General features: G+C 35.4%; 1 protein-coding gene and 1 long non-coding RNA gene across 3 annotated transcripts; one reads left to right on the top strand and one right to left on the bottom strand.

Moving 5' to 3' along the window:
- The first annotated feature begins 79,372 nt into the window (after positions 1-79,372).
- Positions 79,373-151,673, top strand: LOC134853055 (uncharacterized). Of its 2 annotated transcripts, XM_063868984.1 has the most exons (16): positions 79,373-79,983; positions 90,043-90,236; positions 91,121-91,424; positions 91,610-91,822; positions 92,332-92,488; positions 96,578-96,699; positions 97,994-98,011; positions 109,043-109,181; positions 115,045-115,270; positions 115,460-115,694; positions 116,056-116,195; positions 134,557-134,777; positions 142,243-142,414; positions 144,935-145,056; positions 145,377-145,587; positions 151,237-151,673. In XM_063868984.1, the coding sequence occupies exons 1-16, from the start codon at positions 79,667-79,669 to the stop codon at positions 151,596-151,598; spliced, it is 3,153 nt and encodes a 1,050-aa protein (XP_063725054.1). In that variant the 5' UTR covers positions 79,373-79,666; the 3' UTR covers positions 151,599-151,673. The 2 variants fall into 2 exon arrangements, with proteins under 2 accessions (XP_063725054.1, XP_063725055.1); XM_063868985.1 differs by lacking the exon at positions 97,994-98,011.
- Positions 151,674-153,265: 1,592 nt separating this feature from the next.
- Positions 153,266-242,278, bottom strand: LOC134853343 (uncharacterized). The gene is made up of 3 exons (XR_010164349.1): positions 242,102-242,278; positions 199,239-199,322; positions 153,266-153,592 (listed from the first exon to the last, which is right to left on the bottom strand). It is a non-coding gene; the product is annotated as an uncharacterized LOC134853343 (long non-coding RNA).
- Positions 242,279-262,387: the final 20,109 nt, after the last annotated feature.

A 262,387-nucleotide genomic window follows, 5' to 3' on the forward strand; every position in this document is an offset into this window, starting at 1 on the left:
GTCAGCAATTCCAATTAATCTTTTTGGAGATTCCAATTTCAGGATTATGTTTTTGGTGATTTTAGGGAACAACATTTCTTCTGGCAAATTTTGTCCCGACTGTTACCCTCTTTTTCTAAAGACACCGCATTTCGATAGTTTCATTATCAATTTTTCCTTATTCAAATTCTCCATCATTTTTGAAAACCAATTTCTCATCCTCTGCTTTATTGGCTTTTGAAACTATACGATTTTCTTTAAGAAAACAAAATGAGTTTTTCTTTCTTTTGATTATTTTATTCATGGCAATTTGAAATTTTTCTACCAGATCTGTCAGCCCGTAGAATCCCGTGAGAAACCTACTTTTTTTTCAATTGTGACCCTCATATTTTTGATAATACTAACTAACTCACCTCATTCAACAATTCATCTTCATTTGGGCTGCCGATTTTCAACTTTCAACAGCTGTCTATTTGTCGATTCTGTATCCGAGGCCTTGATTGAGGCTTTTTTCCCCTGTAGATACAATGAAACAAAAAAGCAATCACTTGTGCTTTTGTCTATTTGGAAAATTTGTTTTTTGGTCAATCTTTTTTTTTCACTTTATCTTGCACGTGAGTCGGTATTCTTCTCCTCATTCTTGAATTAGGTGCAAAGAGTGCTTGATATGTGAGCTAACAACAACTTTTATATGAAAATTTGTTTAAAAAAAGTTTATGTAAAACTTTTCATTGCCAGCCTTCAGACTGCTTCCATAAAAGAACGTCAAGTCTTAGCTTCTCTCTTGAGCCCTCTGCTGTTTTTGTTGTTAATCGCACTTTTTTGGTTTAGTCTCAGATTTTACCTTTTCCCCGTTTTCTAATCAACAGTGCTGCTCTCTGCACTTCTCAGTTTGCAGATCTGATGTCATTATTAGAAAAGGTTGCTTACTATAGCCTCAAATTGGACTGTCTGTTTCAATTTTTCCTCTTGGAGAATTTTTCTCCAAAGTATCATTGAATTGCTTCACCGGTGCCTAACTCAGAAAAGATAATGAACTAGATGATTCCATGGTCTTATCTGGTATAATCTGATTTTCAATTTCACGCACGCTGTAAACGATTTCATTATTTCCCTTTCTGAACTCTTGCGTTTCAGTTTTCCTCATTATCAATTTCTCTGTTAACTGATTTTGCATTTTTTCCAGGTATTGAGTCTAGTTTCAATTTACTGCTATATCATATTGATTACTTTGTCAAAATTACAACAGTCGAAATCTTCTTTTAGGTTACATTCGTCCTCCGAATCATCCGAAATATCTTATCATTCGATAATTTGCTATGGCATTGAGTCTAAATAAAAAGGTTGTCATAGCCTTTTGATTGTTTTGTCATAATTTACTTTCTTCCTCCGACTCCTCCGAGTTCACTCATTTTTCGATAAACTGTAAGCATTGACAAAACAGCTAGGTTTGTTTCAGTTTTCGCTCGTTTCCCCCATTGATCGACAATATGTGGGATGTCTTTCTTGCACGGTTTTTGGCTGTTTGTTGTGTTTGTGGTTCCTTTGCCCCGAAGATGGGTTTGTCTGTTCTTCTCGTTATCTAATCGCTCTTTTCATGTTCTGATTTTGAACTCGGGTTATGTGTTCATGTTCTATTTTCACTGTAAAACTCCTTGCCGAAGTACCTGCTGTGACTTACCTCGGGTCTGATCTTTGAAAGCCGATAATTGTTTGCTTGCCATGTTTGAACTTTATAGCATTCTTAAGTACTTCTTGTGGACGAAGAATTTGGATTGTGCGTGAGTCTTGTAACGTTATGTTTTTCATTAGGTATTTTAGAAAAAAGTATCATACTATTTCATCCTCGAATGAACCCAGCTCTGACCTAATTGTCTGGGCCGTTACTGCGGCATGATATGCTTTCATGATTCGTTGTTCTCCTGACTGTGAGTGTTATTATCTCTCACAAGTTATTATCTCTCATTTTCTCGAAAGCTTATTTTGCTTTTTTATTTTTTCCTTACAACTGAGTGTTGATTTTTTTTTGTGAATTTATTTTTGCGTGAGCTTTTTTCGTTCTTTTCAGTGTCTAGTAAGAGGAACAGTCGAGGGAAAAAAGTTTTTGCTTCCAAGATGTAAGCATCATGTCCGATCTTTGGTCCTCTTCCTTTTTTCTTCATTCTCCATTATCAGCCGTTAATTTTTCTAGGTCCAACCGATCTTTGAGTTCTCTTGCTGCCAAAGAAACGGGAGTTTCCCCAGTTTTCAGACGACTCTGGACGTGAAGGTTGTTTTTTATGGACTTAGGATCTCTAAATAGGAACTCTGGGTTCTCATTTTCTTTGACAGTTATCGCTATTAGAAAACATTCCAGCTAAAAATTAAACTAGCACGTCAGACCAGGATGTGCCGCTGGTCGTCCAAAATAACGGGATGCCCATGTCGGTACGATTATTTTGTGACAACGATCTAAGCCATGCTGGTTTTTGAACAAACGCTTTTTTGTCGCTCTAGCGAGTTTAACCAAGTTGCTGGGTTCCGCAGTTGAGCGGCGTAAGCTTATTCAAGTTCAACAACAAATCTCCAAACTTAGAGTCAAACTACAGAATCCGGAGCAAAATATTGAAGCCCAGACAAAAAATCCCGATTCCTGAGTCAAGGAATAGGGATTTTTTGTGGGTTTTTTCTCTTTCGCAAATGATGTGGTGTTAACAGTTTGTGTGCAGCTGTCACAGAAATCACAAGTTTTTCATTTGCTTATTTTGAAATCAAAAAGCTCAAAATCTTGAGGTTTGCGATTCAATGGTCAAACTCATGGAAGCGGAGAGACGAAAAACTCTCTGAACTTTTTCTCAGATTTCATCAACGAAACTTCTATATCAATCAAATAAACCAAAAATGGAAATCACAGTGTTTTCATAACCGATCTTGGCGTAGGAGTTTCTCGCATCCAAGTTTAGGCGTAAGTAATCGATTATAACGGATTATTATGATAATTTTTTGACCATTATAATCGATTATCATTACCAAAATTAGGTCTTTAAGTCATTTATAATTGATTATAATCGTGATATTTTCCAAGAGATTATAATCTCTTATAATCGATTATAATTGATTATAGTTCTTAGTAAAACCCTTAAAATCAATTATAACCGATTAAAATCGATTATAATCTCTTATTTCGCCAAAGTTTTGACAAGTCAAAAAAATCGAATTTTATCTTATGGGTTATTATTTTTGTGTCAAAAGGAAAATTTCTAAAAGAGAGATCTCTTGAACACTTTGGTTCATCTGAACACAAAGTTTTACAATGAAAGAAAAGTTTCATAGAGATCCCTTCATATGAGTGGATAGGTTCCTGCGGTAGATGAAAAAAATTCTGAATCAATTAAGAAACTACATCAATTTGCTGATGTTTTGGTGCTTAGAAAAGCTTAAAATAAGCATTACAAAACAACTCTAGCGGGGAAGAACTGAAAAAAACTTATAAAATTGAATTAATTGGAAAACTTTAAGAATATTTTTCTCACTTTTCATAGGAACCAACTTCTACAAAAAACGTTAAATATAAACAATTTAAATGCAAGTTCGAAGACAAAACGGACAAACAAAAGGTATTATAATCAATTATAATCGATTATATTGAATTTTTGTGCAAAACTAATAAACTAGAACTTTGAATAAAAGTAATGGATTATAATTGTATCAAAAAGTAGACGAATAAATAATCGAATATATTAGATTATAATGGATTAGAACCATTTATAATTTGATTTTAAAAAGAGATTATAATCGATTTTTATTTAATTAAAATTTATTGTTTTTCAATTTTAGTAAGACTGGTTCTCGCTTATTAACGCTTGAAACTGGATGCAGGTACTTAAGTCGCCAAAAATTAGGTCTTTAAGTCATTTATAATTGATTATAATCGTGATATTTTCCAAGAGATTATAATCTCTTATAATCGATTATAATTGATTATAGTTCTTAGTAAAACCCTTAAAATCAATTATTATCGATTATAATTGATTATAATCTCTTATTTTGCCGAAATTTTCCTGTAATCGAATTATATCTTATGTGTTATTATTTTTGTGTCAATAAGAAAATCTCTAAAAGAGAGATCTCTTGAACACTTTGGTTTATCTGAACACAAAGTTTTACCACGAAACAAAAGTTTCATAGAAACCCTTTCATTGAGTGAAAAGGTTCTCGCGGTAGATGAAAAATAAATTTTCCGAATCAATCATGAAAATAAATCAATTTGCTGATGTTTTGGTGTTTAAAAAGCTTGAAATATGCATCACAAAACAGCTCTAATGGGGAAGAATTGAAGAAAAAATAAACTTATAAAATTGAATTAATTGGAAAACTTTTCAAATAGTTTTCTCGTTTTTCATAGGAACCAACGTCCACAAAAAGCATAAAAAATAAGCAAATTAGATGCAACTTCGAAGACAAAAATGGACAAACAAAATGGATTATAATCAATTATAATCGACTATAATGTATTTTTGTGCAAAAATAACGAAATTCAAATTTGATTAAAAATAGTAAATTATAATCAATAATAATCGATTATAATGGTATCGAAAAATCGACGAATAGAAAACGGATTATAATCGATTATAATGGATTATGACGGATTATAATTAATTATAATTTGATTTTAAAAGGAGAGATTATAATCGATTATTAATTGATTAAAATCGATTGTTTCTCAGTTTTAGTGAGACTGGTACTAAAATCTTAATATAATCGATCATTAACGCTTGAAACTGGATGCAGTTTGTTTTGTTTTACAGAGTTTAAAAGCAAGTTTTTTTAGTCATATGAAAACAGCAACTTTAGTTAACAACGAGCCATTGTTTAATGCATTAAAGTTTACAAAGTTCTTACATTTGAAAAACTTCGAAACAAAAAACTTCGAAACCATGTCTATGGTTGTCTATGAACTTATATTTGCTTGGCTTATAGTTTCTAACTTTTGCAACGTTTGTTTCAATTCTACAATTTTATTTCTAAAATTTACATGAAAAAGTTTTATTTCAACCATTTCCAGACATTTGCTTGATTTTGAAAGAAAACCTTTTTTAGGGACAAGTTGTTGGAATAAGTTGGCCAGTGAATTAGATGTATAAGAGTCATAGCGAAAAACCAAGTAATTTCCTGCGATACATTTTTTTTTATTTCAAAACGCCATACCCATTCTACATTGTTAGCCGAGATTTACTTCAAAATCTCGTTCAAAATGACGGATCTTTCAACGTCTTGCATTGCTACCACCATTCATTTTTGTGAATTTCAGTAATTTTTAGTGGCTTTACTCTGTTTCGCAAGTGATCGCGGTGTTAATTCATGTTTTAATTGAAAAGAAAATTGTTTTTTCAGCTCAGTTGTCAAATATTGTAAGTTGATCGAAAAAATATGCAAGATAATATAATTATTAAAAATAAACATTTAAACATTATTTGATTCATATTCTCTAATAAAATATTTCATAAATAAAAAATATATAAAAATAGCACAAGTTTTAGATTTATGCCGGCCTCTAGTTCGTCATCTAAGCTTTGCTGAGTTATGTCTTGATGTTATCTTCTGTATGCCGGCCTTCCAAACTTGTCGTATAGATTTTTGTTCACATGCTTCAGATGAGCTAAAAACTCACTTTTGTTACTGAAAAGAGGTTCGATTTCAATGTGGGAAAGATAGTCTGTTTTCTGTTGTTCTTTTCCATCATAGATTTCCTGCTCATTTTCAGCTATGAACATGCAGAGGGTCATGATTTCTTGGTGTTTTAGTTCGAGAAGACGCCATGTTTCCTTTTCCCGTTTTTCCAAAATCTAAACAGCATAGCTCTACATCCATAGCTAAAAACCTTTCGACACATCACTAATACCATAAAAACTGAAAAATCTTTCAATTCTGTGCAGCGTAGCTAAGTTTTTTTTTGAAAAAATGAACTAGAAATTTGAGTTAAATGTGAGGTTTCTTGAACAATTCTTTTTTCTCATTAAAAAATTCTAAGTTTTTGCTTTTTTGTACATTGCCGCCAACTTTTCTTTTAGTCTTCTCAATTCTAGTGGACAGATTTTTGTTCAAAAAATAACCTTTTGGCAATATTTCAAATATCTGGCAGATCAACCACGAAACGTTCCAGAGAGGTCTTTGGCGCAAATTTGATCTTCATAAACGGAAGCCATATATTGTTGGGGAAAAGCGCGCCAACGAAAAATTAAAAGCATTTTTTTGATCGAAGCCTTCGTTCCAAAAAATTCAAAAAGACAGAAACTTTTTCATGGTGTTTGCTGCTTAGATATTATTAGATAGATTTATCCAATAAACTTTTTGGTCATATGTTTATCATCAAACGAGCAATTCCGTTTTTGATAGCTGTAGACTTGTTGCACAGGATAGTTTTCATAACTTATACATTGTTTGGTAGTTTTTTGATGTTTTCTTTTTCTCAAACTTTTTAGAGAAGACAAGCTTTCACTTTTCTCGATTTCAGTTTCAGTTAGCAGTGTTTCTGTGACTTCAGTGTGCACTGCTTGTTTTTTGGCTTTGGTTAAAAAAGGACTTAGCTATTACAATAACCTGTCACTAATAACTTGTAACAGAAAAACGAGACGAGTAGGAATTGGTTTTTACATTAAATCAGGGTTCAATTATGGAACCTTTAATAGAAGCCCGAAAATCATAATGAAATTTTAGGCATAATAATTAGTTTTACATCCCTAGTCAAAACTCTATGCTGTGAAGCAACAAATTATCCAATTGATAACATTATTGAATCTTCTTTTTGAATCACACAAGCTCATTCAGCTTCAAATCCGATGATTTATATCCGGTCTGCTGGTTTATCAAAAAAGGTGCGATCAAATCTCTTAGCAACTTCGTTAAAAAAATTGCATAATGAGCATGCACTGGTTAGAGTTAAGGGCCTTAATGACCCGAGAAACAAAACATCGATTGGTTTATTCTGGGCAATTTTTGAAAAGATTAACTGCAAAATTTGCAGAGAATAAAATATTTTTTAAATAGTTCATTCTGTGCCATAGAAGCTATTCATTAAAAAGCTTTTTTTTTGGTGAAGCATATATCAGTCCTCATCCTTCAGTTTGGTTAAAACCTAAACTTGAGTAACTGAATTGACTCAAATCTGTAAGATTATGGTGGAGCAACTAACACAAGTTACGATATCCGGAACTTCAATTGGATATGAATTTCATGTTTTACAAAAACTGTGTCTCTTAAGAAATTATTTTCAAATGCGAATCTCGGCGATGTTGAAAACATATAAACCAAAAATTTATATTGGTCACGGAAGAAAGCCAGAGCGAAACAAGAAAGAAATGAATCTTTTGATAAACAATCCAGTAAAAAAAATTCACTGAAAACACGCCAATGGAGAAATTTTGTTTCTCAGAACTAAAAATAACTGCTGCCGAAAAATCAGATCAAATTTTATCTCAAAAACTTCATTTTTTGTGCAAATTTTAAAATCTGTTTATACGAAAAACGAAATTGAATGGAAAACAGACACTAACAGTTATTCATGAAAGTGAAAATATTCAATTTGGGAAAGAAACTGTGTTTTTTTCTAAACATTGCGAGGCCAAACTGTGAACTGGATAGGCGAACAATTTCATGTCCATATGCTCCTGGATTCCAGAGACAAATCTTTAAAAATGTTCCAAAAAGTAAGTGGATTCCTGGATTCCGCTTACAACATTTCAGTGGATTCCGCGTACAAAAATCTCTAACGTAAATTTTGTTGGCACATTGATTTTGTTGGGGATTCCGCAACGAGCGTAAACAGATAGTTGTTTCGGATTCCGCAAATGTACGCAGACTCCGCAAATGTAAGTGGATTCCGCAAATTTATGCGGATTCTAATTACAAGTTCCGGATTCCACATACAGTTGCGGTTTCCGCGACAGCTTAAGTTTACTAAGCACATATAATATTATTTGCTCATGGATTCCAAAAACTGGTTCTGGATTCCACACGTTTTGTGGCGGATTCCGCAAAATTGCCTGTTTTAGGATTGATTTTGAGCAATACAGAGTTTTTTGCTATTTGACCGTGGAATCCAAAACAGCAGAGAAGAGTAGCAAGGTTGCGGATTCCGCGACAAATCAATGTTTTGCCTGTTGCGGAATCCACTTACAATTCACAAAATGCACAGTTTGGCCTCCTAATGAATTTTGGAGACAAATTGGATCGTGAGCCAAAACAAACAGTTGAAGGCTTAATTCGTAACTCACCGTAACAAGCAAATCATCCAAAAAAATGAAGTGATATGATAAAAAAAAGTCTTAAGCAAACTGCATTTTGTCTGAAAAACAGTTTGAATTTAAGGACAATACTAAGACTGCCGAAGCTATTGTTCCAAACTCTGAACAAACTCTTTCATAAGGCACTTGATAGAAAAAATACATCATACTTTTCATTTATGGATCCGTGAAAGCGATAGAGTTGATAAAGAAATGTATCCCAACAATTGTTATCGGTATGGTTTGCGAGGACCTACAATTGTTTTATTGAAAGTTTTTTAACGAACAGAATATGTTATGTTACTTTTAACAAGAAGGTTTCGGCAATCAAGAAAATTAATGGGGGAGTGCCACCAGGGCTTATTTTTAAGACCACTTTAGTTTTTTATTTGTTTAATGGGACTACTGAAGTAATAATTATTTGAACAGGATACGGATATCTATTGCAGTGATGATTTTACTAATTTCTGTTGTGATTTGGAGTAAAAATTTGATCGTTTCACCTAAAATAAACGGAATTCAAAAGACAATTACACAAACTGCATAAATTTTGCAGCCAAAAAGGGCTGGGTTTCAATAACTCAAAGTCCATTTATCTAAACCGTTTAAGTACTTGGGCTTTCTTTCATTAATTAAATTTTTAAAATAATCTGTAAACGTTAAAACTCGATATATAATCATTTCCTTTGATCACTTGTTAAAGATCATTTCGTTAAATGTTTATAATAAATTGTTATTTTTTCTAATCGTGTCGGCTATGTACATTTCTCTCATCAAGTTTTTCCTAAACCAAACACAATTTAAGATTTTTTTTTCAAATAACCATTAAGTTTTTTATGGAATTTAAATTAAGATCAAATTAAGAGACAGGACTGTTATAATCATTAATTGTCAGTGCAGACGTCACTCAACAGGCCACAAGCTCTCCTAATGACCTCCCAAGTTGGTGCTTCCTTAAATTATACAAAAATCGATACTTGATTTCAACATACCGAATTCAAAGTAAATTACCATGGTTTTTAATCCACCCTATGAAGAATATATTCAGGTGTTAAAGATCAAGGTATTTTGCATTTTGTAACGAACTCTCCTTTTGCAAAGGGGATGATCGGATTTACCAAGGTTTGAAAAGCAATTGTTGATACATGTATCATTGGTTTTCTCTTTTCATAATTTCGTCTAAACTCAATGCACAAAAAGTATGAATTAGTTCCACAACATAGGAAGCGAAAATTCGTTAGAAGCTTGAATCACACAAAAAAGATTTATTGTTGAAAAGTTCAAATCGGTTTTAAACTTTACTGTTGAGGAAGAGTTACTGAACCAATTGTGACAAGTGTTCTTACCACTCTTATGAATGCATGCTTATGATTAATCAAAGTGCATAATCTGATACCGACAAAAACAATTGTTCTCTCGCGTCACCTGAAAACCGACCGTTGTTCTAACGTTGATTACATAAAGCGGTGCCATAATAGTGACAAACCCAATTAATTGAACACATGTTTTTGCTCCTCCTCGTAAACAAAAGACTTTTTTTTACAATTTGTCAAAAATATCTCAGGGTCTATTTAACAATCTACCCCCTTTGGTATCTACTATAGAATCTCCAAATTAATACTAGAGCGCTTACTCTTTGAAAAGTCTAACTTTGCTGCATTCTGATTGGTCGACAATTCGACTAAGTTAACAACCCCTCCCTTTTTGTCTTACCCCCCTGATGTACAGATCAGTGGTCTTCTCTATCTGTTCACACACATCCTGATGAAGCAGTTCCAGTCTGATCTTCTGTCTCTCCAACACTAGTAGTATCTCCATGGGACTGGGTCTGTGTGCCTTCTCGCCCACCAACTGTCTCAGTGCATTCTTCATGTTCAGTTTCTCGAGACTCGTCTCCGCATTGTGGCCCTTGTAGACATTTTCAAACTTTCAGTTTCTGAGTTTTGTGAAAAATTGGCAATAAAATAAAAAATTCTCAAATTCAATTGCGAAAAAAATCACGAAGTTAGAGAACACTAGAATTTCGAGGGTTACAAAATGCTAGAGATTTTTGCAAGGCTCTCTGGAATTTTTTGCGGAGAAAAATCACAGTAATGATTTAAAGCAGCCGACGAGTGTTTTCTGTTAAAAACCTGGATAAAAATCGAATGCTTACAAGTTTTTCCAAAATAGCTTCAAAAGTATATGATTTTCAAAAAACGTTTATTTCAAAATGTTATCTTAACCAACAAACACTGGAATGTTGCCAATGATCTAAAGAAAACCGAAAAAAAATTAAATTTTATGGCAAAAATTATGTTGAAGCAATCTTCAAACAACATGAATTTTGTATGATTGGTAGTTTTTTAAGCTAACCCAATGAGAAAAAATTGGGTCAATTGGGGATTTTTTTTTTCGGCCTGGCATTCTGAAAAATTGAAATCCAATTTCGAGACAACGTAATTCGCGTTGTTTGTGCCCGTCGCACGTTCGTTTTTGAAGATGAAAACTTGCCTTATTTCAAGCAAGTTAAATTCAATTGCACTTAAAAAAATCAATTATAAGGCCACGAAAACATTAGGTTTGAGCGTTAACAACTCTATGTTTTTTGATTAATCAAAAATAGCCAAATAATTAATCATTGTGGGCGTTAACTTTAACATGACCCTCATTTTCAGAGCTTTTGCTTTTCAATAGTTTCTTAAAATATGCATGTGACTTTTTGTAACGTAGTCACCATGTTAACGCGAAAGAAAAACAAATGAACTTTGTCGACATAAAAAACATCTCATATAAAAATAATATCGAATTTTGAAGTACTTTTTCAATTGATGCACGCTCTATCTTCTTCCGAGAGTAGTCAGTTTTACATGATGATGTAATTATCTTCAAAATTTTCCACGAAAAAAGTAATTCGCTAAGCAATCATAGAAAAGTGTAATAATTTTCATAGAAAGATGCAATAAAATACCCCAAATGGATCTAGAGACATAACAAATTGAAGCCCTTCTTGTTTCGAACCACAATGTTAAAAAAATTTCTAAATATTGAGAAAAATTGGTTTGAAAATCTTATTTTACTTTTTGCTCGATTTTATTTTCGAGCGAAAACAGAGAACGAACGAGCATGCTTACAACCGCTGAGTATGCTTAATTCAAGCACTGAAAACTAAGTGTTTTTGGTGTCGTTTAACACCATTTTGCGAACCAAAAATTTCTTTAAAAATCAATAATTTTTGTGCATACAAATTTTGAAAAAAAATTTTTTGAAATTTTTAAATTTTTTTTTGATTTTTCATGTTTTTCTTGTCCTTTTTTATCAAATTTTGTTATCTGGATTGCCTGCATTACTGTGACTGTCGAATATATCTAATTTATAGTTTTGCTTCAAATCTGTTTGTCACATCACGCAGAAAAAACACTAAGTTGGAAAGAACTTTTTGATTTTATTGTTTTAAAGACAATAGTCGGAAAAGCCTAAGGTACTTTATTGCCCATGACCAGCTATCCTTGATATTTTTTTGTTCTTTTCAAAACAAAATTTTAGCCAACATATAAGGCGAAAAATGTCAATGAACCAAAGGCGACCACATTTTGATTTTTTTAGAGAAAAAGCTTTTATCTGTTAATACCAAATGAAAAAGCACCCTGTCGGCTCTTTGAATTTCCAAAAAAATTTCATTTAAAAAACACTTTCAAAAAATACTACAGAAAAGATTCAATGTATACTTTTTTCTATCTAGGTCGAACATGAAAATAAAAATATAGTTGTGAAAAAAATGTCAGGCAAGTTTTAACTTCTGGTTTTAGAAAGTCTAGTTTTAGGCGTTAAAAATAATTCCTGTGCTTCAAGAAATTTTTTGATAAACCAAGCTATAACTTTCAAAAACTTTGAGAAACTCGAACATATTGAAACACACATATTTTAGCATCTGATTGTGAAGACACATAATCAATGACTTGGATCCGTGGCTGAGATTATGTCGCATTCGAATGTAAATAAGCTCCGCAAATTTGTTTTATTTTGTTGAATAATGAAATAATAGAAAATTGCAGAGCGCACCTATAATTACTATTTTCTGCCAAAAACAATCTGAAAATAGTGTTTTTTTGTAGACAATCAAGTAAATGTAGTTTAAATCAATTACAGTCCCTTAATAATTTTGAAAAATCAGTCTAACAGGGTTTCAAAAGTGATCTCGGCAGAGCGCACTCATAATTATGATTTTAAGGCAAAGCACATTCATAAAAAATTTTACAATGTTGTTATAAAAGCAACAAAATGTACTTTGATGAAGTAAAAATGAAATAAACGGCAACAATTTAACGATTATAGTTGTAAGATGCGCAAATTTTGATAATTGACAGAAAAGTGAGACATGTAATTTTTCTTGACAGGGCGACGTAATATTTTATTATTTAACAAATTTGTTGTTCTTTTTCATTACATATACGTGCATACCTGTTGTCCGAGTACAGCAAGTGCACTTTGAAGATTGGCAACTAGGGAAAAGCTCTCCTTGCTCGAAACTCCCGAGTAAAAAGGCAGTTTAGTGTTCCTTTTCTCAGCCGCATAACAAGACAAGTCCTTCTTCGGGGTCTGTGGGATAATTCTGGAAACGGAAATCAGATTTTGAGCAGAAAAATTATACTCTAGTTTGAGAACAAACTTTTTTGCTGAAGTAAAAAATGTTTCTTCTTTGTTTTCAGAAGCTTCGAACAATTGAGAAAATCAAAGTTTTCTATTTTTGTTCTTACAAAACGAGACAAAAAAAATACTTTGGACAACAGGGAGTTTAGTTTGTTTGGGGAAGAGATCTTGCCAAACATCCGTGTTATGGAAGCATTTTTGCTGGTTTGCAATACCCGGATATACGGAAGCAAGAGAAAAGCAAAAGTTTTCAAATTTACTTGGTTCATAGCGTAAAATGTTTGGTGGCTTTCGTCATTTCCTATGATTGAAAATGCGACATTTCCTAATTACTTAACGATCAAGGTTTATTGTACGCGAGCTCTTGAACAACATTTTTTGATAACGCCAAAAAAAAAGCAAAATCTCAGGCAACCAATTATCCTGTGATTCAAAATCAATTAGGGTGTTAATTGTTGTCCATACTAACTTTCCCTCGTAGACGTATCTGTAGAGACTCTTCTCCTGTTTCATCCACAAGTGGGCGAATCTGTCAGTAGCACCTACTGCCCGCAACATCTTCCCAGTATTCGCAAAGTACTGGTCACGGTACTGCAAACAAACTGATAATGGCCAATCGAAAAATGGAACATCGCTTTTTGATAACAAAATCTGATTCGCAAAGCTCTTATTATGGGTGCATTTTTTTGAAGAGATTTTCACAATTAGTTTGCTCAGATTACATGATAAAGTACAGGCAAAAGTGACACCATTCCAAATTTGGCAAAATAACAATGTCGTTTTCAAAGGAATAATGAGATATATTCTACAAATACACAGATAACCTTGAAAGTGTTTCTTCGGAATGGACCCTCGGTGTGTGTGACTAGTTTGTTGATGAGATCTCTGTCGTTGTAGAAATGCTCCTCCATCCTGTTGTATCTCCCTATCCGCATAGCCTCCGCTGGAGTGGGCATCTCCTGTGCCGCCAAATCCCTGCATAGAAAGTTCAATTGTTTTTGAAAATTAAACTTTTTCGACACTATATTTGAAAATTTTTTGTACTAAATTTACGCTCAAAATAAATTTTCTTTGTTCAGTAGTATCTTTTCCGACTTGACTTCAGTTCTCACATAAAAAATATTTTTGAATGTTTTCCAAATCAAAATTTATTCACTCCGAAATTTTCGTCGACCCATAATTATTCATCAAAAAGCGTTGGTGATGGGTTCAATGACTAAATCTGAACTTTTTTACCATCCTCTTGTCAATTAAACATTTTCTAACCATTGTTATGTTTCTTTTAGTCGTACATGTAATTGAAAAATCGTACCACATGGCCTGCGTGAGATCCCTGCATGTGCTTTCGTCGCCCCCTGACGGATCTTCTGGGGGTTCATCCACCTGTTCCACACTGATTGGAGTAGATCTGGTCTTACTCTTGGAAGAACTCTTGGTTGGCTGAGAGGGCACTGAAGGCTCTGCTGGTTGAGACGCAGGCTGGTTGATACCCACGTTGATTGCCTACGGTGTGAATAACCCAATTCAGGAATTAAGATTTTACCGGTTATTACCTGTACGGGAGTTTAACTTTAGATTTATTACCCAGACGTAATTGCTCTCTTATCAATCAGACAAGAAATCTGGCAGCATTACTTAATGATTCGAATTTTTTTATAATTGTTATTAAGAATCCACGGTCTACGTTATTGTTATTTGATAGATAAAAGGGTTGTTTTCTCTTATACGGCCCAAACTTATATTTACAATGGTTATACTTTTGTTTGTTATAATCATCGGTTATGAATAATTTTACAGATTTTTGCGAGAATTGGATCTATTTTTCAAATTACCCAAAGTGTCAAATTCAGGCCGTACAACAAAAAAGAACCGATCAAAGCCCTATTGTTGTTCAAAAAAATTCTCCTCAGCTTCGAGGTAGTATTTGACAAATTATTTGTAAAACATGATCTTTTTTTTCTCAAAACTTTACCTGGCTAAGTTGTGTTCCATCTGTGTTGGATCCAAAGTCCAACTTGAGGTCCAACTGAATCTCAGCTGTAAATGATCCCCCAGGACTCTATCGTCCGGCATTTTTTAGTTTATGATTCGTTTTATCCAAACAATGAATGCTGTCTTGCTGTGGAAATAATTATACTTTTTCAATTTTTCAATTTTCATTTTTCGATTGATTACTTTCAAATATTAGATTCCTAATTCCAAAAATTAAAATTATGCGTCATCAATGTAAATAATGACGTATTTACAACAAGTTAATTTGAAAACAATTTTCTATCAGCTTTCAATTTTTAAAATACTCTATAAAAAAGTCTAAACGTTAAGAGAATAGTTAATAATTGAACGAAAAATGAGGAAAATATTCTTCGGGAGTTGTCAAGGATCGAGTTAATTTTTTTTCTAAATTGTTGATTAAAATGAAGAAAAAAATGCCTGTGATCTCTGCGACAGTGCTTGCGACACCTGAGATTGCAAATCATCCCCCCTAACTGTGGCTGTTTTGGCCACACTCAGTGGGGGGATATCTGTCAACTTGTTGTTGTTGTTGTTGTTACTACTCCCTGTCTGACTTCCTCTGGTCGAAGTTGATGGTTTGTTGATTTTCGTACTCGTCGCTACAGTCGTGGTTTTGCCTTGATTTTTAAATTATAATTAAGAGATTTCATTATATAGTTGTTTAGCTTGAGCACTTTTTTGGCCGTGGACAAGATTGAAAGCAATAAATTCAGTATGATGTACAAGTGTGGGCCATGTACCTTAATCGATAGTTAACACAAAACAGGTCTAACTAAAAATGGATACTAAAATTGAAGGCAAATAAGGATCAAATCACTAGAAAAAAAAACACTTCATCCCGAGTTCTTGTCTTATTTGTTGTTTCTTGGACAAAGACTTCATCCGTCATTTTCTGAATTAAATAGATCAGGGGCGGATTTAGGGGGGGGGGCGGGGGGGCGGACGCCCCCCCCCCCTCAGGGATTCGACCCCCTGCCAACCCAAAGGGTCCCCCCTTTGATACTTTTTCAGAAATCCGTTTCTGGCCAACCGACCCTTAAATTTTTCTAAAGGCGCCTTCGGCGCCAATATATACTAGCTTGTAGGGGAGCGCGCGCCAAAAAAAACGCGATTTTTTTGTCAAAATTTTTTCAAAAAGTGCCCAAAAACGGCTTTTTTGACTATTTTTTTTTTAATTTGCCTGCGGCGCAGAAAATTTGGCCAAAATAGGGGCAAAACAGTGCTTTGGGAGAGCTCGAAAAATCAATTTGGTCGACCTAAAAAAATAAAAAAAAAAAAAAGGTCGTCAAAATTTTGGAAAATTTTTTGAAAATCCGCCCCCCCCCCTCGAGAAAATCCTAGATCCGCCCCTGAAATAGATTACATACTTTGGTTGCGATAAAATACTTATAAAAAAGTATTTTATCGCAAAAAAAAATATTATTATCTAACTACATAAAAAAACTATTATGTATAACTACATAAAAAATTATTATGAATAACTACATTAAAAAAATTATTATTTATCACTACAAAAAAAATTATTATCTATAACTACCTGTACTTTTGACAGCTTTTAATCCTCGCCTGGATCCCGAACTCTGACTGGCCTTCGACTTCGTTCGACCAGCTTGACTCGCCGTCATTCTGTTTTTACTGGCTTGAGTTTGCTCTAAGAAACCTTGCGAGCGATTATCCATCGACACTTTGAAAATATCACAATCAGTTTAAAGTTAGTTTTCCTTGAATAAAAAACTTTACTTCTGGTTTTCTGAACCAGTTTTTTTTTCAAAAAAAATGATCGGAGCAAAATCATTTTGACAATCATTTTGTTTTTCTATATCCCCAGTGCAAGTCCCTTGAGAAAGTAACAATGTCGCCCTCGCCCAAAATATTCGCAGCGTTTTTCTTACTTCTTGGTTTTACAGAAAAAAAAACTTCCCTGAAGTTTATTTGTTCCTAATCTGAACTGATTCGATCCCGCCTTTTCTGGAATTCTTCGTCGATTTTGATGCTCGGCTTTTCGCTTCGGCAGCCGAGGCCACCACCCGACTTGCTCTCGGGATAGCGCCCTCTGTGAACGAAGTGGCTGCTCCGTGACAGTCGAAAGTAGCTCCGAGTGCCAATCCGGAACCAGAACTGCATTTGCATTGCAAATCTGCTCGCAGAAAACTTTCCAATTTTCAAATACCGTAAGCAGCTTTTGTACAAATTTTGAAAGGATTTGCTCCATTTAAATGGGTTATCGTGTTCTTCAAAATCTTGAACGCACTTCGGCAACTATGCTAAATTCATTGTTTTTTTGGTAGTTTTTGGTTTCAAATCAAAATCTTTGTTTTTAAAATTAGTTTAAATAGATTTCAAGCAAAACAGATGCATTGAAAAGTTTCATGAAAAAGAATAATTTTTAGTTTGAAACTGGAAATTATGCCTGAATTAGAGTAAGATGCACTCTTTGTATCTCCTGCTTGTAGGCTGTCTGACTCCGCTGGTTGGTTGTAGAAATCGAAGGACCGCTTGGAGTAGGAAGAAACTTGAGAGGAGCGGGAACCGAACTGGTCTCTTGAAGCCTGAAAATAATTTCGATTATTGGCTTAAAAAAACTGAAAAAATACCGATGAAAAAGCCAAGTAGCTATTCAACTGCGAGGAGAATATAGCTTAACCCTGAAATAAAATGAGCCTTGAGTTCTTTAAATACTATTCTGTTTGTGCAAACAAAGCAAAAGAATTTAAATCAAGAAACTTTTTACATTATCATACTCTGTTATAACGTGGTTGAACTGTAGTGCCGCCAACAGCACCGTGCTGCTCCAAATCCTCAACATCAATCTCACAACTACACTCGTCACACACCTTGGAAACATTAAAACAAAATGGAATTTAATATATGTAATTAAATTTTAAGATACCTGATTTTTAAACTAATAACAGCTCTTGCTTTCAAAAAATTCAATAACTTGGAATAAGACAAAATTTTTCCAAAAAAAAAATCCAAATTTTTTAACAAATTAATGAAAAAGATTGTCTCGAAAATGTCGAGAACGACAACGGCTCTTCATTGGAAACAAAATACCAAAATTCAACTCTACTGCGTTGAAAGTAAATTATTTATGACCACTGACATCGATCGGTAAAAAATTTCTTGAAAATTGTTTCTGAACCTGTTGCGACTCGAACATGGTGGTCGTCCCGCCTCCTCCAGGTACAATTGTGTTGTCGAAGCTGTTCTCCCCTTCGGAACAGTTGCACTCGGCGCCCTCATCCTCGCCACAGTCGTACTCGACGTCGTCGTAGTCGTAAAAGTGGGCCGAAGACATAGTTCGGGGCTAAACAAAATTGTGCAAGTATAATCTTGAAAACTAGTGCAAATAAAATTCATTCGAGTAGTTTCGAGAGACAAAAATTTTTCAAGAAAGTGTCGTTTTTTTCTGCGTGGTGTGATAAAAGGATCTTAACGAAAAGTTGGAATTCAAGAAAATTCAACTCTCGAAAAATAATATGCAAATTGGGCTACAGTTGTAGAAAAATAATAAAAAAACATAAAAAGTGTTTTGACCTTTTGAAACTTTTAGTTTCCAAATGGCGCTAAAAAACTCGAAAAACATTTTTACTCGTGTGAAATTAAGCTTTAACACCCTACAATGAGCTTAATTAAGCTATTGTAAGCATATTTTTTAGACTAAAACGTTCGAATATGAACTTACAATGTAACAAGACAGCTCGTATCAGGGCGAAGCCCTGAATGTTCCGACTGCCTTTTAAGTTTTATGGAGCAGTAATAACATTTAAAAAATAAATGAAAAAAAATGAAATTTTTTTTTCTAAAATTTGAATTTTTTTTTAATGAAAACCATCCCCCCAAGCCATATAAAGAACCAAAGAATAGATTTCGCTCCTTGTAACAAATCAATTATGGCAAATAGGCTTCTTTCAACTAATTTGGAACGATTTCAAAGACGGATTAATTCTCCGCTTACGCGTTATAGTGCGAAATATATCGCGCGTTAATTGTCCCAAATTGGCCGAAATGGCAATTTTTAGACCCCCGTAACTTAAGGAAAAATTATTACAGGTAAAATATCTTTTCAAATTTGAGCTCAGATCCCCGTAACTTAACGAAAAATTATTACAGGTGAAATATCTTTTCAAATTTGAGCTCAAATATAAAAAAAATCCGCCAAAAATGGCTAGTTGAAAAGTCGAAATTTGTCTGCAGAAAAAAAACCCACCCGAGCACAAATATTCCGTTACTTTCGTATCGAAAGTCGGAACAAAAATTTAAACCTGTTTTTCTCGATACTGAGACATTTTTTTAGAGATCTAAAAAAGTCGTTCAAATCACGACTGAAATGGCTTCAATATGATATATCACTCGACCCAATCCGATTATTACTTTTGATAAATGATTCTTGTGTAGAAAACAAAAAAATAAAATAAATTAAACAACCGAATACACAATTACTCCGCGTTTTTAACGTGAACAGAGCAACAAGTCAGGTTTTTGCAACCGTTTACAGTGCTGATTTGAACTAACCGGACAAATTTATAAACCTTGCAATTTTCTGGAATATGTTGACTTTGATGAATACCAAACTGCTTAAATTTTAAAACAAAATTAATATGATGCAATCTCTTTTGCAGTATTCAGGCCCAAAATTTTACAGCAAAATTAGATCATTCTTAGCTTTTTAGTCAAATAAAAATTACAATAAAACAACTGAATCAATTTCGAACAAAACTATAGCAAAGTCAGCATCTCATGTAGCCCAGAAGTTATCAAGATACAATACACTATTTAAAAAGCTTTTAAACAAATTAAGTTTGTTTATAGTCGAAAATTGCCTTTTTTTACCAAATTAAACACAGTTTTTTTTTTATTTAAATACAGTTTGCAAATATTGTTCTTAATGTTTTGGAGATTGAACTCTTCTCAAACTTTGTTGACCTATATAAGATTCTCACTTTGACATAGTTTTTATGAGTAATTGACCAAGCAGTTTTAGCATTATTTTTGGTTGACTAAAAAAGATTAAAAAGAGATCGGTTTTGGAGTAAAATTTTGGACCCGAATTACGCATAACAGTTTGCTTCGTATTAATTTTGCTTAATTTTCAGCAAGTTTGGTCTACTTCGTTTTTTACCTAAAGTCAACACAATTTTAAAAAAGATCTTAAATTTCAATTTTTCAGGGTTTTCGTTCGGATAAGATAAATCAACTCTGTATTTAGCTTAGACTAAATTTGTTTGATGCTTTGCCTAAAATAAGTGATTTTGATTGGCGAGAATGTTAAATTGGTACATAAATTGTGTCATTTTTAAGCTGGTTATAAGTTTCTTCAAATCAAGAACAATCACGAGCTTAGTTTTCCATCTAAGAACAGAAAATGTTACATACTGGTTGATATTGGTTCATGTTCTGCATGGATAGAGGCCTTCTAGAAGATTCCACAGACGACCTTGACCCAGCTCGAGACAAATTTTGGTTCCGAAAATTCTGCAAGTCGGGTACACTTCGGCTATTCCGACGATCGACCGTGAACCGATGCGACGAATTTTGTCGTGAATTTGGATCGTACTGTGCTGTTGCGACTTGTGCGCTGTTCGTTCGGCTCACGAAGTTGAAATCCATCGGGTTTGTTGCCGGGGCTTCGTCTCGACGATCAGCGCTCGGAATATTTTCAAGGCTTCGCTGATATGTTCGTGAAACTCCGTTTGACTCCCGTTGCTGTTCGGAGTTTCGTTCAGTAGCCGATGACCGACGAAGCGGCGTTGTCGGTGGTCGGCTTTGTGAGTTTCCTCTGCGAGAGGGTCCAATATTTGAAAAAGCTTTTGTTGAGTAACTTTCGCTCTAAACAATTGTTATCTAAACACTTGACACTCGACATTAAAATTTAGATCTCCAACTAGGTTCAAAACTGTTATGCCAAGGGTGAACAAGGCGATGTTCATGGGGAACGATGAATTTTCAAAAAAGTATATTTAAATAAAAATGCCTTTTTTTTACTGCCATAGATATCACAAAACAGAATAAAGACCTTATGGTTTTACTAATTTCCTGCTCCATCAAAAAGACTTCGCCATTTTGAGCTTTTTGGAATGTTTTGTTCAAAATATTACTATTATGGCGCTCTTCAGCCCTCAAAGGTAGTATCGATTGGTTCACATGGGCTGGCGGTTCAAAAATGAATGTAGTAAAAAAGTCTCGAGGTAGAGGGGCACATACATTAAAGCACCTTAATGCAATTTATATCCTAGCTAATTTTTCTCAAAGACGTGACAAGTTAATCACAATTAATATTGCGTCAATTGAATTGGATGTAAGCATAGTTTTTTTTCTAGAATGATGATAGAAGAAGAAAACCAAAAAATGTTTGGGTTTGGGAAAGTTTGTTTTCAAAAAGCGTAGTTAAGTTTCTTACACTGTGCATGAGAACAGGTACCATGTCGTTGGCTCCAAATGTCGAGTCGTAGTAATAAAGATCAGTCTCATAACTAAAAAAAAACAGCTAGCGTTAATCAAAATGATTCTGATGTAGAGACTTTGTGAGCAAAAGTTCTATAGTTTAAAACGCGATGAAAGTTTTTACAAAAAGAAGTCTCTATGGAACTTTTTGGGAGTTACGCTTACTTTTTCTTTCGAATAATTTATAATGCGACTTGAAGTTTTGATTCTTTTTCCTTTCTCTTTCGTATTAAGGGAAACCCAAAAAATTCCGACTGCCCTTCAAAATCTGAATTCAAAATCTGAAATTGGCTTACCGCCGATATAACTCAAAAAATTTATATGATTGATTTGCAAATTGTCGTCACTTTTCAAATTCAAAACCAAATTCATACATTTCTCTTCTAGGATTGCGTGTTATGGACGAAATATTTGGCCTCAAATTAATATTATTCTCCTGAATTAATTTGCTTGCCACTTTAAGTTTTTTGTATTACCGGATCCCATCGGAGGCTCAGCCAATTCACAGATGAAAAACAAAATATTAGACTTTTTGGCAATTTGCAAGCTCTATGGCAAAAAATTTGCGACAAGATTGTGTTGGGGGGCTTGGTAAATAGCCCATCTACTGTGTGATAGCAGATTTCAATTTTTTGTCGTGCCGAACTTGAAAAAGGTGATGAACATGGTATGTTTTAGTTTTTTCTTTTTTCTTTTATTTTTGTTTTTTATGCAAAATCAAGTACCACCAACAAGCTTGGGAAAGTGGCGCGCGAGTGATATATCAGTGTCGAGAAAAATTGGTTTGAAAATTTTTGATTTTTGATCTAATTTCGAGCAATTAAGATGAGCGAGCAGGCCCAAAATAGCTAATGTATGCCTAATTCAAGCCGTGAAAAGTTTTTTTAAATAAATTGATTGCTGAAGTTTGTTTGCGCCATTTTTGGAATAAAAATTTTCAAATTTTTTTCTTTGAAAATGCCCGCACTCAATAAAAAGAAAAAATAGTAGATAATAATAAATTTTTATGGTCAGTCTCCTTAAAGTTTAAAAAGAGTTGATTATAAAAGACTAAAATGGATTATAAACCTATTATTTTTCAAAACAAAAAGAATCATTATAATCGAATATAATCAATAATCGACCATTTTTTTGATTTTTTTTCTCAAAATTTATTGAATTCTACCCTATTATGAGGACTAGAATCCATTATTATTCAACTAACGTCATCGCTTCTTTTCGTTTTATTTTTTGTTTTGTTTTGGGTGATTTTCAGCTGGTTATTCAACAAACTTCATCGCTTCCTTTCGTTTTATTTTTGTTTTTTTTTGTGTGTGTGTGCTTTTCAGTTGGTTACCGAACTAAACGAAACTGTAACTTTGTACTTTAAGCTTAAACTCAAATTAAAAATGATTTTTCATGCAGAATAGCTAAACTATAATCCATTATAATTCATTTTTTTGTGATATAATGTTTTGGACGAAAAAGGACTATAACCTATTTTTATAGATTATTAGAGATCATAAAAGATTTTGGAAAAATTATAATCACTCATAGTTGATTACAACTTTTTAAAGGTCAATTTTTTTTCCACGATTTTTTTAATTTTTTGTTCAACGATTTTCTTTGTTTGTCTAATCCTTGTTCTTCAAAAAATATGTTATCCAAATTGTTTTTTTTATTGTCGAATTTGGTTGAGTTCTAGAAAAAAAAAACTTTTTTGTGCTTCTCAATACCATAGACGGAACGTTTTTTACTACTTGCACAGTAACCAGTTATCCTTGTTTGTTTTTTCCTTTGTGGATTACTCAGTTTTAGCAAAAAACTGACAAGTTTCGTATGGTGATAATGATCAGGTTATGCATCAAAATGGAAGATCTCTGTAATTATCCACGTTTGGCGCCTGTTAACAATTTGCTATTCCCATAATGAACTAAAGTAACATATAAGCATAACACAAAACGATGGGATATTTAAAGAAATTCAAATTGGATTATTGAAAACATTTGAAAGCAATGGAATTATGAATCACAGCATACATGGTGCAAATTACAGTTTACATGGGATCATTTTAATTTATCATGGAAAAAAATCAAATCGGAATAATTAGTTTCTTCTTAATTTTTAGTCCAAAAAATTAGTTGACAGTAATGTTGCAAATAAATATCAGGTCCATAGATATCTCGCTACGTGAAAAATTTTCAAATTGTTCCGAACGTTTTCGTAGCTTTAAGAAAAATTAATTGAAGCAAAAACTGTCATGTTATGCTGATAATAATATATGAATATGAATGATTGGAGATAACTTTTTGCTGTGTTGTTTACTGCCACCTGTTTTTATATTACAAAGGTAAATTACATTCAATTATAATCAAAAAGACTTATTATTTAAGCGTCCTCGCATCTGAGAAAAACGAAAAAAGAATTCATTATATTGGATTTTTGTGGTCTAAAGTTTTATCAAAATCATTGATTTCCATGTTTCCCCTAGGCAAAAAAATGGAATAACACATCGATTAAGTTGGATGTATTTTTTATCAAACCTAATATAAATTATATTCTTTTCAAAATCAATTAAAATAAAATGGAATTTTCTTCCACTAGTTTTTTGTTGCGCGTCAAGCAAAATTTTGCAAAAAGTATTGCATTGAGGGCCGGACTTAGGGGGGGGGGGGGGGGGAGGGGGCCTCCTTTGAACTATTTTGAGATATCCAATTTTGGCTGACTGACCCTAAAATGTTTCTAAATGTGCCTTCGGCGCCAATATATATTATTTTTAAGGTGGTAGCGCGCGCCGAAAAAACGCAAGTTTTTGAACAAAAATCTTCCAAAAAGTTCCTAAAAACGCCTTTTTGGCCTGTTTTTTTAAATTTTGCCAGAAATTTTAGCCAAAACGGTCTTTTTAGTGCTTTGGAAGAGCTCGGAAAACCTATTTAAACGACCTAAAAAAAGTTCAACAAAATTTAATTTTTTTTTTGAAAATCAGCCCTCATCCCTCGAGAAAATCCTAGATCCGCCTCTGATTGCATTTATCCCTTTGCCCTTTGCCTCTTACCCCCTCCTCCACCACAACCATATCTCTTCCCCCTCCTCCCGGTTGTTTTTCTTGACTCGTCCCTCTCCCCCCAAACGAGAGCTGTAGTGGATTATGTTTAATTTACAAACGTTTTAAGCTTGCGTTTTGTTCCTCTCATCGAATCACGTACAAAAAATAATACTACTTGAGAAAAAAAAAACTTTCTTTTTTTCTAAGTGTTTTGTACTGTGTTCGGAACTTTCTGTGCTACTTTCAAAGCAACGAGCTTTTCTTTTTTAGTTAAGAATTTTTAAGCTGCAAGGAGTAAGTGTTTCACCCAATTAAAAGTATGAAGTGATTCGCTGTGAAGCAACATCACCTGGACTCAAGTGGGGGGAGTCCCCTGTTGTCGCGACTGTTGAGACTCCTCGTCTGAGACAGAGTAGTCGCCGCTCTTTTATCTGTCAAGTCGTCCTTGTCGCCAGAACGACTGCTGGAAAATACACAGAAAAAAAAACTAAGTCATAAGTTATGAGATAGAAATTTAAATAATTTAAAAACTTCAGTATTATAGTCTGATTTCAAATAGTTCCAGGGAACCATATCATTGTTAATTTTTCGGTTCTCCAAAAAACGCCGAAAATTAGAAGAAAAACAATTGAAGACGTTTTAACTTTTTAAAAAATTGGGTTTTCAGCAAAGTTCAAACCACAAATTTTCTTCAACAAAAATAAGTCAATCGGCATTGGTTTAAGATTTAAAGCATTTTCGTCAGTAAATAGGTTCGGTTAATTTTGAATGAGAAGCTTCCATCAAACTGTTGAAAACATCCTTTTCAATAAAAGAATCCGAGCTTATCAACTTGCTTCTTATTTCAGAAAGCAATTTTCTACTAATTTAATAAAAATAAATACCGTGTAAAAAAACCTATTTTTATATTGAAAAAAAAATCATAAAATACCAGTTAAATTGTTCAAGTTTGTGAATAACAACTTGAACATCAGCCTACCTGTACATGTTCTGTTGTGAAAATGAAGGACTGTTTCCAGAATAGCTTGAGGATGCATCCTCTGTGGTGGTCAGATTGGTCCGAGTGGTCGGAAGGGAAGGCCCAGAGGGCATGGTCTTACCCCAGTCACTGGGGTGCACAGTCCTAAATAAGCAATAATTAACAAAGTTTAAAATTTATTTAATGAATTTCCTTCTGACAATTTAATATGTTTTCTGGAAGATCACAAAATGGTTTCTACTTATTGACTCAGTGAGTTCTAAAGTTTAATATGAGTTCAACGGAACGAACAAAGTACAAACATAAAAACGTTGTTTTTTTCCAATAATTGCTCAACACAACTATTGTTTTTATTTTCGTTAATGTTTTCATAACATGATTGCAAAATTAGAAGTTTTTCATTAGCGAAATAAGTTTTTTTCGAGCTCAAAACCAAAACAAAAGAAAAACAACGAATGTGACTCGTTTCTCCCGGATGTAATTGTTTTCAAGTCTTTTTACCACAATTGGGTTGCAAATTGTACCACAAAACATAAGCACCGACAAAAGATAAGCACCCCCCCGCCCACTGCAACTCACTTCATCTCCTCCTCCTTGCCCCTCTTGTCCAACTGCGTGACATGTATCTTGATCACACTTCCCAGCCCCATCCCTTCCTCTTCCTCCTCCTCATTCTCATCCAGCCTGCCTCCCCCCTCCCTCTCCTGCTGGTTGTTCTTTCCCCCCTCGGCTGCTTCCTCCTTGGGGTTCAGTTGCATTTTGCTGTTCATGGACACTAGGGTTGACTGAATTTCACGACCAGCACCTGCACACCGCAAAAAATGGATAAATTCGTCATCGAGGTTTAAATAAAAAACATTACTTCTCTTTATGCATTAATACGTATTCACACGAGAGAACATTAAATGACAATGCTGCCTCCCGGGTCGAGGTACTCGACTTATGCTTCGACTTTGACAGTCGAGCAGGTGCAGTTTTGCGACTGAAACTCCCCGGTCGAGAAGCAATTTAAAGTCGAGCACGAAGTCCAAACTTACCCAATTTTGGCCGAGAAAGTCGAAACATATCTATGCGGGGTCGAACTTATAAAATTTTCAAAAATGTAGACCGAGACAGTCGAGAAAGTCAAAACATATCAAATTTTGGTCGCGAAAGTCGAAACATATCTAAACTGATTCAAACAAAGTCGGAAACTTTTTTTCGTTGGGTCGAGAAAGTTGAAACATAAACCGAGCACCTCAACCCGGGCTCTCAAGTGATGTCTCTGAAATAAATCTTCACGTCTAGTCTAAGAAGATGATGTTTCTATGATATAGAGTACAACAGTATTTTTGCTTTGACTTTTTCTATTACTATTGATTATAATGAAGTTAGTTATACTGCTAGAAAAAACAGGCTGCATTTCATCATTACACTTTTTTGCATCAAAATGCGTTGGTTTTTTGGTGAATTCGCTCATGCGCTCAATGTCAACCAAAAAGAATTCAGGATTTTTCGAGCCCCTGCCATCGAAGGTAGTTGTGAGGACGAGGTCTTACGTGACCCCTAGCATCAGGTCTACCGCAGCCTCGCCATTTTCGGCTGCAAATTGGCACGACGTGAAAGTTCTATGCGCAAAAAAATGGCGCAAAAAAGAGCACTACTCAACAAAACTCTGAAACGTTTGGAACGGATCCGCTTAAACATTCTGAAGAGCTTTTCCAATTCCTCTTTAAATCGCAAAAACTACAATTAAAAAGTCAGAAGTCAAATAGGGGAACAAAATAACCTGGAAAATAATTCAGTTTTGTACTGTTTAAAGAGTAATGTTTGGCTGAAAATTTTTGAGCATTCAATTTAAAAAGCCACTGGTTTTCAAAAACCTTTTTTCAGGCCAATTTCTCTTTAAGTTGTGTCCATATAGTTTTTGAGAACAATCCATCCACTGGAGTTAGTAAATGATAGGGAAAATCTAAGCATGATTTCTTGGCCGATTTTGAATGCCAGAAATAGATGATTTTCAGATTATTTTCACCGGATTAGCTGTTTTGCTTCAACTTTTGAAGAAACAAAGACTAGTTTATCCTTCTAACATGTTCCGACTTTTTATTTACTACCATGTATTGATGTATTTCTTCTATTCAATCTGAAAGATGTCGAGCCACTAAAAACTGAAAAAAAATTAATTGTTTCATTTTGTTATAAGTTATTCGAAAAAAAAACGCTTCGGGCATATTTGGATAATTAACGTCTGATAAAATTGCTAACTTGTTTGCAGCGAACTAGCAAAAAATTCTTTAAACATTAGTTGACGTAGCCAATTTAGTCTAATTAGAACCGTTTGAAATGCCAATCCAATAATACCATATTGAATATTAAATAGCGTGTTGAGAGAAAGTGTCCTAAAAATCTGCAAAAAATTTTCTATTTCTAGAAAAATTTGCAAACATAAACTGGTACATAAAAGACTACACAAACCTAATTGACGTGAGCAATTCAGTTTAATCAGAATCTTACTAAATGTCAATTATATCAAGTTGAACTTAGCAGCTAGAACTTAGAACTAAGTAGCGTGTTCAGTGTTCGGGAAATTACCAAACATTGGCCAAATTGTTAATCTTTCCACCTCCATATTTCTTTTTCGTATCTGAAGAAAAAACACCCGAGCACAAATTTTCCGTCACTTTCTTTGAAAGGTGGAACAAAAACTCCTGGTTTGTCTTAAAAAACGTGTTTTGAGTACAGAAATTGCTTTAAAAGAGACAAAAGTGTTTTAGGGAGTTCTGAAATCTTAATTCACATAATATGTTTAGTTCTCATACAGTAGTTCCCATAGCAGCCTAGCAAAATACAAAATAAGCCTCTAGCAAAAAAAAAAGAAAAAAGACAATGTGTGGGAAACAACAGTACTTGGTTACTGTATTGGAAAAAAACAGTGGAAATACACTAGATCTTTCCAACTATTGTTGTGGAGTGAAGTTTTCTGTCGCCTTTTTTTCTGGTAGGACAAAAAACTCGTTGGGGTCAATAAAAATATGGTTTTCAATTTTCATCAGTCTGAGCCAAAGTTGCAAGAAGCTGCCTCAATGTCGAGAAGTCAGGTCTGAAGAAGCTGCTTCAGTGTCGAGAAGTCCGGTCTGAAATTTGCTGTGTATTAAAAAGCAGGACTGAGCACAGAGGCTGAACATAGGTAGAGTATAAAAAACTAGTACTGAAGCAGGTTGAGATAATAGAAGAACAAGACTGATCGTACATCAGGGCAACGCCCCGAATGTTACGACTGTCCCTTAATCTATATCAAATACATTTTTGGGAACGAAAGACTAAAAAACTATAAATTTTGGACAATATCAAAGATCAAGTGTGAAAGTTGGAGTCTTACGAAATTAATACGATCGATTAGCTTGTCTCAATTGAATTTGGAACGATTTTGTTGCGAGGGTTAGTTCGCCACGCATAATTAATAACAAGACTGCTCGTATCAGGGCAAAGTCGTAAATGATCCGACTACCTTTTAAAGTCAATAGAGCAGTATTAACATGAAAAAAAAAAATGTCATAAAAATAAATTGAATTTTTTAAATTTGATTTTGTGAAAATCATCCCCCACACGCCATATAAAGTAAAAAGTGATAAATTTTGCTCCTATTAACAATTCTGATAATAAACTTCTTCCAACCAATTTGAAACGATTTCTAAGACGGATTAAATCTCCGTTTACGCGTTATTAGCGCGAAATATATCACGCGTTAATTTTCCCAAATTGGCAAAAATGGCAATCTTTAAACCCTTTAACTTACAAAAAATGATCACAGGCGAAATTTTTTTTCAAACCTCATGCTCAGACAACAATACTTTTCGATTGATAATTTAAAACTCCGTCAAAAATAGCTAGTTGAAAAGTTGAAATTTGTCGGAAGAAAAAAAAACCCATCCGAGCACAAACATTCCGCTACTTTTGTTTCGAAAGTCGGAACAAAAACAAGCATATGTTTTTACAAGCATATGGTCTTTTTTCAGGCATCTGTGTAGGTCAGATTAAACTATAATTTGAAATAGCAACGAAGCCAAAAAAACTGCTAAAAAGTTGATGTTACATATTTTATCCTCATTTTTGCTCTCTTACTGAATCGTTAAAAATTCCAGCATTTCAGACTTACAAACAAAAGTGGGTGGCTCTGCAAGTGACGTATTTTGCTACATAGTTATAAAAAAACTAAAAAAAGTCTATTTTATGTTTTTTTCTTCAAGTTTCTCGCAAGCTTCGACTTAAATTTGACTATAAAAAATCTTAAAAAATCTGAACTTCTCACCTGTTGATCCTGCACTCTGTCTCCTTGGAGATGAACCTAGAGTGCTCAGATCGAGAAGAAGAGATTCCTCCAGCTGATTCTGCTCCTCATTCGCAACTATAGTCACCATAAACACTCTTTTTCTTCTTTCTTAACTTGATAGTTATTTAAAGAAGATCAAAAATGTCTTGGTAAAAAAAATGAATTTTTTCAAAAATTTCACAATCTATCCCAAAAAGCTGTCATATTTCAGCTGAGATGTTCTTGCAGTTTTGCTTATTTACTCATCTTCAATAAACGAATTAATTTGTAATTTAAAAACAGTTTACCTTTAAGTTTTTATTCATTCAATAAATGCAAAAAATGGGCCTAACTACCATTTCTATTGTTTCTTCAAACAAAACACTCATTTCATATTCTTAAAAGTGAACAAGAAAGGAAAAAAGAAGTGATCGTTCCTGTTGACATCCTGGTTGTGCCCTGTCTGTAGCCTGCGACCAGTGGTGATCGCAGAGACTCCAGAGAGGAGTGGGATCCAGCTGTATGAGGCGCAGGGGGAGTTATGGTCACTCCCATGGTCGAGTTCTGAACAGACCATAAAAGATTTATTTTGCAGGGGGTCATCATCTCTGGAATCAGGAAAATACATTCGGCTATTAAAGATTATTTTTTACATGAACAGGTAACAAAATTTGCAAAGAATTGATTTCTAAAACTGTTTTGTAACTATGACAGGTAGGAAAGTTTGATTTTAAAGGCAGTTTTTTATAAAAAAAAATTTCAGAGGGGTAGTTTGATTAATTTTTTTCCTAACACTGACTTTCATGTTTTATCTATAGTAGAACATAGGATCTTTCTCATTAGGCTCTCTTTGCCATAAGCAACTTATAGAACCCAAAGAATTTAAAAAAAAACGGCTTGGGGGTCGCATTGTTTTTGGGAGGGGGGGGGGGGGAGAGAAGATTGCTGAATAGAGATTGCTAGAGCAGGAAAAAATTTAATTTATCTGTCGAAGAATAAAAAATAAAATTTTGAAATTTTAAACTTGCAATTTTACAAGAGACTAATTTTTAAAAAACATCACAGATATCAGTCGAAACATGGAATGTCTTTTCATCAGAACACATTTATTCCAATTTCAAACCCTGAGAGGAACTTTTTGTAACCAGCAATTTTTTGGTACTAATTGTCGCGTTACTGTGGAGTGTTAAACTTTTATAATGGTCGCCTGTAATGGTAAGCATTCGGGTTGACCAAAAATGCTGTTGTCGTTCAATTTTCATAATAGAAAAAGGCTTATCATACATTTCGTACAATTCCATACCTACAGAAAGTTGTAAGAAAACTCTACGATACACTTTTTCGATGATTCATTTGATGTCTGGAATTGCGTGAAAAGCCTTTTCGATTCATGGAGGACAACCCGGGTACCCCAAACTAACGTAGTTGAGTGGTCTCTGTCGTCTCTCGGTGGTTCCCTGTTCGCTGGCACTCGTGAACACGAAGTCGTCCGAGTCCTCCTGCATGGCATCTGCATTCGCCACCAGATCCCTAACCTCCACTTTGCCCGCATCTTCGGGAGGTGTCACGTCCTTGCCTATGTCGAAAACAAACAGATCCTATTATTGTCTCTCCCCCCCCCCCCCGCCTCACATAAGCATCAATTTTATGGTACAACGAGTGATTTTTCAGGAATAACTATGAGAAGACCAAATATGTTTGTCATGGCCTAAGCAGTTCGCATGTCTATATTGATTAATGTCGGGCTAAGGATATAGTTTACTGACTTGTCTAAACAAATCTAAAACAAAACAAGACTACTCGTATCAGGGCGAAGCCCTGAATGTTCCGACTGCATTTTAAGGTTTTATGGAGCAGTAATAACCTTAAAAAATTAAATGTAAGAAAAAATAAATGAAATTTTTTTTTCTAAAACTTGAATTTTTTTTGGAAAATCATCCCCCCACACGCCATACAAATTATAAAAGGATAGGTTTCGCTCCTTGTAACAAATCAATTATGGCAAATAAGCTTCTTTCAACCAATTTGGAACGATTTTAAGACGGATTAACTCTCCGCTCACGCGTTAATAGCGCGAAATATATCGCGCGTTAATTGTCCCAAATTGGCCAAAATGGCAATCTTTAAACCTGTCATCACAAAAAGTGATGACAGGTGAACTATCTTTTCACATTTGAGCTCAAGACAACAATACTTTTCGAATGATATTAAAAAATTCCGTCAAAAATGGGTAGTTAAAAAGTCGAAATTTGTCTGAAGAAAAAAACCCACCCCGAGCACAAATATTCCGTTACTTTCGTATCGAAAGTCGGAACAAAAAGCCGAACAGCAGGATTGAATTAAAATCGTATGATACTTCTATCCAACGAAAAACATTGAGCTCGCTATCTCCGGTGGAGTTAGCTTACACAACGTGAAGGTCACTCATGACTAAATACTGTAAATAACTTAAGATTAGTAATTGACAGTCACAACATTTACTCTGATAGGAAAAGTTTAAACATTACAGTGGTTCCACTACCATTTGTTATTATGATCACAATAGTGTAGCTTCAAGTTAAAAAAAATTGATCTTTTAAAAATTGAAAAATTCCATCAAATCCGACAGATAACTGTTGAACTAATAGAATAGTTCATACCAAAACTTACCGCTTAATTGTTCCGACTTTCGATACGAAAGTAACGGAATATTTGTGCACGGGGTGGGTTTTTTTTTCTTCTGACAAAATTCGACTTTTTAACTAGCCATTTTTGACGGAATTTTTTTGAATCATTCGAAAGGTATTGTTGTCCTGAGCTCAAATTTGAAAAGATATTTTACCTGTGATCATTTTTCGTAAAGTTACGGGGGTTTAAAGATTGCCATTTTGGCCAATTTAAGACAATTAACGCGCGATATATTTCGCGCTAATAACGCGTAAGCGGGGAGTTAATCCGTCTTAGAAATCGTTCCAAATAGGTTAAAAGAAGCTTATTTGCCATAAATGGTGTGTTACAAGGAGCAAAATTTATCCTTTTGTACTTTATATGGCGTGTGGGGGGATGATTTTCATAAAAAATTTCAAATTTTCGCAGAAAAAAAATTTTCATTTTGTTTCATTTCATTGAACTTTTTAATGTTATTACTGCTCCATAAACCTTAAAAGGCAGTCGGAACATTCAGGGCTTCGCCCTGATACGAGCAGTCTTGTTAAGTTTTCAAAACAAATTGGAAGCACGATATTAATAATCATTGAGTCAAAATTGAATGCAGGTTTATCTTGTTTTTTCATCAAGTCCGACGGATGACTTTCCCACTGATGAAGCGACTGATAGCATTAAATTGGATTCTAATTGAAATTACCAACAAATTGAGAGCATAATTAGAAAATCTAAGGTGAAGTTAGAGTCAGGTAAATTCAGTTTTTGATCAAAAACAACACTTCAGTTGATATATCACTCCTGAGTTTTTAAAGAATTTTCTTTGTAAATTTTCTTTGCAGCAATTCGTTCTCAATTTGACGGTGTCGATCATTGTCTAAGTTGGAGTAAACATCGCACTCGTCAATCTCGTCCACTTCAGAAGGTGGTAAAAATGCGTATACAAAAGATGGGAAATATACTTTTAGCTTTCTGTCTGTCCACTTTGTTAGACGGCTGCGATTAGTCTTTTTACTGTGATTGCAGGAAAGCGTGGAGAGTAAAGTTGTATGGTCAGTGACTAACTCAAATTCTAAGCCCTATAAATGATTTTTATATTTTTCGATTGCACAATCAACGACGAAAAAATCTAACTGTTTGTTGAAAAATTAGCTTGCAAAAATCTACTTGCAAATGTACCGTTTTTCCAGTCAATCCCATGGAGTTGCTTAAAAGTTACGCCTAACCCCTTGCTCAGGCATCAATTTTTTACTCTTGTTTTTTATTTTCATTCAGATTTACAGTTTCAGATTTTAGCATTTTAAAGGCAGAGTTGTATGTTTGTTTGAACCAATTTTACTTCCTAACGATGCTAAATTTGATACAATTTTTGTGTATTGTTTTTTTAACCCTAGAAATAGCGAAGGAACTTGAAAGTTTTTGATTGCGGCTTTTTAAAAAGAGTTATTCCGGTTTCTGAGATTTTAAGTCACATTCATTCAGTTTTTTTTTTGAAATTGTCTTTGTTCTATGTCAACAAATTTTTTATGATTTTTATAGAGCTTGAAATATAGTCTAATTAAGTATTGGTAAAAAATGGCCGATATTTTTATCCAACACATTTTTCAAAATTGCTAGGCATATCTACTATCTTGTCTACATTGTTTGAAATTTGGTAAGTGCCTGTTTTTTTTTCCACCAACAAGGATTTAAAAAAACTGCACGTATCTTTGTCAGTTTACTTTATGCTTTTTTGTGTCTCAATTTTGTGAATTAGATTTCTGCTTTGGACATTTTTGACATTTTTGATGCGACAATATGCAGCAATTCGTTTATGTTTGGCATCTGCTAATTGTTCGAGAAATATTGTTCATCTATAGATTTTGACTTTAACGCCAGCTTAATTGTCTTGTGTTTCTTACAGTTAAGGACGATTGGACTTATGAGGAATTTTGGAAAATTTAAAATGACTTTCGGGTATTGACTTCTCGAGCTTTTGATTCACCAATGATGAAAGAATAAATTGCACGTCTCCTTAATCGAAAAATTTAAAACCAAGTAGTCGTCAGTCACGCTTTAGCCAGCCTCCGATCATGCTTTATTTAGATCTCAGCCTTTCTTATGCACCTAAAATTGGACAGCAGGCAGCTCCGACGTAATATATACAACTGTATTTTAAAAATCTGCGAACATTTTTTTTCTGCATTAAAACTTGTTAAAAAAATTTAATTAACAAACATTTTTGGACAGCTAACGTCTTCGCTGGACAAACAAAGAAAGATTTCGAAAATTTTCCCGCAATTTTCACACCAATTTTTTCTGTTACAGCTACGGTACGTTCTCCGTTTACAAAGTGTCTATGGGTTGTTACAGAAATAATGAACGCATAATGAGCGTTTTTAATGAGCATAGTGAAGTTTTAAATTGATTGTCAATGGAAAATTGCTTGCTATCCATTTCTCATCGTTTATCGCCAGATATAGGGCTTCGTTTGGGGCACAATTAAAACTTATTTTTTCTGGAAATCGAAGTTTTTCATTTTGTTTTTGAAGATATACCGGATATATTCCTCTTCTCCGCTGGAGACATCACACTGGGGATAGGCCATTTCCACTAAAGCGGTCAAAAATTACTCCTGTCTTTTCCTCTGTCTTTGGAGTCTTTTTAGGAGCTTAGGGCTTTCGAAGGTAACATTTTGGTTTCTTTATGATTTCTTGATTCAATTAGTCCAAATTTCCGCAAAATAAATGTAAAGAATTTTTATCTCGCTGAATTTTTTGGTGAAAGCTCGTTTTTCTTGTTCTTTATTGCCGAGTAGAGCATTGAACGGCGATTTTGTCGGCTTCCTCTATAAGCCATCAAAAAAAATTTTTTCAGTTTTTTTTCATCAGATTCAGCTTGGTTCTTTCGTTTTCTCTATTGCCAATTTTTCTCCTTGCTTCTAAATATCTTCTTAACGCCAGCTTAATTGTCTTGTGTTTCTTACAGTTAAGGACGATTGGACTTATGAGGAATTTTGGAAAATTTAAAATGACTTTCGGGTATTGACTTCTCGAGCTTTTGATTCACCAATGATGAAAGAATAAATTGCACGTCTCCTTAATCGAAAAATTTAAAACCAAGTAGTCGTCAGTCACGCTTTAGCCAGCCTCCGATCATGCTTTATTTAGATCTCAGCCTTTCTTATGCACCTAAAATTGGACAGCAGGCAGCTCCGACGTAATATATACAACTGTATTTTAAAAATCTGCGAACATTTTTTTTCTGCATTAAAACTTGTTAAAAAAATTTAATTAACAAACATTTTTGGACAGCTAACGTCTTCGCTGGACAAACAAAGAAAGATTTCGAAAATTTTCCCGCAATTTTCACACCAATTTTTTCTTGTTACAGCTACGGTACGTTCTCCGTTTACAAAGTGTCTATGGGTTGTTACAGAAATAATGAACGCATAATGAGCGTTTTTAATGAGCATAGTGAAGTTTTAAATTGATTGTCAATGGAAAATTGCTTGCTATCCATTTCTCATCGTTTATCGCCAGATATAGGGCTTCGTTTGGGGCACAATTAAAACTTATTTTTTCTGGAAATCGAAGTTTTTCTTTTTGTTTTTGAAGATATACCGGATATATTCCTCTTCTCCGCTGGAGACATCACACTGGGGATAGGCCATTTCCACTAAAGCGGTCAAAAATTACTCCTGTCTTTTCCTCTGTCTTTGGAGTCTTTTTAGGAGCTTAGGGCTTTCGAAGGTAACGTTTTGGTTTCTTTATGATTTCTTGATTCAATTAGTCCAAATTTCCGCAAAATAAATGTAAAGAATTTTTATCTCGCTGAATTTTTTGGTGAAAGCTCGTTTTTCTTGTTCTTTATTGCCGAGTAGAGCATTGAACGGCGATTTTGTCGGCTTCCTCTATAAGCCATCAAAAAAAAATTTTTCAGTTTTTTTTCATCAGATTCAGCTTGGTTCTTTCGTTTTCTCTATTGCCAATTTTTCTCCTTGCTTCTAAATATCTTCTTAATCCTTCTGGATTCGCATTCAAAGCTTCGTCTTCTCATTCCTCCGCTACTTTTGGATTATAAACTCTCATTCCTCTTCGAATGCTTTCCAATGCTAATTGAAGCATATCCCTTCAATTTTCCCATTAAATTGAAGGGCCAATCGTAATTTTTTGTCAGAATAATGGAATCCCCTCATACCAAACTGATTAATAGATAACTGCGCCATAAAAAATAGTCTATTGATTCATCTAATTTTGACTGAAAATTACAAAAAAAAATTTAAAAAAAGAATTGAGGTGAAACCGTATTTCCAACTAAACGAACAGTATTGAGCTTGCTCACTCAGGCGGAACTCGCTTACAACGAGTAAATGTCAGACATAATCTAATACTGTAATTAAATTAGGTTTAATAATGACAATCACAGTACGAAAATTTGAACAAATGAATTTTCTGAATTTTTATGCAGGTGGGTGAAAATGAAAAAATTCAAGTTTCTGTTTCATTTTTTGTACGTTTTTTGATAAAAAATAGGCAATTATGCAATATAAATATATAAAAAACAAATCAGGGTTTTTTTCTGTTTCACCGACTTGAGTTTTTTATGGTCAATGTTTCTCTCCACATTGTTCGAAAAGATTTTATCAAAGAGGCACGCGGTCTTAAGTAGCTATGCCAATCATAAATGAATTGATTTCTTCCACCAACTCACATGAGCAACGTTTTAAGGTGTAAAGAGTGGTTTTACAAAGATACTCATAACACAAATATGTTTGTCAAAGACTAAAATGACCGCATGTCAAAGTTCATGGCAATTAGACTATCTGAGAGAAAATTTGATTATAAAATGTTGGTGGTGGAAACTTAAAATTCGAAAATTGAAATTTCATTACATGATGTCAATGTTAAAAGAACTTTTAAATCAGATATTGGGACGAGAAGACGAAAAGTGTCCGTTTCCTTCCAACTACAACAACGCGGATATCACAGAAATGTTTTTCTCCAGTTTGAATTGTTTAGACTAGCATGTTTTAGTACAAATTGTAAACGTGTGAATCATAAAGTTTGTCCGATAAAAAGAGCAGTCAAATTTCAGAAGGGTTAACCTCGATATGCATTGAAAGTTTTCTATTGGACGAAAAGATTTTTGATTGTTTTAACAAAGCTTTTTTTCGAAGTCTTTAGGTGAGCGAAACAGATTAAAGAAAAACTAACCTACTGAAATTTTCTCTTTCCTAAGTATTTTTAATTTCAAATACAAAAACGGAGTGAAATATGTTCATCAATAAGCTAGAAAAATATCAAATCCGACGCAAACATTTTGAAAAAAAGAAAAGATTACAAAAAAAGTCAGTTTTTGTTGTTTTTTGCAAATGTTTTTTACCTCAATCATTTATTAAGAAGGAAAACGTGTAAGTTTGATAGATTAAGAGCTGTCCATGAGTACTAGTATTAGGGAAACTTTCGAGGTGAGCAATTTACAAAAGCAACTCCTGGAACTACGGGCTCAGAATTGAGAATTGAGCTTATAAGTTCAATAAATGGAAGAAAAAATTTCAAATTTTTTTGATTGGGTGATCTGACTTTCGCGGTGAGTCTCAATATCTCTATCTGTCTAACTTCCTCCAGCATTTGCGTTTTCTATGTTTTTTCTATAAATTTTTAAATTTTTTTATTTTTATTGATTTATTTAATAGCGATGAATTAGCAAAAGAGATGATAAAAAGCCGCATAGCTATGAAGCGGCGACAAAATTTACAAATCAATTTTTTAAGACCGGTTGAAATGGCTGAAGTTAATGAGAATTTACAAAACTCAAAATCAAATATAGTACAGATTGTTTCAATTTGAATGATCTTTTCTTGAAATTGATAGTAAACAAAATTCCACCAGTGCTGAAAGAATTACTCAAAAAGTGTTTTAAAAAGGGCGATTTCCCAGTATGATTAAAACTGCATAATGAAGTGTGCATAAGAATCTGTAAAAGGACAGATCCTAACAGAAACCCCGAAAACTACAGACCAATTTCCTTACTTATCACATTGGGTAAAAATTTTGACAAAACTAATTCACAAGAGAATAAACGGCTTTTACCAGAATCAAAAAATTACACAATTGGCTTCCAAATATTTTCGACACAGTTGATCATATCCAACGTCTAGAAAAATGTTACTGTTTTCGATTCCGTGGTCCCATTTTCGACTTTTTGGCATCTTACATTGACACGGTTTACATATCTTGATGAACGTAAATCATCACTGAACAAAGTTTCTTTGAAATGCTGCAGGGCTCAGTCTTAGGTCCACTTTTTCATTATCTTCATAATTGATTTATCATTAAAAAAACGCATTTTCATCTTTATGCTGACTATACTGCAGTTTTAAATTGAGCAATAAACGATTCATTAAGCTAAAGAGCAGGAAATAACACTAACTGAACTAGCGTTGGTTGAAAAAAAAAACACTCTCACCCTCAATACCGATAAAACCCAAACAATGAAATTCAAAAAATCAAAACAGACAGTTTTTATCGATGCGCGAATGAAAATTATAATAATATTGAAAACAGAAAACTTTTTGAGTGCTTTGGTATAACAAAAGACAATAATTTAAATTTTGTTAATCAAATTTCTATTTTCAGGAAAAAATTAAAATCATTTTGCAGTTTTTTATATCGAGTAAAGTTTTAAAATTTTGTATATAAAGCGCATCTGCTACCTATCATTTGATATGGAGTTCTAAGTTGTGGTACTTCTCTAAAAGAGTAATGGAACAATTAGATATTGACCTCTAAAGACTTTGCAGATTGATTCTCTTTAAGCGTTGATTGGACACAAAAAATATTATATTAGCGCAGGAAACACACAAAATGTACATACTACTGAATTTCACATTCATGGAATTGATGGAGACCTAACTAAAATACATATACAAAGAAGAAACTCGAAAAATTTAAGGACTGGTGCAAATTTTCAGCCAAAAATTCATTGCTTTTAAAAGTAATGCTCAGTTGTATCTTTAACTACGGAATAATATGTGGTGAGTTTATCCAGAAGATGTCCAAAACAGCCACATTTCTTAATAACTTCATTTTGAACAATGAAAGTATACTGATAAAAAATTACAGCTACAAAATTTAAAAAACAACTCAACAGGTTTCTTCTTTTAGTGTTTCTTCTTCTTTTTTTCTTTTTTTTTGTAGGAAGCTCGTAGCTATTTCATTTTTTGCGTTCTTGTCGATAATGGTGGAAATCGGAGTTAGGTTACTAAGAAAATTTTTTTAATTTTTCCGCTCAGAGATTTCTAAAGAGAAGGTCTCATGACAATCTCTCAGGGCTCTTTTCCAGTCCATTCCTTTTTTTTTCTGATATTCAATTAAAAAAAGTCTATTTAGAATTAAGTTTTTATGCCGAAAACTGCATTAAAACTTTTCAGCGTGAACAAATTTTCTCAACAATTATATTATGCAAAATGTCGTGTGAACATCGTTCAAATTCTTCGTAAAATATCAAGACAAAGCTGTTCAAAAATTCATCACACGGCATTTTGCATGTTTTAATTTATGTGAAAACTTGCTCACCTGTTCACGTTTCAATGCAGTTTTTAACAGGAAAACTAATTTTAAATAAATTTTCCTTGAATGAATTTCAGAAAAAAATCAAATGGAGGAAACTGGAAAAAAGCCCATTTTTTGAACAGCTTTATTTTGCTATTTTACGAGGGGTCGGTAAACTGGAAAAGAGCATCTCTCAGGCTAATGTTTATTGGTTGTTAATTTCATTTTTTGCGTTCTAGTCGATACCGGTGAAAATCGTGGTTAGGTTACTAAGAAAACTTTTTTAGTTTTTCCGCTCAGAGATTTCTAAAAAGAAGGTCTCATGGCAATCTCTCAGGGCTCTTTTCCAGTCCCTTTCCTTAATTTTTTCTGATATTCAATGAGTGAAAGTCTGTTTAAAATTGGTTTTTATGTCGAAAACTGCATTAAAACGTTTCAGCGTAAACAAATTTTCTCAACATTTTTAAAATGCAAAATGTGGTGTGAACATCGTTAAAATCCTTCGTAAAATATCGAGACAAAGCTGTTCAAAAATTGATCTTACGGCATTTTGCATGTTGTTATTTATGTGAAAACTTTCTCACCTTTTCGCGTTTCAATGCAGTTTTTAACATGAAAACTAACTTTCAATAGTTTTTCCTTGAATGATTTCAGAAAAAAAAAACGAAGGGGGGAAACTGGAAAAGAGCCCAATTTTTCAACAGCTTTATTTTGCTATTTTGCTAGGGGGTTTTGAACTGGAAAAGAGCCTCTCTCAGGCTAATGTTTAATGGTTGTAATTGCGGTTTTATAACAAGCACAACTGGTATACTAGCCTGAAAACATTTCATTACTATGATTTTTGGCTCTTTTCCAGTCCCCCCTTTCAAAATACCCAGTTTTATGTTTGTTTTACGTGTTATTACGGCTAATTGCGTGATGTTACGCTGTAAAGTATGAAGAAAAAATCTGTTCAGAATTGTCGATTTGTTCACCACGCCAAATTTCATTGAATTATGACAACGTTAAATGACTTTTCAGTATTGAATTTGAAAGATGGGGAACTGGAAAAGAGCCTGATTTTTTTAGGCGCATTTTGTAATTCAGCAAACAAAAGAGTGAGCTGGAAAAGAGCCCATAAAGTTTATTTTTGTGAAGAGGACTTTGCCAGCCATGTCATTGAGTGAGAAAAAGGAAATATTAAAAAAAAGTAAAACGCCAAAATCGTTCTTGCACGTTAAGGCTCTTTCCTCGCTTTTTTACTCCCCCACATTTGAATTTCAGTTTTTTAAAACTAAATTGACGTTGTCACTATGTAAAGAAATTTTGCATGGTGAATAAAATAACTATTGTGAACAAATTTGTTCATCATAACTTTTTTGTAACATCACGCGTTCAGCCATAATAACAGGTCAGACAATAAAAAATTTGAAAATTTGAAATTTGAATGAAAAGTGGAAAAGAGCTTAGGTTGATTTTGCTGCGAACTTACCTGAGCCCTGCAACGTTTCACAGAACACCTTCGGCAGTGCCTGATAGCTATTACTCAAGCTAGCAGGCCGATCAATAGAAGTACCACTGGCTCGGCCTGTCATCTGAATTAACGTCTCATTCTGCAAAGTAGCCATTGGAACTGCTGGACTTGCGGGTGTCAAGTCGGACTTCTGGGTGCTTGTCTGATACCCTGACTCTTGGGATCCTGACGTCCTTGAAGGGGTTCGAACAAAAGATTTCGAGGACATTTTTTGAGGAGTTTGAGTCCTCGAGGCTTCTCTGGAATTTTGATTTCTGGATGGACCTCGAGATCCAAGATTCCTGAAGGAAATTCCTTTCGAATCTTGGCCTTTTGATAATCCCCGTGATTCAGTTTCAGGTTCCTTGACTCTTGAGCTGATTTCTTTTCGAAGTTCTCGTTTCCACGGAGGTCCAGAAGTTGAACTTGACGTTCCGGTTCCCGTTACATATGTATCCGAAGTTCCACTTGTTTCGGCTGTTCTGAACGTGTCGCAATTTCGATTTGTGACGACTTCCAATTCATATTCTGAGTTCGGATTTTCTCCTCGATTTTCGGAACCGCTGGAGTCCTCCGGATCTCCCAAAATTTCTTCGTCATTTAGTGAGGGGGAGCCTGGAACTGGAGGCAAGTTTTTTCTGTTTGGAATAAATCTGTGTTTTGGTCCCATAGTGACAATTTATAGCTGACAAATACGAGATTATGTTCAAAATTGATTGGAGCAAAATAAAATTAAACAAAAAATTACAAAGCAGAAATTCAGAATTCTGAAGCAATGACCCACGCCTTCAAACCATAGCTTCTCAATTCTGCAGTTTTTAAACAATTTTGTTTAAGTCGCCACTGAACACAAAAAACAAAGTAATCAAATTAATAATCAATTGTTCCTAATTCATAAAAAGATAAACTAAGATAGTCATAATTAAAATGCGTAAAAGCGTTACCCAATCAATCAGTATGAAAACAAAAAATGAACACGTGCGTTTGTTAAAAACTCTTGATATTAATCCTATTTATCATTCGGCTAATTGAAGGTATCTTGGCTCCTAACAACCCCACCTCCTCCCCCACCACCACCACCTCACACGGGCATCAAATTTATGGTCTTACGAGTGGTTTTACAAGGTTGATTATGAAGACCAAAAATGTTTGCGATGGCCTAATTAGTCTGCATGTCAATTTTCATGACAATCGGACTATGTGAACGAAAATTTTAATTGTAAAACTTTGCAGGTGGAGGAAGAGGAAGAAGAGCCGGTATCTTAAGCCTTCGCTTTTTTCATTATACTACATTCGATTTTGAGTTTCTCGAGTGCATAAATTAGTTAATTTTATCCATAATTGGGTCTGAAACATGACCTGTCAAAGAACTGGTTACCCCATAAACTACATGCTTGATATGGCTCTTGCCTCTTTTCCACTCCCCTCCCTCTCATTCGATTTTCAGTGTCAAACAACTAATTTCAAATTGCCATAAGTAAAATGATTACAATGAAATTTTGCATGGCGAACAGATTGACTCTTGTGAACAACACGTTTGTTCTTCATACCTTACATCTTCAAATAAAGCATTCAGTCCATAATATCACTCAAAATAACTGAAAAGAAGAAAAAGTTGAAGTATCGGAGGGGGGAGGAGTTGGATAAAGATCTTCAACGAAGAAACGGGTCTTATGCGCTAAACGGCCCAAAATCATCATTTGTACATCTCTTGAACTGAAATCTTTGTGGTTGAATTTGATTGATTAATTAGTTCCAATCAAGTTCCATCGACATTTTCTGCCATTTCAAATGAAATAATTCTGCCGTTTCAAGCAGATAAAATTATTAGCCGAATTATTAAATAGATTCTTTTTGTCGAGCCATTTTATTAAGTTTTCCTTGTCTGGGCAAGGAACTCAAAATTAATGTGATTATTTTACAAAGTTCCATCTTTTCGGAAATTTCGGCTAAAATTTTTATCTGCTGGAAAGTTTGATCGGAATGCCTGACCGTCTACTTAAATTTGATTGGCTAAAATTACCCAATCAAATTTGATTGCATAATTTCCAGCTTACGATTTAACAAATTTGATTTTGGGCCGTTTAGTGCATAAGACCCGAAGAAACTCCTCTGACGTCTAAATTGTTTTTGTTTTGGTATTTTTTTCTAATTAGCTTGAACTGATCTTTGTCGTCGCTTAATTGTAATAGATATCCCGGGGTAACTACTTGTTAGGCTGAACAGCCTGTTCTAGCTACCCTGATGCAGTGAATGATTTGCATATTGTACTTTCTTCACTGTTTCGAATAAACGTTTTAATTTTGCATGAAATTGTCGTTTTGTTCATTATTCCGACCGAGATTTTTTTTCCATTTCCCCCACCATTCGAATTTTCATGTTTCAATTTTTACGTGATTTTTTAGCTAAACGCGTGATACTACAATGAAAGGTTTGAAAAACAAATTTGCTCACAATCGTTAGTTTGGAAAAGAGCCTAACTGCATTACAAGAGCGTTAAAAAGTATCTTTTGATAAATGATATTGGAAGGGGGGTGAAAAAGAGTCGCGTGGAACTATGGCAAAAAGTTTGTTTCTTTTTTTTCCTCTTCTGACTACCTCAAAGAAGTTAGAGGGTCAAATGTGGCATTAATTTAAAGCACGCTCAGCCGGGAATCTGATTCCAAAACAACTTACAAATTTTGTTTAATTGTTTCTAATTTTTATGCTTATTTCGAAAACTTTGATTAAAGGCTGGCCTCCTTATGACTTTTTTCTTCCAAATTAAACATATCTTACCCCTTTTTTATTTCAAATCATTTGTTAAGATTATGTCTGTTTTTGGTCTTTTTTTTCAACAATCAGTATTTGGATCAATTTATCCTGCATGCACAGCAGACAGCTATTTTAGCTGTTCCAACGGTTGAAGAAAGTGACGAAATAATGGTGCTAGGGATTGGGTTGTTTAGCGATATATTTCGTGCTGTTAACGCGTAAGCAGCGATTAAATCCAACTCAGAAACCTTTCCGAAACAACTTCAGGCATCGTATTTGGTCTGTTTTTTTTTGTTTTATACTTAACAAAACGCTTTATAAAATTTTTTCCGAAAAAAAACAATTTTCAAAAATTTTTAGGTTTTTGAAAAGTCATTACTTTTTCTGATGCATTATCTACCCCCCATTCACCTGAAAAAGCAGTCGCAACATTCATGGTGTCGCCGTGATACGAGTAGTCTAGATGATACTTGAAATTCATTTAACGCTTACCTAAAACTATAGTTCTTGTATTGTCAAGTAGGGGAATGTGTAGCGAAACAAAAATTAAGGTTTCAATTTATAAATTTCTTAGTTTCAATTTTAGCTAATGATTATGTCTGCGTTGGTTAGTCTCAAACTTGAATTGTTGTTTGTTGTTCATAGTGTTATATATCACAGTCGCGGAAAGTCCTAAAATCCTTTTTTTTTGTAGTGGAAACTTGCTTGTTTTGGGTCGTGATGGTCGCAACATTCCAATTTTGATTCGGAACAGTCGCAACATACCTTTTTTGGGTCCGCAAAGCCGCGATATGTGTTTTGTCGCGGATTTTTTTCGGCAGCACAAAATCGCAGCAAACTTATTTGAGTCGCAATGGCCGTAATATACTTATTTTGTCTCGCAATGGTCACACTATGCCCATTATTTCTTCACAGTGACGGTAATTTAATTACCAATTTCTGCCCAAGTAGGACCAAACAACCACAAAATACAAATGATTTTTGGAAGTTTTTTTTGCTTAAATAGCCTTTGCTTAGCTTATTTATCTAATTCAAGACGCGTCACAAATTTTTACAGTTACTTTTCAACAATTTTATAGGCAAATTAAATTAGCTGTTGAGCTGAATAACATTTTTCCAGTTTTTTTGATAATAAAAAAATCTTCAGGTTCAAGATCGTAATTTTTTCTTTAAAAAAATTCAAAACAACCCAAAAAATCGATTTAACATCGCTGAATAGTCGCTGATTCATAAATTCAAACACAGTAAAAATTCTACTCTTCATCGCTGGATCAACGTGGAATCAATTCTAACTCAGCTGTATTATTGCTAAATCATTGCTGAGTCAGCGTTAAAAATAATTTTACGTTTTTTTAATCTGTATCTTCGATGAGTCAGCAATAATACCTTTAGTGAAAAAAATAGGAAAGCCAAAAACAGATGACTAGCATTCATGAACAAATATTTGAATCCCTGTGAAATATGAAGATTGATATCAAACTATTTTGGCTAAAAACGCAAGATAGAGCAGGTGTCTGTCTCAGATTTGTTCACCTAATTTGTGCAATCAAACTGTTTCATTTCTCTGAGACTGTATTGAGTAGAATTTGCTATTTCTGTATTGGGTTTTGTAAAAAAAAACTAATAAACAAAAGGATTTTGTTGACTCTGAGTTTCGGTCTCAATTTGCTGTCAATTAACTTATAAGAATTTGAACTGATAATTGGATAAAAAACTTCAAAGTTTTTGAACTTACAATTTGTTTTTTTTTGTGTGTGTGTGAATTTTGTTGAGAACTAAAGAACTGGTATGTATTTCAGTTGACACTGAGCTTTGTTTTGAAGCTCGAAAAAAATAAAAACTACCTCTTCTTCTAAACACGGAAAGTTTTTGAGGTTTTTCATTTAAAAAAATGGCAAGGAATAGGCATTTTTCAACTCAATTTTTTGGTTTCTAGGTATTAAATTATGTAGAGTACTCATACATGTGTTTAGAAAATAATCAATATACCTTCAAAATCTGACACCAAACACTTAAACAATTTTCCGGTTTTTTTTAAAAAGAAACTTTCCTTCAGGTTCAAGATTGCACTTTTTCCTGAAAAAAACACTCAAAGTATCGACGCCATTCGTAACCCAAAAGATCAATTCAACGTCGCTAAATCATAGCTGATTCAGCACTGCTATTAAGTTTACTTTTCTCCACTGGATCATTGTTGAATGCTGATTCAGCGCTAATGTAAATTATAGGTATCTTTCTTCTATATCGTTGGTGAGTCAGGTATAATATATCGCAATAAAGTTTTTCTTCAAAGTAGCAATGAATCAGCAATGAGAGTTGATGTACGTTCACTCCGGGAGTAATACAAGACGTTTCAAACGATCAGAGGGTCGATGGTCTCAGTGCCTACAGACAAAAAAGTAGGTTCCTCCCATCAGATAAATTGGTGGCTTAATAAATAGCAAAAGCGGTTCATCAATGGCAGCAAAAAAGGGGACTTTTAAAAGGTAGAGCAAACTTAGTGGAAAAAAGGGGAGCCATAAACAATCATCTAGTGGTCATAAATGTATATCGTAGACACCTGCGAAATATGAAGGTTGATACCGCTCTTTTTGCAAAAAACGAAAGATAGAGCAGATGTCTAACTCAGATTTATTCGCTTAATATGGGCACTCAAACTGCTTCATTTGTCGTAGCATTATGCGGAGTTGCGATTTTTGATTTGTATATAGCAAAATTTTGTAAATAAAATGAGTTTCTTGACTTTGAGTTTTGCTCTTTTTTGCTGTGTTTAGCAACTATCACTCATAAGAATTTGTAACAGGTCAGTTGTTAAATGACTCCAAAATAAATTTAATTGTACATTTCTTATGTTTTATGTTGAGGAAAAAAAAAACAAATGGCATGCATTTCAGTTCGGCCACTAAAGTCTATTTTATATTCCAAAGCAAGCTAAAGATCATCTCTTCTAAAATAAAAGAAATTTTTGAGGTTTTCCGTCAAAAAAATTATGCTTTTTTAAACTCAATTTTTTGAACTCTACAAAAATATTTGCTTAGATTACTCAAACATGTGGCTAAGAAAACGATCCAATTACGTTCTAAAGCTGACATAAAAAAAAATAAGTTTAACTTTGTGCCAACGTAAAACAAGATGGCTCACGCACTAAGTAAAATGAGTTGATAATCAACTTTGCAACTTTTGTGGTCTGGCTCCATGAAATTTAAAATTGATTAGTTTAGTCGAAAAATGAATTAAATTTTGCTGTTTTTTAGGTAAGTAAATCAATTTTTAATCAATTATAATGAAATAATCGTGATCCAAGCCATTTTTTCTACAATCAGTTTTTTCAATTTTTTTTTGAAATAAAATAGTTAATTTTTCAATTTTCATCACTTTTTTATCTTTTTTTCATTTAGGTTGCTTGTAATTTAGGTATTTCAGAAATTTAGTTTCATTGATACAAATATTCTGTTTATTGATACAAAATATTTGAAACCATTTGAAATATGAAAAAAATGAAAATTAAAAAAATAGTTTTGTTCATCTTTTATCCATTAAATTGTGGTCATGATGCAATTTGTTCTGTTTTTTTTTAATATTCTTTTCAACTTATTGTTTTATATTGATGATTTGTGTGGCTTAGTTACTTTGACTTATCGCGGGTGCCTTCCAACTAATATGAAGAGATCGTTATGAAACTATTGTTTCGTGGTAAAATTATGACGTCAGATCAACCAAAATATGACAAGGCATCTCACGTTGAGACATAATCAGCTACACTATAATCAACTATATACCATTTATGTCTGTTTTGATAACATACTGGCAAATTATCCTATTCTAATCGATTTTAAGATATTTTTAATCGATAGAAAAAATTACAATACATTTCAATTTCTTGAGAAAATTTAATATTATGTATTATAAATTGTTTAAACATCATTTTTTGGTTTGCTTAGTTAAATATTTAATAAAAGTACAATTAGAATTGAATTTAAATCGGTTGTTTTCTCTTATTAAGTGGGGGCTACAAGTAAACAAAAAAGGTCTGAAACAATTTTTTAGTCGGGAAAACAGTAGTGGATTATGGTAATGAGGGGAAGTGGTGAACAGGACGTCTCTCCCTCAAAAAATCAAACCCCTCATCAGCCAAAGTCACCCTTCTACGACATTCATTTTCTACAATCAGTCCTAAAAAAATTAATTTGAAGTCGACGACACGCAGGAAGGAAAAAGTCAACTTTTTGGCCCAAACTTTTGAACAATAGCCGCCATTACGAGGCCAAACTGTGAATTTTGTGAATTTTGTGCAGTTTGGCATCGTAATGGCCCAAAAACGGCATTTTAAGGACTGTTTACGAAAAAAAAACACTTTTTAAAAAACCTAGCGAAACTAAATCATGGCTAGAAAAGAAGGACCTTTTGAGTTAGGACCGAGGTGTATAACTCATAGAGTAATTTCGGATAGGGTACACCGTCTGCTCGTCACGCTATCTTATTTTCGGCCGGATAGATTCGTGCAACTTCTTAGTCTAATACCAATCCTAATCTTACTCTTATACTATCTAGTCTCAGGTTGTTTAACTAGTCTCTGCTAGGCTCAATAGATCTAGGGTATACTGGTTTATTGCGGTTGCTGAAGTCTTCTTGGAGAGTCAACTAATTTCTAAGTTAAATTCAAATCTCTCTGGTGCTGAAATTACAAGTAATTTCAGCACTTACAAATAAGTGGATTGTTAGTTAGATGGATCATGATTGGTTAATATTAAATACTTTACATTGGTAAAATATCTAATTTATCCAATCATAAAATGTAGTTTAGATCAGGTTCCACCCATCCGGGTTTTACAGAGTTTTTTAGAATAGTCTTTCTGTAATTCAAAGGATGGATGATGGACGTTGGTGTTTGGCGAACATCATATTTCTTCTGGGTTCTCTTGTTAGAGAAGTTCCAGGTTCGATCGTTGTGTCATCTCATGACAACGACTGGGTTTTCGCAACAAACTCAAATCTGATTTCAGAATGGTTGGCTATGTCAGGTTTTTCTGTTTCATTGATGAGAACTTCTTTGTGTTTTGATCTTGTCTGGGAATGGCGTGGAGATTGTGCGTGGAGGGGATGCCTGGTTACTCGGATCTGTACGTATACTTGAACATCGAGGTGGTCATTGGTCTAGTTCAATGAAGTCCTTTTCTGCGAAGTCAAGTCGTACTCTAAATCCTTTGAGTTGTGATTGTGGGCGGCATATTGATTGTGGTTGGCCATTCTTTTTCGAGTGTAGTGGGGTCGTTTTGTCTTTGGATGTTCGTCCTTGGTGTTGTATTCTGATCTATGTATTGCATAATGTAATTTACATTTTATAAAACTTTTATTAGTTTAATATTTTTTAATTATGATTTTAGTTAGTTGTTTCCACAAAAGCTTTTTGTTTTAGTTCAGTTATTTTGAAGAGTTACTCACCCTTGAGTAGCTCTTATTAAAAATAGGAGTGTGGTCACAAAGCGTGGATGTAGCACGGTGGGTTAGGCCGGCTATAGAGCATGCTCAGGACGTCCTTCCTGGTGGGTTAGGCCAGGAGTGGGAGTATGATTGCATGCGGTTTTTGTGAGAGGTCCTGTTATGTGACAACGTTTTATGTTGGGTTTGTTGTGGTTTTTCTTATGTTTTGTTGGTTGTGTCCTTTTTTCAAAAATCAAATTGTTTGTGGTATGGGTTTGTCTTTCGACTTTTTTGTGTTTTATTATTTCTTTCTTAGACTTTATAATAGTCTTCAAAAGAATAAATTATCCAGTTTTAAACTGGGTTAATCCGGTTTGGGTACCGTTGGTTTCCTTTTCTTAGTCATGCTGTTATTCTATGGTTTGTGGTGTTTAGTAAGCTGCGTTGGTTAGTGTTGTTTAGTGTATAATTCCTTTCCAACCGGGTTAAAGGAAAGCTTGAAACGTGTTATCTTGTGTTAGAGTTGTTGAGTGTGAAAGCTTGAAACTGAAAATCATTATTTTAAACAATTCTTCGTGGGCGAGCTGTGCGAGTGTGGATAGAATTTCTGTGCGAATGAATGGAAATATCAAAAGGTTAGTACTGCATTTTTGTTTTATCAATTTACTACACAGAATTTTTAATTTTACTGCTATTTATTGGGAAAGATTAAGTTACAAATTTTCATCATAATTAGATTTACTGCTTGTGGGGGAAAAATTTATAAATTAAATTACTGCATTGGTATTATATTTATTTAATTGTTGGTGCAAAAATTTAATAGAGTTTTAAACAGTGTTTGAAGAAGTTTGCTATTTTTTATTTTTCTTTTGTGAATCTTTCAGATGATCGTTGGATGAAGGCTAAAATTTTAAAGAAGACATGAATAAAGAATGGTTAGTTTCTAATTTTAATAACTAGTTAATAATATGTTTAGTTCATACTTACCTGTTAGTCGTCGGGGAAGAAACCGTGGGGGAAGATGTCGTGGATGAGATCTGAAGTTGTTAGTAATTTAGCTAAGATGCGGATGATATTTTTAGTTTGAAGCAGTGGCCAAAGCAATTGAAGTGCTTTAATGGTGGTTAGTTCTTCAGTGCCAACTGCAAACTCGTAAGGTGTGTTTTGGATTAGATTATATAATTTGTGATTGAATTTAGTGTTGTGGATGAATTCTAAAATGGGGATTTCTATAGGTTGTACAAATTCGTGTGGGATAAGGAAGGGTCGGGATTCTTCGGCGTTGAGTGTCTTGGTGATGGGGCAGGAGATATACATTTGGGTTATGGGATCATAATTTCGAAGAATACCATGAAGGTTAGTATCTTTAATGCAATATGTGAAGTTAAGAAAGAATGGTGATGTGTATTTGGAATTGATGAATTGAAAACGATGGTGTGGTTGTCTGGAGGGAGTGTGTAGGTCAAAGTGATTTTGGATGAAACGATAATATGTATATGTGTGTGTTTGTTTAGTGCGCAACATAATATCGTGTGAGCAGTGCAAATCTCTTTCATGTGGTGCAAGGAAATGAAAGGTTAGTGAAAATATTTGGAAGCGTTCTTTAAAACTTTCGTAGGCTTGTGTGTCTGTTAGTGCTTCTGAAATAATGTGGTCAAACTTGCGATCGAAGATATTTAGTGTAAATACATATGGTGTTTTAATGAAAAATTTCTCGGTGATTTGTGGGTTAGCGAAGCGATCGTCGTCTAAAAATTGATCTTGGTTAGCTCTGATGATGTTATGATCGTAATATTCTAGTGTATATTCATTAGCTCGGGGTGCAGTGTGTGTTTTTAGTGATTTTTTATATCCAATGTAAGTAAATTGTCTAGGTGTTAGTGGTGTAGTGAGTCGATATAGCATGTCCTTATTTCGTTCTATATCGATGTGAGTGTTAGATAAAGGTAAGCAAAGGGGATTAGTAAAATGATAATATGAGGTCCAAGAAAGAGTAGGCATTAAAACGTATTCGTCTACAAAGCTGCGTGTTTCGTTAGTGTCGTGAGGGGTGTTTAAGGTGTATTGTGGAAATGAGGGTAAGGTGATAGCTAAAAATTCTTTTGTGTTAGTGTGTTTTGGATGATTTATATATTCACGGGCTGTTCCTGGTTTTGCTGGGAAAGGATGGTTGGGGAATTTTCTTTTAAAAGTGCGGTAAGCTCTATTAGTGCTGAGTGAAGATTCAGCAGATGTGGATGATGGTGCTAGTGATTCGGTATAAATTGAAGAGGGTGTAGGGGTAGGAGGGTTGGATGAATCTATTGTCGATGAAATTTGGTTTATGGTGGAGGTGTCAAGGTGGTAGGGTTGTTGTTGTAATGTAATAAAACTATCTAGTTCTGGGGAGATTTGGGGGGTATCTGGAGAATTGGATGATCGGTCTGAATGATATGAAGAATAAGTTGGAGTGACTTGGGAAGCATAAGAGGGTGTAGAATTGGTGGGGACAGGGTTATTTGGTGTCATTGGTTGAAAAGGGGGTTGGGAAAAAATTGAGGGGTTGGTGGGAAAATTATTGGATGGAGATGGTTCAGAGTCGGCAAAATCATCGGGGGTTTCAACATTCGGGTTATTGAGTTGTGATGTGGAGTATAAAACTGAGATGTGTGAATTAGTATCGGAATTCATGCCTGATGTTACATTACTGGTTGGGAAATCGGGTGGTGGGAAAGCAAAAAGTGGTATTATTGTAATTGGAGTAGTGAGGTTGGTTGGGTGGGAATTTGAACGGTGTAGGGATCCAAGTTGTCGGCTCATCGTGGGCTAAAAAAAATTATTATTTTGAGACTGAAAGGCGGTGGTATGGGGTTGTTCTATAATTTGTTCATAAGTATTTTCATCTTGTGAGTGGCGTGTCATTATATGTTGGATGGGACTTTGTGATATGGTTGGTCTAAAATTTGGGTTATGTGTTATTGCTAAGTTTCGAAAATTACGTGGGACTAGGGATAATGGATGGTTATGTGGTAGGGGTGGTAACTGTGGTGCTGTTGGCGTTGTGTCTACATTGTTATGTTCTTCGTCGTATGTGTTCTGTCTTGTTTCTATTTTTGTGTTGTATTCTTTTATTTGTGCATCTAAAAGAATTTTGTTTATTGATGTAGAAAAAATTCCAAAAAAATCCTGCAAATAGTATGCGTGCTACACTTGCTTGTCTATTGACTTGTGTGTATATTGCACATGTGTTATAGATTCCTTTTAAGAGTGAAAAAAGAAATCCAATAAAGTTAAACATTGCGTATAAAATAGTCAGTTTTTCTAAGATGTAGTAGGGCCATCCTAGAAAATCAAGAATTTCATTCTTGAGTGTAACAAAGCTAAAAATATTGATGGGTGATATATCTTGGGGACGGTATTTTTCACCGTTTAGATATATATAATCTTTAATGTCTTTAAAATATCCGCTATAGTCTTGCGTATAGATGTCTGCAAATCCTGCGGTTTCGGCAAGTTTGCGTAAGTTTTGGTCAATTGATTGTCTTTGTATTGTGTCCATTTGTGTTAATAATTCTTGGAATTGTTGTGTTCTAATGTGATGATGAATATCTGATTTTGAGTATATTCCTATTGATTGTAAGTCTATATTTGGGTTTCGAGCGATAGCGCGAATGCTTTCTGGTGAAAATTTTTTGAGTGATTGCATTAATGTGGGATATGGGGTGAGAAGGTAATATTTATCTTTATCAGGGTTTAGTTGTACTACATTGTGGCTATTTTCTGATCCACATGGGACTGCCGTATCCCAGAAATAGGTTCTTCCTGAAAGTGTGTCAACGAAATGTACTTTATTCTTATAAAAGATAGGGATTCTTTTATAGCAACGTTTGTCTTCAAAAACGTATAGTGGTGATACTTTTTTGGTACAAGTATAAAACCATAAAATGTTTCCTTCATAGTCTAAAAAATTTGATCTATTTCCTGATAGTAAATATCCTGCGTAGGGTATTTTTAATACTGCTAGTGCAAGTGATTGTAATATTTGTGTTCTTTCTAATTCGCATAGTTGGTGTAGTGTTTCTAATTCAGAGAGTGACATTTCTTGAAAAATTCGGCTAATCGTGTAGTCTAGTTTCATATCTAAGTGAATATCATAGTGGATATTACCGAAATATGTACTATTCATTAGTGATAGTTCTTGTAAACGTGTGCTTTGGTCGTCTTGGGGCTTTAAATGTCCACCAGGTTGACCTGTATTTTTTTGAAAATGAACTGGTATGTATGATGTTCCTTCATTTGGAGGATGACTTGTGGCGTATGGGTCGACTTTTATTTTTCCAGTGGTCATGTCGAATCCTTTTTCGTATTCAACTAATATTTCGGAGTATTGTGTTTTGTAAAGTGGGTTTTTATATTTACATGCAAGTTCTGTTTCCTGATATAATTGAAAACGTGTTAATTTATTTTCTATATTATGAATGTTTCTAAAATTAGAACTTATTTTTCGTAATGGATTTACTTGTTCATATGGTATTGATTGTATAAAATATTTTTCGTGAAATTTTATCATACGAGCGTGTATTTTTGCTACTTGAAATGTTGTACATGTGTCTTCGGGGAACCAAACAATTGTTGCTTGTGTTCGTGTTGTAGGGTCGCAATAACCTTGGTCGTTTTTACAAGGTAATCTGATTCCTTGATAGATCATTGTGTTGTCTGATAAATCTCGTGTGAGTTGTATTTTTTCGAGTTGTATTTTCCAATCGAAAAACATTATTTCTTGGTATCCTTTATTTTTTGTGTCTGCTTTGCAGTTTGATGGGTCATTTATACCAATGTGTGGTATCCAGTGTTTATCGTGTATACCATAAGTTAATCGTCCGTGTGCGCCGTTATATGGGTACTTTTCATCTAATTTTATATGTCCTTGATATCTTTCAAGTTCTGCTTGATGTACAGAATCTGAAAAAACTTGGAAATATACTAACTTTCTATCTGTGTTTTTATTTTTTGTGATGTTTAGTCGGAGTAACTAGTTTTTACAATCTTCGGGATTGAGATGTAAAAGTCGTTCTATATTACTCTGGTTGAATGATTCATGGTCAAGTCGGTTTTTATTTCCGTTTGAGACTTGTGAACAGTGTACTTTCTTTTCAGAAAATGTTGCTGTGAATTTATATCCTATAACTGTTGTTGCTCGGGCTTTTGAGTAAAGTGTTGCGATTACATTTGTAGTTTCTATGGCTTGGAGTTCTGTTTCGCATTGTGATACTTGATTTATTGCATACTTGTGTAGTGTTTTTTGTTCGTTTTCTTCACAATCGTAATGTGTTACTAATAAATCTTGTGGTCCTGTGCGGGGGGAAGGGTTTATGTTTTGATTTGAGGTTATTAGAAAAAGGAGTTGGAGAAAAATTAAAATTTTTAGAATATACATGTGTATGACAATCCTGAGTATGGGTTATAAAATGTGATGTAACCAATTGTCTTTTTGGTATATCTGTCGTATTTGTATATTACTTCAGTTGTTATAAATGGTGGTGGTAGGGATTGAGCTGTTATATTTGGTGGACTTAATGGATAGGGATGTTGAGTAATGTTGTTTAATTTAACCGTGATTTCAAATTTTAATTGTAGATTATTCTGTTGGAGTATTTGGATGTTATGAGCACGAATGTCTTCGTGAATGTCTTGTCTATATTGTAGTCTATTAAGTGCCCAGTTGTGAAGGCGATTACTTTCTAGATGTTGTCCAAATAATGGTGGAGGTGCTGTAAATGTATTCCAATCTAGTCTTAAAGGAATATTTGTTGATGATTGTTCTCGATATCGAGCGTCGAGGTTATTTGGGAAATTTAAGTTAAAAGGTGGTGGTGAAATCTGGCTTATTGATGGTGTTGATGGTAGTGATAATGTTTCTGGTAGTGATGAGGATGTTGTTGTATCCGTAGAAATATCTATTGGATCATTTACTAAATTTAGTTTACCTTGTGTGAATGAATGTGTTGTCCAATATGGTAGTCGTGATGCTTGGTTTGGGGGGTTAAAAGGATTTTCACGTATTTGTTCAGATGTTGGTGTTGAACCTAAGTAATCCGATGGTAGGCTTGAGGTGCTACGTTGTGAAAGAAGCGTAGGGGTTTCTGGTAATATACCAATGGGGTTTTCTGGAGTGTTTTGTGATGGGGATTGAGGTATATCAAAATGAACTCGGGGAGTTTGAAAATTTCTGTTTCGTCGAGGATGTATAAATTGTCTATTTATTTCGACTGTATTTTGGTTTTGACTAGGATTTCTTATTCTACTTAAAATCTTGTGGTAGTGTTGGGTATAAGTTATATGTTGGTTCGCTTAGAGGTGCTTGTCGTTGAACTGGTTCTAGTGGTTCTGATAAGCGAGCGTGTCGTTCTTCAAAGGTATATGGGTTATCTTGAAAAGAAATTCGTGTAGATGTTTGGGGGTTTTGGGTAGTTGAAAGTGGTGTCGGGTTTTCTTGGGTTGATGTCGGTGAAGACTGACTATGTGATTGTTGGGTAGCAATTTTTGATAGCTTTTTTGGTCTATTCTTTTAGTGAAAAAATTTATGTTTATTATAGTATTCTTCTAAAAAAAGAATTAGAAGGATTGTTGCTAGGGCAAATGTGAGGATTGCTTTCTTTATACATTTGCATATGGTCAAAAAGAGGGATGATAAAAATGTTATGAAAATTACAAATAGTAGAAAAATATCAGTTCTACTGAAAATAGTTCGTATCATTTAGACAAGTTGTATGAATCGTACCTGTGGATATAATCAAGGGTTTTTGAAAATGGAGAAATAGTTCGAATATAGTGTAGAAAATTAAAAAAATATTACAAAAAATGATTAAAATTATTAGAAAAGATTCAAGGATATCAAAAAGAAATATTATGAAAGTTTCAAGTATCGTAAAAAATTGTTTGAGGTTTGTGATAATTTTAGTGACTGTTTGATAGAAGAGCATTTAAGAAATGACTTCTTGATCGAATTTTTTTTGTTGTTTGGGGCAATTTTCAAGTGTGGTCGGATTATTTATTGGTTTTTTGACAAGTGGGTTGAGTTTTGTGAAAAATTGTTGGGGGCAATTTTTATGGTGATCGGGAGGTCTTCTTTGTATTTATTTTCATTTGTCAAATGATCTGGGGTATTTTTGAGATTTTTATACTTTAGGCTAATTAAAATTGTCGTTCTTTTTCTTTAGGCTAATTTAACATATTTGTTTGGGGGATATTTGAGGTCTGAGTTGGGGAAATATTGTTGATCTTTGGTTTATTAGATAAGGGAGGGTTATGATATTATGGTGATATTTATTTTAGTTGTCAAGTTGGAGTGGTTTGCTTATTTTTGACCTGGAGGTCGTAAAGTTATAGTTATAGATATGCCTGGAGTTTAATATCGTTCGTCTAGTTGGTTTGTGTTAGAGTTAGAGAAGGTGACGGATTGGATGAATCCTATTGGCTAATTATGAACTAGAATCGCTGCGTGTTTGTCAGCATGTTATTTTGAAAAATGAAAATTCAAAATGTTTCAAAGGTCTAAGATTGTAAAATACAAAATTAAAGTTGTTTTTGAAATTCGACTTTCTTTAATATTTTAGATTGTGGGATGAATAATTTATAATTTTTACGTGGTTGGTTTCTAAGTCGTGAAGACTCTCTATGTTCTGATTTGTCAATTTGTTCTTGGGGTATTATTTGTTCTGTCATTTTTCTATTTTTTTTTCTTTTTGAGATGTATTTTGATCTAGATTTTTTGTATTGTTTTTTGTGGTGGTTGATTTTGTTATTTGGTTTTTGAGGTGAAAATCTTTTTGTTCCTTTGTTGTATTTTCCGTATGTGGGTCATTTTGAATAACTTGTAAACCTGTAAAAGAATATAATTGAGTTAGTTCGCGGAGTGCGTGTTCTTTTGGATAATAAGGTAATAGGTTATTTCGGTGTTGAACGATTTCTTTTTTGTCTGAGTCGGTGATTTTATATGTGACATCAGTGGGTTTTGCAATTATTTGGTATGGTCCTTTACGAAGGGGTTGTAATTTTTTTGAAATTCCTTTTTGAGTATTAAAATTGGGTATTAAAACAAATGTTCCAATTTTTAAATCGGAGGCTGGTGTAAAGCGTGAATTTATTTGTTCATTAATGTTTTGCCTTTGTAACAACTTTTTTGTTACTTTTTGGTAAATTTCATTGTGTTTTTTATCTCTGTTTAAAATCCATTCGGTGTGTGTACCGGAGGCTAATTTATGAATTTGTGGGTGATGAAAATGATCTTCATCGTGTGTATGTAAAGGTAGGTTATAACAGATTGAGTCTTTATTTGGTTGACAATAACCTTTTGCGTTTTTATGAGAGTTTGCTGTAAACATTATTGGTTTGCGTGGCTTTTGGTTAAAAACCATTTCATATGGTGCCATTCCTAGAGTTGTCGTGACTTGTGAATTATATGCTAAGGGAAATAATTTTACATCTGCTGACCATTCGGTGTATCTTGTATCATTTCCATTGATGATACATCTGAGATATTCTTGTAATGAACGGTTCATACCTTCGACTAAGCCGTTTGTCCAAGGTGCGTGAGATATACGGGGTTTGTGTTTGATGTTATATAGATGACATAGTGTGATGATTTCATTATTTATGAATTCTGTACCGTTGTCTGTAACTAAAATTTCTGGTAGTCCGAATTTGGCTATCCAGTGTTCATAGAGTGTTGTGTAAGCGTAATAAGCGTTACAATGTGGTACTGGGTTAAGTGCTACATAATGTGTAAACGCGTCAACAATTACCATAATGTAGGAGTTTCCTTCGGATGAGGGTGAAATTGGTCCTTTTGTATCAAAGGAGATACGGTGGTTAAAGTACAAACTTTGTCCTTTAAAGTCTTGTTTTTGTGCTATTTGTTTTTGATTTGGATAAGGTTTATTTAGTTGACATACTATACAGTCATTGCATAGTACTTTTATCCAAATTGGTGCATTTGGGAAATAAAAGTTTTGTATAAAATTTGAATATGTTTTCTCTGATCCAGAGTGTCCTTTAATATTTTGTGTATGTGAAATATTAAAAGCTATGAGAATCATACTTAGAGGGAGACAGGGAACTGTAGAATCATTTAATTTGTATTCTAGAAGGTCTGTGTTTTCGTTAATTGTTGTACTATTGAATTTTCGAAAATATCGGAGGAGTGTTTTATTTCCTAAAATAGTTGTATCTGCCTTGACGGGTTTAGTTTTATATTTGTGCCATGATTTTAGTTGTCGAATTACCGGGTCAAGTTTCTGATATTGTTTCAGTGTTGAAATTGTAATTGTTTCTGTTGGGGGGAGAAATATGTTTTCAATTTCTAATTTAGATAAGGGTATTGTATCAAGTGGGTCATGGAGATCAAAAACTTGATTTATTGTGTATTTTGAATCGATTGTTTGTGGTCCTGATAAATTTATTTTATCAGTTAGGTTTTCTTTTTCAATTAGTGGAAAAAGGTCTTTTTTATGCGAGTGTTGTTTTACTCTTTTTTGTTGGGTGTTATTTTTTTATCCATTGTGAATATGGGATTGGTTTAAAAGTTGATGTTCCAAGTAGGTCAACTTCATAGTGATTATTTTGACAATCTAAATAAAGTGGGAAGTGTTGTAGATTGTTTATCTGTGATTGTTCAACGTCAGTTTTTACTGCATATTTGCATTCTAGTCGGGGTGATGTTTCGTTTTTTGCAAGGTAGAATTTTATGTTTTTGGGAATTTCAACTGTGGTTTTACGTGTAAGTAATTCAGGTGGCGTATTTCGACTTAAGGTGTCTGGTAATGCAAGTTTTTTTCCTGCGGTCCAAACTATATGTAAGTTTGGGAATTTCATTAAAATTAGTTGAAATCTATAAACTCGGTGGTTTGGATTAGACTTTTGTGTAAAAAGAAAGATGATTGGTTTATGGTCTGTGAATAGAACTGTGGGATGTTTTGATCCAAGTATCAGAAATTCATATTCTGTTAGTGTATATATTATGGCTGTACATTCTCTCATTAGAGTTGAGAGTCGTAGCTCTGCTTGAGTGAATAATCGAGAATTTGCTGATATGAGGTTCATTTTATTTGTACCATTATGTGATTGTAATAATGCTGCGCCGATGCCAAAGTTCGAAGCATCGCACATTGCATAAAATGGTTGATTTGAATCTGGAATTGTGTTTGAAATTTGTTCAGTTAGAAGTTTTTTAATTTCTTCAAAACGTGCTTGATGTTCTGTGTTCCATTCAAAATTACTTTGTTGTCTAAGTATATTATAAAATGGTCTTAGGTATAATTGCATTTTATAGACATATTTACTTAAAAAATTCAACATTCCAAGGAATTCTTGGATTTTCTTTTTGTTTGTTGGTGGTTGGAGTTTTTGAATAGCATCAATGCGTGATTTTAATGGGGTGATTGTTTTTCTTTCTATATTATGTCCTAAGAATTTTACTCTTGTCAAAAAGAAGTGTGATTTATCGGGGGCGGCCTTCAGATTTTCGTTCTGAAGTATTTGGTGATATTGTTCTAAAACATTGAACATTTCTTCTTTAGTCTGTGATTGCATAAAAACATCGTCTAAATAGGTGATTGCGTTTTTCTTGAGTATTAGTGGTCGAAAAATTTTGCTCATAAAAGCTGAAAATGCTGCTGGTCCTATGGATATTCCATAGAATAAGCGGTTGAATTCATACTGTTGGTTTCCAATAACAAATTGTGTTAAACGTCGCGATTGTTCATCTAATGGCATTTGATTGTATGCACTATTCATATCTGCGGTTGTAAAGTATTTTCCGTTTATTTTTGTTAAAATAACTTGTATTGGTTCAATAGGCCAATTACACTTTGATTCATCTATGAGTGAGTTGAGGTATCTAGCGTCGAGAATGATTTTAAATGATTCTCCTTTGGCTAGAATGATAACAGGGTTGATAAATGTGTTACCTTTTGGTTGTTCTTCTTTATTTACTGGTGAGATTATATTGTATTGTTCTAAAATATCAAGTAATCTGTTCACTTTATCGTGTAAATGAATTGGTACTTTACTTGCTCTTTGTTTTTTGAAAACTGCGTCTGGTTTTAATGGGAGATGTAGTGATGAGCTGATTTTGCCAACATCAAATTTGGATGTTGCATAGACTGATGAATATTTAATTAGCTGTTTGGCTAATTTTTCAAATTCGTCTTGTGTTATTTGTGAATGTTGGAAATTGAACATTGTTAAAAATTTCTGTTGATTCTCTGTGTAGTTATTTATGTTGAATGTCGGTTTGAAATATGGGGTTTTTGTGAAATAATCCGTATTTCTTTTTTCGTTACTTATTATATTATTTATGGATAATTCTTCATTAAGAATTGTGGATTGACAAATATCTAATAATTGGAGTATATTATTTACGCGATATGCTATTTCGTATATTGGTGATATTGTAGCGTTGGTTTCGCAATAGCCTAAAAGTCCTAAAGGTAATGTTACTTGATAGGGTGTATTGTTGTATACATGTAGAGAAATAATATCTGAATTCGAGTTTTTCAAATATTTTATGGATGAGATTGTGATTTTGAAAAACTTATGGATAGGTTTGAATTCAAAGTCTGACATATAGAGGTGTTGTTTGTTTTGTTTTTTATCATATTGGTGAACTTGTTTTATTGAAAAATTATATATGTTTCCTGATAGTGGTTTCAGGTGTTTTCTTTGTTGGTTATATATTGGATAAAATTTTGAAAAGAATGGTGGTTGATTGTTTAATCTTTGAAAAAATGTTAGGGATGTGTCTTTTGATTTTGTGCATTTATCTTTGATTAGTATTTTACTGTTTAATATGTTGATTGTTGGTATATATTTAGAGATAAATGGTATTCCAATGATATTGTGTTTAATATCAGTGATATGGAATATTTGTTTAAATGGTTTAGTTAAAATTTTATTTTGCTCCATTGTTCTTGTGGGGAGAAGAAATAATTGAATTTTTCCATAGTTTACTAATGTTGATCCTTGTGCTGTTGCTAGTTTACTGGAGGTTTCAAGAGGTGTTAGCTTTGGGTGTAAGGTTTTTATTTCATTCCATGTGGGAATGTTTATTATATTTGATTCTGCTCCTGAATCAATAAAAAAATCAATTTCAAGATCTGGTGGTTGAAATTCTTTGCTTCTTGGACTTTCTAAAAGAAATGGTATTGTCCAAATTTTTTCTTTGGGTTGTTCTTTTTGTATGTTTTGATAGATGTGATTTGTATTTAAGCATTTTGTCTTGTCATTCTCATTGGGTTGATTTGTAGTGTTAATTTCATTAGTTTTTTGCGTCGTCGGTGTGGAATGGATGGGTTCAATGTAATAATTGTGAAGGAGTTCTGATTGATTTTCATATATGTGTGATGAAAATGGTTGTTCATATATAATAGGTTCATAGTCATTTTCGACTGCTATCATATTGATGGAGATAGTGTTTTCTGTTTCACTTTCTGAGTCTGATGATTCACAGTTTATTTGATTGAGTTGTAACATATCATTTACTGTGCCGTCAATACCTGGAGGGTCTGATGTTGTTTCTGGATTTGATTGTACTTGATTTATATTCCTTTGGTGTTTAGGTGTACTACTTCTATGGCGACTATTAGAATTATTATAATGGTTATTATTCCTGTGTGGTGATTGGGAATAATTTCTATAACGATTATTATAACTTGAATGTCAATTTTGTGAATTATTTCGTGATCTGTTTTGGTAATTATTGTTTGGTCTGTTATAGTTCGATCTATTATATGAGTTATTCCTTGATCAATTATTCGGGTAATTCTGGTTTCGGTTGTTTGAATAACTTCTATTCCGATTATTGGAGTAGTTTCTATTCCTATTGTATGATGAATTTCGTGATTGATTGTTTGGATAGTAATTATTCCTTGATTGGGAATTAGATCTAGAAATTGTAGTGATTTTGTGATGAATTTTGTGTATTTCTTCGTTCTGGTGATCTTCCTCTATAACTTGAGTTATATGGTGATTGATTTCTTGTATAATTTGTATTGTTCGGGAGTGGTTTTCCTGAACTGTTGTTGCTGTACACAGTTTTGTTCGGTAGATTTTGATCTTTTTTCATGTATTGATAGAATGATTTATTTGGTTCTTTATATTTTTGAGGTTTATTTTGATTGTCTTGCTGTTTTTGTCTACATTCAGAAATACTATGTCCGTATCGTCGGCAATAATTACACCATTTTTTGAAAGATGGTTTGCCTTTAAAGTTTGGGTGTTTTTCGTAAATATTGAGTATTTCAGTGATTTTTTCAACGAGGTCTGTATCTGATTCCTGTATGATGTTGATACTTGTGGTATTTGTTTCGATTCGGTTAACATATTGTAATTTCAGATTTTCTGTTTCTTCGAGTTTCATTGTGATTTCTGCTTGTTCTAGTTTGTCTCCTAGTTTTCGAAAATCTAAATCGGGTTCTCGAATTGAAGAAGGATGGGATGCTCTCTTTTTTATTGCTATTTTTCTTAATTGCGGTGTTAAGGTCATCATTAAGATTTCTGTCATCTTTGTGTTTTTATAGTCGTGTGTATTTAATGAATATGCTTTTCGAACTAGTGTTTCGATACGTACTGCTAATTGCTTGATGGTTTCATTTGGTAATCTGCGAATTTCATTACATAAAACTCTTTGTTGTTGTTTGTTTCTTTCGGAGTCAAACATTTTTGAAAATTCTTGTGTAAACCTTTTCCAATTTGATTTTATTTCTATAGGCAATACTGAAAACCATTTTTGGGCTGCGCCGTCTAAAGTTGTTTGTATCAACGCTGTGCGTCGATGTATCCAGTTTTGATGTAGTGGCGTATTAATTGGTTCAGGTCCTATATTTAAAATCAAATTTGCTGTTACCGCATTTAAATAGTCTTCTACAGAATATTCAGGGTCTGTTCCGGTGAATACCATTAAAGGTTTATTTGATGTTATTGATGATCCACCCATAAGGTATGGATTCATTGTCATTTGTAATGATTCTGCTGCATTTGGTATTTGAGAAAAATTTGAAAGTTGATTTCTTGTTATTTCGTGTTGTTGAAGATAATATGGGAGTGGTATTTCATTTTGCATTTGTGTTGGTTGATACCAGTGTGTGATCATTGGGTTTTGTTGCTGAATTGGTTGAAAATATTGTGTATTAATTGAGTTTTGTTGTTGAATTGGTTGTTGATTTTGTGTATCTATCGGTTGTGGAGAAAAAATTCTATGATTTGTATGTGGTTTCTGTACTCCTTGTCCACGATATTCTTGATTATATGGTGCAAATATATCTGGTTGTAAAACATCATCATCTGAGGATAAGTAATCCATTTGATAAGATGTTTGTTTTTTATTTTTATTTTGTTGGAAAAATGGATAGTTTTCACTACGATCCTGTGAAGGATGTAAATTTGTTTGAAAGTTTACTGAATTAGTTTGTGCCATTGGGTTATCCCAGTTTCGAGATCTTGTATAATTACTAAAATTTTTTCGTGGGGGATAATTTGTTTTTGATGGATGTGTGTAATTATAATTATGGTCTGTAAAATTGTTTCTAGTGAACGTTTTGCGTGTTTTTGGCGGTATTGTCATGGGTCTGTATGTTTGGTAATCCATGTGTGAATATTTTGGGGCAACCGAAGGTTTAACGGTTGATTGTAAGGTTACTTGTGTTTGTGAAGGGTTTGTATTTCTTGGTTTTGTTAAATTTGGACGTATTGGTGAAATACTTTGTTGTGTAGTTGTTGTGTGTACGATTTCTTCATTTATGAAATGTGATGGTGTCTGGATATCTTGTTGAGTGAGATTTCTAGTTCCATTGAGGTTTTCATTGTGTATGACTGTGGAGTTTAAACTATTATTTTGCATATCAGGTAAAAATGTATTATAGTTTAATGGTGTTGCATCAATGGTTAATGGTATTACTCTTACATAATCTCTTACATAAGATATTGTACTTATTGCTTGACTTGAGATTGATTGTGGGAAGTTTATGAATGCGGGATGAGACCATTCGGGGTCCCAAACATAGTCTGATTGTTCTGTGATGGCTGTATCATCGTTTGAGTTTTGGGGTCTAAAATTTTTTCTTGCTTGTGAAATTAAATCAATATTATGTGTGAAATAATCTATTATGAACCATGCCAAAATTTTTTGTAAGTCGTGTTTTGTATGTGGTGAAACTTCATCTTTCGTGAAATTTTCTTTAATTATATTTAGAAAACTAGAGAGTAGTGTGATTTCATGTCGTACTCTTATATGTTTAGATGTTTCTGTCGGTGAGACATTTGGTATCTGGATTTCGTTTTCTAATATCGAGATATAACTATATATTATCGCAAAAACTTCATTGGTGAATATGGAGTTTGCTCTTTGTGAGTTATGATATTGTATGCTTTTTATATATTCTGAGAATACTTTTGAGAATTCTAAATCAAGGTCGTCTATTTGAATTACATATTTGCTGTGATTCTGGTTTGGTGAGTTGAATTCTATGGAGTAGATTCCGTATTGTTGTGTTAAGTTACATATATCTTTCAAATAGTGATCGATAATTTGTCTTTTGATTTTTACATCTGGGAACTCTGTTTTACATGGACTGATTCCGGGTTCAAACAAATTTAAGAGTAAATTTTTGCAAAATATATGCTGTCCTCTATCAGTGGTTGCATCTACGATAAAGGGGAAGATATCATCATCATCTGGACTTTCTTCACCTGGGGTGTGTGTTGAGCTCATTTTTTGGTTTGATGACTGTTAATATGTAATTATCAATGTGTCTAATTGGTTGGTTCCAATTGTATAAATGTACCGGTTTGTGTTTATATTGCTTTTTTATTCTTCTTTTTCCTCTTTTTGATGAATTTGAGGTTGTTTCTGAGTCGGAAAAATATAATTGATCGTGAATGGGGCAATTTTTATCTATAGATTCCTTTAATTTATAAAGTTCGTCTAAACTGCTGGTTTCTGATTCTGAAAATGCGTTGCGGTTTTTGGAAAATCTTTTTCGTGTAATTTGTCTTTGTTTGGTTATTATTTTTCTTTTTAGTGTTTGTCGTTTTGTTCTGATATATCCAACTGTTTGTGTGTGTGGTGTGATTACAAGATCGTATTTTTTGTTATCTATTTCACAATTGTGTAAAACGATTGTTTGTTTATTTCCTAGTTTTTTAAATGACATAAGGTTTAGGATGACGGATGCAAAAGGTTGTTAAATGATTTCTATTACTTAGACTGTTAGTCCTTACGGTTTTTTGGTTAGCCTAACCTGGGTCTATTTGTTCAGGGTTGGGGAGAAAAGTATATCGATTCCGAAGATTGATTTTATACTTTCTCGTGGCTAGTATAAGCTAAGGTGTTAACTTACTTAATCTTACTTAAGGGTAGTGATTGTGTTCAAGGGTTGGAGAATAGTAAATCGATCCACAAGGTTCAGGTATAATTAGAACGCGAGTAGTTCGTTAGATACTATTTTAAAACTTACTAAGTCTAAGATGTATCCTGGGTCTGGTAAGAGGGGGGATCAAGTGAAGGATGAATAACCGAAGTTCTTCACTGTTTATCCTAATTTGAATGATTAGTTTGTTTAAAAATTTCTATTAGTCCTGGGTTTTTAGAAAGGGTTGGATAGTGAATCGACGTTTGAGGTCGTTAGACACTAGTTAAGTGGGTGGGGGAGAACAAAGTTGTTCTTTTTGATCCAAGGATAGGCCTTGATGATCAAGTTTTAAATTTAATTAAGTAGGAAATGATTTAAGATCCAAGGATAAGCCTTGATGATCTGATTTTAAAATTAAGTGAATTTAAGTTTTAATAATGATTTAAATTTGTGTAGAGAAAAGATTTAGTGTTTTTATGATATTAGTGAGCTTATGAATGCTGTTATGTTTAGGTGATGAAGCTGGAACAACAGGATGATTTATAATTACTAACCATTTATTGTCATGCTACTAATTTTTATTTTGATTTTGCAATAAATATTTTTCAAACATGTTTTGTATATTACTGCAGAATTTTAGGAAAACGATCTGAGATCTCCTTATCAATCGTTATTGTATATTAATAATTTGGTTTAGCGCCTGAAATGATTTTGAAGATTGACTTCAAGATTTTATGTTTGCAAATGAAAATCTAAATTCATTGCTAGTAGTATTCTAAATACAAAAGTTTGTGTTGGCTTTTGCCGAACTATCATATAACTATATGGTAAGTTTCTACTTTGTCGTATGTCGTCTCTGGTTCGAGGTCTTCTTGCAATTCCGGGTAGTTCTGTTATCGTTCGGAATATTGGCTCTGATCTATTGAGTCGTAGAGACATTTCGATTAAATTATTGTCGTATAACATTTTGTAAATGTTTTGTCTAAATTCTAATCTATTATTGGTTAATTCTAAGCTATTAAGGTCTTGTTCGAGACTTATGTTCGCAACAGATGAGTTAGGACCGAGGTGTATAACTCATAGAGTAATTTCGGATAGGGTACACCGTCTGCTCGTCACGCTATCTTATTTTCGGCCGGATAGATTCGTGCAACTTCTTAGTCTAATACCAATCCTAATCTTACTCTTACACTATCTAGTCTCAGGTTGTTTAACTAGTCTCTGCTAGGCTCAATAGATCTAGGGTATACTGGTTTATTGCGGTTGCTGAAGTCTTCTTGGAGAGTCAACTAATTTCTAAGTTAAATTCAAATCTCTCTGGTGCTGAAATTACAAGTAATTTCAGCACTTACAAATAAGTGGATTGTTAGTTAGATGGATCATGATTGGTTAATATTAATTACTTTACATTGGTAAAATATCTAATTTATCCAATCATAAAATGTAGTTTAGATCAGGTTCCACTTTTTGTTCGAATTATATCCAGCAGAAAGAGACAATGTTTTGAAGAGACAACTGTGAAGATGATAAATGGGCGAAATTAAAACATAAATTATAGCAGGGCGCATCCAGCCGGGAAAAGAAATTGATATGATTGGATGTTTCCAATTGAGCTGACTGCCCAGTAGAACAATAACAGGTTGTCCAGCTAAAGAGATGAAGCAGTTACATTTGTTAATTTCAGTCAATTTCCTTAGCGGACTGGATTCGTCCTGTTTAATTGATTCTTTCTGACGGATTCTCGCATTTCAAAGAAAAATTCTGCATCTAAAGTCTGCATTTTAAATCTACAAAAAATATAAATTCTCAAAAGTTTAATCAAAATCGAATAAATTCAGCATTTAACATCTACAAAAAATATATATTCTCAAAAGTTTAATCAAAATCGAAGTATACCCCCACATTGAATTTTTTGTAAATTAGTTGATAACTTTTTGGTACTTATATCAATTCGTTTATTACAAATACTCACTAAAATCAAACTACTTGTTAAAAATGCCAAGACCAGGCCGCGATTCATACGGTGAAGCTAAACCCCCATTTTCATATATAGCCCTAACAGCAATGGCAATTCAACACTCGCCCGCCAAAATGCTCCCACTGAGCGAAATTTACAAATTCATCACTGATCATTTTCCCTTTTACCGCAAAAATACCCAAAAATGGCAAAACTCACTACGTCATAATTTATCTTTTAACGACTGCTTCATTAAAATTTCACGTCCGAACGATCGACCGGGAAAAGGTTGTCTATGGTCGCTTCATCCAAGATGTGCAAACATGTTTGAAAATGGATCGCTATTGAGGCGAAGAAAACGTTTCAAGCAGGTGGAAGGCGGTGCGAATCTGGCAGAGGACGGAATTTCGTCTGTCAAGAGGAAGGCGTTCACAGGTGCAAGAAAAGGTGTCCCACGAGCTTTGACTTTTTCGATCGAAAATATTATTGGCAGTGATGAACAAAACAGCAATGAAAATCAATTCAGGCTCGAAATGGCGTTTCCGACGGAAACTTCTTACTGCTTTCCCGATTATGTAACAAACAATAACTGGAAACTTCCAACATTTGAGGCAGAAATGAAAAACGGTTGTGTTAAAACTTCTTCATCATGTTTTCTGCAGAACTCTTTTCAGTTCTATCCGACAATTTGGAATCCTCATCTTGAAGAAAATGATTTTCGTCCAATTATGGAAAAAACTATCCAAAACTGATGTTCTTGCGATGTGCAACTCATAAATTCATTGTGAATACATAAATAATAATTTTAAAAATATTTTCAGCTAACGAAAATTTAATTTAAACTTAGTAGAAGAAATTTTTTTCTAGATTTCAACCGATACGCGTTCAGAGAAAATATATATTAAAGATTGCGTTTGATTCATGGAAATCACTGACGAGCAAAAAATGACAAAATGAAACGCCCATATTTTAACCACAACTATTAGAATATACTCTGATTGATATTTCTTAGTCCTTAAACGCCGAAGAAAATAGAAGACGCCCGCCTGTTAAGATTTTACTCAGGATAAATTAGAATAGAAAGTAAATAAACAAACTTTGATAAAGTTCGATTAAAGTTCTGTTTTCTTTTCACCGCTTTCTGTAACTAATAATTCCAGAAAGCGAGCTTCTAACACTTTTTCTAAATTCAGAAACGTTCTGCAGAATTTGTTGGTACCCTTAACAAAGCCATGTCAATCGGGATTCGAATTATCCGGTCTGACAGCGGAGAATTGGTTAGTCGTCCAAAATTTAGACGCGGATCTCCACCAAGAAATAGTTTTTTCGCAGACACCCACATCAGTTTGTTAGGAATTAGGACCGATGTCTAATAGTTTTTCAGAAAATCGTTTATAGGGGTTTCAATTGACTCAAAAAAAGTCATCATATAACTAAGTCGAGGATAACAGGCTCATGAAAGGTTCCGACCTAAATGAAGAAGAATTTCAAAATCAAGGAAATATTTTAAAACTCGGAAAATGCGTCTTAATTGTTTGTTGGATTTTCCTATTTTTTCTTGCAAAAAATACTAAAAAAGGTGAACACTTGCACAAATTGCTTATCAAAATTTGACGTAGCAATGAAACCCTTAAAAAATAACTTGAGGGTTTGACCTTTATTTTGTCTAATTTCGTATTTAATGTGGTATGAAAAAGAAAAAAAAATTAAGATCAGTTTTTTTGACACTGAGACAACTTTTTCGATTTTTTCTACTTCTTTAACCCCTTACCGGCTTTCCTTGGAGTAGTCAAATTTGGCAGGAAAAACCTCATAAAATTATCATTCTTTTTAATTCCTTGAAAGTTGTCGCATTCAATAATTACACTGTTTTCTCTCTCTTGGAAAACTAATTCTACTGAAAAGGCAAACATAACCGGCACAAATTATCACCCATTCTTTTCTATTTGTTTTACTCTGGATTGCATTGTAACTAAATGCAATATAAGAACAAGGATAGACGGTTTCTGTCCAAGTAGCACATGGTTCCGACCATAGTTTTTGGAAACAGTTACAGTAATTTGAAAGAATGTAAATTATAATTTTTTATTCCTGCAAATAAGTTTAGTTTCGCTGATAAAAAAGTGGCGTGATAAAATATCAGAAAGAAACAAAAGTTTTAAAAAACTGTCAGGCATAACTAAATAGGCCAAGCAGAAAACTTTTTTTTGTTAAAAATAGCTAGAAAAACAAAAAGTCGTAAAAAACCATTTTGAAAACTTTCAAGTTTTTTTTACTATTTTTTATAGAAGTTTTTTGATTTTTTGAAGTTTTTGATTACCAAAATGGCGGAAAAAAATTTCCGAAAATTAACTTTGTTCCAATAAAACTAAGTTTTCACGGCTTAATTGTAAGCCTGTATGATCAATTTGTTAGCTCGAAATTAGACCAAAAATCTAAAATTCCAAACCGGCTTTTCTAAATTCTGAGAAATTGTGTTACAAGAATTTCAATGTCATTCGAATCACGACTGAAAGGGCTTCAATGTGATATATCACTTGACCCAATTCAATGTCTGTCTGTGCTATCCAATTTTGCGTGGAAAACAAAAATGTCAAAAACTAAATTACCCCCGAATACAAAGTTCTTCCACATTTTTCAATATTGAAAAGATTGCACTTTTTCCTGAAAAAAAAACTCAAAGTATCGACGCCATTCGTAACCCAAAAGATCAATTCAACGTCGCTAAATCATAGCTGATTCAGCACTGCTATTAAGTTTACTTTTCTCCACTGGATCATTGTTGAATGCTGATTCAGCGCTAATGTAAATTATAGGTATCTTTCTTCTATATCGTTGGTGAGTCAGGTATAATATATCGCAATAAAGTTTTTCTTCAAAGTAGCAATGAATCAGCAATGAGAGTTGATGTACGTTCACTCCGGGAGTAATACAAGACGTTTCAAACGATCAGAGGGTCGATGGTCTCAGTGCCTACAGACAAAAAAGTAGGTTCCTCCCATCAGATAAATTGGTGGCTTAATAAATAGCAAAAGCGGTTCATCAATGGCAGCAAAAAAGGGGACTTTTAAAAGGTAGAGCAAACTTAGTGGAAAAAAGGGGAGCCATAAACAATCATCTAGTGGTCATAAATGTATATCTTGGACACCTGCGAAATATGAAGGTTGATACCGCTCTTTTTGCAAAAAACGAAAGATAGAGCAGATGTCTAACTCAGATTTATTCGCTTAATATGGGCACTCAAACTGCTTCATTTGTCGTAGCATTAAGCGGAGTTGCGATTTATGATTTGTATATAGCAAAATTTTGTAAATAAAATGAGTTTCTTGACTTTGAGTTTTGCTCTTTTTTGCTGTGTTTAGCAACTATCACTCATAAGAATTTGTAACAGGGCAGTTGTTAAATGACTCCAAAATAAATTTAATTGTACATTTCTTATGTTTTATGTTGAGGAAAAAAAACAAATGGCCACTAAAGTCTATTTTATATTCCAAAGCAAGCTAAAGATCATCTCTTCTAAAATAAAAGAAATTTTTGAGGTTTTCCGTCAAAAAAATTATGCTTTTTTAAACTCAATTTTTTGAACTCTACAAAAATATTTGCTTAGATTACTCAAACATGTGGCTAAGAAAACGATCCAATTACGTTCAAAAGCTGACATAAAAAAAAACAAATAAGTTTCACTTTGTGCCAACGTAAAACAAGATGGCTCACGCACTAAGTAAAATGAGTTGATAATCAACTTTGCAACTTTTGTGGTCTGGCTCCATGAAATTTAAAATTGATTAGTTTAGTCGAAAAATGAATTAAATTTTGCTGTTTTTTAGGTAAGTAAATCAATTTTTAATCAATTATAATGAAATAATCGTGATCCAAGCCATTTTTTCTTCAATCAGTTTTTTCAATTTTTTTTTTGAAATAAAATAGTTAATTTTTCAATTTTCATCACTTTTTTATCTTTTTTTCATTTAGGTTGCTTGTAATTTAGGTATTTCAGAAATTTAGTTTCATTGATACAAATATTCTGTTTATTGATACAAAATATTTGAAACCATTTGAAATATGAAAAAAATGAAAATAAAAATTGTTTTGTTCATCTTTTATCCATTAAATTGTGGTCATGATGCAATTTGTTCTGTTTTTTTTAATATTCTTTTCAACTTATTGTTTTATATTGATGATTTGTGTGGCTTAGTTACTTTGACTTATCGCGGGTGCCTTCCAACTAATATGAAGAGATCGTTATGAAACTATTGTTTCGTGGTAAAATTATGACGTCAGATCAACCAAAATATGACAAGGCATCTCACGTTGAGACATAATCAGCTACACTATAATCAACTATATACCATTTATGTCTGTTTTGATAACATATTGGCAAAATATCCTATTCTAATCGATTTTAAGATATTTTGAACAAAAATTATAATCGATAGAAAAAATTACAATACATTTCAATTTCTTGAGAAAAATTAATATTATGTATTATAAATTGTTTAAACATCATTTTTTGGTTTGCTTAGTTAAATATTTAATAAAAGTACAATTAGAATTGAATTTAAATCGATTGTTTTCTCTTATTAAGTGGGGGCTACAAGTAAAAAAAAAGGTCTGAAACAATTTCTTAGTCGGGAAAACAGTAGTGGATTGAGGGAATGAAGGGAAGTGAGAAGGACGTCTCTCCCTCAAGAGATCGAACCCCTCATCAGCCAAAGTCACCTTTTTACGACATTTATTTTCTACACTCAGTCCTAAAAAATTAATTTGAAGTTGACGACACGCAGGAAGGAAAAAGTCAACTTTTTGGTCCAAACTTTTTAACAAGAGCCGCCATTTTGTGAATTTTGTGAATTTTGTGCAGTTTGGCATAGTAATGGCGCTAAAACGGCATTTTAAGGAGTTTTTCTGAAAAAAAACACCTTTTCAAAAACCCAGCGAAACTAAATCATGGCTAGAAAAGAAGGACATTTTGGTTCAAAGTATATCCAGCAGAAAGAGTCAATGTTTTAAAGAGACAACTGTGAAGATGATAAATGGGCGAAATTAAAACATGAATTATAGCAGGGCGCATCCAGCCGGGAAAAGAAATTGATATGATTGGATGTTTCCAATTGAGCTGACTGCCCAGTAGAACAATAACAGGTTGTCCAGCTAAAGAGATGAAGCAGTTACATTTGTTAATTTCAGTCAATTTCATCAGCGGACTGGATTCGTCCTGTTTAATTGATTCTTTCTGACGGATTCTCGCATTTCAAAGAAAAATTCTGCATCTAAAGTCTGCATTTTAAATCTACAAAAAATATAAATTCTCAAAAATTTAATCAAAATCGAATAAATTCAGCATTTAACATCTACAAAAAATATATATTCTCAAAAGTTTAATCAAAATCGAAGTATACCCCCACATTGAATATTTTGTAAATGATTTGATAACTTTTTGGTACTTATATCAATTCGTTTATTACAAACACTCACTAAAATCAAACTACTTAAAAATGCCAAGACCAGGTCGAGATTCATACGGTGAAGCTAAACCCCCATTTTCATATATAGCCCTAACAGCAATGGCAATTCAACACTCGCCCGCCAAAATGCTCCCACTGAGCGAAATTTACAAATTCATTACTGACCATTTTCCCTTTTACCGCAAAAATACCCAAAAATGGCAAAACTCACTACGTCATAATTTATCTTTTAACGACTGCTTCATTAAAATTTCACGTCCGAACGATCGACCGGGAAAAGGTTGCCTATGGTCGCTTCATCCAAGATGTGCAAACATGTTTGAAAATGGATCGCTATTGAGGCGAAGAAAACGTTTCAAACAGGTGGAAGGCGGTGCGAATCTGGCAGAGGACGGAATTTCGTCTGTCAAGAGGAAGGCGTTCACAGGTGCAAGAAAAGGTGTCCCACGAGCTTTGACTTTTTCGATCGAAAACATTATTGGCAGTGATGAACAAAACAGCAATGAAAATCAATTCAGGCTCGAAATGGCGTTTCCGACGGAAACTTCTTACTGCTTTCCCGATTATGTAACAAACAATAACTGGAAACTTCCAACATTTGAGGCGGAAATGAAAAAAGGTTGTGTTAAAACTTCTTCGTCATGTTTTCTGCAGAACTCTTTTCAGTTCTATCCGACAATTTGGAATCCTCATCTTGAAGAAAATGGTTTTCGTCCAATTATAGAAAAAACTATCCAAAACTGATGTCCTTGCGATGTGCAACTCATAAACTCATTGTGAATACATAAATAAGAATTTAAAAGTTATTTTCAGCTAAGAAATTGTAATTTAAACTTAGTTAGAAGAATTTTTTATTTCTAGATTTCAACCGATATGCGTTCTGAGAAAATATAGAAAAGATTGTGTTTGATTCATGGAAATCACTGACGAGCAAAAAAATACAAAATGAAACGCCCATACTTTAACCAAAACTATAAGAATATACTCTGATTGATATTTATTAGTCCTTTAGCGCCCGCCTGTTAAAATTTTACTCACGATAAATTATTATAGACTATTAATAAACAAATTTTGATAAAGTTCTCTTAAAGTTCTGTTTTCTTTTCACCGCTTTCTGTAACTAATAATTCCAGAAAGCGAACTTCTAACGCAATTTTTTAAATTCCGAAACGATCTGCAGAATTGTTTTGGTACCCTTAACAAAGCCATGTCAGTCGAGATTCGAATTATCCGGTCTGACAGCAGAGAATTGGTTAGTCGTCCAAATTTTTCACGCGGATTTCAACCAAGAAATAGTTTTTTGTTTGGAATACACCCACATCAGTTTGTTTGGAATTGAGGCCGTTTTCTAATAATAATAATCACTTTTCAGAAAATCGTCTATAGGGGTTTCAATTGACTAAAAAAAGTCATCATATAACTAAATCGAGGATAACATGCTCAAGAAAAGTTCCGACCTATTGAAGAAAAAATTCAAAGCCACGGAAGATATTTTAAAATTCGGAAAATGCGTTCCAATTGTTTGTTGGAATTTCCTATTTTTTTCTTGCAAAAAAAATATTAAAAAAGGTGAACACTTGCATAAGTTGCTTAACAAATTTTGACGTAGCAATGAAACTCTTAAAAAATAACTTGAGGGTTCGGCCTTTATTTTGTCTAATTTTGTATTTAATGTGGTATGAAAAAGAAAAAAAATTAATATCAGTTTTTTTGACACTGAGACAACTTTTTCGATTTTTTCTACTTCTTTAACCCCTTACCGGCTTTCCATCTAGTAGTTTAATTTGGCAGCAAAAAATCTCATAAAATTATTATTATTCTTAATTCCTTGAAAGTAGTCGCATTCAATAATTACTCTGTTTTCTCTCTCTTGGAAAACTAATTCTACTGAAAAGGCAAACATAACCTGCACAAATGATCACCCATTCTTTTCTATTTGTTTTACTCTGGATTGCATTGTAACTAAAAGCAATATAAGAACAAGGATAGACGGTTTCTGTGCAAGTAGCACAGTGTTTCCGACCATAGTTTTTGGAAACAGTTACAGTAATTTGAAAGAATATATATTATAATTTTTTATTCCTGCAAATAAGTACAGTTTTTGCTGATAAAAAAGTGGCGTGATAAAATATCAAAAAAACAAAAATTTAAAAATACTGACAGTCATAATTAAATGGGCCAAGCAGAAAACTTTGTTTGTTAAAAATGGCAAAAAACCAAAAAAAAATCGTAAAAAACCATTTTGAAAACTTTCAAGTTTTTTTTACTATTTTTTATAGAAGTTTTTTTTGATTTTTGAAGTTGTTTATTAGCAAAATGGCCAAAAATTTTTCCGGAAACTAATTTTGTTCCACTAAAACTAAGCTTTCATGGCTTATTTGTAAGACTGTACGCTCAATTTGTTAGCTCGAAATTAGACCAAAAATCTAAAATTCCAAACCGGCTTTTCTAGATACTGAGAAATTGTTTTACAAAATTTTCAATATCATTCGAATCACGACTGAAAGGGCTTCAATGTGATATATTACTTGAACCAATTCGATGTCTGTTTGTGCTATCCAATTTTTCGTGGAAAACAAAAATGTCAAAAGCTAAATTATTCCCGAATACAAAGTTCTTTTCAAATGGTCGGAACAAGATTTGGGGTTGCTGAGCAAGTAGGAAAAAAACAACTCGACCATATTGATTTAAAAACATAATTCAATGCTTTTTTTCTCTAAAACCAAACAAAATTCAATTCTGATCATCTAGTCGAATATAGGCTCAAATCTCGAAATTTCTCAGATCCGTTTTTCCACCAGAGAAAAATTTTGTGATTTTTTGATATAAAAACCCGAATATTGGCTGAATGGCCTACCAGCTATTTTTAATTAGCAAACAACGATAATCCTGGGCCAGAGTTGTTTTCTAAATTTCGAGTTGGTGGGAGATTTAGCTAGTTACTGCTCAAGTGCCACGAAAAACTCTGTTATAAGATGAACTTAATGAAAATCAATGAAATTTTTTTTATAAAAAAACTCAACCGTCACCCGTTTTTCTCAGCTTGGAATAATTTTATTTTATTATATATTATTTTTTCAAGCTTGTGTATTCTGATAGTGAAATGTAGAGGTCTTTAAGGTTGTATCCAGTTTCACAAAGGTTGTTCAAAACAAATTAAATAGCTTGCCGCGAAAATATCTCACTTCAAAAATTTTCAAAATTCATTTTTTATTCTTCCAAAATTTTAGAGATTTCTTTGTCATTTTTTGATAAAAGAGATTACAATTGTTTTAGTAAAAACAGCGGACTTTTACGTCGCAACTGTTTTGCGATTTTTTCAGAAGTTTAAAGTTTTCTTTGTTCCAACTCCATGATAATTTGCAAATCGAGCAAATTTTTTCAAAATCAAAAAACCAAAATTTTAGAGAATTTTTGTAGGCCGGGATAATTTAATTTCTGGGCGCTCCCTAACTCTAATAAAAAATCATATTTTAAAAATTTTCTGCGCGCTAAGCAAACTTTTGTTACATCAGTTCAAAAAAGCTGTTTTTAGTCAGCTAATATTTTTCATCATATCAGTGAAGAGAGGCGGGCAGTGTTTAGTCAACTCTAGACTTTTGGATGACAATAAATTCTACTTTGTCCAGGGTCGGCTCAAACATTTTCTCGAGGAGCGAGTTTTCAAAAATAAATCGTTATTTTTGTCCACTGTTTCTTAGGTAATCCCAAAAGATTTTTTGAGTTTTCCTGAGCAATATAAATTTTAGTAAAACTTAGTGCGCCGCTTCTTGGACACCATTTTTGCTTTTTGGACACTTTTTTGAAAATCGACGTTGAAAAAATCGTATTTTTTGGCGCACTTCCCCTCAAAATTTGTATCTAATTGCACTAAAGGCGTCTCTAGAAGTTATTTATAATTAATTATTTATAATGTGTTAGTTGACTGAAAATGGATGTCAAGAAAAAAAAACTGAGCTGAGGTCAGGGGCGGATCTAGGATTTTTTCGAGGGGGGGGGGGGCGGATTTTCTAAAAATTTTCGAAAATTTTGTCGACCTTTTTTTTAGGTTGAGCGAAGTGATTTCCGAGCTCTCCCAAAGCACTTAAAAAACCCTGTTTTGGTAAAATTGTCTGCGCCACAGGCAAAATTTTAAAAAAAAACAGGACAAAAAGGGCGTTTTTAGGCACTTTTTGGAAAGTTTTGACCAAAAAAATCGCGTTTTTTTGGCGCTAAAATAGAAAAATTTTAGGGTCCGTCATCAAATATGGATATCTCAAAATAGTACAAAGGTTGACCCTTTGGGTCGGCAAGGGGTAGAATTGTTATTTGTGTAGAAAAGCTAGCCAGGGTATCTATTAAACTTTAGCTGTTAATGTTTTAAAAATACTTATTAAGTGTCAGAACTCTCGATAATTACCCAGAATCGATCGAATCCTTGTTTTTTCCCGCAATTTTCTGTTTCTTTTTTCTACTTTCGTTTATTTATTTAATACGAAGCTCTTTTAACAACATGTATTTCATATGAAACTATTTCTTTTGATGAAAAGAAATTCAAGTATTTGACCCCTTTTTTCCTAAATAAATTTCACTTGACCTAATGTTGTCTTTTGTACTTTTTCGCCTATCATAAAACCCTTTTCATCTTGTTTACTACATATTCCTTCAAAGTCAAAGTCTTTAACAGTTAACCCAAAAATTCAGCCTCGGGCTGATTATTGACTTTTCAAGGGGGTATTTAACGGTTAGTGTTAGCATTAGGGGTGAGGGGGATTTTTACACCTCGAATGTTGTAACTGACAGGTTGATTTAATCCCCCCAAATGCATGTAGCTCATTAAAATTCGGGCGCTAAAAGGGGCGAAAAGCTGGCTTAATCGTTAGAAACAATATTGATTTAGAGTTAAAGCATAAAATCAACTGAAATCTCTAAAGTCTTCACACTTTTTTTCTTTTTTCAGCGCCGCGGAGAATATTTTCAATTAATATTGTGAAACTCAATACTTATAACCAACGGCCAAGATTAGGCACCCTTATATTTGTTCGGCGGGCGAAAATCGGACCTAATCCCCCCTTTTCAATTGACACCTATCCTTTCTTCTGTTGGATTTGGGGGAGGTATTACAGTACAACAAATAAAAATTTATTGTCTTTTTACGCTGAAATGTAGAACAGTAACAAAAGAGAAACGAATTTATCGGACTGAAATTGTCACTTCAATATACACTTGAAATGGAAATTCATCGAAAAAGTCATAGAATTTAATTGACAACTGGATAATTGAATAACTAATAGTTGAAAGATTTATTGATTCGGCAATCAAATTAAAAAAATATATTGCTGAAAGCTACGAAAAATGAAGGTTTTTGTTAATTGAGCTCTCAAGTATCACAACTATCTGAAAAAGTTATTTGCTACAATTTTTTAAATTGTAGTTGTATAGCTTTTCTTAAAATGTAAAAAGATGTATAATAATACATGGTCTACTGAATGATGGCCCATTCAAAAAAACATCAAATCTTATTTCAAATCTTTCCTCGCCGCCATAAAGCAAAATACTAGAAGCTTTTATTTTCAATTTTGGCTGCCAATTGTGGTTACTTTTGATACTGTTTTACTATGGCTGAGTATTTGAAATGGCTGAGCCAAATAATATTCGAAAATTCACCCTTTTCTGTTAAATCTGTGCAGGGGCGGATCTAGGATTTTCTCGAGGAGGGGGGATTTTCTAAACTTTTTGGAAAATTTTGTCGACCTTTTCTAAAGTCGACCAAAATGATTTTCCGAGCTCTGCTAAATCTTTATAAAAACCCGGTTTTGACTAAAATTCCTGAAATCCCTTAAAAAACAGGTTGAAAATTTACTGTGATAAGCATCCCGCTCTTAAAAGGAAAACACTTGAGAGGGAACACAATTAACAAGCCACGTTTGAAAACGCTGTGAAAAAAACCAAAGCTTGTCGTCGGAACATTTTCTTTTATTCCAGGTTGCCGAAATCTGGGATCTTATTCTGGATTTAATCAATAAATCATTACTTAGTTTCAGGTGTGCACGTGAACAATTTTGCATTTAGCAGTGGCCAAAACGATTAAGCTTAAAATACATGTGGTCAAAATGGTATAAAATGTGCACCATACAATCTCTGCATTTAAAATTCAACTTTGTTTACTTTTTAGTCTGCTTTAGAATTGCTTAAATACGTTATGATTTTTACTCAGTTTGATACAATAGCCATCCCATGAAAGCGTCATAACTTAGTTTAAAACCTACTTTGAACAAAAAATTATGTAGAAACGAAAATGCACTTGAAGATGGCTTGATCTAAATGTCATCAAAAATATTTCATTAAATCTGAAACCGAAGCTTTAATTATATTTGCCTCAATCGTGCCTTTGTATTTTTTTGAAGTTAGTCAAAAATGACAACGACTTTTATCACTGCAAACTCGAATACCTTGTTGGCTTCTGAAACCGCAAAATCAAGTCGAAAGGTTAACATAGCCGACCGACCAGATGACGACAACGACGAATCACGACCTCAGACTCGGTTCAAAACTCCCGGAATCCCCTATGACCAATGGGACGATTGCTGCTTACGGCAATTATTCGACCCTGCTTATATTGACCATCTACCTGTTAAAGAGCAATTGAAGTACTATAAGCATCGGAACATGGCGAAATCGAAGTTGTACAATATGGCTAGAAGGGTATGGGGCGATCGACACTTGGGTCCAAGGTCAGTTTTTGATTATATGCAGTGAATTGAACTTGAATAAATTCTCAATCATCAAGAAAAGAAGTTCATTGCTATGTACATAACTCAGAAGATTCTGACCAAATCCACCATTGAAAAAAAAAACCTTGTTTTTTTTTAGCTAAATGTGTTGAGCCTTTTTCTGCATTTTTTTTTTAAATGCGAGTGAAGAGTGGCTTGTGTAAGGCTGTTTTTTGATTCACACACGAAAAGAAAAACGATCAAAAGTTAACCTTCGTGGGAAAAATAGGAGCCGGTACAGGAAAATGTCCAGAAATGTTTTCTAAATTTTAATCAATTCGAAAAAAGCTTCAAAACTATTTTTTCGGGTTCAAAAAAAAATAACCGCCGGACGCAAATCGACAACAATTTTGTCACCGCAACAGCTCTTAATACTGAATTAGGGAACCCAATTACGCTTCAGCGATTAGATTGCGATGTATTTTAATCATTGCAATTATATAAGCTACATTTTTGTCTTAGGTGAATTTTAGGACCAAAAAAATTATCAATGTTTAAATACACGCTTTCAGTAACTTCAGTAAGGAAACCGCAGACCTTCAATTTTAGCTGAAACCAGTTTTTCAAGCTAACAAAACTTGCGAAAGTTGCATTGGAATGTAGTACTAAACAATCAATGATTCTCATATGTCTTATTATCTAAAGTTTTCCGCTGTTCTTTTCTCTGATCATGACTAACATGACAATAGCACAGAGTCTTGGTTGTTTTCTATTTAAGACTGAAAGCGGGTATATCTTAATGTGTCTACGTTTACTTGTCAAAAAGTCAATTATCACAACATCCAATTTTTTTTTACGCATGAGCGCGCAATGCCACCAAAACTCCTATAAGTTTCAACAACCTTACCCATGGACCACATGCTTCGTGGAGTAAATTGTTCGAGGATCATTACAAGTTCAATTTTTTTTTCAGGGTTTCCTCTCTTTGGTTCCTTTTGTTTTGTTTGATTAAGGTCGGAGCATAATCTTTCAGAAGTCATACAATCACATACAATCAGTTTTTGGAGTTGTTTATCAATAACTACAAGTTTTAACATTGATTCAATCTAAAACAGAAAAATTTTTAAGAATGAGCCTCCAAAAGGTAAACTTTCGCATAAAAAAGATATCAATGTTTCAATGCAGGCTTTCAGTAACATCACTGAGGAAACCGCAGGTTTCCCGTAATAATTTAAACCAGTAATTTGAAGCTATTAAGAAAAGATAAAATTGCATTGGATTGTATTACTAATCAATCAATGATTCTCAACTTGTCCCATTTTCTTAAGTTTTTTGCGGATTCTCAGATCGTGACTAACATGAAACTAGCTCAATAGATTCGTTGGTTTCTATTTAGGACTGAAAGCACGTATTTCTTAAGTTGTCTTCCAAAAGTAAACTATTACATCAATTCAAATGGTGGGCCTTGTAAATGTTTCTAAAGCTGTTTTGATTACGCATGAGCGCGCAATGCCATCAGGACCCCTAAACTTTTCAACAACCTTACCCAGGGGCCATATGCCTCGTTGAGTAAAGTCTTCGAGGATCCAAACGAGTTGATTTTTTTTGAATGGTTTGCTCTCTTTGGTTCCGATTGTTATATTTGATTAAAGTTGGAGCGTATTTTTTCAGAAGTCACTCCAGAGACTGTCTAGTCGATCCGTGGTTGGTTTTCAGGATTGGTTGCTGAATTTCTTTGTATTTGTTTGGTTGTAGATTGAAGCTGCGGGAGTGTAAATGAATGCTTTCCCAAATTGTAATGGGTGAGGTATAAGTGGTAATGTGTCATTAACGTCGCAACTTACATGGGTCAGTGCACTTCAGTTGATATGGCTTTGCATTCTACTACTGTACTTGAAAACAGATCCCTAGACAGTCTAACTGGTGTTAATTTCCTTAAATAGACTCGTTTGATGATCAAAACGAGACATTCCCACACCCCATCGATATGAGGAGCAGATAGTGGATTAAGACGCCAGTCAATTGACCTCTGTTGAAGCTTGGTAGCTATTTTGACTTTGTTGATATTTAAGGGTATTTTGCTTACATGCGGCGACAAAATTTGTTGCGTTACTCGAAAGAATTATTTGAGGAGAACCATGTCGAGCCATTAATCTACGAATTGCTATCAAAGTAATTCTAGTTGTCATTTTGTCAGTATTTACCTTGTCGTTGCACGCATTGTTAGAAAAGTAGTTTTTGTCTGTGGTATCTTTTTCATCAGGTAGAATGGACCGCTGTAGTCCAGCCCAAAGTTCTGGAATGGATATGGAAAATGTTCCGAAACGTCGTAGCTCTCTACTGGTAGATCAGCCGTAAACCTTTCCCTACAAAGTGGCGGCACAAGAAGCAGTGGTGGTGAATTAGTCTCAAGGCGTTTCTGAGACCGAAAGTTAAGAAGTTTTGTTACGAACTGCTCCTTTTTATGATGTGTATTTTCGATCATAAGTTGAGTCGAAGTTTTCTTTGGGTTTTAGAAACTGACAGATTTTTGGTTAATTCTGATCGCACAGTACATTTTTTGCTTTTCAGGAGTGTTGACTCATGCATTTACCGTCGTAATATCCCTCCATAAATGAATGGCGTTGAATTTTAATCGAGTTTCTTTGGTTGTAAACTTGCAGACATGCACCAAATACAGCAGCTTGCAATTCGAGCTTAGGTATGCTTTCTTGGCTAAGTGGTGTAATCTTGGTTCTTCCAATTATAAATGAGGCCATTATTTGGGCTTGATTCAAAATTCCGATGTATATGCAATGAAAACACGTAGTTTTATATTGCTGTGTCTGCCGATTTGGCCTATCAACCTTGATATTTTTTCAGTTTTACTTTATCCACATTGTCGGCTCCACTTTTCAAAAATCGGGATGTATTCTCGAGGATTGTCTTGATCCCAACTTATACCAAGCCACCAAAGCTTTTGAAGCAGTATTTCAAGAGTTATGACAAATGGTGCTACCAATCCCAGTTGATCAAAAACTCTGGTCACAGTAGACAGAAGTTTACGTTGGGATGTTTCTTCAGCAGTTAAATTGTTTTTCAGTTCTGGCTGAATGATGAGTCTGTCATTCATTGTATCCCACTTTGCTCCCAAAACCCGATGATTTGTACTCCCAATTTCATTTTTGGGTTCTTTGAGGAAAACAAGAATGTCTGTAGTACTCGATTTAAACTTGGTTCAATTGAATCCTTCTTTATGAGGAGCCAACTTCAAGGCTTTAGTTGATTGCTGAGCTTCCAGTAGATTGTCATTGGAATGAACGGAGTCATCCAGGTACAAGCTGATATGAATAGTGCTGTAAGTTGGGTTCTGTTTGTAAAATCCGATGGCTGTTAGATTTAGTGAAAAGATGGTTATTGAGGGCGATCAATTAGCTCCGAAGATTAGAAGCGTATGCTGATTGATCGAACTCTTTTATGCCCATATGCATAAACATGCCTGCTATTTCACCAGAAACTGCTATTGATTTCAATCTAAACTTCATTCGCAAGCCAAACATGTTGTTCAGTAGATATGGTCCCGTCTCTAAACAGGAACTAGGAGAAATGTTTTTGATTTTCGATGCAGCTTTTGTTACACGTCGAGTTTTACCAGATTTCTTGGGGTTTATAACTGGATGGTGCGGTGGATACCATATTCGTAATAGTGGCAGATGTAGGAAAGTTACGGGTATCACGATGTAAAATTGAGTTACTTATTTCAAAATCAGTTGATAATGGTTTGTCGTAGAGTAGCATTGTGAGTTTGTCCTTTTGTAGTCATCGTTGCAGAGATTTAGGTTGTGCTTTAGCAACAACGTAGTTTTTTGGCATCGTTAGTTTGTTCCTGCAAAGCAAGTTGCTTCGGTAGAGAGTTCCGTCATATTGAATCCTTTGTTTCATAAACTCTAATTGCTAAGTATGTTTGCTTGAAATAGATCCTTTAGTTACGTCAGAAGTTGTGCCAGATTCTTCTACATTCCAAAATGAGGTAAGACATCTAAGTTCTTGCAAGCCCTAGAGTTGATGTTAGGACAATCCGTGAGATACTTAACTGTAGCCTAGTCCATCTCATTAGGTACGCAGTACTCGTCCTTACTGAACAAGCCTGCTGGAGGCGATCTAGCCTGCGATCTAACCGGGTAAGGAAACTCGAGTTCAGATGGGATATGTAGTTGTTTAGATCAAAATTATGCGCCAGCTCACGTAGAAAAGCAGCAAATCTGCGATTTTTTGAGGTTCAATAACATGCAGTCGGGCAACGTTTTCCAGCTCCCTAGCAAAAGCTGCAACAACAATTTTACGGTTGTCACATCTGCCAACTAATTCGTCCTTTGCTTGAGTACACTGCGAAGATTTGGTACCGTAGCTCTCCACAATATTACTGTAATTTTTTCTGAAGCAAGGTTTCTTTTGTTTTCACTGCCATTTACAAATAAAACAGACAACGATATCAAAAACTTCCAAATTGCCATTTCAAAAAACATGTAAGTTTTCGTCTGTTTCATTCGTCTGAAAAAAATTGGTTTTGATCGATTTGCTCATTTTGAACTTATTAAAAATAGCAGAAAAAATTGCTTGCTGGTGGATAAGTTTAGCTTTCATTATGAAAGTACTGTGATTTCGAATGTGAAATTATCAACAACTATGAAATCTAAATTAGAAAAAGTACAAGGAAACAATTTCATTCATTAAAACGTTAGTGCTTTTGTGAAAAAACGCAGTAATGTTTTTTTTCTTCGAAAAAAATTTTTTCCAAGTTTTTCCTAGCGGCTACAAAATTAGTCAGGCAACCATTACGAGGCCAAACTGTGCACTGGATAGGCGCAAAATTTTTTGTCTGTACGTTCTTGGATTCCATAGACAAAACTTTAAACATGTTCCAAATTGTAAATGGATTCCACTTACAAAACTTCTGTGGATTCCGCGTACATATACCTGAAATGAAAATTTGTCGGCACATTTGTTGTGCCGCGGATTCTGCAACAAGCGAAAATCGCTAGTTGTTCTGTATTCAGCAACTGTGAGTGGATTATGTAGCGGAAAATGTAAGTGGAATGCGCAAGTGTAAGTTGAATTCACAAAATTTTTAAGTGGAATCCGCAAATGTCAGCGGATTCCGCAAACTGTAAGTGGATTCAGAATTTTGCCTATTACTGAACTTGCATATAAACAATTGAAAGCTAGAGCTGGATCGAATAAATTCAATATTTGTAGTCATTGGGTTGAAATTGTATGAAAACACAGCACACAGCATATCGCCAATTTAGGCCAGTATTTGGGATTACGTCAGTCCCAAATACTGATTTTGGAAGCTTAACGCCGAATAAAAACTAAAAATTTGTAGTCCATGGGTTGAGAGTGCTTGGAAACACAACGCACAGTATTTGGGATTGCATCAGTATTTGGGATCGAATTTCAGATCGAATTAGGTTAGTATTTGGGATCGGTAGGTCAGTATTTGGAATCGAAGTTGAGATTGAAGTTGACAGGATTTGAGATCGAAGTTGAGTTGACAGGAAGTGAGACCAAATTTTTCAACTGTGAGTTGATCAATGTAGTAATTGAGATTGATTTTTTCTGTTGATCAGTAATTAAAAGATATAATTTTAAATGCTATACTACACATGTACATGTATGTAAACGGAAACCGCAAACAAAATGCGGATTCAACTTTCAATTTGCGGATTCCACTTACACGTTGCGGATTCTGCTTACAGTTGCGGAATCCGCAACAGCTCAATTTAACTATACAAATGTCTTCTTATTTGCTTGTGGATTCCACAAACTGTTCTGGATTCCGCATGTACAGCGTATTAGGTATTTGTTTGTGGAATCCAAAACAGCGAAGAAAATCAAAGAAAAGCAACAAAGTTGCGGATCCCGCGACAAATCTGATTTTGACCTGTTGCGGAATCCGCTTACAATGGACTAAATGCTAAGTTTGGCCTCGTATTGCCTTTTGTGTTTTACCATAGAAGGTCCCCCTTTGGTACTTCTTAGGAAATCCATTTTTGGTCAACCGACCCTAAAAATTTCTAAAGGCGCCTTTGGCGCCATTATATACTAACTTTGAGGGGAGCGCGCGCCAAAAAAAAGCAATTTTAGTGTCATAATTTTCCAAAAAGTGCACAAAACGGCTTTTTCGACCTGTTTTTTCAAAAATTTGCCTGCGGCTCACAAATTTGGGCCAGAACAGCGTCTCTTTACTCTGGTATAGGAGAGCTGGGGAAATCAATTTGCTCGACCTAAAAAAAGGTCGTCAAAAAGTTTTTGAAAATCCGCCCCCACCCCTCGAGAAAATCTTAGATCCGCCCCTGAGTAAACAGCAGCGCTATTAAATAAAAATCAACTTCCAAACACATGCAGAACTTTTCAAGAACAAACCATCAGCAGCTTGTTTTTCGTTTTTCCAGGTACGAAGTTTTAAGGCATCAAATTCTGATTCAATGGAATAGTTGTCAACTCATCAATTTTTAATTTATCAAACGCGGTTTTAAGCCGAGACAACAAACACGCACAAAAAAAGCGAAGTAATTAAGATTTTAATGAAAACACAAGCTATTTCATAAAATAGCAAAATTTCAAACACCAGTATTCAAAGCACGCCTCGAAAAAGAAATTAAAAATTTATAATTACCATTAAGGCAACACCGCTTCCTTCTAATTTCGGATAAAAAGCTAGCAAGAGAGTTAGAATTTTAAATAGTTTTCTTTCCTCGTTCACAAATTTATTCAAAAGGCGCAACGCTTTTTTTCACAATTTTTGGTCTTGCAAATTGTTTTCTTGAGAAATCACCAAAAGTTTTGCACAACGCATGAAAAAAACATTGTTTTTTTTTGCTCTCGTCTTCTTAATTGTGAGAAGAAACTGAACATGTTTTAGGCGTTGAAAAAAGCAGAAGCCGATTTGGTAGCTTTGTTACTAATCTGACAGGTTATCTGTACCAATTAGGCTTCTAATGAACGTCGCCAAAAGAAAACGGTCGACTCCTTTAAAAAATCAAAATATGAAGCTGAAACTATTGATAAATTACTTGGAGTAATGAAAAACATCTCCAATTATCGAATCACTTAATCATTACTAACTTATAATTAGGTAATTACGCAACCCATAATAACAGGCTGACTTTTAGATTGACACAAATGTTAGGCCTAAAATCATTTAAAAATGAAAAATGAAAAATCTATTAAAGTAAAAAATCAGTTTTTTGTACGACATAGTTATAAAGATAACTGTGATCACTTTGTTTTCGATGAATTTTCTAGTTATACGTAATTAGCCGTTCTAATTTTTCTTGCAGACAAAAATATCAACTTTGACGAATAACGTCATATGGCTGCGGACTTGTTGCAAGTACATATCGACAAAATTTGTAGTTATCAGCAACAAATTAACTCTATAAAGTTGATTTTTCTTTTCATGTGGCGAAGCAAGTCGTTTTGCCTACGAGTTTCAGCTATTGTACTTTGCATCAATGGGAATCTTTTAAACTGGTTTGAGACATTTTTTAAAAATGAATGTGCAAAAAAGTTTCCTATCTTACAACTTTTTTATAAACAGGTTTGAGCAAATTTTAAAAAATGAACTAGCAATAAAATTTCTGTCTTACATTCCCCGTCCTGTCATATTCTTAGAGCCTATTTTTGTAAAAATTGTTGGATTTTTATGAGAAAGTTTCTAAGATACCGACTTTTCGCCAATCCGTAGAGTATTTGTTTATACTAACCGTTCAAATTGTTGGAGCTCATTTTTCAACCATGTTGTTAAAACCTTTAGAGCGTGGCTATCTGAGAAAAGTATTTGACAAATTTTTCAAAAAAGAATACTTTTAGCCATTTAGTGAAACAGAAAATTTCGAGTTCAGTGTTGGAAGGTGCTAATATATTATTTTTTGCATATTTAACACTCAGAGCCGGAGGTATAACTTCAGTCTGGATGTCATTCGAAGGGTTCTCTTGGTTGCTGTCTTGGAAAATGTTCAAAAATTTAGTTCTGTAAGTTTTCTGTAAGTTTTCTGGTGGTTATGGGAAGCAGTGCATTTCCATCTAGCTGCAAAATAAAATTTAGCTACAGTAATACAGTGCTGATATAATTTATACGGACAAAACTAATAAGACTTGAAATTTAAAAGGTTTCTTCTCAAATTGAGCTGATCTTGTTCAAAATTTGATGAAGAAAAAAATGGCATCAATTTTCAGCAGATTTTTATCGTGCATTTTTTTTTGCAAAAATCGGGCTCAAAATTTAACCCTAAAAACGACCATGCTTAGTTTTTTTCAGTCCATCAAAAATTACGTCAAAACTGCTAAATCAATTGCTGATACAAATACATCAAAGTGAGCCTCCTATGTGGACTAAAAAATTTTTAGATAGATGTAATCTCCAAGAACCGGCCCAATTGTCTAAAATTTGATTTTAAAAGAAAAAAACTGTAGTTCATTTAGTAAAAGTGACATTTTTTTGGCTATCAAAAAAAAATGAATATTATTATACAAAACTGAAACGATAACCTAACCTAAGTGATTGCTCAATAATGTAAGAGGCTCAGACTGATATTTTTTGTCAGCAGTTGAGCAAACAGTTTTGGCGTGATTTTTGATTGACTGAAAAAGCCGAAAAATGGTCAAATTGGGGTTAACTTGGGGTTGAAAAGTGGTCAAATTGGGATCAAATTGGGGTTGCATAGTAGTTCCTGAACTAGGACGAAATAAGTTTATTCATTGCTGCGATACTAGTTTTTTGTTCCGACCATTGAAATGGGGAGGATTTTTTTTATTCAGGGGCTGTTTTAATTTTGTTTTTGATTTCCACTCAAAATCAGATACCACAAGTATTCATCAACCTGGTTGAGTGATATATCTTAGTGTTAGCTTTTTCGCAAAGAAACACCCATATAATTTTTTTGAACTTTCGTCTAATTTCGAGAGAGGAAAGCCAGCAATCCGGCAGTTTTAGGCTTAACTCAGGCCGTTTACAATAGCTTAATTATGCTTAACTTTTTTAAAAAACAATTAAGACTATCTTTTGGAGATGTATAACGGCATTTTGATTTCTTTTTATTCTTTTTTTGTTTTCCTATTGATTTGTTTTTGAAATTGTTGTCCGGTATGCCTTTGATACTATGACTGCCGAATATGTCTAATCTGTTGTTTTATATCACACCACGCAGATAAAGCTACACTGAATTGAATTTTTTTTTTGGTAGATTTTTAAAGACTATTGTCGGAGCATTCTGTGCTACCTGCACAGGAACCGGTTATTCTTGTTAATATCTTAAGCAATGAAGAGAACAAGGACAGGTGGTTGTTGTGCATGTAGCGCAGAATGCTGAAACCTATTTTTTTTCTGTCAAATTTCAGATAGAACAATTTTCTGAAATAAAAAAATCGATAAAGATTTTGTTGTTTCGTTTTTGTCTCATTTTTTTCAACAAATTGACTTTAAACTAGGTAAAAAAGCAAGAAAAATCCGTAACTATAACTGAAAAACCTTTAAATTTAGAGCTTAAATTCTAGTACAGCAAATTTCATCTAGTTTAGCTGAGATTCGAAAAAATTTCAGAGACAATTTTCGTGATTTTTTCAAAATCCTAATCACCATAGTGCTGTATTATAATACTACACATGACCTCATACGTGCTTTTGAGGAAACCAAAGTTGGCTGAAAAGAATGGAAAAACGGACCCTAATTCATAGTTTTTTTCCACCCATCGAGAGTAGCCTGAAAAAAAACATTTTGCCATAATCAGACATGGAAAAACATTACAGCAATCAACAACTGGAAACTTCAAATTTGTGCTACTTGCATTCTGTTGAATTTAAACATTTTAGCAAGAAATTTATCAAAATCCGAAATTTTTGAACAGAAATTGTTTGATTCAGACTATTTCTAGAAGCGTTATTTTTCAATATCATTTTTCAGACTTTTTTGAAACATTCTAAAAACATTTCTATTCCATATTTATCTTCAGGCTTTTTTCGATGCTTTCTAAAAACCATACTTTTCGATTTTTTTTTCGGGCTTCTCGATTATTTCTAAATGCGTATTTTTTCATGTAGATGGAGAATGATTGAAACGAGTGGTGGAGGGACTGAGAACAAAGCCCAGCCGAGTGACCTAGAACAGGAGTTGATGAGTCATGAGAAGAATAAGAGACTGCCCAACTATCCCCCTGCTCACGGGTCAATTGGGGGTAGTGGGGGGAACAGAGCAGGGAGGACATTGCTGTGGAATGACGACGAGGATTTTCCAGGTATATAAGGCTGACCCAGACATTTTTCGAGGGATAAAGACTATTTTGTGAACTTTTATTTATTTGTGAATCGTGAACATTTTTCAAATTAGGAATTAGCGAAGTTTCCCAAAACACTGTTTTTTAACAATTTTTTTTTTGTTGCAAGCGAATTTTTGATATCAAAGCGGACAAAAAAGCCCGATGATTACTTGTGGTACCTGATTTTGCGAGGGAAACAAAAAGAAAAAGTTAAAACAGACCCAAATATAAGGTTCCTCCCCATTTTCAATGGTCGGAACAACAAGCTAGTCTTGCAGCAAAGAATGCACTTATTTGGCCCTAGTCCATGAACTACTAAAAACGATGTTGAAAAGTTTAAAAGTTATAATACGCCAAAACTACAAACTATTTCCGACTAAACGCCCGCAATTTTTAGGTTTTTTAAGAAGCTTTTGACAATAAAGTTTCGTGTTTTTTGGCAAGCGCTCCCTCCACCGCCATCAAAAAAATTTTCAGTTTCGGGCAACCTCATATGAATGTTTGCAATTTTTTAAATACAGGTTGTCAAAAACAAGTTTTAACTCTTCACAAATTCAATTGATCAAATTGGATTCTAAACACAAAAGTATGTGCCTCAAGGATACAGAGTTCGGAATCTTGAGGCGGTTTCCCTTTTAGACTGAAAAACTGATACTTTTGTGTTTAGAATGCAATTTGATCAATTGAATTTGTGAAGAGTTAAAACTTGTTTTTGATTTTGAAAATTTGACAACCTGTATTTAGAAAATTTTCTGAAAATGCTGTAAGCTTAGTTCTTGATTATGAAAAACGTTGAGCAATTTTGATCGAGTAGTTTTGTGGGTTGCTTAGAGAGCAGATATTGATCATTTGTTGTTTTTAAGACATGAAAAGCTCCGAATTCTACGTGCCAAGAAATAGACGCCCGCCATTTGCTCTGGATCGAAAACTGACCAATCAGAATTCAGTACCTGAGACTGAGAAGAAAGCGACCAATCAGATTGAAGCACTCAAATTACAGGCCAATGTCGAGGAGAGAAAACAGCAGAAAATAAGAGAAGAAAATTATCGAAAATGGGTAAAAGATCGTCAGGAATTAAGACAGGGCTTAGACCGCATGGACGATTTGGAACGCTGGTTGTCATCAAAACCAGACGTTTCGCCTTTAGAAGCTGTTGTCTTGAAAAGGTATGTGTGGGTCGTATTTTAAAAAGCTTCCTAGCCCAGTACACCTCATCCTAGCCATTTTAATTACCTGGAAACAGACAGGGGAAGACCTGGAAACAGCTTATTGATGCGTTTTAGGACGTTCTCCAAAAAAATAACGTTTTAACGAAACTAGAAGCTAGAAGTTAAGTTCTGTTTATGCGTAGGTTTCTGGAGTGGAAATTCGAACAAGAAGAACTGAAACGGAAGAAACCTCCTAAGATTCGGACTCCAAGTAGTGTGACATCTGTAGCTCCTGAGATTGAGAGACCTCTGCCTGTCATGATTGCAGTTCTCGAGGCATACTTACAGGAGCATAAACTGAGACTGGTTGACTATTTCTCCATGACAGACAAGGAGAAAAAGTGGACTCTTGGAAGGTAAATTAATGACAAATGATATTTTAAATTTTAATAAAAAAATTGTTATCGGTCTCGCAAATTTGTAGACTAATTTAAAATATTGGTAACAACTATATCCCAGAGTGAAGCCTGAGGGAACGTCTTAAGACCAAATGGTCTGTTTTCCAATTTTGATATTTTTCAAAACCACTTTTTCAATTTTATTTATTTTAAGACCATTTATCCGTGAAGGAAAGGACCAAAATACAAGCTGTACAGCTCATCACGGCGAACCGCTGATGTGCCCTTGCTTAAGAACTACATGCAATTTTATTTATTTTTTTTTGGGCACGGATCATTCTTGAAAAAAAATTATCTCCAAAAACATACCCGCTCACTGTTGCAGTTCAAATTGAAGCAAAAAAGCTTCCTGTGATTATTTTGTCAAGTTTTATTTTCTTTGATTGCTTTTTGTTAATTTTTAATCGTCCCGGTTTCGGAGAAAAAAAAATACAGCAGAAAATAAGAAATACATATGTTATTTTCAGAGATGAGCTGCGTGCGATAATAGCGTGGACTAAACTGCCGGTGACAGATGCGGAGTTGGATGACTTCATCCAGTATCTGGACCACAGTGGGGGAGGCTATCTGGAGTACAAGGACATCGCCAGGACCAGGACCAGATTTCTCAGCGAAGAGAGAAAGGTAAGTGGCGGTGGTGGCGGGGGAGGGGGGATTTTCGAGAAGTTTGGTAAAACATACGATAATTTGTAAGGGTTTAACTGTTAAATTTTTGCAAACTTACAGAATAAACTACTGAAAAATAAACCAATCAACCAAATCTTCTGTGGTTACCGTGTTGACATTTGTAACCAGTTGCTCGACCCAAATTCCGTGATCGAAAAAGCTCTGGCGGTCAAACACAACTCCGAAACATAGTTGAAAAGAAAGTCTCGAAATATAACCGAAAACTTATTCAAAATTCAGTCGCACACAAAATACAGGGTGTTTCAAATAAACTGTAATTTTATAAAACGCTATAACTTTTTTTTGAGAAGAGATAAATACACAATTTTTTCTGCACAAGATAGATAAGTGGCGGAGATTTGAATATCTGATAAAAATGTTTTATAAAAGATGCTGAAAGTGTCCGCCGTTTTGAGCAACACAGCTTTGTAATCTTTTCGTCAAATTTCTCAATGACTCTTCGATATTATCGGGCGTTATTGTATTTCGGGCATCATCTACAGTTTGCATGAGTTCGTCAATACTTCGTGGATTCGCACCATGAACAATTTTCCCCAGATGAATCCACAGCCAAAAATCCAGGGGATTCAGGTCCAGACTCTGAGGTGGCCAGGGTATAGGGGTTCGTCTACTTATAATTCTGTCGTTGAACTTTGTCCCAAGCCAACTGAGTACGCGTCCCGTGCAGTGACATGTGGCTCCGTCTTGCATAAACCATATGCGCCTCAAGTTTCGTCGTTCTCGAAGGACTGGCCAGAGGTCGTGTTCCAGCATGTTCAGATACGAAAACTGGTTCAGTGTTATTGGTCGTTGCTGTTCGTCTACGAACCAAAACGGGCCAAGAACAGCTCCTTGAAGGAAACCCATCCAGCACATCACTTTCTTTTTGCCCTGGTACTTGCACTTCGCGTATTCTCTGGGGTTAAATAAACTCCATCTCCTATCGTTTTGAGAATTTGGAGAGCTGTCGAGCACCCACCACTTTTCGTCTGAGAAAATCACCCGTGATGTGAAATCTGCCGCTGTTTCAATCTTGCTCAAGCACCAGACACCAAAAGTAAGTCTCAAGCCGAAGTTCGTCTCTTTAATTTGGTGTGTTTTGAGCACTTTGTAGGGCTTCATTTTGGCAGCTCTCGCGACTCTCCAAGTTGTGGTGCGGCTCAACCCCAAATCAGCTGCTGCTTTAGTTATTGAATCTTTAGGATGAAAATCAAAGTGTCTTATAATACTGGCATTCGCTTCATCGGTTCCTGGTAACCCCGTTCCTTTTCGATGCTGCCCTTGAAATTTCGATAACCCGCCTCTTTCTTGGAACCGTTTCCACACTCTGATAAACTGCGTAAGTTGAAGTGTTGATGCAACGCGTGGGGCAATTTAATATTCATTGATATATCTTCTCCGAACTTCATTTGGGGATTCATAAATTGCAAACAAACAAATGATCCGTTTTTCTTCGTTTACTGTGAAAACCATTTCGTTGTTTTCATTTACGTATGAACAAATAGTTTAAAAAATTTTTTGTTGCGTGGAAGCGTGAAATAGTTGGAAAATCGCGGGTATTCACTATCGAGTTCAATTCATCAACACAGTTTTTGAGTTTTATCAAATCTCCGCCTGTTCTACATAATATCACCGAATTTGAAGTCGAACTGATCAACAGTTATGAAATGAGAAGCTTTTATAACATTACAGTTTATTTGAAACACCCTGTAGAAACATAAACAGAATCTTCATCGAAACCAATTCGATAGCAATATCGGAACCTGGTCGAGCCTAAGGTCGAAGACAAAATCGAAACATAGTCGAAAACTATCATTATCCAAACATGTTCGAACCAGAGATGAAACCGGGCCTGAATTTGAGGCCCGGTCCCGGCCCGGCTGGATAACAAAAACTTCAAGCCCGATTTTCCGAACAAATATTAAATTGAAATTCAAATGTAAATTTTAAAAAAAAATCAAAATGTAATGAAACAAATGGCAGCAGCCGATCCTAGCCGTTCGATTTGGCTGACTTTGCCGCAGAAAAGAGGGCACGCTTGGCTCTCCAGATTTACCCAGCTCTTCTGGTCAAATACGGGGAGCAGTGGTGAAGTGGTTACGTCTCCGCCTCTCAATCGAAAGGTCGGATGTTCGAGGCGTGCTCGTTGCTTGAGGGTGAGGCAACATTACCCAGCCCAGAAAAATAACCAAAAAAATTGCATGTAGTTCTGAAGCAGGGGCACAACAGCGGTTCGCCGTGATGAGCTGTACAGCTCGTGTGTTGGTCCTATCCCTCGTGGATTAAAAAAATGATCTTCTGAATTCACGCTCGCTCTGGGCGTTCGTATCTTAAACAGCTAGGAGCTGCCGGGCGACACGGGCCAGGTGGGGGTACTAAGGCCCGGGCCCGGTTCCAACTCTGGCTCGAACAAAAATTTGAAAACAATGACGATACGGCTTTGGAAATTAATTTCAATTCTGTGTTATTGCATGATTGGTTGATTGTAGTTTTCGAAAAATTTGACTACAAAAAAGTCGAGCTAAAACAGAATAAGTCGAGCTAAAAAAAACAAGTATTCAATTCAGATTTTTAGCGGATTTTTTTGCTCGCAAAAGTGTAAAGCAGATGCTACAACAAAAATATTCCAGTAATTTGAAAATTTGAAGCTTGGTTCGGATTTCTCATGCAAACCGTATACAAAACGGCTATTGGGAAGAACTGCTTAGTTAGGCTCAAAGAAAATAATAGACTTTTTTAGGCCATGCAATCAAATTCGCTGAGAAAATCATATCTTTCAAAGTTCCGTAAGGTTAAAAAAATCTAAACGAACAATCAACAGCAAAACTAGTTTACCACTCACTTTCGAACTAGAATCATTTTTGAAGCTTTGAAGTTTTTCTTACAGCAGCTATCGGGAATGATCCCACGTTTTTTTGAGAACTTTATCTATGATAGAGCCAACTTATAATCGTAGCGCAGATGTACTTTGAAACTAATTTTTTTAAAAACTTTTTTCTCGGCATTTTTTTCGCCTCGGTTTATAATTGGCGATTCCCTAGTGCAACATGTGGGCCATTATCTCTAGTCACGCCGGTCGTGACAGTTTCTCTTGGTCACAATAATAATGACGGTGTTTTCTGTCACGCCGTTCTGAAGTTTCCAGAATTTGGTCTCCCCTGTCTGACTTGCAAACAACAAATCACATTGGTCTGGAATGCCAAATTTGAATCAATGTGATTGAATGCTTGCTGTTTATTTCATTGTATTGCAGTGCAATTGGCTTTTGGGCGTGTTTGTTGGACAGCCATTTTATGGTGGACTCTGCCAAACCCATTTTTGCTCCGGTAGATTTGGTGGAAGCATAACCAGCTTAGTTCGGAGATCATTTGCTTCGATTGAGTCTTGAGTCGGCATATGGCGATCAAGTCGAACCCATTTTATTCAGTCGAGCTAGTCAAAAAAGTCCTTTCCGGTTCGTTTGGCCGAAACGTAGCTTTTTTGATCGCGTCGGGCGAATTATAACTCGAACACCTCAACCAAGGTTGCTGAAATCAAATGAAGGAAACTCGAGATATGTGAGGTTTACCAAATATCTATTATAAAGTGCAGGTCTAATTTGAAACCTTTTCGTTCAACCCTTTAACAACACATTTTCAATAACTATCGTAAGAAAATTTTAAATCAGTTAAAATTTCTTTAGCTACAACTCAGTTTTTTTAAAAATAAAATGTACTAGGTGAAACCTGGTTAGAACTTGTAAAGGTTAGTCAACATGCGACCCCAAACCCGAACTCGCTTCCTTTTCTTCCATTTGGTCTGGCAAAAAATTGAATTTACAAATTAGTAACCAACCGGAAAATTTGGTAAGTAGAAAGTACGGGGGGGGGGGGAGAGTGGGTGTCAGCAAGCAACCCCCCCCCCCCCCAACCTCCACCGGCTACCCTTTGTGGAACGCAAGAAATTCTCTTTGTAGTCGGCATGTTTTTCGAGCTGCTTTGAAGTCAAACATACGTACAATTCGTCTTATGTACTTGTGATGACCTTGACACTGGTGTTGTCTCCTAGGCCATTCTGGAAGAGTATGGAGGTGAAATTGGCACCGTGCTGGCTGAACAGAAGAGAGCAAAATCCAGAGCAGAAAAGGAGGCAGAGAGAGCGAGGAAGGCGGAAGAGCTGAGAAACCGGAGGTAATTTTCACCGAAAAAAAATCTTTAAAATATTTCAAACACTGTTTTTTGTTAATCATGCTTTTTTAAGTCTTTACTACTAAACTCCCAAAAAAAAAACAAAAAAAAGATATTTTACGCTTCAATTAAATTACCTAATAGTTTCCGCGCCACCCACATACCTTACAATACTTTTAATACGGAAGCTGTCATTCAGAAAGGGAAACGTAGTCAAAGAAAGTTACGCTTTGTCTAAAACTGTCACAATAAAAATAAACAAAAGTTTTTTTCAATACTTTTTAATCTCATTCTAACCCCACGCACTGACGTTGTATTTACGAGCTACTAATTAATTAACAAAAAAAATCTGCGTCACTAATTTTTCTCAAATCATAAGTTCTTTTTACAGGGTGTTCGAGATAAAGTCACACATTTTAAAGTTACTCTCTCTAAGTCACTTGAGATGCGTTACTGGAAGCTTCATCCTAGGTTAAAAAAATCGCAAATTCCAATAGTCACTCTGTGTTCCAAAAAGGTAAAGAAAAGATTTGAAAATGATATATCACTCGACCCATTCAATGATAACTAGTGGTATCTAAAATAACTCAGTCTGGAGAGTGGGGAAATAATAGAAACGGACTATGCTTAGACAGTCTGGATAGATCCTCTGCTAATCGCAGAAACTACAATTATTTATTTATTATAATTAGTGGTACCTAATTTCGCATGGAAAACAAAAAAAATGAAGAAAAAAATCTACGACACAACTGAATGCAAAAGCTCTAATTCGTTTTCAATGTAGAGAACAATTGGAATAAGGCAACCCAAGACCACCTACGAGCTTTTTCGAGTTTTCCTGATTTTGAAAAGAAATTCCTTCAGTTTCCACATTCTCGAGACTGCTCGGAACATTTATGTAGATTAGCTTTTTTATGGCGAATTTTAGTGCACTTTTAAAAAAATATTATTAACATCAATTGCCCAATCTTTGCTCTTAAATCAGCCAAGAAGGAGAAAAAACGCGTTTTGCTACAATAAGGAAAGTTTTTGTTGTAACTTGCTTGAAGTCAAATTATATTAGGTTAAGTTTGAAGTGATATAGCAGTGATATTTTAAAAAGCAGACCAATTGAACGGTTTCTTGGTATTCCACCCATTGCTTTATTTTGAAAATTCAAACCTCTTGTGTTAACGGCAGATATTTTTTATCTGTCCTGTGAATTGTCGCGAAAAATCGTTCGTCTTATGATTTGTAATCAAAGTACGTCAGGAAATTTATCTAAAAATGTAGCATGACCATGTTATTTTTTGAACAGCATTCAACCATCTGAACCGTAAGTCAGAGTGAAATCATACAAACAATATTCAACCGTATAAATATTCTGAATTCACTGTTTCGTATCATCAATTATCCATGTGCGCTCAATCTCCGTTATTTGGTAAAACTATGAAGTCGAATGCTTTGAATTATAAAGAGTATTTATCGGCAAAGACTCTCAGAAAAATCAATATTTTATCATAATTTTGGTCAAGCATAACATCATATAACTTCAATTCTGAACTGTCCGTTTTTGGTACAAAACGGCGCAAGCTAGCCACAAGAACCGGTCGGTAATGTCCTTGAGACAAATTGCTCTTTGGCGGTCAACCTTAATCAAGGCTGAACCGAATTAGAACCAAAAAACAGTAAAAAACGGTCAAATGGGGCTATAGCCCCTCGGGTCTACATGTTTTAAGGTCTGCATATGGGGGGACTCAAACCCGGTTGACCGGCGTGAGAGACTTGTCTCTAGGCCGCTCGGCCAACTGTGCTTATTGTTGTTACATTTTAGTTCAGTTTTATATGCATCTATACTCTACATTCTATACTCTACATTTGCATTGCAACATCCTCCCCCCCTGAAGAAGGAAGAACCGGAGCGAGCTTAACGGTCGGCCGCGTGACTTCACGGGTTGCGGTCCTGACAAGGGCGGATCGGGCGCAACCGTCCTGTCCGTAGTTTAGCTTGACGATTCGGGCGAGAGGGTAGTACCCACGCGGACTATCGGGCTCAATCACCCACACGAGATCGCCTGTTTTAAGAGTAAAGTCAGAATGAGTGTGCCACTTGACACGCTTATTCAGCGAGGGAACATATTCTCGAAGCCAACGAGACCAAATCGCGTTAGCATATGACTGCGCTCGCACGTACCTTTTCTTGTGATCGAAGTGCTCCCCGGGTAAAAGCGAAGGAAAGCTTGTGGCATGTTGTCCAAGCAAAAAATGGTTTGGGGTTAACGCTTCTAACTCACGTGAATCGGTACTAACGGGAGTGATTGGCCTCGAATTCAAAGCCTGTTCAACTAAGCAGAGTGTTGTTCCTAACACCTCTTCAGTGACTCGCCTACTGCCTAGGATATCGTACAGCACGCGCTTCACGCTTCGGACGAGGCGTTCCCAGGAGCCGCCATGATGGGGTGCGCCTGGCGGGTTAAACTTCCAAGTAACACCTTTGTGTGCAAAAATGGTCGGAGCCATGCCATTCCAGCTCTTGATGCAGGCAAGTAATTCCTTTTCCGCACCAACGAAGTTCGTGCCATTATCCGACCAGATTGTGCTTGGCGTACCACGGCGCGCAACGAACCGTTCAATGCCCATGACACACGAACTGGTGTCCAGAGACGGTACAATCTCAAGGTGTACAGCCCTGGTAGTGAGGCAAGTAAAAAGAAATCCCCATCTTTTTTCCGTGCTTCTGCGAACCGGAACGTAAAGCGGTCCAAAGTAATCCACACCCGTATGATTGAAGGGTGGTTGCTTGTATCCGAGACGTTCGACCGGTAAATCGGACATAATTGGCTGGATGGTGCTTGCTTTGCGTTTACGGCATGTCACACATTGATTTTCGACAGACCGAAGTAGTCGACGCAACCCAAGTATTGCAAATTTCATATTTAAAACGGAGCGCATGTAATCTAATCCTTGATGAAAATGCTTATGGTGGAGGCTGCGGGCCAACAAACGAACTAAGGTATGTCGGGCGTCGAGTATTATTGGGTGCTTAGTATCAAACTCGGTATCCACTAAGCGCACAATCCGTCCGGTGGAACGAATGATTCCAGCGGGACCGATAAATGGCGAGTATGTGGCAATTTTACTACTATTCTTAATAGGTTTGCCAGCGGTGAGTGTTTTTAACTCAACGGGAAAGGATTCCATCTGAGCAAGATGAATCAGTTTGCTTTCTGCAATATCAAGTTCAGTGGGGTCGGTGATTCGTAAGTCTTTACCACGAAAATGCTTATGTGAAGGCAACACCCTCAACATAAAAGCGACTACTCGTTTATATCTTGTAAAGGAACTGAACCTTTCCCAATTGAACCCGTGTTCGGGATGTTTGATTGATGTGACATCGGTGACGAAGGAAGATGATGTCTCCAAGCAATTATCAACATCACAAGAAGGACCCTTCAAACGAATTTTATTGATTACACGTTCGTCGGGTAAAAACGGCCAATCAGTAGTCCTGAGAATGCTCGGACCAATAACCCAGCTGCTATCCTTGAGGGCTTCCGAAGAAATCCCCCGCGTACCGGTATCAGCTGGATTATCGCCGCTCAGAACATGGTGCCACTCATCAATAGTGGTCGACTCGAGGATTTCGCCGACACGATTAGCGACGAATACAGGTAATTTTTCAGTGGAGTTTAGCCACTGCAAAACTGTTGTACTATCTGTCCACATAAAGACATGATTAATAGAGACGGTAAGGGCGGTCAGTATATCATCTTTTAGTCGTGTGGCGAGCAGAGCAGCTTGAAGCTCTAGCTTCGGTATAGATAGCGCTTTCATGGGCGCAACGCGAGCTTTACCAAAGATGAAGGATATTTGAGTTTTATGCGAGCTCGCGAGTCGCGCACGCAAAAATCCAACAGCACAGAAAACATCCTGCGAGCTATCACCGAACATGTGGAGCTCAATTTGATCAACAGGCTCTGTGAAGTAACAACGGGGAATAGTCAATTGCCCTAAGAGAGGGAGACCGGAGTGCCACTCGAGAAACTTATCTCTTATGTCTTCTGGCAATTCGTCGTCCCAACTTTGACCACTGATTTTCCAAATATCTTTCAGTAAAAGACGGGCCCTAACTGTGTATGGAGCTACTAACCCAACAGGGTCAAACACAGAAGAGACGAAACTCAAGACGGTTCGTTGAGTTATTGCTTTATCGAGAGGACGATCCACGCCTCTGCTAACAACCAAAGTGTCTTTCACATGGTCCCACTTAAGACCTAAGACGTGTGAAGATTGTTCGGCACCGTTACAAATTTCCTTAATGGGTGAAGATGAGGATTCGGATTCCTCGGGGTTCATTGCTGAAGTGATTTCATCAGCATTACTGACAAATTTAGTCAAATTAAATCCTCCCAATTTTAGTAAGGAAACCAAATCGCGACTAGTTTTAATTGCTTGGGTAACGTTCTCGAATGAATCCAAGTAATCGTCCATGTAAAATTTTTCATTTACGACTGAGGCGGCCTCAGGGTATGTGGACATATTATCAGTTGCTGTTTTTTGCAACGCGAAATTGGCGCACGTAGGCGAATCCCGTGCGCCGAATATATGGCGAGTGTACTGATGAACTACCACATCGGAAGTGGTATCCTCCCGCCACAAAAAACGGAGCGAAATTTGATCGCGGGCAAGGACTCCTACCTGGAGGAACATACCCTCTATATCCGCGGAAACGGCGTACTTATGTTGACGGAATCGCAAAAGCACAAAAATCAAATTTTGGAGTAGGTCAGGACCCACCAATAAGGACTTATTTAAGGATGTGCCGTGAAACTTAGAAGCCCCATTAAGGACTCGGCGCACCTTACCCGGCTTATTCGGATTTACGACGGGCTGGTGCGGAAGATACCACTCGCGATCGGAACGCTTACGTGGATCATGCGGTTCGACGGTAACGACATAGCCTTTCCTAATGTCCTCTCTAATTGTTTCTGCGTATCTTTCGCGCAGCTCAGGGTCTTTACTTAACCTTTTCTCCAATGATTTAAATTGGGCAAGTGACTAGTAATAATTATTTGGTAGACTGACATTACTATCAATCCAAAGCATAGGCACAACGTATCTTTCGCCATTGTGAACGGTTTCAGAATTTAGGATGGATAAAGCATGTTTATCCGCGGCGGAACGGGCATCGACCTGTTTGAAAGCACCATACGATTCCAACTCGTACCAGGATTTTATCTGGTCGGTCAGAGAAGAATCTTCAACAACACACTTGAAACACGAAGAAGTAGAATTACCGGACGGCGGCAACGGACCACTTAAGACCCAACCTATCGGTAGGCGAACGGAACACGGTGAGTTTTTATCATCTCCCAAGATGAACTCAATGGGTCTAACGGCGTGGTAGTAGTCTTGTCCGATAATAACTTCAACGTCCTCATAAGTATATTGAATGGGCTTAATAGGTGCTAATTGTGGATATTTATTCTGCAAATCAGCAATATTGATTAATTCGGAACCAATCCGAATATTGTCTTTAACATATGCACAGAGAGAAAATACGAAATCACTATTATTCGGCTCGGAGGAAACAGTAAACTTGACCCTCTGAGTCTCAACAACGGTGGTCGAATTGAAACCACTAATTGACAAGTTAACGGGCTCCCCTACTAAGCCGAGACGGTTTACGAGTGACGAAGACACCCAGGAGTGAGTCGATGCACTATCACAAAGAACCAACGTCAGGAGACTGGTTACATCCGAGGATACACCAAGTGTTGCAATTGGCAACAACCCTTTAGAAGATTCAATGTCAAGTACATCACTAACAGCGGCATGGGTGGAAGTGTTTGTATTCTCCTTGGATTTGTTTATTCCAGCCTTATTCGAGACATTTGAATTTTCCTTCCGAGGAAATATTCTTTCGGCTCCATGGAGCAAGACATTATGTGTGCTATCACACTCTGGCTTCGGGCACTTTTTTGCTCTAGAACATTGCCGGAAACTATGATTGCCATTGAGGCAAGCGAAGCAAAGTTTCTGTTCAGCTACGTATTTTGCTCGCTGAGTAGCATTCTTTTCCTTAAAAACAGCACAATTCCACAATGCATGACTACCCTTACACAAAACGCACGGCGGAAACTTAGACTTATCCTGAGACTTATCCTGAGCCTTACTAGTTACCTGGCTATTGGCTGCAAAAACTTTGGTTGTTTTTGGTTTAACCGGTTCTTCGTTTTTTGCCTTAGAGCTGAGTAAACGTAATCTTTCATGCCCTTCGGCCTTTTCTTTCAACCAGTTGTTAAAGTCTAAGAGTGTTGGTCGCTGCCAATTATGTCTAACAGTATGCATTGACCAAGCCTCCTTGAGGTTAGGCGGAAGCTTACTAACAGCTTGGTTTAACAGGTTAACACTCTTTAGATCATCGTTGAAAGACAATGATTTGAAAACTGCTACGAGGCCAGATATGGCAGAGGAGAAACTAATGACATTTTCCGAATTGTGCATCTTAAGTGGAGGAAAAGTATTCAGCTTATCAAGATGCGCACCAACAATGGCATGTGGTTGCCCAAACTTCCGTTGCAAGGTGGCCAGTGCATCCTTGTACATAACGCCACTATAACTAAACTCCGCAATTGCGGTTTTTGCTTTGCCTGTGACGAGCGTTTTTAAGTATGTCAATTTCGTATCATCGGTGAGAACAGCGGAATCAACGGTGGACTTAAACTGACCAAACCATTCGTGCCAGTTTAACGGGTTACCGTCAAACTGGGCTAACTTCCATTCAGGAAGATGATCTTTGCGGCTATGCATCAATAATTCCGCCAATTCACGAGCGGAGAGAGGTCGATCCGATGAACAACCTTGGTTCGAATAAGCGGGAGACGGTGCGTAGTCTTCGTTGACTGGCTGATAACCAGTATTAGTTTGATTGACGAAATACGGAACATGTTGGGGATGAACTGGGGGAGTATTAAAATTTACAGTCCCACCACTAGTATAAGGAACGGCGGTGTTACACGATGGGACAATAGTTGTCACATTAGAAAAAATGTTTCCAGCATTACAACACTGAGCAGGCGTGACGATTGGAGTTGTAGCTGCCAATCGCCATAAGTTTGCATCACTTGTGTAGTAATCGTTGATACTAGGTGACACAGTATGCGGAACAAAGGGAAGATTATGTTGCGTCTGGACTGGCTCTGCATGGCAGTTAGGTGCCGAAAAGAAAACCGGCGTTGGGTTTACTCCAGAAGATGAGAAGCCACCACCAGCAAATGCAGGCGACAAAGAAACAAAACCAGAACCGGGTTGGGCCGGTAACATTGGGACAGGTAATGATTCCGGTTGCGCAATGGCAAAACTACCATTAGTTATGTTTGAACTCATGGTCTGTAAAGGAATAGCAGACGGTGGTGACACGTGTGCACTAGAATGCATATTGTTAACTGGGAATGGAACAGAGGCTGGGAATGAAACAGAAGCTTGCAATGGCAAACGGCTTGCACTGCCAAATTGAGGCATAGCCCGATGTCCATAACTATGGATTCCAGGGTCACTCAATGCTGTGTGCTCATGGTTATGACTATTACTGGTGTGAATTGCATGAGCAAGGAGGGCGGAAGTCGTCGGTCCTGACGAAATGGGTACATGAGTGAAGGCCTGCAAACCTGGAGCACTAGCAACGTCGGGAGGTGCTTGTGAACTAACAGAGTCTACCCAATCATTAGTTCGATCGGTTGCTACCTTTGAAATAGGTTGACTTACTCCTGTTACATTACTTTCCGCTACCTTCTCGCTAACCTCAGATGAACTGTCCTCAAGTTCAAACGCTTTCAATTCCATTTCAATTAGTTGCTTTTTATGATTTTCAGCCAATTGCTCTAGTTCCAGCTGACTTTGTTCGAACTTAAGACGGTTCTCTTGCTCTTTAAGTCTTAAAGATACTTGATACTGCCTTTCCAGCTCCTCATGGCGTCGTTTTACTAAAGCTAACTCATGCCGTTTCTCACTTGATGACATAGTGCGAACAGTCGACGTATGACGAGTGGAAGCAGATTTATCAGACTTATGTGAGTCAAGCTTTCTACTATCCTTAGACTTATTAGAGACCTTAGACCTGTTTTCAGATACTCGTGCTGCTGAATCACTTGTTTTGTGCGAGCGTGAGGATGTCTCAGACCTGGTTTGTTGTAAAGATCCCTTGCTCCCTGTAATGCCGGCTGCTGGAAATGACGAAGGTTCAAGGCTCATCTTGTAACTCTGAGCTTCGTGCATTACTTTATCGTTCATTTCGGTTACTTTCTTAAGCCAAAGGTCTTGCTGAGCAATAATTTTTTCAGGATTTTCCGTTTTTCCCGCTAACCTAATTAATCGCTCATTGACGTCGACAGCTTTTTCCAACGCAATTTTACATTTGTAAACAGCATTATCAATTTTTGTAGTGCGACTATTATTCTCAATGTACTCAAGTAATAATGAGTGACCTTTGAGCAGCTCATTTTCTAGATTTAGACGGGTTTCGAATAACTTGCGTATCTTGCTTTGGAATTTTTCGTCCATGTTTTTCACAAATTGACAATATTCTACGGATGCTCACTTATAGAAAACAATCAATAAAATGAGATACTGTTTTGGTACGTAATTAAATTTGCATTAGTAAATCAACATTAGCTTACAAGACGGGGGAACTTGACGTCTCAAAGCTTCTACCTGAAGCCTATTTCTTATAGCTTTCCGAGCTTTGAGGGGTAAGCGGTTTCGCTTCTTACGTGTCTTAAGGATGTTAAGATTAGCGCTATAACGCCTTAGAAGGAGGAGAGTCTTTAACTCAAGGGAAGGAGGCTGGTGAAGCTCTTTGTACTTCTCAATTAGTACCTGGTCCTTAGCCTTACGCTTAGAGATAAAGTCTTTAACGACGTTGAGAACGAGAATACCTGTTGAACCTAAACTTTCCTCTATATCCTCGGTTCCGTTCCGTCTACAGTATACGATCGCACAAATGTTTGTCCTATACCTTAATAACAAATTGACAAGTTGCTCACTACTCAGCTTGCGGTTATTGTTGCTGCGGTGCCTACTTATCGAGTTATTAATGGCGTCGTGCCAAATTACAAGGTCGTTACGGTGCGACAAATAGTGATGAAGGTAGTACTGTATCGTTTTCTGAGAGTCCCTAGCGTTAAAGTTCAAACTTAAACCTGGCTTCGTAAAGCAAGTATCTTTGACGCGCTTCTGGGACGGAGCGGGAAGTTTTCGGAGCGCGTGATCCAAAGAACTAGCTCCTAGAATGAATACCATACACTTAGGGGACCTATGCGACGGCTTCGTTACGCTTAAGTACCAATGGGGTTGGGAAATTAAGTAGGTCGGTTGAACTCCAACAACACACACGGAGTAAACCTGAGGATGAAAGAATTCAACTTAACTCACTTAATATCACCGTACCTGACCACTTAACTTTACTGTCACGCAACGAAGTCAATAATATGACGGGCTGAAACGGCTTTGTTTTACTCGAAGCGAACTGGCTTTCAGTTTCACCAATGGTGGGTGGGGGATCAGGCAAATTGGTTAAGTTCCAACAACACACGCGGAAGAAACCTGAGGATGAAAAAACTCAACTTAATTTGCCTGATATTTCGCTACCAGACCACTTAACATAAGGTTGGTTTCATCTTACAGCACAATTTCGCAGAATTCTGGAGACGTTTTGAGGATTTTTTGTTAATTTTTTACTTTTTTCACAAAATTTTTCAGTAAATTTTGGTCAGCAGGTTCGAGTCATAAACCAATCCAAAAAACTAGTCCAGTACCTCTTGTCTATGTTCCGATTTCACTGATTATTATTCCGTTCACATATATCCAAAAATTTTTGGTATCGAGAAAAAATGTCAAGTCAGTTTGTCTATGTACCGACTGTAAGATATTTCAGTTCAACGGAACTGTCCAAAAATTTTGGGTATTGAGGAAAATTACCGGGGGCTAGCTTGCGGAAAAATTTCTCAAGATGTATGACAGCGTATAAAATTTTATAGCACAATATGAGAGTTTTAAAAGTTTGTCGAGTCTTACAGTTTTGAAGATTGGGCGGTTACCGGTCTTACACGACACAGACGCTCTCTGCAATCCGCAAGAGACCCTCTGCAATCCGCAACAGACACTCTGCAATCTGCAACCGACACTCTGCAATCTGCCACAGACACTCTGCAATCCGCAACAGATGCTCTGCAATCCGCCACAGACACTCTGCAATCTGCAACCGACACTCTGCAATCCGCTACAGACACTCTGCAATCCGCAACAGATGCTGTGCAATCCGCCACAGACCCTCTGCAATCTGCAACCGACACTCTGCAATCCGCTACAGACACTCTGCAATCCGCAACAGATGCTGTGCAATCCGCTACAGACCCTCTTCAAGCCGCAACAGATGAATTCCGACCGACAGCACTCTGTTTGAGCCACCTGCTTTCGTACAACTCTGGGGATTCTGCCAACTACACTCGTGTCGGGAAAACTGTCCGAGAAAAAAATTGAAAGGGAACTATCATCGATCTCGTGTCCCTTGTGGGGCGCCAAAATGTGCGCTCAATCTCCGTTATTTGGTAAAACTATGAAGTCGAATGCTTTGAATTATAAAGAGTATTTATCGGCAAAGACTCTCAGAAAAATCAATATTTTATCATAATTTTGGTCAAGCATAACATCATATAACTTCAATTCTGAACTGTCCGTTTTTGGTACAAAACGGCGCAAGCTAGCCACAAGAACCGGTCGGTAATGTCCTTGAGACAAATTGCTCTTTTTGGCGGTCAACCTTAATCAAGGCTGAACCGAATTAGAACCAAAAAACAGTAAAAAACGGTCAAATGGGGCTATAGCCCCTCGGGTCTACATGTTTTAAGGTCTGCATATGGGGGGACTCGAACCCGGTTGACCGGCGTGAGAGACTTGTCTCTAGGCCGCTCGGCCAACTGTGCTTATTGTTGTTACATTTTAGTTCAGTTTTATATGCATCTATACTCTACATTCTATACTCTACATTTGCATTGCAACAATCCATCTAATCTTAGTTCAAGTAATTTAGTCTAGTTGACTTGAAGCTTCGTAATTCAAAAACACAAATGGTCCAGCATGAGTTTTTGATTTCTCCTTGAAACTTAGGTCAAATTAGTAATTGATTTTTCTACCATCAAAAAAAGGGGAATTCTCTAAGGAGGATTGGTTATAAGGTATAAGAAACGAATATGCAGAACCGTTAGTATAGGCAGTAGCGGGTTTAGGAGAGGCGGGGGCGGACCTTCCCTTTTCCTTGTTCAGGGGCGGACCTTCCCTCCTCCCCTTTGTGCTATTTTCAGATATCCATTTTTGGCTGACTGAGCTTAAAATTTTTCTAAACGCGATCTATACTATTTTGAGGGCGGGGGGGGGGGGGGGAGCGCGCGCCGAAAAAACGCGATTTTTTGGTCGAAATTTTCCAAAAAGTGCCTAAAAACGTCTTTTTTTGCCTTTTTTGGCGCAGAAAAAACGGTCAAACTAGGCTCTTTATAGTGGTTGGGGAGCGCTCAGAAAAATCAATTTGGTGGACCTAACAGAAAAAGCTTGACAAAATTTTCATTTTTTTGAAAATACGAACCCCTCCCCCCCCTCCATCGAGAAATTCCTAGCTCTGCGTCTGGGTATAGGCTTTTATAGTGGATGATTTTTTGTATTCTGAGATAACCATATGGTTTGGTTTGAAAAAAGCAATACCCATTTATTTTACTTTTAACCGACAACTAATTTAAAACTCTTGAAGCAACCTCAGTCAAAATGAACTGTGGTCATTTTCTGTAGATACTCATTATGATGTAATAGATATCTGAATCTCATGCTCATTGCAACAGAGTTAGTTTAATTGTCTATCATCTTGTCTTTCAAAAATTTTCCGGATTTCTACAAAAAACAATCAGCCCAAATTTAGCCCCTGCCTATGGGTGTACGTAAAAAAATCAGAAAAAAGAAAACAATTTACGCAAAAATTTTGGATTACGCAAAAAAAAGTCCAATAAAACACCGTTTTGTTGACATTTCATCTGAAATATTTCTATGGCAGTGAAATTCTGGGCAAAAAAAAATCTTGCCCTTTTACCCATTCCTAGTCATTTTGTGTGCTTATGTTGATAATTCAAGTAACATCGCTTATAGAACTTTTTTTAAAAAAAGGAATTGCCGCTGTTAGTGACCTGTCGCTTTGGACTTAACCAACTCCTGCCACCTGACTTGAATAACTTGAAGGTTTTAAATATTCAAGGGGATTATGACGTAGATAATTGGAACTATTAGTGAATTCAACTTCAATTGAACAGCGTTTAATTTTTTGTAGGCGTGAGGCTTCGTTTGTAGCTTACGAAGGAGACCGAAAGCTGTACAAAGTCACTTACGGAGACCCAAGGAAGCCCCCGAATGGTAAAAAGAAGAAGCAATCCCAGGCTATCAAGAATGAGTCGACTTCACAGCAAGAGGTTATTTTTGAATATATGATATTATGATTTTGAACAAAATTTGAAAAAAGTCTCGAAAACATTTAATGCAATGCTTTGGCTGAAAAACGACTTGAGCAAAAAAAAACAACAGCTTTGAATTTGAAATCCAGCCTTGAAAAGAAACAGAGACCGTGAGATTTAGGAAAAAATCAGTGCATTGGTCCAAAACGTTTTCTGATTTTATCAAGAGTTTCTTTAAGTTTTGATCTGGAATCCGCGTCTTGGTCTAAATCCTAGGAAATTGCGGTTTTCTCCAACAAATTTTGAACAGTAACACAATGTCACTTTGCAACATGTCATTTAAGTCTTAGGAATTTTTAATGAAAATGTAAATTTTTTTGGTTCACAAGTGTTAGGAAGCTTTTGATATGCTTCCAACTTTTTGGCATATCGGCCTAAATAATAATAAATTAAAATCAAAACCAGCTGTAAATTGGCGCTTTCGTTTCAATAAATGAGCTCACCAAAAATTTAGTGATCATTTTCCAAGTCATCAGAAAGAAAACAGTACTATGTGAAACAACGCTAACGCCTAAAAACCTTTCAAAGACTAAATGGGTAATGGGTTCAAATTTAGCAATTGGAAAGTTTGAATATTCAAAACATTCTCTTTTCAAAAAACAAATTACACATAAATGCTCATTTTGAATTGAACAATCTGATTAAGAACACTTTTCATTGCCCAGTTTTATCAAAACTTAACCAATCGTGGTTGCTTCTTTTTACGAGTGATTTTCTCACTAGAGAAAATCAAACTTATTCGTAAGTTGGCCTGCGCAAAACAGCAAGAACACAGACACGCGAGCGTCGCGAAACAGCAGTAAAAAATGATGAGCTAATTGAAATCCGTGGAGAGTACAGTCAGTGCATTTGATTGAAAATGCTAGAATTATAAAATTTAATTGAGCAAAACACATCAAGAGTTGCAAAAGACATCAACAGTTGCAGTTGCAGGTGTAGTTGCCACTGCTGCGTTGCCTGTTACTGAAAACTGATACTCTCAACATGTCCCTCCTGCAAATAAAACGTAACAAGACTGCTCGTATCAGGGCGAAGCCTTGAATGTTCTGACTGCCATTTAAGGTCTATGGAGCAGTAGTAACATGAAAAAATTAAGTGTAATAGAAGAAAAAAAAATTCCCCACACGCCATATAAAAAAAAGAAAGTGATAGATTTCGCTCCTAGTAACAAATCAATTATGGCAATTAAGCTTCCTTCAACCAATTTGGAATGATTTCTAAGACAGAATAAATCTACGCTTACGGGTTAATAGCGCGAAATATATCGCGCTTTAATTGTCCCAAATTGGCCAAAGTGTCAATATTTAAACCTCCAAAACTTTATAAAAAAACAATCACAGGTAAAATATCTTTTCAAATTTCAGCTCAGGAAAACAAAACTTTTCGAATGATATTTTAATATATCCGTCAAAAATGGCTAGTTAAAAAAGTCGAAATTTGTCTGATGAAAAAAAACCCACCCCGAGCACAAATAATCCGTTACCTTCGTTAAGAAAGTCGAAACAATGAGAACGACAACTCAATCACGCAAAAATATTGATGTAAAGTTCTCCGAGCTCCTTGCATTATTTGTATCGTTTTCTTTCTTTTTGTTTTGGTAGCAGAAGGGGACACCACGAACAATTTTTAAATCATAAACGTCCTGAAATGAGATAAATGCTTGAAAATTGTCTATTATCTTAGCAGATGAAATTTTGGAAATTATTCAAAAATATTTCTATCAATTCAATTCCATGTTTGTAAGTAACTCAAAAATATGCTTAAATTTATCTGTCTTTCCTTAGTAACAAAACAGAAGAAGGCTATAACCGCTTTTTAATATCAAGAACAAAATTGCTTTAGGTCCGAAAAATCACATTTAAGCCTATTTTTGATCCTTCATCAAGAATCTTTTAGATACTGATTTATCAGCATGGCAATGTTCTCTCACTTACGAAAGTAACAAAAAATTTGTGCTCGGGTGGGTTTTTTTTTCTTCAGACAATTTTCGACTTTTTAATTAGCCATTTTTGAATGATTTTTTTATATCATTCAAAAGTTATTGTTGCCCTTAGCTTGAATTTGAAAAGACATTTCACCTGTGATCATTTCACCTGTGATTTAATTCGTCTTAGAAATTGTTCCATATTGGTTAAAAATGCTAAGTTGCGTTAAATGATTTGTTACAAGGAGCGAAATCTATTCTTTTGTACTTTATATGGAGTGTGGGACGATGATTTTCATAAAAATTTCAAATTTTTGAACTTTTTTTTTCATTTTTTTTTCATTTTTTTTAATGTTATTTACTGCTTCATAAAACTTAAAAAGCAGTCGGAACTTTCAAGGTTTCGCTCTGATACGAGCAGTCTTGTTGTTCCGACTTTCGATACGAAAGTAACGGAATATTTGTGCTCGGGGTGGGTTTTTTTTCTTCAAACAAATTTCGATTTTTAACTAGCCATTTTTGACGGAATTTTTTTTATAGATCATTCGAAAGCTATTGTTGTCCTGAGCTTGAATTTGAAAAGATATTTCACCTGTGATCATTTTTTATAAAGTTATGGGGGTTTAAAGACTGCCATTTTGGCCAATTTGGGACAATTAACCCGCGATAATTTTCGCGCTATTAACGCGTCAGCGAGATTTAATCCGTCTTAGAAATCGTTGCAAATTGGTTCAAGGATGCTTTTATGCCATAATTGATTTGTTAATAGGCGCAAAATCTATCACTTTGTTTTTAATATGACGTGTGGGGGGATGTTTTTACATAAAATCTCAAATTTTTTCAAATTTTTTTTAAAATTTTTTCTATTACATTGAAATTTTTCATGTTATTAATGCTCCATAGACCTTAAAAGGCAGTCGGAATATTCAGGGCTTCGCCCTGATACGAGCAGTTTTGTTCTTTTTAGGGCTGAGTTGATTAAAAATCAATGAATTACATCTAACAGATATTGTATAACAGCAAATTTTCCTTTATTTTTGTCATTTCAACCCATAACACTTTTTATTTGAGAGGTTTTAGAGTTTCATTTAGAGTTTGTTCATTTCTTCTTTGAATCAAATTAGCGAAACGCGAGCATAAAAAATTAAATTGATTCAAAGCCCACCCGCATTCGGTGACTCAAAATTGTTTGGCTTCATTTTTCAAAATTAAGTGTCTTGTTTTTTTCTTTAACATTACCGACGTCTCTTTGAAGTATTTATTTTTGGATTCAAAAGGCTAATTAAAATTGAATTGCTAAATTATTGAATTGGCATCATTTTGTAGTGGTTTTTTTGTAGATCAATCAAACGTCACGTACTTATATTGTATCTGTTAATCTGTCGGAAAATAAATGAAAGGAGCGAAACTGTGCGGGATGTAAGAAAATATCCAATCCAAGGTCATAGTTTTATTCCATGAAAATGATCGGTACAACAAAATGAGAATGGTCAATCATTTTGCGTCTATTTTTGGCCACGAATTGCTAATTTCATATGCTGGAATTAAATAAAATACCTAATTTATCTAAAAAGAGGCAAATAAGGAAAAATTTTGATATCTAAAATTTGTACTTAAAAAAAATAGCGCTTTAATACAATTACTAGTAAACTTGAACCGCGATTAAACATTTCATGTAAAAAAGTTTGAAAGTTTTTTTTGTATTTTACGTACCGTGCATAAAATGTTTACACAGAAACATCGTGCACGAAACCATCTGTGAAATATTTTAATGTTAAGTAGTCTGGTAATTTTTGCGACAGTTTTCATTAGCATCGCTATCGCTTAGATTTCATTAAAACTAGAAAAAGTTTGTTAAATGGCTGAACAACAAAGCATATTACTCAACAGAGCATATGATAACTGCTTATTGGTTTCTGATTTTCAGATTGGTTTCTATGTTTTCAATCTGTTAATTTTTCGAAACTTTTCATCTGCAACGTTATCGTTTGAATTTCATTGAAAATTTAAAATGTTTTCTGGAAGCACTGAAGTACTTCTCAATAAAACATAGAAAAAAATATGATAACTGATTTCTTGTATCTGACTTCGAAATTCACGAAGCCGACTGATATCTATGCCGTTCAATGGAAACAAAACAGCAGCTAAAAATAAAAACATTTTGGAAAGCCGTCAAGACTTTTTTAAGAATATCAGTTGTATGACTAAGAAAGAGTCACTCGGGTCTTACCATTTGATTTTTTTGATAATTATTTTTGACAAATATTTTTTAAAGAGGGAGAAAGATAGTTTTTCTTTTTAAATTATCCGTGGGGACATATTACACTCTTCCTAAACTCAATTACTTCTACCAAATCCAACTCGAGGTTCGATAACTTCAAAAAGGATTTTCAACAAATGTTTATCAATCTAGCTAACAAATGCGTAAAACAATTTTCATACTAAAAAACGATATTTCTGCCAACTAGAAAAGCTGTGTAAAACTTTTTATTGGTACAAAAGTCAAAGCAGTTTTCGCGAAACTTAACATAGAATGAACTTTGGCTGCGGTTTGAAATTTCTTAGCGTAATTTTACGTACGACCGTTCTTTTTGAAACTTTTTCACGGTCGAAAAAAAAACTTTTTAAGACAGAAGTCGGAGAGGAAATCATTATCGATTCGAGTTTAGAATCACAGACTTGTTTCATTTTAGTCTTCATAAATTCATGCATAACAATTCCAATCATTGAAATTGGGGAAGAATTTTGTAGTCGGGCGTTTTCTGAAGTTTTTTCATTTTTTCCTCGCAGAATCAGGTACTATAATTAATCATTGGATTAAATCAAGTGATATATCAAATTTTTTATTCGTGATTTGAAATATTTGCAAACACAAATTGAAAGTTGTCCCACAGTCGAGAAACACTGCCTTGAAATTTTTGACAATTCGTAGTGTAATGTAATGTGATCGAGTATTGCAATGGAGTAAAGCTCGTTAGATGGAAAATTACTTTTTTAAGACTTCGAGCATAAAAAACATGGTTTTGCTAAAATGAAAACGAATTTTGGATGTTTCATTTAGCGTTTTTTTTGTTAAAATTTTTTTATAAAATTGAAGATATCGACTTCCTGAAATCAATTTAAAAATGTTTTTTACCTATAAATCTTTTAGTCAAGTTCTGGACTAATATATTTGTTTTTTGATTTTTCAAACCCGATGTCGAAAGCGTAAATTACTTGTTCATGTTTTACAAATTAGACCGCCTTCAAAACTGATATGCGTGATACGAGGCTAGCAAGTTTGTCATATTAATTCCTTGTGTCAACTGAAAACTGAACTGGTAGTTTTGATATTTGCAGTTCAACTTTTAAAGTTTATCAATCATACTTTCTTCTGCAAAATCTTTTCAACTGAAGTGATGAAGTGATTACCTCTCCGCCATTTAATCAAAAAGGTCGAATATTTGAGGCCCACGAGGACTCATGTTTGTTTGTTTGTGGGTTAAACATCTTAACCCAGTCCAGAAAAACTACCAAAAAATTGGATGTAAATTTTCATCAGGGGCACAACTGCAGTTGTCCGTAAAGTGCTGAAGAGCTCGTGTGTCGGTCCTTTCCCTTGTGAATAACGAGTCCTAACAAGTTCGAGTGTAGTTTCAAGTAAATCTTCGGCGGTTGAAAGAAAAAGGTATTTTGCCTGCGTTCTCTTTTAATCTAGTTGAGGGATTTTGATTTTTGCCAATTTGAAAATTCAGGGCTTTGCCCTGGTATACGAACAGGCGCGGTGTCTAGAAAAAATTTAAGTTCAACGCCATGTTCTCAAAAATGTTGCGAAAAAACTAACAAAAGCAAGTTGGTTATCATATCGGTTCAAATATAAAAAAAGCTTCAACGTAGCTTATTTTTTGGCTCTTATAGGAGAACTCCACCTCAGATGCGAACAAATCCAGACTGAGTTCCAGCACTAAGAGCCCAACTAATGACGTCATGGCGAGGAGGAGAAAAGAGACGATTGCGATGAGGAGGAGACTGTTCAAGAGTAAACTCAACTCAGCCCCACCCGATGGCAGATCGAATGAGTCACAGAGGAGGGGGATGAGGGAGGAGGTGGAGGGAGGAAATTTTCACACGGTCGAGGAACACAGTGAGTGCATTTATGATATGTGTGTGTGTGTGTGTGTATTCGTTATATAATTTTCAAATATGCCTTCAATATTATCAGTATCTCCCTCTACCTCACACACCAATTATTTTCAACTTTTCGACAGCTTTGTTTCACTTTTTTCAAATTCCAAAAAAATATATAAGAAAAAGTGTTCATCTGGTTTTAAAGCCGAAAGAGCAGACAGCAGAACAGATTTCAAATCAGACAGAGAAGGAATTGAGACTCCGACTAGACGACACAAACACAATGACAGCGACAATCAGAACAGTAAGAGGCGGAACAAGAGTGCGGTCACGTGGTCAGAGACTAATCGACACCAGCAGGGGGAGAGGGAGTGGACGCCTGTACAGGTGGAGAGATACAGGGAGTTGGGAATGAGAAGGGCCGCTGATATACTCAATAGGTGGGCGTTGAAATTGGTGACAAGCATAAACGTGCGTTTCAGGCCCTGAAACGCACGTTTATGTTTGTCTCAGGTCTTCCCTCACCATATTTTGATTTAAAAAAACAATATATAACACAATTTTACCAAAAAAAAATTCAACTAGCACTTAATTGACTCTATAGTTAATTTTTGACTACTGGATGCAAAAATCAATATTCAGGAGACAAAAAACGGCAGAGAGTTTTGGAAAATTGCGTATATGAAGCAAAAAACAAACGATTGCTTTCTCCAAATTTTTTAAAAGAATTGTAATTTTCAAACCCTACATCATTCTGAAGTTTGTAAATTTTCAAAAAAACACGCTTTTGTTTCGTTTCAGCCGGTCCCCTTCTGCTCCTCCAAGTGAACCCGACATCCCGGATCCCCCCGAAAGTCCCTTCATCAGAACCCCCACCCCCACCAATGGAAACAACAACAACAACAATAACAATCAGCGAAGCCCCGTCTCGAAAGCTGCAGGTTAGTTGATTCCGTTTTTTTGGTAGAAAAAAGTAAAATTTCACCAAACTCAACCAATGGTTGAGTTTTTGAAGCGGCGACATGACTTGAGTCATTAATAAAAATGGTATTTACTGCTTTTCGTAGATCAAAGGTCAATAAAATAAAAAAAAACAACAAACAAAACCAAACTTTTGGGGGAACTATTTCCCATGTGCAGACAGTTTTGGACCGTTGTGGAACCTGATCTAAACTACATTTTATGATTGGATAAATTAGATATTTTACCACTGTAAAGTATTTAATATTAACCAATCATGATCCATCTAACTAACAACCCACTTATTTGTAAGTGCTGAAATTACTTGTAATTTCAGCACCAGAGAGATTTGAATTTAACTTAGAAATTAGTTGCCTCTCCAAGAGAACTTCAGCAGCCGCAATAAACCAGTATACCCTAGATCTATTGAGCCTAGCAGAGACTAGTTAAACAACCTGAGACTAGATAGTATAAGAGTAAGATTAGGATCGGTATTAGACTAAGAAGTTGCACGAATCTATCCGGCCGAAAATAAGATAGCGTGACGAGCAGACGGTGTACCCTATCCGAAATTACTCTATGAGTTAACCACATCGGTTCTAACTCATCTGGTGCGACCATAAGTCTCGAACAAGACCTTAATAGCTTAGAATTAACCAAAAATAGATTAGAATTTAGACAAAACATTTTCAAAATGTTATACGACGATAATTTAATCGAAATGTCTCTACGACTCAATAGATCAGAGCCAATATTCCGAACGATAATAGAACTACCCGGAATTGGAAGAAGACCTCGAGCCAGAGACGACATACGACAAAGTAGAAACTTACCAAATAGTTATATGGTAGTACGGCAAAAGCCAACACAAACTTTTATATTTAGAATTTTATTAGCAATGAATTTAGATTTTCATTTGCAAACATAAAATCTTGAAGTCAATCTTCATGATCATTTCAGGCGCTAAACAAAACTATTAATATACAATAACGATTGATAAAAAGATCTCAGATCGTTTTCCTAAATTCTGCAGTATTATATAAAATATGTTTTGAAAATATTTATTGAAAATCAAAACAAAAATTAGTAGCATGACAATAAATTGTTAGTAATCATAAAATTATCAATTGTCCCAGCTTCATCACCTAAACATAACAGCAATCATAAGCTCACTAAATATCAAAAACTAACATTTTGAACAATTTAAACCATTTTAAACTTAAAATATAATTTTAAAATCAGATCATCAAGGCTTATCCTTGGATCTACATTAAATTTTTCTATTTTATTAAATTTAAAACCTGATCATCAAGGCCTATCCTTGGATCAAAAAGAACAATTTTGTTCTCCCCCACCCATTTAGCAAGTGTCTAACGACCTCAAACGTCGATTCACTATCCAACCCTTTCAAAAAACCCAAGACTAATAGAAATTTTTGAACAAAACTAATCATTCAAATTAGGATAAACAGTGAAGAACTTCGGTTATTCATCCTTCACTTGAACCCTCCTCTTATCAGACCCAGGATAAATCTTAGACTTAGTAGGTTTAAAATAGTATCTAACGAACTACTCGCGTTCTAATTATACCTGAACCTTGTGGATCGATTTACTATTCTCCAACCCTTGAACACAATCACTACCCCTAAGTAAGATTAAGTAAGTTAACACCTTAGCTTATACTAGCCACGAGAAAGTAAAAAATCATTCTTCGGAATCGATATACTTTTCTCTCCAACCCTGAACAAATAGACCCAGGTTAAGCTAACCAAAAAATCGTAAGGACTAACAGTTTAAGAAAATAGAAATCATCTAACAACTTTTTGCATCCGTCATTCTAAACCTTATGTCATTTAAAAATCTAGGAAACAAACAAACAATCGTTTTACACAACTGTGAAATAGATAACAAAAAATACGACCTTGTAATCACACCTCATACACAAACAGACAAACACTAAAAAGGAAAGTAATAACCAAACAAAGACAAATCACATGAAAAAGATTTTCAAAAAATAGAAACGCATTTTCAGAATCAGAAGCCAGCAATTTAGACCAACTTTATAAATTAAAAAAATCTATTGATAAAAATTGCCCCCTTCACGATCAACTATATTTTTCCGACTCAGAAACAACTTCAAATTCATCAAAAAGAGGAAAAAGAAGAATAAAAAAGCAATATAAACACAAACCAGTACACTTGTATAATTGGAATCAACCAATTAGACACATCGATAATTACCTATTAACAGTCATTAAACGAAAAAATGAGCCAAACACACACTCCAAATGAATATAGTCCAGATGATGACGATATCTACCCCTTCCTCGTAGATGCACCCGATAATAGAGGACAATATGATCTTTGCAAGAATTTTCTCCTAAATTTGTTTGAACCCGGAATCAGCCCATGTAAAGCAGAGTTCCCAGATGTAAAAATCAAAAGACAAATTATTGATCACTATCTGAAAGATATATGTAATTTAACACAAAAATACGGAATCTACACCATAGAATTCAGTACACCAAACCCGAATCACCGCAGATATGTAATTCAAACAGACGATCTTGACTTAGAATTTTCAAAAGTCTTCTTAGAATATGTAAAAAGCATACAATATCATAACTCACAAAGAGCAAACCCCATATTTACTAATGAAGTTTTTGCAATAATATATAGTTATATTTCAATATTAGAAAACGAAACCCCAATCTCAAATGTCTCACCGACAGAGACATCCAAACATATAAGGGTACGACATGAAATCACACTATTTTCAACTTTCCTACATATAATTAAAGAAAATTTCACTAAAGATGAAGTTTCACAACATACAAAACATGACTTACAAAAAATTTTGGCATGGTTTATAATAGATTATTTCACACATAATATAGATTTAATTTCGCAAGCAAGAAAAAATTTCAGACCTCAAAATTCAAACGATGATACCGCCATCACAGAACAGTCAGACTACATTTGGGACCCCGAATGGTCTCATTATGCATTCATAAATATCCCACAATCAATCTCAAGTCAAGCAATAAGTACAATATCTTATGCAAGAGATTATGTAAGAGTAGTACCATTAACCATTGATGCAACACCATTAAACTACAATACATTTTTACCTGATACACGAAATAACAGTTTAAATTCGACCGTCATACACAATGAAAACCTTAATGGAACCAGGAATCTCACTCAACAAGATATTCAAACACCATCACACTTCATAAATGAAGAAATCGTCCAAACAACAACAACTACACAACAAAGTATTTCACCAATACGTCCAAATTTAACAACACCAAAAAATACAAACACTTCACTAGCACAGGTAACCTTACAATCAACCGTTAAACCTTCGGTTGCTCCAAAATATTCACAAATGGATCATCAAACATATAGACCCATGACAAAACCGTCAAAAACACGCAGAACGTTCACAAGAAACACTTTTGCGGAACACAATTATAATTACGCACACTCATTAAAAACAAACTATCCCCCACGAAAAAAAAATAATAATCAAATAAGATCTCAATATTGGGATAACCCAATGGCAACAACCAACTCAGTAAATTTTCAAACTAATTTACATCCTCCACAGGATCGTAGTGAAAATTACCCATTCTTTCAACAGAATAAAAATAAAAAACAAGCACCTCATCAAACGGATTATCTATCCTCTGATGATGATTATTTACAACCAGATATATTTGCACCATATACTCAAGAATATCGTGGACAAAGAGTGCAGAAACCACATACATATCATAGAATTTTTTCTCCACATCCAATAGATACACAAAATCAACAACCAATACAAATGCAAAACCCAATTAATACACAATCTTTTCAACCAATTCAGCCACAAAATCCAATGATTACACACTCGTATCAACCAACACAAATGCAAAATGAAATACCACTCCCATATTACCTTCAACAACACGAAAAAACAAAAAATCAACTTTCAAATTTTTCACAAATGCCAAATGCCGCAGAATCATTACAAATTACAATGAATCCATACCTTATGGGTGGATCATCAATAACATCAAACAAACCATTAATGTTATTCACAGGAACAGACCCTGAATATTCTGTAGAAGATTATTTAAATGCAGTAACAGCAAATTTAATTTTAAATATAGGACCTGAACCAATTAATACGCCACTACATCAAAATTGGATACATCGACGCACAGCGTTGATACAGACAACCTTAGACGGCGCAGCCCAAAAATAGTTTTCAGTATTGCCTATAGAAATAAAATCAAATTGGAAAAGATTTACACAAGAATTTTCAAAAATGTTTGACTCCGAGAGAAATAAACAACAACAAAGAGTTTTATGTAATGAAATTCGCAGATTACCAAATGAAACCATCAAACAACTAGCAGTACGTATCGAAACACTAGTTCGAAAAGCATATTCATTAAATACACACGACTATAAAAACACAAAAATGACAGAAATCTTAATGATGACCTTTACACCTCAATTAAGGAAAATAGCAATAAAAAAGAGAGCATCCCATACCTCCTCAATTCGAGAGCCCGATTTAGATTTTCGAAAACTAGTAGACAAACTAGAGCAAGCGGAAATCACAATGAAACTTGAAGAAACAGAAAATCTGAAATTACAATATGTTAATCGAATTGAAACAAATACCACAAATATCAACAATATACAGGAATCAGATACAGACCTCGTTGAAAAAATCACTGAAATACTCAATATTTATGAAAAACACCCAAACTTTAAAGGCAAACCATCTTTCAAAAAATGGTGTAATTATTGCCGACGATACGGACATAGTATTCCTGAATGTAGACAAAAACAACAGGACAATCAAAACAAACCTCAAAAATATAAAGAACCAAATAAATCATTCTATCAATACATGAAGAAAGATCAAAATCTACCAAAAAAAATGTATACAGCAACAACAGTTCAGGAAAACCACTTCCGAACAATACCAATTACACGAGAACTCAATCACCATATAACTCAAGTTATAGAGGAAGATCACCAGAACGAAGAAATACACAGAATTCTTCACAAAATCATTATAATCGACCAAATAGTCAAAATAACTACTCCAGATCAAACTCAAATACAACACAATTTGTTTCTAGATCTAATTCCCAATCAAACATAAGGAATAAATACTATCCAAACAATCAATCACGAAACTCATCATATAATAGAAATAGAAACTACTCAAATAATCGAAATAGAAGTTATTCAAACAACCGTAATCAGAATTACCCAAACAATCGATCAAGGAATAACTCATATAACAGATCAAACTATAACAGATCAATCGATAATTATCAAAACAGATCACGAAACAATTCACAAAATCGACATTCAAGTTATAATAATCGTTATAGAAATTATTCCCAATCACCACACAGAAATAATAACCATTATAATAATTCTAACAATCGCCACAGAAGTAGTACACCTAAACATCAAAGACATATTAATCAAGTACAATCAAATCCAGAAACAACATCAGACCCCCAGGTATTGATGACACAGTAAATGACGAACTACAACTAAATCAAATAAACTGTGGATCATCAGATTCAGAAAGTGATACAGAAAACACTATCTCCATCAATATGATAGCAGTCGAAAATGACTACGAACCTATTATATATGAACAACCTTTTTCATCACATATATATGAAAATCAATTAGAACTCCTTCACAATTATTATATTGAACCCATCCATTCCACACAAACGGCACAAGAAACTAACGAAATCAACACTGTAAATCAATCCAATGAAAATGACAAAACAAAATGCTTGAATACAAATCACATCTATCAAATTATACAAAAAAAACAACCCAAAGAAAAAATTTGGACAATACCATTTCTTTTAGAAAGTCCAAGAAACAAAGAATTTCAACCACCAGATCTTGAAATTGATTTTTTAATTGATTCAGGAGCAGAATCAAACATAATAAACATTCCCACATGGAATGAGACAAAAACATTACACCCAAAACTAACACCTCTTGCAACCTCCAGTAAATTAGCAACAGCACAAGGATCAACATTGGTAAACTATGGAAAAGTTCAATTATTTCTTCTCCCCACAAGAACAATAGAACAAAATAAAATTTTAAATAAACCACTTAAACAAATATTTCATATCACTGATATTAAACACAATATCATTGGAATACCATTTATCTCTAAATATATACCAACAATCAACATCTTGAATAGTAAAATACTAATCAAAGATAAATACACAAAAACAAAAGGCACATCCCTAACAGTTTTTCAAAGATTAAATAAACAACCACCATTCTTTTCAAAATTTTATCAAATATATAACCAACAAAGAAAACGCCTGAAACCACTTTCAGGAAACATATATAATTTTTCAATAAAACAAGTTCACCAATATGATTAAAATCAAAATAAACAACAACTCTATATGTCAGACTTTGAATTCAAACCTATCCATAAGTTTTTCAAAATCACAATTTCATCCATAAAATATTTGAAAAACTCGAATTCAGATATTATTTCGTTACAAGTATACAACAATACACCGTATCAAGTAACATTACCTTTAGGACTTTTAGGATATTGCGAAACCAACGCTACGATATTACCAATACATGAAAAAGCATACCGCGTAAATAATATACTATAATTATTAGATATTTGTCAATCCACAATTCTTAATGAAGAATTATCCATAAATAATATAATAAGTAATGAAAAAAGAAATACAGATTATTTCACAAAAACCCCATATTTCAAACTTACATTCAACATAAATAACTATACAGAGGATCAACAGAAACTTTTAACAATGTTTAACTTCCAACATTCACAAATAACACAAGACGAATTTGATAAGTTAGCCAAACAGCTAATAAAATATTCATCAGTCTATGCATCATCCAAATTTGATGTTGGCAAAATCAGTTCATCACTACATCTCCCATTAAAACCTGACGCAGTTTTCAAAAAACAAAGAGCAAGTAAAGTACCAATTCATTTACACGATAAAGTGAACAGATTACTCGATATTTTAGAACAATACAAAATTATCTCACCGGTAAACAAAGAAGAACAACCAAAAGGTAACACATTTATTGACCCTGTTATCATCCTAGCAAAAGGAGAATCATTAAAAGTAGTTCTAGACGCTATATATCTTAATTCACTAATAGACGAATCAAAATGCAATTGGCCTATTGAACCAATACAAGTTATTTTAACAAAAATAAACGGAAAATACTTTACAACCGCAGATATGAATAGTGCATACAATCAAATGCCACTAAATGAACAATCGTGACGCTTAACACAATTTGTTATTGGAAATCAATAATATGAATTCAACCGCCTATTCTATGGAATATCCATAGGACCAGCAGCATTTTCAGCTTTTATGAGCAAAATTTTTAGACCACTAATACTCAAGAAGAACGCAATCACCTATTTAGACGATGTTTTTATGCAATCACAGACAAAAGAAGAAATGTTCAATGTTTTAGAACACTATCACAAAATACTTCAGAACGAAAATTTGAAGGCCGCCCCCGATAAATCACACTTCTTTTTAACACGAGTTAAATTCTTAGGACACAATTTAGAAAGAAAAACAATCACTTCATTAAAATCACGCATTGATGCTATTCAGAAGCTTCAACCACCAACAAACAAAAAGAAAATCCAAGAATTCCTTGGAATGTTAAATTTTTTAAGCAAATACGTCTATAAAATGCAATTATACTTAAGACCATTCTATAATATACTTAAACAACAAAATAATTTTGAATGGAACACAGAACATCAAGCACGATTTGAAGAAATTAAAAAACTCTTAACTGAACAAATTTCGAATACAATTCCAGATCCAAATCAACCATTCTATGCAATGTGCGATGCTTCGAATTTTGGCATCGGCGCAGCATTATTACAATCACACAATGGTACAAACAAAATGAATCTTATATCAGCAAATTCTCGTTTATTCACTCAAGCAGAGCTACGACTCTCAACTCTAATGAGAGAATGTACAGCCATAATCTATACACTAACAGAATATGAATTTCTGATACTTGGATCAAAACATCCAACAGTTCTATTCACAGATCACAAACGAATCATTTTTCTCTTTACCCAAAAATCCAATCCAAATCAACGAGTTTATAGATTTCAATTAATTCTAATGAAATTCCCAAACTTACATATAGTTTGGACAGCAGGAAAGAATCTTGCATTACCAGACTTATTAAGTCGAAATACACCACCTGAATTACTTACACGTAAAACTATAGTTGAAATACCCAAAAATATAAAATTTTACCTTGCAGAAAACGAAACATCACCCCGACTAGAATGCAAATATGCAGTAAAAACTGACGTTGAACAATCACAGATAAATAATCTACAACACTTCCCACTTTATTTAGATTGCCAAAATAACCACTACGAAGTTGATCTTCTTGGAACATCAACTTTCAAACCAATTCCATATTCACAATGGATAAAAAATAACACCCAACAAAAAGAGTAAAACAACACTCGCATAAAAAAGACCTTTTTCCGTTAATTGAAAAAGAAAATCTAACTGATAAAATAAATTTATCAGGACCACAAACAAACGATTCAAAATACACAATAAATCAAGTTTTTGACCTCCATGACCCACTTGATACAATTCCTAAATTAGAAATTGAAAACATTTTTCTCCCCCCAACAGATAAAATTACAATTAATACCTTGAAACAACATCAAAATCTTGACCCAGTAATTAGACAACTAAAATCATGGCACACATATAAAACTAAACCCGTAAAGGCAGATACAACAATCTTAGGAAATAAAACACTCCTCCGATATTTTCGAAAATTTAATAATACAACAATTAATGAAAACACAGACCTTCTAGAATACCAATTAAATGAATCTACAGTTCCCTGTCTCCCTTTAAGTAATCTCCCTAGCTTTTAATATTTCACATACACAAAACATTAAAGGACACTCTGGATCAGAGAAAACATATTCAAATTTCATACAGAACTTTTATTTCCCAAATGCACCAATTTGGATAAAAGTACTATGCAATGATTGTATAGTATGTCAGCTAAATAAACCTTATCCAAATCAAAAACAAATAGCACAAAAACAAGATTTTAAAGGACAAAGTTTGTACTTTAACCACCGTATTTCATTTGATACAAAAGGACCAATTTCACCATCATCCGAAGGAAACTCCTACATTATGGTAATTGTTGACGCATTTACACATTATGTAGCACTTAACCCAGTACCACATTGTATTGCTTATTACGCTTACACAACACTTTATGAACACTGGATAGCCAAATTCGGACTACCAGAAATTTTAGTTACAGACAACGGTACAGAATTCATAAATAGTGAAATCATCACACTATGTCATTTATATAACATCAAACACAAACCACGTACATCTCACGCACCTTGGACAAACGGCTTAGTCGAAGGTATGAACCGTTCACTACAAGAATATCTTAGATGTATCATCAATGGAAATGATACAAGATACACCGAATGGTCAGCAGATGTAAAACTATTTCCCTTAGCATATAATTCACAAATCACGACAACTCTAGGAATGTCACCATATGAAATGGTTTTTAATCAAAAGCCACGCAAAGCAATTATGTTTACAGCAAACTCTCATAAAAATGCACAAAGTCATTGTCAACCGAATAAAGACTCAATTTGTTATAACCTACCTTTACACACACATGATGAAGATCATTTTCATCACCCACAAACTCTTAAATTAGCCTCCGGTACACACAACGAATGGATTTTAAACAGAGATAAAAAACACAATGAAATTTACCAAAAAGTAACAAAAAAGTTGTTACAAAGGCAAAACATTAATGAACAAAAAAATTCACGCTTTACACCAGCCTCCGATTTAAAAATTGGAACATTTGTTTTAATACCCAATTTTAACACTCAAAAAGGAATTTCTAAAAAAGTACAACCCCTTCGTAAAGGACCATACCAAATAATTGCCAAACCCACTGACGTGACATATAAAATCACCGACTCAGACCAAAAAGAAATTATTCAGCATCGAAACAATCTATTACCTTATTACCCAAAAGAATACGCACTACGCGAACTAACTCAATTATATTCTTTCACAGGTTTAAAAGTTATTCAAAATAACCCACATACGGAAAATGAAACAAAGGAACAACATGACATTCACCTCGAAAACCAAAATAAAAAATCAACTACAACGAAAAACAATACAAAAATATTCCTCAAAAAGAAAGAAAAAATAGAAAAATGACAGAAAAAATTATACCCCAAGAACAAATCGACAAATCAGAACCTAGAGAGTCATCACGACTTAGAAATCAACCACGCAAAAACTACAAAACATTCATCCCACAATCTAAAATATTAAAGAAAGTTGAATTTCAAAAACAGCTTTAATTTTATATTTAATAATCTTTGCACCTCTGAAATATTTTGAACTTTCATTTTTCAAAATAACATGCTGACAGACACGACAAGATAACCCAACACCACCTTCAACTACCCAAAACCCCCAAACATCTACACGAATTTCTTTTCAAGATAACCCATATACCTTTGAAGAACGACACGCTCGCTTATCTGAACCACTAGAACCAGTTCAACGACAAGCACCTCTAAGTGAACCAACATATAACTTATACCCAACACTACCACAAGAATTAAGTAGAATACGAAATCTTAGTCAAAATCAAAATACAGTCGAAATAAATAGACAAATTATACATCCTCGACGAAACAGAAATTTTCAAACCCCCCGAGTTCATTTTGATATACCCCAATCCCCATCACAAAGTACTCCAGAAAACCCCATTGGTATATTACCAGAAACCCCTACGCTTCTTTCACAACGTAGCACCTCAAGCCTACCCTCAGATTACTTAGGTTCAACACCAACATCTGAACAAATACGTGAAAATCCCTTTAACCCCACAAACCAAACATCACGACTACCATATTGGACAACACAATCATTCACACAAGGTGAACCAAATTTAATCAATGATCCAATAGATATTTCTACGGATACAACAACATCCTCATCACTACCAGAATCATTATCACTACCATCAACACCATCAATAAGCCAGATTTCACCAACGCCTTTTAACTTAAATTTCCCAAATAACCTCGACGCTAGATATCAAGAACAATCATCAACAAATATTCCTCTAAGATTAGACTGGAATACATTCACAGCACCCCCACCATAATTTGGACAACACCCAGAAAGTAACCGACTCCACAACTGGGCACTCAATAGACTACAATATAGACAAGACATCCACGAAGACATTCGTGATGATAACATCCAAATACTCCAACAAAATAGTCTACAATTAAAATTTGAAATCACGGTTAAACTAAACAACATTACTCAACATCCCTATCCATTAAACCCACCAAATATAACAGCTCAATCACTACCACCACCATTTATAACAACTGAAGTAATATATAAATACGACAGATACACCAAAAAGACAATTGGTTACATCACATTTTATAACCCATATTCAGGATTATCATACACATGTATATTCTAAACTTATTAATTTTTCTCCAACTCCTTTTTCTAGTATTCTCAAATCAAAACATAAATCCTTCCCCCCGCGCAGGACCCCAAGATTTATTAGTAACACATTACGATTGTGAAGAAAATGAACAAAAAACACTACACAAATATGCAATAAATCATGTATCACAATGCGAAACAGAACCACAAGCTATAGAAACTACAAATGTAATAGCGACACTTTATTCAAAAGCCCGAGCAACAACAGTTATAGGATATAAATTCACAGCAACATTTTCTGAAAAGAAAGTACATTGTTCACAAGTCTCAAATGGAAATAAAAACCGACTTGACCACGAATCATTCTACCAGAGTAATATCGAACGACTTTTACATCTCAATCCCGATGATTGTAAAAACGAGTTACTCAGACTAAATATCACAAGAAATAAAATCACAGATAGAAAGTTAGTATATTTCCAAGTTTTTTCAGATTCTGTACATCAAGCAGAACTTGAAAGACATCAAGGACATATAAAACTAGATGAAAAATACCCATACAACGGCGCACACGGAAGATTAACTTATGACATACACGATAAACACTGGATACCGCACATTGGTATAAATAACCCATCAAACTGCAAAGCAGATACAAAAAATAAAGGATATCAAGAAATAATATTTTTCGATTGGAAAATACAACTCGAAAAAAATACAACTCACACGCGATTTATCTGACAACAAAATGATCTATCAAGGAATTAGATTACCTTGTAAAAACGATCACGGCTATTGTGACCCTACAACACGAACACAAGCAACAATTGTTTGGTTCCCCGAAGACACATGTACAACATTTCAAGTAGCAAAAAGACACGCTCGAATGATAAAATTTCACGAAAAATATTTTATACAATCAATTTTAATATGAACAAGTAAATCCATCACGAAAACAAAGTTCTAATTTTAGAAACATACACAATATAGAAAATAAATTGACACGTTTTCAAATATATCAAGAAACAGAACTTGCATGTAAATACAGAAACCCACTTCACAAAACACAATACTCCGAAATATTAGTTGAATACGAAAAAGGATTCGACATGACCACTGGAAAAATAAAAATCGACCCATACGCCACAAGTCATCCTATAAACGAAGGAACATCATATATACCAGTTAATTTTCAAAAAAGTAAAGGTCAACATGGTGGACATCTAAAGCCCCATGACACTAGAAGCACACGTTTACAAGAACTATCACTAATGAATAGTACATATTTCGGTAATATCCACTATGATATTCACTTAGATATGAAATTAGACTACACAATTAGCCGAAGTTTTCAAGAAATGTCACTCTCTGAATTAGAAACACTTCACCAACTATGCGAATTAGAAAGGACACAAATCCTACAATCACTTGCACTAGCAGTATTAAAAATACCCTACGCAGGATATTTACTATCAGGAAATAGCTCAAATTTTTTAGACTACGAAGGAAACATTTTATGGTTTTATACCTGTACCAAAAAAGTATCACCACTATATGTTTTTGAAGATAAACGATGCTATAAAAGAATCCCTATCTTTTATAAGAATAAAGTACATTTCGTTGACACACTTTCAAGACGAACTTATTTCTGGGATACCGCAGTCCCATGTGGATCAGAAAATAGCCACAATGTAGTACAACTGAAACCTGATGAAGATAAATATTACCTTTTTACCCCATACCCCACATTAATGCAATCACTCAAAAAATTTTCACCTGAAAGCATTAGAGCTATTGCTCAAAACCCAAATATTGACCTACAATCAATTGGAATATATTCAAAATCCGATATCCAACATCACATTAGAACAAAACAATTCCAAGAATTATTAACACAAATGGACACTATACAAAGACAATCAATTGACCAAAACTTACGCAAACTTGCCGAAACCGCAGGATTTGCAGATATCTATACACAAGATTATAGCGGATATTTTAAAGACATTAAAGACTATATATATCTAAACGGTGAAAAATACCGACCACAAGATATCTCACCTATAAATATTTTTAACTTTGTTACACTAAAAAATGAAATTCTTGATTTTCTAGGATGGCCCTATTACATCTTAGAAAAATTAACTATTTTATACGCAATGTTTAACTTTATAGGATTTCCTTTTTCACTTTTAAAAGGAATCTATAATACATGCGCTATACACACACAAGTAAATAGACAAGCAAGTGTAGCACGCATACTATTTGCAGGATTTTTTGGAAATTTTTCATCATCAATAAACAAAATTCTTTTAGACGCACAAATAAAAGAATAAAACACGAAAATAGCAACAAGACAGAACACATACGACGAAGCACATAACAATGTAGAAGTAACGCCTACGGCACCACAGTTACCATCCCTACCACATAATCATCCATTATCCCTAGTCCCACGAAATTTTCGAAATTCAGCAATAACACATAATCCAAATTTTAGACCAACCATATCACAAAGTCCCATTCAACATATAATGACACATCATTCACTAGATGAAAATACATATGAACAATTTATAGAACAACCCCATACCACCGCTTTTCAGTCTCAAAATAATAATTTTTTTAGCCCACGATGAGCCGACAACTTGGATCCCTACACCGCTCAAATTCCCATCCACCCAACCTCAACACTCCAATTACAATAATTCCACTTTTTGCTTTCCCGCCACCCGATTTCCAACCAGTAATATAACATCAGGCATGAATTCAGACACTAATTCACATATCTCAGTTTTATACTCCATTTCACAACTCAATAACCCTAATATTGAAACCCCTGATGAATTTGCAGACTCTGAACCATCTCCATCCAATAATTTTCAAACCAACTCCTCAGTTTTTTCAAAACCCCCTTTTCAACCAATCCCACCAAATAACCCACTCCCATCCATTTCTACACCCTCTTATGCTTCACAAGTCACCCCAGCCTACTCTTCATTTCATTCAGACCGATCATCCAATTCTCCAGATACTCCCCAAATCTCCCAAGAACTAGATAATTTTATCACCCTACAACAACAACCCTTCCACCTTGACACCCCCACTATAAATCAGATTTCATCCACAATAGAATCATCAAACCCACCTACCCCTATCCCCTCTTCAGCTTATACCGCATCATTAGCACCATCATCCACACCCACCGAATCATCAAATAGCACTAATAGAGCTTATCGCACTTTCAAAAGAAAATTCCCAAACCATCCATTTCCAACAAAACCAGGAACAGCCCGTGAATATATTAATCATCCAAATCACACTAACACGAAAGATGTTTTAGCAATCACCTTACCTTCATTTCCACAGTATACTTTGAACACCCCTAACGACACTAACGACACACGTAGTTTTGTAGATGAACATGTTTTAATGCCTACACTTCATTGGACATCATATTATCATTTTACTAATCCCCTTTGCCTACCTTTATCTAATACTCACATCGATATAGAAAGAAATCAAGATATGCTATATCGACTCACCACACCACTAACACATAGACAATTTACTTATATAGGATATAAAAAGTCACTAAAAACATACACTGCACCCCGAGCTAACGAATATACGCTAGAATATTACGATCATAACATCATCCGAGCTAACCAAGACCAATTTTTAGATGATGATCGCTTCGCTAACCCACAAATCACAGAAAAATTCTTCATCAAAACACCATATGTATTTACACACAATATATTTGATCGCAAATTCGACCACGTCATTTCTGAAGCACTAACCGACTTGCAAGCTTACGAAAGTTTTAAAGAAAGATTTCAATTATTTTCACTAACCTTCAATTTCCTTGCACCACATTAACGCGATTTGCACTGCTCACACGACATTATGTTACGCACTAAACAAACCCACACGTATACATACTATCGCTTCATACAAAATCATTTTGACCTGCACACTCCATCAAGACAACCACACCACCGTTTTCAGTTTATTAACTCTAAATACACTTCACCATTTTTTCTTAACTTCACATATTGCATCAAAGATACTAACCTTCACGGTATTCTTCGCAATTATGATCCCATAACCCAAATGTATATTTTTTGTCCCATCACGAAGACCTTCAACGCAGAAGAATCCAGACCCTTCCTTATCCCACATGAATTTATTCAACCTATAGAAATCCCGATATTAGAATTCATACACAACACAAAATACAATCACAAATTATATAATCTCATCCAAAACACACCTTATGAGTTTGCAGTTGGCACTGACGAACTAAAAACTATTAAAGCACTTCAATTGCTTTGGCCACTGCTTCAAACTAAAAACATCATTCGCATACTAGCAAAATTACTAACAAATTCCGACATAATACACAAAACATCTTCCCCCACGGTTTTTTCCCCGACGACTAACAGGTAAGTATAATTTATACATATTTTTCACTAATAAATTTGAAATAAATCCTAACCATTCTTTATTCATGTCTTTTTTAGATTTTTAGTCTTCATCCCACGATCATCTGCAAAATACACAAAAGAAAAATAAAATATAGAAAACTTCTTCAAATTCTTCAAAAGTCTATTAATATTTTACACTAGATAAATTCAATAAAATTCATACCAATGTAGTAAATTAATTTATAAATTGTTTCCCCAAAAGCAGTAAGTTTAGTAAAGATGAAAACTTGTAACTTAATTTTTCCCCAAAAACTAGCAGTAAAATTGAAATTCTATGTAGTAAATTGATAAGACGAAAATGCAGTACTAACCTTTTGATATTTCCATTCACTCGCACAAGAATTCTATCCAAACTCGCACAGCTCGCCCACGAAGAATTGTTTAAATAATGAATTTCAGTTTCAAGTTTTCACACTCAACAACTCTAACACAAGATAACAAGTTTCAAACTTTCCTTTAACCCGGTTGGAAAGGAATTATATACTAAACAAAACTAACCAACGCAGCTTACTAAACACCACAAATCATAGAATAACAGCATGACTAAGAAAAGGAAACCAACGGTACCCAAACCGGAATAACCCAGTTTAAAACTGGATAATTTATTCTTTTGAAGACTATTATAAAGTCTAAGAAAGAAATAATAAAACAAAAAAAAAGTCGAAAGACAAACCCATACCAAAAACAATTTGATTTTTGAAAAAATTACACAACCAACGAAACATAAGAAAAACCACAATAAACCCAACATAAAACGTTATCACATAACAGGACCTCTCACAGAAACCGCACAAAATCATACTCCCACTCCTGGCCTAACCCACCAGAGAGGACGTCCTGAGCATGCTCTATAGCCGGCCTAACCCACCGCGCTACATCCACGCTTTGTGACCACACTTCTATTTTTAATAAGAGGTACTCAAGGGTGAGTAACTCTTCAAAATAACCGAACTAAAACAAAAAACTTTTGTGAAAACAACTAACCAAAATCATAATTAAAACACCGAACTAATAAAATTTTTTATAAAATTTAAATTATACCTTGCAGTATATAGATCAGCATACAACACCAAAGACGAACATCCAAAGACAAAATAACCCCACTACACTCGAAAAAGAATGGCCAACCACAACCGATATGCCGTCCACAATCACAACTCAAAGGATTTAGAGTACGACTTGACTTCGCAGAAAAGGACTTCATTGAACTAGACCAATGACCACCTCGATGTTCAAGTATACGTACCGATCCGAGTAACAAGGCATCCCCTCCACGTACAATCTCCACGCCATTCCCAGACGAGGTTGAACACAAAAGAAGTTCTCTACATGAAACAGAAAAACCTGTCATAGCCAACCATTCTGAAATCAGATTTGAGTTTGTTGAGAAAACCCAGTCGTTGTCATAAGGAGACACAACGATTGATCCTGGAACTTCTCTAACAAGAGAACCCAGAAGAAATATGATGTTCGCCAAACACCAACGTCCATCATCCATCCTTTGAATTGCAGAAAGACAATTCTAAAAAACTCTGTAAAACCCGGATGGGTGGAACCTGATCTAAACTACATTTTATGATTGGATAAATTAGATATTTTACCACTGTAAAGTATTTAATATTAACCAATCATGATCCATCTAACTAACAACCCACTTATTTGTAAGTGCTGAAATTACTTGTAATTTCAGCACCAGAGAGATTTGAATTTAACTTAGAAATTAGTTGCCTCTCCAAGAGAACTTCAGCAGCCGCAAAAAACCAGTATACCCTAGATCTATTGAGCCTAGCAGAGACTAGTTAAACAACCTGAGACTAGATAGTATAAGAGTAAGATTAGGATCGGTATTAGACTAAGAAGTTGCACGAATCTATCCGGCCGAAAATAAGATAGCGTGACGAACAGACGGTGTACCCTATCCGAAATTACTCTATGAGTTAACCACATCGGTTCTAACTCAGTTGCGCCAGTTTTGGACAGTTTTGGAAAGCTTTGGACAGTTCAACGGGTTTCGATTGGTTGAGAACGTTTGCGCAATGTATCTTTCCCCCAAAAGAAAATTCCCACAAACATCTGCGTATGACTAAGTATTTAACTTTAAATTCAGTCAGTTTAGTTTGTTGTGGTACAAAACTATGTGAACTGTCTGTTGCTTCGGACTTTCGGATTTTTTGGAAAGCTTAAGAAAATGCAAGTTTTTATCTCCCGAAAATTCAATTTTTATCTAAACGTTTTTAGGTGCAAATATACCACCTCTTCCAAAATCCAGCCAGTCTGGTCGAAGCTTGCATAGCGGTGCCACCGGGTCCTTCGCGACAACTCGACTGGAAACTCCGCCGATCGACACAAATGAGGCGATTGAGTTTGACGACGAGATGTTCTTTGACAAGGCGAAGCGACTCCAGTACCACACTCGTTTAAATAAAGAAAGACAGAAAAATCCACGGATGCTAGAACCCGTAAGTTCAATTTCCGATGTTTCAAAGTTTAGATAGTTCAAAGGTCCGTAAGCTTGAAGTTCCAATAACATTTTACCAAAAATGCAGATGTCATCCGAAAAGTGAATAGATAAATCTCCGGAAATTTTTTTACTCATATCAAAGGGAAGCCATGAATACTTTAAACTATCCGCAGTAGTTTGTTGGAAGCCATGAATACTTTAAACTATCCGCAGTAGTTTGTTGGAAGAACAATTCATCAAAGAACTTAATTTTTCGAAAAAAAAAAACGATTGTTAAGTCTACCCTCCACTCGTAATGTCAATTGTAAAGTGATATGTTTATATCTAGTATTAAATTGTTTAATTATTAATTGCAGGGTTATTGCAGGGTTATTAATTTTCCCTAGTCAATTAACAAGAATTTGATTTGCCGCACATGCTGCGCGTTCAGTGAAAACTGGTACAATGGTGATTCAAAAACTGTCGACAAAAGTTGAACTATAAACCTTGTGTGACGAGTAAAGGCATCCATTATATTTGACATGGCCTCTTGTACGAAAAGGAAACAAAAATATTGATAAGTAAGTAACTGCAGGAAAACAATGTTTGAAACTATTAAACTACAAAACTGCTAATTAAAAAGACGAAAAAACCTGTAAACAACGATTTAATGCGTCTGAATAACTATTTACAAAGAATTGACACTAGCTAATTGGATCAAATTTTGCACTAAGAAATGCCAGAGAACATTTCGTTTTTGACATTTCGTTTGAGAAGTTAAATGAGGAGAAATATTTTTCAGCAATTTGACCTCGTAGGAGCAACCTGCACAATTTAATAGCTTATTTTTAACTTAGGAAATTTCGTCCAATCGGACTTACGCACTGTCGGTTGTTTGGTCTGTCTGTTCTTTGAGCTACAATAAATAAAACTGAAGAAGATATAAATTTTTTTATCCGAGAAACTTTGGTGCGGGTAGATCCGATCGGAAATACGCCTCATTACCAAATATCCGTAACACTAAACATGACGCTCGTTGTAGACAAAGCCCCGATGTTTATTCCCGAGTTTTATCTAGATATGGTTTTTAAAAACTTCAAGTTTTTTTTTCAAAAGGTTCGCCTCAAACGAAAGGTCAAACAAGATGTCACTTTTGCATTTGATAGTCCAAAATCTGGACCAACCAGCTTGCTTCTATGCATTATAAAATTGATTGCTGGGCCATAATAATTGGTCATTCATAGAAAAATGAAATTTTTGCTCTCCCATATTGCCAGAAATATACCAAAAATTGATTTCAGAATGTCAACTTGACAAAAACCTAAGCAAGTGAGATGCAATGTTGAGTTTCAGCTACATGTATTAAAACTTATAATTCTGACAAAAAATTTTCAAAAAGCACAATTAAAACTTGAATTTGTCAGAAAAGAAAACGGAAAGAGCGCACGAAAATAATCCGTCTTTTCTCCGACAGCCGGAGAGCAATTATGCAAATGATAAGCAGCTTGAAAATTGAGGAAGATATCTGAAATCTTCTTTTGCCCCCCCCCCCCCATAAAACTTGTTGGTCATTTGAAATGTCGTTGTTCAGACCATTGTAAGTGGGGAGAAACTTTGAATTAGGGTGTGTTTTAGTTTTTTTTGTTTCCTAAGCAAAATCAGCTACGAAAAATAATCATCGAACAGGGTTGTGTGATATATTATATTTAATTCATTTGAGTCGTGATTCGAACGACTTTAAAAAAATTTCAAAACAGTCTTGAAATTTTTGATTTTGTGGTAAATTTCAGCCAATTATAAGGTAGTTAGTAATTGCAATCGCTTATTTAAGTTTGCCTTAAGCCCTGAAAATTTAGTTTTACTGAATAAAAAAAAAAATTTTAAGCGCAATATTGGCAATCAAAAACTCGCAAATTTGGCAATCATAACCTTGCTATTAGACGCAATTTCAGACGAAAAAAAAAACAATTTTCAGTAGGAGAAGTTTTCTTGCTATGCTGAAATGAAAAGAGAAAGCGATGAATTAAAAAACATAATTCAAGAAAAACAGTTTCTTTTATCAAAAAATTTGGCCATCTAAGCTTTTATAGACTTAGCTGTCATGCCCAAACCCTCATGGTCAATATTGCGTAATTAGCTTTTTTTACTGAGCAAAAAGTTTTTCTAAGCTTTAAAGATAAATGTGTATAGAACAAAAGTCAAATTCGCAAATACTTTGGATAGTCTGAAACAAGTTTTCAAATTGGTTTTTGAAAAAACGGGAATGTTTTGGAAACCTCAGCTTACAATCTTTTAAATGAAACTGCAACTAAATCAATGCGAAAAGTACTCTAAGACATATCAGTCATAAAAGAAAAAATTATTGATAATAGCTAGTCTGACTGCTAGGAGAAAAAAGACCATTTCTCAACGAATTTTATCAGATTTTGAAAAAATGATATGGTTGAGTTCCTCTTGGTGATTCCTAAAGGATTTTTTGAAAGTTTTTTAAACAAAAAAAGTTGATTAAGAAAAAAAAATGTTTATTATACCATTTTCATAAGATGGAAGTCGTATGAAAATTAATTCTCGTCCAACAATATAATCAAGAACTTGGATGAGCAAAACAATTTGAATTATTCAAAAAAATCCCAATTAGGCTCATTTGATTTTCCTAAATGCCTTTTCACAAACGTTTAGAACAAAAAAATTGTTTATCGAAAAAATGCTTATTATAATATTTTCATAGAATGGATAATGAATAATTCAAATCGTATGATCAACGTTTTTTTGTTTCAAAAAAAATTGGGCGAATTTGATCTAACCAAGCTCATTTAGTTTTACCAAAATTTTTTTAAAGGTTTTCCTGAAAAAAAAACTCAAAGAAAAAAACGCTTATCATACAATTTTCATAAATGCAAATCTTATGATAATCAGTTTTCCATAGAACCCATACATGGAATTGTATGATAATCATTTTTTTGTATGGAGGTCAACCCGGGTGTCATCAAAACTGTTTTGCGCACTCATTGATTTTTTTTTAGTCAACACATTTAAGAACTATAAAATCCACGCTAAAACTTGGCGCCTATATCATCGCAGTCAAAGTTGCAAATTTCTTATAATACCTAATACGCATCTGGGCGTTAAGAGAAAAATTACCAAAAAAATGTTTCGACGAAAATTGTGCTCATCAAAAGTATAAATTGGGGCGCAAAGACATCTCAGCCAATTTGAAATTCAGACAAATCAGCCAGAAATATACGGACAATTCAGCCTGAGACAATTCAGTCAGTTTTACAAAACGCTAGATACGAAAGAAAAAACCGGAACTGGAGTTATTTCTCGGTTTAAGGTCGCCGGTGGGCGCGCTATGCGCGCGTCGCCGCTTCGCAGCAATAAACGGCTCTGATTTTTGTATAGAGTCCTACCCTCTGTTGGCAAGCTCGCAACACGTTGGCGCGACTGCGGTTGTCACTTTTATTGGCTTAAGTGTCTTTGGCTGAATTGTCTGCATACTTTTATCTCAATTGTCTGAATTGTCTTTGACCGAATTTTCTGGACGCGATAAATTGGACCAGTCAAAGTTCAGTCTTAAATTTGATACGAGTTTTCTTGTTTTTTATCTGAGCATGACCATTAACATACTTCAATCTATATTAAATACCAAACAGACATCAAATAAAAAAATAAACTAAAAAGAAAGATCAAACATATATACTGAGACCTTTCAAAATGTAAAATTTTTGATTTAGTTTTCATGACCTCTAAAAGTGTTAACAGTACATGCAAAAATGTCAAGATCATCTACAAAAATTGATAAAAGGTAATCCTAAAGTATTTCATCAGAAAACCGAATATTAATTGGTTTTGTTTAAAACAAAGAAATGCTTCGGGAGGTTTCAATGAAGATATTGTGATTTTCTTTTAACATTTGAATTGAAAAATTGACGTAATAAGGTATCAATGTTGTTGGTGAACAAAATTATGTTTTAGTAATTCTATATCCGGTTAATTATTTTTATCCTTTAAGCTAAAATCATTAAAACGTCATTTTGCTATTTTATGAGAATATGACGTTTTTTTTCTTATCAATACAGATATGACGTTGTTTTTCTCAATGACAACATTTGTCAAAAGTTATTAAGCTAACTTAGTTTTTTTGCTAAAATTCAAACTTCGTATAAAAAAATTGGCGCATTCTTGTAACTGAAAACTGGTGAATCGATAAATAAAACCTTCGGCTTTGAGACAATTGCTATAAAAAATGACCCAGATAACCAAAGTTTTAGTCATGTAATTTATGAAAAAGTTATAGCAATTTAAAATTCACTAAGAATATAAATTTGCCTGAAAATGTTTGAGAAGTGCGATTTGCCTAAAAAAGATTCTATCTCTTTGTTCAATTTTGTATTGTTTGTAGACTCTGAATCTTCAAAACCCTAAAGTTGCCGAGTCATTAAGACGCATTGAGACCAGCCTTATTAAAATGTGCAAACAGCATATTAAAAATACCAAAATCAAAATCTTTGACTGAAAACGGATGTTTCTTTTTCCAAATAAAAAATTGGGATCAATTTTTCAGTGCAGAGGGCTTATAAAAAAAAATAGGCCACAAAAAACTTTGGAGCGCTTTTTAAAAAATTATCTAAAAACAAATACGCTTCTCGTGTTCCCAAGAATACTTCATGAACAAAAAAAATATTTTGTTTTGTTTTTTGGGTCCAAAATTTGTTCTGCTTTTCAAAACGATGATAAAATACTCTTTTGGTCCCTTTTGGAATGGAAACTGTATGACAAACAAAAATTTGATTTTTTAAATATTTTTTCTATTAATCCTAGTTTTTGACAATACACCCAACTTTTTAAAAAACGACAAGAAAAATTCATTTTTAGCTCAGTTACGCTTATTTTGAAGATTTGTGATTTTTTTCTTGAACATTTTTTCAATGGCAAGGTATGTGATATTGTGAATAAAGTTATGTGATAATGCATACGATAATGCAAGGGATGATGCAAAGCATGTGATAATCGTTTTCAATCTATTGAGATCACCCGAGTGAACACAGTTTTATGTTAAAGGAGAACACTGTCCATTTTTTATGGAACATCATATCTGTTTAGAGAAACTTAGTTCTGAAAAAAAACATTACTGTTTTCCTGCTACAACTTTTTGAGATCCTAGTCTTCCCTTTATGCTGAAGAAAAAAACGGGTAAGTTTTAAGTCTCAATAACAAAAGTAGAAGGCTATTCTGAAGAGATTCAATCAAAACAAAAGCTGTCAGTTTGTTTTAAGTTTCAGAAGTACCGAGGTAACTAATTTTTGAAAGTATTAAGTACGCAGACTCCCTTGGAGTTATTGCGAAGTCAACCGCGGTAAAAATCTCCTAAAAATGATTTACTTCTGTAGTACCTTGTGAAAATGCCAAACTTCCTGGAAGCAAATAACTAAACAGTTATGCTTTTTTGAATTTTGTAACTTGGATGCGCCTTTCATTTGCAATAGGCGGCGTGTACCAAAATTGATAGTCATGCTTTTCTTATATAGAAAAAAAAAGTTTTTATTACAGGCTCCTATAATTTCATATTTTCAGAAATTTATATAAAACTTGCACGATGAACATTTTTTTTCATACACAAAATTAGTAATTCCCCTAAAAAATTTAGAATTTGTCTTTTTTGATTAGATAGCCTATGTCAATTTTGTTTTTAGTTTTCAAATATAGGATGAATTGAAAGGGAAAAAAAATGTTCCATTCTGAAACTACTCGCCGCTCAAGGGTTAGGCAACAACGCTCATCCACAAAAAAACTGCATATAATTTTTGACCAGAAAAACAATAGCTCGCATACGCAGTTTTTCAAAGAATCGATGCAGAAAATTGCTTTACACGATTTTTTATGAGACTGTTAAGACAAGAGGATAAACAAAAGTACTCCAACAAACTTTCCCAGTCTATCTTCCGTCGGAAATTTTTGCCTCCATATTATGAATATAAAAAATCGTGGAACACTGCCAAATCTTTGGACGTTTTTTCAAAGGCTGAACATTTTTTTGGTCAATTGTCAAGATTTTTAAAAAAGTCCCGAAGAGAAAAGTTAGTTTGAATGACGGAGTTAAGAGAAGCTATACTTTTTTACTTTTAAATTTCGAATAAGTAAGGTAAATTTTTATAAGAACAAAAAACTAAGTAGTTAATTAAGTAGTTCAGAAATTTTCACAAAAAGTGTTTTTGTTTTATTTGCGAAGAACATTTTTTTTTCTCATGCTAAATCTGTTATTTTGCGTGCATAGCGTAGTCATGGATACGCAAAAGTTGCTTTTTCTTCCGTTTTTCAGAAATTTTTTTCTTAAAAACGCTCAAAACGTCAATTTTTTGTATGATTCTTTTGCGTAAGTCTTGATCAATTTCTGATTAATTAAAATTCAATTTTTGAAAATGATCGGCTCTGAAATTTTTTGCTAACATTTAAAAGTTTGATACTTTCATCTTATCATTTGTATAAGACAACTTTAAAACAATTCAGGTCGTTTGCAAGGCACCGTAAAGACAACACGGTCAAATTGTTGATGAGTTTTGTTTTGATTAAACCAATGTCTTTGTCTTTTGTGCTCGGCTACCAATACAACCCACAAATTTCGAGAAAAACTAAACAAAAAAAATCATATTGTTTGGTTTAAAGAACAAGGCTAGGCATGCAATATCCATATAAAAATCAGCAATCAAAGACCTTCCATACAGTTTTCTGTACCTATGGAATGCATGGAAGTATTTTTTCAGAAGCAATATGATTAGCATTTTTCCATATATGAAATTGTATGAGTAGCATTTTTGATCAACCCGGGTTGTAGATGGAATGCTAATCTTGCAAGCAATATAATCACCTCACATTTTGCAACAGTTTTCCAAGATTTCTCTTCATATTGCAAAATTCATGCCAGGTTTGCTTTCCATTCACACTAAAAAGCAAGATTTTGCATTTTACCAGTTAATTTTTTCATTTTTGCTGTTTTTGGTATAATTGATGTTTGTCAATAGTTTCTGCAAGTCTACAGTGCCTTTTAAATGTCTTTTAAAATATCACATCTGCTGTTGTTGAAATATGTTTACCCGAGGCAAGAGATACATAGGTACCTCTGCACGACACCAAGAAAACCAATAAATTTAAGGTGTAATTTTTTGAAAAAGATATTAAAATAGGTTGATTAGAATTATAGTTTGGAAAACATTGTTTTTTTTTATTCAGCATTCAATTTTGTTTCTTTTTAATAAAAATGACACCAAATTAGTGGCTTCATACTCACGCAACACTCTTGAGATTGACAAATCTAGGTACCTTTCATGGGACCACAATACCAGCTTGTGTAAAAATGATTACTGATCCTCATACAATTCGAGTGAACTAGTTCCAGGAGCTTCTGATTTTTCTCTTTCCGATATTTTAGGAAAGTTTTTAGATATTGTTACGTAACACTCTTAATAGTGACGTCATTCTAAATTCAGGTACCACTAATGGTGCGTAGTGGTGACCCTGAAGTGGACAGTCACATGGCCTTCTGCACCAGATGGGATCCCTTGATTATACATGAGAGGAGACAACAGTTCAGACAGCTGACCTGGATGGAGTATGAGAAGTGTGTCAAGTTGTGCGAACAGAAGGGCATCCCCCTCACAGGTGGGAAAATCAAGAAATTAAAGTTGGAGGGGGAGTATAGATATAGAGATAATGTTATTCTTATCCAGTCGACAGTTTTTTGGATATCCGAATCGATTTTTTTTACTCCAGAGTCCAATCATTAATGGGTTAAAATCAACAGAAAACACCAGACAGATGCAATTTCTACTTAAAAATTGACATGGCGACACCGTAGTTTTCCGAAACTTCCACTTAACCCATCCTATCGGGAATAGCTTTCAGCTTAAGGAATTTCTGCTAAGCAATTGTCATGGAACAGGAAAAAAAAACAAATTTCAAGTTTTTCCGACAACTTTGAGAAGAATTGTTCAATTTATACAGTGTTCTTCGAACGAATATCACGGCGGGAATATTTGCTTTTGTCCACTCATCTCAATAAATAGGCAGAAGGAGTCTTACAATTGAACACGGTTTAATCGAATCGAGGCGGGCAGTCCTTTTCCAGATTGGAATCGTAAGACCAATGATTAAACACTATGAGGGTTTTGGCTATCGAGCAGAAATTAGAATTTCAGAAACACTATTTAATTTCAAAACTTGCTTTTCCACGAGAGTACTCGTTTTTCCACTTGAAGCAAACTTCACCAACTAATTTCTGGATTCCAGAATTTATCAGTGGATTCCGTAGTTACAGCCCATTTTCAGTTTTATCAATACATATTTGCGGAATGGGCAAAAAACGTTAAAAAGAAACTCAGATTGACCAAAAATGCTTATCATACAATTCCATTTTAGAAAAAGCTAGTAACAAGGATTTCTGCAATTCACAGAGAATTTATGAAAGGCTACCCGTATTGGAGTTCCATGATTAAAAATCGATTATAATTGAGTTTCGTTGTCAGTGTCCACGGAAGTGAAAACAAATCGATTATAATCGATTAAAAATGGATTATAATATTACTACTTCGAGGCAAAAAATCCTTTTTTCATCCATTATAATCGATGTTTTTCTTCACTTTTGTGGACACTGACAACGAAACAAAATTACAATCGATTTTTTTTTCCATTTTACTGAGATAACGAATTTCAACACACATAAAGTCTTTTCTACGTTTTAAACTTAAGTTGGTTACGTTGGTTACTTGTTGTTCAATTTAATTTTTTTCTATCTAACTTTGATATTTTTGTTGCTTTTTATGTTCCTCAAAAACTGAATTTTGTTCCTTTTAACAATTTTACTAAACTATTAGAAATGTTGGGGGGGGGGGGGGGTAAAGTTGGAGGTGGAATAATCCTCTTCCATTACCCTCCCCCCAGCGTTTGAGTGGGGGAGAGGAGCAATGGGGCAAACTTTAGGGAGATTGAAGGGGAGCAAAAATGCAAAGGTTAGGGGGGGAGAACTTGACAGAATCTTTTTGCAAATTTAGTTTAGGTTTCAAAATGGGCTAGGCCTTACAATCGCTTTGTTAAGTTTCCGCATAACTCACTTGATAAATGCAGAAATTCTTGCAAAACTTTGCACGACGCTTGGAACAAAAATAAAGTGGAAAAAATCCATTTTAATGTGATTTCTTACTTATTATAAAATCCATTATAATGGATTCCAAATGAATTATAATGCATTTTGTTTTGGCGAGAAAAAATGGATTTAAATCGATTCTAAGTCCAATTTGGTTGTCTGAACGTAACATGGGAATCGATTATATTTGCAACTTTATAGACCACGAAATTCCAATATAATCGACTTTTTTTCTTAAATGCGGGTATTCAGCATGTCTACGCACAGGCCGTTTCTCTTACTTCTTCACATTTTAGACTGAGTTTTTTGTAGAGCGAAGCCCTCTTTTTACTACTCATGGCCGTTTTTTTTTGCATCTAGAAGTTTCACATGGTACCACAAATGCAGGCGAAATGGTCAGGCTGTGTTAGAATTGAAATTATAGGTCAAGTGAGAGCTCGTCCTCGCACACTATCATTGCCATGGCTGAGGATCGGTTACGCTATTTGAAGATCTCAAAGCAAACGCCTTATTTTTATGCTAAGTCTCTCCTAGTATGGGGAAAGTGTCTATATCTCCTATAATCATACAGTTATATTCATTACATAGAATAAAATAAATTGTGTGAAGATAGCTTTATTAGATATGAATTTGAAACAATATAATCGAGTTTTCTTCTGGTCAAAAAGTGGTTCCTCTAAGCTATTTTAGATCAGGATTTAAATTTTTGACAAAAACTTATTTGTGAACTTTGCGGTTATCGTGGCATGTACATGATGAGTTTTTTCAAATTGCAAGAGAAAATTATCTGGAGTAAGAACTTGACCTGATACATCTTTCACTCATTGAAAGGTAGTTTAAATTTCCCAAAAAAATTAATTTTGAATTAATTATCTTTTTCATTACATGGCTGAGCTCACATTCAGGGTTATCAAATTGTTTTATGCTTATTCAGTTTTGAGTCTGCAGATATTTTGATCTATTCTAGGATTCTTTAAAGTCTCAAAATCAAAAATTTCAAGATTTGATGTTGGAGTATTTTGATTCATGTTTTGCTGCAGAGAAAACCTTGAAGAGAGCTCTTTTGCATCCAGCTGACCTCCGACTGACGGTCAAGGACAAAGTGCGAGTTCCGGGCATCGCTGTAGACTTCCCGAGAGGAGAAATTGCCAAGAAAAAAGAGGTATAATAAACTCTATGTGAAAACAATTTAATCAAAATCTAATAACTTGAAAAAGAAATTGCATCTGATTTCTGACAAAGCTATTTGCTCTTTTTCTTAATTATAAAAAATACTGGTTCTGAAAGCTGTTTACATTGCTAAAAATCAAAAATATATTTATTCAAAATTATTCTAAGCGCCTAAATTTGGTACATTTGTATCGAGGTTTTTAACACGTCCCGTTTGAGGTTAAATTTGATGATGGAAAGTGAAAACTTTATGAATAAACCAGGTTAAGAAAAACAACCTTGAGGCGCAGTTTCTAAAAATATACTTTTAAGACTGATGAAGACGACGAAGAGGATGAAGACGAAAGGTTACTGGAATACATGGCAGTATCTAACCTAACCAACGCTCTGTTCAGTTTCGCCAATAACCTCAACAAGGATACAAAAGGTCAAGCTCAAGGTCAAGGTGAACTCCAGGGTGCGGAAGCTGATGACGACACAGTGTCAACGGCCAGCTCAGATTTGGATTCGATTGATTATAAAAGTAAGTTTTCTCAAATCTTTTCAAACCATTTCTAGTTCTGTTTTGTTTTCTGCGTTTTCTGTTTCTGGTTTCAAAAAATTTCAACAAAATTGCAAATTAGTGGGAATTAACTTTGAACCATTGCCTGTGATCTTCGTTTTTCATGTGAAAATTAGTATTCATTAACGCTTTTTTTCGGAATTTTTTCATTAGCTTTCAAACCTAAAGTTTAAAATAAAGCGGTAATTCATTTTTTTAGATATTTTTGCTTGCCGGCTATTTTTAGATTTATTGGTCCGACAATTAAGTTATGGCTGAAAATCAATTTTTTAAATTGAAAAATAACTAGAGAAATTACAAGATGATAGTTTTTTCTAGAGGATTTTAAAAATTATGATTATTTTACTATTTTGCTCCAAATGATGGCCTTCCGAATACACGTCTCTAAAACTTTGAAAACTATCTTTACGAAACATAACTTTTGAGAACAGGTAAAATTTATGCTCATTAAACACTCTGCAACCCTCTGTTGCGAAATTAGGTTGATTTTTTGAGACTTAAAATCGTAGTTTCTCCCAACAATCTGACTGTTTTTCTATTTTTCCTTTATAAATTAGCGGCAAAAATCATGAAAAACAAAATTATGAAAATACGACCAGATAAAAAACAATAATACTCGTGACAGGCCGATACAAAAGTTCGAAACGAAATTCCGTACTTGGAAAATGATAATTAGATACTTAAATAATTTCCGTTATAAATAATCAGGATTTTTTATGAAAGTTTTCGTTTTTCAATCTACAATCAAAAGATAATTACATATAGGTCTACTGCGTGCCCAGTAGGGTAAGTATCAGTGAAAACTAGACAATGGTAATCTTTAATGGCGAATTCTTAAATTTTAAAATCAAAATCATTTTTTTTGTTTTTTTTTCGAATTTCAATTTTCTTCTAGATGAAGTGAGAGGGTTAATAAATAAAGCCAGGAAAACTGTGCTTTAAAACTTGACTTGCATCTTATTTCAACCATGCTAAAATAGTGCTATTGAGCAGTAAAAAATTTTTTACTCGACTTATGAATTACTGGGTGTAAATCAAACTCAATGGAGTCTTGTTCTTAATTTCAAATAACAGAAAATCAATTGTTCAGAAGTTAACTTTATTTTTTAAAAAACAAGGATACTCGTTGCTAGGCAAAAACACTGTTCTTGCCAAGCAAAAAGATGCCAGAAAAATCAAAACTGAAGGAAAGTAACATAAAATAGTTTAAAAACAAAAAAAAGTTGTTTGTTTACTTTTTCTTTTTTTTTTTCAAATCTTTTTTTTTTCTTTTTTTTTTCATGTAAATGGCAAATAAAATAGGCAAAAATGTGTAGAAATTATAACTCACATCGAGTGTCATCAAAAATGAGTTCTGTGCAATCCAACTTTGAGAAATGGCAATTAAACGACGATGAAATTACTTTTGTAGACTATTTTTTTAAATTCAAATCACGGCTGAAATGATACCACACTTAGTTCACCACAAGATTTCCTTTTTGAAACTGGGAAGAAATATAGCACACCCTACGCCGTAGCTTTTACCAATACCTGATGGGACTAGAAAAACGAATTCTTTGTGCACGCACCATATTGAGGCGTATATATTTTTAATTCAGTCAGCGTCATTATTTTCTTAAAGGAAAATGTCTATCACAAAAAGCGTGAAGAAGTTTGAAACCAAAGGAGACAATTAAAACAAAAAGTTTTTTTTTCTAATTTAAAAACCTCAATGATCTTTTTAGTGAAACGTCCGTCATTCTACTAAATTTACCTTTCGTAATGAGTTCACAAAATAACTACCAAGAATAGCAAATAGTTCGGGGTGACATTTCAAATTGTATGGTTGAAAGTTCAATTAGGAACTCTTTTCTTGACAATTAAATAGACTCGATTACCGTTTTGGTTCCTTTTCGTATATCTGAAAAATCTACTCTTTAACTCGTTGAAAGCTTTTAGACGAGCCTACGCGAGAAAATTGACTTCCTTTTTTGGTTCTAAAAACTTAGAAAACTGTAAAACTTTTGAATTTAGGCGCTTTAATTTTCTCATATATGAAGCTTATCAACATAAAATGCATTGCTTTTTTTCCCCTAAAAATGAAAAGAGACTGCAGTTTAGCTTAAGTTAGGCACTGACAATAATACAAAATCAAAATCAAAATTCATATGAGATTTTGTTGTTTCCATCTTAGCAGCTAGTTTTTTAAATTTGAGTAAAGAAAAAATTTACAACTTTTAATTGAGCTTTAACTTTATTTATTAAGATTATTGCTGTGAAATAAGTACAAAAAACTTCTGTTTTTTCCGAATTCTCTCCAAATCGGTTGGAATTTCTTTTCTGAACTCTAAACTGAGCATAATTTTTTAAAAATTATCTAATTTTGTAGCAAACCGTTTCAACTTTTAGATGGTATTCTTGATGCCACTACTAAAATTCACCCCAGAAAATTTTCGATCGATTTAATAAATTAAAAATTGTCATAAAAGCGAGTGCTCATTTTCTGCAATAAATCCTGCTTTTGGCTCAGTAAAGTTCTGTCAATAAGCAAAAAATTCCGATGAGACAACTTTAAAAAGTTAAATTAAATGAAACATATTTTTTTGCCTCAAAAATATTAGTCCGCGGCTTAAAATCTTTTTGAAGAAGAAAGTCTTAAAAGTTTGGCTGGTTTTCATACCAAATGCATATACTTTCAAAATTTTTAATACTTGGAGATATATTTTTCAAAAGAAAAGGAAAAGAATCGTGAAAACAATACCAGTCTTCAGACTCAGTTCCATATTTTCAAAAAAAATGTTGATTCCGGTTTTTGAGAAAGCGATAAAATTTTTAGATTGTTGAGTTGGTTTGTAAATTTTTAAATCAATGCTGAAAATTTAATTAAGCCTTGGATGCCATGAATTCAAAATTTGATAGATATTGCATCCGTGATTAGTTTTCTTGATGTTATGGGAGTTTGAGTTTGACACTATTTTGTCCAGTTTGGAATTACTAGAATGAGTAAGCCTTCTAATTTTTAACTAAGGCGTAGCACAAGCGACAAAATATTTCAGCCCATAATTTATTGTTCCGATTTTTGTAACGAAAGTAACGGAATATTTATGCTCGGGTGGGTTTTTTTCTTCAGAACAAATTTCGATTTTTTAACTGGTCATTTTAACGGAGTTTTTTTTATATCATTCGAAAGGTAGTGTTGTGCTGAGCTTCAATTTGAAGAATTCCATTTTGGCCAATTTTTGACAATTAACGTGCGATGTATCTCGCGCTATTAAAGCGTAAGCGGAGACTTAATCCGTCTTAGCAATTGTTCTAAATTGGTTGAAGAAATCTCATTTGCCATAATTGATATAATACCAGGAGCGAAATCACTTTGTATTTCATTTGTATCTCAAAGATACAATCTCATTTGTATCTCATTTGTATTTCATTTGTATTTCATTTTTTTCATTACATTTAATTTTTTCATGTTATTTTTGCTCCATGACCTTAAAAGAGAGTCAGATTATTCAGGACTTTGCCCTGATACGAGCAGTCTTGTTTCAATTTATGTTGAAACAGGCATTTTGATCCAAGTCACGTGTTAATAGAAGCGAAGTAAATTAATCGTTTTGCCTATCGGCTGTGATATGGGATAATTTTCAAACGAAATAATTGAAAAACAGAACCAATAAAATCTGTTCACAATAATCTTTCGTTAATAATTGTTCTTTTTTCTTAACAAAAATAAACCGAGCTTAAAGACATCATTGTACAGTCCTAAACACACAATCTAAAATACAGTCTAATATTCAGGGCCAGCAAATATTGCAAAAAAAATATGATTGTTAAATCTCAAAAAAAATTAGTTTTTAGCTGTAAAACCAACGTTTTGAAGATTAGATAACGTTTCAAATGAAATATAAGTTGAAAAAAAAAGAACTTGCAAAAATTGCAAAAAAATATGTAAAAAATGAATTCAAAAACATGAAGAAAAAATATAATTTTGCAGAGATAAGTTTAGTTAATTTTATTTCATATGAAATTTCTACGATACTTTAAGTGAAAAAAGGACAGATAATTTCGCAATTTTTGTGCTACTTGCAACCACAGCAACTGGCAATTCTTGTTTTCACTACCAATTCGGTTTATTTTCCCTTTTATTTCCTAAAAAGGCAATGTGAAGTTTGTATGAAGCTGTGGGTCAAACTGCAGTAAATTTATGTGGGATTTTCTTCAAAAAATTGTCCTTTAAAACATTTACCTCAGTCCTGATTCAGTTTTAAAATCCCTAGTATGGTAAACACGTTTTAATTTGTGACTGCCTATCTTTTTGAGGAGATAATTGATTGTGATTTATCCTGTACCAATCATGGCAAAAATTTTCGAATTTCTAAGAATTTGCAGAAGATCGTAAATGCTACCTTCAGTTATGCTTCATCAGCAGATCTGAAATCTAAAAAAAGATCTAGGCTTTTAACCTCATGCAATATGACACTAAAGAACGGCCTTTTTTAGAACTGTGGGCGAAAACATAACAATTACTTTGTTTTTTGACCGGATTGCTAGGAGGAAGAGCATTTTTTTTCATTATTTAAGGATTCAATTTCAGACCGATATTCATTGGTATAAGTTGCTAAGTACGTGTCTGTTTTAGCACGTCACCTTTCACTTAAGTGTTTGGAAGTAAAAGGGAGAACAAAATGAATTTAGAAAAAAAAATTTTTTTCGAACATTTAGTTATTTTTATAAATAAAAACTGTTTTCATCAGAACAGAACGTTGACGGGCAGTCGAAACATTCAGGGTTTTGCGTTGATACAGTTAAATCGGAAAAACTGACGAACCATCAGTTAATGTTTTAAATATATTGGTTGCTCGGAGTTCGAATTCTGCTTGTGAAAAATAATAGATTTTTTTATCAATCAAGTGGAAGCGAAAAAAATTGTGATATCGTCTATTTTTACATAAAAAGGTAATTTTATTCATTTCATTTAGATGTCATTCAAATAAATATTTCACACTCATCAGTTTTTAGATGGAAATGAAAATTAATCAATTTCTTGAATTAGCTTTTCCCTTTGTGAAATTGAATAATGATGAATAATGATAACTCAGTTCGTATGGCACTTTATTCAGTTGACGTTCGTTTCTACAATGATTTTTTGTGTACTTGTTATGAATGATGTATTTCAAATGCGTCCTTTCCAACTCAAAAGAAATAGATGAAATTTAATTGATCCCAATTTTGATAGTTAAAATAAAAGCATTGTTTCGAGAGGGTAAAAATTGATAATATTGATTGAAGCTCTTTGTAAAACTAAGAGACAGGTCTCATTTATGAGCTAAAAAAATTGCCGTTAGAATATTTTTTTCCGGTTTCTTTAAAATTCAAATATAAATAGTTTGATTAGGAATGATTAAAATGACACGAATGAACAATTTTTCAACTCCATATTTTTGTTTAAAAGTATAAATATCAGTGCTTTTCTAAAATATTTGCTACATCTAATGAAAAACTTTAGCTGCTTTATGACTTCACTTATTTTTTTGCGTTTTGTTTTTCAAACCCAATGCCAAAACCATTAGCTTATGAGTTTATGCACGTTTTTGAATATGTAACTTAAACGCAAAGTAAGTATCGCTTTTTTAGTTTTCAAGCCCAATGCGAAGAATGCTTCTAATCCGGCCTGCCTGTACCCAAAACACCGACCGCGGAAAGAGATCGAACCGATGAAGTTATCAACTGGACCTTCTTTTGTCTCGTCCAAAATCGACAATTGGATCTCATACAAAGACTTCCTAAAAATCAGTAAAAGAAGTGGGAAAAAGCAGCCTGGCATTTCCTATCACGGATTCTATGATGAGCGAAAAATGTGGCCCGGACAAATGTATAAAACGAGGCTTCCAGAAGATACTAGAGTAAAACACGAAGAGACTATGTTTCAACGAAAACCAGATGAGAAACCCCAGTTCAAAGGGAAAACTACAATATACAGTCATTTGGTGAAGTAGATTATGAAAACCAGATTCATTTGAAAATTCTTTTCAAATTAAAAACTTGAAAACAGCAATTTTTTTATGTTTAAGACATTGCGATCAACTGGCAAGCTTAACAAGGATAGTGATTTGCTGTGCCAGCAGCACAGGAAGCTTAGACAAAAAAGTTAAAACCAAAACAAATTTTTTTGAATGTGTTTTTTTTTCATTTGGGATTGGTGGACCTATACCAAAGCTAAATATTCACCTAAACTGAAGTAATCAGTAAAAATAGCAAATTCGGTTGATTCAACAGAAGTTCTCTTCAAAAAAAAAACAAAAAAAATTTTTAATCAATTTTTCCCGAAGAAGCTGCTAAAAGAAACACTGAAAACTCACTTTTCTGGAGTTAATCTGTTTTCGCGGTCTAACTTTAATTATAAGTTTTTTCTATTAGCCTTTTTTAAGCCTGCATGCTCGCTTTATTATTTGATATTCCAATGATTACAATGATTTTTTAGTGACTGATTTGCTTGGAAAAAATTTGACAAAAAAACCTATCCGATGACAAAAGTTCTTCATAGTTTTAGTCCTCGGAATAAAAATTAACCTCTAAATGCATGCCGAGTAGAGACTTTTTATTAAAAAATTTTCAAAAAATATCAAAATAATTGTAATTTTCAAATATGCAAAAAAATCCAACAAGATATGATTTTTTTTCAGAAAACTAGAGTTTTTGACAGAAATTCTTAGAAAATACTGCTGACCAAAAATTGTGTAGCACTAGAAAAAACCGTTTTTCAATCTATTCTCTACTTTTCTACCATATGCATCTTCTACTAAACATACCAACCACAAACCTATGCTATTTCGATTTGACGCATCGATAACATGATCTTTTGAAGTGCTAATTTTAATCGATTGAAAAGTGTAAAGTGATAAGTAGAATGTCATGGAACCTCTAAAAAAATGTCCAAAGCCCCCATCTCCGGCTACGTTCACGCTGCAAAACTCTCTGCGCTTTATGTTTTGATAAAATCGACCGGATTGGTATTGCTAGCTCTCCTTCTTTGATTGATAGTTCTTGTCAATTTTTTGTCTGCTATATTTGATAGAGTAAAACAATTAGTAACTACCGAATAATTAATTAATAGAATTTTCCGTCCTCATTTCATTGTTTTCTTGTTTTCGTTTTTAATGTCAGTGCTTTCTGCGTTTCGTCAGCTGAGTTTTTTTTCGCAATTGAAGCCATTCTGTTGCGTTTTAATTATCAGGAAGCCATCAATAATAATGTCTATCTTGACTTTTATTGTCTTACAGAGGCGGTTTAGCATCCAGTACGCAAGATGACGCAGGCAAACAACTTTTTTTACTGGGAAAATTTTAGGAGAAAATAAATGAACTCATATTCCAAAAGTGGCCATCGTTCCCGTGTGACAAGTAAACGTTTCTTTAAATAAACTCCTTGATGCACTTGAAATCTTATATATTAAAACCTTTGGTGCAATTTGAATTTGAGGATTAAAAAAACCAATAAACAGAATAAGGAAATAAATTTTCGTAGCCGAATATTTTCGCAATTTTGGTCCAACAAATTTCAAGATAGAAGAGAAATTAACTCTTTGCAAATTATTTTTTGAAAAACAAAATCGTGAATTAACAAAAATTTTACCACAGTTTTTCTCAAATATTTGAAATTTCTCTTAAAGTAATATTCAATTCATGAGTGTAATTGAAAAAATAATTAAACAAGCTTCTCATGTTTTTCTGACTGAGGATGATCAAATTTTTCAGCTGAACAAAAATTGAAATAAATTTCCTGTTCATTCCGAGTTGAAAGTTTTCACATACGGAAGGGTGTAATTCTCCATGAATTTATATTTCAATCGTGTTTTGAATCGTCTCGAATAGAGTATTCCTTTCCTCCATTCGCTTGCCACGTAAATTGCTCATCCTTTTCCCCCTCAAGTTGCTGATTCTTTTGCCTCTTAAACTGGATACCCTCTTACCACGCAAGTTGTTTCCTCGTTCTAAAATATATTTTTAGTTCTTAGGATAATTCAGTAATGGCGAAAGGTTTGTCTAAGAGTCAATTCTCTAAAATCATTGTCACTGATGGACTAAAAAAATTTTGGTGACTGCTCGACTAGCATATTTCTCGACTAGCATAAAAGTTTGAAAACATGAAAATGTGTCGACTAGCATAAATTTGATAGCTTTTTTTTGCTCAGAAATACAAAACAACAATAATAAGCTGTTCAAATTGACCCAAATTTGCATTTCTGAGAAAAAAACTTTGAGCAAATGAGAAATTAAGCAATCAACTAGCAAATTAAATGGATCAACTTAACAATCGTACGCCCACCCCCTCCCCCCACAACAATTCTCTCACAAGAATGATTTTGATTTCTCAACAGAAATCTAATTTAAAGTATTTCTTTATAGGGGCGGATTAAACAAATTTTATCGATCAAATTAACACTCTCCGCACCCCATATAGACCAAGTTAAGATCCTCCACACCAGCTATCAATGTAAATTAAAATTACAAAACGCTGCAAGTAAAATGCAGCGCTTTTGGCCGAAAATTCGAAAGTTTTTGGGGAGGGAGGAGGATGTGAATTTGATCAAAATTAATTAGAAAGTTTGTCCGAAATGCATATTTTACACCGAAATAATTTTCAAAATTACAACGTGGCTAAGGGGGATAGTCTACGGCAGGGGCGGATCTAGGATTTTCTCGAGGGGGGGCGGATTTTCCAAAAATTTTCCAAAATTTTGACGACCTTTTTTTTTTTTTAGGTCGACCAAATTGATTTTTCGAGATCTCCCAAAGCACTGTTTTGCCCCTATTTTGGCAAAATTTTCTGCGCCGCAGGCAAATTTTAGAAAAAACAGTCAAAAAAGCCGTTTTTGGGCACTTTTTGAAAAATTTTGACAAAAAAATTGCGTTTTTTTGGCGCGCGCTCCCCCTCAAAGTTAGTATATATTGGCGCCAAAGGCGCCTTTAGAAAAATTTTAGGGTCGGTCCGCCAAAAATGGATTTCTGAAAAAGTATCAAAGGGGGGACCCTTTGGGTCGGCAGGGGTTCGAATCCCTGAGAAGGGGGGCGTCCGCAACCCCCGCCCCCCCCTAAATCCGCCCCTGGTCTACGGTACGTCACTTGGAGGGGGGATATAGTTAATGAGATTTTGGAACTGTTTTGTTGATCCATACTTTGCGTTTATGGGTTTAGTTTTGTCGGTATTTGTTTCACTTGCGAGAGCAAGGGACTTGCTTGAATTTTCTGTTTGGATTTTTATGCTAGTCGATACATTTTTCAAGGATCTTGCTAACTCCCCCTATGGTACCTTGTAACGAATAACCCCTTAAAGAGAAAGAATGGAACAGATAAGCATAAGCGAATTTTGTACCTTGTTAACTATTCCCCCCCCCCCCCCCCATATCCTATTTCAACTTTAAACATTTTATGCTAGTCGAGCTTTATGCTATTCGATACACCGCCGCGATCTACAACAAAGCTTTGAAAATTCCAATTACCCTGTAAAATATCTGAGTTTAGTCTTCGGCAAATTTATTTGACAAACAAAATCTACCTAGGTAGAAACGACATAGCATTGAGAAAGTTTTTTTTTTTTCGTAAAACTTAATTTGAAAACAAAATTTTTGCTAGGTTGCCTCCATTCAACCTAAAATAAAGTGTGCCGTTTCATTTTTCCGATTGGGTGAAATCAAAATTCCACATATGCATTGCTGTAGCCAAAAATGGATACGAATTTTTTAACATATTTTATTGCTTTTTATGACTACTATACATATCGAAGCAAATCTGATTTTGTATGCCTAAAATTTTGATTAAGTCTGCTCATCAATTTTTTTGGCTTGCAACATAAGATAATACTCTTTTACATAAAATCTGAAAAATTGTCCCCATCAACAATTTGCCAAAAGTTTCCATCAAGATTTCCTTTCCTAGAGTAAAAAAAAAAACGCGGAGAAAATTGGAAAACAACTGGAGATGCGGTCTTTTTTTTCTAAATATAATTTACGTATAAAGACATTTTGGATCTACTTAACAATCTCCATCCCCCCTTTTTTTAAGAAAGGGGGGAGATTCTTTAGTAGGTACGATAGGGGGGGGGAGATTGTTAAGTGGATCTGACATTTTTTCTTCAAAGTTCAATTTTTGTTCTGTTTTGAAACAGCTAACGCTTTGTATTAATTTTTTTTGAAAAATTGTCTATTTTTTAGAAAGAAAATTATCAATAAATTTTACAGGGCAGTTGCACAGTTTTTGATTGTTCCAATCAGCAATTAGTTTCGAGATTTTCCGGTCATTTTTCTGGCAAGAGACGAAAATTCATTGCGAGTGACAGTTGGCCGCAAAATACTGGAACCTGATCTAAACTACATTTTATGATTGGATAAATTAGATATTTTACCAATGTAAAGTATTTAATATTAACCAATCATGATCCATCTAACTAACAATCCACTTATTTGTAAGTGCTGAAATTACTTGTAATTTCAGCACCAGAGAGATTTGAATTTAACTTAGAAATTAGTTGAACTCTCCCGAGTACTTCAGCAGCCGCAATAAACCAGTATACCCTAGATCTATTGAGCCTAGCAGAGACTAGTTAAACAACCTGAGACTAGACAGTATAAGAGTAAGATTAGGATCGGTATTAGACTAAGAAGTTGCACGAACCTATCCGGCCGAAAATAAGATAGCGTGACGAGCAGACGGTGTACCCTATCCGAAATTACTCTATGAGTTATACCCATCGGTCCTAACTCATCTGGTGCGACCATAAGTCTCGAACAAGACCTTAATAGCTTAGAATTAACCAATAATAGATTAGAATTTAGACAAAACATTTACAAAATGTTTTACGACAATAATTTAATCGAAATGTCTCTACGACTCAATAGATCAGAGCCAATATTCCGAACGATAACAGAACTACCCGGAATTGGAAGAAGACCTCGAACCAGAGACGACATACGACAAAGCAGAAACTTACCATATAGTTATATGATAGTTCGGCAAAAGCCAGAACAAACTTTTGTATTTAGAATACTACTAGCAATGAATTTAGATTTTCATTTGCAAACATAAAATTTTGAAGTCAATCTTCAAAATCATTTCAGGTGCTAAACAAAATTATTAATATACAATAACGATTGATAAAAAGATCTCAGATCGTTTTTCTAAATTCTGCAGTAATATACAAAACATGTTTGAAAAATATTTATTGAAAAATCAAAATAAAAATTAGTAGCATGACAATAAACGGTTAGTAATTATAAATCATCCTGTTGTTCCAGCTTCATCGCCTAAACATAACAGCATTCATAAGCTCACTAATATCATAAAAATACTAAATCTATTCTTTACACAAATTTAAAACATTTTAAACTTAATTTCACTTAATTTTAAAATCAGATCATCAAGGCTTATCCTTGGATCTTAAATCATTTTCTATTTAATTAAATTTAAAACTTGATCATCAAGGCCTATCCTTGGATTAAAAAGAACAACTTTGTTCTCCCCCACCCACTTAACTAGTGTCTAACGACCTCAAACGTCGATTCACTATCCAACCCTTTCTAAAAACCCAGGACTAATAGAAATTTTTGAACAAAACTAATCATTCAAATTAGGATAAACAGTGAAGAACTTCGGTTATTCATCCTTCACTTGATCCCCCCTCTTACCAGACCCAGGATAAATCTTAAACTTAGTAAGTTTAAAATAGTATCTAACGAACTACTCGCGTTCTAATTATACCTGAACCTTGTGGATCGATTTACTATTCTCCAACCCTGAACACAATAACTACCCTTAAGTAAGATTAAGTAAGTTAACACCTTAGCTTATACTATCCACGAGAAAGTATAAAATCATTCTTCGGAATCGATATACTTTTCTCCCCAACCCTGAACAAATAGACCCAGGTTAGGCTAACAAAAAAATCGTAAGGACTAACAGTTTAAGCAAATTGAAATCATTTAACAACCTTTTGCATCCGTCATCCTAAACCTTATGTCATTTAAAAACCTAGGAAATAAACAAACAATCGTTTTACACAATTGTGAAATAGATAATAAAAAATACGACCTTGTAATCACACCTCATACACAAACAGTTGGATACATTAGAACAAAACGACAAACATTAAAGAGAAAAATAATAACTAAACAAAGACAAATAACACGAAAAAGATTTTCAAAAAATCGAAACGCATTTTCAGAATCAGAAACCAACAGTTTAGACGAACTTTATAAACTAAAAGAATCAATAGATAAAAATTGCCCAATTCACGATCAATTATATTTCTCTGACTCAGAAACAACTTCAAATTCATCAAAAAGAGGTAAAAGAAGAATAAAAAAGCAGTATAAACACAAACCAGTACATTTATACAATTGGAATCAACCAATTAGACACATTGATAATTACATATTAACAGTCATCGAACAAAAAAATGAGCTCAACGCACACCCCAGGTGAAGAAAGTCCAGATGATGATGATATTTTCCCCTTTCTCGTAGATGCAACCACTGATAGAGGACAGCATATATTCTGCAAAAATTTACTCTTAAATTTGTTTGAACCCGGAATCAGTCCATGTAAAACAGAGTTCCCAGATGTAAAAATCAAAAGACAAATTATCGATCACTATCTAAAAGATATATGTAACCTAACACAACAATACGGAATCTACTCCATAGAATTCAGCTCACCAAACCAGAATCACAGTAAATATATAATTCAAACAGACGACCTTGATTTAGAATTCTCAAAAGTATTCTCAGAATATATAAAAAGCATCCAATATCATAACTCACAAAGAGCAAACTCCATATTCACCAATGAAGTTTTTGCGATAATATATAGTTATATCTCGATATTAGAAAACGAAATCCAGATACCAAATGTCTCACCGACAGAAACATCTAAACATATAAGAGTACGACATGAAATCACACTACTCTCTAGTTTTCTAAATATATTTAAAGAAAATTTCACGATAGATGAAGTTTCACAACATACAAAACACGACCTACAAAAAATCTTGGCATGGTTCATAATAGATTATTTCACACATAATATTGATTTAATTTCACAAGCAAGAAAAAATTTTAGACCCCAAAACTCAAACAATGATACTGCCATCACAGAACAATCAGACTATGTTTGGGACCCCGAATGGTCTCATCCCGCATCCATAAACTTCCCACAATCAATCTCAAGTCAAGCAATAAGTACGATATCTTATGTAAGAGATTATGTACGAGTAATACCATTAACCATTGATGCAACACCATTAAACTATAATACATTTTTACCCAATATGCAAAATAATAGTTTAAACTCTACAGTCATACACAATGAAAACCTCAATGGAACTAGGAATCTTACTCAACAAGATATCCAGACACCATCACACTTCATAAATGAAGAAATCGTACACACAACAACTACACAACAAAGTATTTCACCAATACGTCCAAACTTAACAACACCAAGAAATACAAATCCTTCACAAACACAGGTAACATTACAATCAACCGTTAAACCTTCGGTTGCCCCAAAATATTCACACATGGATTACCAAACATACAGACCCATGACAATACCGCCAAAAACACGCAAAAGGTTCACTAGAAACAACTTTGCAGACCATAATTATAATTACACACATCCATCAAAAACAAATTATCAACCACGAAAAAATTTTAGTAATTATACAAGATCTCGAAACTGGGATAACCCAATGGCACCACCTAATTCAGTAAATTTCCAAACAAATTACATCCTCCACAGGATCGTAGTGAAAACTATCCATTTTTTCAACAAAATAAAAATAAAAAACAAACATCTTATCAAATGGATTACTTATCCTCAGATGATGATTTCTTACAACCAGATATATTTACACCCTATAATCAAGAATATCGTGGACAAGGAATACAGAAACCACATACATATAATAGAATTTTTTCTCCACAACCAATAGATACACAAAACCAACAACCAATTCAACAACAAAACCCAATTAATACACAATCTTTTCAACCAATTCAGCAACAAAACCCAATGATTGCAAACTCGTACCAACCAGCACAAATGCAAAATGAAATACCACTCCCATATTATCTTCAACAACACGAAATAACAAGAAATCAACTTTCAAATTTTTCTCAAATGCCAAATGCAGCAGAATCATTACAAATGACGATGAATCCATACCTTATGGGTGGATTATCAATAACATCAAATAAACCTTTAATGGTATTCACAGGAACAGACCCTGAATATTCTGTAGAAGACTATTTAAATTTAAATTTGATTTTAAATATAGGACCTGAACCAATTAATACGCCACTACATCAAAACTGGATACATCGACGCACAGCGTTAATACAAACAACTCTAGATGGCGCAGCCCAAAAATGGTTTTCAGTATTGCCTATAGAAATAAAATCAAATTGGAAAAGGTTTACACAAGAATTTTCAAAAATGTTTGACTCCGAAAGAAACAAACAACAACAAAGAGTTTTATGTAATGAAATTCGCAGATTACCAAACGAAACCATCAAGCAATTAGCAGTACGAATCGAAACACTAGTTCGAAAAGCATATTCATTAAATACACATGACTATAAAAACACAAAGATGACAGAAATCTTAATGATGACCTTAACACCACAATTAAGGAAAATAGCAATAAAAAAGAGAGCATCCCATCCTTCGTCAATTCGAGAACCCGATTTAGATTTTCGAAAACTAGTAGACAAACTAGAACAAGCAGAAATCACAATGAAACTCGAAGAAACGGAAAATCTGAAATTACAATACGTTAACAGAATTGAAACAGCTTCCACAAATATAAACAATATACAGGAATCAGATACAGACCTCGTTGAAAAAATCACTGAAATACTCAATATTTACGAAAAACACCCAAACTTTAAAGGCAAACCATCTTTCAAAAAATGGTGTAATTATTGCCGACGATACGGACATAGTATTTCTGAATGTAGACAAAAACAGCAAGACAATCAAAATAAACCTCAAAAATATAAAGAACCAAATAAATCATTCTACCAATACATGAAAAAAGATCCAAATCTACCGAACAAAACAGTCTACAGCAACAACAGTTCAGGAAAACCACTCCCGAACAATACAAATTATACAAGAAATCAATCACCATATAACTCAAGTTATAGAGGAAGATCACCAGAACGAAGAAACACGCAAAATTCATCACAAAATCACTACAATAGACCAAATAGTCGAAATAACTATTCCAGATCAAATTCAAATACACAACGATTCGTTTCTAGATCTAATTCCCAATCAAGAAATAATTACTACCCAAACAATCAATCACGAAATTCATCATACAATAGGAATAGAAACTACTCCAATAATCGGAATAGAAGTTATTCAAACAACCGAAACCAGAATTACCCGAACAATCAATCAAGGAATAACTCATATAATAGATCAAACTATAACAGACCAAACAATAATTACCAAAACAGATCGCAAAATAATTCACAAAATCGACATTCAAGTTATAATAATCGTTATAAAAATTATTCCCAATCACCACACCGGAATAATAATAACTATAATAATTCTAATAATCGCCACAGAAGTAGTACACCTAAACATCAAAGACATATTAATCAAGTACAATCTAATCCAGAAACAACATCAGACCCTCCAGGTATTGATGACACAGTAACTGATACGTTACAACTCAATCAAATAAACTGTGGATCATCAGATTCAGAAAGCGATGCAGAAAACACTCTCTCCATCAATATGATAAAAGTCGAAAATGACTATGAACCTGTTATATATGAACAACCTTTTTCATCACACATATATGAGAATCAATCAGAACTCCTTCACAATTATTATATTGAACCCGTCCATTCCACACCGACGACACAAAAAACTAATGAAATTAAAACTACAAATCAACCCAATGAGAACGAAAAAACAAAATGCTTGAATACAAATCACATCTATCAAAACATACAAAAAGAACAACCCAAAGAAAAAATTTGGACAATACCATTTCTTTTAGAAAGTCCAAGAAGCAAAGAATTTCAACCACCAGATCTTGAAATTGATTTTTTAATTGATTCAGGAGCAGAATGAAATATAATAAACATTCCCACATGGAATGAAATAAAAACCTTACACCCAAAGCTAACACCTCTTGAAACCTCCAGCAAACTAGCAACAGCACAAGGATCAACATTAATAAACTACGGAAAAATTCAATTATTTCTTCTCCCCACAAGAACAATGGAGCAAAACAAAATATTAACCAAACCATTTAAACAAATATTCCATATCACTGATATTAAACACAATATCATTGGAATACCATTTATCTCTAAATATATACCAACAATCAACATCTTGAATAGTAAAATATTAATCAAAGATAAATATACAAAAACAAAAGACACATCCCTAACATTTTTTCAAAGATTAAATAAACAACCACCATTCTTTTCAAAATTCTATCCAATATATAACCAACAAAGAAAACACTTGAAACCACTATCAGGAAACATATACAATTTTTCAATAAAGCAAGTTCACCAATATGATAAAAAACAAAACAAACAAAAATTTTATATGTCAGATTTTGAATTCAAACCTATTCATAAATTTTTCAAAATCACAATCTCATCAATAAAATATTTGAAAAACTCGAATTCAGATATTATTTCCTTACATGTATACAACAATACACCTTACCAAGTAACATTACCTTTAGGACTTTTAGGCTATTGCGAAACCAACGCTACAATATCACCAATACACGAAAAAGCATATCGTGTAAATAATATACTCCAATTACTAGATATTTGCCAATCCACAATTCTTAATGAAGAATTATCTATAAATAGTATAATAAGTAACGAAAACAGAAATACGGAATATTTCACAAAAACCCCATATTTCAAACCTACATTCAACATAAGTAACTACACAGAGAGTCAACAGAAATTTTTAACAATGTTTAATTTCCAACATTCACAAATTACACAAGACGAATTTGAAAAACTAGCAAAACAGCTAATTAAATATTCATCAGTCTATGCAACATCCAAATTTGATGTTGGCAAAATCAGCTCATCACTACATCTCCCATTAAAACCAGAGGCAGTTTTCAAAAAACAAAGAGCAAGTAAAGTACCAATTCACTTACACGATAAAGTGAACAGATTACTCGACATTTTAGAACAATACAACATTATATCACCAGTAAACAAAGAGGAACAACCAAAAGGCAACACATTTATCAACCCTGTTATCATTCTAGCCAAAGGAGAATCATTAAAAATTGTTCTCGATGCTAGATACCTCAACTCACTAATAGATGAATCAAAGTGTAATTGGCCCATTGAACCAATACAAGTTATTTTAACAAAAATAAACGGAAAATACTTTACCACCGCCGATATGAATAGTGCATATAATCAAATGCCATTAGATGAACAATCACGACGCTTAACACAATTTGTTATTGGAAACCAACAATACGAATTCAACCGCTTATTCTATGGAATATCCATAGGACCAGCAGCATTTTCAGCTTTTATGAGCAAAATTTTTCGACCACTAATACTCAAGAAAAATGCAATCACCTATTTAGACGATGTTTTTATGCAATCACAGACAAAAGAGGAAATGTTCAATGTTTTAGAACAATATCACCAAATACTTCAGAACGAAAATCTGAAGGCCGCCCCCGATAAATCACACTTCTTTTTGACAAAAGTTATATTCTTAGGACATAATATAGAAAGAAAAACAATCACTCCATTGAAATCACGTATAGACGCTATTCAAAAACTCCAACCACCAACAAATAAAAAGAAAATCCAAGAATTCCTTGGAATGTTAAACTTTTTAAGCAAATATGTTTATAAAATGCAATTATATCTACGACCATTCTATAACATACTTAGACAACAAAATAATTTTGAATGGAATACAGAACATCAAGCACGATTTGAAGAAATTAAAAAACTTCTAACTGAACAAATTTCAAACACAATTCCAGATTCAAATCAACCATTTTATGCAATGTGCGATGCTTCGAACTTTGGCATCGGCGCAGCATTATTACAATCACATAATAGTACAAATAAAATGAACCTCATATCAGCAAATTCTCGATTATTCACTCAAGCAGAGCTACGACTCTCAACTCTAATGAGAGAATGTACAGCCATAATATATACACTAACAGAATATGAATTTCTGATACTTGGATCAAAACATCCCACAGTTCTATTCACAGACCATAAACCAATCATCTTTCTTTTTACACAAAAGTCTAATCCAAACCACCGAGTTTATAGATTTCAACTCATTTTAATGAAATTCCCAAACTTACATATAGTTTGGACCGCAGGAAAAAATCTTGCATTACCAGACACCTTAAGTCGAAATACGCCACCTGAATTACTTACACGTAAAATCACAGTCGAAATACCCAAAAACATAAAATTCTACCTTGCAGAAAATGAAACATCACCCCGATTGGAATGCAAATATGCAGTAAAAACTGACGTTGAACAATCACAAATAAATAATTTACAACATTTCCCACTTTATTTAGATTGTCAAAATAATCACTATGAAGTTGATCTACTTGGAACATCAACTTTTAAACCAATCCCATATTCACAATGGATAAAAAATAACACCCAACAAAAAAGAATAAAACAACACCCGCCTAAAAAAGACCATTTTCCACTAATTGAAAAAAAAAATTTAACTGATAAAATAAACTTATCAGGACCACAAACAAACGATTCAAAATACACAATAAATCAAGTTTTTGACCTCCATGACCCACTTGACACAATACCCTTATCTAAATTAGAAATTGAAAACATTTTTCTCCCCCCAACAGAAACAATTACAATTTCAACACTGAAACAATATCAAAACCTTGACCCAGTAATTCGACAACTGAAATCATGGCACAAATATAAAACTAAACCTATCAAAGCAGATTCAACTATTCTAGGAAACAAAACACTCCTCCGATATTTTCGAAAATTCAATAATACAACAATTAACGAAAACACAGACCTTCCAGAATACAAACTAAATGAATCTACAGTTCCCTGTCTCCCTTTAAGTATGATTCTTATAGCTTTTAATATTTCACATACACAAAATATTAAAGGACACTCTGGATCAGAAAAAACATATTCAAATTTTGTACAAAACTTTTATTTCCCAAATGCACCAATTTGGATAAAAGTACTATGCAATGACTGTATAGTATGTCAACTAAATAAACCTTACCCAAATCAAAAACAAATAGCACAAAAACAAGATTTTAAAGGACAAAGTTTGTACTTTAATCATCGTATCTCATTTGATACCAAAGGACCAATTTCACCCTCATCCGAAGGAAACTCCTACATTATGGTAATTGTTGACGCATTTACACATTATGTAGCACTTAACCCAGTACCACATTGTAACGCTTATTACGCTTACACAACACTCTATGAACACTGGATAGCAAAATTCGGACTACCAGAAATTTTAGTTACAGACAACGGTACAGAATTCATAAATAATGAAATCATCACACTATGTCATTTATATAACATTAAACACAAACCACGTACATCTCACGCACCTTGGACAAACGGCTTAGTCGAAGGTATGAACCGTTCATTACAAGAATATCTCAGATGTATCATCAATGGAAATGATACAAGATATACCGAATGGTCAGCAGATGTTAAACTATTTCCCTTAGCATATAATTCACAAATCATGACAACTTTAGGAATGTCACCATATGAAATGGTTTTTAACCAAAAGCCACGCAAACCAATAATGTTTACAGCAAACTCTCATAAAAACGCACAAGGTTATTGTCAACCAAATAAAGACTCAATTTGTTATAACCTACCATTACATACACACGATGAAGATCATTTTCATCACCCACAAATTCTTAAATTAGCCTCCGGTACACACACCGAATGGATTTTAAACAGAGATAAAAAACACAATGAAATTTACCAAAAGGTAACAAAAAAGTTGTTACAAAGGCAAAATATTAATGAACAAATAAATTCACGCTTTACACCAGCCTCCGATTTAAAAATTGGAACATTTGTTTTAATACCCAATTTTAATACTCAAAAAGGAATTTCAAAAAAGTTACAACCCCTTCGTAAAGGACCATACCAAATAATTGCAAAACCCACTGATGTCACATATAAAATCACCGACTCAGATAAAAAAGAAATCGTTCAACACCGAAATAACCTATTACCTTATTATCCAAAAGAATACGCACTCCGCGAACTAACTCAATTATATTCTTTTACAGGTTTAAAAGTTATTCAAAATGACCCTCATACGGACAACATAACAAAGGAACAAAATGATATTCACCTCGGAAATCAAAATACAAAATCAAACACCACAAAAAACAATACAAAAAATCTCAATCAAAATACATCTCAAAAAGAAAGAAAAAATAGAAAAATGACAGAACAAATAATACCCCAAGAACAAATCGACAAATCAGAACATAGAGAGTCTTCACGACTTAGAAATCAACCACGTAAAAATTATAAAGTATTCATCCCACAATCTAAAATATTAAAGAAAGTTGAATTTCAAAAACAACCTTAATTCTACATTTAATAATCTTTGCACCTCTGAAACATTTTACACTTTCAATTTTCAAGATAACATGCTGACAAATACGCAGCGATTCTAGTTCAAAATTAGCCAATAGGATTCATCCAATCCGTCACCTTCTATAACTTTAACACAAACCAACTAGACGAAAAATATTAAACTCCAGGCATATCTATAACTATAACTCTACGACCTCCAGGTCAAAAATAAGCAAACCACTCCAACTTGACAACTAAAATAAATATCACCATAATATCATAACCCTCCCTTATCTAATAACCCAAAGATCAACAATATTTCCCCAACTCAGACCTCAAATACCCCCCAAACAAAAATGTTAAATTAGCCTAAAGTAAAAGAACGACCATTTTAATTAGCCTAAAGTATAAAAATCTCAAAAATACCCCAGATCATTTGACAAATGAAAATAAAGACAAAAGAAGACCTCCCGATCACCATAAAAATTGCCCCCAACAATTTTTTACAAAACTCAACCCACTTGTCAAAAAACTAATAAATAATCCGACCACACTTGAAAATTGCCCCAAACAACAAAAAATATTCGATCACGAAGCCATTTCTTAAATGCTCTTCTATCAAACAGTCACTAAAATTATCACAAACCTCAAACAATTTTTTACGATACTTGAAACTTTCATAATATTTCTTTTTGATATCCTTGAATCTTTTCTAATACTCTTAATCATTTTTTGTAATATTTTTTAAATTTTCTACACTATATTCGAAATCTTTCTCCAACTTTCAAAAACCCTTGATTATATCCACAGGTACGATTTATAAAACTTGTCTAAATGATACGAACTATTTTCAGTAGAACTGATATTTTTCTACTATTTGTAATTTTCATAACATTTCTATCATCCCTCATTTTGACCATATGCAAATGTATAAAGAAAGCAATCATCACATTCGCTCTAGCAACAATCCTCCTAATTCTTTTCTTAGAAGAATACTATTATAAACATTAACTTTTTCACTAAAAGAATAGACCAAAAAGCTATCAAAAATTGCTACCCAAAAGTCACAAAGTCAGTCTTCACCGACATCATCCCAAGATAACCCAACAACACCTTCAACTACCCATAATCCTCAAACATCTACACGAATTTCCTTTCAAGATAACCCATACACTTTTGAAGAACGACACGCTCGTTTATCAGAACCACTAGAACCAGTTCAACGACAAGCACCTCTAAGCGAACCAACATATAACTTATACCCAACACTACCACAAGAATTAAGTAGAATAAGAAATCCTAGTCAAAACCAAAATACAGTCGAAATAAATAGACAAATTATACATCCTCGACGAAACAGAAATTTTCAAACTCCCCGAGTTCATTTTGACATACCTCAATCCCCATCACAAAACACTCCAGAAAACGCCATTGGTACATTACCAGAAACCCCTACGCTTCTTTCACAACGTAGCACCTCAAGCCTACCATCAGATTACTTAGGTTCAACACCAACATCTGAACAAATACGTGAAAATCCCTTTAACCCCCCAAACCAGGCATCACGACTACCATATTGGACAACACATTCATTTACACAAGGTGAATTAAAATTAGTCAATGATCCAATAGATATTTCTACGGATACAACAACATCCTCATCACTACCAGAAACATTATCACTACCATCAACACCATCAATAAGCCAGATTTCACCACCACCTTTTAACTTAAATTTTCCAAATAATCTCGACGCCAGATATCGAGAACAATCATCAACAAATATCCCTTTAAGACTAGATTGGAATACATTTACAGCCCCTCCACCATTATTTGGACAACATCTAGAAAGTAATCGCCTTCACAACTGGGCACTTAATAGATTACAATACCGACAAGACATTCACGACGATATCCGTGATCACAATATCCAAATACTCCAACAAAACAGTTTACAATTAAAGTTTGAAATCACAGTTAAATTAAACAACATTACTCAACATCCCTACCCATTAAACCCACCAAACATAACAGCCCAATCACTACCACCACCATTTATAACCACTGAAGTAATATATAAATACGACAGATATACCAAAAAGACAATTGGTTACATCACATTTTATAACCCATACTCAGGATTATCATACACATGTATATTCTAAAATTATTAATTTTTCTCCAACTCCTTTTTCTAGTAATCTCAAATCAAAACATAAACCCTTCTCCCCGCACAGGACCCCAAGATTTATTAGTAACACATTACGATTGTGAAGAAAACGAACAAAAAACACTACACAAGTATGCAATAAATCAAGTATCACAGTGCGAAACAGAACCCCAAGCCATAGAAACTACAAATGTAATAGCAACACTTTATTCAAAAGCCCGAGCAACTACAGTTATAGGATATAAATTCACAGCAACATTTTCTGAAAAGAAAGTACATTTTTCACAAGTCTCAAACGGAAATAAAAACCGACTTGACCATGAATCATTATACCAGAGTAATATAGAACGACTTTTACATCTCAATCCCGAAGATTTTAAAAACGAGTTACTCCGACTAAACATCACAAAAAATAAAAACACAGATAGAAATTTAGTATATTTCCAAGTTTTTTCAGACTCTGTACATCAAGCAGAACTTGAAAGATATCAAGGACATATAAAATTAGATGAAAAATACCCATACAACGGCGCACACGGACGATTAACCTATGACATGCACGATAAACACTGGATACCACACATTGGTATAAATGACCCATCAAACTGCAAAGCAGACACAAAAAATAAAGGATACCAAGAAATAATGTTTTTCGATTGGAAAATACAACTCGAAAAAATACAACTCACACGAGATTTATCAGACAACACAATGATTTATCAAGGAATTAGATTACCTTGTAAAAACGACCAAGGTTATTGCGACCCTACAACCAGAACACAAGCAACAATTGTTTGGTTCCCCGAAGACACATGTACAACATTTCAAGTAGCAAAAATACACGCTCGTATGATAAAATTTCACGAAAAATATTTTATACAATCAATACCATATGAACAAGTAAATCCATTACGAAAAATAAGTTCTAATTTTCGAAACATTCATAATATAGAAAATAAATTAACACGTTTTCAAATATATCAAGAAACAGAACTTGCATGTAAATACAGAAACCCACTTCACAAAACACAATACTCTGAAATATTAGTTGAATACGAAAATGGATTCGACATGACCACTGGAAAAATAAAAGTCGACCCATACGCCACAAGTCATCCCCTAAACGAAGGAACATCATATATACCAGTTAATTTTCAAAAGAATACAGGTCAACCTGGTGGACATTTAAAGCCCCAAGACGATCAAAGCACACGTTTACAAGAACTATCACTAATGAATAGTACATATTTTGGTAATATCCACTATGATATTCACTTAGATATGAAACTAGACTACACGATTAGCCAAATTTTTCAAGAAATGTCACTCTCCGAATTAGAAACATTACACCAACTATGCGAATTAGAAAGAACACAAATATTACAATCACTTGCACTAGCAGTATTAAAAATACCCTACGCAGGATATTTACTATCAGGAAATAGATCAAATTTTTTAGACTATGAAGGAAACATCTTATGGTTTTATACTTGTACTAAAAGAGTATCACCACTATACGTTTTTGAAGATAAACGATGCTATAAAAGAATCCCTATCTTTTATAAGAATAAAGTACATTTCGTTGACACACTTTCACGAAGAACCTATTTCTGGGATACCGCAGTTCCATGTGGATCAGAAAATAGCCACAACGTAGTACAACTAAACCCTGATGAAGATAAATATTACCTTCTCACGCCATATCCCACATTAATGCAATCACTCAAAAAATTTTCACCAGAAAGCATTCGCGCTATCGCTCGAAACCCAAATATAGACTTACAATCAATAGGAATATACTCAAAATCAGATATTCAACATCACATTAGAACACAACAATTCCAGGAATTATTAACACAAATGGACACAATACAAAGACAATCAACTGACCAAAACTTACGCAAACTTGCCGAAACCGCAGGATTTGCAGACATCTATACGCAAGACTATAGCGGATATTTTAAGGACATTAAAGATTATATATATCTAAACGGTGAAAAATACCGTCCCCAAGATATATCACCTATCAATATTTTTAGCTTTGTTACACTTAAGAATGAAATTCTTGATTTTCTAGGATGGCCCTACTACATCTTAGAAAAACTGACTATTTTATACGCAATGTTTAACTTTATTGGATTTCTTTTTTCACTCTTAAAAGGAATCTATAACACATGTGCTATACACACACAAGTCAATAGACAAGCAAGTGTAGCACGCATACTATTTGCAGGATTTTTTGGAATATTTTCTACATCTATAAACAAAATTCTTTTAGACGCACAAATAAAAGAATATAACACAAAAATAGCAACAAGACAGAACACATACGACGAAGAACATAACAATGCAGACACAACACCAACAGCACCACAGTTACCACCCCTACCACATAACCATCCATTATCCCTAGTCCCACGTAATTTTCGAAATTTAGCCATAACACATAATAATTTTAGACCAACCATATCACAAAGTCCCATCCAACATATAATGCCACACCACTCACAAGATGAAAATACTTATGAACAAATTATAGAACAACCCCATACCACCGCTTTTCAGTCTCAAAATAATAATTTTCTTAGCCCACGATGAGCCGACAACTTGGATCCCTACACCGATCAAATTCCCACCCAACCAACCTCACCACTCCAATCCCAATAATACCACTTTTTGCTTTTCCGCCACCCGATTTCCCATCCAGTAATGTAACATCCGGCATGAATTTCGATACTAATTCACACATCTCAGTTTTATACTCCATCTCACAACTCAATAACCCGAATATTGAAACCCCCGATGAATTTGCCGACTCTGAACCATCTCCATCAAATAATTTTCACACCAATTCCTTAAATTTTTCCCAACCCCCTTTTCAACCCATACTACCAAATAACCCTGACCCAACCAATTCTACACCCTCTTATGCTTCCCAAGTCACTCCAACCTACTCTTCACTTCACTCAGACCAATCATCTCATTCTCCAGACACCCCCCGAATCTCCCCAGAACTAGATAATTTCATTACCCTACAACAACAACCCTATCACCTTGACACCCCAACCATAAACCAAATCTCATCCACAATAGATTCATCCAACCCTCCTACCCCTACACCCTCTTCAATTTATACTGAATCATTAGCACCATCATCCACAACTACTGAATCTTCACTCAGCACTAATAAAGCTTACCGCACTTTTAAAAGGAAGTTCCCCAACCATCCTTTCCCAGCAAAACCAGGAACAGCCCGTGAATATATCAACCATCCACAACACACTAACACAAAAGAATTTTTAGCTATCACCTTACCCTCATTTCCACAATACACCTTAAACACCCCTCATGACACTAACGAGACACGTAACTTTGTAGACGAATACGTTTTAATGCCTACCCTTCCTTGGACCTCATATTATCATTTTACAAATCCCCTTTGCTTACCTTTATCTAATACTCATATCGATATAGAACGAAATAAGGACATGCTATATCGGCTCACTACAACACTAACACCTAGACAATTTACTTACATTGGATATAAAAAATCACTAAAAACACACACTGCACCCCGAGCTAATGAATATACACTAGAATATTACGATCATAACATCATCAGAACTAACCAAGATCAATTCTTAGACGACGATCGCTTCGCTAACCCACAAATCACCGAGAAATTTTTCATTAAAACACCATATGTATTTACACTAAATATCTTCGATCGCAAGTTCGACCACATTATTTCAGAAGCACTAACAGACACGCAAGCCTACGAAAGTTTTAAAGAACGCTTCCAAATATTTTCACTAACCTTTCATTTCCTTGCACCACATGAAAGAGATTTGCACTGCTCACACGATATTATGTTGCGCACTAAACAAACACACACATATACTTATTATCGTTTCATCCAAAATCACTTTGACCTACACACTCCCTCCAGACAACCACAACATCGTTTTCAATTCATCAATTCCAAATACACCTCACCATTCTTTCTTAACTTCACATATTGCATTAAAGATACTAACCTTCATGGTATTCTTCGAAATTATGATCCCATAACCCAAATGTATATCTTTTGTCCCATCACCAAGACCTTCAACGCAGAAGAATCCCGACCCTTCCTCATCCCACACGAGTTTGTACAACCTATAGAAATCCCCATTTTAGAATTCATCCATAACACTAAATTCAACCACAAATTATATAATCTAATCCAAAACACACCTTATGAATTTGCAGTTGGCACTGAAGAATTAACCACCATTAAGCCACTTCAATTGCTTTGGCCACTGCTTCAAACTAAAAATATCATCCGCATCTTAGCCAAATTACTAACAACTTCAGATCTCATCCACGACATCTTCCCCCACGGTTTCTTCCCCGACGACTAACAGGTAAGTATGAATTATACATATTACTAACTAATTTAAATATTAGAAACTCACCATTCTTTATCCATGTTTTCTTTAGAATTTTAGCCTTCATCCTAGATCATCTGAAAAATTCACAAAAGAAAAATAAAAAATAGCAAACTTCTTCAAAACTGTTTAAAACCCTATTAAATTTTTGCACCAACAATTAAATAAATATAATACCAATGCAGTAAATTAATTTATAAATTTTTCCCCCACAAGCAGTAAATCTAATAATGATGAAAATTTGTAACTTAATTTTCCCCAACAACTAGCAGTAAAGATAAAATTCTATGCAGTAAATTAATAAGAAGCAAATACAGTACTAACCTTTTGCTATTTTCATTCACTCGCACAAGAATTCTATCCAAACTCGCACAGCTCGCCCACGAAGAATTGTTTAAAATAATGAATTTCAGTTTCAAGCTTTCACACTCGATAACTCTAACACAAGATAACACGTTTCAAACTTTCCTTTAACCCGGTTGGAAAGGAATTATATACTAAACAAAACTAACCAATGCAGCTTACTAAACACCACAACACATAGCATAACAGCATGACTAAGAAAAGGAAACCAACGGTACCCAAACCGGATTAACCCAGTTTAAAACTGGATAATTTATTCTTTTGAAGACTATTATAAAGTCTAAGAAAGAAATAATAAAACACAAAAAAGTCGAAAGACAAACCCATACCACAAACAATTTGATTTTTGAAAAAAGGACACAACCAACAAAACATAAGAAAAACCACAACAAACCCAACATAAAACGTTGTCACATAACAGGACCTCTCACAAAAACCGCATGCAATCATACTCCCACTCCTGGCCTAACCCACCAGGAAGGACGTCCTGAGCATGCTCTATAGCCGGCCTAACCCACCGCGCTACATCCACGCTTTGTGACCATACTCCTATTTTTAATAAGAGCTACTCAAGGGTGAGTAACTCTTCAAAATAACTGAACTAAAACAAAAAGCTTTTGTGAAAACAACTAACTAAAATCATAATTAAAAAATATTAAACTAATAAAAGTTTTATAAAATGTAAATTACATTATGCAATACATAGATCAGAATACAACACCAAGGACGAACATCCAAAGACAAAACGACCCTACTACACTCGAGAAAGAATGGCCAACTACAATCAATATGCCGCCCACAATCACAACTCAAAGGATTTAGAGTACGACTTGACTTCGCAGAAAAGGACTTCATTGAACTAGACCAATGACCACCTCGATGTTCAAGTATACGTACAGATCCGAGTAACCAGGCATCCCCTCCACGCACAATCTCCACGCCATTCCCAGACAAGGTCAAACACAAAGAAGTTCTCACCAATGAAACAGAAAAACCTGACATAGCCAACCATTCTGAAATCAGATTTGAGTTTGTTGCGAAAACCCAGTCGTTGTCTTGAGAAGACACAACGATTGAATCTGGGACTTCTCTAATAAGAAAACCCAGAAGAAATAAGATGTTCGCCAAATACCAACGTCCATCATCCATCTTTTGAATTGCAGAAAGACTATTCTAAAAAACTCTGTAAAACCCGGCTGGGTGGAACCTGATCTAAACTACATTTTATGATTGGATAAATTAGATATTTTACCAATGTAAAGTATTTAATATTAACCAATCATGATCCATCTAACTAACAATCCACTTATTTGTAAGTGCTGAAATTACTTGTAATTTCAGCACCAGAGAGATTTGAATTTAACTTAGAAATTAGTTGAACTCTCCCGAGTACTTCAGCAGCCGCAATAAACCAGTATACCCTAGATCTATTGAGCCTAGCAGAGACTAGTTAAACAACCTGAGACTAGACAGCATAAGAGTAAGATTAGGATCGGTATTAGACTAAGAAGTTGCACGAACCTATCCGGCCGAAAATAAGATAGCGTGACGAGCAGACGGTGTACCCTATCCGAAATTACTCTATGAGTTATACCCATCGGTCCTAACTCAATACGATTAATAGCAGCCTTGAAAAGCGACAAAAGCACACGCTGTATTACCAATTGGTTTTCTGTTTCGATGCAAAAAAAAAACGTTTTGCGGTTGTTATTCAAAGTATTAGTATCTGTTGAAACTGTTTTTTACTCTCTCCTCTGGACTAATTTTTTTTCCAGAAGTTTTCATTTACAAATTCTAATAATTCGAAAATACAGCCATTTTTCCAATCAAGATTTAAACCGCCAAATCAACATGATCAATCAATTCAAAAAAGATTCGTAATGAGATGCTTGAATGTTGCCTTGAAGGGAACGAAAACTCAGAACCATATCACAGGAGACAAAATAGTCTGACATGCACATGGAGCTGTTGAAGCAATTCATGTGAAAGCTTCAAAAAAAACTCCATTAGCTTTTTCTACCCAAAACTTTTAGTCCACAAACTGCCTTCAGTTTTTTGTGAATATAAAAAAAAATTAAGAAAGTGCTCAATAGTACTATTATTAGTGACTGATTTTCCAATTTTGCCTAAACAATCAGGGCATAGTCAGGAGCACAGTTCGTCGCAACTTTTGCCTCAATTTAAAAACACGGACCCAAAATCATTGGTTCCGCTGCTGCCATATGTCTGATGTCGAAATAAGCATAGCTGATTTATGCAGGGAAAAAATTGAAAAAAAAACCGCGACGAGTACTATTTTCATGATAACATAAACTATTTTGTATCAACGCCGCAGAAGAGAACAATTCATTTTCCGAGATAGTTTGGATTTTATTAATTAAATCGATCATTAAAAAACGAGAAACAACAAACCTACAGTTTAGAAAATTTTGCGCTGATTAAAGTCACATTAAAATCATTTATTGAATAACTAAGTTTGTTTCTTACAACATTTCTGAAAATAATATTGAACGCTTTTTTCCCAGAAATAATTTCGACCGTGGAAAAAAAGATCAGAAAAAAAACTTATACTGCGCCTCTATAACGTGTACGGAATTTGCATAATGTAAGCTATCGAAAAGTTTTTTGACCGAGTTGACTTTGTGTTTTGACTTTGGGTTTGACTATAGGAACGTTTTTACCTAGATTTTTTAAATAAGTATATTGTACACTTTTTATCGAAGCAAAATTTGTAGGATTGACCTTAAATTTTGTTTTTATAGTCTTATCTTTCAAATTCAATTGGTGATCTAGACTTTTTAATGACTGATTATGAAAGTTTTGTATTTAACAAACTACCGATCGCAATTTTCATGAAAATTTTTTTGAAAAACTGTCGGTATAAAATCTGTTACAAGCTGCTAAGAACTTGATTTGTTTTGCCGTAGGCTGTTAATTATTATTGCTTTTTTTTAAATCAATTGACGCACAAGTTCTTTCTCAAATAAAGATTTTTTTCTCATGTTATCTAAATATAGGCAAATTAAGGGGAAAACATCGCAAACACAAAGACAAATTAAGCTAGGTGTAAATGGCATGATTAGAGCATATAATTAAATGATTGCTCTATCTTCTGGCATTGAACATTGAATTTAAAGTTGCATGATTAAAGGTTTTTTCAGCGACAATTGCAGTGTCAAAACACTGGTTGGAAGCATGAAAAACAAATCAGGGTCCAACATAGGTGGTTCAAAAGGACGTATAAATTGAACAGTAACAGAATGAAAGCAGTGAGTTAGGACTGGAGTGTATAACTCATAGAGTAATTTCGGATAGGGTACACCGTCTGCTCGTCACGCTATCTTATTTTCGGCCGGATAGATTCGTGCAACTTCTTAGTCTAATACCGATCCTAATCTTACTCTTATACTATCTAGTCTCAGGTTGTTTAACTAGTCTCTGCTAGGCTCAATAGATCTAGGGTATACTGGTTTATTGCGGCTGCTGAAGTGCTTGGGAGAGTCCAACTAATTTCTAAGTTAAATTCAAACCTCTCTGGTGCTGAAATTACAAGTAACTTCAGCACTTACAAATAAGTGGGTTGTTAGTTAGATGGATCATGATTGGTTAATATTAAATACTTTACATTGGTAAAACATTTAATTTATCCAATCATAAAATATAGTTTAGATCAGGTTCCACCCATCCGGGTTTTACAGAGTTTTTTAGAACAGTTCTTCTGTAATTCAAGGGTGGATGATGGACGTTGGTATTTGGCGAACATCATAATTTTCTTCCGCTTCTTCTTGTGACAACGACTGAGTCTCTGCGACAAAATCAATTCTGATTTCAGAATGGTTGGCTATGTCAGGTTTTTCTGTTCTTCGTGGAGAACTTCTTTTGTGTCTGATCTAGCTTGGGAATGGCGTGGAGATTGTGCGTGGAGGGGATGCCTGGTTACTCGGATCTGTACGTACACTTGGGTCATCGAGGTGGTCATTGGTCTGGTTCAATGAAGTCCTTTTCTGCGAGGTCAAGTCGTACTCTAAATCCTTTGAGTTGTGATTGTGAGCGGCATATCGATTGTAGTTGGTCATTCTCTCTCGAGTGTAGTGGGGTCGTCTTGTCTTTTGATGTTCGTCCTTGGTGTTGTATTCTGATCTTATATATTGCATCATGTGATTTTACATTTTATAAAACTTTTATTAGTTTAATATTTTTTAATAATGATTTTAGTTAGTTGTTTTCACAAAAGCTTTTTGTTTTAGTTCGGTTATTTTGAAGAGTTACTCACCCTTGAGTAGCTCTTATTAAAAATAAAGGTGTGGTCACAAAGCGTGGATGTAGCGCGGTGGGTTAGGCCGGCTATAGAGCATGCTCAGGACGTCCTTCCTGGTGGGTTAGGCCAGGTGTGGGAGTATGATTTCATGCGGTTTTTGTGAGGGGTCCTGTTATGTGACAACGTTTTATGTTGGGTTTGTTGTGGTCTTACTTATGTCTTGTTGGTTGTGTACTTTTTCCAAAAAGCTAATTGTTTGTGGTATGGGTTTGTCTTTCGACTTTTTTGTGTTTTATTATTTCTTTCTAAGACTTTGTAATAGTCTTCAAAAGAATAAATTATCCAGTTTTAAACTGGGTTAATCCGGTTTGGGTACCGTTGGTTTCCTTTTCTTAGTCATGCTGTTATTCTATGATTTGTGGTATTTAGTAAGCTGCGTTGGTTAGTTTTGTTTAGTATATGATTCCTTTCCAACCGGGTTAAAGGAAAGTTTTAAACATGTTATTATATGTTAGAGTTGTTGAGTGTGAAAACTTGAAACTGAAATTCATTATTTTAAACAATTCTTCGTGGGCGAGCTTGTGCGAGTGTGGATAGAATTTCTGTGCGAATGAATGAAAATATCAAAAGGTTAGTACTGCAATTGCATTTTATTAATTTACTGCATAGAATTTGGAAATTTACTGCTAGTTATGGGGGAATTTTAAGATACAAATTTTCATTATATGTAGATTTACTGCTTTTGGGGGAAAATTTTATAAATTAATTTACTGCATTGGTATTATATTTATTTAATTGTTGGTGCAAAAGTTTAATAGGGTCTTAAACAGTTTTGAAGAAGTTTGCTATTTTTTCTATTTTTCTTTTGTGAATTTTTCAGATGATCTAGGATGAAGGCTAAAAATTTAAAGAAAACATGAATAAAGAATGGTGAGTTTTTCAATATTTTAATTAGTTAGTAATATTCATTTAATTCATACTTACCTGTTAGTCGTCGGGGAAAAAACCGTGGGGGAAGATGTCGTGAATTAGTTCTGAAGTTGTTAGTAGTTTAGCTAGAATGCGGATGATATTTTTAGTCTGAAGCAGTGGCCAAAGCAATTGAAGTGCCTTAATAGTGGTTAGTTCTTCAGTGCCTACTGCAAACTCATAAGGTGTGTTTTGGATTAAGTTATATAATTTGTGGTTAAATTTAGTGTTGTGGATGAATTCTAAAATTGGGATTTCTATAGGCTGTACAAACTCGTGCGGGATAAGGAAGGGTCGGGATTCTTCGGCGTTGAAGGTCTTGGTGATGGGGCAGAAAATGTACATTTGGGTTATGGGGTCATAATTACGAAGAATACCATGAAGGTTAGTGTCTTTAATACAATATGTGAAATTTAGGAAATATGGTGAAGTGTATTTTGAATTGATGAATTGAAAACGATGGTGTGGTTGTCTAGAGGGTGTGTGGAGGTCAAAGTGATTTTGGATGAAACGATAGTAACTGTATGTATGTGTTTGTTTAGTGCGCAACATAATATCGTGTGAGCAGTGTAAATCTCTTTCGTGTGGTGCAAGGAAATGAAAGGTTAGTGAAAAGATTTGGAAGCGTTCTTTAAAACTTTCGTATGCTTGTGTGTTTGTTAGTGCTTCTGAAATAATGTGATCAAACTTTCGGTCGAAGATGTTCAGTGTAAATACATATGGTGTCTTGATGAAAAATTTCTCGGTGATTTGTGGATTAGCGAAGCGATCGTCGTCTAAGAATTGATCTTGGTTAGCTCTAATGATGTTGTGATCGTAGTATTCTAGTGTATATTCATTAGCTCTAGGTGCAGTGTGTATTTTTAGTGATTTTTTATATCCAACGTAAGTAAACTGTCTAGCGGTTAGTGGTGTAGTTAGTCGATATAGCATGTCTTTGTTTCGTTCTATATCGATGGAAGTGCTGGATAAAGGTAAACAAAGAGGGTTAGTGAAATGATAGTATGAGGTCCAAGAGAGAGTGGGCATTAAAACGTATTCATCTACAAAGTTACGTGTTTCGTTAGCGTCGTGAGGGGTGTTTAAGGTGTATTGTGGGAATGAGGGTAAAGTGATAGCTAAAAATTCTTTTGTGTTAGTATGCTGGGGGTGGTTGATGTATTCGCGGGCTGTTCCTGGTTTTGCTGGGAAAGGATGGTTGGGGAATTTTCTTTTAAAAGTGCGGTAAGCTCTATTAGTGTTTAGTGAAGATATAGTGGATGTGGATGATGGTGTTAATGATTCAGTATAATTTGTAGAGGGTGTAGGGGGATTGGATGGATCTGTAGTGGAGGAGATTTGGTTTATGGTCGGGGTGTTAAGGTGGTAGGATTGTTGTTGGAGGGTAATAAAATTATCTAGCTCTGGGGAGATTCGGGGGGTGTCTGGAGAATGAGATGATTGGTCAGAATGGTATGAGGAGTAGGTTGGGGTAACTTGGGAAGCATAAGAGGGTGTGGGAGTGATTGGGTCAGGGTTATTTGACAATATGGGTTGAAAAGGAGGTTGAGAAAAATTAGAAGGGTTATGAAAATTATTGGATGGGGACGGTTCTGAGTCGGCAAATTCATCGGGGGTTTCAATATTCGGGTTATTTAGCTGTGAGATGGAGTATAAAACTGAAATATGTGAGTTAGTGTCGGAATTCATGCCTGATGTTACATTGCTAGATGGAAAATCGGGTGGCGGAAAAGCAAAAAGTGGTATGATTGGGATTGAAGAGGTAAGATTGGTTGGATGGGAATTTGATCGGTGTAGTGATCCAAGTTGGCGGCTCATCGTGGGCTAAAAAAAATGATTATTTTGAGATTGAAAAGCGGTGGTATGGGGCTGTTCAATAATTTGTTCATAAGTATTATCATCTTGTGATTGATGTGTCATTATATGTTGGACGGGACTTTGTGATGTATTGAGTCGAAAATTTGGATTATGTGTGATTGCTAGATTTCGAAAATTTCGTGGGACTAGGGATAGTGGATGGTTATTTGGTAGGGGTGGTAATTGTGGTGCCGTTGGCTGTGTGTCGACATTGTTATGTTCTTCGTCGTATGTATTTTGTCGTGTTGTTATTTTTGTGTTATATTCTTTTATTTGTGCGTCTAAAAGAATTTTGTTTATAGATGTGGAAAAGATTCCAAAAAATCCTGCAAAGAGTATGCGTGCTACGCTTGCTTGTCTGTTTACTTGTGTGTGTATAGCACATGTATTGTAGATTCCTTTTAAGAGTGAGAAAAGAAATCCAATAAAGTTAAACATTGCGTATAAAATAGTCAAGTTTTCTAAGATGTAGTAGGGCCATCCTAGAAAATCAAGGATTTCATTCTTGAGTGTAACAAAGCTAAAAATATTGATTGGTGATATATCTTGGGGACGGTATTTTTCGCCGTTTAGATATATATAATCTTTAATGTCTTTAAAATATCCGCTATAGTCTTGTGTGTAGATATCGGCAAATCCTGCGGTTTCTGCAAGTTTGCGTAGATTTTGGTCTATTGATTGTCTTTGTATAGTATCCATTTGTGTTAATAATTCTTGGAATTGTTGTGTTCTAATGTGATGTTGAATATCTGATTTTGAATAGATTCCTATTGATTGTAAGTCTATATTTGGGTTTCGAGCGATAGCGCGAATGCTTTCTGGTGAAAATTTTTTGAGTGATTGCATTAATGTGGGATATGGAGTGAGAAGATAATATTTATTTTCATCAGGGTTTAGTTGTACTACATTGTGGCTATTTTCTGATCCACATGGGACTGCGGTATCCCAGAAATAGGTTCTTCGTGAAAGTGTATCCACGAAATGTACTTTATTCTTATAAAAGATAGGGATTCTTTTATAACATCGTTTATCTTCAAAAACGTATAGTGGTGATACTTTTTTAGTACAAGTATAAAACCATAAGATGTTTCCTTCATAGTCTAAAAAATTTGATCTATTTCCTGATAATAAGTATCCTGCGTAGGGTATTTTTAATACTGCTAGTGCAAGTGATTGTAATATTTGTGTTCGTTCTAATTCGCATAGTTGGTGTAGTGTTTCTAATTCGGAGAGTGACATTTCTTGAAAAATGCGGCTAATTGTATAGTCTAGTTTCATATCCAAATGAATATCATAGTGGATATTACCGAAATATGTAGTATTCATTAGTGATAATTCTTGTAAGCGTGTGCTTCTGGTGTCATAAGGTTTTAGATGTCCACCAGGTTGTCCGTTGCTTTTTTGAAAATTAACCGGTATATAGGATGTTCCTTCGTTTGGAGGATGACCTGTGGCATATGGGTCGATTTTTACTTTTCCAGTGGTCATGTCGAATCCTTTTTCGTATTCAACTAATATTTCAGAGTATTGTGTTCTGTGAAGTGGATTCCTGTATTTACATGCAAGTTCTGTTTCTTGATATATTTGAAAACGTGTCAATTTATTTTCTATATTGTCAATGTTTCTAAAATTAGAACTTAGTTTTTGTGATGGATGGACTTTTTCATAAGGAATTGATTGTATGAAATATTTTTCGTGAAATTTTATCATACGAGCGTGTATTTTTGCTACTTGAAATGTTGTACATGTATCTTCGGGGAACCAAACAATTGTTGCTTGTGTTCTCGTTGTAGGGTCGCAATATCCTTGATCATTTTTACAAGGTAGTCGGATTCCTTGATAGATCATTGTATTATCAGATAAATCTCGTGTGAGTTGTATTTTTTCGAGTTGTATTTTCCAATCGAAAAACATTATTTCTTGGTATCCTTTATTTTTCGTGTCTGCTTTGCAGTTTGATGGGTTATTTATACCAATGTGTGGTATCCAATGTTTGTCATGTAGGTCATAGGTTAATCGTCCGTGTGCGCCGTTATACGGGTATTTTTCGTCTAGTTTTATATGTCCTTGGTGTCTTTCAAGTTGTGATTGGTGTACAGAGTCTGAAAAAACTTGAAAATTAACTAATTTTCTTTGGGAATTTTTGTTTTGTGTGATGTTTAGTCTAAGTAATTCATTTTTACAATCGTCGGGATTGAGATGTAAAAGACGTTCTATATTACTTTGGTAGAATGATTCATGGTCAAGTCGGTTTTTGTTTCCGTTCGAGACTTGTGAACAATGTACTTTCTTTTCGGAAAATGTTGCTGTAAATTTATAACCTGTAACTGTTGTTGCTCGGGCTTTTGAATAGAGTGTTGCTATTATATCTGTGGTTTCTATAGCTTGTGGTTCTGTTTCACATTGTGATACTTGATTTATTGCATATTTATGTAGTGTTTTTTGTTCATTTTCTTCGCAATCGTAATGTGTTACTAATAAATCTTGTGGTCCTGTACGAGGGGAAGGGTTTATGTTTTGATTTGAGATTACTAGAAAAAGGAGTTGGAGAAAAATTAATAATTTTAGAATATACATGTGTATGATAATCCTGAGTATGGGTTGTAAAATGTAATGTAACCAATTGTGTTTTTGGTATATCTGTCGTATTTATATATTACTTCAGTAGTTATAAACGGTGGTGGTAGTGATTGAGCTGTTATGTTTGGTGGATTTAATGGGTAGGGATGTTGAGTAATGTTGTTTAATTTAACTGTGATTTCAAATTTTAATTGTAAACTGTTTTGTTGGAGTATTTGAATATTGTGATCACGGATATCGTTGTGAATATCTTGGCGATATTGTAATCTATTAAGTGCCCAGTTATGAAGGCGGTTACTTTCTTGATGTTGTCCAAATAATGGTGGAGGTGCTGTGAATGTATTCCAATCTAATCTTAAAGGAATATTTATTGATGATTGTTCTCGATATCTGGCGTCGAGATTATTTGGGAAATTTAAGTTAAAGGGTAGTGGTGAAAACTGGCTTATTGATGGTGTTGATGGTAGTGATAATGTTTCTGGTAGTGATGAAGATGTTGTATCTGTAGAAATGTCTATGGGGTCATTGACTAAATTTGGTTCACCTTGTGTGAATGAATGTGTAGTCCAATATGGTAGTCGTGATGCCTGGTTTGGGGGGTTAAAGGGATTTTCACGTATTTGTTCAGATGTTGGTGTTGAACCTAAGTAATCTGAGGGTAGACTTGAAGTGCTTCGTTGTGAAAAAAGTGTAGGAGTTTCTGGTGTGATACCAGTGGTGTTTTCTGGAGTGGTTTGTGATGGGGATTGAGGTATATCAAAATGAACTCGGGGAGTTTGAAAATTTCTGTTTCGTCGAGGATGTATAATTTGTCTATTTATTTCTGTTGTGTTTTGGTTTTGACTAAGGTTTCGTATTCTACTTAGTTCTTGTGGTAGTGTTGGGTAAAGATTATATGTTGGTTCACTTAGGGATGCTTGTCGTTGAACTGGTTCTAGTGGTTCAGATAAACGAGCGTGCCGTTCTTCAAAAGTGTATGGATTGTCTTGAAAAGAAATTCGTGTAGATGTTTGAGGATTTTGAGTAGTTGAAGGTGGTGTTGGGTTATCTTGGGATGATGTCGGTGAAGACTGATTCTGTGACTGTTGGGTAGCAATTTTTGATGGATTTTTGAATTGTTACTTTAGTGGGAAGGTTTATGTTTATTATAATATTCTTCCAAAAAAATAATTAGAAAAATTGTTGCTAAGGCAAATGTGATGATTGCTTTCTTTATACATTTACATATTGTCAAAATGAGGGATGATAGAAATGTTATGAAAATTACAAACAATAAAAAAATATCAGTTCTACTGAAAATTGTTCGTATCATTTAGACAAGTTGTTAAAATCGTACCTGTGGATATATTCAAGGGTTTTGGAAAGTTGGAGGAATAGTTCGAGTATTGTGTAGAAAATTAAAAAAATGTTACAAAAAATGATTAAGATTATTAGAAAAGATTCGAGTATATCAAGAAGAAATATTATAAAAGCTTCAAGTATTGAAAAAAAATGTTTAAAATTTATAAGTATTTGAGCGACTGTTTGAGAGAAGAGCATTTAAGAAATGATCTCTTGGTCGAATATTTTTTGCTGTTTGAGGCGATTTTCTAGTGTGGTCGAATTATTTATTAGTTTTTTGACAAGTGGGTTGAGTTTTGTAAAAAATTGTTGGGGGCAATTTTCATGGTGACTGGGAGGTCGTCTTTTTCTTTATTTTTGTTTGTCAAATGATCCGGGGTATGGTGAGATTTTTATACTTTAGGCTAATTAAAATCTTCATTTTGTTACTTTAGGCTAAGTTATCAAATTTGTTTTGGGGGTATTCGTGGTCTGAGTTGGGGAAATATTGTTGATCTTTGGGTTATTAGATAAGGGAGGGGTACGGTATTATGGTGATATTTATTTTAGCTGTCAAGTTGGAGTGGTTTGCTTATTTTTGACCTGGAGGTTGTAAAGTTATAGTTAGAGATGTGCCTGGAGTTCTAGATTATTCGTCTAATTGATCTTAGTTGGAGTTAGAGAAAGTGGCGGATTGGATGAATCCTATTGGTCTATTTTGAACTAGAATTATTGCGTATTTGTGAGCATGTTATTTTGAAAAATGGAAATGAAAAATGTTACGGAGGTTTCAAGATTGTAAAGTATAAAATCTTAAAATTACTTTTTAAATTCTACTTTCTTTAATATTTTAGATTGGGGGATGAACATTTTGTAGTTTTTTCGTGGTTGATTTCGGAGTCTTGTTGTTTTTCTATGTTCTAATTGTCTATTTCTTCTTGGGGTATTATTTGTTCTGTCATTTTTCTATTTTTTCTTTGCTTTTGGGATTCTTTATGGTCTAGATTTTTTGTAGTGTTTTTGGTAGCGGTTGGTTTTGTGTTTTGATTTTCGGTGGGGTTATCGTTTTGTTCTGTATTTTTCAGATGTGGTTCGTTTTGAACTATTTTTAATCCTGTGAAGGAATATAATTGGGTTAATTCGCGGAGTGCGTATTCTTTTGGGTAGTAAGGTAATAGGTTGTTTCGGTGCTGAACGATTTCTTTTTTATTGGAGTCGGTAATTTTATATGTGACATCAGTGGGTCTTGCAATTATTTGGTAGGGTCCTTTTCGGAGGGGTTGTAATTTTTTAGAAATTCCTTTTTGAGTATTAAAATTAGGTATTAAAACAAATGTTCCAATTTTTAAATCGGAAGCTGGTGTAAAACGTGAATTGATTTGTTCATTTATGTTTTGTCTTTGTAATAACTTTTTCGTTATTTTCTGGTAAATTTCATTGTGTTTCTTATCTCTATTTAAAATCCATTCGGTGTGTGTACCGGAGGCTAATTTAAGAATTTGTGGGTGATGAAAATGATCTTCATCGTGTGTATGTAAAGGTAGGTTATAACAAATTGAGTCTTTAGTTGGTTGACAATAACCTTGTGCGTTTTTATGGGAATTTGCTGTAAACATTATTGGTTTGCGTGGCTTTTGATTGAAAACCATTTCATATGGTGACATTCCTAAAGTTGTCGTAATTTGTGAATTATATGCTAAGGGAAATAATTTTACATCTGCTGACCATTCGGTATATTTTGTATCATTTCCGTTGATGATACATCTGAGATATTCTTGTAATGAACGGTTCATACCTTCGACTAAGCCGTTTGTCCAAGGTGCATGAGATGTACGTGGTTTGTGTTTAATGTTGTATAAATGACATAGTGTTATTATTTCATTATTTATGAATTCTGTACCATTGTCTGTGACTAAAATTTCTGGTAGTCCAAATTTTGCTATCCAGTGATCATAAAGTGTTGTGTAAGCGTAATAGGCGTTACAATGTGGTACTGGGTTAAGTGCTACATAGTGTGTGAATGCGTCAACAATTACCATAATGTAGGAGTTTCCTTCTGATGAGGGTGAAATTGGGCCTTTAGTATCAAATGAGATACGGTGATTAAAGTACAAACTTTGTCCTTTAAAATCTTGTTTTTGTGCTATTTGTTTTTGATTTGGGTAAGGTTTATTTAGTTGACATACTATACAATCATTGCATAGTACTTTTATCCAAATTGGTGCATTTGGGAAGTAAAAATTTTGTATAAAATTTGAATATGTTTTCTCTGATCCAGAGTGTCCTTTAATATTTTGTGTATGTGAAATATTAAAAGCTATAAGAATCATACTTAAAGGGAGACATGGAACTGTAGATTCATTTAGGTTATACTCTAAAAGGTCTGTATTTTCGTTAATTGTTGTGTTGTTAAATTTGCGAAAGTATCGGAGGAGTGTTTTGTTTCCTAGAATGGTGGGATCTGCCTTGACAGGTTTAGTTTTATATTTGTGCCATGATTTCAGTTGTCTAATTATCGGGTCAAGATTTTGATATTGTTTTAGTGTTGAAGTTGTAATCGTTTCTGTTGGAGGGAGAAAAATGTTTTCAATTTCGAATTTAGATAAGGGTATTGTATCTAATGGGTCATGAAGATCAAAAACTTGATTTATTGTGTATTTCGAATCGGTTGTTGGTGGTCCTGATAAATTTATTTTATCAGTTAAATTTTCTTTTTCTATTAGTGGAAAATGGTCTTTTTTAGTTTGGTGTTGTTTTGTTCGTTTTTGTTGGGTGTTATTTTTTATCCATTGGGAATATGGAATTGGTTTAAAAGTTGATGTTCCAAGTAGGTCAACTTCATAATGATTATTTTGACAATCTAAATAAAGTGGGAAATGTTGTAAATTATTTATTTGTGATTGTTCAATATCAGTTTTAACTGCATATTTGCATTCTAATCGAGGTGATGTTTCGTTTTCTGCAAGGTAGAATTTTATATTTTTGGGTATTTCAACTGTTGTTTTTCGTGTAAGTAATTCAGGTGGTGTATTTCGACTTAAGGTGTCTGGTAATGCAAGATTTTTTCCTGCAGTCCAAACTATATGTAAGTTTGGAAATTTCATTAGAATTAATTGAAATCTGTAAACTCGGTGGTTTGGGTTAGATTTCTGTGTGAAAAGAAAAATGATTGGTTTGTGATCTGTGAAAAGAACTGTAGGATGTTTTGATCCAAGTATCAGAAATTCATATTCTGTAAGTGTATAGATTATGGCTGTACATTCTCTCATTAGGGTTGAGAGTCTTAGCTCTGCTTGAGTGAATAATCGAGAGTTTGCTGATATAAGGTTCATTTTGTTTGTACCATTATGTGATTGTAATAATGCTGCGCCGATGCCAAAGTTCGAAGCATCGCACATTGCATAAAATGGTTGATCAGGGTCTGGAATTGTGTTTGAAATTTGTTCAGTTAAAAGTTTCTTTATTTCTTCGAATCGTGCTTGATGTTCTGTATTCCATTCAAAGTTATTTTGTTGTCTAAGGATGTTATAAAATGGTCGTAGATACAATTGCATTTTATAAACATATTTACTTAAAAAGTTTAACATTCCAAGAAATTCTTGGATTTTCTTTTTATTTGTTGGTGGTTGAAGTTTTTGAATAGCGTCAATGCGTGATTTCAGTGGAGTGATTGTTTTTCTTTCGATGTTATGTCCTAAGAATTTAACTCTTGTCAAAAAGAAGTGTGATTTATCGGGGGCGGCCTTCAGATTTTCGTTCTGAAGTATTTGGTGATATTTTTCTAAAACTTTGAACATTTCGTCTTTTGTTTGTGATTGCATAAAAACATCGTCTAGATAGGTGATTGCGTTTTTCTTGAGTATTAGTGGTCTAAAAATTTTGCTCATAAAAGCTGAAAATGCTGCTGGTCCTATGGATATTCCATAGAATAAGCGGTTAAATTCATATTGTTGGTTTCCGATAACAAATTGTGTTAAACGTCGTGATTGTTCATCTAGTGGCATTTGATTGTATGCACTATTCATATCGGCGGTTGTAAAGTATTTGCCGTTTATTTTTGTCAAAATAACTTGTATTGGTTCAATGGGCCAATTACATTTTGATTCATCTATGAGTGAATTGAGGTATCTAGCATCGAGAACGATTTTTAATGATTCTCCTTTAGCTAGAATGATAACGGGGTTGATGAATGTGTTGCCTTTTGGTTGTTCTTCTTTATTAACTGGTGATATAATGTTGTATTGTTCTAAAATATCGAGTAATCTGTTTACTTTATCATGTAAGTGAATTGGTACTTTACTTGCTCTCTGTTTTTTGAAAACTGCGTCTGGTTTTAATGGGAGATGTAGTGATGAACTGATTTTGCCAACATCGAATTTTGATGTTGCATAGACTGATGAATATTTAATTAGCTGTTTGGCTAACTTTTCGAATTCGTCTTGTGTTATTTGTGAATGTTGGAAATTAAACATTGTTAAAAATTTCTGTTGGTCCTCTGAGTAGTTACTTATGTTGAATGTAGGTTTGAAATATGGAGTTTTTGTGAAATAATCCGTATTTCTGTTTTCGTTACTTATTATATTATTTATAGATAATTCTTCATTAAGAATTGTAGATTGGCAAATATCTAGTAATTGGAGTATATTATTTACGCGATAGGCTTTTTCGTGTATTGGTGATATTGTGGCGTTGGTTTCACAATATCCTAAAAGTCCTAAAGGTAATGTTACTTGGTAAGGTGTGTTGTTATAAACATGTAAGGAAATAATATCTGAATTCGAATTTTTCAAATATTTTATTGAAGAGATTGTGATTTTGAAAAATTTATGAATAGGTTTGAATTCAAAATCTGACATATAAAATTTTTGTTTGTTTTGTTCTTTATCATATTGGTGAACTTGTTTGATTGAAAAATTATATATGTTTCCTGATAGTGGTTTCAGGTGTTTTCTTTGTTGGTTAAATATCGGATAGAATTTTGAAAAGAATGGTGGTTGTTTATTTAATCTTTGAAAAAATGTTAAGGATGTTTCTTTTGTTTTTGTATATTTATCTTTGATTAATATTTTACTGTTTAGGATGTTAATTGTTGGTATATACTTCGAAATAAATGGTATTCCAATGATATTATATTTAATATCTGTGATATGGAATATTTGTTTAAATGGCTTGTTTAGAATTTTGCTTTGCTCCATTGTTCTGGTAGGGAGGAGAAATAATTGGATTTTTCCGTAGTTTATCAATGTTGATCCTTGTGCTGTTGCTAGCTTACTGGAGGTTTCAAGAGGTGTTAGCTTCGGATGTAAAGTTTTTATTTCATTCCATGTGGGAATGTTTATTATGTTTGATTCTGCTCCTGAATCAATTAAAAAATCTATTTCAAGGTCTGGTGGTTGAAATTCTTTGTTTCTTGGGCTTTCTAAGAGAAATGGTATTGTCCAGATTTTTTCTTTGGGTTGTTCTTTTTGTATATTTTGGTAGATGTGGTTTGTATTTAAGCATTTTGTTTTGGTATTTTTACTGGTTTGATCTGTAGTGTTAATCTCGTTTGTTTCTTGCGTTGTTGGTGTGGAATTTATGGGTGTAGTGTAATGATTTTGAAGAAATTCTGATTGATTTTCATATATGTGTGATGGAAAGGGTTGTTCATATATGACAGATTCATAGTCATTTTCGACTTTTATCATATTGATAGAAAGAGTGTTTTCTGTATCACTTTCTGAATCTGATGATGTACAGTTTATTTGATTGAGTTGTAACGTATCAGTAACTGTGTCATCAATACCTGGGGGGTCTGATGTTGTTTCTGGGTTAGCTTGTACTTGATTGATTTGTCTTTGATGTTTAGGTGTACTGCTTCTATGACGATTATTAGAGTTATTATAGTTATTATTATTCCTATGTGGTGATTGGGAATAATTTCTGTAACGATTATTATAACTTGGGTGTCGATTTTGTGAATTATTTCGCGATCTGTTTTGGTAATTATTGTTTGGTCTGTTATAGTTCGATCTATTATATGAGTTATTCCTTGATCGATTGTTCGGGTAATTCTGGTTTCGGTTGTTTGAATAACTTCTATTTCTATTATAGGAGTAGTTTCTATTCCTATTGTATGATGAATTTCGTGATTGGTTGTTTGGATAGTAGTTATTTCTTGATTGGGAATTAGATCTAGAAACAAATCGTTGTGTATTTGAATTTGATCTGGAGTAGTTATTTCTACTATTTGGTCTATTGTAGTGATTTTGTGATGAATTATACGTGTTTCTTCGTTCTGGTGATCTTCCTCTATAACTTGAGTTATATGGAGATTGATTTCTTGTATAGCTTGTATTGTTCGGGAGTGGTTTTCCTGAACTGTTGTTGCTGTGAACTGTTTTGTTCGGTAAATTTTGATCTTTTTTCATGTATTGATAGAATGATTTATTTGGTTCTTTGTATTTTTGAGGTTTATTTTGACTATCTTGCTGTTTTTGTCTACATTCGGAAATACTATGTCCGTATCGTCGGCAATAATTACACCATTTTTTGAAAGATGGTTTGCCTTTAAAGTTCGGGTTCTTTTCGTAAATATTAAGTATTTCAGTGATTTTTTCAACGAGGTTTGTCTCTGATTCCTGTATATTATTAATATTAGTGGGAGTCGTTTCAATTTTGTTAACGTATTGTAATTTCAGATTTTCCGTTTCTTCTAGTTTCATCGTGATTTCTGCTTGTTCTAGTTTGTCTACTAGTTTTCTAAAATCTAAATCGGGTTCTCGAATTGAAGAAGGATGGGAAGCTCTCTTTTTTATTGCTATTTTCCTTAATTGTGGTGTTAAGGTCATCATTAAGATTTCTGTCATCTTTGTATTTTTATAGTCATGTGTATTTAATGAATATGCTTTTCGAACTAGTGTTTCGATTCGTACTGCTATTTGCTTGATGGTTTCGTTTGGTAATCTGCGAATTTCATTACATAAAACTCTTTGTTGTTGTTTGTTTCTTTCGGAGTCAAACATTTTTGAAAATTCTTGTGTAAATCTTTTCCAGTTTGATTTTATTTCTAGAGGTAGTACTGAAAACCATTTTTGGGCTGCGCCATCTAAGGTTGTTTGTATCAACGCTGTGCGTCGATGTATCCAGTTTTGATGTAGTGGCGTATTAATTGGTTCAGGTCCTATATTTAAAATCAAATTTGCTGTTACTGCATTTAAATAATCTTCTACAGAGTATTCAGGGTCTGTTCCTGTGAAAACCATTAAAGGTTTGTTTGATGTTATTGATGATCCACCCATAAGGTATGGATTCATTGTCATTTGTAATGATTCTGCTGCATTTGGCATTTGAGAAAAATTTGAAAGTTGGTTTCTTGTTATTTCATGTTGTTGGAGATAATATGGGAGTGGTATTTCATTTTGCATTTGTGATGATTGATACGAGTGTGCAGTCATTGGATTTTGTTGTTGAATTGGTTGAAAAGATTGTGTATTAATTAGATTTTGTTGTTGAATTGGTTGTTGATGTTGTGCATCTATTGGCTGTGGAGAAAAATTTCTATGATTTGTACGTGTTTTCTGTATTCCTTGTCTACGATATTCTTGAGTATTTGGTGCAAATATATCTGGTTGTAAGAAATCATCATCTGAGGATAAATAATCCATTTGATAAGATGTTTGTTTTTTATTTTTATTTTGTTGAAAAAATGGGTAATTTTCACTGCGATCCTGTGGAGGATTTGGTTGAAAATTTTTGGAATTATATTGGGCCGTTGGGTTATCCCAGTTTCGAGGTTTGTATATTGATTAAAATTTCTTTGTGGTTGATAATTTGTTTTTGACGGATGTGTATAATTATAATTATGGTCTGCAAAGTTGTTTCTAGTGAGTGTTTTGCGTGTTTTTGATGGTATTGTCATGGGTCTATATGTTTGGTAATCCATATGTGAATATTTTGGAGCAACCGAAGGTTTAACGGTTGATTGTAAGGTTACCTGTGTTTGTGAAGGATTTGTATTTCTTGGTGTTGTTAAATTCGGGCGTATTGGTGAAATACTTTGTTGTGTAGTTGTTGTGTGTACAATTTCTTCATTTATGAAGTGTGATGGTGTCTGGATATCTTGTTGAGTAAGATTCCTAGTTCCATTGAGGTTTTCGTTGTGTATGACTGTAGAGTTTAAACTATTATTTTGTGTATCGGGTAAAAATGTATTATAGTTTAATGGTGTTGCATCAATTGTTAATGGTATTACTCTTACATAATCTCTTATGTAAGATATTGTACTTATTGCTTGACTTGAGATTGATTGTGGAAAGCTTATAAATGCGGGATGAGACCATTCGGGGTCCCAAACATAATCTGATTGTTCTGTGATAGCGGTATCATCGTTCGAGTTTTGGGGTCTAAAATTTTTTCTTGCTTGTGCAATTAAATCAATATTGTGTGTGAAATAATCTATTATGAACCATGCCAAAATTTTTTGTAAATCGTGTTTGGTATGTTGTGAAACATCGTCTTTCGTGAAATTTTCTTTAATGATGTTTAGATAACTAGAGAGTAGTGTGATTTCATGTCGTACTCTTAAATGTTTAGATGTTTCTGTCGGTGAGACATTTGTTATTGGGATTTCGTTTTCTAATATCGAAATATAACTATATATTATTGCGAAAACTTCATTGGTGAAAATGGAGTTTGCTCTTTGTGAGTTATGGTATTGGATGTTTTTTATATATTCTGAAAAAACTTTTGAAAATTCTAAATCAAGATCGTCTGTTTGAATAGTATATGTTCTATTATTATGGTTTGGGGAAGTGAATTCTATAGAGTAGATTCCATATTGTTGTGTTATGTTGCATATATCTTTTAAATAGTGATCTATGATTTGTCTTTTGATTTTTACATCGGGGAACTCTGTTTTACATGGACTGATTCCGGGTTCAAATAAATTTATGAGTAAATTTTGACAAAATATGTGTTGTCCTCTATCAGTATCTGCATCTACTATAAAAGGAAAGATTTCATCATCATCTGGAGTTTCTTCACCTGGGGTGTGTGTTGAGCTCATTTTTCCGTTCGATGACTGTTAATATGTAATTATTAATATGTCGAATTGGTTGATTCCAATTGTATAGATGTACTGGTTTGTGTTTGTACTGTTTTTTTATTCTTCTTTTTCCTCTTTGTGATGAATTTGAAGTTGTTTCTGAGTCAGAAAAATATAGTTGATCGTGAAGTGGGCAATTTTTATCTATTGATTCTTTTAGTTTGTAAAGTTCGTCTAAACTGTTAGTTTCTGATTCTGAAAATGCGTTTCGATTTTTTGAAAATCTTTTTCGTGTTATTTGTCTTTGTTTAGTTATGATTTTCCTCTTTAGTGTTTGTCGTTTTGTGCGAATGTATCCAACTGTTTGTGTATGGGGTGTGATTACAAGGTCGTATTTTTTGTTATCTATTTCACAATTGTGTAAAATGATTGTTTGTTTATTTCCTAGATTTTTAAATGACATAAGGTTTAGAATGACGGATGCAAAAAGTTGTTAAGTGAATTCTAATTACTTAAACTGTTAGTTCTTACGATTTTTTGGTTAGCTTAACCTGGGTCTATTTGTTCAGGGTTGGAGAGAAAAGTATATCGATTCCGAAGAATGATTTTTACTTTCTCGTGACTAGTATAAGCTAAGGTGTTAACTTACTTAATCTTACTTAGGGGTAGTGATTGTGTTCAAGGGTTGGAGAATAGTAAATCGATCCACAAGGTTCAGGTATAATTAGAACGCGAGTAGTTCGTTAGATACTATTTTAAACTTACTAAGTCTAAGATTTATCCTGGGTGTAGTAAGAGGGGGGGTCAAGTGAAGGATGAATAACCGAAATTCTTCACTGTTTATCCTAATTTGAATGATTAGTTTTGTTTAAAAAATTTCTATTAGTCTTGGGTCTTTAGAAAGGGTTGGGTAGTGAATCGACGTTTGAGGTCGTTAGACACTAATTAAGTGGGTGAGGGAGAACAAAGTTGTTCTGTTTGATCCAAGGATAAGCCTTGATGATCAAATTTAAAATTTAATTAAGTAGAAAATGATTTAAGATCCAAGGATAAGCCTTGATGATCTGGTTTTAAAATTAAGTGACTTTAAATTTTAATAAAGTTTTAAATTTGTGTAAAGGAAAGATTTAGTGTTTTGATGATATTAGTGAGTTGATGATTGCTATTATGTTTTAGGTGATGAAGCTGGAACAACAGGATGATTTATGATTACTAACCATTTATTGTCATGCTACTAATTTTTATTTTTATTTTCCAATAAATATTTTTCAAACATGTTTTGTATAATACTGCAGAGTTTTAGGAAAACGATCTTAGATCTTTTTATCAATCGTTATTGTATAATATTAATTTTGTTTAGCGCCTGAATTGATTTTGAAGAGTTACTTCAAGGTTTTATGTTTGCAAATGGAAATCTAAATTCATTGCAAGTAGTATTCGAAATACAAAAGTTTGTTCTGGCTTTTGCCGAACTATCATATAACTATACGGCAAGTTTCTACTTTGTCGTATGTCGTCTTTGGTTCGAGGTCTTCTTCCAATTCCGGGTAGTTCTATTATGGTTCGGAATATTGGCTCGGATCTATTGAGTCGGAGAGACATTTCAATTAAATTATTGTCGTATAACATTTTGTAAATGTTTTTGTCTAATTTCTAATCTAATTTTGGTTAATTCTAATCTAGTAAGGTCTTGTTCGAGACTTATGGTCGCACCAGATGAGTTAGGACTGGAGTGTATAACTCATAGAGTAATTTCGGATAGGGTACACCGTCTGCTCGTCACGCTATCTTATTTTCGGCCGGATAGATTCGTGCAACTTCTTAGTCTAATACCGATCCTAATCTTACTCTTATACTATCTAGTCTCAGGTTGTTTAACTAGTCTCTGCTAGGCTCAATAGATCTAGGGTATACTGGTTTATTGCGGCTGCTGAAGTGCTCGGGAGAGTCCAACTAATTTCTAAGTTAAATTCAAATCTCTCTGGTGCTGAAATTACAAGTAACTTCAGCACTTACAAATAAGTGGGTTGTTAGTTAGATGGATCATGATTGGTTAATATTAAATACTTTACATTGGTAAAACATTTAATTTATCCAATCATAAAATATAGTTTAGATCAGGTTCCAGCAGCCAGTTATCATAAAATTTTATTAAAAATAGCTTAAAAGCCAGTGTAGACAAAAAAAAACAAAAGATTGCTGATGATAATTTTTCAATTCAAAATTGCCTATGAAAATGAGCTGACTTCACTATTAGGATTGCATGTAAAAAATACTTTTTAAGATTTTAGACGAGTTGTAAGATAAACTGCATTTGGCAAAAAAAAACACCTAAAAACTCGATTTAGAGCATAGGCTTGTATTCATCATTGGTTTAAATTTCATTATAAATTTTGAGGACCTGGACAAGTTTATCGTCAACAATTAAGACTACGATAAAAAATTTGAGGTCGGCTTTGAAAGTTTGAATTTCATACTTTTCCCATGAGCTAAAAACTAAGAACTAAAATGTCTTTTTCATATTTAAGTAACATCATCATTTATAATTTTTGTTCTACTATAGTTAATATACCATTTGGGGTCTATAAAAAGCCAAAAATTGTTAAAATGGTTTTGAAAGGATTAGTCCTGAAAAAATTTCAAAATCATGAATTTAAGCTGCTTGCTTCTTCATAATCAAAAGGTGAGAAAAAGTTTCAGACGGATTTTCAGTGTATAGTGATTTCCAGAAATCTGAGAATTGGAATCCTTTCAGTCGTTTTAAAATTAGAGTAAGGTGGCGCGTACATATTTAAAAAAACTAAAACTTTCGTGCGCTTTAGAAAGGTTAAGAGAAACTTAGAAAATTAGACGAGAACAAATTAGACGATCCGAAAAAAAACTGAGTTTAGACAATAGCCTGCGTGCGTGCTAAATGCGTGAAAGTTGTTCACTGATTTAAATTAGTTTTTGGCTGAGCATTCGACTCTTTGTTCAAACTCAGATCGATAATTAAAAGCCAAAGTTGCATACTACACGATTATTTGAAAAAATTAATTCATTGATTTGATCCGTTTTGGGATAATAGACTCTTTTGATAGTTGTGTAGTTTCATTCTAACGAAAATTTTGTTGAAATTGCTGCTGAAATTTTTCTGTCCTCTTCTTTCAAATTGTCAGTCGTTTTGTCTAAATTCAGTTAATTTGCTATCTAAGTTATTTTAGGATAGTCTCGTTTGTTTGTCGTCTTATTTCCAAATACAACAATCGGGTCACAAAAACGCGTCGAAATTTGCCAGGTCGTGCCCGCACTGAAATATAAAAAAAACCAATTATATTGTATTTTTAGTGTCACCCTCTAAAAAATAACGATTAAAAATGAATTATCATGATACTTTTTTAAGCAATTAAATTCTATTATAATTGATTATAATCAATTATAATCTATTATTTTTAGCTTTTTTTCAAAAGAATTTATCAAAAGAAAAATAATCAATTTTAATCGATAATAATGGATTATAACCCAATTATTGAAAACTTTCGGTTTGCTGTTTTCATTTTTTCACAATAAGTATGTTATTATGATCCTCACTAAATCTCAACTCTTTCGTATTCTAAATCGCGTTTATGAAAATTTATTAGAAGTCATGTATTTATTTTAGTAATTAGCATCAATTAAAAACTAAAAGTTCTTCAAATTATGTTTTGAAAGTTTCTAAATCTCTTTTAAGCGAGTATAAAGTTTTTCGTATAAAGAGAAAAGTCGATCAGAAATTCTGACTCATCGAATTTTGTTTGAGTAATTGTCTGCAAAAACAGTTGAAATAAAAAAGACAAACCAAAAATTTTTGTGGATCTCTAAAACCTTTTACACAAATAAAAACAAGTCTGCTCGTATCAGGGCGAAGCACTGAATGTTCTCTATATCTTTTAAGCTCTAAAAACTCTAAAAAACTAAATGTAATAAGTAAAAGGAATAAAAAATACAAAATTTGAGGTTATTCGTAAAATTCGTCTCCTCATACGCCAAATAAAGTACAAAGTGATAAACTTCGCTCCTAATAACAAATCAATTATGGCAATTAAGTTTTTTTTCAACCAATTTAGAACGATTTCCTAGACGATTTAAGTATCCGCTTACGCGTTATTAGCGCAAAATATACCGCGCGCTAATTGTTCCAACTTGGTCAAAATTGCAATCTTTATCCATCGTAACTTTACGAAAAAAGATCATTGACGAAATTTTTTCGTCAAGTTTAAGCTCAGGAAAACAATACTTTTGAATAATATGAAATTCCGTAGAAAATGGCCGGTTAAAAAATCGAAAATTGTACAAAAAAAACTACCTCGAGCACAAATCTTCTGCTAGTTTCTTTATAAAACTCGGAACAAAAGCAAAAACTAGAAAACATAGGCGGAAAAAAATAAAATATCAAATACTTTTGATAAACTAATCCTAACTTCTAAACTAGCTCCTTTCGCATTCAAAATTGTCCTATTTTGTCCTAGATAACCAAATTGGACGTAAAGGTAAACAAACATATTGATGAAATTCTTGCCTTTGGAAAAACTCATTTAGCAAAAGGTTCTTGGGTAACTAAGAATCTTTCAAGAATAAATCTCTCCGTCCATAAAAAATTGCCCCCAACGCACCCTGGAATATATTAAAACAAAAAGCTTCAGGATGATAATAATTGACAAATGAAAAGTATTTCAAGCTTGTTGTGATTCTAAGAAAGATTTATGAAAGTTTTGCATTTTTTCATGCAATTTTTAAACAAAATGTATATTCATAAATTAACTAAACAAAATTGTTTTTGAGCACTCAAGATCGTTTCTTCTCTACAAAACTCATACCAGTAAAAATGAAAATTGAACAATGGTTACAAAATCAGCTGGAATGGAAATTTTAGTTTCATTTTTTTCACAAGAACGAAGCTCAAATACAATTTTCTGGCAATTAGTTACAGTCCTTCAATCAATGCCTCGTTTTTGATATTTTGACATACGAATAATAATGGAAGAAATTTTGTTGGATCAAAACAATGAAAAAAAAAAAAGCTACATCAAAAACATCATCGCCAAAGACAGAAGTTTTTTCTTAGATTCCGACTTTTCTTGTGTTTAGTTATAGAATGCAAAGTAGTGAGACAAAAAACTTGAAAATAACAAGGTTAAATGCCTTTGAAATATAAACACGCAGATTTTAGCCAAATCAGAGGTTTGTTTTTATAGGTCATTTATACTGGAAAAAAAACATTCCGTGTATAAACTTAAAATAGTTTTTTTTATCATAACTTTTACATTATTCGGGAATGGGTTTATTATTTGTCTGATAGGGATGAGTTTTATCTGAACTTTTCCTCCTCCGTCTTTTTAATCCTGGGTAGAGCATCTTCGGTGCACATTGAGTCGCAACGTTGTTCTTTGAGAAAAAAATGAACTTGATTTTTCCTTATACAGTGCAAAAGCTACAGTTTATAGGCTAGTTAGGTTCTTTGGTATGTCTGCGCAAATCTATCTAAATAACTTTTTGCGCGGACACACCCAAAAAGTTCAACTAGCCTGGAAACTGTTGTTTTTGCACTGTATAAGGAGAAAACCAAGTTCATTCTTTTCTCAAAGAACAGCGTTGCGACTCTAAACTCAATGTGCACCGGAAATGCTCGTCATTAAAATTTTTGTCTCTCCGAAAGTTTTGTTTGACTGGCCAAAGAACTGCTCGATCAGTATATTTTTTGATCTATTCAGGTTCTTCTGAAAAATGTTACCTTCCATGTGTTCAAAAATTAGCTGTGTGACTAAAATATTACGAAAAAAAAACTAACTAACTTGCTTTGGTTAAAACAAAATGTTTTCCCCTAACTGTTAATTCGAATTGACAAATACTGATTAATACAATTCGATCGTTATTAACCAAAGCATGCAAGGATATTTTGAGTTTTTTTTTTCATTTTTGTTCACAGATAAATATTTCAAACTCACAAGAACGAACAAAAAGGAAGAGTTTACCTTGTATTGAAAGGTCTTCGGGGTCAATCAGGTTTGCTTCTTCATAAGGTCTCCAGGGTAAAAAGCGCCTCACAACATACATGGCTGAAACAAAAACATGGCTGCACAAAAGCAAACACTTATTCTTTCGTTTAAATTGGTGCAACTGATAACAACTTCTGAAGGCAACAACACCTGGAAGGTCAGAGAAAAAACTATAGTTTTCAAACTTATAAGAGCAGAGTCCTTTTTTTCCGCGCGTTTGAGCTTTTTCAGTTGTTTTTGAAAATATATCGAAATAGTAGATCAAAACAAAAGCAATATAGTACCCAAATATTATCAGCCCTCTTTTTATTCGCGATTTAATTTTTATTGCCAAAAATGAAATAAGAAGAATATGCAAAACAAAATTAATCATAAATTTCCTTAAAGCAAAATCCTTAGTAACTCATTTTACTATTTTCGAAATTTCGGTCTTTTTTAAATTTGAATGTTTGCAAAACATTCAAACTCATTCGTTGAAATGATCATATTTCTTTTTTCACTGTTTTATTCCGACCTATTTTTGAGACTGAACTTTTGGTAGCACAATTACTTATGGCTCGGCGCTAAAATTTTAAGACACTTGATTTTTTGAACGAGTAAAAACCTGCGTTAATTTTTTGTTCTCATTTCCGCGCTACATTAAATGCAGCTGGAAACACGAACCGCTATTAAATATTCATTCAACAGATTTTCTTACGTACTTAGTTTTTGTTGTTGGCTTTGAGGTAAAACATTTTGTCGTTTTTTCAAAAACTTCCTAAGTGGTAACACCTGCTTCAAGGACAGCTTTTTGCTCGTTTCTATTCATATCACTTGTCATTAAATTCTTTCAGGTCGGCTCCTATCAAATCGAAGAGCAGGCGGATATATAAATTATTAACATGTTTCCCCTCTGAAGAGTCGCAATTCAGTTTTTTGGCGCCAAAAAAACTAGAGAGTCCAATTCAGAGTCGCAACTCAGTTTTTTGTAGTGAAGCCACAAGTTAATTCAAAGATAATTTTAAGATTCACCAGCGGTTTTAGGGGGGGGGGGGTGGTGGGAATCGGCGAACGCCTTTTTTCTCCTCAGGGATTCGACCCCCTGCCGACCCTTTGTACTATTTTGATATTTTGAGAAGTTATTTTTCGGCTTACTGACCTCAAAGTTTTTCTAAGACGCCTTGGGCGCCAAAATATACTTAAAAAAACCGCCTATAGCGCAGAAATTTTTGTAATGATTTGGTAAAGCTCAAAAAATTAATTTGGTCGACATAAAAAAAGTCGACAAAAACTTCAACATTTTTTTGAAAATCTCCCCATTGAGAAAATCCTAAATCCACCCTTGCTAAAATCTCTTGAGTTTTTTGTTTTAGGTGGTTTCTAGGAACTCGAAAAACCTCGAAAAAAATCATTTTCATCAGAATATCCATGAGAAAATAATTAAACTTGATGTAATTTTCTTTATTTTTAATCTTTCAAGTTTTGTATACAATGTTTATTTTCGTTTAATGTCATTTTCATTTTAAAAAACCAATTACTCATTTGTAATAAGTTTGAAAACGATTTGCTTGTTTCTTTTTTGCAGAAAATATCTTTCTTAAACTTTGTTGCTCCACATAAGAGGTGCAATTCGACCTAATTTTGCCAGTAATTGATTTCATTGCTGTAGTTTTGGCATTTTGATTGACTACAAAAAGCCGAGTTTTTTGGCAGTTTTTTTGGGCCCAATAATAATTCTGCTAAAAACTTAACTAAGTATTGTCTTGATCTTTTTCCGTTTAAATTCAACCCAATTATAATTTTTAGGAGAAAAAAAAACTTTGCGTCCTGTCTGAAGTGACATCAGCACTTCAGCTTTATAGGATTTTAAAAAAATTTTGTTCTGCGAAAGTCAGTTCACAAGTTGGAAACAAAATATTTTGCGTTGATGGTCGAAACTGTAAACATTATCCAAGAAACCGATTCTATGGATCAAGAATGCATTTTAGGGAGAAAATATCATAATTTAGAACGTGTGAATGAACTAGACCTTAATTCCTAATTGAACTATTTTTGTTGCATGTATTTTTTCCCACTGATGACAGCTCTATAAACCCACAAACTATAACTCTCATTAAAAGTCTTATAAAAACTTTTATTACAATTTTCTCGTTTTGCAATAATCCGCAAAAGTGTTAATCATAACAGACATGCCCATTTTAATTTTTTCGAAACTTTAAGATGTAAATATCAAAGATATTTAACCGACGAATTTCTTGAGCGTGGAAGACAAATTACAAATCTACAAGTGACCCAAAAAACATGTGGTTGTTGCTAAGTGAATAAGTTTCATTCAAAAAGTTCGGAATCAAGAAGAGTCAAAGTCGACTTCTTTCTCGAGAGACTTCGTGTAGCTGCACGAAACTGTAATTTTTCAGAACTGAAAACTACAACTGATGCGGAGAAAAAATGATACAATTGAAAATCCGGATTAAGAAAAGCTTAGTACTCAAACCAAACAAGACTGCTCGTATCAGGGCGAAGCCCTGAATGTTCCGACTGCCTTTTAAGGTTTTATGGAGCAGTAATGACATTAAAAATTTGAATGCAATAAAAAACCGAAAATCATCCCCCCACACGCCATATAAAGTACAAAAGGATAGATTTCGCTCCTTGTAACAAATCAATTATGGCAAATAAGCTTCGCTTCTTTCAACCAATTTTAGGACGGATTAACTCTCCGCTTACGCGTTAATAGCGCAAATAAATCGCGCGTTAATTGTCCCAAATTGGCCAAAATGGCAACCTTTAAATCCCCATAACTTCACAAAAAATAATCACAGGTGAGATATTTTTTCAAATTTGAGCTCAGGACAACAATAGCTTTTGAATGATATAAAAAAATTCCGTCAAAAATGGCTAGATAAAAAGTCGGAATTTGTCTGAAGAAAAAAAAACCCACCCCGAGCACTATTATTCTGTTACTTTCGTATCGAAAGTCGGAACAATAATGCTCGTAGAGTTAAAATGTGAATTAACTGGTATATGCAAACAGTCTTGCTGGGATATCTTCGGTTCAATCCTGCTTAAAGAACGTCCTTTTTGCACACATCGAGAGACAACAGGCCTTAACGGAATGAAAATCTTTATTTAAACAAATGGTTTGTTTGAATACGTCTGAGCGTTGATTGAAGAGAAGTCTCAGAAGCTGGGTCAAATTACAAGAAAGAAACAGCAGATTCAAGACAATATAAGAAAACATAGTCAACAAAGGTGGTACACTTTCAGACCAACGAGTTTCAGAAGACAAGTGATAGTCGATGCTCTCAAATATTATAGAGGAAGACAAGCAACCAAAAGATTTCCTGGAACGGTTTCCTGGTGGTCTAATAAATCAAATTCCAGGTAGTCAGGAACTGAACAAACATCCAATGTGAACTGGATAAACATCACTTAGCTTGTTCGTTGTTTGCGCAGGAAGTGGGTAGTTGAGGCTTCAGACCGATGATGGCAAATGACTGATATGACTAGCCTATCGGCAGCTGTTCCAAAATTCTGAGTGCCAAAAATTTAGTCTCTGACAAGTTGAACTTTTTTCAGCTGTGAATTTAGTGACTGGTGCAAACAGCAAACAAGTCTCCAAACTAATGAAAAATTATCACCGGTGCTCAGCTCACTAGCAGTTACACTGGCAAAAAGAGCAGTCTAGAAACTAAACATAACTTAAAATTTTTCGACGAGAGCTATTTTTGCATCAATATACATTCAAAGCAGAAGAAAAAACTCCAAAACATGTTGTCGAAAAAATAAAAGAGAATATTTGCAGTAATAGCTTGATTTCAACGCATAAAAATTTTGATCGAGCTAAATAAAGACACAGAAGCGAAACTGGTAAACATCACTGATCGACCTCCATAGACCGAAAATGCTAATCATACAATTTCATACACTTAGTCTATGGAAAAATGCTAGTCATACAAATTTCATGCATTTTTGCAAAATGAGTTTAATTGAATTTTAAAGGTATTTTATAGTTGTTTTGGTATCGAAATTGGTGTCTCTTCATAAATAAAAGGAAAAAAATAACATGAAAAAAACTGCTACCCATACAATTTCCATATATGGAAATTGTATGATAAGAATTAAAAAAAAAAAAATTTGTGAAAAAAAAAGCTTTGAACAATCAATTCAACTGCTGGCAAAGCATTTAAGCGTTTTTTGGGCTGCTACGACTGAAAACTTCGACTTTTTTTATTTTTGTTTTCTGAAAAAAAAACACTAGTCATACAATTTCCATATATGGAAATTGTATGACTAGAATTTTTTTGATGGCGACGACAAAAATTTTTCTAAGTATTTTTGAAATTGCCCCCAAAAATTTTTTATGGTTTTTTTCAACCGCAAAATGATTTTCGTATTCAAATAAACATTTTTTGAAAAAAAAAAATTTGCATGCAAAATTTAATTTTTTGTGTGTATAACGTAGTCCTGGATATACAAATATTGGATTTTTTTTCCTTTTCTCTTCATAACTTTTTTCAGAAACGCTTAAAACTCCTCGTTCTTTTGTATGACATGTTTTTGAATGCCTTGATCAATGTTTGGTAATTTAAAAATTCAAATTTTAGAAATAATCATCTTTGAAAATTATTGCCAAAATTTAAAAGTTCATTACTTTCGTTATATTGTTTGTCTGAGACAGAAGTAACACATATGAGGCTGTTTCCAATGCATTTTCAATGTAAGAAGGCCAAACCGTTGGTTACTACGTTTGAGTAATCAAGGTTTATGTCATTTGTGTTCGGTTACGAACACAACCACAAAATTTTGAGAAATTAAAATGTAAAAAATCATAATTTTTGGTTTATGGAAAAATGCTAGTCATACAATTTCCATATATGAAAAAAATACTAATCATAGACCTTTCATGCAATTTTCTGTACGTATGGAATTGCATGAAAAGTGTATGACTAGCATTTTTCCATATATGGAAATTGTATGACTAGTATTTTTGGTCATCCCGGGAAACCACTACAGATTGGAATCAACCCAATCAATCAGAACGGACACTCTGCAATCCAGAGGCAAGCCTAAAAACATGTTCAAATTTTGTCGGAACGCCAAAAAACAGTTTGGCCTCGTAGCGAAGCACTTCGGGGAAAAAATAAAAATGATTTTGTCTGATCTTTTGAATCTAAACTAAGTATGATTGATCAGATTCTACACGTTTTGCTGTCATTTTTAATCAGTTCGGGACTAATTAACTGTTCAACTGTGTCGATCATGATTGCTTGTCAGAAATCAAATCGTCGTGACAATTTTTTTTTAGCCATACAACCTTCATTTATAGAAGAAACTGCTTGTCATTCAAGTTTTTGTTTCTTAGTTTATTTTGCTTTTCTGAATACTAATTCCACTTACACTAAATATAAATGTTAATTATTATTACAGGTAAATAACCGTCTCATCGATCTCAGTAAAAAATATGTATGCTAGTTCTCTTGATGTGCATTAATTCATAAAAGACAAATTGTCAATTGTGTTTCATTAACCACTTACTAAGGGTAACAATAAATTATTGTGTAAGAAGGGAACTTTCAGAAAAAAATTACATGTATTGAAAATTTTTTCACCAGTGTCGGAAAAGTTCATTAAATTATTTTACTGGCATTTAAAAAGGAGAACGATTAGCCCGGATCTGTAGACTATGTATTTTTCTCCTTTCTGCAGAAGTTGATTGTAGGTTTAAAATGAAAAAAAATTCAAGCAACGATTTTAGCTCTCAGTAACTGTTTGCAGAAACTTAAATGTGGTTCTTGAAAATTAAAATAAAGCCACCTTTTTAAAAAAAATTGCAGTTTTCAAAAACCCATACAACCAAGGACTCTTTGAAATTATTTTTCTGGCTTTCCCGCTGAGTTTGACCTGACAAAACTTAGAAAAAAATGATATTTTGATTGCTGAAATTTGTCTGTAAACACTAATGGCAAATATCTAGTAAGCTATTTAATGAAAGTATAACAAGAAGCCACAAACCCAAGTTGACGAAAAATGCTCGTCACACAGTTTTCATTCAGGGAAAACTTAATGTACCGCTATTGCAAAGAATAAAACAAATTGTATGAAAATAGCATGACTAGCATTTTTTCCATAGGATGTAACAATTTTTTTTTGTTTTTTAGTAACACAAAAACCAATTTTTTTAGATGAGAAATCTATGAGCGATACAGCATCAAAATGCTAATTAAGAATCGTATTGAGTTAAGCCAAGCATCTTAAAGTAATGAATTTTATATGATTTTATCAGAAAAACGGTATTTTTGTATTGATTACAAGCTCGCATTATAGTTTTATAGGAAATAATTATTTTTTGTTGATTATGTTGGCAAAAACATAGAAAGGTAATTTTTTACATGACCTTTTCAATCGTGAAAAATGATTGCTAGAGGAAATGAATCGATTATTTTCAAGAATTGAAAACTCCATTTAACTCATTAAAATCAATTATAATCACTTTAGCTTACAATATAGTTGACTTTTTTGTTGATAAAATCCATGAGATCGGATTTTTTTTTGAAACTGTGAAAAACGTACTTTCTTTTTTTTTGCAGAGTTAACGCTAAATTCTAGAGATTTCAAAGTTTTCCAAAAAAGAGCGAAAAATATTTTCAATACAGTTTAGTAAATTAAAATCAAATAAAAAAAGATTTTAATTATGATATAAAACCGTTTGATTTTCGTGGAGTCCGACGATGAAAACTTTCTGAGATGGACTATTATCATTAAAACTCCAGTGCGGCAAACTGTTTTTCGAAAAACAATTAGCAGTTGAAAGTCGTGGCCTGTCTTAACTAAAATAGAAAAAGAGAAAACACTCATAGTTTGTCATATAATTGCTTTTACGATAAAAAACTTTAAAAATTTTCCACACTCACTTTTTTTAAACTTTGTTTGTGAAAAATGGTGATCATACAGTTTCCTATCGGCCAAACAAAATTGACTAAGGAGGGGTTTTCCAATTAACGAAAAACTGCTACAGGCTTTTTCGGTATTTAAATAAGTAGCTATTTAAAAATTGAAAATGGAAATTGTGGAAAAAGAAATGCTATGAAAGCGTTTTTTTTTTCATATACTCCAGTAGCGGTTTTGCGCGATAAACTGTTTTCGTATAGAGGTCAAATGGTTAAGTTTTTGTTCCGACTTTCGTAACGAAAGTAGCAGAATATTTGTGCTCGTGTTGGGTTTTTTCCTTCAGACAAATTTTGACTTTTTAACTAGCCCTTTTTGACAAAAATTTTACATGATTCAAAAGGTATTGTTATCTTGAGCTTAAACTTGAGAAAATATTTTGCCTGTGATCATTTGTCGTAAAGTTATGGTGGGTTTAAAAATTGCCATTTTGGCCAATTTGGGACAATTAACGCCCGATATATTTCGCGCTATAAACGCTAAGTGGAGATTTAATCCTTTTTAAAATTCGTTCAAATTGGTTCAACGAAGCTTATATGCCATAATTGATTTGTTAATAGGAGCAAAATTGATCACTTTGTACTTAAAATGGTGTAGGGAGTGCTGTTTTTACAAAAAAATATCAAGTTAAAAAAAATTAATTTATTTCATTACAATTAAGTTTTTCATATAATTACTGCTCCATAGACCTTAAAAGGCAGCCGAAACATTCAGGGCTTCGCTTGATACAAGCTGTCTTTTTTTCATTTTTTCTACTGCTCCATAGACTTTAAAATGTAGTCGGAACACTCAGGGCTTCGCCCTGATACGAATAGTCTTGTTTTCTTAGCCGCTTGAAGACAAGACTAATTCACATTCGGTTTTTTGCCGCAGTTTGGACATTTTGATCTGTTTTTTTTTTGATATTTCTTATAGTGTAAAACTTTTTTGATTTGTCTTACTTATTTCAATTGTTATTGCTGACAAATATTCAAACACAATCATTTCATGTTCGAAAAGTGATATTGCGCAATCAACCTAGCTTACTTATTTTATTTCTAACTCAACCAAAGTTTTGACTACTAATTGATTGAGGCTTTTGTTATCTTAACCTTCGTAGTTAGCTAACAAGGGACCAAAAGATCAAGAACATACTCCCCTATCCCCCCCTCCCCAGATAGACCAAGTTAAGATCTTCCACCCCAGCATTTATTTCGCATTAAATTTTGCTCTGCATGTAAAATGCTCGATTCTTATATTGGCTGAATATCTCTAAATTAGAACTAAGTTAAAATCCTCTATCCCCCAAACGGCTTTGGGGGGATGATGTTAACTTGGACCCTAATAAGTGTAGTTCAAGTTCTAATAATTACATGAACAAGACGCCCCCATTCTGTGATGCGACACAAAACTATATTTGATCACTTTTCTGATACTCAAGTTTGCCTTCAACGCTTTCTTTTCATAGAGTCCCAAAAATAAAATTGCTGAATATTCGACAAAATTTGTAGGATACAAATTCTCGGATTTTTTTCTTCTCGGATTTGAAATAATTTTTTTGAGAATAATTTTTGACTACAAGTTTTTTATTGCCTGAAATATCGATACTTTGAAAGAAAATTGAACAAATTAAAAATATCAAATTACTCAATGGAGTGAGTTACAATTGTGAGTTTTTAAAATCTATCGGCGTGAATTAATCTAAGCAGAAACAAATTGTTCAAAAGTAAACTGAGATTCTATAGATGGTGCCAATTATGTACTACAAGTCGTACGGAAGGAACCATTTTGTAATTATATCAGGTTTTTCGTTAATTTTGTGGAGAACGATTTTCTACCAAAAATTGCTAGGTTTGTTAACGAGCTTTCGGCATATTCAGTATTTTTTATGATTCAATCCTTCCTGTCAGACTCAATGCAATGTTTTTTTATCGGCATCAGGTGGAAATTGGCGAGAACAAGATCCTGCGCAAGATGATGCGTTAGCTTAAAAATTAATTAAAAATTTCAACTTATAGCTTAACTTTCTGCTCATTTCTTTCTTCTCATTCTGCGTATAATCTACCAACCGTGAATAAAATATAGTAAACTACTCTGAACGTGAATTTTTTAGTTGTCTATCGATATAGCTTAAACGAAAAATGAAGGAGCTCACATCATGTTCAAATCAAATTGATTTAAGTTTTTTTCCTCAAACTCTTTGAAAAAACTACTCGCATCCAGTTTCAAGCGTTAATTATCGTTTATTATATGATTTTAGTACCAGTCTTACTAAATATGAGAAAATTTTTAATCGATTAATAATTGATTATGATCTCTCTTTTTGAAATCAAATAAAATCAATTATAATACATCATAATCGATTGTAATCGATTATTTTTATCCAAATTTCTAATTTTTTTGTTTCGCAGAAAAAACAAATATGATCGAATATGATCGTTTATAATCCCTTTGTTTGCCCATTTTGTTTTCGGCCTTCTACTTGAATTGCTTAGATTTTATGCTTTCTGTAGACGTTGGTTTATAACGTTTTTTTTTTCATTTCTTGATTATAAAAGTTTCATGATGCACATCTCAAGTTTTTGACCACCAAAATATCAGCACACTGCTTTATTTTCATGATTTTTATGGAAGAAATAGATTTCACCTACCTCCGGATTCTTTCAACTAATATGAAGGATTCTCTATGAAATATTTGTTTTGTGAAAAAACTTTGAGTTCAAATGAACCAAAGACTGACAAGAAATCTCACTTTTAAAGATTTTTGACAGAAAAACAATTAGTCAATTTTAATAGATTATAATAGTTTATAAGAGATTATAAGGGACTATTTGATATTATAAGATATCATAAGATATTATAAGAGATTTTTGGACAAATTGTAATCAATTATAATTGATAATTTTTGATTATAAAGTCTACAACCATGATATCATTATAATGGATTATAAATCGTTTAAACATCTCAATTTGGCCCTTATAATTATTTTTAATTTTGATAAAAGTACAACTTTAGTTGTAATACAATCAATTGTTTTCTCTTTTTACTGAGTGCAGGTAGAACTGGTAATTTGAAAAAAAAAACATTTTATAAATCTTTTCTCGTCTCAAGAATACTTAAATTGTCTAGTTCATTCATTTTTCATTTAGCATCCAAATTTTGCAGACGAATACACACTTTACTCGGTCATCAATGGTGCAAAATTATGGCAAAATTTGGATCTCAAATAACACTTTTAATTTGAGTAATTTCGCTTGGTTTACAAAGTCTTGAAATAAACGGTCTAAATTGTTGTTTTTACGTGATTTGACGGAAAATTTACTAATCAAACAAATAGATTTACCCGTTTTAAGGGTGTTATTTTGGGACCATTTTTTGGCAAACCGAATTACACCAGCAAAAAAGAGCTGAAAATCTCAGCCTTTTTTCTCCTCTTCTTTTGTCCACGATTTGAGAAAAATGAGTTTTAAAAAGCCAATTTAGTTCGGTTTATTTTTTTTTAAAAACAAGATCTAATCTCGAAATTATGAGTTTAATATCAATGAGTCTAACCAACTGTCGATTTGATGTCAACCGGTAACGATTAACACTTTATCAATCAAGAATATTCATGAGGGCAATACTATTTGCAAATTATGATTTCATTCAAATAAAAACAATACTGCTTGTATCAGGCGAAGCCCTGAATGTTTCGGCTTCCTTGTAAGGAACACGGAGCAGAAATAACATGAAAAAAAAATAAATGTAATCATAAGAAGATTTTTTTTTCAATTTTTAGATTTTTTGCGAAAATCATCCCCCCACACGCCATAAAAATTTCAAAGTGATAAACTTTGCTTCTAATAACAAATTATTTGTAGCAAACAAATTTTTTTAAACAATTTGGAACGATTTGGAGATGAGTTAAATCTCCGCTTAAGCGTTAATATTGCGAAATAAATCAAGCGTTAACTGTCCCAAATTAGCCAAAATGGCAATATTTTAACCCCCATATCTTTTCAAAAAAGGATCAAAGCCTAAAAATTTTTTCAAATTTAAACAATTCTTTTTGATTGATCTAAAAAAAATACAGAAAGAAAAATAGTTAAAAAGTCGAAAATTGTCTGATGAGAAACAGTCACCCCGAGCACAAATATTCCGTTTTTTTTTCGTTACGAAAGTCGCAATAAAAAAAAAACCCGGCCATCACAATTCTCTGGTTTTACAACGATCCCCGATAATGATTTTCAGACCGAACGACCACAAGAGAAGGATTTTGCTCATATTTGATCTATCAAAAACTGAGGTGACGGCTTGGCTTACTGCTTTCCTAGAGCAAGCTGGCACTTACAAAAACGTAGACTAGCTTATACGAGGAGCAAAACTTTCATTTGGCAATTTTTTTATCGGTCAGTGGGGCGTATGGGGGCAAATAATAATGAGATGGGATTTTTTGTTGTCTGGTAAAAGATAGGAAGCTTCTGCTGTCCAGAAAACGTGTGATTTTTGCCAGAAAAGCATGCACCCTTCAGCAGATCAGATCCAAAGAGAGAATGAAAATGTTCTAGAGTTTTCTAGATTTTTTGCGAAGCTCCAAAAAAACGGGTAAGAATGCCATTTATCAGACATCCAAACTTCAGTTCATTATCAGCAAAGATCAGCAGACTCCAAACTCGAGTTACGAAAAAAATTTAGTCTGTAGACATAAATAACTTTCACTAATATGTAAACTGTATGACAATTTAGCAATCAGGCACGGTATTTTGATTGATTCTCTGAGAATAACAGGAAATTGCATTAAATTATAAGTTACTCTCCCATAAAGCAAATTGTTCGTAGGAATTATCAAAAAGGACTGATCAAAATGTCGAAAGTGCGGCAAAAAACCGAATGTGAATTAGTCTTGTCTTCAAGCGGTTAAGATAACAAGACTATTCGTATCAGGGCGAAGCCTTGAATGCTCCGACTGCCTTTTAAAGTCTATGGAGCAGTAATAACATGAAAAAAAAATAAGAAAAAAAAAGAAAAAAAAATAAGTTTGAGATTGTTTGTGAAAAACATCCACTCGCACGCCATGTAAAATACAAAATGGTAGATTTCGCTCCTAGTAACAAATCAATCATGGTAAATAATTTTCCTTCAACCACTTTAGAACGCTTTATAAGACGAATTAAACCTCCGCTTACGCGTTGATAGCGCAAAATATAGCGCGCGTTAAATGTGCCAAATCGGCCAAAATGGCAAATTTTTTAAACCTTCATAACTTTATAAAAAATGATCACAGGTAAAACATCTTTTTAAATATAAGCTCAAGATACCAATACCTTTTGAATGATATAAAAGATATTCCGTCAAAAAATGGCTAGTTAAAAAGTCGAAATTTGTCTGAAGAAAAAAACCAACCTGTGCACAAATTTGCTGTTGATTTCGTAACGAAAGTTGGAAAAATAAGTTCTATGGAGCAGTAATAACATGAAAAAAATGCATATAAGAAAATGAAATGAAAAAAAAAATTGAAATTTTATATGAAAATCATCCCCCTTACGCCATATAAAGTACAAAGTGATAGAATAGAGTTCGCTCATAGCAGCAAGCAGTAAAATATAATGCATTGCAATAACATGTCGGAGACCATTACGCGACACCATCAAACAGCGATAGACAGATTAAAAGTGTGTGAAGCACAGAAGAGTGTCGCTGAGTGAAGGACAGAGTTATTAGAACAACACTAATGTTGCATGAGAAATTGTCATGATAGAAGTCGAAATAAAAAGACAATAATTACAGGTGCTGGTTTTGCAGGAAGAGAAAATATGAGAAGGAAAGAAAATCCAGCCATATTTTTGCTCGAAACTCTGTTGTGCAACTTTACTTCGTAAAGAAAAGTTGGCATCAAACCATGACTTTTGTTTACAAAAAAAAGAAGTAGGACTTCCAGTAGACTAGGTTATCTGGAGTTGTCAAAATAGATATTTTAACGATATCTATATTGTGTTACTATACTCCTGGAAAACTTCACGGAAAATAAATTGCGAACATATTACAAACTGATACCAAAAATCATCTTCTAGTGAACAGACCGATAAATTCTACATTCACAATATCAGAGGTGAGCAGCCATAAATCTCCCGAAATCTAAATATTATGAAAAACTTAAAGCACTTAAGCGATCAAGCACAGATTTTTGTCGAAGTTGCTCTCGCGTCGGTTGTTTCTTTATGAAGCCAGGTAAAATTTGTTGGTCATTACAGTGAAAAATCAGGTTATCCGAACTGTTGGTAGACACTGCATGAGTAGAAATCCTGCCGTTTATCAGCTGAAAAAATGTAGCTTGGTGTTATAGGAACATTTGCGACTGTATCCGACTAAGTTACCCAATAGCAACGCAATTGAAACGAATATGCGATTAAACCATAATAAAATGTATATTGAAGCAGATAACTTTGACAACAGCAATAAATTAGTATGTTTTTGCTTAAGTGACCAAGAAATTTGCTGAAACTTGAAAATTCAAAAACGTTTGAAAAAAATTTGCACAAAAATCTGTTGTGCAATCTTACAAGAATAATTGCGCCAGCGAACACCGATTTTTCAGAAAAGCCTGTTAAATTCGTACTTTCATCAAAAGTTTCAAGGAAAATATCAGTAACTGATATGAACTACGCCGCCAAAAAAATAGACCTAGCAGTCGTGTTTCTGCTAACAAGATTGAAACATTTCTAAGAAGGAACCGTTTTAATTTTTAAAGGGACATCAAGCGTTCGCAATACCTTTTTGCTCCAGATGGCCAATTACCGAAAACAAGATCAAACAAAAATAAGCAGTAGGGATATCACAAAAAAGTTTTCAAATACAAACACAAATTAGGACCTTGAAGAGCAAATCGCAGATACAGATGCAAATTTTAATTTTGTTTTCGAAAGGAACAGAAAAAAAAGGACGTTGGAGAAAAAATTCTTGAAGTCCTCAGCATACAGAGAACTGATTGGATATAATGTTTAAAGTTTGAACATTTTCTGAAAAAATCTGAAAATTTGTCAAGAAAAAAGACATAATCTTTTAGGTTTATCTATCATGCCACCGAAATTCAGAAGGAAATTGATAGCTATGCTCACTTGACGCATACTGCAAAAACAAGTACAGAAAAATGCCTTAAAATTTAACCCCTGCAGGCCAAATTTGTCACATGATGTGATTCGACTTGTTACTAGGTGTGAGATCTGCCTAAAAGAGACAACAACTTGGAGAGAGCAGTTTTCGATTGGCAGGAAGTTATATGGAAGATTCTACACAAAACATGCCCATTTTACAGATCCATAGTACGAGTTAGCAGTTTTGGCGGGCAAGTGACTGGAACAAAGCTGCCATCCGGCCTGGATCGACAAACCAACTTTTTGTTTATGTTATTTATGTTATCTATAGTCTTATGTTAAACGCCTAGACGGCCGGTCACTTGACCTTGATAGACAGAGAAGACGAATTCTATTTGAAATAAGAATCAGAATTGAATTAATGTTATCTGTCAACTAGTCGTTTTATATCGCTCTGACTGAGAAACAAGGTTTATCGATCCATTCGAATTCAAGAGTTAGAATATCCTACCCTGCGGTATGACATGGCGCAGCCAGCAGGATAATCCAAAAACCCACTGAATATAAACGCATTATGGGAGAAAGCGTCTGCCGAACCACCACTAGAATGGTCAAAGTGGGCAGCTATATTGGAGATGGCTGTATTTGCAAAGGATGGGATTGAAATACGGAATTTATTGAGAGCCAGACCAACACTCGTCGGACCTGCAGAACACGTGTATGAAGTTGAATTAACGGGCGAAAGAGAGGCAGAAAGAAAAAACCGAGAGTTGTGCAACCAGGAAAAACGACGTGGTTTGGAGAACCACGTCATAAAATCCCGGGAGAAAGGAGTATTATGTAATACAGGTGGGACGAAACATACGCAAGAGTTCGTAGTTACCTTTTTCTCTGTTTGGGAGCCGAAGGTCGAAGATAAGTTCAACAGAAAAGACCTAGCCTTGTATTACACAATGTAACCACACAATAATTTATGACAACGCTGGAAGATATCTTTGTCACTAACAGAAATCTGACATTCGAAAGATATCCCTTCAATTGCACTTTAAAAGAAACCGGAGAGTCTTGAACAATTTCATGCAGGCCTAGTCCAATAAGCCTCACGGGCTGATTGTGGGGACAGGGAAGACGAATGGGTTAGAGACATGTTTACAGCACACATGAGCAATGAAAAAATCGCAGAAGAGTTATTAGCACAAACAGGGTCCCCACAAGAAGCATATGAAAATGCAATCTGTCGGGGAAAAGGAATCGATCACAGCCATACCATGAGGATAAACCCATTCGGGGGACAATCTACAACAAAACAAGAACCGGTACATTATATCAAAACACGGGGTGGTCAACTATTCAAACAACCAAAACCCACAAAGAGGTCGCGGTGGTTTTCGCGGACGACCATATCCACGTAGATCACAAAACACAAGAGGACAACAAAAAATAATAATGCAAACGTTTCGAAACAAAATACTATAAATGCGGAAACCAATACAACCAAAATCATCTTCAATCTTATCCGGCTAAAGACCAAATTTGTTCAAAAAGTGCAAAACGAGGCCATTTTGCAAAAGTTTGCAGATCCACAAACGTTGAATACTTAGGATGAACTATAGGATGAACAACAGGAAGAAATAGGTACAGAGAGTCTGGAAACTCAAAACGACCCGGTGGTTTTCGCCGAGTTTACATCAAATAACGGATGTGATGAATATCAAATAGACAAATTCTCAGTTATGGCAATCTCTGAATCTTTTGAAATTAAAAATACAAATATCCAATCGGAGTATGACCTTAACGGTCATAATGTTAAACTAAAAACAAGTTCAGAAGAATTATTAGCTATCGCTGATTCGGGAAGTCCAATGTCGTTTCTAAATGAAAAAACCGCAAGGCGCCTTCAACAAAACGATAAATCAGCATTATTCAAATGCATCCCACCGGACGATGCGGCCGGGAATCTGGCATGTTATTGTTTAAACGATAAATTCGAAAAGAAGATTGATTATAACCATTGAATCAGGAGGCTATGTGCCATTCTGCCAGATTGGCACAGCGCAAGCTTCCGGCGGGACAGAAAACGATGACTAAAGGCCTTAGTAACAAAAAAATGCTGCGAAAGAGGGTCGAAATATTCCGAAAGTTTAAATTTTTAAAATTTCGATTGACGGGCAATTATTTTTAAGAAAAACAAAAAGACGGCCAATTTGACGAAAAATAAAACGAAAAAACAGAACAACGACAGATATAGTAGAAAACAGTCGCACGAAAAAACGAAAAAAAACGAAGCCTCTTATCGTGGCAATAACACACGATAAGATCCTTAACAGTGGAAATTAGTGGGAAAGGAAGCTTCAGTGGGGAAGGAATATTCCGCGGAACCCTCCCGTGCTACAAATTGGGAGAGATAACAACGTTATCTCGAGAAGAACACGAGAGCGGAGGCTTGGCCCCCAGAGACTGTTGTATGTTGATGGACTATATAAAACTAACTTTATAGGTGCTCGGATGCCATAGAACTTTGAATTAACACCGGTATAACTTGATATTTTAGAATATGAGTAGCTAGAAAGAGGAAAGGGTCAATCCATCTCCAATGGATTTAATATAGAACTGTCACACAAAAACATGAAAAATAGGGTGTTTGAGCCGTGTTTTTAATAGCAATCACGTAGTCTGAGGATCCGAGACTCAGCTATGTGGTTGTGTTCGCATGTAAACGAAAGCTGATCAAAACTCGTTTGACTGATGGCCTAAAAATAGTATCTTTTTACTTAGCCCTAAACAGACCAGAAAATCAACTGGCAAGGTCGAGACGGTGAAAAACGAGTAGGATTAAGTTAACTGACGCCTGCCAGTCGTTAATAGGTAATTTTTCTACGCTCCGTCGCTGTGTAGTATTTGGGCGAATGCTACATAGACGTTTTTATGGCGCTCCTGGGTGGGCCTGTCAAAGGCATAAGACCATCATGATCAGCAAGCGTTTCAGCGACGAACCCTCCGCTCCGGGCGTAAGCCCGAGTTAGAGTCCTTAATGACCTTTATTGTACTAGGGGGAAGGTGCGTACCCTCCGCCTAGTACTATTTAGCTTTTTAACCTAATTAAGACCGAAAATTCCGGGGGCCGGAGGGTTAGGTGGGAAGTCATGAGCCCGCTTGTCCCGAGGTCCTAGGACCAAAAACAATTAAAGAGAAAGCGTAAAACCAAACAAAAATAGTGTATAACCAAGAAAAAGCCAAAAACAATTTTAATTGAAAGCAAAAAAGTACAAAAAACCGTAAAAAATCTAAAAAAGACCAAAAACAGTAAAAAAAACATAAAGTGACAGTTTGTATGCTTTTTCCGGACGGGATGTGATCCGACCTTCCTATTTGTTGTTGTTTCAGATTAAGTTATATCATTTCTGATAGAGAGATTGTGTGTTTTGGTGAAGGGTTGGATACCCTCCCTTGAGTGTAATTTGAGTATTTAAGCACGTTAATGGTGATTTTGCCGGTGGCCGGAGGGTAGAGTGGAAGCTGACCGACGTGTTCCACACTCAACAGGTACATCAGGGACAACATCCACATCGACTGTTGGGTATCGTTGAAACAATTTTAGTATCGTTCGGGTACTATTTCATCAAAACTTAAGTGGTGAGGGGCACGATTTGCGCGGTCCGATTGTACCCCCCATCGATTACAAATTTCCGAGTTAAGGGTCTTAATTCAGGTGTTTTGCTGCAAAAGAGGGTATAGTAATATTTATTAACGACTACTAATAGGTTATTATCCTTATTATATATAACTTATCTCCTACTTAGACCCAAGAAACACCCAAATTTCGTCGAGAATTACTGATTTTCGACAAACTATAGACCCCAAATTTTTGGATATCCGAGCTATTCCGAACAGCAAAAAGCTTTTATATAGGGAGTAGCTACCTAGTTCAATCCCCCTGACTAAAGAAACCGCGTGAGATAAGACTCAGTAGAAGTTAGAAAAAACGAAAGTTTTTCTATCAAAGTTTTGATAATTTTCTGAATTTTGTCAATCTGTGTTGGGGATCGAGTTTTTGAGTTTTTAGAGTTAGAGCGATAAAATTTTTTGTGTTAGGAGCGTGCTAGCATAACGTGCTCGGTTACTAGAGAAATTTTTGGGTAACCCTCCGACTAGCTCCGTGGACAGAGCTAACAACTTAGAGATTGGAAAAGGAAGGAATCGGAGGGTCCAAATTTGATAGTTATTGGTCAAATTTTTGTCTTCAATCCAACTTTGGTCCGGTTTTTTGCATTGTTTCAGTGCCGTACGGGGCTAGTTCGCTAGTTTTAATAATTTTTAGGCACTTTCAACCGGAATTGCGGAAAAGTTTTTCAGAACCTGTATAGGTGGTGAAAAAAGGCCATTTTGACGAACGCGTTTTTGGCGATTTCTCAAAGACTAGCCATCCGATCGGGATAATTTTGGTACCATAAGTCGACATTTTTGACCACTTTTCCAGATCGCAACCGTTTTTGGGTTGATAATCTCGGGAGAGAAAATTTTTTTTAGAAATTGTTGGTTTGGAGGGTCCAAATTACAGGGAACCCTCCGAGCGGCGTAGAATTTTATAAAATCACCTTTTATCCTGCTGGAAAGTTTGACCGTGTCAGCCAACCTAGTTTTAAGTCAGGTAGACCGCTTTCGGAGGTTTTACTGCGGTAAAATAACCCGTTTTCTTGTTTTTTTTTTGTGGAACCCTCCGGAGCAACCCTCCGGAGTGACCAAAGCCCTTTAGCAACCCTCCTTAGTGGAAATTTTTCACGGGACCCTCCGAAGAAGTTAAAACAACCCCCAATAGAGCTTTTGGCTTGTTTTGACGCTTTTTGAAGCTAGTGGAAGACCCTTCTAGGTGAGGTTAAAAAATTTGAAATATTTGGAAGAACCCTCCGAGTTGACCCTCCGGAGCATATTAAGCCTCTTATTGACCCTCCTTAGTGAGTGAAGAGGAACCCTCCGAAGTCACTTGGGTGGCTAAGGTACCCTCCGAGGTAACCCTCCGAAGTAGGCTAAGTGTCCTAACATCCCTCCGATATAACCCTCCGGAGTGACTTAAACCTCTTAACAACCCTCCTTGTTAGAAACTTGAGGAAACCTTCTGTGGCAATTTGGGAAACGGAAAATATCCATTTAATTAGGATCATATTAGGACATTAGGCGTGCTTATTAGGATCATAGGAGCCCATTTCATCCGGAAATTTGTGATCAACTTTGGATTCTAGATCGGGTGTATCAGAAGTACCCGAACCGAAACTTTTTTTGATTGTGATTTTGGTTGTGTGGTTGCCTTGAGCTACTTAATAGAAAAGTTCGGGCAATCCGGGAACAAATAAAAGAAGACCTCGGTGAGTGTATTAGGGGAATACACACTCACCTGAGAAGAAAAGTTGTTCCCTGCTCTCGTGACTTGGAGCGTTCCGGGTGTGGGGGAGCTTTTTCATAGACTTGAGCTACTTAGTAGGACAGCTCGGGCAATCGTAGGGCACCTAAAAGAAGACCTCGGTGAGTGTATTAGGCAAATACACACTCACTTGAGAAGACAGTGTCCTGGGCTTCTTTCTTTTGGAGTGTTCCGATTGAGGGAAGTCTCTTTCTTTAAGACTAAGTTTTATTTATCTACTCCTGAATCATCGCAGCCTTTTTACAAAAGATTGTTTAATTTTAACAAAGCAGTGATTTGATAAGAGTGTGGCGGTATGTTGATACTGACGAAAGGTCGATGTCACCTGTAGGATACTCTTATCTGATTGTCGATTGTGTTTGGTGTATTGACTATATCTTGTGAAAATCTTGTCATACTCTTATATTGTACAACGGGGTTGAGTTAGCATTATATTAGTACTGGGCAGGCCCTGTGTGTAACTTTAATTGAGTCACTAACATTATCATCGAATAATCTAAGAGACACTTTTGATAACTGCCGAAATCGAGTAGGCAGCGTTAAGTGAATCAACTTGAGCTTATTCGCGGTACGTCTACATCGCCATTAAAATAAACGAACAATAATATTTAGTTCGAGGTATGCAGCGTATAGACTCGCTAGAATTGACTACCAAGATTCCCAGGCTGAGCAAGGGAAGCACGCGAAAGTTTAGAACTAGGCGTAGCCAATCTTTGTTTAGCAGCGTTTCCGACGTTTTTACTGACAACGAATCAATTAAAGGTCAAGCTGATCTTTCAGTGAGCGGAATGAAACTAAGAAGCGAGAAGAACCTCGATAGCAATCAAGGGCGAAGCGTCGAGACCGGACCGGCGAGCGGGACGCTGGTGGACCCCCTTGACGAAGGGGAACGAACGCTCATTCGACCCGACTTTGAGCCAGTCAAGGACCTCGAACGGGAGGAAGTCGAGGGGACAGAGGAGACCTCGGAGCGTTCCGAGGTCGGGCCTCGGGAGGAAGTGTTGTTCAGGGGAATGTCCAAATCAGAGACTAAGAGTCATAAATGGAGAAAAGAACCTACACATCCGACAAGTACACACTCATCTCTGGCCAAGCAGAGCAAGAACGCGATGATGTCGAGTATAAGTCCGAGTGAAGAACAAACGGATTCGAAGGCAAAGAAGAGTTGGAAGTCTTTGTACGGTGAGCGCATGGCGTCACTACAAACCGAAGGTCTGTCCTCTAGTTATGAACACCCGGAGATAACCCATCCGGACGTGAACTTCACACCGTGCCCAAGGAACGACATCAGCAGGAAGGCGTCGTCCGCCTCGCCGACGAGGCCCATGTCGGATGGGATAACGATGGGAGCGTCCTCAACGTTCGACAGGTTAATGATGTCGATGGGCAAGCAGAAGGGCGGTGCGTCATCAAGTACCAGGCTGCAACCGCAGTTGACCTCATCTTCTCTGGGGCTAGCCACGCCATTGGGGGCAGCTGGCGAGATAAATGACATGTTTGCTGGCGTAATGACTGGTCTGGATGAGCTGAGACGGGACATGACTAAGAGAATTGACCGAGCCGAGGAGAGAGCTCACCAGGGTCAGCAGAGTTTGCGGGATGAGCTGACGCACGTGAAATCGCAGGCCAGAATCGATCCGGCTCAATTGATTTGCGACACCGATCAATGCCTGGTGGAGAGCTTGGCACAAGCAAGCAACGATTCACAGGAAAGAGAGGCTAGGATGACAAGAGAGATTGAGCGATTGTTGAATGATCATTGCATCGCCTACGCTCATGCGATGACTAGCCTGGAAGAAAGATTACATGCCAAATCTGACCTAATGATGCGGAAGCTTGACGAGATCTTGAATGGCAGCAATTGGGAGGAGCGTTCCAAGCAAGGAATTGCACAGGTCAGGCCTATGATGGAGATGGAACACGCAGCCATGCAGGAGATATCAAAGTTCGAGATCAAAATACGAATCGAGGAGCAGAGAGCGGCCAAGGGCAGCCCCGTCAAGGCCTGGCTGGGGGAATCCGGTCCAACCGGAGGCAGATGCTACTCCGGAGACAAAGTTGCCAACTGTGCCACAAGTCAGTTCAGTGCCAGATCTGACTACGGTCTCACAGGACACAACGATGTAGGCCTCGATGTTTGAGCCTCTGAATAGATCTCTCGAGACATTCATCACCAAGCTCTCGAAGTCAACCGAGAGAGGAGAGAGGTCAAGAAGGACACTGAAAAAGCCGAAGTCGTACAAAGACTATTCAGACGGTTGCATTGATACTTGGATAGAAGTGATGAAGTTGCACTTCGAGGAAGAGAGTCTCTCCAAGAAGCAAGAGTGCAGCGCGCTAACAAGCAACCTGGAGGGCACTGCACTGAATTGTGTAATGGCGAAGAGGGCCAACGAACGGGACAGCGCTCGTAAGATATTTGACATCCTGCTGAATTGTTTCGGCTCTGTAGTACAAGGGCACCAGGCTATGGTGAAGTTCGAGAAGAGGCGTCAAAGGGACGATGAACCCATAGACAAATTTTTGGACGACCTTGAATTGCTCAGGAGGAGAAGCAACCCCGACGAGAGAATATATGAGCGAAACTTGGCGATTGCTTCGAAGTTCAGGGACGGAGTAAAGAGTGAGGAGTTGAAAACGATGTTGGCCACACACTTCACCCTGTCACTTGACCAGGTACCCACGCCCGATGATTTGCGTATGAAGTCACGCGAGTATTTACTCATAAAGCCGAGGGCGCAAAACCTTTACAGCAATTATGGTAATTACAGCGGGACAAACACTGGTGCGAACTCCAGTTGGTACAAACCTCGCGATGACATGGATAAGAGGAGGTCGTGTGCAAATTGTGGTTCGATGGACCATCACGTGTTCTGCATACAAACAGAACATGAAGGCAATAGGCTACTTTCTCGACGACGTCGACGCGACCGACGAGGATCACGAAGAGTACGTTAGAGGGTTCATCATGAAATATGGTCCGAGGTGCTTCTTCTGTAATTTGGAAGGACACTTCAAGTCGGATTGCACTCAGTTTTGGGATGCAGTGGCGGACGCGAAACATCCCCGCCACGAAGAGGCGCTTTCGGGTGTCAAGGCCAGTCGAGCACGTCTGATGAACGAGGCCGAGTGTCGGAGAAATGAGACGACACCGAGCACCTTTACGACTAAGAAGGTGAAGACATTGCCTGACGAGGTGGTAGCCTCGAACCTGGAGGAAGAGTCGGCTAGCCCACTCAAGGTGGATTACGGTCTGGCGGCAAGGACAGCGTTGCAAAATGTCAAACAGGAGCTGGCCACGAAAGAAATGGAGCAATGGGTAAGGTCGGAACTGGAGAGGACGGATCTTCGGGAAAATTTTAATATTCTTAATAAAACGACGGAAAAAGAACACAAAGAGGAACCCAGCAAGCAGGGACTAAAACTGAACGTTATATCTGGTAGAACTTTCGGCATGACGAAGGAAGGGACGAAGATAATGTCCATCATCTCAGTCGCGGGACACCAGGTGGTCAAGAACTTGAGTGAACCATCCGAGATTACACTAGTCCACCTGGACATTTATGCAGACTACCTGAGGGAGAAAGATCCCAAACTGGACTCCAGGGCAGTGCGAGCGCTGCTCACGACAGGAGGTCCGAGGCTGATGAGAGTGGATGGACATTACATCGAAGCCCATGGCCCCTACCCGATTCTAATGTGGATGGCATCAATATCTACACGAAAGCTCACGTAACTGATGCGAGTGATCAGGTTGGCCGGATATACATTGGCCAAGAGGAGCTGAAGGTTAGACGAAAGGGACATAATGCCATGCTCGAACAGGATGCGGTGCACATAGTTTGCGAGGCCGATCTGACCGCACACGTGCTGGACGTACAAGGCAGACAACTCTCAGTAAAGGGACTGCTAGACACGGGAGCAGTGGTCTGTGTCATGCCAGTCAAAACCTGGACCGACATGGGTTTCGAGAGATCGGATCTCATACCGACAAACATCAGGTTGGCAGTTGCCAATCAGAGAGCGATCTATGTGACTGGACGAACCCCGATCATTTCACTGCAGCTTAGAGGAAGACATCTTTGGATGAGCTTCCTAGTAGTGGAGAATTTGGATGAATCCGATCAATTCATCCTAGGGAGGGACTTCGTACATAACTTTGACGTCACGATCGATCTCAAAGACGGATTGATTAGGATCAAGGATCCTGAGAGAAAGTATGAAAAGAAACCTCTTAATAAGATCTTAGATAACCAGGCCAAGGTGCCAATCTTTTTGGATAGAAAAGTTAGATTGAAACCAAACCAAGCCGTAATAGCGACATTTAGGATGAGGAACTTGAATGAACTCAGCAATGACAGACAGGTGTGTCTGGTAGCAAATCCAAACAGTAAAAGCTCTGCTATTTTAGGAAGAAGCTTCTCGCTCACTCAGAGCGGACTGTGTGTGAGTGTGTTGTTGAACACAGAAGCAACAACAGTGACATTACAGAGGGGAGAGAAACTTGGCTATGCTTTGCCTCTGAACACAGACTTTCAGAGTATGGTAAACTTAAAAAAATTTGATGTAACTAAATGTCCTTGGCATGCTAACCAAGAATGTATATTGAAGAGAGTAATTGAATTGAAATCTTCCAGGAAACTGTTTTCAATGAAATCGGAGACAGATGATGGGTTGTCTAGTTGTTCAAACTTTCCAGAGAGACCAACAGAGACAGAATTAGCAGCAAATAAACCGGTCCTGCCTGAAAAAGAGCATCTGAGGGGTAAAGTATCAGACAAGGAACAAGATTCGCTTAGGGCGGTGTTAAGTCGGAATGCGGACGTTTTTTCGAAACATAAGGCTGACATAGGTTGCTGTAATTTTGTAGAACTTGATATTGAGATAGAAGAGGGCTCAGTACCTCACAGGGAAGGAGCGAGAAGAATGACCCCGCATAAATCGGAAGCATGCAGAAAAGAAATCGAGATGTTAATGGAGTACGATATGATCGAGCCATCGAAGTCCCCGTGGGCTTGCGGTGTGGTAATGGCCAAAAAGAAAGGGGGCAACTCAGGTTTTGCTGTGACTTCCGCTACTTGAACGCAGTAACGATAAAAGACGCCTACCCGATTCCCCGCATTGATGAGAGCCTTTCCAAGCTGGGGGACGCGAAGTGCTTCACGACGTTGGATTTGGGCTCCGCGTTCTGGCAAGTGCCACTCAGAAAGCAAGATCGGGAGAAAACAGGCTTCGCATGCGAACTGGGACTGTTCCAGTGGAAGAGGATGCCGTTCGGATTGTGCAACGCGACAGCCACATTCCAGCGACTCACGTGCGTGACTAAGAAATACGGGAATCTCATCATGTGTTACGTAGATGATGTCGTGATGGCAACGCCAACCCTTGAGGATCACATAGAGAGGTTGGATGAGGTGTTTGATTGCATGAAGCAGGCGGGCCTGAAATGTAAACCCTCAAAGTGTGAAATCCTCAGAGACTCCATAAAGTATCTGGGCCGTCTGGTGGATAAGCATGGAGTGAGACCAGATCCTGAAGCGGTCGAAGCGGTCTTGACCTGGAAGGCACCTAAAACAGATACCCAACTGATGAGCTTTTTGGGATTTGCTAATGATTATCGAGAATTCATCAAGGGGTTATCTGACAAAATATACCCCATGCAGCGGCTGATGAGGAACAAGGGCAAAAAGATCACTTGGATTGATGATGCACAAGTTTCATTTGAGCACATCAAACTTGAACTTTGCGAGGCACTGGTCCTCGGCATGCCAACAGAGAGGGGGATGTTCGTGCTGGACACGGATGCATCGGTGGTTGCAATATCGGGCATATCTCACCAGAAGCAGGAGTGGAACGGGAGAACGGTTCTCCGTCCGATGGCCTACGGGAGTAAGGTCCTGAGTGATACTGAGATGAAGTATGGCACACCAAAAGCGGAGATGTTCGCGGTGATCACTTTTGTGGAGAAATACAGGGCCTACTTGGGGAGTGCTCCCTTCAAGTTACGTGTAGATAATCGTGCCCGTGCCTGGCTGAAAACCTATTCGATGGACCAAAGTTATATTGGTCGTTGGATTGTGCGCCTAGATGGATACCACATGATCATAGAGCACCGTACCCGTGATAAGCACCAGAACGCAGATAGCCTCAGTAAAAAGACAGAATTCTATGAGCGCCTCGAGGAGAAGCAGGCTAATCAATCGGAAATCAAAGACGGGTTTCCATTTCTGGACATGGAAACCTACGACAAACTGCCACTTACTAAGTGGTTAGACAAGTCAGGGCATCCTATACCCGGACACCCTGACCTTCCAGTGGAGACGGCTGGGAGATAAAGGTTTTAGCCAGGGGCGAGCCCGTTCCGCTAGATCTGTTAGTCCGATCCAATTTGGTACAGCAAGAACTTACCAGGCTGGGTATCAACAGCATAGCTCTGTTGAACAGGACGGTGAATGTGGCGCCGGATTTCATGGAAAAGCTCCGTGACTTGTTGGACAGGGAAGTGGATAGGCATGATCGTGAATGGATGGAGACCATGCAGCGGTTGACTGTCACTGAGAGAACAGAGAAGAGGCCAGTGTCCATTCGCAGTCGAGGTGTTGAACGGGATTGCAGGTGGATAGTCAACCAGCTGGTGAGCTCAATGCCGAAGGAGGTCTTGTTGAGAACTTCGTTCACTGAAAATGGGACACTGAATCAGGCCCAAGCCACTGAAGAAGTCATGGTCAAGTCGAGATCTAGCTTCACGAGGAAAGTGCATTTCACAGATGCAAGAGAGGAATACGAGCCGAGCTCAGATTGTTCGACCGGGGACGAGACAATGTCCGGGGAGTCTGATACCTTTGAGCCCGTACAGGACGACTTGTCCGGGGAGAGGTTGTTTAATCAACTGAGGGATAGAATGTTGTCCGGGGAGTCGGATTAGAGGCAACCGAGGGACAGAGTTTTGTCCGGGGAGTCGAGAAACATCGCAGACAACTTGGAATATGATGTTGGAGAATCAGTCGGCTCAAGTGATGACTCGAGGCCCCAGTCCTGGGACAACACATCTGAAACAACTTCCAATTCCGATATATCGGAGATCGCAATCCACTCCTTGTTGGTAGACTGGAAGCAGCGCGGGCTGGACCGAGAAATGCATCAGGATCCAGACAGGGACAGATACACCTCAGATGAAGAGGGCACTGTGGTAGACAATGCCGCGGATGAGCTCGAGCTGATAGTAGTTTCGAAACGCCCCACCAGATTACTACCACACGGTACAGTCGTCGGTACTAATCTGGAGCCATCCGTTCAGGAAGCAACACCCTTGAAGAAGATATGGTGTGTTAAGTTGATAGACGATGCTCATGCTCCAGAAATGATGAGTGGGTAAATGAACGTGGTAAAGACGTATTTGAAAGCCAGGTACAGGCTGTCGGATCTCCTAAGGGCTCAACGAAATGATAGAATGACAAGCTGTCTGAAGAGATGGATTGAGAATGGAGCACCTGACAAGGGAGACTTGGAAGAAGACAGCTATAAGATCTTAAAGCAATTCTACCTGAAGAGAAAGGACTTGTTGTACCTGAACAAGGACGGAATTGTAGCCTGTAAACGTAAAGAGGATGATAAGTTCCTCTATAAATACAATTCGATAGTGTTACCACAGTTGTACCAGACCGAATTGCTCTTTCATTCACATGATCAGATGGGCCATCAAGGCGTGGACAAAGTATACAACAGGATAAAGAAACGATTCGAATGGCCGGGATTGAAGAAGGCTTGTGAGAAGTGGATCGCCGCATCCCTGTCATGTCAACAGGCGAAGGATCCCAGGAAACTAAGGTTCCCCCTAGAGTCAATAGAGTCGTCGGGATTCAACGAAGTGGTTCAAATTGATCATCAGAAGATCTGCATGACAGCAACGGGCTATAATCAGGTGCTGGTAATGGTCGACCATTTTATGAAATATGCGGAGGCAGCACTCTGCATAACAGCATCGGCGGAAGAAACATGTGATCATTTGATAAATGTGTGGATAGCGAGGCAAGGCTGCCCCATCACATTTCAATCGGACAATGGCAAAGCATTCGTGGGTGATCTCACGAAGGAGTTAATGAAAAGGTCGCAGGTAGCGCAGGCCCACTCGACACCTTATCACCCGCAAACGAATGGCCTAGTCGAGAGGCAGAATCGCACACTGGTATCCATGTTGAGAGTCTATTGCTCACGCTACATGGATGACTGGGACAAGCACTTGCCGCAAGCGATGGGTGCTTAAAACAGCACGGAGCATTCCACCACGGGAATAAGTCCACACATGATGCTAATGGGTCACGAAAAAGCGATTCCGTTGACGTTTTTCTACCCTGAATATGAAGTGAAGAGAACAGCACCGCAAACGTACGTGCGGGATGCCATTAGAAGACAGCAGGACCTCAATGACTTATGCAGGAGGAACACGCAACAGGCGCAAATTAGACAAAAAGGAGGTTTGATAAAAGGACAGCCGATGCAAAAGCCTACTCAGTTGGCGACTATGTCTGGGTGTTCCAGGAAGTGGTTCCACAAAAGGAACCAAGAAATTATTAAAGAAAAGGCGTGGTCCATTTCAGATAACAGAGGTGCACCAAGGAGGTCGTTTTTATCGATTGAGCACTGGAAGAGCAGCTCATTGGGAAAAGATCAAACCACACAATGCCTCGTCAGAGGACTGGTGCATCCCAGCAGACATGCAAGAGGGAGACTATTTGATAGTGGATCCTGCTTGTGAGGTGAATGAAAGGGGTACTCGCGACAAAAACGACGGGAATGAGGTGGTGGACAATTCCCACCTACCACTGGATCTGGAGTTGACCGAGCGAGTAGAGGTGGACGATGAAACTCTACCTTATGCCGAGGAAGACTGGGACTACCCGGAACAAATCGAAATTGACAAAGGAATACAGCCTGACTTTCCTCTCACCATGGAAACACGCCAGAGCAAGAGAGGAAAAAACAAGAAGAAATACAATCCGTACGGCGAGGATTTCGTCGTAGACTGGATAGTTGTAAGTGATATGATGGACTCGCTGGTAGGACTGGACGAAGTGGCGGTGCTAGAAGAAATCGACCTGGTGAATGACATGGATCAGGATTGGATCGACGATCGATCAGAACCGGAAGTGGAGTTCGAACCAGAAGCGGAAGAGACTCATGAGCAAGAACTAACGAACTTGCGGGTGCTCGAATGGCTCCATGATATGCCGACAGATCCAAAAGAGACAATCCTGACGATTCAGGACGTCGATAAAGACGGCATCAAATATGTCAGTCATGACAATACCGAGTCCAACTGAGTCGCCCTAGATGGTCCTCTACGTGTTCCGCAATCCAACATCGATCTGCTAGACTTTGGGCGATCGACGGGGACGTCGATGGATATTTTTGTCCGAGGAGTGGGGGTAGGACTCACCCACACCGAAAACCTGGTCATAAAAAAAATGAAATCGGCAAGAGAAACCGGAGAACTAGAGACGGAAGTCGAGAATGCTAAAAAACCAGGTTTCGGACGAGTTTTTGAATCTCATTTTGACCTACCGAACGATTATTCAAGCAAAATCATCGTAACGGACAGCAATTTCATTCTCAAGGAACGTACATGCGCTAGAGCGATAACCGCGGATGTAAGCTTCAAAACAGCACTAGCAGCTGACTTTAAGAGAGACTACAAGAATATCGAGTTTTTATGGAAACAGAGGCCTGGTGTAGTAGGGATGATAGCGCTGCCCCCTGTTGCATCACAGATACCAGGGAAATATTTGTGTTTCTTGGTTATTAAGGCTACTGATAGGCAGCACGTAAATCCAGAGAGTATTGGCCTTGACTCGACTGAGGGATTTTCTGGTTGAGAGAGGAGTGACCTCTCTCTCGTTACCAGTCTATGATCCCAAAAGAGGGAAGTTACATCCGAGAGAATTGTACGCCCTTGAACATGTGATATTTTCAGAAACTGACATAGAGGTTTACTTACATAAAAAATACTATCTGAGCATATGCTAGGAATTTCATTCGGCAATAAGTGGTTTTTATTAAGTTAACTTGATAGGAATTAGGGTCAAGTTTTAGATTAGGATTAAGTTTTAGGTTAGCTATTAGGGATTATGTTTGTATGTGATAGTGTAGATGTGTGATGTTTATGTGTTTTGTTATTGTTATGATATGTTTTATGTTTTGTGTCATAAAAGACCTAGAATACTCCAGGTGGTCAAGGTGACAGCGCTCATTTGTGCTACCTTGGCAAAGATGCAGGTGGACGATCCACCTTGGTGCTAAACTTTTAAATCAGGTTTGAGAAGAGAATTTCAATGGAGAGTTTTAAAGATCTATATGATGTTTTATCAAAAAATGTCGGTTGTAAGTCGCGACTTATTTTTTAGATCTTGATTGATCAGAAATTGTTTATTGAATTCATTGAATCAAACGAGCCAGAAGAAACTTCACGAAACAAGAATCAACACGATAAGAAATGGGTGACACGAATGAACTAAAGGAATTCCTCTCAGCGAGTCTAGGAGCGACTCTAGACGAGATCTATCAGCGGCTGATCGATTGTGATTTCACACGAGAAGACCCGGGGCTGGCGATGTTTGTGTTCGCGCTCCTCAATGCGTTAGGACGAGAGGGTCGAGGGAATCGCCCTAGTGAATAAGGGATGATGTTGGCCTTCGGTGAGTCCGGGACCGCCGAGAGAGGTCGAAATAGACTGATGAGATGGCGGCGTGGATAAATGTCTTGCCACGACCTGGCTTGTGAGCCAGGGGTAGGTGAACAGAGGGACCACCGGCTAGGTGAGATGCCCTTGCCGACCCAACCTGTGCAGCCGCTCATCGGAGCGAAAAGACTACGTGATGGGTCAGGCCCGTCACATTCAGTCGACTCTCCAACAGCTGCTCCTCCTCACAAGAGAGTGAGGGTCAACGAAAAAGAGATACAGACGACGGATACGATTGAGACGTTGGAGAAGAAAGAGAGAGGTCAGAGCGAACTGTGTGCCAAACTCCAGGAGTAAAGGGCGATAGTTCGAGAAAGAGACGAATAGAAAAAGAAGTACGAGGACCGGCAGATGGCCTACAAGGAGGATGAGATAAAGCACCTGAAGGAGCTGTATATGGCAAAGGTGAGCCAAGTGTCACAGGAAGTTCTGGCGACGATGAAGTCCTCGGAGGGATCCAGGGACACACGTCCCAAGACAAGAGGACAGGAGCTGTGTACACAGAGAGGGCCCGAGGCTCCTCAGCAGACACAACAGTCTGCTCCCAATCAAAGGAACACGATACCAGACCCCTTCGACACCTATCTCGCTCCCCAGTTCCAAGAATCATTCAATCAAGTGGCCAGAGCAACAATGGATGAGATTAACAGAACCAATGGATGGAAATGGGTAGGGTCGTCCCTTCCCAACGTCGTCATCAGTCTTCCAATAGTTCGGAGCGAGCACCCCGCAGGGTAGCGTCCTCGGGGACTGCGCATGGAGGAACCTTTCAAAAGTCTCGCGTGATGGACATTAGAAAGAATCTGATGGCACGTCACCAAATCACGCAAGTGGCCGCGGAGCATCCTCGAGCCTGCCTGAATGACATGAGCTGGAACCCCGCTACGTGCGACCAGGTAATTCCCCCAGGGAATCGCCACTTGATCATAGGAGACCGTTTGGTGAGGGATCTGAATGAGATCTTCGTCTATGGTCAGACTACCGCTCTGTCTTTTGGAGGAGCCTCAGTAGCTCAGGTCATCAAGATGATGGAGTTCCAGAGTGAAGATTACCTGGACACGCTGGTGATAATGCTGGGGACCAACGACGTCTCGAGAGCCCCAGTGACTCCAGAGAGCAAGTGGGAGCCTCTATTGGTCTGCCTCCTGAACGAACTAAAGGAAAAGTACAGGCCCAGGATTGTGGTGCTGTGCACGATAACACAGAACCCGATGGTGGGCACCTTAGTGGCAGATTTTATGAATGGCAACGTGACCCGTTGGAACGAAATGACCCGCAGTCTGGTGAGAAACAGCCCTTGGCGAGCTGCGACTTCTGGATCTCGAGAACATGTTGCGCATGATTGATCACATCTCGCTAAGCAGAGAGGGCATACATTTCAATACCCAACAAGGGAGACACTGGATAAATGACGCTTTTCAGACGCAGTTGAGGGAAGTGGAGCAGGAGTTGAGGGCGACCAGTTCTCTGGCTTGGACCAGTTCGACCGGAGGAGGTAGAATAAGGGGAAGCGTGCCCGAATCCCTTGCCAACCACCTAGGGCCCCTGGCAACGGAGACGTCTACAGCTGCACCCGTAGCTCCGAGCTCAAACCTAAGAGAGAGGCTAGGGACTGCCCCTCCTCCCAGAACAAAACCGCTGGAAAGCCGACTTGGGAGATCGGTTGATCAGAAAAGGAATAAATCCCAGACCGTGTCTAGGAGCAGTGACCCGCCCGCTACAGCAAACCCTGCTTCGACAGCAGGACCATCGACAGGCGCCGTGCCGGCGGAGGTAGTTGGACCGGGCAGCGTGCTGCTTTGGAACCGCCCAGACCATAGTCATTGGGGACAATACAAGACGGACATGTCAACGAAGTTGAACATGAACACATTGACGTGTCGGGAGGACGCAATGAGAATGATCGGCGGAGAAGGTCCCACAGTGTCGCGATTATATCGGATACCGGGCGTGGATTGGCTGTTGGCAGAGCAGGAGCAGTTCAGCTCCACGACTACGCTCCAACACGCAGACCAGAATGGATTGCCTCAGGACAATACATTTGGACCTCTGGATATCCGATCTCTCTTGGACGTCCGTCGGAGAGCCATGAAAACTGACGCCACCTGCTCGTAAGGGCAAATTTCTGACAGATAACAAGCCTAACAACAAACATCACAAGATATACAGGCAGTTCGCTAAACCACCTGGTCAGACGCCTGGCGAATATTCAAAAGACTACCCCGAGCGACCACGGTGGATGGGGATGACAAAAGATACGGGGAACTGAAGGCCTCAGTTGGTGAACTGTTTGCCGCCTATGATCCCTTGGATATGAAAGCTGCCAAGTACCTGATAGTGACCAGTTCGAATTATCTATACAAGCCCCGTTCTCTCTTTTGGCCCGACGTGATTTTCTTGACGGCGCCCAAATTGGACTGGGGACAGTCAGTAGGCATCATGATAAGTGTGCGAAATGTGGTCAGCATTGAGCCGCAGGTGATATTGGTTGCAGGCTCGAATGATCATCTGCAAAGCAGGGGTGTGTTGTCCCGTCTGACGGACGGGTCGATCCCGAGCAATGAGGTCATAGGAGAGGCGATAATGACATTGCTCACGGCGATGGCTGAGGTAGAAACAGCAGCAAACAACGTTTCATTCAAAATGTAGTGAAGGTGGTCTTTGTGTTGTCACCGGGGTCCGCTGCATTGCCAGAACCCCTTCAGTTTGTGTACACGATGGCACAACGATAGCAGAGGGACGGTTCAACGTACTAATTCCTGCCCCGAACAGAATAGTGGACCGCAACAACTATTACTCATCCCGATCTGAGCTTCCTACCGTTTGGGCTGACATTTCCAATGCCATACAGGGACTCAAAGATTGTAGCACAACTCGGTTGGTGTTAGATGAGGTTCTGGGGTTGGAGCTGCCCAACTTCGCGAGGTTGCTAAAGCTAAGACCAGGGGTAGATGACGATCATCTGTTAGTACAACAGGTGGCTAATTATCTCTGGTTCAGACAGATGGGTCACGCAGAGAATGAGCAGGGAAGGACAGTCAGGAAAAACATGACGTCAGTAGAAGAGGATCTCATGGCAATGGCTTTGCGCACGAAGACGCACAACAACTCATGGTGGTACTTGTCACCGAGACTGTGTACCTTGGGAGAGGATACGTTCGAATATGCACCGGCAGTGATAAAAGAGATACACGCGTATCTGAAGAGCTTGTTTGATGACAGGGATTTAGCCGGGGGCATGATGTTGCAATTGATGCAGGACGTGAACACGATGTCGTTGGACAAATTCCGAGCTGACATACTGGCCACGAGGTCACAGTACGAACGATCAGATGCTATCTTGGGTGGAATGGGAGTGGGATGAACGCCAACCTTCCTGTCGACGTGCTATCCGAGGGCATCTCGGAACCTGATCGCGAGTTTCGTCAAAGATATCAGGAAGCTGTCGATCGGCCTGATATTAGTCCTGTACGTGGCATTTGGTCACGAGAATTTCGTGAGGGGGCCTGCGAATCTCTTCACCCAAGAATTGGCAGATTTGAGATTGGATGGACCCCTGACTCTGATTGCTATGACCTATGGTCGGCTAGGGGATTTGCTTGTGCTGTTGCGTTACCCCGAAAAACTCCAGGGAACGAGTCATGAATTCAACGCGCAGTTGAAAACCGTCTCGCTCAGGAAAATGAAGGTTTGGAGGACTCTCCTGCTCCAATATCTCCTGCAACAGAACAGAAGTGTCACTGGAGAAGATAAGGTGGCGACGGATGCGGGTGAGTGTAAACAGTATTGTGGCATGCCCTTGCTGACAGATTTGGCTGTCTTGATGCGGATCGATCCGCTGGCTCTGATTCACGGACTGCGGGAGTTCGTCACGGTGGTGTATGGACCGGTGATGTCTTTCGTATTCCCTGACGTGCAAGTCAAGGCATACAGGAACTCTGTGTTGTATGTCAACCTCGTCTCAGTTGTAGATTGTTCTGTGCTGAATTGGGTAGAGCAGAAGAGGCTGAGAGGACTGGCCAGCGACGAAAGGCTGTTCGGGAGAATAGTGGAGCCGGATTGGGTGTTGATGGATTTCAACAACAACTTCAAGTGCCGAATGGGTCGCGAAGACCTCTCCCATATCCAGTTCAACCCGAAGCTTTGGAATCTGAGACATGTAGTGAAGGATTCAGGAGCGGCAATGAGAGTCCCACTTCTGCCAGAGGCCTACGCACACGGGAAAGAAAACCAGCAAGCGTGGTTTTCTGGATCCAGGCCGCTGCCGGACCAAGTCCCTCGATACCCACCGATAAGGAGGATGTTGTTGGGAGTCACATCTCCCGTCATTGCCCCTCGCATCGGAGCAGCTCGTGATGCAGAAAGAAGAATGCTGAAGTGGATTGAAGGGATGGAGCCGCGCTTCATCAGTTGGAATGTTGCAGCCGCACACACATTTGACTTCACATTTCCTGATGCTTGGAGCAGGAAGAAGATCAAGGCACCACCTTCCAGGAGACCGGATGTCTCGGCTGAGGTGTGGAACGATGTTTATGGCCCCACAGATGATTTATCAAGACTGAGGTGGTCAGGAGAGGTGAAAGTAGTGATGCTAAAAGTGGCAAAAGAGTGCAGAGGAGGCTCGTACAAAACGATAGAGGACCTGGCACCATATGGCGAGGAGTCGGTAGAATTCCTGTTGAATGATGAGTTGTTCTATCCTGCAGGAGACCTGACCGTACCGGCGCGGCCGGACTCGGGCATGGACACACGACAAGGCCCTTCGGGACCTAAGCCGAAACCTGATGCGAGTGACGATGAACCATTGATCAGGACGATGACGACATCGGGGGAAAGACAGAAAAGCCGGGTGAGACGGATCTCGGAGCGTTGGAGAGAGACTTGCTGGAATACCGGTTTAGTGAAGACGACGACGGGGAAGTCGATGGGAGTCTTTTGCTGATAAAGCCATCGTCTTTCATGTCCCCTACTAAGGAGGCGTCGGCCGATTTATCCCCTGTGGACCCAATAAGTCAGGCGAGGGAGTGCCGAAATAGGGATCCACAAAGATTGCTCCATGAGTCACCAAGGAGGAGTAAGATTGAAGAGTCAATGAGGGTATCCTTCCTGAGTACGCTACCGGGAGAGGAATGGGAGAGATACCAAAGCGAACTAGAACGCAAGACAGGGGCAACCTGGAACCGAGTGAACTTCATGGAAAGATCATGGGACGTGATAAGCAGATACGGGACGCAACCCATAATGAAGGTGGGATTTATCCAACCCATCATGCGTGAGGTCCTGGAGAAAATAATGAACTCCATAGAGTCTGATGTTCTGACCGAGTCAGTTACAGAGGACAGTGCCGATGATCAGCAGGTCACGAAGAAATTGCCCATTAGACGAGCCAAAAAAAAGGTCTGAAGCGGCTGAAAGGAAGTCGAGCCGTGAACCAGGGAGTGGTGAAGTCAAAAGCCAGCACAGTGGTAGCCTCTTTGACGAGCGCAGGCCGTTCAGGTGAGAGCGGGCAAGGAGATGGTGCGACGCTGGCCGGGGAGAAAAAGACAACCTGATACCCCCTATGCTCTTGGAAGGTCTGACCATAACAGCCACGAAGTCAAAGAAGACTGCACGAACCCTAGAAGACACTAAGCTTGAGATGGAAATCATCAGTCAGTGTGGATCTGGAGATATTGATGATTACAGGCCCTCGCGAACCAACATGGCCCAAATGAAACTGGAGGGACAACTCGACGTGGTCGAGTACAGTCGAATCACTGTGCCGGAATCATTCATCATTGGAGATCCAGCGCGGGGTTATGTGGAGATGTTGAAGGCGAGGAACTCCGCGAGAGGGCACCTGATGGCGTGGTGCGAGAAACGAGCCATGCAGGAATATCTGAAAGGGCTTACGGAGAATTCTAACCTAAATCGGAAAGAATACGGCACGGTAATGTCCTCGGAGGCGAACGAAATCGGGCTGGAAAAACTACTGGAAATCTCTTGGAGGGCGGCCCTCCAAAGATACTTCGACGAGACGATGCATGCGCCTGCGACGGTGGCAGCATACCTGGTTTATCCGTGCACGAGAACTGACCTGCAAGTTCGGTTGGCTTGGTGCTTGATGGGCTTGAAGGCTGAATATGAAGCCAGTAATGATTTGAAATCAAAGAAACAGGAGCTGGAGTTGATGGAAGCCCTGCGAGCGTTGATTTCAAAAGACGACTCTGCGATAGCCTGGGCTAAGCGTAAGGATGCCCTTTGCTTTGTAAGATTCGTGGTGGATCGTATCCCCACTCCTGTTTTGGGAGAATGCATAAAGATCATTCGGCAAAAGGGAGTTGATTGTGAAAGAAACTTCCTTAGGGCACTCCTGGAACTATATCAGGATATGCCGTTGGTTATACCAAATAGGGAGTCGAACGACATGGAGAGCTATCGCAAGTTGGAAGAAGCGAGAAGGTATTCAAACAAAGGATTGAAAGTGAGCCGGGAGTTGATTGAAACAGTCAGGGGACAGAAAGACTTTGCAACACTAGGGAAACTGAAGTCGTTCCAATATGTGTCTGACATACTGGGGATGGTGTATAATCCCTTCGTGAGTGAAGAAGCCAGGGAAGCGTACTTCGACTATGAGCAAGTCATAGTGCTCAATTTCTGGGTCGAACGAATCAAGGAGACTGGAATGCTGATGGTGGAACAACCCAAGCTGGGAATCATTTTAGAAGAACGAGTGGTCGAACCCACGGTTCCTGAGCTGAAGGGGCAAGTGAGTTTTGATTGTGGTTCTTGGGACGGTCCCTTGAAAGCCAGCCTGGTAGCCATGTGGGAACTCATGAAGCCTTCTTGGTGTCCCCATCCTAATGCCGGTTTAATCTGGGACATGACAGCGGATATCACGTTAGACCTGGATGATGACGCGAGTCTACATGATCTGGCCATGATACACCATCTGCTAGCCATGAGGGTGACGAAGCGGAAGAGCAACCCATCCACGGAGCCATCCGATGGAAGTCCACCGGGCAATTGGTTGAGGCAAGGCATTTGTTTAGCTCAACACAGTGGGATGGAAGGACATGTTTGCAACTTGGGACACTGCCTGATTACGCTGAGCGAGCAGCATCGACAACTGGCACAATTGTATGGAAGATTGAGCATGTCGGATAAGAGTGGCATGGAGTGGGTCGCCGAATGTCATGGGGTGAGGGAAGTAAACTTGACCACAGCCTTGGGTTTTTCTAGCATGACGAGCTCGATAGAATCGCTCGAGCGCCTGGAGCGTGCCCATGAGCTAGTGACGTCCCTAAGCATGGAAGTATTCCCTGGATCATTGCAGACAGAGCAGAAGATTGGAGGCTGGCGAGAAGCTCTGGAAAATGAAATGAATCTAAAGGATAGTGAGGCCTATCATAGACCTACTGGTTCAAAGTATCTGGTGGGTTCAAGCTCCGCACCATATTGCAATAGTAGGTATCCTACGCACATGGTGGTGATGGATGCGAGGTAGCAGCAGGTGTTGATTGATCAACTTTTCTCTGTGCCAAAGTGCGTGAGGTTGGCCAGAATGTCGGAAAGGTCATACAATTTGTTGGCGAAGATCTTTCGGGCAGTCCCGAAAAGATCTGAAGGCGTGTTGCAAGACGTAGTGGGTGAAAAGTTCATGAGGTTGAACGAAGGTAATGTGAGCGAGTTCCAGAAGCAGAAAGCGAGTGGAGCGTTACCCACTGAATTCCCCATCATAGAAGAGAAAGACAATTTGCACAGAATTATGATGGAAGTTGAACCGTTGCTGGGAGCCTCAGGGTATCGGACCTGAAAGAACATATTGAGGACCCATGGGGAGTATCCTAGTCACTGCTTGGCGCAGACGTTATGGTACCCCAAACGCGGGAATCTGATGTAGGTATGGGACGTGGAAGAGTTTTACTCTACGGGGTTACCGATCAGAATCAACAGTTGTCAATCGTGGTGGTTAGTGCCATGCTGGCAGTAAGGTGGTTGAAGGCTAATGCGGACACAAGTGAACAGGAGACGGCCGTGCCGACTCCTGAGCAGCTGAGTAACGTAAAGATGAGCCGCAGACTGGATCTTTTCAGAACCACCTGCAAGGTTCTGAGAATACCCAAAGCCATTGAAAGAATATGGTCAAGGCAAAGATTGATGCCTTGGTTCCGTGCAGTGATGACGTCATGGATGTATGAACGCGCGAAGCGTCACATGTCGAGGAACACGGAAGCCTATCAATCTTTCCAGCTAGATATAGGACCGGGAGCCTATAAGAGAGCATTTCTGACGCACAGAAACGCGGTCACCACGGCGGTGAAGCGAGTAGCTGGAGCGCCTTGTGTAACTGAAGATGAAAAGAAAGAGGTCTTACGAGCTGACCTAGAACGGAATGTGAGCCTGTGTCTTCACAACAGCTATTGCAGGAATCGGGAGCAAAAGGTGAATGTGGACTTGCTACCTTGTTGCAAACTGAGGCTGTTGGAATAGGAGAGTTGGGGCACGGCCCGCAACTCTATGGACATGTTAGAAAAAGTTCTGGAAGACAGTGACGCTGAAGATCAGGATGGAGAAGCAATGGAATGAAGATGATGGAAGGAAGATGATAAGTGAAGACGTGAACAAGAAAGGAAGAGAAGGAAAAAAAACTTGATTGTCTTTGTGGGTTAAAACTTGAACTAATCAACCTAGTTTGATTATTGAACTTGTATAACTTTTTGTTTTGATCTAGTTTGGTCAGACCAAACTTTGGAAATTGTTGCAATTGTTAAAATTGTTGAAATCGTTGATTTTATTTATGACTATTTATATATATATGAGGGATATAGGTGAGTATATTTACCTATTTAATCACGACTGAAGTTTTTAACCTGTGTAAATCACATATTCACTGTGTGGCGACGTGGTAAGTTTGGGTAAGCTCGCTCGGAAAGGGTGAGTAACTCAATAACTTTCCTAGCCACAGAGTTTCTTAGTTTTCATATTGAAAGGACCGCATAAATAACTGATTATACTTGGTGAGTGACGTTAAGTTAATTTTAACGGGTCCCAACTTTTTAATCACAAAGAGCGAAAAGAAGTTTTATGGCAAGATGACGTAAATAGTCAGAAAAGAAATTTTATCTAGGACACTCCTCATGATGCAAATTTTGTGAAAATGTTAGAAGGCAGTGAGATGTATTACGATGCCATTTGTGACACGCAGTGAGTTGAGGTGGAGTAGATAAATTTCATTTTCTAATGCGATTTGTAAGATCAATTATAGAGAACTGGAGTACTACTTGACGATAACCCGGTGTTATGCGATCAATAGGGACATTGATGGGAACTTGTCCGGGGAGTATGTGCCATTCTGCCAGATTGGCACAGCGCAACCTTCCGGCGGGACAGAAAACGATGACTAAAGGCCTTGGTAATAAAAAAATGCTGCGAAGGAGGGTTGAAATATTCCGGAAGTTTAAATTTTTAAAATTTTGATTGACGGGCAAGTATTTCTGAGAAATACAATAAGACGGCCATTTTGACGAAAAAGAACGAAAAAACAAAACAACGACAGATATAGTAGAAAACAGTCGCACGAAAAAACGAAAAAAACGAAGCCTCTTATCGTGGCAATAACACACGATAAGATCCTTAGCAGTGGAAATTATTGGGAAAGGAAGCTTCAGTGGGGAAGGAATATTCCGCGGAAACCTCCCGTGCCACAAATTGGGAGAGATAACAACGTTATCTCGAGAAGAACACGGGAGCGGAAGCTTGGCCCCCCAGAGACTATATGTTGAAGGACTATATAAAACTAACTTTATAGCTGCTCGGATGCCATAGAACTTTGAATTAACACCGGTATAACTTGATATTTTAGAATATGAGTAGCTAGAAAGAGGAAAGGGTCAATCCATCTCCAATGGATTTGATATAGAACTGTCACACAAAAACATAATAAAATAGGGTGTTCGAGCCGTGTTTTTAATAGCAATCACGTAGTCTGAGGATCCGAGACTCAGCTATGTGGTTGTGTTAGCATGTAAACGAAAGCTGATCAAAAGTCGTTTGACTGATGGCCTAAAAATAGCAACTTTTTACTTAGCCCTAAACAGACCAGAAAATCAACTGGCAAGGTCGAGACGGTGAAAAACGAGTAGGATTAAGATAACTGACGCCTGCCGGTCGTTAATAGGTACTTTTTCTACGCTCCGTCGCTGTGTAGTATTTAGGCGAAAGTTACACTGGAAAATTCAATCAGACCCGGTTATCATTGTGGATGATCAAAAGGCCAGCAATATAGGATGCAACATACTACCACAGACAAGTATCAGGTTGATCCAAGAAAAACATAAACAAAATGTGTTAAGCGTACGCGAACAAGAAGAATCGGATCTAGAAATTAAACAATGGGTCAAAAAAAATTTTCAACAACTGCGCATACGTATCGGAAAATCGAAAAATCACATGATGCAAACTCAATTCAACCACGACTTCATGCCAATACAACAGAAAGGACGACGTATCCCGGTGCACCTACTGAAAAGAGTTGAAGTAGAATTTAAAAACTGATGGATCAGAACCACATTATCAAACCAGATAAATGTTCAGATCGACAATTTATTAGCCCAATTGCTGTAACAGTGAGAAAGGATCGCGTTAGATTCTAAGAAAATCAACAAATTCACGCACAAGAACAAATACCAAATGCCCAACATTGAATTGCTGTTGGACAATAATACACAGGTGGTAAATCAGACAAACCCAAACAAACACTATTCTCAACACTCGACCTTCACAAATCTCTTTAGATAAAACAATCAAAGAACAATGCAACTTTAGTCTTATTGGTGGTAACGGCACTGAGGCCTATCAGTTTCAAACAGGATTTTATGGCCTCACGGATATGCCAGCTGAATTCCAAAAAGCGATCGATCTAACTCTTACAAAGGTACCAACACCTATGCCTTTTTGGACGATAATCAAATGGTAACAAAAGGATCTTTGGATCTACACAAACAAAAGTTGCAATCAATTCTGAAAAAAAACTGGACGAGGAAAATCTTGCGATATCATTGGATCAGTGTAAGTTTGCATGCAAACAAGTTGAGTGGTTAGGATTCACAGTTAATAGCGAGGGAACAAAACCTCTATAAGAAATACTGAGGCCATCGAAAAACTATCACCACCAAAATCTTTTAAACAACTAAAAAGCTTTATGGGTTCCATACATCCTCTCACACGATATTTACCAAAATTGGCACAAACCGCTGCCGCTCTACGCCCATTACTAAAAAACACAGAAAAAAAAACAAACCACTTTACTGGTCCACTGAACATAACACAATGTTCAAAAACATATTAAAATTGGTCACTGAAATAACACAAAACAAATATTTTGAGCAACACCTTGACACTCGCATCGTATGCGATGCTTCTACTACAGGATTAAGAGCTGCACTGGAACAACATTCGCCAGAAGGATGGGTCGCCGTAGCTTAGGCTTCACGTTTCTTAAACTCAGTAGAGGAAAAATATTTTGAAAAAGAACCCGAATTATTAGGGGTCGTGTGGCCAATTAAACATTTTAAATACTATCTGTATGGAAAACATTTTACCGTCATCACTGATCATCAAGCTTTAATCAGCGCTTTAAACGCAAGCGAAAGATCAAAAACAAGTCAAAGCCGGCTCATACGTTGGATTGACCGATAAATTCCGCAGGGAGTAAATTGGGATTAATTGACTACATGTCCCGAAATGCGGTAGGATTAGCATTACCCCCTAGTGAGCATGATGAGGAGTTTGTTGTAGCATCAATTAGGACATTCATGAATAACCTGGAAATGATTGACAACGTCATTCGAAATAATCTGGCCTATCAGATTCAGTAACCTTGAATCTGATTAAGTGTAGGATCCTATTGATAATCACAATGTAAATTACAAACTTTTGATAATTTTCAAAAATTGTGAAAAAATGGGTCATTTGCTTATCCCCCCCCCCCCTAAATCATGAAGTTTTAATTTTTAAGCATTTAAGGGGAGGGGCGGTTACAACCGGAAAGACTCAAAAAATATGAACAAATTGTGTCAGTCAGTTCAGTGTATAAGTAAACTGCAAAGCAAAAAGAGAAAACTCTACGAGCTATCTTCAGGCAAGATCAGCGTTGTTTTCTTATTCAAACTGATTTTTAGTCAAATCTTTTAGTCAAACCCACAACAAAGTTAGCACTTTCAGCGTAAAAAAATACCATTTGAGCATTGATATTGCTCTATAGTGGAAATAAATATTGCTCCGTGTTGTCTACACCTTAGATTTTAATAGAACATCATATTTAGAGATGCATTGCATTTGTTCAAATCCTTGGAAAATTCCTCCCAGTTCTCCCGCAAGAAGAATTAGGTGTACTGTGTTCTGTTGCGTTTCCAGGAAGGATATTCAAATTGTGGCAAAAAAAACGAATTCAAAAACGATTAGATTATTATTGGAAAATCAAAAGTGGTGTCAATTAAAAACGAATCTTTGAACAATTTGTTTAATAAATTATTGGAAACTTCTTCTGACCAAATAATCAAAAGTGAATCTAAAAAAAACTAACAATTTAGTTTTTCAGCTCGTTACGACTGCCCGCTGTAAAACCTTTTAATAGGATTTAATGGCATTTTTTCCTGGAGATATGTTTTGGGGCCTTCGAATAACGCTCGAACTAAAAACTAATTTATAAAAAAAGGAAAACAAACTTACGTGTTGTTTCTCTGGCTAATGTTACAGACTCTAAAACCGCTACAATGATAACTAAAACTGTAAAGCTTTTCATCGTTCTGTAAATCAACCTACAAATTCAAAATATGGGTTTTAAAAATATTTTTTTATCTTTTTTTTTTCGTTTGAGCAGAAACCGCGCAGCTGATTTGCAGGAAACGTAGTTTTTATATTGGCTGAAAATTGCTAATTTTTAAAGCACAACAAAAAACTCCAAAAAAACGCTAGTCTGATGGATAAGTTTATTTTAACTAACTGATAGCAACTAGATTTTACTAATTATGGCGTCGAAAAATAAGTAATTACAGCGGGACTATTAATTAAACTAAAATAGCACCCTGTCTTATGAATCAATTTTGCTCCCACGTTTTCCGCCTTTTTTAAATTCTGCTCGAAATCAAGATGATATCAATTTTGCTTTTTTTTCTAGTTTCCGGCATTCGAAACAAAAATAGACCAATATTTTAGGCAAATAGGGGTAAATTGTACCAAGATGCTGAAAACGAGCTCTAGCTTTAATCAAAATTGACTATTTGGGCAACCATGAATTGAAATAAATCGACTCTTGATTATTTCGTTTTCACAAATTTGATGGATGAGGTCGAGCGGCAACGAAAAAAAAAGAGAGGGGGAAAAGGTAGACTTCAAATTTTTTAACAAGTAAAACTTAATTTCTCAAACTGTTTTCTCAATTTTTGCTTTCAATTTTTTTAGTTCAAACTATTTTTAGATCGTATACACAACTGATGGAAAATTGGCTTTTTGTTTTTTTCCCGTGCCTCATCGGAAGTCATAACTCGCAAGGAAAAATTGTCATGAAGCTGATGCAAGATGTGACTTCTGTAACTTCTCAGGAAATTGAAAAACTGACCATCGCATTTCATTTTTTCCGCAAATGAACTTGAACATTTATATCAGCCGTTCTGATTAATCGTCATTTCAAATTTTTCAACAATTGTGGTGTTAACAAATAAAGTAGTTTTTAATAATTTTTACGGCATGTAAAAAAATCGGGAACTAAAAAAGTGAAATTTAACAAGAGTTTAAAATTTTACACGCAAAATTAACAAATTGGGTCTATCGGTAAAAACTTTTGAAAAAAAGGAAAATAATGATGTATTGAGTATTATTAGCATGTGTTGACCTCCATTGGCGACAAAACAGCCTATTCCTATAATTCCATAAACAAGTCTATGAGAAAAAGCGATGATGTATCAACAATTAAAAGAAGTTTATTCATGTTTTGGCATAGAAGTCGTTTTTTGTCATAAAAAAAGAAAAACTTTTGGCAAAACAGTAATACAACTTCATGGATATTGTATGACTACCATTTTTTGATAGCGACTCCAGACCTTTAATGAGAAAGAGTATTTGAACAAAAACTTGCACAAAAAAAACTTATTTTTGTGTGCAAAATGTAGACCCGGATGCACAAAATCGGCTTACTTTTCTGTTTCTGTGTTTCTGCTTTCCAAAAACGTTCCAAAAGCCTATTTTAATCACTTTTCATGATTTTGCAAACCAACATTTAGCAGTTTGCTACCTGGTGATGTTGTTAGATCATTTTGTTATATGCTTAGGTGGTTTCCGATGCATTGAGTTGCCAGAGTCTTTATCACTTGTTTCGGTTGCAAACAAAACCCAACAATTTTGAGACGGAACTTAATTGGAAAAAAAAACAATTTTTTGTTTAAGGAAAAATTGCCAGGCACCAAATGCAAGTAATTAGATTTATTGACACTTTTCTCGCACTTTGAATTCTTGAAAACAAAACCCAACTATTAAGAAGAGAAATCATAAAGGTCAAAAATAATTGACCGAATTCAGTCTGACTATTTTTTGGTTTCGCATGATTTTGGTGATAATTTGTGAGAAAACAAATTTTTTTCTGAAAAGATTTTCTGAACCTTAATTAACTTTATAAATAATGAGGTTATTGAAGCCATTCTTTCTGCAGTAATTAGCACTTATTCGCTGGATTTTGAAAATATTTTCCCTTAAGTTGGATTGCTTTCTTCGCGCGTGTTTTCGTGGTTTATCAATTTTCGATTGTACGTTGTGCTGAACAAGCTTTAATGTTGTTATTCGTATTTTTTATCATCCTGTTAGAAGGAACACGAAAAAAAAAATGGAAAAACTGCTTTTTTTTGGACAATAAACAATGAGGACAAAAAGTTTGAGCAATTGCAAGCACTTTTATGGTGCAATTTATTTTGCGAACTTTTGAAGCAAAGTAACACCAGTAAAATTTTTGATTTGCTTAGAGCTGAGGACATGTTTAGGGCTGAGGACATGGTTTGATATTGCTTTCGCTTAGAGCCGCCTGATTTAAATTAAGTTGGCCTCCTCTCCCCTGCATTGATTTTCAAAAACTAACTTTTGTGTAGATGTTGGGTAGTTTTGTAGGATTTTTGTGGGACTTTTTCTGCCAACTTTCTATCTTTTTTTTGAAAAAAAAAATATTAGTGAATGAGCTGAAAACAATTGTTTTAATGAGTTTTTTTTGCAAAAAAAGAAGAAAGAACCTATTTGTTGCAGTGAATTCTCTTAAACAACCAAATGTGCATACAACTAAAATTTTAATGAGCGGGGTTTGTTTAGTGCAGATGTGTCATAATTTGTTTTTCAAATAGTCTAAGAAACTCTCAATATCACTAGGAACTACATCAAAAACACAGATGTCATTGGAGAAAGTCAAACTTGCATCAAAAAATGATCAACAGAAATAACGAGTAACTGTGTCAATTTGTGTTTCTATGGACATGGTTTCTGGTGAATCGTGACCGAAAGTCTATGTAACTGGATTTTTTTAAATTAGGTATGAAGATAAATCTGGCAACCGAATCTTTTATTTCAGTTTTATTTTTTTTCCAATTGTCTACCTTGCATTTGATCTCTGCTCTCTTCTACATGAGTTCATCACTGCGGTCACGTTTGATTGTCAATACTTTTCTGCCGTGCCGTATACGTGTACATCTTCTTTTATTATGTTACCATTTGGTGTAGAGCCAGTGAAGTATCGCCAACGTTTGTTGCATATCGTTATTTCAAGCGTTGTAAGATAAAACTGGGCTATGGTCGTTTGATTGAAGTTGTTTGGCTTTCTTTGTCAAATTTTTGAGCGACAGTTTTCTGTGAAGTCTTGAGAAGTAGTATTTTTCTCTTGAAAAAGTTAAGCTTTGGTCAATATTCACAGTGGTTTCCACTACACATGATTTTTGGACCATTTTTGTATCTCAAAATCGAATAAACCGATGTGGATTAACTGGAGGGATGAGGCAAATCTGAAGTTTTAACCTAGGAAGTGTAAACTTAAGTGTATTTGACTTACATGCAATTGACTTACTCTTCTGAAATAGTTTCTAATTTGGAAAGAATGATTCAAGTTTTATGATGAAAAAGTGTTTTTGTTTTTTTTTCGTCTTTTTTTTTAAAAAATTGTTTCGTTAAAAACTGTACAAGACGACATATTCTGCGGATAGTTACAAAAAATTTAGACAATTCAAATTAGTTTTTATAACAGACTTTGGTTCTGTTACTCCAAATTTTAAAATGTATTGATTTCTTGTCATTGGTCAAACTCTATTTTAAAACTCGTAACTCACAACAACGATTCTTAGATAGTTTCTTTGTAAAGATTGGTCTCAGATCATCAATTATTTTAGGTGGTCGGAAAATTGCTCACAGAAAACAACAAAATCTCACTTAACTATCAATTGAGGCTAAGAAATCGAAATATCTGGCCGAAATGTTTGGCCGAAACATTTGCTGTCAATTATTTGCTCTGAAATTTCTAACTTACTTTTGACGTTTCTGGAGTAATTATCTACTTAACACATGTTCCAAATATTTTTCTACGGGTAGTAAAGCTGTCCTCCGTTCTGTAAAAATGGAATTAGTGCTTTCAATTTTTTCAAAAGTTTGGGCTGGAGTTTAGAAGAATATTAATACAGTAAATTTCAAAGAAAAACGGAACAGTGTTCTCAAAAAAAAAATCCCTAAAAGCATTGATTTAGAGAACATGAATACAAATGAATTTCTACTTCGTTAATCCCAAAAATTGCAGAATGGTCAAGTTACAACTTTTTAAAGTTATTTACTCATAGAGGGCATGTCTTGTTAAAAATGAGGAAATTGATAATTATGATATAATTATCATAAAAATAATCATAAAAATTATATTAATAATCATTACTATATTCATAATCATAATAAGATTGAAATAAACCCGCAAAGCGGAAACTAGTTGCTCTTAGTCATTGATAACAAAATTATTAAAGTAAACTTAAAAACCGTGACTCTGGATAAATCGTGCAATTGAATTTTTGTAGTTAGTCAACCAATAACAGCCTCAAATTCTTTCTAAAGATTACAGGTTACTAAAAAAGATTATAGCCAGCAAAAATGTTCGATCTCGCGAGGGTCTTTGACTCTTCTGCGACACGGTAAAGGAAATTTTCACAAAGTTTGCTTCGTGTTATAATTGGCACGCCCAAAAATGTCTTGTTTACCGTTCGGTTTGAATCATGGCTCTTGTCGATTTTCTAAAAATCAAGAAAATTTATCGGCTACTCGTTATTACGACTTTTTTTCAGCATCATTAATTTAAAAAAATTGTCAGTGAATTTGGAAAAAGTTTGCTTTTATTCAAGTAAAAACTATAAGCCTCAGTATTCAATTCATGTTTTTTGCGTCTTCGTTGAAATTTTTCTCTTCCCTTATATTAAATTTTAGTCGCAAGCCAAAGTGGAGATTCATAAATTTTTTTTGATAGTATGCAACTTTTTAAAAGCGAAACCCGAACAGCGCTACTCACTGAGTTTTGTGAAGATCTTCTATTGTAATTGAATTGGATATTTGCTTTTTATGCCTTTCGGTGATTTGGTATACCCATGAAATCTTGAAACTGCACCAAACACCAAGGTCTTTCAGCGTGTTTTTAAAACTATGTGTTCTCCATCAACAGATAAAAGATTGCTTAAAGGGTATCGCTTGTTTGATTTCTGAAATCTAATTTGTTGAAATTTGTCAAAACTGAAGCCAACGATGCTTGGACAAAACTGATCGTTTATTTTTTATTGAGAAGCAAAACCTTCGATGACGTTGCAAAAAATCAAGGACGCAAAAAATTGAGATAGCAGCGAGTTTTGCCAGTGCAACATAGATAAAAAATTCTAATATTACTTTTTAACTAGCATCGGAACGATTGTTTTTGGTGAGACCTCATTCCAGACTATTGGATGTTTTAATTGCGATTTTTCGGCGATATGTGTTTTTTCCGCGATATAAAGTTATTCCTCATTAAATACATTCAACAAGGGGTTCTTTTTTGAACTTCGATTCCGATTAGTTTCAGCAGCTATTGTTCTGATTTCAAGCTGCAACTTCACCCTAGAACTTTCATCAGGAATAACTTAGATGCAACCTGCTTTTTTGTCTGAAATTAGAAATCGATTTTTTTTACTTCTTTCTATCTAGCTGAAAGTTTTAACCACAACCTCCTTCCCCTTCCCTGTAACTCAGAGATAGTTATCGCAAAGTTTTTTTTTCTCCTTCAACAATACAATTAGTATTCACAATACAATAATTTAGTTTGCTCAGATATCGCGAAAGAGGATCAGTTAATTGTTTGATATGATTTATTTTTTGAAATTTCTCGATAATTGAGAGAAAAATAAAAGCCAAAAATTTGTTGGTTTTGCAGATCTAATGAAAATAAGTTCGGTTTTAAGAAATGAACGAAAATTAGTAATCGTGGTTTTTAATTTTAAAGTAGTTCATCCAATCAAAACTTTATAAAGGGGTTAACAATTCAAAATTAGGAGTAAGAAAAAACCCCATTTCATCCAAGTTAACTATTAGGATCCGCAGTTGCAAAAATGGAAAAAAAATTGATTATCTACCAAAAAAATACAAACTTCAGATTATTGTAAATCTTGATAGTATATCCTCGATTATTTAGATCTAATAATCGATTATAATGCATTTTGTTTGGCAAAAATTCAATACTTTATAACTCCATCATATCATCATTACCAAAACGCTCTAAAAGTGCTTATTCTGTAGCAAATTGGATGCAGATTGACTCTATTAACTTCTCGCCAACCAAACAAAAAATTGTATCTAATAAAACAAGATTATACATAGGTTTTTCAATGAAACTATTCTATTGGTGTATCATTCTACGCTTTTGTAGTATTTGAAATACTATACTGCAACTGAAGTTTTACTTTTACTTTAAGCTTAAGCTGTTGCTGACTAGGTTTTTTATACTCAATTAAATTTCTTATATAATTCTTCACTGATTGTCGCACAATCAATCATCGCGTGAATAGCACCGGCAGTGTTCCTGGCAGTGGAACTTTATAACCAGACGTAAAAGATTGAAATTAACTTCAATCCGTACTCAGTTGCTACTGGCACCATGTTCAATTAATGCTAACATTAACCTTGACTTTACCGCCATCATCCGTCGCTTAATACAGTTAAGCTAGTTTATCTAATAGTAATAAAATATATCTGCACTATATTCCCTTTCAACCAATCCAAAAACAAAGCATCACTCAAATTTCCATTTATACTAAGTCTCTAAGATTAAGTTAACCCAGAGAATTTTCCCTGAAACATTTTCAGATGAAGAACTCCTACTAATCAAATGCCACATTTTATTTGGCTTTCTGTTGAAATGAGTCTGGAATGGAGAATAGCTCATAGACAATCGCTCACCAAGTTTTTTTTCCGAAAGCTAACATAACTTTTTTCGAGGCCATCTTTAATGTTGTATGCCATAAGTCTCGCCGGTAGAATGTTGATAAATTTTTCGACCAATCCGGTCCCTCTGTCGTTTCCGGCTGCGCAAGCATCATCTTGATATCGTAATTGTTGCAATTTTTTAAAAAGCTTTCTCTGTGCAAGCAAACCCGGTTATGGCCTTGAATGCTATGTAATTTTCCAAAAAAGAATCCATACTATCCGTAATTTCATTCCCGGGAACTTCCCTAATCAATCTAAGCACAGTGATAGATAATTATGGTATCCTTAAGTATGTGGTATTGGTCTCAAGGTATTTGAGTGTCTTTCCTGATTAGGTCCCTGATTTGGATATAAAAGCATTAAATCGCCATCACGTATAACCGATTTCAATTTCTCATACCAGCATAAAAAGTTTTACTGACTAAAATTCGCATTACGATAACCTCAGAAGGACAGGTGTGAAGCCCGAACAAGATTGACGCTGTAAACTGTGGAGATATAACCACCTGGTCCTGCTAGAAAAGGGTGCCATTCGTTGTGTGTACCTTATCCTTAAAATGGTAAAAAATTAGTCCTAAGTTATTGATAGCGGCAAAGTTTTGCTCTTTTTTAAGGCTTCTTTTGAGCCATTCAAAATATCTTTTGCTTTTCTGATATTGCTTTACACTCAACAACGATAAACTCTGGAAAATCAAATATTTTTTCGGGAAAAAATTCTGGGGAATAACTGTAGCTTTAGCCGAAGGCTGACGAATTGATTTGTGCCACGTACAATAATTGTTGGCAGCTCCCTGACCTCCTGCCGTGGGTTTTGGGGAATAGACTCACTAAATGTTTGGCCATTTGAAGAGATTTAGGTAAAAAAAAATGCAACAACGTTTATTGCGCTTGTGGTTTTGAAACCAAACTTTAATCGTGGGAAAGTTTTTGAGCTTGTAGCCCGTACTTTTTGCTTCAAGTTTTTGTGGGATGAAACAATCAACCGTTTACTTATCTATTTTCACCTTCAATTTTTGACAGTTCGTGGCATCCATGTACTGGCCACAAAGAGATTGTAGAAGTGCGTCATTGGTTTGCAATTTTGCAACAAAACTTTTATTTCAAACAGTTGTTTGAAATCTTTCTGCATAAATAATGAAGTTAAATTGTACCGGTGAGTACTTCAAACCACTGCCGATTTTCGCACCTACTTTATTGGCTTCCTTTTCTACTGTTCGTTGACGCACTTCTTCTCCCCTGAATGGCAAGGCATTTTCTCCCAAAACATCCGGGAGCTAACTTGGCGGCTCGACGTGATATTAAGTTACACTGCCTCAGCGGTCAATTCTTTTGACTCAATATCCACGACTATCGGTCCGATTGTTTTAAAAAAATTTTGTCGCGCTATAGAAAAATTAATAATTTCTTCCTGTAAATTCTTAATAGCCATGATTTTAACTCACCTTTTCAATTTACGCAACTATTTCAGCGAAATAAACTATAACGGGCTTACAGAATTGAATTGGAGGTCTGATTGCCAGCGGCATTTCCCGGCGTGAATATCATTGTTTTTTCGATGCTTTTTGCAATTTTTATCTATAACTGTACTGATTAGAGGTACTCCAATTTCTTCAGTGTCGTATTTTTGTCAAAGCTCCGATAGCGTTCATTTTGTACTGTGAATTTTTTTAAACTCCAACTACCTCGTTTACGCAAATTTGAAACTTGTCAAAAACTTCTCCATTGACTCCGTTTACTGGTTCTGGTTCACGTTTCATCACGCGCATAGTTCCGGCCTGTTCGATTGCGCCTGGGTGTTACTTTTATTTATGAATTTCAAATTCCTCCACTAACTCTTTAGTATATGAGCTCCCCGTTTTCTCTTACCACCGCAAGTATTAGATTATCTCACGGTCTTAAGGTTTCCATACATTTTTTTCCGGAGTTTTGCAGTAATTATCTTAAATATGACCACATCTCGCATAATGGATTTTTTGGTCCGAAATGGAACCCCTAGTCAGATCGCTCTGTCTTTTTCGCCAAATAATGTGAATCTACGGTTTGTGACTTTCTTCTTTTAAAAACTCAATCCGGTTACCTAGCTCTGCAAGTTTCAACTGTTTTAGCTACTGGCTCTAACGTTGAATATATTTTTTGTGGCAGAGCATTTTACCCCGATAGATTTCCGTTATCCCTTTTTTCGTTTGCTATGTCTATTTCTCCTAGTAGCTGAAACTTTTGAGCCCAACCTTCCCAAGGTACCAGTGGTTCCTGAGATCGGAGTTTCTACAAGACGTCTATGGCGCGATAGCACAGTTCCGTTTGTGACTTTGCCTTGTTAAAGGTACATATGCAGTGCTTCGTGTAATGTAAGTATATTACAACACGAAAAAGAATCAACTTTGTGCAGTTACAGTATGAAGTACCTTTTTTTATAAAGTTACAGTACTTCGTGTATTGTATATTTATTACAAAAAGTAATAGAAATAAGTCCAGAGTTAACTGTAGAAATATAACTTTTAGTTACCTGTAACAAACACATTGACCATGACTGTCATTATATGTTACATAATGAACCAAATATTGCATATCTAATCGCTAAACTCAATATCTGCACAAAACAAATAGGAGTAAACAGAAGAAGACTATTGTTGTGCTATAATCTTTATTTACTCACTGACATATATTAGCAAACTAATTTTATCATGTCTGTAGATCAGAGAAAACCAGTTTAAACAAAAACATTCATATTTAACAAGTCTCTAGTATTTGCTGTCCACCAATATTAGACAATATGATCGAACAACAATCCAAGATCTAATTCATTTGAAGAAACCAAACTGAAAGACAAGCAGCTGTTGCAATATTAAATATTTGAACTGCTCTAATTTTTTTCCAAAGGCTAAATTTTTGAGTCCACCAGTAAGCCAAGTGTATCAAAACTTTTTTTCAAAAATTTTCTAAAAAAATTCAATCATCTGATCACTAGATTCAACATAAAACCATACATACATATTGTTATGAAAAAAAGGGCTACAACTTTCCCAAGGCAAGAAATCGTATGACAAGCAAGTACTAAGAAATTCTTTTTGAGGTTCGCTTTAGATTTATATTTATAGCAAAAAACCAAAGACCAAAAGTTCTTTCTGCAAAAAAATTCATAAATCAAACGCCGATTCTCTCAAAATCCATTGAATTTGGATTTTTGCCTCATAAGCTTGAAAAAAAATCCTTGAGAGCTATGAAAAAAAAACTTTTTTCTTTAGCTAGAAAGTTTTCTCTTCAAATTTTTTTGTAATTGAAAATTAGCGCCAAAGTTTGTTTTTTTTTTGCTATTCGAAAAAAAGTTATTAAAGTTAAAAATCTGAGTTCACGGAAAAATCAAAATTAGTTTTGTTTCACCGGAATCAAAATACTAGATTAGGCAATTATTTATATGCAATTTGTTTGCATGAAAATACTTGCAAGCCTTTTTCTTATCAAAAACGTTTACTTGTGCCTAAAAGAAATTTCGCAACAAAAAAAATAAAAACATATCTCTCCGATTTCGAAAAATTTGATTTTCTTGTTTTTTTTTTGTAGCAATGTATGGAAAATGCAAGATCAGCGTTTACTCCGTGGCGTCCATTTCTGTGATTCCAGGAAAAGTTTCATTTTTTTATGGAATTGTAAGATATGACTGGTCGTGTATGGAGGTTAAATTTGAAAGTAATGCAGGATATGCATGCAACCAAATTTAATGTAATGAAGTAATAAACTGAATTTCAATAAATGTTTTAAAAATTAAAGTTTTCGAGGGCATCCCACATAAAGCTATACAACATTATTGGTGTAGCTCACAGTGATCAAAGAAGAATAGTTTCAAATGAGCCATTGCTTGATTTCTTCATTGTCAGTTTTCACCAATTTCTAACCTCAACATCATTCAACGAACTAATTTGTTCATTCAAGAACTGGAAACCAAAGGGTATCTTTTTTTCTGCTTTCAATCGAAATAGAGTTAAAAAGTAATTTGAAAACCTTGCTGCTGCCCATATACATGCGTGCAAAAAAGGTAACAAGTCTAAATATTGGTCTATTTTGTCTGCATACAGCGCTTTTGATAATTGAAGAGGCCGCCATATAATTTCAATAACAAGCAAGGTAGAAGCTCAAGGAGAAGAGGCAGCGCATTCTTTTAATCTTTGGGGCTTTTTAAAAAAAGAGCTCAAGCGCGGCAAAACATTTGATAAAAAGTTCTGATCTGGAAAAATATAGAAAACCTCAATTTTACCAACCAAATAACTAAAGCCAGGGCGTTAAAAGAGAAAAATAATGGTATAAAAATATGACTGGAGAAATGATTAAGTAAGCATACAAAATCTAAACTAACCCAATTTTTTTTCAATTCGGACTCCGTTGGTTTATTCTTACGCTTTTTTCGATCATTCTTCTTACCACATCATTATTTTTTTTATTTTTTTGTTTCTCGTTAAATATGCAAACTCTTATCAGGCAAGCTTGCTCCATTTTTTGTCTTATAGTGCTAGGAATAAGCTCAAATCACACTAATGACAATTATAAATGTTCAAGCTACAATTCAAGATTCATCTGTATATATAGTTTCGTGATATAGTTTAGTTTACTATGAGCATTTCAAAAGTCTTAATTACTAAAAAAACCTCCCTTTTCGTTCTCCTGAATAAGTTGATATTTGGTATCTGATTAGTCAAAAATTTGGAATCAAGGTCCAACACGACTTTGTCTCTGATAACCACAATCGGACTTTTTTAAACAAACCTGGTCGCTTTTAGCCAGTTCAAACAAGGTCTTCATTGTTTCCTTCCAATATGGTGTTAACTTCGTTTGATAGATGAACTAGGACTCTTCTGCTTTTAACTTGACTATGTTTAAAAGGAAAAACTTAAAAAGTTTTAGGTCAATTAGTTTTTATCGATTTCAGGACAATTTAAAAACTGAGGGAGGAGATGAATTGAGTTTACCGCGTTGACTGGATGAGAAATTTTCTTTTTACTCTCTTTCTGGTTGTCTGATTGACTTTGCCCGAATTGAAACTACCATGCCCGCCGATGAAAAAACGGGTCTTCTTTCTTAACCCAAGTTGTTACATTTAAGTAGTGTTATAATTTTTACTACTCGACCACTTAAGGAATTGGGGTATCCGAAAACTCAAATGCCTTCTAAATGCATTTTGACTGTCTTGGAAAGACGAGTAGCCAAAAAAGCAGCTCGCAGTTCGAGTTTGGTTGTTGGCTTAGTTTTTATTGGCGCTACACGAGCCATCCCAAACACGCAAATGACTTCTGTGGTCTGAAATTCTGACAGACGACCACAACAAACCCAAAGCGGCAATTTATTCCAAGCGAATTGTCGCGAAGCTTGTGGTACTCAATCATATCTTCGAGCAAACTGATGTAAGCGCGAGGGATTGTCATTTTTGAGAGCAATGGTTAGCCTGATTGTCGCCGCAAAAAATTGTATTTTAAAGTCGTCATCTGGTAAGGATTTGTCCGATAATTGAAGCTTGAGATGCCAAATTTCCTTTAACACGAGACGGGGTTACACCGTATAAGACACAGCAAGACTAATGGGGTCAAATACAGATGGCACAAAACTGAATAGGGTTCGTTGTGTGATCTCTCTGCAGCGTACAACTTATCCCTCGACCTAATTTCAGGGTGTCTTATTTAACCCAATTTCGGGCCTAAAAATAGCGACAAGATGTCGATACGGACGAGTACTTTCTTTAAGTTTTCATTATTTTCGTTATTCGGGCTCATTCACCTTCCTTTATATCTCAGGAATAACACTATTAAAATTCAGTCAAAATGAATCCTCCTTTTCCAAGCATTGCAACCAAAGCTCTCTAGGTTTGTTTACGGCTGATTCAGCTTTGGGCATGGACTCCAAGTAAATTTCCATGTTAAATTCTTCTCAAACAACTACTGCGGCTTCAGGGTAACTGGGTTTTTTTCTCATCAGCCGTCTATTGTAATCCGAAATTAGCGCACGTTGGGGGGACAAGTGCTCTGAAAATACGTCGCGTGTTTTGATATACCGTCACTTCTGTTGTTGGGTGTCGCAACTTACAGAAAACGCAAAGAGGATTGGTCTTCGGGCAGGGATTCCGAGTTGGAGAAACAATCCCTTGATGTCTTCGGATATAGCATGTTTTTGTTGATGGGCAGTAATATATACAGCAGGCTTTGCAACAAAGCTGGAGCAACAAGAAGTGGTTCATTGAGTGAAAATCCATGAAATTTGGAAGCTGGACTTAACGCTCTTTTGACCTTTCTGGTCTTGTTTGGGTTGACGAAGGCCTGATGCTGTAAGTACCGGCTAATATTAGGGCGCGTTTTCGTGCCGTGCGATTCGAATTGATTAAAGTCGTCGGATTTTTTTGGAGGCGCAGAGAATCGTCTTTAATAAAGCACTCTTCTAATGAATTGAAGTGCACAGATTAGGAAAAATAATTGTTCTGAAATTTCACACTATCATCTGCTCAAAGAATTCCGACTAAAACATGGACACTATAATGTTTTATATTGCTTTGAAGAAAACTAGAGGTTTTTTAATGAGTTGATGATGTAGCCTCAAGCGTTTTGTATGTACCATTTGACTACATTTCATTACATGAATTGACATATATTGACTAGAGTTACATCCTCGATGTAACAATTGAAGCATGTGGAGACTGAACAAGTTGTGGACGGCAAACGACCTCTCGACACACAGCAAATGGCTGGACGTAGGCAATAGGCAAATCTTGATCCCCGATTTGAAAGTTTTCAAATTGTTTGATGAGATAGTAGACATCTTCTCCTTGCAATAAACTCAACATCTGAACAGCTTAGGATCGACGGTGTTATGGTCTGTAAGTACCAGTACGGTTTTTTGAAACGATGCCACATCAGTAAATGGCGTCCCAATATTGAGGTTTCCGTGAACATATACTGAAGCTTTAGAAAAAATCATTGATTCAGCAATTTCTGAAAAATCAGCAATCACAGCTTCCTGAAAATGAAATACTTACGGTGTAATTATTCCATTGAGAGTAAGTTTCAAATCCTGTTTTTCAAGACTGAGATGCTTTGCAAACCATGACGACTCATATGAGTTGCTGCAAGGACTGCCGCACAAAATCAGCGCTTTGGTACTGGTAGCATTCAAGAAAACTTATAACTCTTTCACAGGTAGAAGAACTTTATGGTCAAAAATAGATGCGGAACAAGAACTCATTTCAGAAGATGTTTCGGGTCTGCAATTGTCTTACATGCATTTTCCACGTTGGTGCTAGCAGCCGAACTGTCGGAGTTTGCTGTTCGTTGTTTTTGTTCTCGCGGAGGAAACACCCGCTCTGCGCCGAGCAGCAGCACATTATCAGTGCTGTAACATTAAAAATTTGAACGTTTTCTTGCTTTGGGACAATTTTTAAATTAATGATTACCATGGAGAGAAGCAAAGCGAAGTTTTTTTCCATGCACAGCTTGACTCCTAAAAGCCAAGCATGATGAAAATGAGCTCGATCGAAGCGCTTATTCGAAGTCAACAGCTTAGTTACCTGCTTGCTTTTTGCAACGTCTTTAGTTTGCGGCTTACTTGATGTTTTACGCATACGCTTTTCTGCGTCTGCAGTCTCCTTTAACCTAATATTGAACTCAACTAAAGATTGTCGGGACCACGTTCCCCTGACTACATGCACAACCCAGTCTTCCTCAGTTTGTGGAGGTAACTGTAACTTTGCGATTCTTGGTTTAGGAACGTTGTGCTCTCACTCTCTGAGTAATATGAAAGACATTTCAATAGTGCTGCTACCAAGCTCGATATTGCAGATGCAAAACTAATCACACATCGGAGTTCTGCATTTTAAATGGCAAAACGTTTCCCAGTTTATCCAATTTAGCGCTCAGAATTGTGTGATTTTGACTGAAGATACGCTCAAAATCCTAGTAGCTTAATATCAATCACCAGAATGAGCGAACTCGAAAACTGCGGATTTTGTTTTAACGGTGACCAGAGTTTTCAAGTAAGTAAGCTTTATATAGCTGGTCAAATGTACGGAATTGGCTACGCTTCTTATTTGGTCAAACTAATTTGTTATGCTAAGGGATCACATGTTATGCTAATTGGGTAAGCTTTAATACAGGTGATGGGTTTTTCGTTTATCTTCGGGAGTTACGAGCAGAGATGAAGAAGAGGACGGGCCAGTGGAGTCTGCTATAATAACTGCTGGAAATTGAGTGGGCTGTTGGAAAGCAGAAGTAGGTCGTGGCATACATCGAGGTGCAATATAGTATACAGCTCCAGCGTTTGTGAAGGTTTTGAAAACATTTATTTTTAACGGCCCGTCATTCTGACTCTTTTGTTAACATCGGTGTTATCAAACAAATTGAGTTAAGTCATTTTGACATTCTAGGGCAGAAATTCGAATTTGCAACAAGAATGAGAAGCCCGAGTGCTTGAAAGAATAAGAGAAGAAATGAATTGTATACTCAGGTTATCAGTAAGAAATGCAGCTGAATTAATTTCGCGGTTTGAAGCAGCAGCTGTTTTTACGCTCAACGACTGCGAAATGAAAGGTGTACTTTGAGAAAAGACTTTTTAAATGAATTAGAGGAGCTGGATTGATCGAAAGACATTTGATCATTTTGTTTACATGATGGCACAAATGCTGTAATATGAGTAGCTAGTGAGGAATTCTTTTGTGCACAATCTTAAATGCTAGCTGTTTCTCATGGCATTACTTCTGATTAATGCTACAAAATCTTAAGATGCCATGCAAAAGGTACCGGTAAAACTTGGATTTACTGCTGAGTTGACCAGAAATAGTTTCTGAATTAACCAGAACCGACTAAATGATAATCGAAGGTCCAGCATTATAGCTTGGATTTATCAGGGCTACCTTTGCAAACTCCGCTGCTGTATTGTCATCACCTTTCAGCCATACGTTTTCCGCTCGCCCCAGTCAGACAGCTGACAACAGATAATTCAGAATTGCACGTGTCGTCATCGGTTTCCCTGAGGTCGTCAAAATATTCAGTTTCTCCTACATTGGCCTCGGCTTTTTTCTGTTCTTTTCAGCTAACTTTTTAAATTAAAGTCTTCATTGATAGCTAATGATGAGTTTGTGAATTTCCAGTTTCCCTGAATAGTTTATATGTTTATAGTTTATATCTTTTGATGAGCTTCCACTTTCAACTCCTCTAGTTTGAGTCTGTCTTCCTCGTGTCTCAACCTCAAAGCTGCCTCGTTTTGTCTTTCTAACTTCTCTCTTTACAGTTTTGCAAGCCTAGATGATTTTTGGTGCTCACTGGGGATCATTGAACTTGCTTCAAAATTATACTATGCGGACGTATCGATCGACGAACTGTTGCCATAAGCGATTTTGCGGAGGCCTACGTTCGGTAGAATTTTGCTACAGTATTATCAGCTGAAGCCATGTAATTAGGGGAACACCTGGCTCTTTGAATCGAACAACAATTGGCCCAAATTTTATGGTGCAAATACTCTTCCAAATCCCTGAAAAGTTTCCTTGGATTTGATTTGACTAGTCTGCTCAAAAAAATCCTTGCTTTTTCTTACCAGACTCTCAACTCTCGCACTTCGCTTGTACGCCTCATTTTTCCGTTTGAAACAGCTATGATATTTTTACAATTCTTTTTCTATCAATTATCTGGCCTCAAATAACTTAATATTTGTAGCTTGGAGTTTGCCATTTTTAACTAAGCAGTTTATTGGAAAATAACTCAACACAAATCACGTTTTTGTATACCGTTTTTTTATGGTTCCGTCGCGGCACGGCACTAATATTCAGCTCACAATTCCAGTCGGTTTTCTTTCTTACAGTGAGGGTTCGAGCAAAACGTGACTTGAGTTACCATTAAATTTCATTTTTTCTGAAAAAATAGGTGTTCAATTTATCAAACTTCGGAAATTTGCTAATTTTTTCAAGTACGAATGAGCTCGCAAAAGTTTTAGGTTCTTGAAGCAGGCTAATCGATGTCTCATTGCTTCTATAGCAAGCTTAAGCATGTCTAAAAGCTATTGAAATGAAACAATTTGTCGGTTTTCAAAATAAAACAGTTTTGAAAGTCGTTAAACAAAAAAATTGTTATGGCAGATAGGGTCGTTTCAGAAAATGAGTCTGACTGATGAACATAAAAGATTTTTATTGACCGAAGTCTCATCTGAGAAGGCAGAAGCTGAGGTCAGATCCTTACAAAGCCAAACTGTGAGTTTTGTAAATTTTAAACGGACTCCGCATGAAGGACGCTCCCTTTGTTCTTCTTTTGTTCTTCCAATTCCTTTGATCGTTCCGACCAATTTTAAACATTTTTAGAGACTTTAGAACCCTAGAACCTACAGACACAAAAAATGATTTTTAAATCCAAGTAACAGGAATGTCCAAGGAACAGGAAAATCCAAGTAACAGGAACAGGAATGATAGTTAACGCGAAGTACCCTTTGTATCCAAAGTGGTGCGGTTGAAGTCAATGATCACCGTTGATGTGTCTTTTGACACATGAGAAAATAAGCTAAGAAACTGCCCGAGTCGAGATTTTTTCACCTAATTTGATTCAAGATTTGAGCGGTTTGAGCGGCTTTTTTAGACAATTACGCTCAAAATCTTGCTTCAAAATGAGCGGTTTGAGCGGTTTTTGAAAGGCTTATCTAAAAAAACCTCTCAAAAACCGCGCAAGGTTTGAGCGGTTTATCTAGAAAAAACCTTTTTAAATTTGATTTCCTACAACAAGTTGTGGTGTCCAAAATTGTCATCCAACGCTCTTCACATCAGGGACAACCGAAGTTTTGCGGACTGTTTGCAATCTGTCCGACACAAACAACAATTGCTGTCGAAGTTGGGTTGACCTCGGTATTATTCCGATTTGAGAATTCAGATGTGGTCAAACACTGCTTATATAGTTTCCGACAAGATCTTAGAAACTGATTTATTGAGAAACCTGCTGAAACTTCATTCAAATCTTACAGAGTTAATCAAATTAAGCTAAACCTCCATGTGTGGTTAGACAACCTGTTTTTTTTTCAATGTGAGTCTTAGCTCCCAGATATTGCTACCGTCTTTCCGAGACTCAGGGGCGGATTTAGTGTGGGGGATGGGCGGACGCCCTTTCCCCTCAGGATTTTGACCCCCTGCCGACCCAAAGGGTCACCCTTTGTACTTTTTTGAGATATCCATTTTTGGTGTCGGACCCTAAAAATTTTCTAAATGTGCCACCGGCCCCAATATATACTAATTTCAAGAGGGGAGCGCGCGTCGAAAAAAAACGCAATTTTTTGGTCAAAAATTCCAAAAATTGCATAAAAATGCCTTTCTTGGCCTGTTTTTTTTAAATTTTGCCTGCGGCGCAGACAGTTTGACCAAACAAGGTTTTTTTTTGGCTTTGGGAGAGCTTGCAAATCAATTTGGTCGACCTAGAAAAAAAGTCGACAAAAATTTTGAAATTTTTTGAAAATCCCCCATCGAGAAAATCCTAGATCCGCCCCTGCCGACACTCTTAGCAATTTGTATCTCACTGTTGGTATACGATCGCCGGAAGACTCCCTTGGTCTGCTCTGCTCGCATAATTTATACCAGTTGGCTGGATCTCCCTTGCTGTGTCACTGTTTTTGGTAACAGACATGGTAAGACCACCTTGTCTCCGAGAGAGTGATTATAGTGAAATAACTTTCAACAATTGCAACAATTATAGTGAAGTAAGGTTTTCAAGGTTTTCACTAATGCGTTCAAAATGCCAGCCAACTTCATAAAGCGAGCAACAAATCAAAGACACGGGCAACTAAAATAAAAAGGTCTGTTTTAACTTATTGGGGTTTTTTGAGCTCTTGGTTTAAGAAATTTGGAATGGTGTATGCGGTCCACAGATTCGGTTTGCCCGTCACTTCCAGTTCTATTAATGCCAGTTATAAATTACCTTTTTTGCATTACAGTGAACATATTTTTTAATACCTCTCACTCGCCTTGATTTCGTTTTTGTTCGACTTCCGACCATGAAGGTTTCGCAGACTGGATTTTCCTACCAAGGTGGCACATTTAGTTTTTTAACGTGAGGTTCTTCAAAGTTAAGAGAAGTGATTCTGCCTTCTAGATTAATTTAAATTTGTGATTTAGCTTGTCACGTGGACGCTAAACAAATTAAGTGAAACAAAAAGGAAAAAAAGGGGAGCATCAATTTCAAAAGTAGGAGAACTTAAGTTGAGAACTTAAGCCTTTCTCATTTGCAAATTATAAAAACTGTAAAAAAAATTGGAAAAATTTTGGTTTCTTTCATAATGCAAATCATTTTCACTCAGCAAGCTCAACTTGCTCGTATTTTATTGGCTAATTACTATTTTTAGAAGGAGAGTAGGGCTCGTTAATTTGGACAAAAGTAAATAAAAACAGATTTTTCATCATTCATTTTTAAGTTCCTTTGCCTTTTCTACCAATATGACAAAAAATCTATATCATTGTTATATAGCTTCATAGTAATCACAATAATAAATATCAGTTTTTGATCTGTTCGTTGTATTTTAAAATTGAGACACTTGATCCAATCTGTTGCAGCCGTTGATTGGTTGATGAAACTTCGAAAAGCTGAATGCAAAAACCTGGAAAACTTTTCTTGAAACCTGGAAAACAAGCTTAGATTGAAAGTTATTGCAGTTTTGGAGGGTCAAAAAATTAAGATATTTTAAAGAATCAAAATTGCCATCTACGTAATTTTAGTTTTTAAAAGCAGAACTTGGACATAAAAACCACCAACAAAAGAAGAAACAACACTGAAACATCTCAAAGGAACAAATGGCTCAGACAGATGAGGAACTAGACCTCAGTGTTGATACGAGAACGCACAAACCTTTTGAAACAACCCGACAACAGCAAACGACCGATTTTTTTGAATATTTCTACAAATCAAATGAAACCGAACGTTTCCTTGAGTTATCAGGAAGCAGCAAGAAGGACCAGGAAGAAGAACGGGTGCGCACGTTTCTTTGTTTCATATTTGTTCGACTTTTTTTATTGTGAAAAAGTCTTATGATGGAAAAGTAATAGCATACAGATAGTTATTTATAAAATTATTTTGAGTCCAATAATACTTTTGTCCACCCACAAGAAAAAATCAACCTGGTGTCACATAATCAAAATAGAAGTCGAATATTAAGTGTCAAAATGTACGTAATATTTTACAAACTTAGGGTCTTGTGAGTGTATCGGTTTTTATGCATAGACTGCGCTTGTGAGCTTCTTTGTACAGTTTCGCTAATTTCTTGCTCTTTTTCAGGTTTTGGGATTGCGGATTGCATTTACTACAGTTTTTGACGAGACAGTTTTTCTAAGTTCACTGACGTTGTCAACATTTTTTTGGAGAAGCTGATTGAAACCAGCCAGCATACTGGAAAAGATGTTGTTTGGAGGAGCCTTGTCCGAGAACACTTCGAAAACACTTTATCTGAAAACCTTCGCCGTTTCGTAAAACTGTTTTTGGAGGAAATTCAATCCTTTCCACTGACAGTATAATTTGACCTGTTTTGTGA

Source organism: Symsagittifera roscoffensis, chromosome 8 (genome assembly GCF_963678635.1).
Source record: "Symsagittifera roscoffensis chromosome 8, txSymRosc1.1, whole genome shotgun sequence".
NCBI classification, from domain to species: domain Eukaryota; kingdom Metazoa; phylum Xenacoelomorpha; order Acoela; family Convolutidae; genus Symsagittifera; species Symsagittifera roscoffensis.

Excerpts from the sequence above, each read along its gene's own strand:
- LOC134853055 (XM_063868984.1), top strand. The coding sequence starts at position 79,667 with ATGACAACGACTTTTATCACTGCAAACTCGAATACCTTGTTGGCTTCT. Across the intron at positions 134,778-142,242 it reads ATCCACGGATGCTAGAACCC|GTACCACTAATGGTGCGTAG; the intron begins GTAAGTTCAATT and ends TTCTAAATTCAG. Across the intron at positions 142,415-144,934 it reads GAAGGGCATCCCCCTCACAG|AGAAAACCTTGAAGAGAGCT; the intron begins GTGGGAAAATCA and ends GTTTTGCTGCAG.